The sequence below is a fragment of the Heterocephalus glaber genome, unplaced genomic scaffold (assembly GCF_053883595.1).
Source record: "Heterocephalus glaber isolate CG9 unplaced genomic scaffold, H.glaber_assembly_v1.0 deba00000281, whole genome shotgun sequence".
Taxonomy (NCBI): domain Eukaryota; kingdom Metazoa; phylum Chordata; class Mammalia; order Rodentia; family Bathyergidae; genus Heterocephalus; species Heterocephalus glaber.
This window is the reverse complement of record NW_028258139.1, coordinates 7,229,333-7,465,898: the sequence shown is the minus strand read 5'-3', so window position 1 is coordinate 7,465,898 and position 236,566 is coordinate 7,229,333. Positions and strand designations below refer to the sequence as shown.

Genomic DNA, 236,566 nt, shown 5'->3' with positions numbered 1-236,566 from the left:
TCTTATTTTGGGGGACAAACAGTAATAGTATTTAAAATTCCCTACTTTATTAGTGAAGTTGGAGGGAATTTATTTTTATGTCTTTGTTCCACCAAGGCACCAGCCTGTAAAACACTAAGGTGTAAACTAGTGGCCAAGAATTACTATTGTCTCACAAGATTTAATACCAAATTGCCTACCCAACCCATTTCAACAGGTTTTTTTTTTCTAAATTAAAAAAATTTTAATTTAATGAAGGATCTTGCTACTTTGTCAAGAAGATTCAAAAAATTAACTGAGAGAAGAATTTAATGTTATAGGGGTGAATTCTTTTTATTTTTGATGATACTGCGGACTGAACCCAGGGGCTCATGCATGGTAGGCAAGGGCTCTACCAATTAGGTACATCCCCAGTCCTTTTAAAATTTTCTACTTTGTGTTCGGTGTGGTGGCACACACCTGTAACCCAGCATTTGGGATGCTAAGGGAGAACTGCTGCGAGTTCGAAGCCAATCTAGGCTACATGGTGAGTTCAGGGCCAGCCTGAACTGCATAGTGAGACCCTGTCTCAAAAAAGTTCTTCTGCTTGCGAGGAAGGTGGCAGAACCACTGAGCTAAATCCCTGGTCCTATTTTTAAAATTTTGAGACAGGGTCTTACTAAATTGCCCAGGCTGGCCTTGAACTTGGTGATCCTCTTACCTCTGCCTTCTGAATAGCTGGAATTACACACATGTGCCACCATACCTGGTAAAAATGATTTTTTTCTGTTTTTTGAGACAGGGTTCTGTTATGTAGGCTGGCCAGGAACTATGAAGCCCAAGCTGGCCTTGAACTTGAGGCAATCCTCCTGCCTCGCCTCTGAATCCTGGGATCATGTGTGTGCCATCATACCCGGTAAAAATGATTCAAGTATAAGACAAGATCTTTATAAAAGCAAACCACAGGTTTCTAAGTATCTATGAAGCTCCTTAAAAAAAAAATTGGTGAAAAACCTGGGGGAGGACGGCTGCTTTGTCCTACATGGCATCCCCACCGCTTCCGGCTGACTTGACAGGACTTCTTTCACCGGCAATCAGAAACTGGCTTGCTCCAGAAGTGACACTCAACACCTCCACAGTACCTTTTTATTAGAAAAACTTTTTTGAGATAAGATCTTGCTAAATTGCCCAGGCTGCGCTTGAATTTGTAATCCTCCTGCCTCAGCCTCCTAGAGTGCTGGGATTACAAGTGTATACCATCACACTTAGCTATAAAAACTCGAAACTTAAATTCCACATTTTATACCAGTGGTGTTGAACCTATAGCATGTGTTATTGTTTTCCTTTGAAGACAAAGGATGTTAATGCAGAGTTGTTTTTTCTAAACTAAAACCTCAGTATTCAGGTTTAAGCGCAGTTTTGGCACCTTGCAGTAAGTGGATTTTGGGTTGCAAACTTGGTCTCTAAAAAGGTTCGCCATCACTGCTATGTACTGATATTACTTCTTTTTTTGTTTTGCTTTGGTTGTGTAGTACTAGGTAATGAAGCCAGGGCTTCTGCGCTGAGCAACTGAACTATAACCACAGAGCCTTTTTTTCTATTTTGAGAACGTGTCTCCTAAGTCAATAAATTGCCCACATCGGGCTAGAACTTTCAGCCTTTTTTGGGTGCGGGGAATTGCATGCTCAGCACATTATTTACTTACCAAATGAATCGGAGTTCATTTATTTTACAAAAACATGCACCACAGCAGAAAATTTTCCCTTCCAGAAAGTAATTTAAAATATAAAACACTCAAGACAAAAGTAACCAAACAGGTGAAATGAAGTGGTGGAGTGAGGAGTGAACATTGTACTACAAACCCCCCACCCCCAGACCTGGCCAGCTGTCATGGTGATCACTGTGCAGCCTGGGCTGCTCGCAGGAACTCGTGACTATGCTGCAGAGAGAATCTCCCAAGCAGAGTTACAGTAATGCCTTGATTTGTGAGCCAGTGACATTCAAGAGCCACACTGATATATTCATTTTGGGCCTTTAGAAACCACCCAGCCATTATGAGCATCCATATGACTGCCAGCACCTGTGGCCAAAGACATGTTAAGTCGCAATGAATACAAGAATAATAGGTGAATTTGCTGTCACAGGAGCTGTTACAGAGAAAATGCTAGCACAGAAGGTTAAATATAGTATGGTTTCTTTCAAAGAGAAACCCAAAGTATAAATAATTTAAACAGCAAAATAAAAGACAGATGATAGGAAACAGGGAGATGGGCTTGTAAAAAGGGAACAGGAACCTGGGGATTGAGAGGAGGGAGAGGGAGGGGAAGTAAAAAAGGATCAAGATGTAATATGTGTATGTACCAATTCCTCACAATTAATGTATTTATCATGTGTTGCAAACATAGAGTAAAAAGGGAAAAGAATGAAAAAACTTTCATGTTGTACAATATAAAGATCTCCAATTAGCAATGATACAGAATGTAACTCTCATATTGTATAGTAATATTAATATGAGCCTAGTTATACAAATATCTTTATTTTTTAAAAAATGCTAGAGTTCTGATGTCCAATGTGGCAGCTATTAGTCACATGTGGTCCTTTCAATTAACTATAGTTGATCCTCTTTATCCAGATTTGATGTTTGCAAAATTAATCTACTAAGATTTATTTGTAACCCCAAAATCAATATCCATGGTGCTTCTGAGACCATTCAGACACGAATGGGGCGGTCAAACAAGACACTGCTTTGCCTTCCTGTTCTAGCTCACATGCTTTATCCTCCTCGTCCTCATCATATGTGGGATTTCTGAGGTTCTCTTGAGCTGGGTTGCAAAGCACTTTTATCTACCTTCGGGGGGGGCGGTGGTGAGTAGCAAAAGTGGATGCCAAGATCCAGGTTTTCATTCTTCTAAATAAAGACTTCCTCTTCTAGAGCATGTCTATCCTAATAGGTCAAAACTAGAAGAGCATAAAGGAAAGAAAAAAAAACCTAGAAAAATATCCAATGCAATCATTTTTAAATGTCATGATTATAGCTTTACCTATGCTTATTATTCCTGTAGTGCTCATATAATTAACATCATTATCAGTTGCGCAGTTGGTTTTGCTTGCATAAAATCTTAGTGATGAAATCTTCTGGGGGCCATCTCCATGTGCCATAACGAATGAGCCTGTTCCGTGGGGTATTTATACTTAACACTGTCTATTGAGACTGCTGCTTTATCTAACTTGATTTACTCTTCACTCATTATTTTGATAAGCCGACACATATATTTTTCTATTACAAGTAACCTAGTTTTGATTCATATCAATATTCATTTACTCATCATATCTTGACTGAAACACATGCTATACAATTCTATCACTACATAGATTTCTTCTTTGTAGGGATTCAGCAAAATCAGATCCTTGATTGCTATCACGAAAGTTTGGGGGATTGCTTTACAGTTGCTGGCGCCCACACACATCACATCCAGGGCTCCCATCCTTTCCAAGCTCTGCCAAGGATGTTGGGGTCTGTGGCCTGGTCCAGTAAGCACTTCACTTGGGTCTCTTCTGAAAGTCCATTCTCTGGCTCTTGGGCACGGATATTGTGATCTCTACTTCCCCGAGCAACAGCTGTATAACTCCCAAAGGCAGGGGACTTCTCATGGCCCAGAAATAATTCATCACTGGAAAAAAAAATTAAACTAATAAATCAACAGGTAATAAATAAAGTCACAAAAAATTGAAAAAATATGAAAACACACAAATGTTTTTTCCCTTGTTGCCTGTATTCCTAACTATCCTGAAGTAACGTTCTCTCTCGTCATTTATGAAACATCTTCTGTCGATCATAATCTTGAAATCCAAGGTTACATCTGAAGTAAACTAAAACACTAATAAGGCTGCTATTAACATTCACTTTCAAGTTTTGGGGCAGACATATGCTTTCATTTCTCCTGGGTATATACCTAGGAGCGAACTGCTGAGTAAAGAACAACTCTACACATAACGTTTTGAAAAACTGTCAGACTAATTCTCAAGCAACTGCACCATTTTCTTAATTTCTTTTTTTTTTTGGTACTGGGGATCGAACTCAGGTCCTTGTGCTTGTGAGGCAGGCGTGGTGCCACTGAGCTAAATCCCTGGCCCTTAATTTCTTTTTCTTTTCTTCCTTTCTTTCTTTTTTTTTTTTTTTTGTTGTTTGTTTTTTGAGACAGAATCTTGCTTTATAGTTCACGACTGGCCTTGCACTCACTATGTAGCTCAGCCTGGTGTGGAATTCACAGTGATCCTTCTGCCTCAAACTCTCAAGTGCTGGGATTACAGGTGTGCACCACCATGCCCAGCTAACTTCGCCATTTTCTGTTCCCACCAGCAGAGCATTCAAGTTCTAGTGACTCTACACCCTTCCCTACAGCTGTTACAGCCACCTTAGTGGCTGTGATGTGCAGTCCCATTTGCATTTCCCTGACAACTAGTTAAGCTGAGCATTTCTTCATGTGCTTATTGGCTATGTGCATAACTAAAGAAACATCAGTCTGATTCCTTTGGCCATTTTTAAATTGGGTTATGTGTCTTATTATTATTTTTTTGTTTTTGTTTTTTGGTACCAGGGATCGAACTTGGGTCCTTGCGCTTGGGCAGCAGGTGGCAAAACCACTGAGCTAAATTCCTGGCCCTGTGTCTTATTATTGAGTTGTAAGAATCTTCAAATTATTCTGGATGTAAAATCTTTGTCAGATATTACTTGCAAATATTTTCTCCCATTCTGTGGGCTGTCTTTTTACTTTTTTCTTTTTTTGCAGGGCCAGGGATGGAACCCATGGCCTTGCATGTGTCAGATAACTGATTAACCAAAGCTATACTCACAGCCTTCTTACTTCTTTGATGGTACCTTTCAAAGCACAAAAGTATCCTGTGAAGTGCAAAAGTTCTGTGTTTTTTTTTCTTGATACTAGAGATTGAACTCAGGACCTTGGCACTAAGCTATATACCTAGCCTGTTTAAATTTTTGAAAGAAGGTCTTGCTAAGTCACTGAGTTGCCCAGGCTGGGTATGAATTTGCAGTCCGCCTGCCTCAGGCTCCAAGAGTGCAGGGATTGCATGGGTGTGTCACCATACCCAGCACCCGAATGTTTTTTTCTACATGATTTATAGTATTCTAAAAGCTCACCTAAAAAATAAAAAAATAAAAGCTAACCCAAAGGTCAATCCAACCTGTATGCAGACAAGCCCACACTGTGTTTACCAGGTCTTTGTGCTGTGCCCCATAGGTCAAGGCCCTTGAAAGGACAAACGCCAATTTAAACCACAAGTCTTTTTACACAGGTGACAGAACGTTAGTACCATTCCAGTCTTCCTGTTGGTGCAGCATGGCCCAGACACCGGGATGAAGCCTGAGGACCGCGCACGGCTCGGGGAGGCCCCCAACTCTGAGTCACAGGCCTCACCTGGCCTTGGAGAAGCTGACCTCTCTAAGCTCACTTTCAGTTTATAATAATCTTACCAAGTTATAACAGCTGGATTGGCACCGGCTAACTTTCTCTTGGCGTAACATATTTTCTGTCGAGGATACCAATTTTTTTCAGTTACATTTACCTTCTGAATCCATGACCCTCCTTTTTTCAGCATTTTTTGTTCAAAATTCTAAAGGAAAAGAACAAGATTTTCTCTATTTATTCTAACAATCAATATATACAATCACATTCCAACAGATTAAATCAAGTAATGATCTTGTTTTGTTTTGTTTTGGTACCGGGGATCGAACTCAGGACCTTGCGCTTTGGAGGCAGGTGGTGGTACCACTGAGCTAAATCCCTGGCCCTCAAGTAATGATCTTAAAAGATCTGTAACTGGGAACAGCCCTATGGTTGTTTTTTTTGGTTTTTTTGGGGTACCAGGGATTGAACTCAGGACCTTGCTCTTGCCAGGCAGGCATGGTGCCACAGAGCTAAATCCCTGGCCTACCCCTATGCCTTTTTACACTGATTCTAACGCTGGCACACAGCACAGTGACTGAGCTGGAGGGGCTGCACAGACGTGTGATGTTTCACTCCCTTTTAGGATGAGCACAACTAGGCTTGATCTCATGTGGGTATATTCTGGATAGCCTTTCAGACTTAAGACAGTACTATCTTTATGATCAAGGAAGAGTTCACATAGAATAGTTTTAAGCCAAAAGTTGTATCAAGGAGAAATCAGACCCACCAATCACAGTGGGTCCACATTCCTACTTCCAGTTAGAAATAAACTTGCTTGAAGCTATAACTTTCTCCAAATAGAAGTTTTGGCTTCTTACCTGGTTTTCAGGTTAAGTGATCCCAAATGTTAATTTTGAGAAATGTAGTACAAAATGATGCAAATATTTTAGTAAACATGACCTGACATGTTTTCACTATATAACCGGAGACACTGACTCAATCACTGGAACACTGAGATAAAAATGATATATGCGTATAAAAACCTACTTTCCAATCGAAGGATGGTTCCCTTATGAACACATCCATGGTGTTGGTGAGCAGGTCCGCGTCTGAGCGGAAGGCCCTCAGTGCATGGACCATGACACTGTACACGAGACCCGTTTCTTTCATTGGTAACATCAGGTTGATAAATTGGCGAGTTAGACGAAAAGGCATCAACTCGGGGACCGGCAAGAACTAAACAAGAGAAAAAAATACATTCAATAAGGAGATATATTAAAAGCATTAAGATGTGTTATGTACATGTACCAACTCCCCATGATGAAAAAAGCAAAAGCGTGTGTGGAGGATCACAGAGTCTGCAGATCGAGACATTCCGTGAAAATGTTCAGAGGTTAATGGCAGAGAAAAGACTGGTATCACGTTTGATACAAGATATTTGGATTATGGGGCTTCATAACACTTCTTTGGAGGACTCCTTTTATACAGAAATGCATTTTATTCCTGACTCTGATTACATAAGTTATTATCACATATTCCATGACCTACCTAAATAAGCCTAAAATGAGGCTGAGATTTCTTTTTTCAGATTTAATGACCATGACAAAAATCAACCCAACAAGTCATTTCTTCTTTAAAAACTATTCATTTCTAGAAGGTGTTATAGCCAGGTGTGATGGTGCACACCTGTACTCCCAGCACTCAGGAGGCTGAGGCAGAAGGATTGCTTCAAGTTTGAGGCTAGCCTGGGCTACATAGGCCAGCTTCAACTATATAGTGAGACCCTGGCCACATAACAACCCTAAACTAGCCCATAAGAGTAAGGCAAACACACCTGGGTGGCTGATCCAAATGCATGTCCAAAATCTATTCCTATTATGCCACCTGTCTCCATGGTCACCATGAAATTGTTCAAGTGTCTGTCTCCGATGCCAAGGAGCCAGTGGCTGATACACAGCAGTGCGTGAGAGGTGGAGAAGTGGGAGCGAAGTGCCAGGAAGGCCTCAGGGCCACTGCTCATCTTCACAAAGGCCCGCCTGGGAAGAGAAGCTGTGCATCAGGGTTTGGACCTGGAAGGTGCCCCAAAGCCTCACGTGGTCAGAGCTGAGGCTTCCGGAAGGTGACTGGATCACAGTGTGACAGGGACTTGCTGAGGTGGGGGTCTGGCTGGGGCCGAATCACTGGGCTGTGACCTGCAGCTCCCTCTCTGGCCCCTCCCTTTGCTCTCTGCTTCCTGGCCATCATGATGTGAGTGGTTTTCCTCCATCCAGGCCCTGCCTTCTACCGTGCCGCTTCTTCCTTGGAGCCAGCCAGCCATGGACTGAAACTTCTAAAACCATGAGTCAAAATAAACCTCTCTTTCTTTAAGGTGTGGGTATCAGTATTTTGTCCTAGTGACAAGAAAGTGACTAAGACACCATGTGTGGTCTTTGCTACACCCTTGGGATATTTGTGAGGTCATACATGTACTTACTTTAAGAGATCAGCAGGCACTTTACTTTCTCTTTTTCTAAAGGCCATGACTGTTTCTGTACGATTAGCTCCCCTATGATTTAATAATACAAAAACATCTCAGAACCAATTTCTCACAATGTGAAATTAAAATTTTAACTCTAATTTATACTGAAGCTCAAATATGAAATAACTAGATTTTGATGATCTCTTCAAGGCAAAACTTCTTAAGAATCAAAAGTACATATGCTATTTTGAAAAGAAATAATTAATATAAAGAAAAAACAAAACTTACTTATACATTAACATGTAAGCTCCAACATCATGTTTTCCTGACATTTTTGCCAGCCATTCTCCATAGTCAATGATTGGTGCTTCGATGTCATTACTAACAAAAAAACCAGGGGAATCAAAATTAGGGAGGTATTTAACATTATATAATTTTAGAGGCAAAGACCACTAAGAGTTCACCGAAAAACAGAAGAGGCAGGGAAAAATAAACACAACTTTTATTCATATTCAATGTTGAGATCAAACCTATGGTACTTTGGATCTAGAATTTCAATGTACCATGATTCATTCTTAAGAATGAATCAAAAGAGGACTGGGGATTTAGCTCAGTGGTTCCACCGCCTGCCTCGCAAGTGCAAGGACCCGAGTTTGATCCCTAGTACCAAAAAAACCCCGCCAAAACTAAAGACAATAATTTTACAAAATGGGACTCAGCAGGTCAGTCATTTAAGCTAATTTTCTTCTGAGTCACTACTAAGTTAATTTACAAATATATTACAGCTTTTTAATCTAAATTCTCTCCTGAGATTCCCCACCCCCATACTGGGAATCCAACTCAGGACCTTGCACTTGCTAGGCAGGTGTGGCGCCACTCAGCTACATCCCCGGCCCCTCTCCTGTGATTTTTTCCCCTGATGTGATCTTGTTATGTGGCCCAGGTGGGACAACAGCCTCCTGTGCTTGGACTGCAGGTCTGCACCACTGCACCAGGCTTTCTCTGCCTAGTTTTTTTTTTTTTTTGGTACCTGAGATCAAACTCAGGTCCTTGCACTTGTGAGGCAGGTGGCTAAATCCCCGGCCCTCTCTGCCTAGTTTTAAGAGAGATGAAACTCCTAGTTGTGAAACTGCAACATGCTACATTAAGGAAAAAATAGCAATATCTTTAATAACAAGGAGCTGGAAGTGCCTGGAAGGAGTAGGAAGGAGTAGGAGCTGGCAGTAAACCATACCATGTGGAAAGCACTTCACCCACTGAGCCCATGCTCACCTTACTTATTACTTAATTCTGCAGGATCCCTGCTTCGAAGAAAGAGAGTGGGAGCTCATGAGGGCCAAGAGCTAGTTCAGGACAGCCAGCGGAGTCAGAACCTCAGCGCCAGGATGAGACCTGGGACTTCTGATGCCAGGAAGCTGGTCTTGTAGGGAAACGAGGGGTAATTCCAAGCAAAGGACTTAAATATTTAGAATTAAAGGTCGATAGGGCTCAATCCCCAGCACCATAGTAAAAAAAAACAGTGGCAAACTACCCTATTTACTATTACCTGGGCATGTGGGTCTGATGAGAATATGCTTAATTTTATGGTAACTGACCCTGACTGATGAAAACATTGCTCTATTTAAATACCTTCAAGACAGAATGAGAGCACAATTTCCTCTTCCTTCATCCTACAGCTTGTCCTCAAAACCTATCAACTCTACTTTCAACATGTTTTTCATTACACTGTTCTTATTTTCGTTTACAGAAACAAAAAACAAATTAAAAAGCCATTCCAATAAAAAATACATGTCCATTATAGAAAAAGTGGAAAACAGAGAAAACGTTAAAAGAAAAATACAAAGCATGATCTGGAATTAATAATAATCTCACTTACAGGCTGGGTGACATAGGATGAATTACTTAACCTCTCTGGACCTCAGCTTATTTGTACAGAAATGATAATACTTACCTTGTAGGTTGCTGTAAGAAGTAGTTCATATATATTAAGAACTAGAATAGTGCCTACCATGTGGAAAATATTTAATTAAATGTCAGCTACAGATCTATTATCTCTTCATTTTATTTCAAGATTTTTTCTCCAAAGTTAAGACTTTAAAAAAAAATTATGGTAAAATATATGCAATCTGTTTAGTACCTTAGTACCATTTAGTTTATTCATCCAGCCAGAGGCAGATTAAAGGCCAGGCCAGGGTAAGGATTTCAGAGCACCATGTTCAGGGGCCCTGCCACGTCACTGGAGTAAGAGATGAAGGAGAGCCACAAGCTGCCAGCATGAGGGGGAACAGGTGGTTCAGACAGAAGCAGGCTGGAGGGTGGACGACACTGGGGAAACAGCAGTCAGCTTCACACTACCTCATATAAGTCGCCTTCTCCTCCTGGGACATGTTGTCCAAAAGAATGTCCTTCAAGGTAAAAGTATTTTCAATCCATTCAATTAATCCTAATCTGAAAAGGAACATAAAGTTTATGAATAATGCAAGCTCCAATTGCTTTTTTTTAAAAAAAAGGGTTCTGGAGAATCAAAGAACGAGAGTCATGTCTACTCATCCCTTACTTTGCCATGCAGGTCTGTGTTGTTAACCCTGCTGAGCACTCTGCCTGCGGGATCCAACCACTGCCATGTCCTGCACCTCCCACCCTCACCTGAGGACAGTCACACAAGGGCCTCACCCAGGGGTCCATTCCCACACATCTGCTTGTGTTGTACCTAGAGGTCATGGGCACCACACGGTATGTCCTCAGCTGCATGTTTCTCTGGCTGCAGGCAGCGTCGCGGGAGAGGATGACATTCATGACCTCAAAGAGCTGCTCGATGCGCTGGTCCTGCCGAAGGTCCTCACCGCCCTTCACGAGGAAAGGGTACTCCTTCTCATCGTGGCCGCGGATGACAATGCGCTTTGGTCTTCTAATAGAAGGCATTACTTTTACCTTTAGAAAGCAAAACGTATCTGTTACCTGTTCATGCCCAAATGCCGTGTCCATGGAAATGTAATATTCCTAGCTACAAATAACTGCTTACAAATTGAATATCCTTAGCAACAAGCAATATCCAACATGTAAATATTTTAAAATAGGTTAACTCTACACATATTTTATAATAGATACCCACAGCTTACTCTTTATTACATCCTTAAAATGGTGTTAAAACATTGGAGACATTTATATTAAGAAATTCAGTCAATAAAACAATCAGCAGGGCTGGGGATTTAGCTCAGTGGTTCTGCTGCCTGCCTCGTAAGCAGAAGGTCCTGAGTTTGATCCCCGGTACCAAAAAAAAAAAACAATCAGCAAACTCCATACAATTGGAGACCTACATAAGAATTTAATTATCCTTTCCTTAGCAGAGACTAATACATTTTCATGCTGAAAAGCTACACACAACACACCAATAGTCCTCACCATGGTAATGGGAGTCACAGACTCTCACACTTACCCGCTCATCAAACCCAGAGATCCGTGCATGGTATTCAGGCAATGGCTTTCCCCTGCCATGATACTGACCTAAAATAAACCACAAAGTTTATTAGATACAGCTTATAATAGAACCTCTGTATTTTTTGTTTTTTTTGTTTTTTTGGTAACAGGGATCGAATTCAGGACCTTGAGCTTGCGAGGCAGTCACAGTGCCACTGAGCTAAATCCCCGGCCCAAACCTCTGTATTTTTAAACATATCTGTTGTTGAGCATGGTGGCACACACCTGTAATCCCAGCACTTGAGAGGCTGTGGGTGGCAGGAGGATCACCATGAGTTCAAGGCCAGCCTGAACTACATAGCAAGACCCTGTCTCAAAAGCAAATGAAAAACATACTTTGACTTAATTTTAAAAAATCCCTCATCTAATATGAAAAACATTTTACCAAAAGTTTTTGTTTTAAAAAAAAGGCCTGGGGCTGGGGATTTAGCTCAGTGGCACCGTGCCTGGCTAACAAGTGCAAGGTCCTGAGTTCGATCCCTGGTACAGAAAAAAAAAAAAGGCCTTGGTTGGGCACAGTGGTGTGCCTGCTGTCCCAGCTACCTGAGAGGCTGAGGCAGGAGAACTGCTTGAGCCCAGGTGTTCGAAGCTAGGCAGGGCAACATAGTGAGACCCTGTCTCAAAAATAACTTTAAAAAAAAAATGCTAGTACAGTATTTTTCAATTTGACTGATTAATGGACATCAGCATCCAAGTCTAAAAGATAAATTCCAAATAGAAAAAATAATGCAATGAACTGGAGTACTGCATTATTCAAGGCAGGCACATCAGACTGCACATTAGGAGTCTTACACTTAAATGCTTTTCTGGAAACTGACTGAATGCAACTGCACAGTTGTTAACAACAGTAAAGGAAAGTGATTCTCAAAACATGCTTTTTCTTATATTCACTGGAATGAGAACATGAGTAACCAGGTTAAAATATTTTTTTCTTCCGGCAAATTCCAGGGTGAAGAACAGAGAATTACATAGATTTCATTGGAAAAATCAGGCCTTATATGCCAGGAATGCCTGTAATCCCAGGACTTGGGAGACTTGGGCAGGATCAGTGCCCCAAGTTTGAGGCCAGGCTGGGCTACATAGGGAATTCAAGGCCAGCCTAAACTACACAGCAAAACCCTGTTTCAAAAAATAAAAGTAAAACAAACCAGGGCTGGGGATTTAGCTCAGTAGTTCTGCCGCCTGCCTTGAAAGCACAAGGACCTGAGTTTGATCCCTGGTACCAAAAAAACCCCAAAAAACCAAAAACCCCCAAAAACAAACAAAAAAAGAAAAGAAAAATTATGCTTTTTTCACATTTGGTTAACTTGCTACATGTCTCCATCCTCAATTCCACAAATCTTTTCTTCTGCAGGTTAGTCATTTTCATAATTCGTTCCTTTAAATGGGATTGACACATACACCCCAGGAAATAAGGTATTGTATTTCTAAAGAAAAGTTACTCAGGAGCAAAGCATGGGTACGTTCAGAGGAAACCTATGATTACCTGTTACCATAATTACTAAATGCAAATCTGAACACTTATCATAATCAGAAATATAAGAAAGCTATTATCTCATTAGCCATTTAGTAAAGAGTATTAATTCACAGTAATTATGGATTTTCCTAGTGATGAAAAATATAGTGAAGTTTAAAATTCTGAAAAAAAAGAGGTAATTATCAAGAGTCCAGTATCACTGCTGTTGCTGTCGTGCTGTTTTTATTAGAGTCTGCTTTTGTCACCCCAGGGGTTAACTCACCAGGAATCTCCAGCTCATTTCTCAAGAACTCCACTTTGAACTCACTCATCCAGGGTGAGCATTCTTTCAGATTCCCAGGAGGCTCTGAGTCTTTTTTCATTTTTAAAACCAGCATGTCCGTAATGTCACTAAAGTCACTGAGCTTCATTTTAGATAGCTTAGAACCTCCATTCCCAAAGTGTTTATCAAATTCCTTTCCAAAGGCCTGAAATTATTAATAATTTACTATAAAGATCAGTTTGAATGTTGGAAAAGGCTCTCAGCTTGTGAGTTTTCTTAACAAACAACTGCCCAATTATATAGATTTCTTCTGTGCTTTTAAGATTTATACTTTCACTTCACTTCAATACTTCAATGCTCTAAAACATCTGGGGCCTGCTTTCTGTTTGGACTTGTGTTCCTTTAGAAGGTCATGGTTGGAACGATTTGTAGTTACAAGTTTTAATAAGGACTTTCAAAATTTGGCGAGGCTTTAAATTCCTTAATACTCATTATCTAGTTCTGGGTCTATATCATTATGATGACATGAATTATTAGGAACAAAGTTTAAAAGAACAAAATAAAGGGAATACCTCAATAAATATGAATAGACCATAACTCTTCATATGCATTCAAAAGAAAAATATAAGAATGCTACTTTCTCAGTAATGTTTTAAGACTCTATTTTGGATCAGACATTAGTATAAACATTATTTAGGTGGAGCCGGGGATTTAGCTCAGTGGTTTCGCCGCCTGCTACACAAGCGCAAGAACCCGAGTTCAATCCCCGGTACCAAAAAAACCCCACAACATTATTTAGGTAATTTATATTTTAAAAGCAATTATTGTTAGAAGCATTCTACCTTGGAATACATCAATTTTTCCTTTGTATTAGTCTTAAATATTGATTTGAATAATAATCCTGGTATAAATAAAAATAAAATCCTAAAGTATTACAAACAGTAACTTAATAGTTGTCAATATGTACCAGGTCATCATTAAGTAGAAAAAGTTTTACCCAATTCAGAATTCCATAATATAAATAAATCTAGTATACATGAATTATATTTTATTTTAAAACAATTCACTGTAAGAAAATTGACAAATATAAAATGGATTTCTTTGATTTATAAATGAATTAAAAGTATACAATCAATTCTTCAATGTACACGAAAAGTTTAGCTATTTCCCACATGTAATTACCAATACCATATTTGAAAGGCATCATGCCCTTAAGCATCCTTGAAAGTGGGATAATTTATTTTGGTAGGTTATTGTTTAAATTAATGAAAATTATTTGTTGGTTTGATCTGATGTACAAAGTTCTGGATAGATTTTTCCAAAGTACAAGAAATTAATCTCTAAAACATCTTATGCCGTGCCTGGTAGGGATGACAGAATGTTTCTGTCACCATGCTGCTGTCTCTGGGCAAGGGTCAGATGCAGCTGTGCTCATCCACAGCTTGGAAGAATAGCTGTCTGTGCTGAAAGATTTTTAGGGCACAGTTTTATGATGTTCAGCAGGCAGGGAAAGGAAGTGGCCATGAGCTCAAAGGGATAAGGTGCAGTCTTCACTTGGGGCTGCGCAGAATTTTTCCAGTTGAGAGAAAGTGCTGAGACAAACCCTTTCACAAGGATGCCCTGGGTCCTCTGAGAAGAGCCTGGGTCTAGTTCCCTCTCATTCCTCCCACCGACCCTCGGCAAGTTACCTGCTTTTCAGCTCCAGCTTCTCTGGCCCATAAGCCATACCCAGACCATGGCTTGCTTTTATTAACAGTATTTTGATGGATTCTGCCACCCAGGCCCAAATGCACAAGCCCTATCTACAGCTGCCTATGCACCATGACAGGACATGCAAGTTCTGGTGACAAGAGACTTGTATGGCCAGCAAAGCTGAACTGCTGGGACTGTATATAAAGTGTGTGGGTCATTGGTTTAGCAAAACACAAAATACTGACACTTTACTAAAACCAATATTCTATAATTTTATAAATGTTCACCCATCAGTTTTAAGTACAACTTACTACTTTCATTTAATCAGTTTCTGTCCTGAGACTCTTACATATCCAAGAGCCAGCGGCACACATGTGACATGATGTGAAGACCAATGTATGTCCTATTGCAAAAAATAGGAGTTTATGGGGCCAGAGATTTAGCTCAGTGGCACTGTGCCTGCCTTGCAAGCTCAAGGTCCTGAGTTCCATCCCCAGTACCAAAAAAAAAAAAAAGTTCATGGTGTTATCTTCACTTTCAGGATGTATTCCTAGTCACATTTAAGCCACAGGTGGTCCTGTATGTTTCTAAATTCATTCCTTTAAGAACTCAAACTACTGCAAGTAGGAATGACCCACTAAAAGCAATCTCCACTTAACAAAATTATTCAACTCATTAAAGATGCCTATTTCACAGCAGGCAGTCCATTGATAATTATTTGAGACAAAGAACAAAATAAAACCCTGTGTGTAAGGTTGAGTCAGGAGATAAAAGGAAAGGAACAGTTAAAGACCAAAGTAATTTTCTCCTCCACATAAGAACTGAAAATGTGTCTCCCTACGTGCAGCATATGTGGCATTATTCTTTTTTTTTTTGGTACTGGGGATTGAATTCGGGACCTTGTGCTTACGAGGCAGGTGCTGGAACCACTGAGCTAAATCCCTGGCCCCATGTGGCATTATTCTTAAGAGCTAAAAAATGCAAATACCCCTAACGTTCATCAATTGATGAAAAGATAAACAAAATATGGCATATCCAGAGTGGGATAATATTTAGCAATCAAAAGGAATGGAGTAGTGCTACAGTGTGGTTGAACTTTGAACACATTATGCTAAATGAAATAAGCCAGATGTATATTGTTAGATTTTGTTCATATGAAAAATCTAGAAGAGGCCTATCCTTAAGAGACAGGAAGTAGTTTAGTGGCTGGCAGGAGCAGGAAGTAGTAAATATGAATGGATATGAGGTTACTTTTGGTGGTGATGAAAATGTTCTAAAATTGATGTATTTTCTTGATCAAATATCTAAGTCATTCTGAGAATTAAAAATACCAAAGCACATGTAATCTTCAGACCTAAGAATCTGAACGTGAAGAACAGAATGTAATAAAACCTAGAGGTTTTGCTTACTACTAGAGGTTTCACCTACTACTATCTGACCTAAACATATCTTATCAGTATCTCACTTACAGATTCAACACGCATTTTAAGATCAGAATTATCAGCAAGCCATCAAATGTGCATATATTGATCTTCCCAGTGCTTCTGCTACCATAAAGATAGGGCAACTGTCCATACCTGAATAAACCTCCTTCTGAAGGGCCCCAGGCCCGAAGCCTGTGGGTTGCCCAAGGCCGCATACATCTTTCCATACAATTTTTCAATATTTCTTTTATTTATAGGTTTTTTTCCTAGTTCACCTTTTATATCAGCAACCCAGTCCTGTGCAAAACAAACAAACAAACAAACAAACAAAAGAAAAGAATCAAGAATCATGCCCAACTGTTTTTTTTTTTTTTTTAAAGTATTTTGAGACAGGGTCTTGCTTTGCAGTGCAGGCTGGCCCTGAACTCACTATGTAGTCCAGGCTGGCCTCAAACTTGTGGCAATCCTCCTGCCTCAGCTTCCTAAGTGCTGGGATTACAGGCATGCACCACCACACTCGGCACAAGCTGTTCTGTCTGCCAAAAGCTGTTCTGTTACCTTAAAGAGCAGGTCAGGATTAGAGAGTTGTTCCAGGGCATTAATAAACTCTTGAACCACTTCTCCTTGGTCCAACTTACTTTTGATCCTATAAAAAAATATTTACCAGGTTTAGGTAACCAAACATCTTCTAAAGATCAAGGTCTATTACACAGTATAATGTATGTATAAATATAAATATATGTACGTAATACCAACTACACAGTCTAGGGAAGGAGCAATTTCAGAATTCTACCCAGTATCAGATGAAGTAGAAAGCCCCTTTTCTGTCAAGAGGTATGGTTCTCAGATAAGGGAAAAGCGGATCTTCTTGTGACAGACATGGACATTTTGAGGTAAACTATTTGAAATATACATTTTCTGAAGTTATGGAAGAAAAAGTGACTTTCTCAACACACTTTTTTTCAACTATTTTTGTCTCCATTTAAAAAAAACCAATCCTGTCACAGGAGACTCTGCTTAGAGGCAGTGTGTCAGGCAGGCCACGGCAGCAGTGGTGATGTGTGTGCAAACTCACACACTGTGCCTTGCTAAGCTTCATTCTTTGTCTCTTCCAGAGCAAAGCACCCAAAATAATGAGGCCAATCAGCTTATGACAAAACCGGCTCTTGATGGACAATGCATCCAGAACACCAGGCATTTACAAAGTGTTCTTGCAAAAGTTACACCACTACCCATTACGTCAAATGAAGAAGTGAAAAGGGCACTGCAGGCCATCTCCTGAGCCCCTGTTCAGAAGGGGGCTTCTTGTCTATTTTAAGTTAAAGGGTGATTTCAGGGACTGATTGCAAAAAGCATCTCATCTAGTCTGTCTCAACCAATATTATTAATTAGGAGCATGAAGGGAAGCACTCTAAGATGAAATCTTTTTTAAAAGGAGAGAAATTCAATGAATATAATACACAGAAAAGATACATTTAAACAGATGTCTAAGATTTTCTATGCTTCAAGGACAGCTTGAAGCGTACTGAAGACAAACAGAAACTTCCCACACGTGCTTTTACATACACATTTTTGTAGCCTATAAAATTTCATTAACTCAGTTTTTCTGTCACATCACCTTTCCACAAACTCCTTATTCGTATGACCAGTAGGAGTATCTTTGAAGGAGTAGCTCTCACTGCTTATTATAAAAGGATAGACAATCGCCTGTGGGTAGTTCTCAGCAATCTCTTCCACAGTGTGCTGAACCGCGCTGGCCTCCTCTTTGTCCAGTAAAGCTACCATGTGGCTGATCCAGCCAATGAACTGCCAGCAAGGAATGGAAGAAATCTAAAACACAGGGAGCTATAACTTAATAATGAACAAAATATTGAATACTGTCTCACCATAAAGGTAATATATGTCTAATACAAAAAAATCTAATGTAGTAAAGTCTATTCCTTGACACTCAACAGCCGCATTCTGCTAGACATGTTCTGTGCTTGTGCACACATATTCTTTGTTTATAAGAACAAATTCATACTAGACATATTGTTGGTTTTTCTTAGAAAGATTAGCCTCATTCCTTTTTAACAGCTGTATAGTAGTATTCCATTGTGTCTATTGCTTTATAATGAACAGTTAGGGTGTTGCCCAATTTTTTGACTATTGAGGTAATGTTACAATGGAGATCCTTACATACATATATCTTTGCACTTGTGTTATACACTTTGTAGAATAAATTTCCAGGAGTAAAATTACAGTGTGAACATCAACAACTGTCAGATGCATTGCTAGAAAATGCAGAAAGAGTTTTGAAATTTTCAGTTCTAAAAGTATTATATTAAATATTTTCCAAAATCCTTACTAACACTGGACTCAATGAAGTTAATTCAAAATACTGTTAATCTGAGAAATAATGCTTAACTTAAATTTTCACATTTCATTATCAGTGAGGCTGACTAGTATGTATTTATTTGCCTTATATATTGTAGTCATGCATGCATTTCCTTTGACCATTTTCTGCTGATCTATCATGACCATTTATTTCAAAGACCCATGTCAGCTCTGTACCATGTGTTGCAAATATTTTTCTTTCAGCTTTTTAAAAAACCTTTGCGTATGGCATTTATTTTTGTGTATAGAAGTGTCAAAATTATTTTCCTTTTAGCGTCTGGTTTTTGTCTCTACACTCCAAGACCATTAAACAATATGTGTTCATGTTTTCTTCTAATGTTTTTCAGGTGTTATTTTAAAGGTAAATCTAAAATACTTAGATTATTGGTATAAGGAGGAGTTCGGCAAGTTCTCTAGCTACATCTGTCAACTGAGGACAGGACAGCAAGTGTGAAGATAACAGCAATTGGTCCACGATTGGCTACTCCTCTACAAGTGTGATTACAACACTGACTGATATCCACTTATTTTTTCACAAGCTCAAAATGCTATTTTTATCATATATAATGTTATTTTGGGAAAAAAACAAAATCATAACAGTTATTTAACTATTAGTTCACTTATCCTTAAGAAAAATGTATTATTTATTTATTCATTTATTTTTTGGTACCGGGGATTGAACTCGGGTCCTTGCGCTTGCGCAGCAGGCGGCGAAACTGCTGACCTAAATCTCCAGCCCAAGAAAAACATATATATGCTCCATTTCTGAATTTATTTTAATCTCTGTTTCAAATCTACTTGAAGAATCCACAGCAAGGAAAGGGTACAGCTAGACCCTGACAATCGCACTGGTACCTTCAGTTCAAAGACCATCACTGTTTAAAGACTCATTATATAAAGCTAATAGTTTCTTGGTAATCCTTTTTTGATCTTATATTTTCAGTGTTTTTGTTTTTTTTTTTGTACCGGGGATCGAATTTGGGACCTTGTGCTTGCGCAGCAGGCACCGGAACCACTGAGCTAAATCCCCGGCCCGGTCTTATATTTTCAAATCAAAGCTTGGCCCTACTATCCAGTTACACATGTATGAAAATCTTATGGAACCTGTTAGATGGCCCTGCACCTTTGCAGATGGAGTTTTCCCTGCACACAGACAGCACCCACAGGACAGAAGCATGGTCAATGGGCACAGCTGCAGATGGGCTGAGGAGTGCAGTGCAGGGAAGAGTAGGGAAAGGTTCAGGTTGCTCCATGCCCACACACAACCCCTCACTCCTGACTGCAGGCCTTGGGCCCCACTGGCTATGGTGTTGCCAGCAGGCAGTAAGCTCACCAGGATGCAGGAATGCAAGCTGAAACTTAGTGGTTCTCTCTGGACTAAGTAACAGTTGAGCATAAGGCACTAAAACATGCCACAGACTGCAGCTTCATCTGTGTGGGCCGCAAACCTCCACACAAAATCCCCGTCTTTGCCTCAGACACATCCCTCCTCGATTTCTTTGGATCCTCATTCAGATCCAGTATTCTTATCAACACCCAGAAGGGAAAATGAGTAAAGGTGAACTCTTTTATACTGTTTTAAATTAAACTATGTTCTTAGAATGTAACAATTCAATGCTGGTTGGAAAAAGTTATAATAAGTGCATTGCATACACCGACACACTTGGAAATAAGAGTGTATCTTTTAGTCCTATTAAGTTCTCTTCCACTCACTAAAACAAAGATACCAACCTCTTTTGTCATTAGGCTCAAGGTCTCCTCTGGATACTGCTCTATAATCTGGAGTAATCTAGGAAACTTCAGCCTGGCATCAGTGGAATTTAATTTTAAAGCTTTCAACATTTTCTCCACCACAAGTGCTGGATATACCTGTAGTTCTGCAGAATTAATAACTACGAAGGACAGCAAAAAGGAAAACAATGGTCAATACATCTACTTATACAGAAACTATAAATGTAACAAATGGTTATATTGTCCCCTTTTGGCTTATTTTTTTTTACTATGTCATTGTTTTCTTGAATGACGACTTCTTTATAATGGGGGGGGGTGGTACTGAGGAATGGATCCAGGGCCTTTGCATTGAGCTACATTCCCAGTCCATTTCTTAATTTTATATTTTGAGACAGGGTCTTGTTTAGTCACTAAGTTGCCTAGACTGGGCTCAAACTTGGGATCCTCCTGTCTCAGCCTCCCAGAAACTGGGATTACAGGCATCCACCACCATGCGTGGCTTTTGAATAACCATTTCTTTCTTTCTTTGCTTGCCTGCCTGCCTGCCTTCCTTTTTTCCTTCCTTCCTTCCTTTCTTCCTTCCTTCCATTCTTTCTTTTGGTACCGGGGATTGAACTCAGGACCTTGTGCTTGCAAGTCAGGTGATGGAACCACTGAGCTAAATCCCCGGCCCATGAACAACTTTAGATCAACACTAGACTTATTTTTTGAGTTATAGCTTGAAGTACTATCCTTCCATTAGAATACATGTACACTTTGCACCAAGCATAATTTGCATCCTGGCCTAAGAACGTGATGGGGAGCTGCTGGTGACTGCATTACTCCAGGAGCAAGAGTCAGGCAACACGAGCCAATACCAAACTGCAAGCAAAATATGAAGGTACAAATAAAGCAAATGGAAACATGTAAGACAGTTTGACTCCATTTAAATTCAAGTTGTGTTGCTTGGAGATGCCACTGTCTCTGAAGAAGAAATCAGATTTCTCTCAAAATATCTGCATTTGAAAACAAACAGAGAGACAGACAGAAAACCAAAAGTGTTCACAAAATTCTTAAGACTTTATGCTGACATAATAGAACACTAACTTGTTTTTTTCTTTTTTGATTCACCCAATGTATTCTCTTCTGCTTTGCGGAGCTGTTCATCACAGAAATCCACCAGTGTCATATAAGCATCTGTCACACCAGCTGCAGGCCCATAGCTCCAGCAGGAAGGCTGGGCCTCCTCCTCAACTGTCTGCACGGCCTTGGAGAGGTGAAGGAACGCTCTCTGGTACAGACCCGCAATTACCTGCAATTCACGTGATGTTTAACTGGATTGGTAGCTCCAAAATAAAAGTGAAAATCTAGGTACAGTGTCACATGCCTGTAATTCTAGATACTCCGGAGGCCAAGGCAAGAGAATCACTGGAGCCTACAAGTTTGAGAACAGCCTGGGAAACACAGTGAAACTAGGCCTCAAAACAAACAAACACCAACCAACCAACAAACAAGTAACACCAAAAGCTATGTTAACTGGAAAAAGGAGAGCCTGCTCTAGCTGTGAGGGGGTAAGTAATCCTAATATGATCCTAAGCATGTAAAAACCACTCCCCCAAAATAGCCAAGTCAAACTAAGTGCTGGCCAGACAGTCTGAGCCACCCAGAGCTCGATCAGGTTACCAAGGTCCTGAAGCTCCGTCAGGAACTTCTGAGAGGGATGGAAGCTGCCCCTTACACATGATACCTCACAGGTGTTGGTCACGCTGTGGAGGGAGAAGACAAGGCTACACAACTGAAGTGAGATAGGACACACTGAGATGAGGAGGAACTGGTTAACTACTGAAAATAAAAAGTAATCTGAAAAAAGCTAAGCAGAACAGGCACTAAACAAGGAAGTGGAAAGGGCTGTTTTGTCCCACAAACTGTTGGGAATATCTGAATGGCAACTGTGGTGAAATTTCATTAACAAAATCCATGGAAGAATATCCACATCAATCCAATAAAAATTTCTCATTATTAATTTTAAAACAATGTTTACCATTCAAATAAACAGGAAACACATGCAGAATGTCAATTTTCCACATAAGAAACTTGGCTGTGCATAACTGTCAAACATATTAAAACAAATACTAAGTGACACCCTCATTGTTCCTTTCCTGGAGCCTGAAGGCTGCACATGAAAGATACACAGCACACTAACAAGAAACCCTCCCTCTTCCAGTTTTCATTACCCTCTCTGCACTGTCTGTGCTGGATCCAGAAAGCTCCAAGATCTGTCGAGCCTTGCTCCCCTCCATGTCAGCCAGGAAGGCTGGATCACTGCTGAGAGCATCAGCCATGATCCTGAAAGTCGTACCCAAGAGAATGTTCTGATCACAGGAAGCCAGAATATTTTTGTTTAAGTAACCTGATGTGGTGTTCTCATCTGCTGGGTTGAAAAAAAAACAAAAAGCAAAATATTTTCTGAAGTAAACAAATATAAATTACAAAGAAAATTCAGTGTATAAAAGTTGTTTTCCATTAAGAAAATAACTACAATAAATCTTGAAAGCACAAGAAACTGGCTTCAAGTACTGGTTAAAGAATTTCTTGAACGTGATTACTAATGAAAAAGGTTCTTTGTTAGAAGTAACTGTATCAAAGTCTACAAAGGCTAAGCAATTAAAACTAAGAATTAACTTTTTATCTATGTATCATCATTCCACATTTTGTCAAAGTGCCTAATTCTATTACAAAGAACAGAAAATGACTTCTTTTTTTCAGAAAATGACTTTTTAAGGTATTTGTATATATACATCAATAACCCAGTGTAGATTTAAAAATGTATATTATTGGGGGCCAGGGATGTAGCTCAGTGGCGCTGCACCTACCTGGCAAGCATAAGGTCCTTAGTTTGACTCCTAGCACCAAAAAATAAAATAAAAATTTAAAAAATGGGAACAGCCACAATTGTGCTTAAAATTCTAGTTCCACTTCTCACCATGGGTGCTGGGTGAGGAGCTCAGGCAGTGGCACTTGGAAGCACACCTGCTGCTTGCTCACAGTCTGACTCTCTCACTGGGCTGCTCAGCTCAGATGGCTGCTACAAACTACAAGCACGCTCTAACTGCAGGCCTACTGTTACCATGGACACTGATTACTGCTGTTATTTGGGCGGTACTAGGAACCACTGAGTTACACTCCTTCCCCTCACTCCATCCCCCCCCCCCCCACTAAAGCCCCTACAATGACTCAAGCACTTGGAAGATGATTTTCTGATTCTGGGATCATCTGGAAAGAGTGCTCCTTCCTTAGCACTTTTACAGAGTCTGCTGTTGCGGCACAATGCTCTGTCCTGCTGGAGTCCCCCTATAGCGCAGCCATGCACCCTTGAGCACACAGCTGCAGGGCAGGAGTTATCAGATCCAACCCAAACCAAGAAAGATTTTTCCCTTCAGGCTTAAAGGTTTCATTATCTTGAAAAGAGAACTAAGGAAGAAAAAGGCCCTGTATGTTTAATTTTTACACCTTATATGTAAATTTAAATTTACAAAATAAGGAAACTACTACACTTATCTTTTGGTTAAGTATTAAAGAGAAAACCTTTCATTTCCATTTTATTTTACAAAGAAATAAAAGCTCCAAATGTCATACCGGACATTATTAACATACTTAATTTCCTGGCTTCCAGTCTTTTGCTCTATTCCCAAGGAAATGACATCATTCTCTCTGACATCTTTTGCTGTCTATACTAAAGGTACTACATAGGTTTAACTCCCACAGGTCAGATGAAGCAGCAGAAAGAACGGTTTTTGAAGACACACAAGATATAAGAGTATCCTAAGGGCTGGGGATTTAGCTCAGTGGTTTCGCCGCCTGCTGCGCAAGCACGAGGATCCGAGTTCGATCCCTGGTACAAAAAAAAAGAGTATCCTAAGATTGAAGTGGACTGTAGCAGCCTAATTACCCAACAGAGAGACTGTTTTCAGCACGGTGAGGATCTGCTCAGGGGGGCTCTGCGCTCGGCTACGGCAGTGGGTTAGCCGGCAGTAGCTCTGCACCCACTGCATCTGCCAGTCGGCTCTCGTCTTTGACTCCTTATGCATCTCCTTCAGCAGTTTCATGGCAAGTGAGAAATTATTCTGTATCAACATAAGAAAAAGAAAGTAGTGTGATGGCATACAGGCAGACAGTTTAGAAATAAAATTAGGGGTGGGGATTTAGCTCAGTGGTTCCATCACCTGCCTTGAAAGCACAAGGTCCCAAGTTCCATCCCTGGTACCAAAAAAAAAACAACAACAAGGGCTGAGGATTTAGCTCAGTGGTTCCACCGCCTGCCTCACAAGTGCAAGGTCCCGAGTTCAATCACTGGTACCAAAAAAAAAAAAGAGCTGCAAAAAAACTCAAAACAAAACTGCTCCTCCTAAAATTAGTTTAAAGAAGAAGTTAACTGGTCTGTGATCCTGTTTGCATGACACAATTTGCCTTGGAGAAGCTAATCCATTAGTTGTGGATATCTTTTTAAATCACTGGACATAATGTACATTTAAAGATTATGTTTCAAGTATTTTTTTAACCACATTTATTATAGCCTATAATCCATACTGCTAGGATTATAGGCATGCACCACCAAGCCCACCTTTAAGTATGTGTTTTGAGGCACAAGTTTTTAACTTTTTAAAAAAATAAAATGGCTTTTAATTGTATACATGTTATTTTAAGTTAATATAAACATCTTTAAAGTAAATATATATTTAAATATAACTTAACAGGTCTGATTATTTTTATGTTCTTCCAAAAGAACACTACTAGTGCTCTAATTTGGGTTAATTGAATCACTATTCAGTTTTATCTTTTGCAGTGTTTTCCAAACAGGATTTTGTTCCACAATATAAGCTTTAGTTGTTATCATTCTATAGCAGACACTATCCATATATGGTTTGGAGGTAGTCTTAGCTATAGTGCACATAAGATTGATAGCATTTGCTGTGTTGTGTACTGGAATTATCCGTAATTTACTTCCCTGCTGAATCCTGAATATCAGTTTCCATTCTTCAGGCCCATAAAGAGCAGCAAACAGAACCAAAAAACGATTCCGGTGAATGTTAAGAAACTTCTCAATTTTGGTTGGAAATATTTCTTCAGCTGACATAATGCATTCGTTAGCATCCATCAATAAAAATGGAAATCCAGAAAGAGAAAATAAAATCGATCCATTTTCCACTGAATCTGAATACCAAATCTTGTGGCTTTGATTTTCCAGAGCAGTTTCAATTTTGTAATTCTTAAGAGATGAGCTAATACTAACAGCAGTTGTCCATTTTACTTTCTCTTTTTCACCACTTTCAGCCGTCTGTACATCTTTGGGTCAGCCCGGTTTCTAACGATGCCACAATCTCATCTCCAAGTCCTCAGTGTCGTTTAAACCGCCCAAACTTCCAGAATGTTCTGCAAACTATCAAGTTTTAAATTTTGACAAAGTATAATTTATTTATTATTTTATCTATTTGCCTCCTTTTCTCATTCTTCCCTTTCCCTACCTTTTCTTACTCTTTGCACTCTTAAAAGATTACATTTCAAGTATTTCTTTTTACCACATTTACAAAGGTAGGCAACCACTACCATCTAATTCCAAAACATTTTCATTGGCCAGCCAATCAATTTCCTAATCCTCACAGGATACAGTCTTTATCCTCCACACACACTCAAGTGGGTTGTCATCTACCCCTGAACCTGCCAAGAGGCTCCAGTCTCTCCAGAGCACACTTTGCAATCCAAACACCCCTTTGGGTGGTGTCCCCACCCCACACAGTCCCTCTTCTGATTGTGCCCTCCTAGTGCTGGGACATCTTCCTTCATCACCTGCCCGTGCACTTCCTGTTCTGCTTCTGCACTTGGCCCAGGACCATCCCAGACTCCCCCAAGGCCACTCAGGTGCATTCTCCGGCTGTGCCCATCAGCTTCTTCTACAGCTGTCATTTCCTATCTTCTCCTCTTCACTCAGCCCTCTTCCCTTCCACCTCCACTTACTCTCAGCAAGCAACTTTGTGGCCTGCTTCTCAGAAGATACATGAATCTCAACAATCTCCCCCTCATTTCTTCCTCTCCTCCAGGCACAATGAAGAAGATTCACCTGGGCTCTCCAACTGTGCTGACAACCTCCGAGCAGACACTTACTTTAGCAGTTATCCCACCCCCTGCATCCAAGCTCTCCTGATGCATTAGTTCCTTCCACTCCTCTCTGTCAGGCCTATAAAGCACATGCCTGTGCCCCATAGACCCTCTCCTCTTCCCTCCACCCAATGCAGCCCAACTTTTTTTGCTCCTGTGACATGGTTTGCATCAAAGTCCACATCAATCTCCTTTTATAGGCGAGGACCCTGTCCAACCCTTCATACTCCATCTTTTTGGAAGACTGGTAACTGACATGATGGTGGCCAAGAGACTCATGGTCCCTTGGCTGTCACTGAGTTGTCTCATCATTTCATGCATTTCCTTTGCACATACCTCATCCTTGCTCATCCATAAGTGCTGGTCTTTGTCAGAGTTTGGTTCTGGTCACCATAGGTACTCCCAGTCTCGATACTAGCCAATGTGGATTGCATTCACATCTATCACTAGCCTAGTTCTATTTCTTTAGAACTTCAGATTTATGAGTAAACTAAAGGAAACCTAAATTTAAAGGCCTTACAACTTCAACGTGTCCTAAATGTATCATATTCCCCACAAACTATTCTTTTTTTTTTATTACTTAAATTCTTTTATTGGTACATTTTAGGCATACAACACATTTACATTTCTCATTGGGAACTGTACCTTTGCCCCTCTCACTACCCCTACCCCTAATGACATTCATTATTAGAAATTCGCACCTTTACATAGTCTCTCTTGGTTATTTTTCACCCTTGCCCAGCCCTCCCTCCAACCCCTCCATCCCTCCCTATTTACAAAGATTTTGTTTCCATTTTTCCATTTTCTCATATTAATTCCATTCCCTTCTTTCCTTTCCCCTACCCCTCCCACTTCCCCTTCCCCTTTGCCCCTTTTCTTCCTATTTCACATTATCTATTATACCTTTTAGTCCTTATTTATACTTTCAGTTTCTCACACCAGAGAAACTTTGGTATTTATACATGTGTGTCCTATTTATTTCCCTTAAGAGTATCACCCCAATGTGCATCCATTTAGCTATGAATGTCTCTAATTTCTCATTTTTTATGGCTGAGTAGTACTCTATTTTATAAAAAAACACATTTTCTTTATCCAGTCTCCAGTTGATGGGCATTTGGGCTGTTTCCAAGTTTTAGCTATTACAAACTGTGCTGCTATGAACATGGGTGCACATATATCACTGTGGTATGATTCTTTTAATTCTTTGGGGAAGATGCCCAGCAGGGGAATAGCTGGGTCAAATGGGACTTCCAGTCCGAGTTCTCTGAGGTATCTCCACACTGATTTCCACAGTGGTTGCACCAGTCTACACTCCCACCAGCAGTGGAGAAGGGTTCCTCTTTCCCCACAGCCCCGCCAGCGTTTGTTATTGGCTGATTTCATGATAGCAGCCATTCTTTCTGGAGGTGGAATCTCAGCGTTGTTTTCATTTGCATCTCTCGAATGACCAGTGATGTTGAACATTTTTTCATGTATTTATTTGCTATTTCTACTTCTTTGTCTGAGAAATGTCTGTTCATTTCAAATGCCCATTTTCGGATTGGGTCTTTAAATTTGGGAGGTCTGATCTTTTTAAGTTCTTTATAGATTTGAGATAGTAGACCTTTTGTCTGAAGAACAGCAGGTGAAGATTTTTCCCCACATTGTGGGTTGCCTGTTCATACTGCTGGTGGTTTCTCTTGCTGTGCATAAGCTTTTTAATGAGAAGAGATCCCACTTGTTGATTGTTTGTGCTAGTTCATGGGCAACTGAGGTTTTGTTCATAAAATCTTTTCCTACACCAATGTCTTCACGAGTTTTACCTAACCTCTGTTCCAGCAGGTTCAGCATTTCTATTTTAATATTTAGATCTTTAACCCGTTTCGATTTTACTGTAGTGCATGGTGAGAGATATAGGTCTAGTTTTAATCTTTGGCAACTTGAAAGACAATTTTTGCAGCACCATTTATTAAAGAGGCTATCTTTCCTCCAGTGAAGGTGTTTGGCACCTTTATCGAAGATGAGATGGCTGGGTGTGTCTGGAGTTGTTTCTGCTTCTTCTAATCTGTTCCACTGGTCCTCAGATCTCTTTCTTTGCCAGTACCATGGCGTTTTTATCACAGTAGCTTTGTAGGATAGTTGCAAGTTGGGGATTGTGATACTCCCTGCCATGTCTCTGTTACCTAGAATTGCTTTTGCTATTCTGGGTCTCTTCTTGCTCCAAATGAATTTTTGGATTATTTTCTCAAGGTCTGTGAAGTATGCTGCTGGGATCTCAATTGGAATTGCATTAAATCTATATAGCAGTTTTGGAAGTATGGCCATTTTCATTATATAAATCCTTCCTACCTAGGAGCAGAGGATGCCTGTCCATTTTCTGATATCATCTTCAATCTCTCTTTTCAGAGTGCCATAGTTTTCAGAGAAGAGGCCTTTGATTTCTTTCGTTAGGATGATTCCTAGGTATTTCAGTTTTTTGGATGCTACTGTGAAAGGAATTACTTGCCCTATTTCTCTCTCAGTGAGTCTGTCATTGGTGTAGAGGAAAGCTATTGATTTTTGTGTGTTGACCTTCTAACCAGCTACTTGACTGAATTTGGTTATTAAGTCTAGAAGACTTTTGGTGGAGTTCATGGGGTCTTCTATATAGAGTATCATGTCATCTGCAAATAATGACAATTTGACCTCTTCATTACCTATCTTTATTCCTTTTATTTCTTTCTCTTGTCTAATTGCCATGGCTAATGTTTCCAAAACCATGTTGAACAAGAGTGGTGATAGTGGACATCTTTGTCTTGTTCCTGATTTTAGTGTAAAGGATTTCAGTTTTTGGCCATTTAGTATGATACTGCTGTTGGATTTTCATAGATGGCTTTTATCAGTTTGAGGCAGAGACCATCTATTCCAATTTTTTGTAGGGTTTTTATCATAAATGCATGTTGGATTTTGTCAAATGCTTTTTCTGCGTCTATGGAGATAATCATATGGTTTTTGTCCTTGGCTCTATTGATTTAGTGTATTACATTGATTGATTTGCATATGTTGAACCATCCCTGCATCCCTGGGATGAATCCCACTTGGTCAGGGTGTATGATCTTCTTGATGATCTTCTGCCTTCTATTTGCCAGTATCTTAGTAAGGATTTTTGCATCTATGTTCATTAGTGAGATTGGCCTATAGTTCTTCTTTTCAGTTGGGTCTTTCTCTGCTCTGGGGATCAAGGTGATGCTTGCTTCCAGGAATGAATTTGGGAGTATTGCTTCCCTTTCAATTTCATTGAAGAGTTTAAACAGTAGTGGCAGTACTTCCTCTCTAAATGTCTTGTAGAATTCAGCAGTGAAGCCATCAGGGTCTGGGCTCTTCTTAGTTGATAAGTTTTTAATTACATTTTCAATTTCATTGGTTGATATTGGGTTGTTCAGAATTTTTAGGTCTTCTTCGTTCAACTTTGGTAATTCATATGTATCTAGCAATCTGTCCATTTCTTCTGTGTTGTCCATCTTATTGGCATATAGGTTCTGGAAGTAGGTATTGATGATCCTCTGGATTTCTGCTGGGTCCTTTGTAATTTCATCCTTTTCATTCCTAATTGCATGGATTTGGGTCTTTTCTTTCCTTTTTCTGATAAGGTTCATTAAAGGTTTGTCAATTTTGTTGATTCTTTCAAAGAACCAGCTCTTGGCTTCACTGATTTTTCTGTATCATTCTCTTAGTCTCCATTGCATTGATTTCTCCTCTGATCTTTATAATTTCCTCCCTTGTATGAGCTTTGGGTTTGTCCTGCTCTTCTTTTTCTAGAAGCTTGAGGTTCAGCATCAGGTTGTTTAATTGGGCTCGTTCTGTTTTCCTAATATGCGTATTCACTGCTATGAATTTCCCTCGTAAGACTGCTTTCATTGTGTCCCATAGATTTCGATGTGTTGTACTGTCACTGTCATTTAATTGAGGGAACTGTCTGATTTCTTCTTTAATTTCCTCTGTGACCCATTGGTTATTTAGAAGTGTGTTGTTCAATTTCCATGTGTTTATGAAATTTTTCCAGTTTCTTTTGCTATGGATCTCCAATTTCATCGCACTATGGTCTGATAATATACAGGGGATACCTTCAATTCCTTTGCACTTAAACATGTTCTATGCACAAGTATGTGGTCTATTTTGGAGAATGACCCATGTGCAGCTGAGAAGAATGTGTATTCTGTTTGCCACAAACTATTCTTGTTCCTATCATCCTGTCCACTCAGCCTTCAGAACAGTACCAGGTACCATCCTCCCCTCAGACAAACTATCTGAACTCCTCTTTTTCCTAGACTCTGTCCTCCAACCCTCTCCCTGACCTCTAACCTAGGCACAGCCCCCACTATCTCTCACTGATCCATGGGGGAGCCAGCTCTGTCTCTTCTCCAATCCTCTTTCCTCACTACAGCCACAGTGCTATCTGGAAGCTCCATATCTGACCACCTAGTTCCCCAGGCTTTCTTGCACAATGGTGCCCAGGAGGTTAGCAGAACCTAAAACTCAACTTTCACTCCACTCAGGAGACCACGTGCCCTAGATCATTCCTGAGTCTCATGTTATTCCCTCTGCCCTATTTTCATCTTTCAGTTCCCAACCAGACATCATCTCCTACTCCAAGAAGTTTTCTGTTTATACAAGGCAGGTGAGGTATCCCTCCCTGTCAATGTTCTTCAGTACTTATCATAAACATCATATCATAATTGCTTAACTACTTGTTTTGAAAGTACATTTTTAGGCAGACAGATATATTTCTAACAAAAATAACTAAACTGGACAACTATAAGTTAACTGTGTTATTAAGCAACCATGAGTTAAATAGGTAACTATGCTCTTTGTACCTGAGTAGCCATGACAACTTCTGTAATTTGTCATCACAGGAGTGTAATGAACTCAGAAAGTCCTGCTAGAACTCTCTGCTCTGCACCCACCTCCGCTGCTCTGCATTGTGTAAATTCTGCTTCTGCACCTCCTGCTTGCAACCCTATAAAACTGCTGGCCTGCTGGGCCTGACTTCTTTGGGAATAATCCCAGTAAGGTCTGTTGACATAAGAGTTGTGCACCGCCTCCTGCCTCCCTGGGTGTCTTCCTTTCCTGGATTCAGTTTGCTACAGCATTTTGGTTCCCTGACAGGGAAGCATCATACTAGCCATTTAGGCCAAGAGCCGAGGCCTGGTGTGTGGGGCAGGGACCACTCTCCAGGTTACTTGAGGGGAAGGTCCACCCTCCAGCTTTTTGGAGTCCCCTCAGAGGCTTGAAGTTAGAGGCTCCTGCTCAATGCTAGAGGCCTGCAGGACCCAAACAGGGAAGGAGAATGTGATCTGGTTTGTTCTTCCCATAAGATAAGACCCCTGGGGGTACCTCAGTCATTTTCTTTGTCTTCCTCAGTTTGAGAGATGGAGAGCCTGATCACCTCTCAATAGTCAGGGCCAACCTCCAGGAAAGGGGGGTGGAATGTGTAAACTCTGAGTGCTCCTTGAATGAATGCATGACTGACTGTAATGGATGGTGTAAGCAATAGACGATTCCATCTATACTCCACGGAGACGAGGGGTTTCCTCTCCAATCCCTGGAGCTTGATTGGGCTCACTCTGTGATACTGTAGACCATCTAGAAAGGGCAAAATGGTGGTGTTATGTGACACGTTCCCATAGCCTGGACCGTCTTTAAAGTTGCCAAGAGGCGCGCGGCCAGACAGTGCCTGACTGGACTCTCCTTGGAGGGTCTCCCACCTTTTGTCTGTCTCAACACCATTCACAGGTGCACAACATAAATGTAGGGAGACAGAATGGGTACAAGTCAGAGCAAACCCACAGTCCTTGATTGCATGCTGTGAAATTTCAAAAAGGCTTTTCTAATGACTATGGCATAAAAATGAAATCCTGAAAACTGTACCCTTTGTGGAGTTAAACGGCCACACCTTTGCCCTGAAGGGACACTTGACATTGAGACTGTCCGCCAAGTTTGAAACAAAGTAACAGACCCCAGCAAATTGGGGCACCCTGACCAGTTCCCTTATATTGACTCCTGGCTCAACCTGTGCCAGACCTTGCCACCTTGGCTTCCACGCCTGTGCCCTAGATGACAAAAAGACCATCCTAATTGTAAAAACAGGACCACAAAGTTGTCCCAAAGACCCATGAGACTAAATTAAGCCAAAGAAGCTCTATCCTGTCCTGCCCAAGGACCCCGAGGCTGACTCCTCCTGTGTTCATCAGCCCCAGGCTGCTCTGTCTGCCCCAGCACCTTCTGCTCCATCAGCCTCACCTCCACCGGCACCCGATGTGCCCTCTCAACCTCAATTTGACTCCCCATCATGTGTAGACAGTCCCATTAGCCATCACCTCCGTTCAGCCACCCAGCTGCCCAACCTGAGGCCTCTGCCCTCCAAATGCCACTCCATGCTTACCCTGGAGTCCTGGGCCTAACCAGCTACAACCATTCAGCACCACTCAGAAAAAAGATTCAAAAAAGTTGACAGCTTTGCTGGCATAAACGCAACTCAACTACTCCAGATTGCTCAAAAGGTTTTCATCAATAGAAAAAAAAAGGAACAACAATGAGGGGATGATCAATGAGCTCCTCAAAAGGCCAATCTACTAATGGCAATCCTGGGAAAGCCCTCTCCTGAGGTCACCTGCATATGAAAATTCCCTAAAAGTAACCAGGTAACAGAACTCACATCCCCGGAAGGCAAAGCCTGGAAACAGACTCTATGCTTTGGCAGCAGATCAATGAGACTACTGCAAACAGTTAGGACACTGGAAAGATAAATGTCCCTTCCTTAAGCTGGACACAAAAAATCTGGCTGTTTGGGCTCACTTCAGCCCGAACCACTTCTGGCCTTGTGAGGCTGAATGATGACTAGGCCCCTGAGTGCCTGTGGTCATGTTAAGATGGGGGCAAACCCTTGACTTTCATGGTGAATAGCGGAGCTGAATACTCCACTGTGACTCAGCCTGTTGCTCTTTTGGGACCCCGACGAGTCCAAGTCACTGGGGCCGCCAGAGCTGCTTCTGAAAAACAATTCTGGGCACACCCTACCGAGGTCCTGAGTCACACGGAAGACGCCGAATCACCCCGCTGCAGACAGGCCGGTCTGCCCACACCCTGCCGAGGTCCCCAGTAGCTCGGAACACACGCCGAATCGGCCCGCTACAGACAGGCAGGTCTGTGCACGCCCTAGCGAGGTCCTGAGTCACGCGGAAGACACCGAATCACCCCACTGCAGACAGGCAGCCACCTGATTCCACACTACAAAGGCGCAGAGGCCACCAAACCACCAGACCAAGGTACTGAGTCCCACTGTTCCCAGCCCAGAGGTAGGGGCTTCTGAGCCATCGTCCCACTGCTCCTGGTCCAGAGGAAGGGGATTCCCAGTCACCATTCCTCCCGCTGCTCCCAGCCCAGAGGAAAGGGCTTTTGGGCCACCTTCTGTCCTGCTGCTCCTGGCCCAGAGGAAGGGCCTTCCCGGCCACCATCCCTCCCACCGCTCCCGGCCCAGAGGGAGGGGCTTCTGAGCCGCCATCCCACTGCTCCTGGTCCAGAGGAAGGGGTTTCCCGGCCACCATCCCTCTGGCTGCTCCCAGCCCACAGGAAAGGGCTATTGGGTCACCATCCCTACCGCTGCTCCCGGCCCCTGTCCCACCTCACCCAGCTCAGAGGAGGTAATCCGTGCAGGCGCTAACAGACCCCCGCCCCAGTCGAAATGAGAAAACACGTAAATAAGTCTCAAAACCAGACTTCCAGATCACCTACAGCAACCCCAAAGGGAAATGAGATGGAACACTCTGATACTCAACCACCTGGACCCACTGAACTGGCAACAAAAGGGAACCTGGAAAAAATGAAATCAGAAATAATTTCTCAGATAACAGGAGAAATTGTGCCCTTAGTGCAAGACATGATTAATAAATCTAGAGGAGCTCAGGAACACGATGGAATCCCAACATAAGAAACAAATGGAATCCATAAAACAGATGCAAATAGATTTGCAGGACATGAAAAACTCCATTGAAAGTCTACACAGCAGAATGAGCCAGTGTGAGGACAGAATTTCAGATATAGAAGATAAGATTGCAATTAGCGACCAGGAAAAGAAAAACTGCTTCAAAATTATAAGGGAACATGAGAAATCAATCCAGCAGCTGCTAGATAATGCAAAAAAGAATAACATAAGACTGATTGGGCTCAATGAAGAAACAGGAGAGAGTGCAGATGACATAAAAAAATCTCTTCACAGAAATAATGGCAGAAAACTTCCCAAGCATGGGAAAAGAGCTTGACGTACAGATAAGTGAGGCATATAGGACTCCAAATAGGCTTGATCAAAAAAAATCTACACATAGGCATATAATTGTTAAGACTCCAGAAACACAACAGAAGAACAAAGTTCTCCAAGCAGTCAGAGAAAAGAAACAAATCACATACAAAGGAAAGCCCATCAGAATCACAGCAGACTTCTCAACACAAACCATCAAGGCAAGAAGAGCTTGGAGTGACATATTCCAAGCCCTAAAAGAAAACAACCTCCAACCCAGATTGATGTACCCTGCAAAACTATCTTTCAAAATGGATGGAGAAATAAGATACTTTCATGACAAAGAGCACCTTAGGAACTTTGTGAATACCAAACCAGCACTCCAAAGAATTTTACACAATAGCCTAGGAACAGACATTGAGGATCACAACCCCAGGAAGCAAAGCCAAATGAACCCATCTGGCATGACAAGAAATTAAATGTAAAGGGGGAGAACCCAACGAAAAGAACAAGTCATGGCAATGACAAGTCAATACGTTTCAGTTATAACCATCAATGTTAATGGTCTCAATTCACCAATCAAAAGAAACAGACTGGCAGAATGGGTCAAGAAGCAAAATCCAACAATACGCTGCATACAAGAAACACACTTAATTCAAAAGGAAACTCACAGACTGAAGGTTAAAAGGTGGAAAACAATACTGCATGCAACAGGAACCTGAAAAAAAGCAGGAGTAGCTATCCTCTTCCATGAAATTGAAAATGTAATTAAAAACTTATCAACAAAGAAAAGCCCAGGCTCTGATGGCTTCACTGCTGAATTCTACAAGACATTTAGAGAGGAACTGCTGCCACTACTGTTTAAACTCTTCAGTGAAATTGAAAGGAAAGCAATACTCCCAAATTCATTCCTGGAAGCAAGCATCACCTTGATCCCCAAAGCAGAGAAAGACCCAACTGAAAAAGAGAACTATAGGCCAATCTCACTAATGAACATAGATGCAAAAATCCTTAATAAGATACTGGCAAACAGAATGCAGAAGATCATCAAGAAGATCATACACCCTGATCAAGTGGGATTCGTCCCAGGGATGCAGGGATGGTTCAATATACGAAAATCAATTAATGTAATACACTATATCAATAGAGCCAAGGACAAAAACCATATGATTATCTCCAGAGACGCAGAAAAAGCATTTGACAAAATCCAACATGCATTTATGATAAAAACCCTACAAAAAATTGGAATAGATGGTCTCTACCTCAAACTGATAGAAGCCATCTATGAAAAGCCAACAGCCAATATCATACTAAATGGTCAAAAACTGAAATCCTTTACACTAAAATCAGGAACAAGACAAGGATGTCCACTGTCACCACTCTTGTTCAATATAGTTCTGGAAACACTAGCCACAGCAATTAGACAAGAGAAAGAAATAAAAGGAATAAAGATAGGAAATGAAGAAGTCAAACTGTCATTATTTGCAGATGACATGATACTCTATATAGAAGACCCCAAGAACTCCACCAGAAGTCTTTTAGACTTAATAACCAAATTCACTCAAGTAGCTGGTTACAAGGTTAACACACAAAAATCAATAGCTTTCCTCTACACCAATGACAGACTCACTGAGAGAGAAACAGGACAAATAATTCCTTTCACAATAGCATCCAAAAAACTGAAATACCTAGGAATCATCCTAATGAAAGAAATCAAAGACCTCTTCTCTGAAAACTATGGCACTCTGAAAAGAGAGATTGAAGATGATATCAGAAAATGGACAGGCATCCCCTGCTCCTGGGTAGGAAGGATTAATATAGTGAAAATGGCCATACTTCCAAAACTGCTATATAGATTTAATGCAATTCCAATTGAGATCCCACCAGCATACTTCATAGACCTCGAGAAAAAAATCCAAAAATTCATTTGGAGCAAGAAGAGACCCAGAATAGCAAAAGCAATTCTAGGTAACAGAGACATGGCAGGGGGTATCACAGTCCCCAACCTGCAACTATACTACAAAGCTACTGTGATAAAAACAGCATGAGACTGGCAAAAAAACAGACCTAAGGACCAGTGGAACAGATTAGAAGATGCAGAAACAACTCCACACACAGTCAGCCACCTCATCTTCGACAAAGGAGCCAAACACCCTCACTGGAGGAAAGATAGCCTCTTTAATAAATGGTGCTGGAAAAATTGGGCTTCAACTTGCCAAAGATTCAAACTAGACCTGTATCTCTCACCATGCACTAAACTAAAATCAAAATGGATTAAAGATCTAAATATTAAAATAGAAACTCTGAACCAGTTGGAACAGAGGTTAGGTAGAACCCTTGAAGACATCGGTGTAGGAAAAGATTTTATGAACAAAACCTCAGCTGCCCATAAACTAGCACAACCTCAAAGAGCTAGGATTGGAAATCCCATTTGACCTCGCTATTCCACTGCTGGGGATCTTCCCCAAAGAATTCAAAGAATCATACCACAGTGATATATGTGCACCCATGTTCATAGCAGCGCAGTTTGTAATAGCTAAGACTTGGAAACAGCCCAAATGCCCATCAACTGGAGACTGGATAAAGAAAATGTGGTTTTTTAATAAAATGGAGTACTACTCAGCCATAAAATATGAGAAATTAGAGACATTTATAGCTCAGTGGATGCACATTGAAGCAATACTCTTAAGTGAAATAAATAGGACACACATGTATCAAAACCGAATAGTTTCTCTGGTGTGAGAAACTGAAAGTGTAAATAAGGACTAAATGTATAATAGGTAATGTGAAATAGGAAGAAAAGGGGCAAAGGGGAAGGAAGTGGGAGGGCTAGGGGAAAGGATAGAAGGGAATGGGATTAATATGAGAAAATGGAAAAATAGGAACAAAATCTTTGTAAATAGGGAGGAATGGAGGAGTTGAAGGGAGGGCTGGGCACGGTTGAAAAACAAGAACCAAGAGAGACTATGTAAAGGTGCAAATTTCCAATGATGAATGTCATTATATTGTATACCTAAAATGTACCAATGATTAGAATGAATAATCGATAATGTAAAATAGGAATAAAAGGTCCAAAGGGCTAGGGGTAGTGGGAGGCGCAGGGGAAAGGAAAGAAGGGAAAGGAAAAAATGAGGAGAAATGGAAAAAATGGAAATAAAGTCTTTGTAAATAGGGAAGGGTGGAGGGCGTGAAGGGAGGGCTAGGAATGGGGAAAAAATAAGAACGAAGATGCATTATATAAAGGTACAATTCCCAATGAGAAATGTAATTGTGTTGTATACCTACAATGTACCAATAAAAGAATTTAATATAAAAAAAAAAATTCTGTCAGAGCCGATCCTGCAAGATGGGAAGACATTTTGTAAAACATGAGTTCCTGTATATGTCTGAATGCCCTGTTCCCCTCCTGGGACAGGATCTCCCCTCCAACCTGGGAGCAAGTATTGGGCTAACAATAAACCTTGCCCAACTGATAATTGAACTTTGTCCAACAGCCACTCCTGTTGCTATCAAATAGTACCCAATGTCATGAGAAGCCTAACTTGGCACACAACCTCATATTTCTTGCCTGAAGCAATTTGAAATCCTGACAGACTGCCAGTCACCCTGGAACACACTGGTCCTCCAGTAAAAAAGCCTTAAGAAGACTATAGACCTGTTCAAGACCTCCGAGGGTCGGGGATTTAGCTCAGTAGCACTGTGCCTGCCTTGCAAGCCCAAGGTCCTGAGTTCAATCCCCAATAGCAAAACAAACAAACAAACAAACAAACAAACAAAAAAACCTCTGAACAATCAGACTGTTAGAAGGAAACTCAAGCCCTCCTCCGCCACCTGCAAACAACAGGCTATACGGTCTCCTGGAAAAGGCTCAAATATGTAAGCCCAAAATGCATTACCTAGTTTTCAACCTAGAAAAAGGACTCTGATGCCTGGGCCAGAAAGAAAAGAGGTCATATGCTCCATCCAGAGACCAGACACCAAAAGACAGCTTATCGAGTTTCTGGGGGCTACAGGATTCTGTCAGCCTGCTGATATTCTGGGCATGACTTCTTTGGAAACAATCCCAGTCAGGTCTGCCAACATAATAAAGGAGTTGTACACTGCCTCCTACCTCCCTGGGTGTCTTCCTTTCCCAGATTCAGTTTGCTACAGCAGTTTTACACAGCATCTTTAGCACCTAATGAAGAAGGGCTTAGCAATGAAGATGAAAAATTCAAATTGCAAATCCAGTACTTCTAAAGAGTTCTAAAGAGAATGGGCAGGTATACTGAAATACAAAGATTTCCTGTAATTATTTCTCTACTTCCAATATTACTTGTATTGGTAGCTAACTTTATTTAGCCTACATTTATAGGCAAATATATCACTGAAAAATGCTGAAGAAGAATCAATGTGCCATAGTAGAGAATTTCAGCTGTCTTAGTTGTTTTTACAGGATTTCTCAATAATGTACTCATAGTTTACTTCCACCTGCTCTCCCATCATGTCCTTCCCTCACTTGGAAATTTCTGGGCAGTAAGAGCATCCCCTGCCTCTTCTGGAGTGAGCACCTTGACTTCCTTCGGAGCCACAATAGCCTCCTCAAACAGAGGGTCAGATGGCCATCCTGCTGCAATCAGAGCTAACAAGGCATGGGGGATAGCACTCATGCCTTCTGGAAAGGAAGCATCTTTTCTTATTCCTTTTTTTTTTTTTTTTGGTGCTGGGGATCGAACTCCGGTCCTTGCGCTTGTGAAGCAGGTGGCAGAACCACTGAGCTAAATCCCCGGCCCAGGAAGCATCTTTTCTATAGAAGATAGTCAAAGAGAAACTGTTTCTAGTGGAGGAAGGCACAGTGCAGAGAAAGTGTAATGTGATCTATTCACATCTATTTTCAATGACAAAGTGTGAGCCTGGAGCTGCCTGAGTCACTATGGAGAACCCAGGACAAAAGCATCATGGTAGGAGAGAATGAAGGGAGACAAAGCCAGCCCTTGGAGACAGTATTCAAGCTGTGCCTAGAACAAGCTCTTCTAAGAAGTCGCCTCACTTATGGGAAGTGATAGATTTCCTTTAGTCTCTTTAGCAGCTCTGAGATGCATTTTCTGTTATTTACAGTATAAGTATTTCTAAAATATAACACAAATCTAAAAAATCTACAGGTGAGCATTTAAGCCTATAAAACACAGTATTAATTACAGTATTGCTAGCAGAAAAATAATGAAGATGTGTTTGCAATCTACACAGTGTGTTAATTAAAATAGCAAGCTCATCTAGTATATTCAAATACAACTTAATACATTATAATAGATTATATGGAACTTTTAAGCAAAGTATATTTGACAGTAAGAAAGAATCTTATTATTAAATGATAGACTGTCACAAGTTAAACCTAAAAGTAATTTGTAACTAACTGTCAAGGATTTATTCTGCTAAAGGAGATCAAATCTAGTATTAGGTTTGTTTTTCAAGTAACAGATAATAAACATGTTGAAATAATTAATAAGTATGTAATAAATTATGTTAGAGGCTTTCTGGATAATTTTAAGTGTTTCACAGAGTCTTGCTTATGCTAGGCAACTGCTCTACCATTCACCTACATCCCTAGTTCATACATTTACTTTGTTAGGAAGAGAAAAATATCCTACCTATTCAATTATCTTTAAGCTTCAGATTTTAAAGCAAAGCTAAATGGGGCTGGGGACACAGCTCAGTGTGAACACCTTGAGTTCATTCCCTAGTACCACAAAAACAAAAAGAAAAAGCAAAACTAAATGAAGAAAACAGCTAATTTGGGCAGCTCCACGATACCAGAAAGAAGCCAGGCCCAGGAGGGCCCACCTGTTGGCGTGCACTTTCTGTCATCTTCATCTTCATGGAAAACCTGCAGCTCTGGATGAGGGAGGCAACTCCTTCCTCTAGCTCATTGCCATCCCCCTTGTCACTGTGACCTTCGTCTTCACCCACACTCGTGCTGTCATCTGAAAGCGAAGCCAGTTTTTCCTCTATTTTGCTGAGAAAGAAACACCTACACAAAACAAAGAAAAGTGAGAAACAACGTCAGAGACTCATGAAAGAAATCTTTTGACATTCAGAAAGCTACTGCATAGCACATACAAAAATTCTACAGTTATTAAGGTTTTGCTCACATTTAAACTATAAATGTATAAACTACGCACTGACTTTGCACCCCATTTGAATAAACCAACTCCTAAAAGATCACAAAGCGGGGCTGGGGATTTAGCTCAGTGGTTTTGCTGCCTGCCTAGCAAGCTCAAGGACCCGAGTTCGATCCCCAGTACCAAAAAAAAAAAAAAAAGTCACAAAGGATATTTCAACAGAACTTTCCAGATATTACTCAGTGCCTCTGCTTCTGCAAAAGCATTTCAACTCACAATTTTTTCTCTTAATGAAGAGGTAACAAACCCTATGTTGGATCAAAAGTCATTTTTCTCTTTATAATAATTTCAATTTAAGATCTTATACCTAAAGGCAAAAACATAAAGCAACAAACAGGTTATAAATAATCACTAAAAACTTTAAATGTTAAATATGGGTTGGCATAAACTTATTTATTTACATATAAATAATATAATTTACATAAGCATATATATTTTATATTTATAATTTCATATATGATTCTGCTAAAGTGATTCTTCTTTTTCTTTTTCTGGTACCAGGGATTGAACTCACGACCTTGTGCTTGCAAGGCAGGTGCAGTGCCACTGAGCTAAATGCCCGGCCCTAAAGTGATTTTTCATTTATGTCAGAAACACTGACAACAGTATTTAACATATAAAGTTCATCTGTAATCAATAATCAAGGAACCCAGGCAAACATGGTGGTACACACCTGTAATCCTAGCCCTCTGGGAGGCTAAGGCAGGAGGATCACTGACCTCAAGCCTAGCTTGGGAGACTTTGTGAGACCCTGTCTCAAAACAAAAATAAAAAGGGCTGGGAATATAGCTTAGCATAAAGGCCCTGCATTCAATCCCCAATATGAAACACACACACACTCACACACACACAAGTTGTCAGTTCTGAGACTGTTTCTAATTTTCTTAGAAACACTATAGCATATTTCTCATTTATTTTTTCGCTTGCCTCCCTCCACTCCTCTCTTCCTCCCTTGTTAATCATAAGAACAAACAAGTAAAAAGTGGTACTGAAATAGGCACTTGAAAATATTTGAAGAAATAACAAATGAACATATATTAAAGGAAACTGTGCATTCTTCCCAACGGTAGCTGGAAAGGAGCCCAGGGAGCCCAAAGGTGGTAGGGGAAATCCTGGAGGGGAGACAGCCAAAATGCCTGCTAGCTCTGGACATGAGCCTATATATGTCTAGCCTACCCTGAGGGCTACATGAATAAGATGGACTTAAAGTAGAAAAGGCTTAAAGATGGACCTGAGATCTGTGCCAAAGAGGCAAGACAGAGCCTGTTATCCAAATGGAACTGGGCTGAGTGCCTTCAAGAGTGTAGGAAGATGGCTGGGGATTTAGCTCAGTATTTTTTCCAACTATGAAAAAAAAGACTTGAACACGGGTAGATGACTACATACTGATATGGAAAAACTTAACTTCTCTTCCTACCTCACACTATCTACAAAAATTACCTTCCAATGGATCCAGACCTAAATATAAAAACTAAAGCTATAACATTTCTAGAAGAAAACAGGAGGAAAACTTTGTAAGCTGAGTCTGGTTATCAGCCTGAAGTGGGTCCCCCTGACCAAACCTAAGACAATACAAATATGAACTATATAAGGACAATAATGGGTTATTTCCCTTTAAATAAGTTGGAACCCATAATTCTTTACTGATAATTTTTTAGAAATAAATAAATGGGTAGATGAAAGGATTCTTCTTTAGAAGAGGACACAGACTGATAATCATGGAACAAATGGTAAACTCAGAAATCATCATTTTGCAATCATCACTATCCAAACTGGATGAGCCAGAAGTCAACCACAGATATAGTACAGAGGGATAAGTCTTATGAGAAACAGGACATCTGCATATCTCAAAGCTTTTCCCACATTACTTTCTTACTGGTTGCAAGGAAAAAACACAGCATTGGACAATGGAGAGACAAGGCAAAATTTTAACAAGGTAGTCAAAATGACTATCACCCACATGTGACATGACAGCCTGAGAAGAACTACAGAGTATTTTGGCCAGGGGTGGAAAATGTCCAAAATGTTTTAAAAAATCACTGAATCTAGGAAAAAGGTACACAAGAAAAGTCTGGTTTTCTTACAACTTTTCTTTCTTTTTTTTTTTTGGTACCGGGGATCGAATGTGGGTCCTTGTGCTTGCGCAGCAGGCGACGAAACCACTAAGCTAAATCCCAGGCCCTCTTACAACTTTTCTACAAGAGCTTACCTCAAAATAACAAGCACAGACACACTAAAAAAAAAAGCAAATGTAGAAATAATAGAAGTACAATGGCTGGGGTCAGAGTCCTTGAACCCTATTTCCTATGGATATTTGCACAAATAATCCAGAACCTCTCTGACTTATTATCTCTTCCCTGCGTACATGCTAAGTACTGTGTTAAGTATCTGCCCTCCAGATCCAACAGGGTTAAACACAGTAGGTAGGATGGGGACATGACAGTGAGCTCAGACCTGAGAAAGTGAGCACCGCTGTAAGAGGGAGTTATTTGAGAGGTAGGAGGTGTGAGTGGCAAAAACTTAAGTTTTAATAATAGAACAATAAAAAATCATTATGAGCATCTTTTTTGTTGCCATCCCACTATCTAAAAGTCAGTCATAAGGGAGCAGATGTAGGGCTGCCCCCACCTTCTCTCCCAGCTAAAGCATGTTTCTCTACCAACAGCGGGGCCTCAATGCTTCCAAAGTGAGTGGGTACCAACGTCCCCCGTCCCAGATGGCGAGTGGGGAGAAGAGAACATACTGTTGGCCCGCGGAGTTTTGTTAGAACAACTTACTTGGGCAATCAGCATGATAAGAGAGTTACATTAGGCTCAAATCCCATATTTTTCTAAGTAGAGTTTGGAAGAAGAATTATTCTAATGATTTTGGAAAAGAAGCCACATTTGACTTAAAAGGACCACATCTTACCGATTTGTGATGATGTCATCCCAGATGTTCATTGGGTCCATTTTAGCATCTGGATATCTGTTTGTCCAGGTTTTTAGAAGTTTCTTAAGGGAAACTTGAGATGATAAATTATCTAAAAATAATATTAGAGGGTGATTATATCCACAGTTCAATGACAAGACCAACTAAAAAAGTGGGTCATCACTACTAAATAGAAATGTAATTCAAATTTCTTGTCCAAGTTATAAAAAAAACTGTCTTTTACAAAAGGAATATAAGTCACCATACTAAACATAATATATCTTGATATTTAAATTCAATCACTCCAGGACACAAAAAAGATGGGGAAAAGAAATACACTAATATTTTAGATTCACTACAGGTCCACAATTCTTCACCTGCAATTTCATGTTCTGTTTTTTGTTTTTTTGGAACTGGGGATTGAACTTGGGATCTTGCATTTTCGAGGCAGGCGCTGGAACCACTGAGGTAAATTCCTGGCCCTACCTGCAATTTCAAAGTCTTAAAAAACACTGAAAACTGAAAAAGTTTTCATGAGGGTTGCAGTAAAAATTGAAAAAAAACCTGATCTGCACCAGCACAGGGCTACTTACAGTCTTTGTTTATGCCACCAATGTGAATACTCACCACCTACACTGAACACTCACCCCTGAGTTAAACTAGGGAATATCGCCCCAGCCCTGGGTATATTTCTAATATTTGAAACAATGTGCAATCAAGAGTCCAAGAAAAGTATTCAAAATAATCCTTATGAAATTGAAATTTCACATTGCTAATGTTCAAAGATTGTTTTTCTGATGCTGGAAAGCAGTGCTTAGAACAGGAATTTAGCTCAGAAAGCCCCAGGTTCTTATCTTTCACTTATTACATAGCACAAGTCATTTAACTTCTCTAGGGTCCTATAATATGACAGGGAAAAACCTACATCTCATAAGGTTGTTGTAAAAACAAGATAACAGAGGGGCTGGGGATTTAGCTCAGTGGTTTTGCTGCCCGCTGCGCAAGCGAGTTCGATCCCCGGTACCAAAAAAACAAAACAAAACAAAACAAAAAAAACCCAAGATAACAGAGATAACGAGATTTAAACTAGCTCCTGAAACAGAAAGCACTTAGTGAATAATAATACATAATAAAATATATACTTGCAAAATATTTCTCCAAATTTTCATAATTATTTTCAACTATTTAGAACAAAAATTGAAACAGATTTATAACTAAGACGTTTTATCTTTGGAGAAATGTGTCTCTCAGACTATGACTCTTGGATGGCCCCCACAGGCATGGGACAAACCTACCTTAAGTAACACAGAGGCCTTCCTGATGTGAACACTGCCAGCCCCTTAGGCTGACTCTCCAATTCCCTCCTCACAAAGGCCCCTGGCACCACAGCTATCTGTCACTACAGCCTTTCTGGGGGGCAGGCTCTGCAATGCCTCTCTTCTACTCTCTACTCAGGCTCCCTTTCAGGGTTTTCCTGCCCCCTCAGGCCAGGGCCAGACCCACCAGCTGGGTCCATAATTATAAACCCTTACTTACCTATCCTGTGAAGGTACCCCCCTTCTCTGAACACTTCTGAGCAATATATTTTGGCTTTGCAATCCCAGTTCTATTAACTGTGCCTGACCACTTTACATATTTATTCTGATGGCTTCAAAATATGTAGTGTTTACAGAACAAATTCAAGGCAGTTTCCAACCCACACATGAGAAGACATGTACTTCCCCTAAGCAAAAAAATCAAGTGCTAAAACTCTTCCATAATTAAAAAGGAAAAATTGGTTAAAAAATTACCTTGTTTACTTATAAAGCTGATAAATTCCTGAATTTCTGTTAAAGCTTGTACAGACTGTAATTTGGTGAGTCTACTTCTATGTAATAGGACATCAATACTACAATAATTCTAGAAAAAAAGGCATGTAACATTGTTATAAATCAAATTTACTTGAAACTTTTGATATAGTTCTCTAAAATGTGAAATACAGCAACTTCCCTACAAATACATTATCCAGTGTGTTGCAAAGTGGTTAAAAATTAGGTCATAGAGACAAGAAATGGTTTAAATTCTATTTTAGTAATTTAGGTTTTCAATTACACTTTCGTTCAATAAAATTAATATAATCAGGCTATCATTGTCTCTGGATTTATTTTTTTTTTTTCTTTTGGAGGGAGGCACTGGGGATTGACCAGGGGCCTTATCATGCTAAGCACACACTTCAGCCCTGAGCTATACCCTCAACCCAAATAATTATAATTGGTTTCACCACCTTTCCTTTTTCTGTCTGATAGGCAAGTGCTCTACTAATGACTTACAAGCCCAGCTGGTATCAATTTAAAAGAACACAACAGGGCCAGGGATTTAGCTCAGTGGTTCCGATGCCCACCTTGAAAGCACAAGGTCTCGAGTTCGATCCCCGGGTACCACAACAACAACAACAAAACACAACATCTTATAATGTAAAACTGCCAACTACAGAAGCTAACTCTTTCTTCTGCCAATAGACTTCTTTTTCAGTGTACTGACCAACTAAAATAGCAAACTAAAAATGAAAACAATTAATGTACATGCTTTCATGATTAACAATGTGCCAATGACGAATGTTAATGGACTTATACAAGACACTGAGTCACAAACAAACCCACCACTGTGAGAAGACTCTCAGAAAAGCAAGCAAGAAAGAGTGGCAGAAAATTAACTAGGGAGAACAATCCATATTCTTCACAAAGCAACCAAACTTCTATATAGCTACTCCACACAGAAAAGTCTATTCTTTTTTTTTTTGGTACTAGGATCAAACTTAGGTCCTTCTGCTTGTGAGGTAGGTGGTAGAACCACTGAGCTAAATCCCCGGCCCCAGAAAAGTCTATTCTTAAGAGTTCTGTAACAGTGTGAGAAAGGTAACTAAGAAACAAACTGAGTGTGGTACATGCCTTGTAATCCCAGCACTCTAGAAGGCTGAGGCAGGAGGATCACAAACTCAAGCACAGCCTGGGTAATTTAGTGAGACCCTTTCTCAAAATAAAAAGTTTTACAAAGGCTGGGGATCCGGTTCAGTGTGAAGGCCTTCAGTTCAATCTCTAATATTGTCAAGAAATAAAAAACAAATAAAATGAAATAAATTAAAAACTTCAAAAATGGAACTTTTTAAAAACAGGAAAGTGATTTAAAAAGAAATAAAAGCTGGGCATGGTGGCACACAGCTATAATCCTAGCACTTGTGAGGCCGAGGCAGGAGGATTGCTGTGAGTTAGAGGCCAGCCTGGGGTACACAGCAAGATCCTGTCTCAAAAACCAAAATAAATAAATAAATAAACTTAAAAAATAAAAAGAAAGAAATGACGACAAAGGACAAGTGAAGAACAATATAAGAAGAAACTGGAAGAATAGAAAGGAAACGTGGTATATAAACAGTAAATAAAAATTTCGCTTGGTGATTTTTTTCATTTATTTATGGCTTTAAAAACTACTATAAAAGTGGTATGTTTCATGGCTAGAGTAATAATTTAGTGGCTGAGCACTTGCTTAGTATGTGCGAGGTACTGGGTATTATCCACAGCACAACAGACACCAAAAAGTCTACTTCAGATAGATCTATCACTATTACCTGTAGAAAAATCTGAATGCCCTTTTCAACATAATACTTGGCCCTGTCAAGATCATCCTGCAAGACGTAGAGAAGACTCAGCTCCTGGCTGTACTGCAGCTCTGTGAGCACCTGCTGCAGCTCCCTGCGCATGGCCTCGTCCATGAATGACAGCAGGGACTGGTTGCCCTCGCCTCGAAGCAGGAGCTTCAACTTGCTGCGGATCATGTATGGTAGATATGTCTCCTGAGGAACATAAAGATCTTGTAATTTCAGAACATCCATCTGAATGTCCATTTTATAATATTCTTTAGGATTTTATGCATCATTTCATAACCCAAAATACTGAGGAAAAATGTTCTGTAGAAAAAGGGATTTACTTTTAGTGGAAGGTAACCTTGATCCAGGCCTTTACAGCACAGTGAAGGCAGTGGTGGGGTGGGAAGGGCAGGAGGCCTCCAGTATGCGGCCAGTGATGCACAGTGAAATCTCACAGCACAAGAGACAACAGAAAATATTCTTCTATGTGGTCCTACTAGGGATGCTAATACTTATTTTAAAATATAACCCATTTATTTCAAAAGGGTTAGCTACAAGTAATACAAGACTTAATAACACTATGGAGCTTCCTGGAGGAGTCAGGTAAATATCCAAGTGCTTCACAACTACTGCCTTCTTTCGGGGGGAAAAATTAGATAATTACATTAAGTAGGAAATATCTGAATCTAAAACACTTATTTCAGTGACCTAAATAATTCTACTCACTTGATAAAATGGTTCACTCCACATTTTACTTAAATCTGGAGGGTTCTCACTGTCTACACTGGCTGTAGAACAGTACTCTAGTGACTTCCACTCAGAGAGGTGGTTGTAGCAGTCGAGAGATGCTAGTTCCCAAAAGTCCTTCTCAGCTTCTGTGGGCTCACCATCTACCCACTCTTGTTTATTGAGAGCCTGCCAAAGAAGAGTTAGCAGGATTATTTTACAAAGTGGAAAGAATACAAATCAAAATATGTTTTTTAAAAAGGGAATAGAGTATAACAACCCTAATGAAGACAGTAATTTTTTTTTTTAATACTGACAAACACTGGAGTTGAGTTTAATAATGCACTATTTTGCATAATTCTTTCACATGGTTGTATTTTTATTTTGGCTTCTTTTTCCCCCATTAAGTTTATTGGTACCTTTTAGGTATAAACTACAGTTACATTCATCATCGGGATCTTGTACCATTACATGAGTCTCTTGGTAAAGACAGTAACTTTTTAGGTTTACGGTAAGGCAAAAGAAAAGCGAGAATATTCAGAGTAACAGTAAGTAAAAGAAAAAAACAAAAGGAATTTTATAATAATAAATGAATATACAAAGTCTAACCAGGAGCAAGCCATTTCTTGGAGAAATTTACCAGTGAAGCCAATTAGTAAACCTGAAGACTGAATGTCCCATAATTTGGTTTAAGACTGTGGGTTATTTACTACACAAGTAATTAGAATAAAAATTAAAATACAGGATATCTGCAGAAATTGCAAAGGATTTAAAACTATGATTGTTTCAAGAGTCTCATAGGCCACGGACCCTGAAGTTCAACATCTATACTTAGATAACTGCTGGGAACTCGAAACACAAAATGTCATCTCAAATTCTTCTTTACTTCTTCATAAATTTTTTACTTATTGAAGGAAAACAATCCTCAAATAGAAATTATAAAATCATAGCAGACATAGACATAACATGGGACAGTTTAAGAGTACTTGGAAATTTATGAAATGCTTTCTTTTATTCAGTGTTTTCTTAAGAGTAAGAAATAAATAATTATTTCACGTGGTTATTAGAAAACCATATAGGCTATTATTAATCTTTAAGAAATAAAGATTATTTTCATGCAGAGAACCAAGTGTTTAAACAATATATTTGCTAGAGACTGATTTTACCTCATTATACTGCTTAGCAGCTTCAGAATAATCGCTTCTGGCTTCTGCTAGTAATGCATTCTGAGTAACTTGCTTTGTTCCTATCTCATTGCTAAAAATACCACGGAGGACATCATATTCTCCAATTGATCTATACAATCTATAAAACAACCAAAATGGCCCAATCAGTGAACACTCATTATTTTAAAAGTATTTACCCCAATGAAATGATATTAAAGATGCCACACATTATATTAACTAAAGACATAAAGTTTTTATTTTGCTAAAGTATAAAATTTTAAATTTTAAAAATTATCCTTAGGCTTTACTACTTTACCCATACAGAAGAAATTAATGTGCATTTAAAACAAAATATGAAAATATTAAAAGATCATAATGTATAAACTGTCTCATTAAATCGCTTCGGAAGATGACCCACTGAAATTCTTTTTTTTAATTAATTTTATTGGTACATTTTAGGTGTACAATATAATGACATTCAACATTGGAAATTTGTACCTTTACATAACCTATCTTGGTTCTTATTTTTTCTCCATTCCCCTGCTCTCCCTTCAACCCCTTCCCTTATTTACAAAAACTTTGTTTTCATTTTCTCATATTAATTCCATTCCCTTCTTTCCTTTCCCCAATCCTTCCCACTTCCCCTTCCCCTTTGGACCTTTCCTTCCTATTTCACAATATCAATTATGCCTTTTGATCCTTATTTACACTTTCAGTTTCTCACACCAGAGAAACTATTCAATATTTACACATGTGTGTCCTATTTATTTCACTTAAGAGTATCGCCTCAATGTGCATCCATTTAGCTATAAATGTCTCTAATTTCTCATTCTTTATGGCTGAGTAGTACTCCATTTCATAAAAAAACAGATTTTCTTTATCCAGTCTCCAGTTGATGGGTAACTGGGCTGTTTCCAAGTTTTAGCTATTACAAACTGTGCTCATATATGTGCACACATATTGCTGTGTTATGATTTTTCAAATTCTTTTGGGAAGATACCCAGTTGCATGTGAACTAGCTCAAAGAATCAACAAGTGGTATCTCTTCTTATTAAAAAGCTTCTGCACAGCAAGAGAAACCACCAACAGAGTTTGGGAAAAAATTTTTACCAGCTGTTCCTCAGATAAAGGTCTACTATCTAGCATATATAAAGAACTTAAAAAAAAAAAATCAGACCTCCCAAATTTAAAGACCCAATCCAAAAATGGGCATTTGAAATGAACAGACATTTCTCAGACAAAGAAGTAGAAATAGCAAATAAACATAGGAAAAAAATGTTTACCATCACTAGTCATTTGAGAGATGCAAATGAAAACAATACTGAGATTCCACCTCACCCCAGAAAAAATGGCTGCTATTGTGCAACTGACCAATAACAAATGCTGGTGGGGCTGTGGGGAAAAAGGAACCCAGATCCACTGTTGGTGGGAGTGTAGACTGGTGAAACTACTGTGGAAATCAGTATGGAGATACCTCAAAGAACTAGGATTTGAGGTCCCATTTGACCCACTGAAATTCTTGCCTAGCACTAAAAAACTCAGAAGCAAATAAACAACTCTCATCACAGGATATCTTTTAAAAATCCATGTTCCGTATCAATTCCAAAGCCAAGTAACTTCCTTGTAGCCATATATTTGCTAGAACATCCATTACTTCTTCACCTTAACAAAAATCTGGCTTGACCTTATCAAGTATCCTCCTCCACAAAATTATCAAATTAGTTGTGTCCTCCTCCAGAAAATTAGCAAATTAGTTTATTAAGTCTCCTTCCTTCCTTCCAGAAAATTCTTTCGCATCTTCAAATCTCAACCCAAATGTCATCTCTTTCTAGAATTGCAGTTTTCTGATGAGCCAGCCAAGGATTATTTCCTCCTCAGTTCTCCTTGCCTTTCAGTTCCCTTCCTGGATAATAAATCCGTAGTTCCATTAAAAGGGCTCTACAGGGCCGGGGATTTAGCTCAGTGGTTCTGGTGCCTGCCTCGCAAGTGCAAGGTCCTGAGTTCGATCCCCAGAACCAAAAAAAAAAAAAAAAAAAAAAGGAAAAGGACTCTGCAGAATTTGTGAGCCCATGGATTCCAAATTTAGATAAAAATCTGATAGATATGGCTCTGTTATTGCCCTGATCCTAGGTCAAAAGTGACAAACCAGAGGTAGGATACACAGGTGGGAAGTAGAACAGTCAAGAGCTGAGGAGAAGAGAACAGACACTTTCCATAAACACAGAAAAGAGATTTCTGGGAACACCCTGCCCTGGTCCCTAGGCACCTGGATTATGTTCATTAGAACATAGTCAATATGATGACCACAGTAGCAATAAAAGGCTAAATTAGGTTCATTATACTATCTGCAAGGAATGCAAAAATACTACACACAAATATGTGAGCAAGTATTTAATAAAGTTAGAAACAAATGTGTAAAGTTTAAGCCTTTAGAAGGTGGGCATGGTGTCATATGCCTGTAATCCGGGCACTTGGGAGGCTAAGGCAGGAGGATGGCTGCAAGTGTGAGCCCACCATGGGCTACATAGTGAGTTCGAAGTCAGCCTGAATGACATAGTGAGACCCTGCCCCCCCCATCAAAACCAAAACCAAAAGTTTTAGCCATTACCTAGCAACCATTTGCCTAGCAATCAGTCATGATAGGGGTTTCTCATTTCCTGAAACTACATATAGGAGAAGGTTCTTGCTGGTCACTTGTACATCTGAATCACTGAGATAAAATGGTTCCTGGGTAAAATCCAATCAACTATGAGGCACTCTGAATTACCCTGGCACTATGTTATTCTCTCTTAGTACCCACCTCATTTTATTTCATATTCTGGATAATTGTGCATAAAAGTCATACATTTCCTGAATTTTGTGAGTTAGATCATTGTCTAAATTATTTCAGTTTCCCCAGTGCCTGGCACAATCATGGTACTCAAAGAAAGATAGGAATTGACTATTGAGCAAAAAGGGTAAGGATTCCCTTCCCTTTACTTTTATTATATTTTTCCACAGAACTTAAAAAATTTAAAAATCACTTTAAAACTATTCAAATTAAATTTTAACTGTGACCTAATAGGAATAGGCTTTTATAAGATAAAACCATAGTAAGAGAAAAATCAGACATAATCCACAATGGCAAACTACAAAATTGAATTTGTTTTCCCCAAATAAAGTAATTGGATTAAACTGTTTCTAAAAGTTTGAGTCCTGTTGAAAATAATAAATCATCCTCTTCAGTTTAGCAAAGCTGGAAAAAACATAAAATACTAGGAACTATAATTTATAACCACACACTACAGGAAGCTGAACTTGGGGGATAATACTATGTTCAAACAACTGTATTCTGAAAGAAATAAGCACATTTAAGTAACATTATTTTTCCTTGAGCAACATGTTCCTCCAATGGCAACTATTCTTGACTTATAAAATGGTGCTCAGTCTAAACAATTAAAAAAATTTTACAAAAGTGTTGCCATCAACTTTATTGGTTAATTTCCTGCCAAAAGAAGTTACGTTTTCTCTACATTGCTTTGGTGGATTTCACTGTTCTCCCGAATGGCTCCTCACAAGCTTACTTAGCAAGTTCCATCCACCGGAGGATGTCAGGAGGGAGACAGGTCTTGCCCCGGACTCGTTTGGTGGGTAGCTCTGGAGGTGCCAGGTGGAGCAGGGCTTCTTCGAGCAGGCGGATGCCACCAGGCTGCTGCAGACTCGCCAGACTGCCAGTTCGGACAGCGGTCGGATGGAGGCTCAGCAAGTCTGGGTGTTGGCAACTGATCTCCTGTGAAACCACAAACACATGTAGCTGTTTAGCATATGGTACTTAGACCATGTCCTCAGAAGTGATTAATTCATTTTTACCAAACATAAAAGAAAGTTTTGACATAGTTATATCACCAAAGGCTTCTTTCTCTGCATAATTCTATTAAGAAATTTCCCTTTAATATTCAATTTGCTCAAAGGAGGAAATGATCATTTATTTTTATATTTCTAACCCAGGAATTAACTTAAAACTAGAAAAACACTGGCAAAATATGAGGACTGAAGATGTAAAGATGTGGGTGTGTATACAAGCAGATATATATATACTCTCCCTATATATCTAAATAACAATTGCAATTTCCAGGAATATTTAGCCTGACTTGCTAAAAATAGCAGATGAAATAAAAGATTTCATATTCAACCTCCCAAAAGGGGGTGCATTCATCTCCCTCTTAAGTCTACACAACCCACTTTCTTCCATCCAGGAGCTATTAGTAATATTTGAATAAAGGAGTCAGGAATTATTATAATGACTTCACTTTGTAAGTCTGTATTTGAGAGTATTATAAACATCAAAAAACATGAACAGTGTGACATCACTTTCACTGAAACAGCCTGCATGTGCACAAGGTTCTGTGCACAAACTAGAAGGATGGCCTGGACACATGTGCACTGGCCCACCTGCTCCCCTCACAGCTGTGCCACATACCAGCTGTGGCCATGGAAGAAAGTAAACTCTCCAAAGTAATCAAACAAAAATGTCTGTCACCCTTACAAAGAAAGAAAATCCAAATAAAATCGTATTTCAACTAACAATGTAGGAAAGGCTTTGTCTTAGTTGAAATGTGAGATTTTGAGGCAACCCCAATTTAAAGAGGAAAACTCACAAGAAAACACAATTTTTTTTTTACCCCAGTGCCTTCACACTGAGTTACCTACATCCCAGCCCTTTTCATATTTATTTATGTTTTAATTTTGAGACAGGGTCTCCATTAAGTCACTAAGTTTCCCAGGCTAGGTTTCAAGTTGGAATCCTCTTGGCTCAGGCTCTCAGAGTGCTGGGACTGAAGTTTTGCACTACCATGCCTGGCTCAAAACATCTTTATGTAAATATATCCCTAATTTTTAAGTAATTCTTATTCTATAATTACTTATGGACTATCTTCTAGGCTTCAGGTACTGTAGTAAGCAGTGTTATTCATGATGGCATGAAATTGAAGATTTGTTCATCCTATGTGCCAGACAGTAGTCTTTGTAAAACTATTTTTATTATAATATTTGAGAAAAGAGGGCAACATACACATAAAACTAGCAGGATATTTGACATTTTATGAAACTAATGCATCAATGTTTGGCTTGATGGAAGTGGTTGCAATTCTTAGTTCTCAAGATGCTCATCAGATATTTGTGATATGATTTTACTCTTCATGTGCTTCAAAGTTGTGCACAAATGTGGATACTGCCAAAAACGATGACATGAATAAGTCATGTCCATGAAGCAAGGGATATTTGTACCTCAGAAGACAGGTCTTATAAAACTCTAACGGTGATGATCAAATTTTTCTTTGAGTTGAATTAATGAAACTCTATACATTCCATCTGAAAATTTGCAGGTAATATATTTATGTTGACTGAGAAGGGAGTTGCAAATATACTACAAAAATGATGATTTTGGGGAAATTTTGAAACCTATTTTCAAATTCCCATATCAAAATGGAAAGCAAGAATGTTTATTTTCGCTGTTCATAGGACTGTGTAGCCAATGTACCAAAATGCATAAAATTATTTGTCATAGCATTAGCTTGTCATCATTTAGGTTTTTCTGTACCGGGGATCGAACTCAGGACCTTGTGCTTGTGAGGCAGGCACCACTGAGCTAAATTCCTGGTCCAATTTAAATTTTATTTTGAAGGTTGTTATGGTTTGAAACATATCACAGATTAAGTTGATTTTCACCTTGAAGATACATGTTTAATTCATTTAAATTAGTCAAACTCATCAAAAAATGCTAAATCTGAAGCCACTTTTCATATTCAAGTTCTGGCACAATTTTTCCTTTTGATTCCATAATTAATTTGATTTCACTTTGTAAATAATAAAATATTTTCAGCATTTTACCTCTAACCACCTTACTTCAGAAAAGTTAAGTGATGTTCCCATAATCTGTACCTTTTTTGGTGGGGTGCAGCACTTGAGGGTCAAACCAAGGGCCTTTGCATTGAGCTATACCTAATGATTTTTTTTTTTTTTGGAGTCACTGTCTTGATGTCACTAAACTGCACAGGCTGCAATCCTTCTGCTTCAATCTCCCAGAGTGCTTGAATTATGGGCATCACCACACCTGCCTAGCACTTATACTTTCAAGGAACTCCTAGTGATGATTCAATCCCTTAGATCTAATGAAATTCACAGCTTTGATGACTATTTGTATGATATTACCTATTAAAGCTTTGATGCATAATTTTTTTTTTCTTTTGGCAGAACCAAGGATCAAACTCCAGAGCTTGTGCTTGCCAGGCAGGCACAGTGCCACTGAGCTACATTCCTGGCCCTTCGTGCATAAATTTTTAAATGTATAATACAGTGGTATTTCATCAAACGTGAACTACCAGCAGCAAATGCACTGTCTTCTGTTAGCTTTATAAGTCCAACCATCACTAGGGCACCACAAGTAGCTATACCAGACAGGTTGACAAAGAAAACTACCTTAACATACTTTTTACTATTTCACACAAAGAGATTCTGAGTTGTATTTTTAAAAATGGCACAAAGAAGCCATTTCTTCAATGACATTATATTTGTTACCAATATTTCTAATAAAAATGGCAAGTTCAACCATAAGCATTATCTACTACTACAGCATAAAATTTGAAACTAGTAGCTTTACTCTCCAAATCTTTTTCAATCGATTTTTCTATTTCTTCAAATTGTTTGGCTATAGTCTGGTGAGATAACTGACTTTAGAAGAATCCATTATTTTATCAGGACCAATATCATCTATAAAGGCACATACATCTGCCATGATCAAGAAGCCATCTATTTACTTGCTTCTTTATGACCCTACACTATTTTAATATTTCTGTGTTACTCAAGTACTGTGGCACACTGCTATCTAATGTCCCTTCTGTGCGTGTCTGTGGACTCTTTATTACACATGGAGAATGCAAGTTCTGGGAGAAAAGAGATTTTGCCTCTTCATAGTTGTGGCCCCATCACTTAGATCAACACCTCAGGAGGCAGGAAAGAATTTGGTGAAATTCTACATATGGAAAAATAACTAAACAAAATGAGTGTTTTATCAAAACACTAAACGCACTAACATATTACAAAATAAAACACTTCTACTAAGTTTAATTTTGGATTATTCTGTTATATATACGTTAGGGTTTGTTTTGGAAAAAAAAGTCAAATAAATTACACGTGCCCACTTGAGAAGAGGTAACCCAAACAATACATCCACTCTGTTATACCTTGTACCCATCAAGAGTTTCAACTCAGGAAACAAAGTGATGATGACATTAACCACATGATGACAAAAGCAGACAATGTGTGCTTCTGGAGAATGTGTACAGACTCTTACCTGGATGCAAGACACAAAAGGTGGAAAGAACAAAAAAGTGGTGTTAAGAAAACGATTGAAGTCTTCGAGCAACTTTTGAATGATGTTGTTTTTTTCAGACACTGTTTTAAATCTATCTATTTCTTTGAGTATCCCAGAAAACAAGCTGCTAAAGAGCTGTTTTGCAATTAATGGGTCTCTCTGTAAAAAATTCAAAACAAAGACAAATTAGGATCTGAAATAAAAATGCTGTAACTCACCATTTCTATCAGAGCTTTACTTGACCATACAGATGGTTGCAAACACATCCATTACACATCTACATTCTGCTTAGGGAGTTTTAAGGGGTATTTCACAAGGGGAATATTTGGAATTTAACCAAATGTATGGCTTGATATATGCTATGAAAGCACAGACCTTCAACAGAGTGATGAACTTAAAAGTTGCTCTGATCAATATGTAACCACATAGCTTATCTCTTGAGTTGAATCTGTTACCCCAATTCCTCACCTTTAAACTGGGGTCAACAGAACAAGCTTCAGAGCTGAGGTGAAGACTAGCCACAATAACGTACTTCAAGTGTTTGGTGAGGTGCTTAGAAGAACCTGGAGACTAGACTGGATTCTTAGGTATTATCCCTGCACAGCCATCATAAATAAAACTTAGAATAATTAAGTGATGAGTTTAAATAAAATGCCAATTTAAATTTTTGAAGTTCCAGCACAACCATTTAACTGTTAAACCTATCAAACCCTATGTTTCAGTTCTATCTAATAGCATATTGCCTGTTTATTGCTTTAACCTCCATACACTCCATAAGAACATTAGCCTTCATTTGTGTTTATAACACTGGTACTAAAAACAGTTCCTGGTATACACTACTATACTTGTTTAATAAAGGCATGCATACATGAATAAATAAAAACCAAGTTACCTTGTTTGATAAAAACTATGAATAAGACATACAAAACTGATTTATCCTTTATTGTTTATTAATTTAAGTAATGTATTTGTCTTGCTATAGTTATATTGTTACTACAGTAAATGAAATTTTAGAAAATATGGCCTAAAGACGTGGTAAGACCCTGTCTCAAAATAATAATTAAAAAAAGAGGGCCAAAGATGTAGCTTACTCTAAAGACCTTGAGTGCAATCCCAGATACTGCAAACCAAACCAACCAACCAACAAACAAAAAATCCTGAGTTGAGCCAGGGATTTAGCTCAGTGGTTCAGCTGCCTACCTTGCAAGTGCAAGGTGCTAAGTTCTATCCCCAGTACCAAAAAAAAAAAAATCCTGAGTAACTAAATTAAATATCATCCATAATTAAAGCACACAAAGATAATCACTGCCACCTTTTGACTAGTTTTTCACTTACCTGCACATTTTTTTATTTGGTATTGGTTGTCTGATAACCTGTTCTTTTGGTTTTGTTTTTTTTGGGTACCGGGGATTAAACTCAGGTCCTTGCGCTTGCAAGACAGGTGGCGGAACCACTGAGCTAAATCCCCAGCCCTGATAACCTGGTCTTTTCATTTAACACATGGTTGGTAGGTTTCCATGTGTACAGCCACTGCCTAAGTGCTATATGCAAATTCCTTCCTGTTCAAAGAGTCTTAAACGCTTACTCTGGTAAGACAACTGCAGAAGTGATAAAGTATCATCCTCAACATCAGGCAGCTGCTGGTGAGCATATCCTGTGATGGCTGGTTTACATGATCCCCTTTACTTCACACAGGCAAAGCTTGCAAAGAAGAAAGACAGCCCCAGGAAGGCTAGAGGGCCTCGTCTGTCTTGCCCACTGCTGTATTCTAGCACTTAACAGCAGTCACTGGCATATAGGAGGCACCCCACAATGAATATTTGTTAAATGAATAAATTACTGATATTAGAAATATCAGGCAAAGTGTCTCTTTAAAGAATAGAAAAAATGTGTAGTATTGCTTTTTCAAAACAACATGTAACGGGGCAGGGATTTAGCTCAGTGGTTTCACCGCCTGCTGCGCAAGTGCAAGGACCCAAGTTTGATCCCCAGTACCAAAAAAAACCAAAAACCAAAAAACAAAAAATAAAAACCCAACATGTATCATCTTTATTTTTTCCAAGCACAAATGAGATAAACTAACTTAGATATAGGCCTCCTATTATTCAGAGATTTGCTAATTTGTCCCCATCTTGACACATGATTGATCTCTCCAACATAGACAAGGCTCTCTGGACAGTAAGGGTTTATATCACTGTGAAGCAGCAATGTTGAGTCACCAGGGAACTAGAGAACTGGGGAATAATAAGAGTACAGAAAGACAGGAGTCTGGCCAGGCATGATGGCTTATGAATGTAATCCCAGCTACTTTGGATCCTAAGGCAGAAAGATCAAAAGTTCGGGGCTTGTCTGGTCCACTTAGCAAGACTTTGTCTCAAAAAAAAAAAAAAAAAAAAATATATATATATATATATAAAAATATATATATATAAATATATATATATATAAAAATATATATATATAAATATATATATATAAAAATATATATATATATATACAGGCCCCCAACCCCCCAGTATGGGGGAGCAAACTCAGGACCTTGTACTTGCCTGGCAGGCACCTTGCCACATTGGCCACTCAAAAAAATTTTTTAAAGGGCCAGAGGTGGTTTAGTAGTTGAATGCTTGTCCAGCATGTGCCAGGTGAGGGAGAGGGAAAGAGGGGAAGAGGGGGAGAGGGGGAGAGGGGGAGAGGGGGAGGGGGGGAGGGAGGGAGAGAGGGGGAGAGGGAGGGAGGGGGGAGGGAGGGAGAGAGAGGGAGAGGGAGGGAGAGAGGGAGGGAGGGAGGGGGAGGGAGGGAGGGAGGGAGGGAGAGAGAGAGAGAGAGAGAGAGAGAGAGAGAGAGAGAGATCCACATCCAGTGAGAACTTTGGCTTTTGCTATGTTGTCCTTTGTGATCATCTTTAACCTTTGTCTAGGATGCATCTAATCACTACCTCAATGTTGCAAGATTTTGGGAGGATCTAAAATGAGAATGAGAAGGCACTTTGTGAGAAAAGAGATAAATTATGATGAGGTACAAGAATCTGTACATGAGATGAGGCGCACATGCATATCCACATGACTGCAGGGGAAATGATAACCCTGAACGAGATCTGTATTGTAGTAATGCTGCTGTACCAGTATCAATGCCTAGGTCTTAATGTTGTGCCACAGTCATGTAAGATGTTTCCACTGGGGTAAGCTGATGATGGGTTCATGTACTATATACTATTTTTACAAATTCTTGTCAATCTCTAATCAGAGAAAACAAAAAGCTTAAAAGGCAAAACATAATAAAAGGCTAAGCAGATGTAATCTATGATTATAATCAATATTAGGAGTGGAAACAAGTACAATATAAGGGGTTATAATTTAGCAGATGGCATAATGAGAGAGATATATATGTGTATATATAACTTGTTTTTAAAAATCATTTCAATAAAAGTTAAGAGTCTTTTTTTTTTTTTTTTTTTGGTACCAGGGACTGAACTCGGGTCCTTCTGCTTACGAGGCAGGTGGCAGAACCACTGAGCTAAATCCCTGACCCAAAAGTTAAAGAGTCTTAATCAGACCTTTGGAGTAAGAACCAGTCAGAAAAATGCATTCCCTCCTAATGCTCTATTTTCTAATCCCGTTACTAAATAAATCACAAAAGAATACTGACCTCACTGATAAACTGTTACTTCACTGATACTCTCAAAGCATTTTATATACAACGATTTAAGTGGCTTATTAGCACTTTAAAGTTTATAATGATTTTTTATACAATATTTCATTCTGACATTATTGAATGAGAAAAATAGGTCTTAACTCTCTGTTTTTAGATGGTGACTCTGTCATTCAGCACTTTAGCTGACCTGACATGGACATCTAGCTTAAGGGCTCAGTTCTAGATAACACTAAGTCAGGAACTAGGAAATGGCAGAGCTGGATATAGAACAGTCTTTAATACAAGTCTACTGTTTAGGACCTTGTTTATGATAGTGTGGCCTTAATCATTTTTTCTTATAAAGAGTAGACCTCTAGAGCTGCAAATACAGCTTTTAACCTTTGAAAAGAAAACACAGCAATTAGGGAGGACCTGGGCCACAGCCTGCAAAGGGGTGATCAGGCTGCTGTACTGGATCTGGATGTCAGGAAGGTCTCCATGACGGTAACTTCTATACAAAATGATCTGTGCGTCTTGCTTCATTTTCAACTCACTCTTGATCTCCTATAATCACCAGAACCAACAATGACACATTAGAATTCTTATTTACGAAAATCAGATTGTATAAGATATGAAACTGCCAGAATCTACCTTTAACATAAAGGTGAAGTGATGGTTAATTTTTATTCACTGGTTAGTCACTGTGACTTATCAGTCTACAGTAAATGATAAATCCACAATAAAATTATAATGGCAGATGAGCAATGAAAGGGTTTTAAAAATATCCATTAAAAAATAATCTGAATATTCACAAAATAAGAAAATTTGATTTGAAATTTTTTGAAAACATATATCAGAGAGCTGTAGTTTCTTTTGAATTCCCATAAGAGTAAGCCTTGGCTTCAAGGCTGAGAATGATGCTCCTACTGCGCACACTCGTGCCCTTCAGTCCCTGCAGACTCCCACCAGGCAGAGCAGCGGGCACCTGACAATCCCAGTCTAGAATATCTGTCTTCATTTTGTCTCTCATCATTCGGTTCCCATCTCTGTATTCTCTCTCCAGAGAGGTTTTCCACCACTACCTCTCATAACTCAGGTCTTTCCTAGATGTGCTCATCACTTGGTTTATTTCTGAAAGTACAAGTGTTATAGTGTCAGCTTGTCTTTTTGGCTGTCACATACACTGGATTAGGCTCCATGAGGACTTTTATTATGCTAATGTTCACATTGCTAGCACCTAGCACAGCACTTGGCATAGAGTGCAATGCTTCAGACATATCTGTTCAATGAGCACATGAGCACAAACATGGCCTTTTGACATCTGACTGTACTGTTCCTAATTACTGGTCAGCAGGTTCACACCTAAATGCTTGTGTCAGAGGGAATGCACACGCAGCAGAACACCCTACATTGATCAACTGCTACAAAATTCTTCTTTACATTAGGCCAAAATCTCTTCCTCTGACTTCTGTCTAGCAATCCTGGTTTCTCTTCCTTCTGATGACCAAATATTGCTATTTTCGTTAGGCCATAATTGTTGGGTTTCAGGTCTAATCAGGAGCCTAGAGCTACTTCTCTGAGGAAGCAACAGAGTAGGAATGGTCCTGAACATGCCCTGATTTTGGTCTCTAGTTTAAAAGAATAATCGTAATTATTTACACAGTAAGAGCAAGTGGAAAAGTACACTTTCTCCCCAAAAAAGATTCAGAGAAACTATTCATCCACTTTATATTCAGATTTGGAAGTTAACTGAAGATTTACAATGGATTAGAACAATGATAGGGTTTTAGTTCACAATCTATGCCAATATTCTTGGAAATTTTGTCACAGTTTCTGATTTATAAGAAAATCGAAGCTGTAGCTAACAAATTCTTTATTTCTACATTTTGAGAAATGTATAACTATCAATTCATGCCATACTAATGTCTCCAATCATAGCTTTCATGAGACGGATCTGGACTGTCTAGCAGCCTTGTCTACCTCTTCTTTGGGCTATCCCCTTGCTGTCCCATGGCCTTTCACAATGGCTACAAGCCACATACCAAAGTGAGTTGTGACTCCCTCTCCAAGGCTCTGGCCTTAAGGTAGAGAGGCCAAACCCTTCCCAGCTCTACAGTACAAATTCGAGGGACACTGATGATCCTGTGTCTACCCATGGAGAAAGCTGATCTCCAGAGGGGAGGGGAAGTTGAGCTGTGGTGGGCAGTGGAGAGAAGAGGCAGAGTATGGCCCAGGCAGTCCACGAGCCAGGCAGACCACAGATGGAGGAGGACAAACATTCCCGCTGGGAGCCATGGGTATCGTTCCTAGCCAGAGCTGTCAGAGGATACCACAGTTCATAACTAATCTTAATTCACACAGTGCTGCTTCTGCAATCGTGGTTTGTATACCAATACTGGAACTAGCTGTACGTATCTTACATACAAAATAGGTGTTTCTGACCAATCAAATTTGTGAAAATGATACAGACCTTCTCTCGTTTTTGTTCAACAATGCCTTTTTTGGCATAAATCAAACTGAGTTTTTCTTGGTTCTTTAAAAATCGTCTGCGTAATCTTAGTATTTCTGCCCGGTTGTTTGTGCCTGAAGAACATGAAGCAGGTTTGGTTACTGACAGCCCAATTCAACATGGGTAACTGGCTTCAACTCCTTCCAGATCCCCTAAAGTCAAAGTATGTGCTCATCTCCACTTTTTAATGTAACGCTTATTTAATGCTTTCTTAAAGACAAACCTACAGGGAGCAGCAGAGCAGACAGCTGAGCAATTCCAGAAGTGGAAGAACAGCAGAGCTGTAACTACCTCAGTGACTCCTAGCTCAGCTATGGAGAAACAAAGATGCAACAAGGATGGTGGGTGGGGCCGGATGGGCTTAGGAATGGAGTGAGGGCAGCAGGAGGCCAGGGTGAAAGGTCAGCGTGGGGTCTTGGCATGGAGTTGGCTCTCTGTAGACATTCACTGAACTGCTCTGAGTCCCTTCCATCTCCCAAATAAACTGCATACTTCTTCATCTTCATCCTTTTTATTCTCTCCTTTCCTGTATCCCAGGCTCCCAGGTTTCTCTCAACGGCCCCTCCTCCAGCCAGTCTTTCTGGATTCTTTCTCCATTCTCCACCAAGATTTACTCTCTCTCACCTGTGGGACTTGGTTTGCTAGTTCTACCCTACCTGACAATCAGAAATTTATTGGCTTATCTACCCTAATATTCCAGAAAGTCACTAAATGAATTTTTTTCATAGTTTTTCTTAATAGTTTTTCTGACACTATTTCTGAAACTGATTTTTTTAAATAGTTTTTCAGAAAGACCTAAAAAAAAAATGTTTTCAACATGGCAGGTGCCCAGACATTTACTGCACTGAGTTTTAATGTACTTAATTGGAGAATAGGTTATTTTAAATGTGTTTCAGCAAATTACTTACTACCTTTCACTTTGTTATCCACCTCATCCCCAGGCAGGCTCAGCCTTTTTTCCCCAAAATTAGATCCCACTGACTTCCAGGGTACTCTCTGGGACCTTTCACTTCTCTTGTGGGCAAAGAGGAGGGAAGAAGACAAAGAATCAGTTGACGACGAGGAGATCGTATAATCAGCCAGGGGGTCAATACTGCTCCCAGTCAGCCAATTAAATGAGCTTCTTTCTTCTGCAAAAGATAGGATAAGAACAGTAAGGATGCGGAGCATCACATAGCACAGCTGCACAGGGCAGTGAGACTTCCTTGATCCCCTGCAACACTGGACAGAGGTTCTGTCAGAATCCCAGTGGATGGCCCAAGATAGACCAGACACCTGAGCCTCAGTGTTCTACTCCCTCTGGCCTCTGTGATTATGAAAGGAATGCTCTGCTTGATATCTACTCTAAGGTGCTAAGGTCCCATCATTCCTAATGCTAGTATTACAGAATCTCCATTTTAACTGGAAATCGGTCCTACTTCTAGAAACAACAGAATGTGAGAAATATATAAAGTGTTAAGATATTGAAGGGCCAGGGATTTAGCTCAGTGGTTCCGCTGCCTGCTTCGCAAGTGCAAGGTCCAGAGTTTGATCTCTGGTACCAAAAAAAAAAAAAAAAAATTGAAGTGTTTATATATGTATAAAACGATTAGTATATTATTCTACAATTAATACCAGGCAGATCAAAGGAATCAGGCATTTGAGAAAAAACAATTTAGTACACTATAAACATAGTAAATGAGTTTGATCTAGTTTGACTTTGCTTTTGAATACTTCAAATCTGATGCACTAAGAAGTGTTTTTTTTGTGCAAAACTAAACATATATATACTCAACATACTACATATACTGAATACACATATACTGAAATCATCCCTGTTTTCCTAGTCAAAAAGTAATCCTTTTTTCTTCTTTTTAAAAAAATGTGGTAAGATATATGTAACATTTTGCATTTAAACCATTTTTGAGCCTATGGTTCAGTGCCAGTAAGTTCATTCACATTATTACCATCCATCTCCAGAACCCTTTTCCTCTTGCAAAACTAAAGCTCTGTACACAATGAATTACAGCTCCCTATTTCCCCCCTCCTCCAGAGGATCTGAGTGTTCTAGGAACCTCAATCTTTTTCTCTTTTGATTAACACATCTTTCTTGTGGTCCTTAAGATATTTTTGCTATTATCACTTTACTTCTCTCACAGAAGGTCAAGGTTCTTGCTATAACAGACTTTGTTTGCAAAGGTCAGAGTGTCTAGTTGCTGGTTACCTGCAGTTTGTGTGGGTGTGAAATCATATTGCTGTTGAGTGGCCCTTACTTGCCCAGCCTTTGGCCCTTGAGCTGGGAGGGAGTCTTCCTGGGTGCGGGTCTGCAGAGCACTTGGGGAGGCCTGGGTCTCAATAAACATTGGTGTAAGAACAGTACTTCGGAAACGCCAGTCAGGATCAATGGTATACTCCTGCAGGTAAGAAAGTGTAAAAGGATACAATGTTCCTCTATAGCAATACTAAAATATTTCTATTTAAAATTCCATGAGACCCTCAGCAGGTAGTACTATCATTTCATATTTTTTGTGAGAAATGACCGAAGGATCTTTTCTAAAAAAGTTTCAGCAAACAATTATTTGCAAAGTAGGAAAACTGATCACTACTGGGGAAGAAATCATTCTCCTACCCTTGTATTTTGCATTAGAAGGTGACACCATACTCAGGAGTGGCAATGGCACTACTTCACACCTGCTACAATCATACAATGTGGCTCTCCTGTGAACTCATCTATGCTAAGCTCACGACAGGCACAGGTAGAGCATCCCTAATCTGAAGATCCAAAATCCAGACTGCTACAAACCTGAAATTTCTAAAGCAGCTACATGATGCTTCCTGTGACAGGCTGCAGTTAAAATGCAGACCCACTAAAAAATACTGTATAAATTTATATCCAGGCTATAGGTATAAAGTGTATATGAAGTATAGAGGTGCAAGCCTGTAATCTTAGCACTTGGATTACATTTAGGCAGGAGGATAGCTAACAGTTAGCCTGGGCTACACAGTGAGTTCAAGGCCAGCTTGAACTACATAGCAAGACCCCTGTCTCAAAAAAAGAAAGAAAAAGTTATACATGAATTAAATCTTGTTTTTACACCTGGGTCTCCTCCCCAGGATATCTCATTACATATATGGGAATATTTCAGTATGCAAAAATATTGGAAATCCAAACCACTTCCGGCCCCAAGCATTTTGGCTAAGGATCCTTACCTAGTACTAGGAAGGTCAGTATAAACTGGACACAATCAGCCCTGCCCACAAGGAGTGTCTATCAAGGTGTAGAGCACTGTGACTATTATAGCTGCCATAACAAATCACAAAGTTGGAATCTCCCAGTCAGGAGAAGTAATGGGAGGGGAACAAATCTAAATGGAATCTGAGAGAATAAAGAGTGAAAGCCTCCCAGAGGAGGGATACAGCACATCCAAGAGTCTCAGAAAGGAATGCATGCACATTCCAAGACAATTAAGACTGAAGTTTAATGCTAATAGAAGATGTTCATCAACAAACAAGAAAAGTGTATAAGATTAATCATGATAGACAATTACTTCACCTGAAATTCACACTCTGACAGAGGGTGCTCAAACATGAGGTTTGGGTAATCTGGGCTCATGCTGGTCATTTCAAGCAGAAAATTTGTTGCTAAACTTAAAAAGTGGCCTTCTATCTTAGGAGAATATAAGGAATTTAGTGCCAACAGTCGGTCCAGTGTATTTGAAGGTAACCTGGTTTCATGGCTCCAGAAATTCCGAATGATTAATCTGAAAAGCAGGGAGGAAGAAAGCACATGCACATGCTTAAACACGAAAGAGAGTGCTGCACAAGGTATCCTGTGGGTAAGGCATAGCTTCCTACCCCCAGAAAGCTTCACCGAAAGGGAAACCACATCCAAAACTGTGTAACGGGTATAATATGCCTTATGAAAAGTAATTTGCTTTAAAGAAGGGGGAGATCCTCCAAATGTAGCATATTTAGCAAAAGATAAGAAACTGGATGATTTTCTTTTCTCATCTCTAAGTTTTTAGTGAGTATACAGCAATTTTGAAACTGAAAAAATACATATCCTTCACTGCTTTGCAATGCATTCTAAAAATTACTCCTAAAAATATTTAAAACTGAAATTAAATAGGTTTATACTTTAATTTGAATATTTATGAACATATTTTAAAAGCCCAGTGAATTTAAAATTATAGAATGAAAAAATAAATTATATCAAATTGTACAGTAAGTTTATACCTTTTCTTACATAATTGTACTTGATAAGACATTGATACAACTGAGTTAGAACAGGCAGTTTAGAGAACAAAAATCATCATCCATACTTCCATATAGAGCTGCATTAAGATTTTCTATCTCTAATGTTTTAAACACTTCAATATTAATAAACAGTATAATCTCAACTATTTCTGTTAAAGGAAACAGATCATTACTGATTTTCTTTTCATTGTAAACCACTTTTTAACTCACTGCACTAGCAGATAGTGCTTTGTCCTTACACCTTTTTCAAGTTTTATGTTAAAGTAACTAGTAAAGTAGCTAATACAAACATTTTTAAGTCTTACCCTTCATAGTGTTGACTATGATTTTAAATATATTTTTACTAAACATGAAATGCAGGAGGCACGGAAAATGCTAATACTACAAATACATTTCCAAAACTACTGAAAATACTTGAAGCTATTCTAGAAAGCAATATCCCTAAAACTTAATTGGCTTGGCCCAATTATCCTGGGAGGAGCACATACTGAAGCCCAAGGTTCTCATCGATCAAGCCTTGAATCAGCACATCTTTTGCCAATCTAAATATTTCCTGGGAGTCATCATCCTTTTGACTTTCTGGATCTCTGTTTGAAAAAATAACAAAATGACAAAATATTAATACTCTGTCCTAGCCTTTCTATTCAACCCTAATCAGTGTCTAGAATTAAAGTAAAAAGCCTGGCTTTTCCTTTGGACTGTAACACCCAAGAGTACTGCAGGCCTGCTGGTGTTGTGTGTCCAAGTCTCAGACCTCCCTTTCAGTGTTCCTTGGCCTGCTAGGAGAGGGCTTGGTAAGGGCAGGACATGCCCAAGGGATGAGACTTCCTGGGGGCATATGTTCACATCTCTCTTGAGTGTATACCTATGAGTGGAACTGCTAAGTAATAGGGTATTTAGAGTTATACAACACAAAATCTTGTATAAATATGTGGAGGTACATTTGAGCGAGGGGGTAGGGATGATTTCAAATTTTTCAGATTCATACAGGGACTTTCTGACTAAAAGGGGGATTTTGGTGTCCTGGAAAGCAATCCTAAAGAGAGAGATTTTGAGGGCATGCATTTAGGTAAAGAACTTAAGCTGAAGAAAGAGCACATATTTCACAAATTGCAGAAATCAAAAAGCTGTGTACATGTGTAAAGGTGGGTGGGGAAGAGGGTGCAGAAACAGCCAATACCCTGATCCAAAAAGATTGTGTAAGCTTGAAATGAAGGCTGGGCCTTTGTTTCCCACACACACAAATATAAGATAGGCGAAATAAGTAAAGTAACTGTGGATAGAGCTTGGTGATGTGACTGACAAGAACAAACAAGCTAACTTGACCTTGAGCTGACTGAGCTTAAGACACTATACCTCCTTTTATATAGAATAAGGGCCACCCCACTCTGCAGAAGAGCCCACAGCTGGGAGCTTTGTTCCATTCAGGGACACTTCTTAAACTTGTCAGATCTTATAGGGGTAACAAGAAAAACAAGATTTATAAGAGGACATTTATATAATCCTTTTGTTTGCTTGTTTATTTTTTGGTTTTTTGAGACAGTCTCTCACTGTAGTCCAGGCTGGTCTTGAACTCACTATGTTGCCCAATCTGGCCTTGAACTTGCAACAATCCTCTTGGCTCAGCCTCCTGAGTGCTGGGATTACAGGCGTGCATCACCATGCCCAGTGACACTCATATACTTATAACTCAACCAATAATTTCACTTTCTGAATATTTCCTATATGCTAAATGACTAAAATAAAGATATAATTCAATATACTGAAATAAATTTATTTTAGTTATTAATCATATGGTAAAAAATGTTTTATTATGTCCCAGATTATGAAAGGTACCCAAATAATCACTAAAATAATATAAAATGTCCACTTATAGCTTACCTGTAATTATCATAAATCCACATAAGAATGTTATACATTTGTTCCCTGCACATTGGAGAAGGATGGGAAACGAATTCTACGATAGCGTTCAGAAGTTCTCGGAGTTCTATTGGTTTTAATTTTGACATCATCTTATAAATTATGTCCAAACACACTTTTTGTCTTTCATCATCTCTATGATACAAGAAATTTTTGAAAACACAAATTGAGTAATTTCTATTTCATATATCCAAAGTATGTCAAGCAACATTTTCTTTTTTCTGTTCTGTAGTTTCAAATTTTGTTATAATACATAACAATATACATAGAAAAATTACATTTTTTCTTACAGTACTTTGATGTTGTTCACTCACCTATGTCTCATGACTTGAATAAAGTCCTTGCTCTTTAACTGCAAGTACAGGTCTGATATTTCCTCTGCACGAGAAAGTATCACCTCCAGACAAAGTGTCTTCATCACTCCATGAAATTTTGGCAGCAGAAAGAACACTGCATTCAAAAACCTAAGTGGTGGGACGCCTGGTGAGAAGACCACTGACAACCTGGGTATCTCCTCCTGCCAGAGCCACCCGGTGCCCCGTACCTGTCTGCCAGGGGAGGAAAGCTCTTCACTGCTTTGTTCAAGCACACGATAAATTTGTCCTCCATTGTATTCTGATGTTGCCTCAATTGTTTTACAACCAGTTCACAGACTGATTCCTCCAGTATCTGAAAAATAAAGTTTCTTTTCAAATAAACAAAAGTGGAAACTTATGTTAAGTACTAGAAAAAGGTTTACCTTGACTAGTTAAGTGAACTCAGGGAAGGTATCCAATGTTATCACCTATAACAAAGTTCACAAAGATGATGAAACGAGAAGTGTTGGGAATGGCTACCAGTTTGCAGTAACTACTGAATACCTCTGAGGGTTGGTATCCTTGAGTTCCTGTGAGGGTCAGCAAACAGTGCCACATCACAGGAAATGTGCTGAGAGCTGATGTCATGTGCTTCCTTCAGACACAGAAACATTGCAAACAAATCCTTTGAGAAGCTAAACTAAAAATTAGTTCCCTTTTAATATGACTTAAATATAGTTTAAGACACAAAAATACCTGGTAACTAGGTACAGTGGTGCACATTTAGTAACTGTTGCTACTTGGGAGGGTGAAGCAGGAGGATTACAAGTTCAAGGCCAGCCTGGGCAACTAAGTGAGGCTGTTTCAAAAATTTAAAGAAAAAAAAAAAAAGCTGGGGATGTAGCTCAGAGGCAAGCGCTATGTTCAATCCTTAGCACATACACAAAAAAGCTGGTTACCTCTAAAATAAATTATAACTGAAGTCTGATCTTACATCCTTGATTTATTTAATTTTATTCTAAATCCAAATAAATCTGTGGTCAGGAAAATGGATTTAGTTTTCTGAGTTAGGTTCCTTGGTATCCACTTAGGATCACCTGGGATTTCCTAAGCCTCTCCTCACCCAGCCCAACATCACCCATGGCCTGGACTCCATCCTGCTGGACCAAGATACAAACTTTGGAATCACAGATATAAGGATAGCTTTTAAAGCCTTGAGGCTGGATGAGTTGGGCAGGAGAGCAGTAAAATAAAAGACCAAAATGAGGAAAGGCAGTTAAGGAACGAGAAAAGAAACTACCAAAGAAATGGGAAGAAAGCCAAGAGAATGTCCTGGAAGCAATGGCTGCCTGTGCCACCTGGGAAGACAACAGCATCTTTTGTTTGTTTGTTTTTTCTGGTGGTGGGGATGGAACCCAGACCTCATGCAAACTATGCAAGTGCTTTTCCACAGAGCTGTGCTCCTAGCAGCAGCAGCAGCACTATGTTAACATGAGAGGATACCATATAGTATAGAAAGCCTCTCTGCCCACTACTCAGTTAAGTTACAGCATATAGTCGCCATATATGGGCCCATGCAGTCATATACACCTCTCTGATAGGTAACTTTTACTTAGCAACAAAGTAATCTGAACATGTGCCACACTAAAATACTCAAGGTTGTCATCATAGTCTCATAAAGCCTGCAGGCATACAAGACTAAGAAAGGTCCCTCATGAAGTACCACCCTGTTCAACAGCTTTATTAATGTGGAAACTGGAAGTAGAGGATTTGGCCCCAACAATTTAGTCCTAACCGCAATAGCTATACACCAAGATAATTTTCTCCAAAAGGAAATAAAGTGAAATGAATCAAAGCTGGTTCAACACTATCATCTTGATTTTTAAAATAAAGTCAGTTATAGGGCTAGGAATGTACGCAGTGATGGAGTGCTTGCACTTGCCTAGCATGCTCAAGTCCCTGGATCTGATCCTCAGTACTAAACACACACAGACACACACACACACACACACACACACACACACACACGATGCCAATTTTTAAATGTTTGCCAAGATTTCTGGTGTTTAAAAGTCTTATGTCCTTTTAAAAAAAACTGAGCATTGTATCTGGTATATAATAGGAAAGACAATAAAAATTTAATGAACATACTTTATTAATATATAAATTAATAGATGCCCAGTTTGTCTGAAACAGCATATAAAAAATACATGCAAATGTAAAGCATTTAGAATTTTTTTACACACTTACATTTTTTTTCTTAGTAACATAATGAAGAATAAGTCCTAGAACTTCTGCAGCTGCAGCATAAACCTCTTTATATTTTACAAAGGACATGTTATTGACCAAAGCTTGAAAGTATCTACAACAAATACCAAAAACAAATATGCATAAACTAATCCATTCTGACATTTGACATAAAAATATAACAGTCCTCCTCCTCATACATATTAATAGCAAAACTGAGAAAATATGCACCTAAAAGAAACACAAGTTGGTTAAATGACTACGTGGTATGACTATGTCTCTAAGAAAGTCCACTGTCTTATCCTAGGGGACCTCTGTGGATAGAGTAAAACCCTCTGCTGAACACCAGAGAAAACCACAATGAAGGACACAGCGACTATCCAAGACTGCCAGCAAGGTACTGACTCCCTTTCTAAAGCCATCGGCTATGACAGGACAAAGACAGTATGATGATGGGAAAGAGAAGGCTCAGACTCTGTGAGAAGACTCCTTGGGCAGCGACACATTCACTGTCAACCTTCAGAGACTGTGAGGCTGGAAGCTCAACAAGGTAACAAACATGGTCTACAAGTGAGCCGGTTCCCACCTCAATGTGCTGAGCTACCACTGTTTCAGCCCTCAGGCCACATGTTGTCTATGATACCAGCAGCTAGTGACTGGTTTTAGGAGGCCAATAAGGAGAGTCAACCCCAGTGATTGACATCACCCTGCTGAGGTGAGGAAGTCCGAAGGGAAGGGCTGAAGCCTACACAGCAAACATGGTGTGAATACTGACTTCAAAATTCTAAATACTGTAGTAGTAGGAGGAAATACCTTCTGTGATGTTTTAAACTAAATCTGTAGAGATTCTTCTCTTCACAAATCATGTCCACCCCATCCTGAAGAAGTAAATATCTTGGCTCAGGGAAGGACAGGTTGGGATTGGGGCGGAGAAGACTGGAGGAAACTGAATCTAACACCTCTTACCTGATAACACATACATTAAAAAAGTGCTAATTTTAAAAACCTACATTGCTTATTCACTCTAGATATATTACTTCTCTCAAATGACCTCTAAACAAAGCCTTTAATGTTAGGTAGAAAGATTTTAAAACCAAGAGTAGTAGTGTACACCTATAATCCCAGCTATTCAGGAGGCATAGGCAGGAGGATTGCCAAGTTGAAGACCAACCTGGGCAACTTAGGTGAGCTTAGGTGAGATGATGGGAGAGGCAGAGAGAGAGGGAGGGAGGGAGAGAGGGAGAGAGGTGTTGGGGAAGTAGTTCACTGTTCCTTGGATTCAGTCCTCAGTATCACAAAAACAAAACAGAAAAAAAATTTCTAACATATTCTTCTAGTCCTTAAATGTATTAACATTGAACCGTGCTCTACTCTGCCAGTCCAATACAGGTAGACATTAGCTTAAAAAGAGCAAAGCAAAAAATATGACACTTACTTAGTACTCTCTATGCCACATTTTGGGTCATAGGGAGGCAAGCTATTGGCCATTACAATTCCTAATAATTGAATCCCTACAGAATTGTCCTTAGAATTAGGATCTCGACTGGAAAACTTTTCAAATATTAACCTGAAACATAAGAACAAAAGAGAAAATAAATTGTCATTCAATGAAATGAGAAGCAGTAAGACAAATACAGTATTTTCTAAAGCTACCTTTCAGCTAAAAGTGTAAGGAATACTTTTTTCTTTCCATACCCAAGACTCTTCTTGCTAACTCCCCCTTGTTCACGTCTGGGTCAATGTAGTTTGTAACATAGGGAGTTTTATATTTCTTATATTTTAAATATCTGCCCAAATCCTTTGTTAGTTGACAATGAAACTTTTTTTGAGTGTTAAATTTTAGCTTTCCTCAGGCTATGCTAAAATGAATCAAACAAAAGTCCTTACAGGACACCCCTGAGGTGAGGCCATCCAGGGAAGAGTGCACCCCAACTGCCCAGTATGGTATAGGCACAGTTGGAGCTGAGCCGAGGGACATACTGGAGGCACTGTCCACCTAGACCCATTTCTGGCATCAAACTCTGAAGACTGGTTTTATCCCCTTATAAATGAACTCTATTTCAAACAATGTTCCTTATTCTATCATTTTATGTAATTACATTTTGTTGCAACCACCATTCACAACATGCTTCATTTTAATCTAAATTTCTAAACAATACTGCAAAAATTAGTAAATGTATACCTATATGGGATGGAGAGGCAATCCTTCCAGCATTCAACAAGGGTTTTTATAATTTCAAGGTTGTGTCTAAACACAGCTCTTTTAGAATGGAAGACATGTTTCATTAGGAAATGAAGCAATCGATTTGCTAACACTTCATCTTTAGGGACCCCCTGAAAAGGCACAGAAATTTTGTATTAACATGAAGTATTCCATTGTAGCATCTTTTAACCCAAAAGTTTATTTCTAAAAGAAACCTAGTATTTGCTAATTTTTTAGGGCCAACCACTGACCTTCCCTGGCAGGCTGTGGCGGACATTGACTCCGCACAGACTTGGGCACAGCCTACACATTGCGGTGTCTGAGGGACCTGCAAGGGCACTCACCCTGGCTAGCCTGTTCTTTGCCTATCTGTCTCCTAGGCCAGAACCTCTTTTCCTAGGTCCCTTTATCTGAAGCTTCTTCAAGAGTCTCTGCTGAGCCCTACAATGGGGCAGGAAAAAACCCCAGGAAGACCTGTTCCCACCAGAACCCAGGATTTATTTTTCTTACTTACTTACTTACTTATTTATTTATGGTACTGGGGATAGAACTTGGGACCTTGCGCTTGCGAGGCAGGCGGTGGAATCACTGAGCTAAATCCCTGGCCCATATTTTTCTTATTTTTTCCATGTTACTAGACTATAAATTATTTTATCACATGAAGACAAAGAAATTAGGGAGGCATGGCGGTGCATGGTGCAACACTGACACTTTGGAGGCTTAGGTAGAAGGATCACAAATTGGAGGCCAGTCTGGGATAAAAAGCAAGATCATCTCAAAAGAACAAAAACAAATGATCAAAATATATTATACATATTGAACACCATCCCCCCAAAAAGGGTGGGGCAAAGAGGTAATGAGGGAAAACGATTAAATATGTTATGTACATTTATAAATCTGCGAAAATGAAACCCATTTATCTGTATAATCAATATGTATTAATAAGTAAAAAAAGACTAAGAAATCTAGATTTGGTTTTGTGAAATAAATGACAGACACATCCAGAAACAAATGCATTAAAAAGTTACACATATCTATATTATGTTTAATATGGACTATGCACACAATGTCCTATAAAGACCTTTGTACACTGTCAGAGTTCCTGGTGTTAAATGAACAGGCAAAGTTCCAATACACATAAATCTATTTGGGTAGATGGCATGCCTGCTCAGTGCACAATTGGCAGTCATATGATAGTTACTTAGCAATTGCTACAATCACAGATGACAGCCAATGCTCTGGGAGTAAATAAACCGGTAAAGAAAGGTAAAAAATTCAGACTTCAGTCACCACAGAAGTCTTCAGAACCTCACATCCAGGATCTATTAAGATCTATTTTACACATAATTTCAGTACATCTATTATCTAGTTTCTAAGCTCCTAACAAATAATGGCAACAAAAAAGAAACACACACCTGACAAGCAAGGTTAGAGGAATTATCAAAAACAGGTAAAAGAAAACAAATGCAAGCAGTGTGAGCCATGTAGCAGAGGAGCAGCACAGCCATATAACAACTACTGCAAAACAGTGACTCCATCATTAAGAACAGTAAATCAGCTGCCCTATTCTGTCTGGGGTATCAGCAAAGGAATAACCTACTACATAATAGATACATCATTCCTTACTGTAGGGGTAGCCACGCCTGTCCATGAAAGAACAGTAGCCACTATCTCAACCACCATGTAGTGAATTCCTTCTCCCCCACTGTTTTCAGCAACTGCCAGGTGCAGCAAGGGGCCAAGCCAGTGCTTTGCATAAGGACGAAAGACCTAAAACAGAATTTAAAAAGTCAAATATGGAAGAATCATTCTGAATCAAAAAAATATTAATACAGGGCCGGGAATTTAGCTCAGTGGTTCCACTGCCTGCCTCCCAAGCGCAAGGTACTGAGTTCAAATCCCGGTACCCCCCCCCCAAAAAACCCCCAAACCACCAAAATATTAATACAGAAATATATCCTCTATTAGCTAAAATTTTATGACTTGTCCTAAACTTAAAATAGATTCAAAGTATTCTATATAAACCCTCTCTGTCCCACCTGAGTAATAAGTTATCTATAGAAAATTCTTTTACTTTATACAAATCCATAAGAAATGTGAAAAATAAGGCTATAAAAATCAGGTAGGCACATGAGCCTAAATTTTTTCATTTGTTCCTATGTTAGAAGTCATTCTTTTATAAACTTCACATGCTTAAGATCTCTGAAATCTAAATAAGATGGTATCCATGTACTAAATTCCATTGAATTCACTTTAGGGATTGCAGGAGAATGTCACTTCAGTTTTTTTCTTTTTGTTTTTAGAATGAGCTTGGAAAGCAAGACTAAACATTATAATCCAAGCTATCTTCCTTCTTAACCTTTCCACACTTTCTTTCTCAAATACATTTTCTAGGGGATTTCTCATCTACTCTCATAGCTTAATCTGTGGGATCCCACATATTTTTTTGATCATCACCTGTAAGAACAAAAAAATCAGCACACTCTGTGTAGGTCTATACAGTCTTATTTATAAATAGCATATATAGACTTCTTTACTATGTTATTAAACTATAACAAATACTTAAAATGTTAAAAATAAATGAAAATATAAGTTCTTTTATAAATATAAGTTCTTTTATATAAGTCTTTTATTCCATAAGACAAAGACTGTTTAGAACACTGCCTTTTGGGAACCATTTCCCTGACACAACAGGCTTCAGGTACATACATAGCTCCATGATGTGACCCAAGGATGACCTAGAGAAGCTTCACACCCACATGTGCACACCAAGTGCATCAGACTTCCCTGTCAGCCAACCTCCCATGTCCAGGCCCACTGAGAGATTATCCAAAAAACATCCAGCTCCTTTTCAATAGCTGTCAAGTCAGTACTAGGAGGCACATGAACTAGAAATCATACTGTGCCCCTAAATGTTATGGAATGAACTGTGTCCCCAAAAAAGGTATGTCCTCCACATAAAGTCTCAGAATGTGACTTTTTTTGGAGGCAGTTTTTGTAGTACTGGCGATTGAACACAGAGCCTTATGCATGCTAGGCAAATGCTCACTCTATCACTGAGCTACATCCTGATTCCTTTTTAATATTACTACTTTTCTGATTTTGAGACAGGGTCTCACTAAGTTATCCAGGCTGGCCTCAAACTTGCAATCCTCCTGCCTCAGCCTCCAGAGTAGTTGGGATCTGAGATATGTGCCACCACATTCAACTAGAGACAGGATTCTACAGAGGTAAATAAGTTAAAATAAGGTCATTAGGGTGGGTCCTAATCCAATACATATATGTAGGTATTCTTATAAAAAGGGGAAATTTGGACACAGAGAAATGCATGGGGGAAGACACCATGAAAACAAGAATGCTACCCACATGCCCAAATGCCTGAAGTTAACAGAAGTGGGGAGAGTCTGGGATCAGACATCCCCTAAAAGCACTCATATAGAAAGAATGCCAGGCTGAGGATTTAGCTCAGTGGTTCTGGCGCCTGCCTAGAAAGCACAAGGTCCAGAGTTCGATCCCCGGTACCAAAAAAAAAAAAGAGGAAAGAATGCCCATGATACCTGGATCTCAGACTTCTGGTCTACAGAACTATTGTTTAAGCCCTGTTGTTTATACCTGTGACCCTCAGGAACTAAAACTCTAGCAAGAACCAAAGGAAAGCATTCCTTGCCACAGCCCCTGGCAGCCTCTCTACTTACATCTGCAAAATTGCCTAGAGAGATGCTACTGGACAAATCTCCTACTGTCACCTCTCTACCTAGAGGGCTTCAGTGGCTCCCTGCTACTCAACAAATGAGCCAGACTCACTGGAAGGGCCCTGGTGGCCGGCCCACCTTACCAGTCCCTTGAATGTCTCTCCTCTAGACCAGGCCCCCATAGTCCATGTGATCAGTACAGACATACTGGCTCTCTCAGGGGTCATTTCTGCTCAGACAACTACTTCTACACAGAACACAAACTCCCAATGCACTTAACCACGCTTAGCTCAAGGGCCCTCTCCAAAATCTACTTAACTCTCCCCTGGTGTGTGCTATATGTAAACTAATATACTTTCCCTGAAAATAAGAGTTAGCCAGAAAATAATCAGGCTTGGAAAAAATGCCAGCCCCCAATCAGCCTATCCTTGCCTTAACTGCCATCACTGTTCTCGTGCTCAGTGGCTACTCTGTAAGGCAGGTTTGATATCTCGTTTTCAAGGCTGACTTTTCCAGCTAGCTCTTATTTCTGGGAAAACATGGTACCTAAGAGAAAATCAGCTATTTTTCATACAGCTATTTTTCATACATTTTAACAAAAATGTCTTCACCCATTGTTATGCTATTATAAACAGAGAAGTCTTAAGAAAGCCTTAAGCTTTAAGAAAGTTGGGCTGGGGATCTAGTTCAGTGGTTTCACCGCCTGCCCTGCAAGCGCAAGGACCTGAATTTGATCCCTGGTACCAAAAAAAAAAAAACAAACAAAAGCTTTAAGAAAGTTGCCATATATACTCTATGCAAAGTTCATTTCTAATTCAATAGAGGATGGGGCCGGAGATTTAGCTCAGTGGTTCCGGCACCTGCCTCGAAAGTGAAAGGTCCTGAGTTTGATTCCTGGTACAAGAAAACAAACAAACAAAAAAATAGAGGTTAATTTACATGTTTAAGAAAAAAAGTGTTGAACAAGTAGATAAATATAATTTGCTAACTTATTACCAGAATAAAGATGCCATACTCTTTCCCTTTACAGCTTATTTTACTTGGTATTTTTTAAAGCAGATGCATAGAACTATAATAATTATTAAAGAAATAATTTATTTACCTCTTCTGTATTAATAATAAGCTTGGCTAAGAAGAGACGAATATTTAATGGTACCGCTGGATTTCCTAGTTTGTCATGAAGAAACTTCATCCAAGGAGGAAGATCTTTTGGCACTGAACTCTGAAATAAAACACAAAACTACCTTAAAAAGTGGAATAAAAGAATCTCACATTTTGATATAAGAAAATGACAAATTAAGACATGGACAGCAAAAATGTTTGACAGGCAGTGCAGTTTAGTCTTCAACATGAAAATTTCCTTCTCAATATGACATCAATAAATAATATCACCACAGACAGTACATTAGTAAAAAAAACACCTCTTCGCCTTTGGGTGAGCTCAGATTTCTCTGCATGTGTTTAATCAGGGCTGTCATGGTTGCCATACATTCATGTTGATTGAGCTCATCCATCTCTAACTCCAAGATATCCTCTTGGATCTTAGTGTCTTGACGTTCCTGCGGAAAGGGAAGAATTGAATGATGTGAGGTGTACTTTTAAACATCAGTGGACATAAGGTGCTCGAAAATTTGGTAATAATAATCAAATTCACTTGGATATATTTTCTTAGTAAACAACTAAGAAGTAAATAGGACTTCCAAGTTTTTCTTACATTTCCAGGTACATATTCTCTCCCAGATCCCATCTGTTTAACCACTCCCCTGGGGTAGCACCTCAGGTCACTCATCCCCACTACTGTCGGTGCAGTCACTCCCCTGAGGTTACACTTATAGCCAGATTATCTCTCTGCCTTGACCCCTGGCCTCCTGACTTCCTTCCTGTGTTAAGGAAATCTGCTGAGTCAGCAGGATAAAAGTCTGAACCTTAGATCTTGGAAAATTGTCAAGATTAACTCTCCAAAGATGACTAATAGAGAACTGACTTCCCCTAGTAATGACAGGCTATAGCTGTGACCCAGACCCTCTTCTCTACAAACCCCAACAATATTCTTTTAATATGTGAAATGTGATTACCCGTCGCCGAAAATGACCAGCAGTAGATTTAGGGTCTTGGGAGTTGTATGAATAGCTCTGGACTCCAGTTGAGAAATCAAATTGACTCATTTCCTCACTCAGGCTACTGTCTGCCATGTATGACAAGGAAGACATATAATGAGGACCATCTAAAATAGAAAGAAAATGCAGGTATTTAATCTGGAAGAGATTAATCTCTCTAAATATTAAAATTAAAGGATGTTTTTAACTAAGGCTTTCATCAACCCTGTGATTCTTAGCCCACTGGCAGATTAACAAATGAGGAAAAGATCTCTTTTTGCTTTTGTCATTATCTAGCAGTAACTCTACTGTTATAGACAAAGAAGTTAAACTAGATCCAATTTTTTTTCTTGTATTAAATTCTTTTCTTGGTACCTTGTAGGTACACAACACAATTACATTTCTCATTGGGAATTGTACCTTTATATAATCCATCTTGGTTCTTATTTTTTCCCCATTCCTAGCCCTCCCTTCACGCCCTCCACCCTTCCCTATTTACAAAGACTTTATTTCCATTTTTTCCATTTCTCATCATTTTTTCCTTTCCCTTCTTTCCTTTCCCCTGTGCCTCCCACTACCCCTAGCCCTTTGGACCTTTTCTTCCTATTTTACATTATCGATTATGCATTCTAATCATTGGTACATTTTAGGTATACAATACAATGACATTCATCATTGGAAATTTGCACCTTTACATAGTCTCTCTTGGTTCTTGATTTTCACCCTTGCCCAGCCCTCTCTTCAACCCCTCCAGCCCTCTCTATTTACAAAAATTTTGTTCCTATTTTTCCATTTTCTCATATTAATCCCATTCCCTTCTATCCTTTCCCTTAGCCCTCCCACTTCCTTCCCCTTTGCCCCTTTTCTTCCTATTTTACGTTACCTATTATACATTTAGTCCTTATTTACACTTTCAGTTTCTCACACCAGAGAAACTATTCGGTTTTGATACATGTGTGTCCTATTTATTTCACTTAAGAGTACTGTCTCAATGTGCATCCACTTAGCTATAAATGCCTCTAATTTCTCATTTTTTATGGCTGAGTAGTACTCCATTTTATAAAAAAACCACATTTTCTTTATCCAGTCTCCAGTTGATGGGCATCTGGGCTGTTTCCAAGTTTTAGCTATTACAAACTGTGCTGCTATGAACATGGGTGCACATATATCACTGTGGTATGATTCTTTTAATTCTTTGGGGAAGATACCCAGCAGGGGAATAGCGGGGTCAAATGGGATTTCCAGTCCTAGTTCTTTGAGGGATCTCCATACTGATTTCCACAGTGCTCGCACCAGTCTACACTCCCACCAGCAGTGGAGCAGGGTTCCTCTTTCCCTGCAGCCCCGCCAGCATTTGTTATTGATTGATTTCATGATAGCAGCCATTCTTTCTGGAGTGAAGTGGAATCTCAGCATTGTTTTCATTTGCATCTTTCAAATGACCAGTGATGTTGAACATTTTTTCATGTGTTTATTTGCTGTTTCTACTTTCTTGTCTGAGAAATATCTGTTCATTTCAGATGCCCATTTTCGGATTGGGTCTTTAAATTTGGGAGGTCTGACCTTTTTAAGTTCTTTACAGATTTGAGGTAGTAGACCTTTGTCTGAGGAAGAGCAGGTGAAGATTTTTTCCCACATTGTGGATTGTCTCTTCACACTGCTGGTGGTTTCTCTTGCTGTGCAGAAGCTTTTTAATAAGAAGAGATTCCATTTGTTGATTGTTTGTGCTAGTTCACGGGCAACTGAGGTTTTGTTCTTAAAATCGTTTCCTACACTGATGTCTTCAAGGGTTCTACCTAACCTCTGTCCCAACTGGTTCAGAGTTTCTATTTTAATATTTAGATCTTTAATCCATTTTGATTTTAGTTTAGTGCATGGTGAGAGATATAGGTCTAGTTTTAATCTTTGGCAATTGAAGCCCAATTTTTCCAGCACCATTTATTAAAGAGGCTATCTTTCCTCTAGTGATGGTGTTTGGCTCCTTTGCCGAAGATGAGATGGCTGAGTGTGTCTGGCGTTGTTTCTGCATCTTCTAATCTGTTCCACTGGTCCTCAAGTCTGTTTCTTTGCCAGTCCCATGCTGTTTTTATCACAGTAGCTTTGTAGTAGAGTTGCAGGTTGGGGATTGTGATACCCTCTGCCATGTCTCTGTTACCTAGAATTGCTTTTGCTCTTCTGGGTCTCTTCTTGCTCCAAATGAATTTTTGGATTTTTTTCTTGAGGTCTATGAAGTATGTTGGTGGGATCTCAATTGGAATTGCATTGAATCTATATAGCAGTTTTGGAAGTATGGCCATTTTCACTATATTAATCCTTCCTACCCAGGAGCAGGGGATGTCTGTCCATTTTCTGATAACTAGATCCAATTTTTAACAGAATTTCTTTGCAATTAAAATTTTGCCCATAAAAAAATGTGGAAAAAAGTGATTACTGAAAAATAGCTAATGTAAAAAAGGTAGGGGTGCAGAAAACTGGTCCAAATCTTTTTTCCTCAAATCAAGACATGGTGATAGAGCTATCAAAAAACGTTAAGCAAAAAAAAATGAGGTAAGGAGAACTTCACAAGGTAGTGGATTAATTTTAAATAGGGAGGCCAGGGAAAGTCTCCTCCACAGGTTGATTTGAAACAAAATGTCATGAAGCTTGCTGCTGTCTGGTCCTGGAGTATTAGTGGGAAACAAGTACAGATGGCCAGGGTCCGAAGCAAGTCCAGAGCTCACAAGGCTCCGGCAGGGGCTGTGCTGCTGAAGCAGCATGGGCAGGAGGAAGGCAGCAGGAGAGGCTGGCATGCAGGTCAGAGGCCGTGAGCAGCTCTGTCCTGAGGGAGATGGGAGTCACTGCAGGATAGGACTTGTTTCTAATACAGATTTTTACACATATCTAAGTAATAAACATAATCCACATAAAAACAAAGAAACATCAACCCCATCTTGGCCCATCTGGCCACTTGGAGACCTTACAGAGTTAAACTTAGCTGATTACATTTCTTTCAAAATATAATTCCAGTTGCCACTTTAAAAACTTTTAAAAACTCATTTTCAATGCTTTGGAACATTTAAAATATTTTCTATTTACATAAATACCAACAATTAGAAACTTTCTAATCATTTTGAAAATGTCCTACCTGAATCCTCATTTGCAGCCTCTCTGACTTCTTTCCTAATTTCAATGTACTTTTTTTTTCTTTCCATGGGAACCTATTAGGCAAAGCAAATACACCATTTAAAATACGTTCGCCCAGCACCTGGAAGGAAGCTCCCCACCTCCATCCCAGGCTCCTAGGGCAGAGAAGCTCAGCAGGTCCTAGAACCCGGAAGGAAGCTCCCTGGCTGCCATCCCAAGCTCCTAGGGCAGAGAAGGTGAGCCGCGTGGGCACCAGAAGCACCCCCTCCCATGGAAATGAGAAGACACGTAAACAAGTCTCAAAAACAGACTTCTGGATCACCTACAGCAACCCCAAAGGGAAATGAGATGGAACAATCTGATACTCAACCACCTGGACTCTCTGAATTGGCAATAAAATATGTTCAAGTCATGGTCGTGCTTTTTGTTTTAGTAACAACCCGGCAAAACCAAATTACTAATTTCTTTAAAAACTTATCAAATTTTAAACAATTCAAAAATATCTACTACATATGTGTGTGTACCATAGAATGTAAAAGTAAATATAAATATGAATTAAAGGTGTATTACATACTTTGGTGTCCCTTATGAAAAGCTTTCTGGGATATGACTAGTGGCTTCTTGTACCGGCACTGTCTTTCCTTCACAAGTCAAGAGAAGGAAAAATCCAATTCTGATGAGTTTCCTTGTAGCTGCTTGAGATTTTAACTCAAACTGAAAATAGGTTTTGTAATTGCCAGTTTATAGAAATAGCATAAAATTGCTAGTTTTTTTGGTTGAAAGTAGATTTGAATACTTCACATGTTCAATATAATACATGTTTTTCTCTAAGAGCACTTGGTGTTTTTTGCTTTTTTTTTGATACCGGGGATTGAACTCGGACCTTGTGCTTGCAAGGCAGGTGGCGGAACCACTGAGCTAAATCCCCAGCCCGGCACTTGGTGTTTTCAACTTACAAGTAAAATTAAACATTTCACTCACCTCAACTTCTATGGGAAACATATAGCAGCGATTCAGGTCTATCAGATTTTCAAAAATAAGTAAGTTCTATAAATAAAAAATCACAGAAAATATTTGAATGGCAGAGGTCCTTGTTTTGTTTGTTTTTGTTTTGTTTTGTGGTACTGGGGACTGACCCCAAAGCTTTTGCACCAAGGTACATCACCATCCCCCTTTAAAATTTTTTATTTTGAGACTGGGTCTTACTAAGTTGATAAGCTGCCCAGGCTGGGCTTGAACTTAAATCCTCCTGCCTCAGCCTCCCAGAGTGCTGTGATTACAGGTGTTCTAGATCCTTATTGTTGATGCTAACTATGGAATTAATTCTACCTAATAACTTATATATAAACATATTAGCTTTAAAATATATTTGTGCAGAACTAAAAAAAATCTAACATTATAAGAAGGTACAAATTACATAACTTCAATTTACATAATCTAATTTTTGAAATCCTACCATGACAGCAGTAGTGAACACTTCTGGAGAGACCTACCTTTTCTGGCTTTTCACTAAACAGAAAACCCTGGTAAAATTTTAATTCATTGAAAACACAGCAGATAACAGAAATGGCACAGTTATATGCAGCACAATGATAAAGTCTTCTCCTTTCCAGTAACTGGTTCTCTCCTGCCATGTTCTCTGTAAATGCATCGTGGCACAACCTGCAGAACAGACCAAGTTTACAAATAATGTAATTAATTATAATTAATGTGATGTACTTGATATGGAAATCAATGCTTGAACAGGTATGGTGGCACACCAGTACTCTGGGAGGCTAAGGCAGGAGAATCACAAGTTAAAGCCCAGCCTGGACAATTTAGCAAGACCTTGTCTCAAAATAAAAGGCTGGAGATATAGCTCAGTGTGAAGGCCCTGGGTTCAATCCCCAGTTCTGAAAAAGAAAACAGAAAAGAAAAATTGATGCCTGAGCTCAGCAATGCCAGACAATAGAATCTAATTCAGGTCAACCTCTCGAGTGTCAGTTTTATGCCAAGCATAGCACTGGGCACTGGGATATAAAGACGGGCATGTCACCATCTCACAGCACAGACCACAAATATGGATCTCAGCACAGAGTGTTAAGCATAGCTACAAGTACAAGAAGTAACGAGAGAGAAGCAAGGACGACAGAGCAGTCTAATCTAAGGAGCTTAGAACAAAAGATTTAAGAGAAAATGTCAGAGTTGAATTGTTCACTGTCTTTGAAAGACAAGGTCTGCCTGTTTTCTGGCCTGGCTTTGAAGTCCTAGACTCAAGTGATCCCCCTGCCTCAGTCTCCTTAACAGATGAGAAATACACCACAGTGCCCAACTTGAGTGAGTTTTAAAATAAAGAGTTTGCCAGAATAGATATGTACACAGGCATTATGAGCAGAGAAGAGAATCATCCAGAACATAGGATGAACTGGGTGTGTTTTGGGAGGCGGTGGAAGCAATAGTGGCTGGCAGCAAGTGAGAGGAAGGTTCTTGGCAGAACTTGCCCATCATGCTCAGGGGCGGGGACTTCATCCTGCAGGACAGGATCAACAAACTATACTTAATAGCCAATTACTTCTCAAACAAGTTTTCTTGGAACATAGCCATGTGCATTCACACAGGCTTTATTTATGGCTTACTCGAAGTACAATGTTGTAGTTGTGACAGATTATATGGCTCACAAACCAAAAAAATATTTGGCCCTTTACAGAAAAACTTTGTCCACCCCTGTTACTGAAGTCCAGGTGTCATTGAAGGGCTATGGGCAAAAAAGATGAAAATATCAGACTCAGACTTCAGCTGCATTATCATTCTGGCAGCAGTAGGGACATGGAAAAGAGGTTAAGCCTATGAACAGAGAGAATTCTAAAGGACATTCGTGTAACGGCTCACAAAGAAGTCCCATGCTAGAACAACCAGGGGAAGGGGAATAGAAACTGGTTTCAGGAACACTGAAAGGATAAAATCTAGCAAATTGGTAACTGACAGGGTATTAGCAGAGGTTGGAGAAATACAGATGAAGGAAGAATGAACTTTGATTCCCAAGTCTCTTGTGCATTAGGCAATGAGAGGAAAGAAAGTGACATCATTCACTAGGACAAGGTCAAGTACGGACAAGGTCAAGTACGGACTAGGGTAAGAGAAGAGTAATGATGAGTTTGGAGACAAAAATGACACAGGAAAGTCTATCTTACTTGGAAGAACTTCATTAGAAGACTGGTTTTAGAGAAAACTGATTAATCTGTGTTTTATAAAATACCTGTTAAAAATACCATTTTAAAAATTTCAAATGATAGGAAAAATAAAATTGGTTCTTATTATAAATCACACTGGTACAAATATATCAAGACAATCAGGGGGAAAAAGTGGTAGGAAAAAACAGTGAAAGAAATTAAAGAGTTTTATTCTTTACAAAAGATAAATATGGGATAAAACGTCTTTGTCCAATAACACACTAAAGTCAATCTAAGAAGTTTGTATATGAGAAAAAAAGAAACTATAAAAGTTCAGTTTTGGGCCGGGGATGTAGCTCAGTGGTTCCAGTGCCTGTTTCAAAAGTGCAACGTCCCGAGTTCAATCCCCGGTACCAAAAAAAAAAAAGTTCAGTTTTTAAGTAAAACATATATTCACATTATACAAATGTATAAAAGTATATGTACCAAAAGTATTAACAAATTAAATAAGGTAAAAATAAGTAAAATCTTACTTAACAAGTGTCTTTGTAAGCTCATTTCCTTCTGTAACACAGGAGCCATGGAAAACTTGATTAATTTTAGATTCCTTAGAGTGAACATCATCTTTTGAAAGGCGAGAATACATCACTTCTAGCACCTTGTAATAGCCCATCTTCTTGGTGATTTGAGTGTCAAAGGTAGATTCGTTTAGCTTTGAAAAGGTAACAAATAGTTGTCATTAGTCTTACTAAGCATGGAAAATATCTTACTCAATATATCAAGTTTAATACTTAGTGTTCTTTAGATCAGAAATAATCTTAAAAAAGAAGCTAAATCACTTCAAAAGGAGAGTGCCCTATTGTTTAGGGTTTCCAATCCAACATGGATTTATCATATATAAAGGTGAAACAAAAATAACACCTGATGGGGGAGTAGACGGGAAGGGGAAACTAATAAGAATTGAGATGTGTTATGTACATGTACCAACTCCCCATGGTGAATGTAATCATTATGCACTGCAAATATGTACTAAAAACAAAAAAACAAAAATAAAAACCACGTGATATCCGAACAGTAAGCCCTGAGTATGCAACATTTGTACAAAGTCTTACTGAAGGCATAGGAACAGCAAGTGAAAATTCAACATACTAAAACACAAATTTTTCAACTCTTTTGAATGTTACATTAACACTGTGCCATTTGGATATTTATGCTATCTCTCAACAGGATTCTGTGGGAGGCTGAATTATACTCTCATTTCAGTCCACAAAAGACATCCAAAAGATGTCCTACTCCCTAGAACTGGTGAATGTAACCTCCTCATACAGTGAAAAGGGACTCTGAAGACTTAAGTTAAAGACCTTCAGATGGGGAGATTGTTTTTGATTGTTCAGGTAGGCTCTAAAGGAAATCACATGTAACCTTAGGTACAGGGAGATTAGATAAAAGGAAAGGGCAATGTGACAAGGAAGGCAGAGATGGGAGCAGTCTAGGTACAACCCAGGAATGCTGCAGCCACTTGAGGCTAGAAGAAAGGCTATTCCAAGAGACGAGGAGTGTGGCCTGACAACAGTATGATTTTTGGACCAGCGTAACTAATTGTAGATTTCTGGCCTCCAGAACTGGGAGAGAATAAATGTCTGTTGTTCTAAGCCGTCAGGTTAGCAGTAAGTTGTTACAGTGGCCACAGGAAACTAGTACAGATCCATATTGCCACAGATTGTTAGCAAATGCAGAGGGAAAGGTCTCTGAGGCAAGAGCTCACTTGACTGAACACATGGCAGATTCTAATGACACTGGACATGGAGTTCTACTGATTCTTATTAACACTGAGTTTAACATGATGCACGATACCTTTGTAAACCTGGACTTCAACGTGTCAATGGCATCCACCACAATTTTGCTGAAGAATTCTCTTAGGGCATCCAGGCTGCAGTGCCACAACAGGGTGAGGAGACAGCGATCTACAAATGCTTGGCGAGTCATATTTGAAAGTAGATCATTTCTCCTGAACATTCTGTACACACTTTCCAGAAGGTCTGATTGTGTGACACATGAACTCCTAAAAAAAAGAGATAAAATTATATGCCTGGTGTAGTGGCACACATCTGTAAATCTAACACTCAGGGACGCTGAGGCAGGAGGATTGCAAGCCTGGGAAATTCAGTGACTTTGTGAGACCCTGCCTCAAAATAAAAAAATAAAAAAGGTAGGGCTGTAGCTCAGTGTGAATGCCCTGGGTTCCATCCTCAATAAGATACACACACATACACACACACACACACACACACACACACACACAAACACACACTAAATTACACGAACATTCATTCTGTGAATAAATATTCTGAGTATCTCTTACATGATAGGCAGCATAAACTCCAATTATTATGAATTACAAAATAATTTAAAAGAGTAGATAAATGAAACCTATCAAGACAAAAATCATTTGCACACAAATTACATTGTTTTGTTCATTCCCAGAAATCTTCAAAACCAAATTAGGTATTAGGAGAATTTTTCATTTACTCCCAAATCTAGTTTTGCTTAAGAACACTGGAAAGGCTTTGAAAGTCTCAGGGCTACAAATGTTCACATTTTGAGGATCTGAAACTCACAAGTTAAGATTTAAAATATTCTAGTCTCTCCCTACTAATCAACTATCATGCTTATTTCTGAAGCAGAGCTACATCCTTCTATTTGGTCCTTTCTCACCTGAAAAATAAATAATCAGCAGTAAAATTCTGTCTATACATCTATAAATTAAGAATACATGGGCTGGGGATTTAGCTCAGTGGTTCTGCGGTCTGCCTCGAAAGCACAAGGTCCCGAGTTCAATCCCCGGTACCAAAAAAAAAAAAAAAAAAAGAATACAGCTGGCCATGGTGGCATGTGCCTATAATGGCAGTACTCAAGAGGCAAGATTCCAACTTGAAGGCCAGCCTGGGATACACAGCAAGTTCAAGGCCAGCACAGACCACACAGTGAGCTTGTTTAAAAAAAAAAAAAAGAACAAGAAAAAAAGAAAAAGCAAAAACAAGAAAGGAATACAGAATTAAATTTCCTTACTTATTAAAACAGAGTGTTAGAACACAATGATCATTAAAATGCTGATGCTCTGAACTTATATGTTAACCAGGGTAAAATATGATACACAGAAGGTATTTGAGTAAAAGTTTTAAGGTTGTGAGATGCTACTATATGCCACACAAGCTTTTTAATATTCAATGGGTACTACAGTGGACCCAATGGTTATGCCCCTCCCAAATCCTTATGTTGACATCCTCACCCTAAGGCAAGGGTATTGGTAGGTGAGGCCTCTGGGAGTTCATAGGTTATGAGGGTCCCGAGGGAATTGGTACCCTTATAAAAAAGGCCTCAGGGCACTCCTTCCCCCTTCTAACATGTGAGAGCACAGCAAAATGGCACCTCTATGGCAAAAAGACCTCTGCCAGATATGGAATCTGTTGGCACCCTGATTTTAAACTTCCAGCTTCCAGAACTAAAAAAAAAAAATTATGTTTATAAGTCTGTAGTATTTTGTTACAGTAGCCCAAACTAAGACATGCATAATCTTTTCTTTAATTTACCTCAAAATTTTACTGGCAAAATACAAAAATCATGTCAGCACATGGCTATTCACTGTGACATTCACTTCTTAATAGTAAAAGACTGAATCCAAAGTTCCTCAGTGGAAGTGGAAGACTTCTTCAAAATACAATGATACTTCCACACAATAAAGAATTATATACTTGTTTAAATAAAAAGCAAAAGGGAAACTACCAAATTTTCCTCTATCTGTTTAAGTGACTACTGGCTTTGGTCCTTTATTCTATCAATAATGATGTCTAATATTAATTGCTTTCCAGATGTTAAGTCATTGTGGCATTCCTATAATACATTTCAACTGGTTATGACATATAATCTTTTTCACATGTTGGATTTGGCTTGGTAACATATTTGGGGAATTTTTGTGTCTATACTCATGAGGAATACTAGTCTGTAGTTTTCTTCTGATGATGTCTTTTTCTGGCTTTGGTAACAGGGTGCTTCTGTCCTCACAGGAGTTGGAAAGTATCCTTCCTCTGTTTCCTGAAGAATTTATGAAGTATTGCTATTTCTTCTTTAAATACTTTAAATATTTGATAAACATCACTAGTAAAGGTATCTGGATCTGGGCTTTCCTCTGTGAAAAGATTTTTAACAATTCGGTATATTCAAATTTTTAAATTTCATGTAGAGTCAGTTTTGGTGACTTTCTAGGAATTTGTCCATTTCACTTAACTGTATCTATTGAAATGATAACTGGCTTTGGTCCTTTATACTATCGATAATGATGTCTAAAAACTTTTGATATAATATTGTTATAATGTTCCCTTATAGTCTTTTTAACTTCTGAGAAGTCAGTAGTAATGGCTTCTCTTTCATTCTAGATTATCATAAAATATTTTTCCTTTATTATTGGTCTAACAATTTGTCAATGTCATTAATCATTTCAAAAAATAACCTAGTTCCATTGATTTTTTTCCACCATTTCCCTATTTATAATGTTAATTTTCATTCTAATCTTTATGTTCCCCTTCTTTCAGCTAACCTTTTAGTTTTTTCCAAATGTTAAAGTAGAAATTTCACATTTTTTTTTGTTTAAATTTTTTATTATTGCTGTTGATTTGTTTTGTTTGAGACAGAGTCCAAGTTGTCCTTGAACTCATTATATACCCCAGGCTGGCCTCAAACTCTTGATTCTCCTGCTTCGGCCTCCCAAGCGCTATAAATAGCAATCTTATATTCTGAAACAGGCATTAAGATATAGTTCCTCCTCTAAGCATTACTTTAGCTACATCTCATCCATCTGGGTATGCTTTATTCTTATTTTGTTTACAGCAAAGTACTATTTGACTTCTCTTGCAATTTCTTCTTTGACTCAAAGATTACTTAAAAATGTGGTATAAGTCAGTTGGTTATTTAGAAGTCCCCAAATTTTCTTCTAATGTTGATTTCTAATTGAGTATTACTGCGGTCAGAAAACATATTTTGTATTGCTTCAATCTTATTTTTTTATTTAAAATTTTTTTATTAGTACATATTTATAGTATATAACGATTACATTGGCTTGGTACAGGTACATAACACATCTTAATTCCTTTTACTTTCCCTTCTCTTCCCCTCCATCTTTTTAAAAGTATTAAGACTTGTTTTATGGCCTAGTACTCTCCTCAGCTCCCTTGATCTCTCTCTGCTTCCTGCACACCATGATGAGAGCAGCTAATCCTATGCCACGCTGGAGCCACCATGGACTGAAACCTCTACAAACTATGAGGCAAAATAAACTTCTCCTCCTTTAAGTTGTGAGTTCTGGGTATTGTGTCTCAGTGATGTGGAAACTGACTAAGACAATCTGTCTGTAAGAAAGTTTCATGTGTGCTCAAAATGAATGTGTGGGCCAGGCATGGTGGCATATGCCTGTAATCCTAGAACTTGCAAGGCTGAGGGAGGAAGATTGCCACAAGTTTAAGGTCAGCCTGGGTTACATAGTGAGTTAAAGACCAGCCTGGACTACACAGTTTCAAAAAACTAAAAAACAAAACAAAAATGAATATGTGTTCTGTTATGCAGAATGTTATATAGTTGGTTAATTACAGTATGATATTTTTAAAAGTGTCAATAGAAAGGAATAAAGTAATTTATGCTACATCATGGATGAGCCTCAATAAAGAAGACTGAATAAAGAACCCATACATAAAAGATCACAGGATTCCATTTATAGGAAATGTTTAGAAAAGGCAAATTTATAATGACAGAAAGGTACACTAAAATTTTTTTTTTTTGGTGCTGGAGATCGAACTTGGGTCCTTGGCTTGTGAGGCAGGTGGCAGAACCACTGAGCTAAATCCCCGGCACATTAAAATTTTTTAAAAGTAAATTAGTAGTTGCTTGGGCTGAGTGTGAGAGTGAGAGTCAATTGTAAAAGGTCATGTAGATCTTATTAAAGTATAAAAATATCCTATATTAATGGTTGCACCACTCTGTACAAAGTTCCTAAAAATCATTCAGTTCTATACTTAAAATAGTTAATTCTATGATATGCAAAATGAAACTCTAAAATAAATTTAGAGATATTTATAAATTCAATATAAATAAATGCCAATTTAAAAAATTCATTAAAAGTTTACAATTAGAAGTAGCTATGCCATCAAGCCCTTACTTTAAAAATTCATAATCAAGTATATCCCATTCTCCCACTGCATTTTTCTAAGATAGTAAATTATATTTTAGGTAACCAAACTGTCCTAATGATGAGCACAATTTCTTCATCACAGTGTAATTCCAACTACTACATTTAAAAGGGATTAAAATCAGAAAAATGGTTATTCACAACTCCTAATAAAATAACTGATTGAGGGCAACTAATATAAATAGATGCTAAAACCATTAGGAAAATGCTCTAAAGAATGTGGCTGGCCAACTTTAGAATCACTAAAAGCAGGACAACCAGACAACAGGTGTCTCTTAATGGTCTGAAGAACGTAACTAGTGAGCACTCTTGCCAAAATGTGAACCTGAATCAAACTGAGCTCTTAGACTTAACTCTCCATGACAGGAAACAAGGACTGGAGGAACAAGTTAAATAAAAGAACCAGGAAAGATGAAGATATTGTACAGATAAATCCAGATGAAAGACAGTGTACAGGACAAGTGTCCAGGCTTTTTCAATTACAAAAGAAAAATTAATGTAGGAGGACTGCTCTAGATGAAGCCAGATTTAGGAGACATGACTGTAAAAGGATCTAATCTGGATCAAAATTCAAATATCCAACAGTATAAGAGCATGTGAGATCACAAGTCAGAATATGGATTTACTGGTAATCTTGTTCAGATGATGACAGTACTGAAGCTATCTAAGAAAAAGAGCAGGTTTTGGAGATCAAAGCTAAAGAACTCAGAATTAACAATGTGACAAATATTTGCTTTAAATTACATCAGTGAAAGAGAAAAGCTGAAGGGAGGACTAAAGCTGGGAAATTGTTGATTATCTGAAGTCCTATGCATACTTTTTCTTTAGCTCTAAGCATGTGTTTGTAAAAACTTTCATAATAAAAATTTATTTTTAAGAAAAAGTAAATAACATGTAATGGTGAGAGTTGCCAGTCAACATTTTGTAGAACAGAGAAGATACTTTCCCTCAGAAGTAACATGTTACCACTCCTGGGCATTCAGTAAAATGACTTACCTTCTGGCAATCCTTTTGAAAGTAGTCTGAAATAATTCTTCTATAACATGTTGCTGTTCCCGACAAAGAATTTCAGTCATCAATTGTAATAATATAGGACTTTCAGATAATTCCAATGCATCTAGAAACTAGAATACATAATCAGCATCATCAAAATTTTTTGACTTATATTTTTATTTTGTTTTTAACAATTCTAATTTAAAAAACTGAGAAGGAGGGTGGGGGATTTAGCTCACTGGCACCGCATCCGCATTGCAAGTGGAAGGTCCAGAGTTTGATGCCCGGTACCAAAAAAAGAAAAAAAAAAAACTGAGGAGGAAATGGAATTCTACATAACATTTTAAAATGCCATTTTTTGTTTGTTTGTTTGTTTGGTTTTTTTTCGGTGCCGGGGATCGAACTCGGGTCCTTGAGCTTGCCCAGCAGGCGGCGAAACCACTGAGCTAAATCCCCGGCCCTAAAATGCCATTTTTGCAGAAGTGAATGCCTGCCTTATTAATAATGTTCATTAAATACTTGAGTTTTGATTCTTTTTAGGTTTTGCAGATGTTCTTCCTTTTAGCCCACAGGTTCTAAGATTACACAGCCTGACTGCACCAGGATCTTCTTCCTTCTCCAGACCAGTCTTCCTTGGCCCTCTGATTGGGGAGACACCTGTCTTTTCCCTATCGCAATGTCCTAGGCCACTCTTCTAATAGTCTCCTCTTTACTGTCTCATTATCTGTCCCCTTGTTGGTTTGTTCTACTTTTTAGAAGATACACTCAATTTTATCTTTAGAATGGAACAGGAAATTTTTGATTTAAATTTGCTTTTACAAATTTAATTTCCATGAGCCTCTATTTGTTCTATTTCATGGACATAATGCCTTCCCTTCAGTTTCTTTGACTGTTCTTCTCTTACTTGGTGACTCCATCCCCTCTGAGCTCCTTTTTCCCATTGCCTTGCATCTTTCTTTTGTATATATGTGTGTATGGGGGACGGGTGGCTGTGATCAAACTTAGGGCCTCACACACGCTAGACAGGCATTCTATCACTGAGCTATAGCCCCAGCTCAAAGTAGTGAGATTTTTAAAAAAAATTTTCGTTTTGAAACATAGTTTTCCTAGGCTGTCTAGGCTGACTGTAAGCTCCTGGTCTCAAGCCATCTTCCTGTCTCAGCCTCCTGAATAGCAGGGACTAGAGTAGCTGGGATTAGAGGTGGGCAGCTGGCTTTTATTTTTCTTATGGAAGTAATTTTCTTTAGTGGTCAGTGATTATTTCCATTTATATTCAAGCATTATTATTAAAAAAAGCACTAAGGATCTACTTAGACTCTTTCTGGATGGTAATGCCATTAGATAACAAATTGTTAGAAACAGGATACTTACATGATACTTACATATTATCTAGACTTGAGATCACTATAATAGGGTAGCCTGACAAAATTTAGGTTAACATGAATTCCATGACCAAGCTTTAAACCTAACTTCCCATTCAGAGTAAAACAGAAGATAAAGAAGTTAAAAAAATTCCTTACCAAAATACCAATGGTATTTTTCACATAACTAGAAAAATCAATTCTCTATTAATATGGAACCACACACACACACACAAAAAAACCCAAGTAGATGAAGACATCTTGAACAAAAAGAACAAAGCAGGAGGCATTACAGAACCTGACTTTAACATTATTACAAATCAGTAGTAACCAAATGCTGACATGAAAAACAGACACACAGACTAGAAGAATAGAAAGCCCATATAAACTCATGCACCTGTAGCCAACTGATTTTTTTTTTTTTTTTTTTTTTTTTGCAGTACTGGAGATTGAACTCAGGATCTTGTGCTTGTGAGGCAGGCAGCAATGTCACTGAGCTAAATCCCCAGCCCTGTAGCCAACTGATTTTAATAAAGGTATAACAAATGGTGCTGGGAAAATTGGACATCCATATGCTCAAGGAATGAAACTATACATCCCTAGCTCTCACCAGTTACAAAAATCAAAATGGATTACAGACTTAAATATAAGACGTGAAACTGTGGAACTACTAGAAAAAAACACAGGGTAAATGCTTTAGGACTCTGGAATGGGCAAAGATTTTTTTTTCATTTTTTATTTTTATTAGTACATAGGGCTGGGGATTTAGCTCAGTGGTTTTGCCGCCTGCCACGCAAGTGCAAGGACCCGAGTTCGATTCCCAGTACCCTCCCCCCAAAATTAAGATACTATATTTTTATTAGTACATGTTTGCAGGCATAATGGTTACATTCCTGTGGGGAGCTGGTATATGTACATAATACATCTTAATTCTTTTATCTTCACCTTCCCCTCTCCTCTCTCCCTCTCCTTCTATCCTTGGTCCCTCTCCCACTTGTAAAGGATCCATCTTCCTATTTTCTGTTTTCTATCTTTTATTGGAAAAGACCTAAAACCTCAAGAAACAAAAGCAAAAATAATAAATAGGATTACATCAGATTACAAAGCTTTGCATAGCAGAGGAAACAACAGAGCGAAGAGACAACTTAGAGAACGGGATATCTGCAAACTATACATCTGAAAAAGAGGTTCTTTTTCAGAATATATATGGAACTCCAAAATCTCAAGAGCAAATAAATACATAAATTAAGCTATTTCTTTAAAAAGGCAATGCCTTTAAATAAACATTTCTCAAAAGAAGACATACAAACTGCCAAAAGGTACATGAAAAATTGTTCAACATCACTAATTATCAGAGAAATACAAATCAAAATGACAAAGACATCTCATCAGGTCATCCCAGTTAGGATGGCTATTATCAAAAAGACTAAAGATAACAAGTCCTGATGAGGATGTGGAGAAAAGGAAACCCTTGCATACTGTTGGTGGGAATGTAAATCAGTAAAACTAGTAGAAAACATTCTAAAGGTTTCTCAAAAAATTAAAAATAGATTTAGTGATTTAGCTCAGTGGTTCCGCCACCTGCCTCGCAAGCCAAGGACCTGAGTTCGATCCTCAGTACCCAAAATAAATAAATAAATACATAAATAAAAATAGAACTACGATACTGTATGATCAAGCAACCCCACTACTGGGATTGTATCTAAAGGAAATGAAGTCAGGATGTTTAAGGGATGTCTACGCATTACAGCACTATTCACAATAGCCAAGAAATGGAAAAACCTAAGTGTCCATCAACTGAGAAACAGATAAAGAAAATGTGGTGCATATATACAATAGAGTACTATTCAGTTATGAAAATAAGAACAAAATCCTGTCATCTGCGGCAACACACATGAAATTTGAGATTGGTAGGTTAAGTAAAGTAAGTCAGGCACAGAAGGATGAATACCAAATGATCTCACTAAAAAAGATGAAAGCTGATCTCACAAAAGTCAAAGGTAGAAGGAAAGAGGATGCAGCGCAGTAGCAGAGTACCTGACTGGCATGTGTGAGGTCCTGGGTTCCATCTCCAGCACTTGGAATAGGAGCAGGAGCAACAGCAGATGTCAAAATCAAATTTAAGGGGAAAAAAACGAAGCTGAATATAGAATAATGGTTTAGATGCTGGGGACATGCAGACAGTTACTGGGGGGATAAGACTGAGATGGGAAAAGGCTGACCAAAGGCTAGGAGCTGAGTTATAGTTAGGAGGAAGGAGTTCTGGTGTACTACTGTACTGTATATTTCAAAAAGCTAGAAGAAAGGATTTTGCAAGTTTCTATCACAAAGAAATGAGAAATATTTGAGGAAATGAGTATTTTTAACCTAATTTAAACAGTACACAATATATATATATGTATTTAAACATCACACAGTATCCCATTAATAATATGTACAATTGTTATTTTTTTCATGTATCAGTTAAAAATAAATTAAAAAAATTCATATCTAGGGCTGGGGATTTAGCTCAGAGGTTCCGTCGCCTGCTTTGCAAGCGGAAGGTCCCGAGTTCGATCCCAGGTACCAAAAAAAAAAATTTATATCTAAAGAAATATAACAAAGGTCCTGGAATGTAGCTCTGAGGCACAGTGCCTGCCTGGCAAGCACCAGGCCCTGAGTTCGATTCCTAATACAAAAAAAGCCCCAAAATCAATGTTTTAATGTTTATACTGCTGAAGCGGAAGAGAAGCGCAGGGCAGAGGGAGGACCAGGGCGTCAGCACTGGTGGACACACACACACACACACACACACACACACGCACGCACGCACGCACGCACGCACGGCCGGAGACTACCTGAGCTTACTTCGTGGCTGGCCTCCCTCTTCAGCTCTGCCACACCACAAGTTCGACCAGTCTACCTGCCTGTGTCTCAGTATAACCAGTGAGTAAAGAGAGGCGCTACTTTTGAAAGATGGGGCCAGAATTTTAGAAGGTGAGGTCTCAAACATAACTTCAAATTTTTACAAAGAAACTTCTAAAAAAGGGAAATGTGATGATGAGGTAGGAAGTACATCTCTGATTCAAAGGCCACTTTTGCAAGAGTGTGTAAAAAAAGTGAAGAAGGAACTTTCTGATGCAGACAAGAAGTTGGCAAGCAGGGAAAGCGCTTTAGCAAGTGCTGATTTAGAAGAAGAAATTCTCCAAACACAAGGGCAGAAAGGGAAAAAGTCTCACTCTAGTGTTAAAGTAGCAGATAGAAAAGTACTTGATGATATAGATCACAACTCTGATGCAAGTCAAAGAAAGAAAATCCCAGTCAACCAAGAAGAAGAGAGATTAAAGAATGAGAGGACTGTGTTTGTTGGGAATTTGCCTGTCACATGTAATAAGAAGATGCTGAAGTCATTTTTTAAAGAGTATGGAGAAATAGAATCTGTACAATTTTGTTCTCTGATTCCAGCAGAGGGAACTGTATCCAAAAAGTTGGCAGCAATCAAATGTAAAATTCATCCTTATCAGAAAAACATTAATGCTTACGTTGTGTTTAAGGATGACAGTGCTGCTACAAAAGCACTGAAAAGAAATGGGGCCCTGGGTCAGGGATTTAGCTCAGTGGTTCCGCTGCCTGCTGCACAAACTCAAGGACCCAAGTTCAATTCCCGGTACCAAAAAAAAAAAAAAAGAAAGAAATGGGGCCCTGATTGTGGATGGATTTCATATTCGGGTTGTTCTTTCATCTGAGACCTCATCTAGAGACAAGAGATCAGTGTTTGTTGGGAATCTCCCTTGCAAAGTTGAAGAAACTGCTGTGGAAGAACACTTTCTGGACTGTGGCAGTATTGTGGCAGTGAGGCTTATGAGAGATCCAGTTACAGGAGTTGGCAAAAGGTTTGGCTATGTGCTCTTTGAGAACACAGATGCTGTTCATCTTGCTCTGAAATTAAATAATTCTGAGCTAATGGGAAGAAAACTCAGAGTCATGTGCTCTGTTAATAAAAATTAAAATAACAAAGTTCAAATCCAGGTTTGAAGAATGTCAGTAAATCTAAGCAGAGACTTAATTTTGCTTCCAAAGATGTAGGACAATCTAAAAGTATATTTATTGGAGAAAAAGCTGTTCGTGTTAAGAAGAAAGGACAGAAAAAGAGTGGGTGAACTAAGAATGTGACAAAACAGAAGCTGCTTGATTTTTTTTCCCATGAGGTCTGGAAATTTAAGTGTGGCGAACTCATAGACTGAACATCACAATTTTTTTTTTTTTGGTACTGGGGATCGAACTCGGGTCCTTGTGCTTGTGCAGCAGGTGGCGAAACCACTGAGCTAAATCCCCGGCCCTGAACATCACAATTTTTGATGGATTGTATATGTGAAATGTGGGGACCTGTATAACCTTATTCCCACTGTAATCCCATCAAAGCACTTTTTTTGGTACTGGGAATCGAACTCAGGACCTTGCACTTGCGAGGCAGGCAGCGGAACCACTGAGCTAAATCCTCTGCCTGCACTTGTTTTTTTTGGTACCGGGGATCAAACTTGGGTCCCTGTGCTTACGCAGCCCCCTGCATTTGTTTTTTAACGTAGGCAGATTAGTTACTGTGGATTATGTATTACAGATGATGGTATAAGAGATTGTTTTACTAGGCCTGGTCAACATTTAGAATTTTAGTGATTATTTAACTCTGTGTTACAAGATAATTAGCACTTCAGTTATTTTATTTTTTTTGCTAGAGATGAGACATAATTTAAATAAAAACAAACAAGTCTTATTACTGATTGTACATTAAAAAATGTATACTGCTAAAACTAACCTTTTTCATGCAGTCCACATAATTATTATACTTCAGAGTTCCTGGAGGAAATTCATCAGACTTCATGGGGAAATTAGAAACAATGAGCTTTTCAAGAACACCCTTAAGGTCTTCCAGATAACCTCCAGTAAGACTGGTGAAGAATGGAAGAAGAATCACAGCTTGGCCCTGTGGTACAATGCAGATGAATAAAACCATGGTAATTGTGGCTTATAGATCCTATAGAATAAACAGAATTATTGTGTTCTAAAGACTGCAAATAAAAATACAACATGGATTCAACAAGTGATTTCAGAATAAATTCTAGGTTACCTTAAAAGCTAACCTGAATGCAATTGTGTACATCAATTTTGCCTCTAGATCAATGGAGTTGGGGTTACATTCACAGGCATAAATAAATAGGACATTGTGGACTGACTCTACATGTATATGTTTTCTCTTTCTACAAATAAAGACCCCAGAAGAAATGTACTAAGTAAGTTTTACGTGGTCAGAACATCTTGAATAACCTATAGATAATTTATAATTATCTGTTGTAGATTTCAAGCTGAGCTTAACAGGAACTAGGTGCTAATTTCTCTCTCCCTTAAATGATAAGTAAATTGTGAGACTTTCATATGGTGAAATGGGAAACACCATTAATCACACAGAACAGAAAATTCCTAAGAATTTTCCTCTTTATCAAAAAAAAACTGTGGCCTTTCATTAAGACTACATTTTAATAGTTAAAAATCTAAATAATACAGAACTTTAAAATTAGCAATTTTAAAATTAAAAGTGAATTCTTGACATCCCCTCCCATCACCAGATTTTGTTATTTTTAATACCAAAAGGATTGAATAATAATACTGGAAACCCAAAAATCCAATTTAAATAAATCATATATATGAAAAGACAAGTGTTAATTCTTTTTCTTTGGTTTTTTTTTTTTTTGGTACTGGGGATTGAACTCGGGTCCTTGCGCTTGCACAGCAGGCGGCGAAAATACTGAGCTAAATCCCCGGCCCAAGTGTTAATTCTTTTAAGTATGATAGTCTTGTGATTATAACATAAAACAAAAATGTTCTGATCTCTTGGAGAGGAATACTGAAGCACATGCTGATCAGATAAACTGAAGCCCAGGATCTCCTTAGAGAGGAGAGCTGTACAGGTAAAACAAACCCTGCCTACATTCTGATAGGTATCAAGATGGGTGATAGGTACAGGGCTATTGTGCTAGTCTATTCTTGCACATGTTTGAAATTTTCCATTAAAAAAATGACAAAATATAAAGACATGGAAAGAAAAAAGAATGTAATCCAGAAAGAGTATTTTAAAATCATTTACCTTTAAGTGTAGACCCAGCTTTGAATCAGCAAGTAGACTAGCATATGTTGCAAAGACTTCTGGGAAGGAGCTATGATTTGTATTGAAAGATACAGAAGAATCAATCTAAAAGAAGGTAAATAAAAACACAACACATTGCTATATTATGCTTCTATTTGCTTTAAAACATTTGACAAATATCTAAGTTTCAGAAATAAACTAATTTTGTTCTTGGGCTTGCTTCAACAATATTTCAACAAATTTGCCCTGAAATATATTAACTACCTACTAAAACAAAGCATGTAAAGACATAATAAAAGGACAAAGTACAAGAAATAATAAGCATAATAAATGATATAAAATAATTTGAAATGTTAAAAATCGTAAGGTAATCAGCAATTATCCTCCCAAATATTTTTTATTTATCAAACCAAAGAGCTTTTGAAAATAACTCCCATCAAATTTTTTGGTACCGGAGATAGAACTCAGAACCTTGTGCCTGCGAGGCAGGCAGCGGAACCACTGAGCTAAATCCCCAGCACCCCCATCAAAGTTTTAGTTACAAATTATGGTGTTCAAAATAAGGAATGAGAATGCTACATTTTTTTAGGTTTCTTGAAGTACCTGTAAAATTTTTGCCAGTAAGGCCAGTACTGCCATTTTATTTTCAGAAGTAGAATCCTTGGACCACCATGAATCACACTTCCTCCAGTTTTGCAGAATTGTAGACACAAGCTTCAGTCCTTGATGTTTTTGAGTGGTTCGATCCCTGAAGCTCTGATCTAACATACCATTCAAAATGGTACTCACCTAAAATAATTTTGCAGTGACTGAATGAAAATTCTCAATATTGAAAATGACAGACAAAAAATAAAATTTACCTCAAAGTTATGAAGATAAAGAGCTATTTCTACAATAGATGCTTATCTACTTCAAAACTCTTTTAATATGAAAATAGCACAATACTGCATAAATCTGCTTATAGAAAGCAGACAATGGCCTTATTGATGTCATCATGCCTATCCTGCCACTTCTTTTTTTTTTTTTTTTGGTACCAGGGATCAAACTCAGGACCTTGCACTTGCGAGGCAGGAAGGCAAACCACTGAGCTAAACCCCCAGCCCATATCCTGCCACTCCTGCTGCTCTTAGTTTGGGGCCTTCTCAATTTCTCAATGTAACTCCACTCAAAAGATGAACAAACCTTGTTTTGTCATCACCACCACTATGTGCGCACACACATGTGCACACACACACAGTTTCCTACCCCACTTCTCCATTCCAACAGTGACATTCAAATTTTGGTTAGATCCACTAATCTTGTCATTTTTCACAGGTGCTCTAGTAGTATACTACTGATATTTTTCCTTTCTTGCATACTTTGCTCTCCCTAAAGTTAATTCCTGTTGGCTTTTTTGCTGTTTTCAAAGAGCCTTTCCTTAATTCATTATCACAAGCTCTCAAATTAAACTGCTCCAAATTGTGTTGGGCCATCAGGAAGTCAATCTGCTTCATATCTCCCTCAAGACCAGCGCACGGCCTTGATACCCTGTCCCCTCCTCTGCATAACCTTGACTTCCTGCACTAAACACTTTCCTATTTCTTGGCTCACCGCATCTTTACTTTCTTTTAGGCCTGCTGAGACAGTCTGATATCCTCCAAGGGGATAAGTACCTAGTTGACAGAATTCCTGAAGCAAATTGCAGGACAAGGGCTAAGAGCCTCTAGGGGTAGAATTTAGGTAGACTTTCATCTAATTTCTTTGTTTTCATGATCCTTACAGTCAACTAAGCCCAGTCATTGGTTCAGAGATAGCCCCACCCATTGAAGAAAATCATCATCTTCAGTTTTCTGAGGTGAGGAGGGCCAGAAGGCTGATTTTGTATCAGGCCTCCTTCCTATTCCTTTCTTTCACTCCCTGTTTGGCACACTGGCCACCTACTCTTCCTGCTCCTGTCACAGCGAGGCTCTGGGACATGAAGTTCTGCCACTCTTGTCCTGCTTTACAGCTTTGTCACTCTGGAAGTCTTTCCTCAGTATCCTTTAAGACTTGGTTGTTGTCATTGTTGTTTTTAACCCTATTCTGTCATTTTACAGGGATGTGGGGAAAGGAGCAGAGGTAAATTCATATTTTTAAATTTTAATGTAATACAAGTAGATATTATAAGAAAATATAAAAACAGTTCTATGGGGCCGGGGATTTAGCTCAGTGGTTCAGCCACCTGCCTTGCAAATGCAAGGATCCGAGTTCGATCCCCGGTACCAAAGAAACAAAACAAAACAAAAAGAAACAGTTCTATGGAAAAATAATTTTTCATAACAAAAATAAATAGAGAATAACAATGGTAAGTACACTGTGTATCATGATCTTAAAAAATATATTTTCTCCTGAGTTCAATTTCTGGTACAAAAAAAAAAAAAAAAAAATATATATATATATACATATATATATGTGTATATATATATATATAATCAACTGCTAACCTATCTCTCAACTCATTTCTTAATAATACTATGGTTTTTTGGGGTATAAAACATTTTGATTACTAACAAAGTATCTCATACTTGGTATAATTTTGAACAATTTCTTCTTATTCCACAATATTCATTATATATTTTGGTCCTTATACTTTCAGTTATACTAGAGAGACAATGCGATATTTACACGTGTGTGTCCAATTTGTTTCACTTATGTGTATGGCCTCTAGGTGCATCCATTTACCTAGAAATGTCTCAAGTTTATCCTTCTTGTGGCTGAATAGTTCTCCATTATATAAAAAAACCCACATCTTTTTTATCCATTCATTGGTTGGTAGGCATTTGGGTTATTTCCAAGATTTAGCTCTTATAAACTGTGCCACTATAAACACGGGAGCACATATATCGCTGTGGTATGATGCTTTTAATTCTTTTGGGAAGACACCCAGAAGGGGAATAGCTGGGTCAAACAGGATCTCTAATCCTAGTTTTTTGAGGAATCTCTACACTGATTTCCACAGCGGTTCCACCAGTCTACACTCCCAACAACAGTGGAAAAGGGTTCTTTTTTCTCCTTAGCCCTGGCTGCATTTGTTATTAGTTGATTTCTTTTTTTTTCTTCATTAAGTTTATTGGTACATTTTAGGTATACAATATAGTTACATTCATCACTTGGAATTTGTACCTACATGATGTATCTTGGTTCTTATTTTTTCCCCATTCCCCTGCCCTCCCTTCAACCCCTCCACCCCTCCCTATTTACAGAGACTTTGTTTCCATTTTTTCCTTTTCTCCTATTTTTTCCCTTTCCCCTCGCCCTCCCTCTCCCACTTCTCCTACACCTTTAGACCTTTAGAAATTCTTTCTAGAGATGGAATCTCAGCATTGTTTTAATTTGCATCTCTCGAATAACCAGTGACAGTGAACATTTTTTGTTTATTTAGATTTAGCGTTTCTGTTTTAATATTTAGATCTTTGATCCATTTTTATTTTAGTTTAGTGCTTGGTGAGAGACATGGGTCTAGTTTTAGGGTTTGGCATGTAGAAAGCCAATTTTTCTAGCACCATTTATTAAAGAGGCTGTATTTCTTCCAGTGAAGGTATTGGCCCTTTTGTTAAAGACAAGATAGCTGAGTTTGGTGTTGTTTCTGCATCTTCTAATCTGTTCCATTAATTCTCAGGTCTGTTCTTTTGCCAGTACCATGCTGTTTTTAATCACTGTAGCTCTGTAGTACAATTTCAAGTCAGGGATTGTGATGGTCCCTGCCTGCCTTTGTTGCCCAGAACTGTTTTTGCTATTCTAGGTCTCTTCTGATTCCAAATGAATTTTAGGAATTTTTCTAGTTCTGTGTGGTGTGCTAATGGCATTTTGATTGGGATTGCATTAAATCTGTATAACAATTTTGGGAGTATGGCCATTTTTACTACGTTGGTTCTTCCTACCCATGAGCAAAGGATCAACTTTAGAAATGATCCCTGAAAGTATAGCCTTAATATGCATATGTTTTTACCCATTATGCTCACAGCTGAACAATAAGCTCAAAGTGTTAAACTTTCTGAATGTGTGTATCTAGTACAATCTTTTTTCTAACTTAAAAAATACAAATTTCTGGTACAATCTATCACAAAATACTTCCTGACAAAAAATAAGCACTGTTTGGAATAAAAGCTCAACTTAGTAAGAAATTACATGATTTCTTGTCAAAAGTGAACCTGTGAGGTAGTGCCTTTTAAAATTAGGCCTTGAGATTTTGGGAGCATAAAGGAATGGAAAAAAATAACCAATGTTTCAATATCCTTAACATTCATTAACAAGTGTGAAAGACTGTTTTGTTTTAGTAGATTTTGTTTTCAAGAATTAACCTTCCAGGAAGAAATCTTGTTTTATTTTCAGGAAATACTTCAGCGATATGGCAATTCTTTTATAAGCATTATTTACAAAAACATTTGGCTCAAGAAAAATTTCCTTACCATTTTGGGATTATCCATTGATGATTTCATGAGTTCCGATACAACAAGATCTAGATTTTTCAGCAGCTCAGCATTAATTGTTTCTGAGAACAAGCTATAGAAATACTCTCCATGGGAGAAGCTGATGATGCTTCTCCGTGAGCTATGTGAGGACGGCGTGGACAGCTGTGCCGCATTCAGGAGCAGACTCACCAGGCGCTCACACTGTGAGGAAGAGCGGAGAAAACCATGGCAGGGGCCTGTCTTTACATGTTACAGAAAGACCCTGGGGTAGCTGAAAATGGCATAGTAAAGTCTAAAGGGACCCTGATACTAAAGACTAGATTCAAGTTTAAGTTATGCTTACATACTTCAAACTGACTTTCGTTTTCTAGGTTTCATTTTTGGGACAAAAGTCTTCCCTGAATGATGCTGCTTCCCAATTTCGAGCAAATCTTGCTGTTGCTTGGAGGGTACTAGTAAGCACAAGTATTTTCAGACAATTTAAATGTAGTTGCTTACATCAAGTAGAAAAAGGGAGAAAGGAGAGCTTCCTAGAGTGAGAAAAAGGACAAGGGAAGATAGAATGGAGCAATGTACACAGGTGGCTGGATATCTTAGCTACAGCAGACTACTCAGTTCAAAGAACCTAATGACTTTTATTGTTGTTCCTCAGGAGCCTCTGGCATTATCCTCCATGGCCATCCTAAGCCATCCATCCCAGGAACCATCAGGGACAGCCTAGGAAGAGGCCATATGTCAATACAGATCAATGTTTTCTGCTTAATGTCCTTTTGGATTTAAAGTGGGAAAGACAAAACTTCAACTTAAGAATGTCTTTCTATTTCTTTTATGAAAAAAAAAAAAAAAGGCGGGTTGAAAAATAGCCAGGCATTGTGGCATATACTGATACTCTGGAGGGATGATAACAAGTTTAAATCTAGACTGGGCAACTTAGTGACTTGGTGAAACCCTGTCTCAAAATTAAACAGAAAAGGGCTAAGGATGTAGCTTTGTGTGAAGGCCCTGGGTTTTATCCCCAGAACTAAAAGTAAGCATGCAAGCAAGCAAGCAAGAAAGAAAGGGAAAACAGTCTTTTAGAAAGAAAGTCATCCCATGTAAATAAATTATAATGCATATCCACTAAGACCTTACCTAACTAAAGTCTATTTCTAGACACATAATACAACTGAGTCCATGCTTAGGATAGCACAGCATACACCTGTTTTTCCTACCAGTCCTCCAAAAGCAAAGGCCAGCTCTAGAAGTCCACTGGCCAGACGCTTACAGCTGGGATCCAGCGACAGCAGACACTGCCTTTCCTCTCCTGGTGCAATGCCTTCATAAACCAGGGAGAGAAGTCTCATGCCGATGGAGTGATGCATTGCTGTAGACTAAAACAAAGTCAACATGAAATGTCTAATGAGAGAAGATATTTAACCAAAACAATTTCATATCTCTCATAAATTAAAAATCCATTTAGCTAAGTTGAACAATTGCATTCCAACTTTTAGAACAATTTTTCATTTATATTGTTCACCATGTAGGCACAACTGGTTCCTGAAGTTTTTCATAAGGCTGTTCTAGAAATTTTCAATTGCCCTTTATTTCACTTTTATTTTATATTTACTTTCAAATTTATATTCCATATAATACCTACATGTCTAGCACAAATACTTCTGTAAGTCCTATTTCAACATGCTCTGTACATAAAAGATATTTAAAAAAGAATGTAAACATATAGACCATTTAGAATACTAAAGCTAACAGAAAGGTAAACAAATTGGTTACGGTTACCTGAGATGATGATAGATCATGTAAGAAGCCAGCTCTGTGAAGCTGTTTACAGGCTGATACAACAGATGCCACCTTGGTCCTCTCCAGGTGGGTATCAGGGCCATACAAGTCAACAGCACAGAGCTCCTCAACACTGGCCACGTATGAAAGACAGAAAGAAAACCAAGTGAATTCTAATCTTGTTATTAGGATACACTGTGGGCATTCTTATAAATTCAATGATTATATGGCACTCAAATTCATTATTAACACCACCCTGGAAAGCAAGCAATACCAGACAAGGCTTACCTGCACCAATCTAGCTATGGAAACCAAACATAGTGTTAACCACATGTGCCGATCACTTTAGGTGCAGGGAAGGCATTTTCTAAATACACAATTTCCAGACAAGGGATGGTATCATTTGCTCCATACTACCCACTGATGCAACCCTTCAGTGAGGGAGTGGGAACTATAGCAGCCATGCATGTGGCTGGTAGGAGTACTGTGATACACAAGGACCCAAAATTTCACAAGACAACACTAACCGAGCATGACTTGAGTGCCCACCTCTGTGCTGTTAAATTTTCTCTCAGGTGAGTTTCCAGGATGTCTTTGTACGGGGACTTCTTAAGTGCTTTCATTAGGTTCACACAAACACTGGGAAGGTGGTCCATAACCTGGACATCACCAACATTGAAACCTATGTTCACAGGCTCACACACGGTTTTCACCAAGAGTTTCATAAGGTTTGTGTTACACAAATCCTTCTCCAGGAGCTGTGAAAGATGGTATGAATAAAAATACTTCCATCAGCCAGCAGCTATATGTTCATTATGGTGTGAGGTCTATGAGGTTGGGAATTTTTACATGACTAGGGATGAGATTAATAAGCTTTCTCTGTAAGGGACTGGAGAGTAAACACGTTTGGCTTTGTGAGCCATACAGCCTCAGCTGCAACTCCTTACCCCATCCTAATGTGAAAGCAGCACGGACAACAGAAGGACACAGTGGCACAGCCGTGTTCTGGTGAAACTTTATGACAGCAGGGAGCAAGTGGGGTTTTGCCTACAAACCAGTTTTTCAGTCCCTGTATTAAGGCATTGCTATATCTCAAGGGCCTAGAGCATAGCCTGGCATCCAGCAGACTCTTAGTATATTCCCTGGATGGATTGACTCAAGCTTATTTATACAGTAAGCCTCACAGATACATTTACAAATATTTACTAAGGTGTTCTTCCTAAAGCAGACCATGATATCAAACATACCATTCAATAAAATATTTAAAAAGACTATTTTATTTACAAAATAAAAATCTGAAGGGCATGCAATTTTATTTTGTTATAAGTTGAGTATCCTTTATCTGAAATACTTGGGACTAGAAGTATTTCAGGTTTCATAGGCTACCAATTAAGCATCCCTAATCTGAATATCTGAAATCCAAAATATTCCAAATCTGAAACATTTTGAATACATTAAGCTCTAACAGTTTCAGATTTTTGAGCATTCTGGGTTTTCAGACTAAGGATGCTTAACATGCATTTTCAAGAACAGACTGTATAAGAACAGTTACTAACAATGTATTCTATGCTTGAAAATTGCTATGAGAGTAGATTTTAAAACTCTCTTACTATAAAATGGTACATATATGAAGTAATAGTTATATTAATTTACTGGACTGCCATTGTACTATGTATTCGTATATCAAAATATGTTGTACACTACAAATATAAACAATTTTTATTTTTCAATTGAAATAAGAATAGATAACTCTTCTGGTAACAGAAACTTATAAGTTTCATTGGAATGAGCCAAAGGCACTTCTGACAGAACTTTTCAAAGCATTTTTCTAGTATGAAATACTGACCTCAAATTAAGAGAGCAGCAAGAGACCTTACCTTCCATCCTTCTGGGGAGGTGTTGAGCACGGTTGTAATAAATTCCATAATCCGGACCACAACTGTGCATTTACTGTAGTTGTACCTTTCCTCCTCATGTGGGCTGGGTTGGCTACCTGTTGCCCCAGTGCCAAAGCACTTTTCTGCTGCTGTAGTATCATTCATAGCAATGCTTTCTAAAAAGAAGGCCACTGATTTCCAAAGGGAAGAATGTGCTCTGGTACCTAGAAATAATTACACTGAAATATTAATACATGCTTCTTTCTAACGCCACTAAAACTAACGTTAAGATTCCTTCTTTAAATTTAGGTATGATATATTTTCAATCAAAACTCAAAAGTTTTTCGAAAGAAAATATAATTTAAATAAAAACAGAAAAAAATAGCAGCTATTTATACTTTGGGTTTTCCATAAAAGAGAAATCATGTTATATTTACACTTGTATGTCTGATTTATTTCACTTAACATTATGGTCTCAAGGTATCCATTTTCCTATGAGTGCCTCAAATTTATCCTTTTTTATGACAGAAGTTCTAGAGATGAAGGAAAGGGGGAAGGAGGGAGAGAAACGGGAAGTAAAAAGAATTAAGATGTGTTATGTACATGTTCCAATTCCCCACAATAAATGTAATCACTATGTACTGCAAACGTGTACTAATACAAAAATCTTTAAAAGAGCACCTAATTCTCGCTTCAATTTTTTTTTGGAGACAGGTCTTGCTGATAAAATGAAGTAATGATACATTGATGTGTTTATACTACTTCATATGAAGTTATATAGAGAGAAAATAAGACCAGAAAAATATATTTTTAACACTGTGGGCCGGGGATTTAGCTCAGTAGTTCCACTGCCTGCCTGGCCACACGCAAGGTCCTGAGTTCGATCCCCAGTACCAAAAAAAAAAAAAAGCAAAACACTGTCATACATATTCTAAATACCCCTCCCCTTTCTTTCTTTTTTATTTTTTGGTACCAGGGATCGAACTCAGGACCTTGCGCTTGTGAGGCAGGTTGGAGCCATTAAGCTAAATCCCCAGCTCCCTTTTCATTTTTTTGAGGCAGCATCTTGGTAATGTTCCAGGATGGCCTCAATCTTGCAGTGATCCTCCTGCCTCAGCCTTCCAGTGCTGAGAATACAGGCATGTGCCACTGCACCCAGCTCACTTCAGTTTTCAAAATCACAATCCCAAAATACAATCCAAACAGAATCCAACTTTAAGCTAATATGATAACAATACATCTAAACAAGGTTAGGACTTGATATTCAAACAGTAATTGTAAGAATATAAATTAATATAACTATTTAAAAGGGCAAACTGGCAATTTACACCAAAATCTTTGAAAAATATGCATGCCAATCTCTATGAAATATTTTTACATAACTATGCTTTGATCCACTGAAATTTTAATCTAATAAAATAATGGCAAAGTTGCAAAAACATGTTTGTAAGAATTTTCATTTTATCATCCTTTTTATTAACAAAAAAACCAAAAACAACTTATATGTCACTTCTTGTTAGGGTTTCTATCTAGATGTCCCCCAAAGCCTCATGTGCTCATAGGTAAGGCTTTTGGAAGGTGACTGGATCGTGGGGGTGAAATTCATCTGTGGATTGGAGCACTGAGAGTTTATAGCTATGATTTGGAAGGTAAAGCCTGGTTGGAGGAGGTGGGCCATGGGGGCTGTCTCCTGGAAGGATCTGTCTCCCTCCCACCTCCCTAGACCTCTAGCTCTCTCTCTGCTTCCTGATGCCATGCCATGATCTCTCTCTCCTCTGCCATGCCATCATGCTGCCTTGCCATGGAGCCAGCCTACTATAGACTGTGGGCCAAAATAAACCTTTTCCCCTTTAAGTTGTGGGTACTGGGCATTGTATCTCAGCTACGAGAAAGTAATTAAATACCTCTTATGAATCTCAATGTAATTTATTACCCCAGAGTGTAAAGACTTTCAGAGTCCTAGGCAAAGGGACAATATACACATCTAAGTGATGAGCAACGGTAATGACTAAGAAATCCTCTTACAAGTCTAAAGCCTTCCAATTCTTTGTTTTCAACAAAATTTAAAGAAAGTTAAACAACTTTTCAATGGAGAACATAAAGTAATTTTAATGACAGATCACTATATAGTCATTCAAAGAACAGAGAGGCCATATATTAAAAATTACATTCTCAAACATTCAAAGTCCTTCAATCCAACATATTATCAGACTGTAAGTCATGTACATTCCAACCACAGATCTGTTAAATGTGAAAAAATATGCATTTTTAGAATTATTCAAAGATAGCATTTATTTACATGAAGGAGGTTTTTCCTAGGACAGCCATGTACTGCATGACAACAATTTGGTCAGCAACATAACGCATAATGATGATTGCCCCATAAAATTAAATCAACTAGTGATGAGGTGGTTGTCTTTGTGTAAATATAGTCTATCTTTGCACAAAGACAAAATTGCTTAATTACTCATTTCTCAGGACACATCTCCATCATTAAGCAACATATGACTGGATAAACAAAAGTGGAATTCTACTAAAATTCCTTTCTTGTTGATGTATATTAGTATTATAGAAAAATGAGGTTCATGATAGTACACTGGCATATACACATAAATATTTTGGTTATTTTCATCCCAGTTGCCCTATTCCCTTTTCTCTTTCCTCCCTCAATGCCCCTCCCCATCACTACAAGACTACCATCTTGGTTCCTATCCTTTTTGTATTATTTTTGTATTTATTTTTAGATTTCTTATATAAGACAAAACACATACTTTTTTTTGGGTACCAGGAATCGAACACAGGACCTTGCACTTTTGAGGCAGGGACAGTGCCACTGAGCTAAATCCCCGGCCCAAAAATACACTTTTTAACTTTCTTTTTTGTTGTTGTTTTTTGAGACAGGGTCTCGCTATGTACTTCAGGCTGGTCTTGAACTCAATATGTAGCCCAGGCTGGCCTCAAACTCATGACAATCCTCCTGCCTCAGCCATCCAAATGCTGGGTTTACAGGCATGTGCTACCTCGCCTGGCAATTTTTAACTTTCTTTTTCTTTGTTTAAATTGTATTTACTTAGAAGTATTCACAATGTCAGCAAAACAACTGCAACTTTGTTTTGCAATTACATAGTATTCAGTTAACAAGAATTATTTCATATAAGCTGCATCAGAAACAAACGAAGATGAAAAACTACCATTCTTATACATAACTAATTTGTGCTGTGCATCAGAAAGAACCTACTTTAAATTTCCTTGTCAATGTACAACCCCCATACTGTACCAGGCAAGGTTAGTGGCCGCTGAAAATACCACTGGGACAGAGCTATCTAAAGACATGTTCGGTAGTATGTTAACTATACAAAAAAAGACACGGTACAGTTTAAAAACAAATTTTACACAGCCTTACATTTCAATTTTTTCTTGAAAAGGAATGAGCTGTTTACAAGGGGGTTAAATACTTTATAGACAAAAAAACTGTGCTGGAGCTAACTTACTCATCATCATCATCTTCCTCATCTTCATATTCCTTCTTTTTCTACCCTTGACAACTTCCTGGTTTTTTTTGTTATATCAGGTTTTCCTTTAGCTTATTAGGCAGTGATACCCTTTTCATACTTTTCCTTCAGCTTGGCAGCCTTCTTCTCATAAAGCTGCTTCTCATCTGTGGCAGTATTATTCCACATTTCTCCCAGTTTCTTTGCAACATCACTAGTGGAGAGGCCAGGATGTTCTTGATTTTTGAGCAATATTTGGAACAGAACAAGAAGGTCAAAGGAGGCCTCTTGGCTGCATTAGGATCCTTGAACTTCTTTTTTTGTTTCCCCTTTAGGAGGGATACAGGTTTTCATTTCTCTTTCATAATGGGCCTTGTCTGTCTTTGCCATGTCTTCAAATTTTCCTTTCTCTTGTAGCAGACATGGTCTTCCATCCTTCTGAGCACTTCTTAGAAAACTCTGAGAAATTAACAGAAGCATCTAGGTGCTTTCTGTGCTCCGCTTGGCAAGTTTGCACAAAGAAGGGATACAATGACTGCCTCTTGGCTGCTTAGGATCTCCTTTGCCCACGTTTCCTTGTTTTCCTCAGTGAAGCACAGAGCCCTTGTCCCAGCGCTGTCTCTATGGAGCTCAATGTATTGCCAATTTTTAACTTTCTGAGACTGGCTAATTTCACTTAACATTGTGCTCTCCAGTTGCATCCATTTTCTTGCAAATGACATGATTTCATTTGTCTTTATGGCTATATTCTATTGTGTATATATACCATGTTTTTTTTATCCATTCATCTATTGATGGGCATGTAGGCTGTTCCCATACCTTGTGAATTGTACCACTATAAATAGGAGTATGTGTATATCACTGTCAAGGTTTAGATCAAGAATGTCAACCAGAGGCCTCATGTGGTGAGAGGTGGGGCTTTTGGAAGGTGATTGGATCATGCGAGCTCTGTACTCAACAGTGGATTATCCATTAATAAGGTCAGCAGCTGAGTTTGTTAGGATGTAGGGCCTAGTTAGATGTGGGTCACTGGGGGTGAGACTTGGAAAAGCATATCTCCCTCTCTGGCTCCTCCCTTCTGTTTCCTAATCACCATGACATGAACAGCTTTCCTCTATAATTCCCCCCTGCCATGCAGCCAGCCAACCGTGGACTATAACTGTGATCCAAAATAAACCTCTCCTCCTTTAAGTTGTGGCTGAAGGGCATTTTGTCCCAGTGATAAAAAAAAAAAGTATCCAAGATAATTACTGTAATATGCTCTTTAATTCCTTTAGGAATATACCAAGGAGTGGTATAGCTGGATCAAATTGTGTATCTATTTTTAGTTCTTCGAGGAATCTTCATACTGATTTCCATAGTGGTTGTATAGTTTATATTGCACAGAGTAGGTGGAGTCCTTTTCCATCCACACCAGTATTTTTTTTGTTTTGTTTTATATTCTTGATGACAGTTACTCTGACTGCAGTGAGATGGAATGTCACTGTAGCTTTTATTTGTATTTCCCTAATCTCTAAATATGGGGGGGGTGTTTATATACTTATTGGACGCTTATACATCATCTTCTGAGATGTGTCTATTTAATTCACTTCCCCAAACATTCAGCAGTAAATCCACTGGGTCCTGTGGTTTTCTTTGTTGGGAGAGTTATTATATTTATCTTTTTGCTTGTTATTGACCTGTTTAGACGTTTTTACATCTTGGTTCACTTCTAGTAGGTCATGTTCCTATGAGTCTAGGAATTTATTCATTTCTTCTAGTCTTCAGTTTATTGGGATATAAGTTTTCAAAACAGTTTATAATAATTATGCAGATTTCAGTGGTGTCTGTTATGATTTGTGATTTTACCTGTTTGATTATTTTTTTCTTTTTGAGACAGGTTCTCACAATTCCAGGTTGGCTTTGAACTTACTATGTAGCCTAGCCTAGCCTTGAACTCACAGCAATCCTACTGCCTCAGCCTCCGGAGAGCTGGGATCACAGGCATGTGCCACCACGCCCGGCTTCTAATTTTATTAATTTGGGTCTTCTCTATCTTTCTTCTAGTAAATTTGTCTAAGGCTTTATCATTCTTGATATGGTTTCAAGGTACTAACTCTAATTCATTGATCCTTTCTATTGTTCTTTGAGTCTCTATTTGATTTATTTCTGCTCGAATTTTTATTATTTCTTTCTTTCTCCTGGACTTGGGTTTGGTTTGTTGTTGTTATTTTAGGACCTTGAAAGGCATTATTAGATTATTTGAGATTGCTCTCTGTTCTTTTTTTTTTGGTACAGGGATCGAACTTGGGTCCTTGCGCTTGCAAGGCAGGCAGCGTGCTCTCTGTTCTCTGATGTAAGCAGTTGTGGCTATAAAAATCCTTCTCACAACTGCTTTCATTGTCCTCTATAGATTCTGACATGTGTCTCCAACATGATTTCACTCTAAGAATTTTAAAATTTATCACTTGATATCTTATCTTCAAGACCTACTGATCATCCAGCAGTTTATTATACATTCTTTGTGTAGTTCCAGTGCTTTCTTTTGCTAATTTTTTTTAGCTTTATCACACTGTGAACTGAAAGAACGCATAAAGTTATTTCAATTTTTTTTTCTTTTTAAAGGTTTGTTCCATGGCCTAAACTATGGTATATTTTGAAAAATGTTTCTTAGGCTGCTAAAAAGAATGTGTATCTTGTTCTATTGGATGGAACACTCTATAGATATCTGTTAGACCCACTGAATCACTTCAGTGAATAGGGTTCTATGCCATCAGCTTGTACTTCCACACGCTCCTCTATGCTGATGATTCTCAAATTTGTTCTTTTAGCCTTGCCTAAGAGCTCTTGGATAATCTTTTTGTTGTTTCTTTTTTTTCCATTATTACTGTCTGAATGTTCTAGGGCCCCTGTCTTCACATCCTGATATCCTTTCTTCTGATTCATCTTGCCTATTGCTGAGACTTTCAATTGAGTTTTTTTTGATGGAGGATTTCATTTCCAGGATTTGTTTGGTTCTTTTTCAGAACCTCTATTCTTTGCTGAAGTGAGCTTTCATATCTTGTATTATCTTTAATTCAGTCATTTACAGTACTGCCTCAGTTCACGAGCTTAATTTGTTCCTAGATTCTTGTCTGGAACCAAATTAATCACGAAGAACCAAATCAAATTTGTCCATAAGATTCATTGTAAATAAGGCGAATCTATTCCAAACCACATGTATACATTTTTTTAACCACAAAAATATGAAACAGAGTGTGGGTAAAGAAAAAAAAAAAGATTTTAATGATAGTATTTATATAAAAGAATAGGAGAGGGAAAGATGGAAGAGAAGGGATGGGAATAAGGAAACAACTGGAAAGTGAGACAAGATATAGGTAGACTGAATCCAATTAAATAGCAAAAATATAAAATTCAAAAATCCTTTGAAAAACTCTATGAGAAAACACTTAATATGGGAAAATCTAACAAAATAAGGTAAGACACTACTGAAGGAAAAGCCATAATTAACATTCACACATATTTTTTTTTTTTGGTACTGGGGATCAAACTCAGGACCCTTGTGCTTTCGAGGCAGGTGGCGGCACCACTGAGCTAAATCCCTGGCCCACATTCATACATATTTGAACACATACAAAAACTAAAAACAGAAAAACAATACAGTTCTGATATTCCTTTTTATGGGGCTATGTATACTGGAGACATTTAATTCTCCAAGATTTCTATTATCAGATGCCACCAGTTAAAAGGATGAATGAGATTTTTTTTTTTAAATCCAGAGTTCTTTTTATCTGCTTCTGTCCCAGCAGGGAAAGCTGCTTAGAGCAGGCTGGAAGGTAAGCTCTGCCTCTCAATGGTTACTGAAGAGTATCCTGGCTGGTAAGCCAGTGGTGAGATTGGCCCCACTCACTGACTCAGTCTCCTTGGTACCTGGGATTGAGGATGCCAGAAACGCTGGATGACTCACCGCGTCTCTCACAGGTATAGTCCTTGGGAAGTTCAGGCTGGGGGTCAACCCTATGCAATTTACCAGATCCTGCTCTTAGAGGATTGGTCAGTCAGTGCCTGCATGTGATTCGGTTCACTTTGAAAGGGAGATGGGGTGCAGAGTGTACATCTGAGAGGGAAGCCATAGGCGCCCAGCCTTCTGCTGGGTTCTACAGTGCCACTCTCAGACTCACTCCTTCCCTCTGCAAAAGGCTGAACCTCATGGTGTCTCGAAGTTCAAACCACCACTGTTTTCTACTTCCTGGTCCCTTACTTTTGGGTGTTTCCCTCTCTCTGGTTGAATGTACCCACCATCTGTCAGGTTTTGCACCATCTGGCTGTCCCCTTAAAACTTTCCTAGTCTGGAATTGAGTCTCCCACAAATCAGGAATGAGGGTACTTCCCCCAGTGCCATGATTTGAACTTTTCTATGTCATAGTATTCTCCTGGGACCAAGTTAACTATTAAGGTGGGTGCCACTGCATCCCTCAAAAGGAAGAATTGCTGTAACTAGAGATATTTTAAAATCCAGTTATTGTGATTGGAGTCCTTAGCTCTCCTGTGCCACTTACAGAGGCAGAGGAACCCCTCTTTGGATGGTGTCCCACCCTGTTCTGTTTATGTCCATCTCCTACTTATTCTGAGACAGAGGGAGGGGTTGCTTATCAAATGGCTTGTGGACCTGACACTATCTAAATCTGGATGATAATGCTGGGAATTATCACTCCTGTTCCTCTTCACATGGGTGAACTCAGTTCTTTCTACTTAGGGTATGTCATCTTTGTCCAGTAACAAAGTCTACACTCACAAGAATATGCTAGTTTTTCTCTTACCACTCTGTGGGAGAGGAAGTTTCCCTTCCCCACTGAGCAGTATTTTGTTCAGTGCCAGGCATGTAGCTTTAGTTACTTGTCTTTCTAAATATCAGAATTTTTGGGTTTGCCCAAAGCTTGCAAGCTTGCAAGCTCAAACTGTAATACAGTGCTTTCCTATAGCTGCCTTATTTCCTCACAGAGGCACATACCTGATGTTTTAGTGAGATTCCCAGAGCAGCTTGTGGGTGCTGCTTGCTTCTAGTCCATTTTCTAGCTCTCTAATTTTACTTTTTGTGTGTAAAAATAACTTATCAAAATTATTATATTTATGTTGCTTTGGTTATACAAAAATGTAGTAACATAGAAGAAATCTTTAAACATGCAGATCCGTTTTTGCAAAGACCTAGGTAGGGTTAAAGTAAAATCTGAAGCATAAAAACATAATACTTTAGGATAAAATAGTGTGAGAGATATGGCATGATAATATTAACTCAGGGACTGCAAAATTTCCAATAAAGAAACTGCATTTTAAAGCTGATGGTATTGAATATAAAACTATTATAATACTGAGGGGTAATGAATTCATTCTCTTCATGTAATGCTAACAGTTTTATTTAAAAATGTTAACATTTACAACACACCAGAAATTACAACTTTTTCAATTATTTAAAGTTATGGGAAAACTTTACATTGTCAATTTTAGAGTGAAAGAAGGTTTTTAATGTTTTCTTCCTCCAATGGGGTAAATAAAAAAAAGTTTAAAGACTACAGTACATATAGTATATATATGTAGTATATAATTTAGTGATATATGGTCATTAAAACTAGATGAAGCTATGTATACTGACAGAGAAAGAGGTTCAAGATGTTCAGTTTATTTTTAGAAAGTAAATTACAGTAAAGAATTTACAATGATTACATAACATGGCCAGGGATTTAGCTCAGTGGTTTCGACACCTGCTGCGCAAGCGCAAGGACCTGAGTTCAATCCCCAGTACCAAAAAAAACAAAAAAAAACAAAAAAAAAATTACATAACATACAAAATTATCATATGTATATATTTTCTTGTTTTTATGCAAGCATGCATTATAAAAATGAGAAAATTTTATGTATTATAAAATGAGAAAGTATAATCTATAATAATTGTACATGTACAGAAAAAGTTTAGAACAATAAACACTGAACTATTCTTAGTTTTTAATCACTAGGGAATGTGATTTGGGGAGAACATTTTGCATATTCTCCTTCCTATACTTTTTCTTGTATAGTGGAGGCTTCACACAGGTTTGTGTATGCTCCATCCTCAAGTGGAAAAATAAGATTGTCTTAGTCTCTTTCTCTCACAAACTCCCATGATACAGATGTCATCTCTGAGAGGGTTAAAGAAAGAATGACAGAATCTTTTTGTAAAATACCACCACTGCCAAGCACTAGAATGGATGTCCCAAGTTAAAAATCATTTAAATAATAGGACATACTCCAAGTGGGAAGTCTGATTCTGCCCATGAGAAAAAGGATTTTCAAGAACCCTGGTAGGAAAATGCAAAGCAGAGGATACATCTTCCATTTGTGTGCTCCAGGTGCTCAATCCGCCAGAACCACCTACTGCCCTCAGGAGTTCCCATGAGGTCACTAGAAGGGCAGAGATGCCCACCTCCTTTTTCCCAGCATAAGCTAAGGCACACAAAGTCTGCCATCTTGGACACCGACCTCTGCAAACAGCACCATTATTATCATACTATGATACAAAAGCTGAAGATGTGCGGAAAAAAAAGATACTGCTGTACACTAAAAACTTGGAATAACATCCCAAGGCCTCTTGTCATAAAGAACATCAAGGTGCTACATCAAATGAAACCCTCCAAGAGGTATTTTACTAAAAGGTCATCAAAAACTTGTGAACAAGTCTTTAAAATGGCAGTAAAGGACTGGGGATGTAGCTTAGTAGTAAAGCACTTGCCTACCATGCTAAAGGTCCTGGGTTCAACCCCAAGCACAACCAAAAAAATACCCAAACAAATGAAAAACTAAAACAGTAGGAAAAGTGCTGGGGATATAGCTTAATGGTAGATTGCTTGCCTAGCATGTATGAGTCCCTGAGTTTGATTCCTAGTACCACAAAATTAAAAAAAAAAAAAGAAGGAAATGCAGGTTTTACACAGGTTTGTATAAGCTCCATTTTGTCATCCAAGTTACAATCCTCACTGTAACATTAAATGACACTCTGATTTGGGTAAGTGTCCCCCAAGGGCCCATATGAAAAGTCTTAGTCACCAATCTTTGGCACTACCAGGAAGTAGTGGAACCTTTCCGTAGTGTAATGGGAGAAAGTTTATTAGAGGCATGACCTTGAAGGAGATAACTGCAACCCCAGCTCCTTCCTCTCATTCTCTTTGCTCCCTGGATGCCATGAGGTGAGCAGCATACTCTGTCACGTGCTTTCACTATGATGTGCTGCCTCCCCAGGGGACCAAGAGCAACAGGGCCAACCAAGCACAGGCTGAAACCTCCAAAACTATGAGCCAAAATAAACCTTCTATAGTTTTATGTTGATTACCTTGGGCATTTTGTCACAGTAACAGAAAATTAACTACCATAAATGAGAATGCCAGTAAACTCTTTCTGCAGCACTAAGTAACCAGTGAATGTTATTAATGTCATTACTGTCATTTTGACAAACAGTGAACTCTCTATCCAGGATGACTCTTAAATATAACAGGCAATGGTTCTTAAGGGTGAATTTTACCTACCCAGGACCTCGTGTGCATCTACAGTCTTCTCTTCAATGAATGTGTTGTAGCACTCCAGTGCTGCCAGAAGCAGGTCCAGCCACTGCAGGGCTGCTCGAAGGCTGAAAGGCCCTTGCAAGTGGAAGAGGGTTGGCTGAGCAAGGATCCCTGAAAGCCGATCACAGCTGCTGCCTCCCCCCTCAAATGTGTTTATGAGAAAAGAAATATCTTCTTTCTTAATGATATCTCTCAACCATAAAGAAGGGGATTTGTTGCCTTAAAAAGAAACAAAATTAAAACATACATATTTTAAATAACTTCCATACAATTAATTTTCTTTGATTCAACTGTTGTGCCTAATTAAAAGTTCAAAATAATATGGGATAATCTTTACTATAGTACTGAAAACTTGTTCCACTGTAGTTACCACTGAAACAGTAACTCCACCAAAACCATTCTCCTCATTGCCCTGAGTTCGAGGTCAGTCTGGATTACACAGTGAATTCAAGGCCAGCCTAAACTACATAGCAAGACCTTGTCTCAAAAAAACAAAACAAAACAAAACAAAAAAACCACTCTCCTTGACTTCTATGTAGAGACAAGACCTCACTCTCTAGTTCGGGCTGGCCTTGAACTCACTATGGAGCCCAGGATGCTCTCAAACTTATGTCAAATCTCCCTGTTTCAGCCTCCCACGTGCTGGGATTATAGGCATGCACCACCTGGCCTGGCTCTTTAATTTCTTTAGACATTACAAAAGTAGATGGACATAACATGAAATAGCATTTAAAAAATATTTCCTTTTCAATATTAAATTCTTCTAAATGAAAAAAAATAGTTTGTATTGCTCCAAAATCTGTAGCTCTGAAAAGGTTAAATCATTCTGCCTCTATCAAAGTTAGAGAAGAAACCAAAACAATAAACAATGTGATGTATAAAGAAAAAAATATTTTCAGTATTAAGAGGAGAAAATAGGACTGGGTATAGCTCAGTGGTAGAGAACTTGCCTAACATGCCTAAGACCCTGGGTTCAATTTCCAGCACCACAAAAAAGAAAAAAATAAATAAAATTTTAAGAATAGGACATATTCCATTACTTTCACTAAGAAAAGCTAAAGAAAACATTGAGTGGAAAACAGTAAGTGCTAGCAATGGTGAAAGAGAAAGCATCAGAAGAAAGGAGACAGGCAGATCAAGACAGCAGGATAAGGGAACCTGGGCAAGAAGAGACACAGGTCCAGGTTACAGAAAAGCACACTCCAGCTCTCCCTCTCAGCCTCCTGCCACTTTATCATCTGTTTTGCACAGCACATTCATGCTGACTCTGGGTCTCAGCATTTAGAAAGCACCAGGAAGCCATGCCTCCCCAAGAGCCTGGCACATGGTAGGGACAACAGCTTACTAATCCAGGTGTTCACGTGCCCAAAAGCCCCACTACACAAAGACCTAAAGAGATGCCTAACATAATTCCTTATAAGCTAGTCGAGGAAAAGACACCAAAGAAGGAGAAAAGCAGGTATATTTTGGTAGGCCACAGAAGAGATATGACAAGGAAAGCTCATTAATTTTATATGAATTATATGTTGGCAGAAGGCCATAGCTCATCTACTACTTGGCATTTGGCTTAACAAAAACAATTCTGAGACAGCACCCTATTTATTTAGTTCAAAATATACAAGGTCCTTCTCTCACCATGTACTAAACTAAAATCAAAATGGATCAAAGAACTAAATGTTAGACCAGAAACAGCCTGCTGGATGACAAATATGTAAAACTCTTGAAGTTATAAGCATAGGCAAGAACTTTCTGAACAGAACCCCAGTTGCATATGGAGTCATATCAAATTAAAAAGCTTCTTCAAAGCAAAAGAAACAACAAATGAAGTGAAAAGACAAATGCAGAACAGGAAAAAATTTTGCCAGCAATACTTCAGACAAAAGACTCATGTCTCGAATATATAAACAACTCAAAAAAAAAAAAATTAGACCCCCCCCACCACAGTAAAAGACCCATTAAAAATAGGCAAGTGAAATGAATAGACACTTTGCAGAAGAAGTACAAATGGTCAATAAATACATGAAGAAATGCTGACCACCACTAGCTATTAGGGAATGCAAATTAAAACAAAACTGAGATTCCATATTTCCTCTGAAAGAATGGCTATCATCAAGAAATTGAATAGTAACAAATGCTGGAGAGCCTGGGGAGGGGGGGAGGAACCCTTCTATACTGATGGTGGGAATGTAATCTAGTACAACCACTATGGAAATTAGTATGGAGAATCCTCAAAACACTGAAACTAAGAAATTCCATTCGACTCAGCTATTCATTCCTCTTCTAGGTATCTTCTCGAAAGAGTTAAAGACATCATATTACAGTAATATATGCATATCCATGTTTAAAGTAGCACAATAAATAATAGCTAGATCTTGGAAGCAGTCCATGTGTCCAAAAAAACATGATATTTACACATAATGGAGTACTTCTCTGCCATAAAGAAAGATAAACTCGAGTCATCTGTAGGAAAAAAGATGCATCTTGAGATCATAATGTTAAGTGAAATAAATCAGATACACAAGTTTAAATATCACATTGTTTCTCTTTAAAAAATAATAGGAAGTAGGGAGATAGATCATTCACAAAGGAGAAACGGATCAGAGATGGAAGGGCAAGGAAAGATACAGAGGATGAAAAAAAGGAACTGGGATGTATTATGTACATATACCAACTCCACACAAGGAATGTAAACATTATGTACTGCAAATGTACAAAAAAAAAAAAAGAAAGAAAGAAGATCAAGAAATGAGGGAGGGAAGGGAAAAAGAATGAAAAGAGAATTAAGATGTGTTATGTACACATACCAACTTCCCACAAGGAATGTAAACATTATGTACTGTAATAATAAACTAAAATTTAAAAATATAAAGTGGCTCCCAAGCATTAAAAACAAAACAAGGTTCCTATTGTAGGCAACTGAGGAGCAACAGAAGCATCAAATGCCAGTGACACTGGTGCCCTCTGCTGGTTCAATCTTCACTGACTGACTTTACAGGGCTGCGAGAATGACATAACAAATTAAAAAACCTCTGTAAACTAAAAGTAGTAAGCAAATTTAAAATACAAATAACATTATTTAGCAATTCTCTAAATTAAACATACACATACATTTCATTTATATAAAATAATATAGTAGAAGAATTTGTATTATGAATTTATATTATATAATTACACAGAATGTACAGTATGAACACAGTTAAATATATTTATGCATAGTATTAGTATATATCATATAAAGTATAGTGCATGAAATACACAGTATAAACATCAGAACATATCCCAGAGTAGAACAAAATTTAGAATCTTTCTGAGTAACCCTAACTTCACCCCACATTCTGCCAAGCACTTAGTACCTTTCCTGATCAAAGGCATGTGCCACATCCAACTGTCTGCCTAGTGTATGGAAGCAGGGTCTGTCTAGCTCTGTCCTGGGAAACAGCTTCCTTACTGCAAAGCTATTAATCCCTAGTTCAGACTTAAGTGGAAAAAACATAAAATACATTTGTTCCTGACTAATTCAGTCATTATTTCAAGCATATAAGTATAGTTGAATGGTTTAATAAGAAATTCCTGAAAAATATAGTTCATTGCTTTTCTTTACTTTCACAATGACCTGGGATCATTCAGACTTAAGATTAGGGCAATTTCTTATTAGCTAAATACTGAAACAGAACTGTATTATTTCAATAAATTAGTATTTTGTGTCTTAGTTGAATACTGTGTTAACTGCAATGGTCACTCAACTCTTCTTTTTTTTTTTTTTTTGAGACAGGGTCTCCCTATGTAGTTCAGGTTGTCCCTGAACTCACTATGTAGCCCAGGCTGGACTGGAACTTGCAGCAATTCTCCTGCCTCAGCCTCCCAAGTGCTGGGATCACAGGCATGTGCCACCATGCCTGCAACTCTTTTTTTTTTTAAATGGGGTAAAAAAATCAAAACTGTAGTGCAGCAAAAAAGATACTAGAAAATACTAAATTTATTTCTGTGCAATCTAACATCAAAATAATACTTTTTAGTCATAATGTGTCATCTGTCACACAAATCTGAAATGGTATTAGACTTTTTTTTGAATTTGTTAGAAATATTATCTGTAACACTTATTTAAATAATAGAAAGATGGTGGATGTTTGTTTTTTTTGGTCTTACCTCAAAAGCTTAATCCATACATGTCTTTCTTCTGATAAACAACTTCAGAATAGCCTTTATCATTAGAAAGGTCATGTTTTTAATAAGTTTGCATCTCTACACTAACTCATCATTTCTTAGGATGTATGAAACAACATACCTGGCAGTAAAGGAACAAACTTATAAAAAAGTTCTATGGACTTGTGTCGACATTCTGTTTGGGGCCTTCCACAGTGAGCTAAAAGCCACCTGACCAAATCCGATAAACATAATGATGCTGAAGGTGGGAATCCTCTGCACAGAAAAAACACAATGTCATTTATACATTCTCCAATATTCAACATTTAGGTATGCAAGAGTCCAGAAATTACAAACTCAATTTTGTCACACTGATATGTGTACAAACCTCATTAAAATTCATTTTAAAGTATTATCGTTAGAATGAAATCAAAACATTATAGGTTAAATGGGCCTTAAAAGCTGCTAAGCTTCATTTTACTTTTCATCTGAGAAAAATCTTTAAAATGTTTCTTTACAGACTAGCACCAACTATTTTCATGTTTTCTTTTCAATGTCTCTCAGAACAAATGAGAGCTTAGAGTCTAAAGCAGTGCTTCTCAAGGTGTAGGCCCTGGACCAGCTATACCAGCATCATCTAGTTAAAAGCAAGTTCTCTGGCCCTAGCCCAGTCTTGACGCAGGAATCCTGAGGCTGCAGCCAAACAGTACATGTTTTAACTACATACATAAAATAGAATAGAAATTAGTATAGGTAAAATAAAATGTTTTGAACTAATTTTCAATTTGTATCTATTACTCCAAGATCAAATAACTTGTACCTTAAGCACATTTTTAAACATAAAGCTTTTTATCTCCTCTGGAAAAGTGACTTTTCATACTTCCACACATTGTTTTGTTCATTTTTTTGTTCCACATATCCATCCCAATTGTCCTCTATCAGCTAAGAATTTGTTTTATATTGAGGAAAAAAAAATGGAAAGGGAAACAGTATGACCTACCTTGGTAAACGTCGTTTTTTTGCTTTGTTTAAAGAAGGATGTTTCTTTTCAATGATGCGCCTTAGGTGATCAATAGCATCACAGCACTGTTGAACTGTACCTGTTTTTCAGGATCAAAAAGATTCCAACGAAAATATATAGCTGATTATCACTAACAAAGTAGTATCATAATTTTTGTTGGGCTAATTTTCTACTTAAAAATGTAATTTTACTTAGTTTTAATATTATCTCATCCCTCAAAATAAAAAATTTAAATACACTGCACATCCAAAAACAAAAACAAAACCCAGATTTAAGACTGCAGCACAGAATGACACATGCCTGTTCACATGTATATACACAGAGCAATGCTACACTCCACTAGAACCTGCACCACCATCACTGTTGGGGGACAAAACGCAGCCTTACTGCACAGACTGGAGAAGAGAGAAACTTAGGCAATAAAAAAACCCCAGAGCCTGTGCACCTCAATTCAAGACTATTCTTATAGGGGTACAGGTTTCTTGACCTCCCCTTCTCCTAATGTAGGATAAACTATATTACAGTTTTAGAGTATAGCCACAATAGAAGGAAAACTAAACTAAGATGGTAAACTAACCTACAGAGGTCTAGAATTATTTAGAGAAGGAAGAAAGGATGCGTGGTGATCTATGCACCAAGAAAAAGGTTTTGCTTTTGATTTTAATGGTGCTGAGGATTGAATCCAGGGCCTGGCAAATGGCAATGATTTTGAAAAGAGTAAAGTTGCACTTGTAAGATAACAAAAATAAAATTTTTACTAGACCTATGGCTGTGTACTTAACAAAAATAACAAAATTAAAATTTAGGCTAAGCCAGAATAAAAATCTAGTCAATTTTTCCAGTAAAGGACTATCAGCATAAAGGATAATAGAGCTCAGCCTATCTTTTTAAAAATTAGAAATTCAAGGTCTAAGTAAGTGAAAGAAAAGTCCCGCCATCCATAACTATGTGACCAAATCCCTCACTGACATTCTGAGCCTGTGTCCCGACTATAGCAAGTGTTGGAACCAACAAAGATTTTTTAAAAGTCTAGCTCAAAAATTCTGTGAAGTTCCTACCAGCTTCTGGACAGAATTTAATTGTAAAGATTATCATTTTCACTCTCTTGGCTACTTTAGCACATTTCTGACTTAATGTCTTTTTTTTGGTACTGGGGATCGAACTCGGGTCCTTGCGCTTGAAAGGCAAGCGACGGAACCACTGAGCTAAATCCCCGGCCCAGTCCTTAATGTCTTTTTAATATTCCTTAATCATGACTGAAATAGGTTTATCACAATCTTATAGTGAAACCTACTTTATATTTCCTAAATTATCATAACCTCAGAGACATTGCCCACATTTCAGTGGTTACTATGCTCATATCTCTCCAGCTCTGTGAATCTGTACATTTTTATGTTTGTGTAGCCACAGTCACTGACTGGCTGCATTGGCCACCTGCCCTGGGCAGATCCCTCATCAACCAGCAGCCAAGATCTGTAGCCACTAGGGGAATATGGGGAGTCTTAGAGAACCAGAGCATGAAAAACTTTTATAAACTGGACCTAGGCACTGAAAGAGCATATCAGACTTACTTATGGGAGATGTGGAAAGAAGAAAACATATGAGAGAATCACCTGAGGTTTAACCCCTTTGTGGAACAGCTCTTCAGGCAAACAGAATCAACATGGAAACAGAGCAAGAGACACATACCTAAGGATTTCTCATCCGCATGTGCCAAGGCCAGACTTTCCATGTATATCACCAAAGCTTCAAACACAAACTGTTCTACCAGGGATTCTTCCTCCCTGCAAAATAAAGAATATTAAGTATCGCCTAAGAAAATACTAAGGCAGAAAGGATAAAGGAAATAAGAAATAGTATTAAAGAATGCAACCTCTAAATACAATTTTTTAAGGCTCAAAAGTTTTAAACATAAATCAACCTGAAACACTTCTCAAAGAACACTATTTTCAAGAGCAGATTAAAGCCTCATGCAGTATAAACCACAAGGCAGCACTGGCTTTTCTCCTGCCCCTCACCTTTCCTCCCCTTCCATCTGTGGGACTGTTCCTAGCAGAGAACCTTGGGACCACTGTTCCGACCACTTCATTAAAATTCAGGGTAGGGGGAAAGAGGTCTCATACCATACCCGTATTCTTTGAAAATACAAGAAATTTAAGTTTTCAGCCTACCTAAAATAAGTCAACATCAATAATACAGCCCTTAACTCTTTTATCTGGTACACATAAGTAGTTTATTCAATCAACATCTGTGGACTATCTTTTACAGTCACATGTAATAACATTTCAGTCAATGAGAGAACACATACATATACAACAGAGGTCCTGTAATCTTATATCCTCTTCATGGCATCCTTGTAACTCTCATGGTTTGTGTAAGTACACTCTACGATGTTCACACAATGACAAAATCACCTTAAGGCGCATTTCTCACAATGTTTCCTTGTCATTAAGTGACATGTGACTATATAGAGAAAGCTCAGGGGTGGATGCAGAGGATAGATCTCTCACTAGGAAATGTGCTCCTTAATGACACAGGACAGCAAATGATTAAGTACAAAACCATGGGTATAGGCACTAACTCTCACAGGAGTTCACAGAAAACCAAGAATTGAATGTTTGAGTAGAGTTTTCAGATCCTTCCCCCAGCAATGAGCACTTGGAAGCTGCATCATCCACTAGGAAGGACATATTGATGGAACAAAAGGAATAGAACAAGGGATGGAGGATAGGGAGGGATTACAAGAACTGGAAACTGGTATTTGCACTGGCAGGAGTATCATAATTCTTTTTAAATTTGACTCTCAAGAGGGGCAGGGCCTTTCAGAGTTCAATAAGCCTCACATATCCTCCAATATATTCTACCCTAAAAACAAAGTTGCCAATAAGCAAAACCAGTATGGACATGTAGATAGATGGGCAGGGACTACGGCAGAGGCATGTGGGCAGCTCTCTCAACCAACACACATGACTACATGGTTCCTTCAACCTGGACAAATAGTTCAAGTGATCCAGGCCCAAGTTCTCTGAGCCTGGTTTAGCATGACTGTGTGATTGAGGTTCCTATTCTATGTTCTGCCCAGATCAGTCAATAATGCTCATTTACTAACACGAGGTTTTTTTGGTTTTTTTTGGTACCAGGGATCAAACTCAGGACCTTGGACTTACAAAGCAGGCGCGGTGCCACTGAACTAAATTCCCAGCCCATCACAAGAGTATTTTGTTTTCACTTACTCCTGACAGAAAGGATGGGCACTATGAGCTGAAAGGCAGAAACTAAAGGATAACCACACCCTTAGAAGATATTTTCCTGGACATCAGGTGCTGGGTTGCTCCATAGCCATCTTTGGAGAGTGCAGCATGCTAGGACTACAGACCCTACAGAACCACCCTCCTCAAGGGGTCCTTGTGATCTCTCTGGGAGGTTGAAGGCAGTTTTCATTCAGCTTACAGACTCCCAGGGGCCTTCACCTAACAGTGGAAAGATTGTCCTTGCCTCATATGAGGCAAGCTTACACTTACTATCTGCTTTCCAAAATGAAAGAATATATTGTTAAGAGATACATGCATAAACAAAGCTATAAAGAAAAGAAAGAAGGAAGTGACGTGAAAGAATGAATACCTCTGGGAAGGAGAGGGGAGGTTTCTAGAATACTGGTAAGATCCTATTTTTCAACCTAGGGGTAGGGATGGAGAAACCTGTTATATTTTTATAAACTTTACACGTTTACATGGTTTTACAGGTTTCACAATTTAAAATAAAAAAAATACGGCTTCAAACTCTAGTCACACACACACACACACACACACACAGATTCCCATCTTTTTTTTTTTGGTACCAGGAATCAAACATAGAGCCTTATGCATGCCACACATATTCTCTACCCCTGAGCAATACTCCCAGCTGTCTCCTATTATTTTTTTTTTTGTATTAAATTCTTTTATTGGTACATTGTAGGTATACTCCTATTTTATTTTTAATACTCATCACCTCTTCTCTATCCCAGGTGCCACTTCCAGAGTAGCTATTTTAACCAAACAAAGTCAGATTCTCATTATCTGATCACTTAGTAATTATGTATCACTATTTAACACCACTAATTTCATTCATAAATTTTACATTTATTTTTGTTATTTATCATAACCCACCTTTCTATCTGAAATGTAACCATCCTGAAGGGCTAGATCTTTACATCTTCAGGATCTGGCATAAGGCCTGTCATTAATATTCTTAACAAGGGAAGCTGAGTGAATGAAGGAATGGACAAATGAACACCACCACCACCCTGACTCACTGATTGTCTTTTTTGGGACTTCTGAAATAGCCTCTTCACTGGTGTCTCACCTTTCCGTCTTATCCCACTCAAATCCATTCTCTATGCAGCTACCAGCAGGCAAATTTTAGGAAGAAATCTAACTGTGGTTCTCCATGTTCAAAGGACTCCATGATCTCACTGTTACTAGAGGTGACTTCCACTTGGCCATAGCAGCCAAAGCTCTACTTACCAGTTTCACTGCAGTTCCTTCCAAACCTCAGATACTATAGGCTGGGAATATCAAATGTCTTTATCACCTCAGATGCCATTCTTTTCTACTCTATACTCCTTTGATCTGAAATGCCTTGGCTGATTCCCACTCATCCTTTACATCCTATGTTTCAGAGGCCTTATCTAATCTTCAGACTACATTAAAGACTCTTCCTTTGTGCTCCCAAAAGACCCCATACACGTCTCTTTTGTTACATTTACAAAAATCCTGGGATATTATGCTTCTGTGACTTTAGTAATTTTTTTTCCATTAAGTTCATTGGTACATTTTAGGTATATATTATGATCACATTCATCACTGGGAATTTGCACCTGTACATGATATATCTTGGTTCTTGTTTTTTCCCTTTTCTCTTTCCTTCTTTTCCACCCATCCACCCCTCCATCCCTCCCTATTTACAAAAACTTTGTTTTGATTTTTTCCTTTTCTCATATTTTTTCCTTCCCTTCTTTGCTTTCCCCCACCCCGTCCTCAGTAATTTTAAGCTTCTTGGAGGCAAATTCAATTTTACTTCACTTTTAATCCTATGCACAGACTCCAAAATGTAATTACTAAATGCCTGATATAGAAATACACAAATAGAGTTAAATACCAAGCCACTTTTAAAAATCACCACTGAAAGTTTCAAGAGTGTCTTTCACACTCTTGCCTGTCACTTGGCTTACACACCTGAATTCTCTGTAGATGTTATTAAAAGCAAGTGAGGCTCCTAGCCTCTTGAAAGCATTAGGGTGAAGTGCAAAGCTGTACAGTCGTTTGAAAAGAGATTTGGTGTTTACTGGACTCTTTTCCTGCTGTTGTGGAGTTGTTTGCTTAATGGACCATTTAAGGAATTCTCGAATACATTGACCACAAAAATCTCTTAAAGTACTGTCGACAGGGTCCACGATTCCATCCTGAAATAAAACAAAGACAGCTTTATTTCACTTATTTTTAAATCTATCTTATTTTTATAACCATAAAATGGCAACTGAATGCCCTTCCTCAGCTTCTGAATATTACTGGCCTATGTTCTGAAAATTATTTATAGCACTAGATAAAAATATAAACAATAGAAAAACCAATCTGGTTGTCTAGAATGCAAACTCAAAATAATCTCTTCTGGCATATAGAAAATACCTATCTTCTAAATGAATTAATAAACTGAAAATCCATGGAAAAGGCAGAAAATAATGTGATATTTGAATATGTGCCTCAAAAGCATATGTTGGAAACTTATCTCTAAATTGATATGTAGATGGTATTTGAAGGTGGGACTTAGGAAAGTCATCAGAATTAAATAAAGTCATAAGGGTTGAGCCCCTATGACATTAACTGCCTTTATAAGGAGAGAAAAAGAGATCTGAGTTTGCATACTTCTGCATTCCCTTACCAGGTGGTGCCTCCACCATACTATGATGCAGTGAGAAGGCTTTCTTTCATCAGATGTTGACACCCTGACATTAGACTTCCCAGCCTCCAAAACAGTAAGACATAAATACGTTTTCTTTATAAATTACCCAGCCTATGGTACTGTTATAACAGCAGAAAACAGACTAAGATTTTATGTTTCAATAACAAAACAATCTTTTCCTTTCTTAAGAAACACAATGGCTGTGGGCCGGGGATTTAGCTCAGTGGTTTCGCCGCCTGCTGTGCAAGTGCAAGGACCCAAGTTCGATCCCCAGTACTACAAAAAAAAAAAAAAAAAAAAAAAAAGAAACACAATGGCTGTATCCCAAGAATTTCTGAGGTTGCTGATTTTACCTCATAACAGTAGCAAAGGGCCGGGGATTTAGCTCAGTGGTTCTGCCGCCTGACTTGAAAGCACAAGGTCCCAAGTTCGATCTCCAGTACCAAAAAAAAAAACCAGTAGCAAAGAGCCTTATATATTGAGGTTAAGAGAGTAAGAATCTTGGAAATCCAAAGAAATTGCATTTCTACCTAAAGAAAAACCATATATAGGCGTTGTTCTGAAAATATAACTTCTTGAAAAAATAGTCCTTATGAACACATGGTCTCTAACACCTGAAGAAAACAGCCAAAGAAATGTAACTAACAATCTCTCAGAAAATTATTCTCCTTAATGTCTCTGTTTCACTCTAGTTGTACTCTCAGATTTATACAGGAAACGTTTAACTTGAAAAGGTCCACAAAACACTGAAATAAGTGGAAATTCTGCTTAACATCCCACTATATATATGTTAGAAATACCTGATTACAGTACTAATTAGAATTCAAGAAGGTAACATAAGCTACGGAAATGAGAAGGAGTGATATTTCCTGCTTCCTAGGAGCAGAGGTAAACACTGTGCAGTGGGTCCAGGTGTTTGTCCTCTCAAAACCCATGTTGAAACTTAATCCTCACAGTCATAGTAATGGTGTCTGGAGGTAAGGAAGGGGTTTTGGGAGGTAATAAGGATTAGATTAGGTCATGAAGGGAGGGTCCCATAATGGCATGAGTAGTTTTGTAGGAAGGGAGACCTCTTGCTCTCTTGCCATGTGATGCTTCTGCCATGCTATCATGTAGCAAAGTCCCTTATCAGATGCCAGCACTTTGATACTGAACTTCACAGCCTCTAGAACAGTGAGCTACATAAACTTCAGTTCTTTTTTTTTTTTTTTGGTACTGGGGATTAAGCCCAGGACCTTGTGCTTGTGAGGCAGGCATGGTGCCACTGAGCTAAATCCCCAGCCCTAAACTTCTGTTCTTTATAAATTACCCAATCTATAGCATTTGGCTATAGCAGCAGACAACAGACTAATGCATATCGCATGTGCTCACATTAGAGAAGTGGCAGTTCTTACTAAGACACTCACAGCTCCTTTCACTGGAGTGCTCTGCTACCAAGTTCACATTTTTCTCTATCTTTTCTTCCTCAATTATCTCATTTTACTTTATCATTATCTTGCCAGATATCTTTCCGAAGCCCTTACCTGAGCCACCTTTAAGGATCAAAAGGGGAAAACAAACAACAAAGAAGCTGCAGATCAGAGCCACTACAATAAATACATTTAAATACAAATAAGCCATAAACTAAATCTAATTAATATGTTTATTATAAACAAAATTCACTGGTAGACACCATAGGGAATTCAATAGGTATAATTATGGTCCTCATCCTAATTAAAAATGTTTAGGAGTGTAGGCTTTTGGTGATGAAGATGCTCACACTCCTGCTATTGGAGAAGCTGCAGTAAGCTGTGCTTGATGGAATGAAAGATATTTTCTGTGGTTAAAAAAAAAAATGTTTAGTAACTAACTCTCTACTGCCCATAACATGGTGTTTGATCTGGGTGACCCTGAGAGTGAAGGAAGTGCTACTAGTAATTGCCCTGGGAAAGCCAGGACATGTGGCAGCCCTTTGTGGTATAGAGAATCCTCTATTCTTTGTTCTCCCTCTTCTTTTCCTCCTCCTTTTGTCCCCTCCTCAATCTTTTTGAGACAGGGTCACACTACATAGTTCAGGTTGGCTTTGAAATATGTAGCCCAGGCTAGCCTCAAACTCACAGCAATCCTCTTGCCTCAGTCTCCTGAGTGCTGAGATTACAGGTGTGTGCTACCACACTTGGGTATTCTCTTATCCAATACCCTACCAACCTCACTTCAAACAATCAAAACTCAAAACAGGACCAAGTCCACAACAACCCACCACAAAGCTGATGCCTTCATTTCTTTTCCTTGGATACTCTTATCAACTTCCCTGTTTCCTGCAGCTCATCTCAAACTTAATAGAAAATGGAATACAGATCCATACTGAAAGCAATTTGTAAAAGCATGGAATTGGATGTTTAAACAAACTCACTGCATTTAACTGAAGCTTTTGATTCTAAAGTGAATATGTAATGAAATAAAATATTAGATTGAAATACAAGTAAAACCAAATAAGATAATATTTAAAAGAATCAAGTGTAAAGTTATTTGCACAAGTTCAAAATAAAATAAGAGTCAAAAGACATCCTGTAAGGCATAACACTGGGTTACAAAAACCCATCTCATACTTTTCTACTGTAAATTTATACTTTAGCATAATAGTAACTGGCTGTGCATCTCACTAGCTGTGGCTAGGGGATACAAGAAGGAATTTTTGTGTTTACTCACTTGGTATGACTAATGGCAAAGTGTATACACCTGTGTAAAAATGTCAAACTGGGGTTTTTACCCACATAATGCTCCATCGAACAGTTTTTGTGTATGTATACCTGAGCATCATGGTGGGTAAAATACACCCCACACCATTCTTCTGTGACGTAAACATATACTTTACCATAATGCAATGTGGGTGTGGCTCACAATAGCTGGACATGGGGATAGCAGGAACCCATCTATGCATTCACTTACTTGGCAGACAAAAAAGCAAGGTGTGTATAGGAGCTCCAAAGCAGCAACAGGTGTGCATTTAGTATTTGTTTTTTAAAAAAGTTTTCTTTTGATTTTTCTGGTAAAAGAATAGCCCAATTCAGTACAATAGCACATGAAAAACCAGATTTGCAAGTTTTGGAAGAAGTCAAAAGTGAATCATCAGGTGCACAAATGATGATGATGGTCATATGGGCCAAAGCTCCTATGACAGTGAAATGGAGCAAGAACTGATCAATACAGACACATGGAATGAAGATTTCCCTGATTCAGATGATGAAGAAAATAGCAATGTCAGTACTTGAGATGTAGAAAATGGTCATGTAGCCAAATGAACAATTCAATGTTAGAACTATGTCCAAAAATATAGCGAGGATTTTGGCAGGGTTGAAATTTTAACAGACGAAATGCCAATGGATGTCGTGAAATACACAAATGATGAAATACAAGTAAAATGTTCTTATACACCAATAGTCATTCTTTAAAACGTGTTTATTATGACACCTCACTAGCTGAACTAAAAGCATTCATAGGTTTGCTATACTTAACAGGGCTTCCTCATGGTAATTGTAGGAATGTAAGACAGGTGTAGGCTTGAGGTTTGTAGAATAACAATGTCACTGAGGAGATATGGTTCCTTTTAAAAATGCCTGAGGTTTGCGGACAAAACCAAGAAGGAAAAAGAAATGATAATTTGGCTGCTATCCAATCACTGTTTGAAAGTTTTGTTTCAAAAGGTCAAGCAATTTACATACCATTTGAATATATGACTATTGATGAACATCTTGCAGCATTTCATGGTCACCGTAGCTTTAGGCAGTATATTAGGGTAGTACAGCCTTTGCAGTTCAAGGAAGGGAAGGGAAAAGAGTGACTCAGCTCCTTTGTTTCTAACTGTACTAAAATCTCAACAAACTTGAAGACTGAGATGGTAACTTTTTACAACAAGACCAAAGACAGAGTTATGCAGCAACTATGCTGCCACTCGAAACACAAAGCATTGGCCGACAGTTGTGTTTTACTCAATTCTAAATATGTGTGGCATAGTTTGATAGTTTATAAAGAAAACCACAAGTGCAAAATATCACAGAGAAATTTGTTGGAGGATTGGGACAGAAACTCACAGGTCATTTATAGCAGAGGAAGAACAAAATGTTTCTGCCCAGGGAACTACACAAAAAAACTGTGAAGCATACTGGTGAGCTGACAGGTGAACAAGTAGGTGCAATATTACAAAATCCTACCATGACAACAGGAAAACCAAAAAGATGTCAACTGGGCCCTACAAACAAGGACAGAAAAAGAAAACATATGTGCTATCAGTGTGATACTTACTTGGACATGGAACATGCAGTTGCCATGCATGAAGACTCCCTTGGGTGTGAGAGTTGAAGCAAAGATTATTTCTGTGGTAGACTTCTGTTTGTTATTTACATTGTACTTCATACAGGAATTTCTGTTGTTATTTTCTAGACTTTGTATGCCCAAAACAGTTGATGTTGGACATTTTGATGCTTTTTTATAAACATTCAAATATTAAAAATTTAATACTTTAAAAAATATTTTTCCTGTTAAGTACTCATTGTTTAATATAATAAAACTCATAAAATTTAAAAATCATTAATAGAAATACGGTAAAGAATAAATGTGGGTATTGTACACCCACAATGTGCCTTTAACACAAAATTGGCATTATTTCCCGCTAGAGGTTAGCTGACCTAACTCTGTCCTCAGTGAACAATGACCAAATCCTAACGACTCTGCCTCTATTATCTCAGTATAGTAATATGTAAAAGCTAAGCTGCTGTTTCTAGGTTGGGCCCTTTAGCTGTTGATGCAGGAGAAAACTGGACAGGGTCAAAAATTCCTTTTACTCTTAATTACTATCCTATGAGTATTAAAAAATAAATTATGATAACTCAGTAGAAGAACATCCTTATTCCTCACATCCTCAATACACATAAATACACACTTTTAATGTGGATAACACCTGTCAATTTACAAGCATCCTCAAAACAAAACAAAACCACACGTGAGCTAGTATTTATTTGCAGATATTTGAAAGTATCACTTAAGGAAATATGGCATATCCAATAAAATGGAATAATAAATACAACATAATAAGACAAAATGATCTTGCTAGAGGCTACATTTTGGTATCCTAACAGGTAACTTTTCCTAAAGTTCTAAATACACATTAAATATAATCAATCAATGAGAATGACAGGAAAAGAATCAACTATTACTCACCAATATGGCTTCTAGTAAGGCGACAGTATCCTGACTTTCAAATTTCTTATTATTAGTGAACCAGTGAATGAGCTGCATAACAAGTGGTTCATATAGTTGCCTTGTCACCTGAAGAAATAATACCACTGGAGTTTATTTCCTTCATGGTAAAGGAAATGAACACTGGAAATTAAATAATATTAAATGGCACTTGCAGTGGGACAAAATGAAACAAAATTATCACTACTCCTATTTTTCTAGTTCAATTCTATGATGAACTGTTCTTTCTAGCTGCCTCTCCAGTTTCTAAGAGCTCAGCAAAGAAAAATATGCATACTACAGTTCATTGTTCCTTTAATTAGGAAAGCAATTTAGGGTAGATATGGTTGGGTTTGGGGTTTTTTTGGTACCAGGGATCAAACTCAGGACCTTGTGTTTGACAGGCAGGCAGTAGAACCACTGAGCTAAATCCCCAGCCCAATGGTTGGGTTTTTTAATATTCATATTTATTAATTTGATCTTGAGTATTCACACAAGACATCCTGGGTTAGAGACAGATTATTGTTATTCATTTTACAAAGTAAATAATGCACTATAGGGTCGGGGATTTAGCTCAGTGGTTTTGCCGCCTGCTGCGCAAGGGCAAGGACCCAAGTTCGATCCCTGGTACCAAAAAAAAAGCACTATCGTTTACCACCAAGATAGACACCCTCATAACAAAACAAAAGCCAGATCAATATCCTATACATACAGACCTCAAAGCATGTGCCACAGGCAGAAAAACAAAAAAACAGTTTTAATCTGTTTATACAAAGGAAAGTCAGCTAGCTCTCCTAACACTACCTACTCCAACTACTGAGGAACAACTCATAACAATAAGCACATCCCGGTGTTGGGGGCCAAAGCACAAGATGCACTAGAGCTTCACACAGAGGATGATTTGGCTGTGAGATTCAGATAGATGTGTATCATTAAGATAATATTAAAGCTGGGCATGATGGCATATGCCTTGAATTCCAGAACTCTGGGAGGCTGAGGGAGAAGGATCTCAAGTTCGAGCCTAACATGAGCAGTTTAGTAACTTAGCAAGACTCTACCTCTAACTTTATAAAAGGCTAAGGATATAGCTCAATGAGAAGGGGTCTGGTTTCAGTCCCCAACAGGGCAAAACAAAACAAGGTACTATTAAACCATTCCTATTTACCAGCATTCTATGGAGAGGATCTATGGAGAGGGTCGGGACTCTTAAAATCTATTTTATGGTAAATTTTCAGTTTTAAGTATAAGTCCTACTTATTTATGGTGCATATTAACACCCTACTGGACTGCATTCATTCATATATACTGCAGAATTTTCCATCTGCATTTATTAAGTGAGCTTTGTGTTCCTTTTTTATGTGCATGCCTGATATTAGATTCATGCCTGCTTCGTAAGATAGACTGAGATTTCTGTTTTTCTGCTTCATAGCAGCACTGGAGGATTTGTCCATGAAGTCATCAGGCAATGTTGGCCATTTCTTCCATGCCTCCCAGCCAAGGAGAAGTCTTTTCCATTCCCTGAAAGACTGAGTCCATTCGTGAGTAGGGTAACAGGCAGTCCACTTAAGGATGCCTAGATTCTTGGTAGCCATAACCAGGACAGTGGTTCTCAACTCTGGATACATTATATTTCCAAGGAAGTTTTTTTAAAGTTCAGATCCCCAGGTCACACCCTAACTGATTAAATCAGAACATCTGGGAGTAGCAGCCAGGCAACAATATTAGTTTTTTTTAACTTTATTTTTTATTAGTTTATATTTGTCATAAATATTGATCACATTCATCATAGGGAATGGATGCACTTTAAGACCATACTTAGAAGTGCAATAAATCGGATACATATGGTTAAGTGTCTCATTGTTTCTCTTGTATGAGAAATCAAAAGCGTAAATAAGGACAATATTAGTTCTTAAAGACCTCTAGGTGATTCCAATGTGCAGCAAGGTCTGCTGGCCCCTGAAGGAGACCACACTCTAGGCTGAAATTGTTTCAGATCCAAAATCATGCACTCACCTGATCCACATCACATGCAAGGTGAAGCAGCACAGGAAAAGTGTGCTTATAGAGCCGGTACAGGGGTGGCAAACCCTGACCACCTTCAGGTATCTGAGTGGCTTTTCCCAACATAAACATGACCATGCTGTGTAACAGTTCACAAGCTGCCACCTAAAACGGGTCAGGAGTTTGACAAAGTTTAAGTTTTCATGTGCATAACAGAATATTTTAAAATGGTATTCAACTGAGCCCTTTAAGAAGAAAAACTCTTGCCACAGGTAATCCAAACATAAAATTGACTGGAAGCACTCCTTATCTAAAGTTAAGGTTTCTATTCACTTTCATCTGTATCTAAGAGTTAAGAATTGAAATGTAAAAGCTTTAGACACTGAGACTATTTATAAAAAATATATTTCAATGTTGCCACATTATAGAACTGTATAATCTTGCTTCACTTATAAGTGCATTTGCAACTATCACTTTTAATAAATATATTTTAAAGCACTTCAGATATTTACAAATTAAAATCTGAGATTTTATTTGTTGTATGTTTCTAAACTCCCAGTTTAAAAGGATAGTCAAACACTGAATATCTTTTAAATGCCTTTTTACTTCATTTTTCATTATAAAAAATGTTTGATATATTAATGCTTCGCCAGGTTAGTATCTATTAAAATAATTTATGTTCAACTTACACTTATTAATGGTAACAACTACTTTCTAGTTACGGAAAATACAAAATTAATGATATTAGAATAGCTAAAATATACTATTTCCTAACCAATACTATATATTTTAAAAGCAATAGATATAAATAATGAGTGAAAAATAAAAGTACTTTTGTTTGTCTATCACTAGTTGAAAGAGCCAATTCGGTGACTCGAGGCAAGAATACATCCAGATAAATGACAGGCTTCATCTCTCTGAAAGGCACTGCAAAACGGAGCCTTTTTTCTCTGTCCCACGCCACACATTTCTTCATCATTTCATCTGAGGATCCAGCTGACAAAGAAGAATTAGAAAAAGTGGTTTTCCCTTCAAAATCTTCCCAGTACCACTTGTTCTACCTCACATTACCTAAACTAGTGCTTTTAAACTTTTAAAAGCACTTTATTCATCGTTCCTTTTTAATCTGCAGTATATATGTAATTATAATATTAACACACTGATATACTATTTCTGAATTTAACTTAAGTAAAGTTATTTTCAAACTTAACAGTCTAGAATATTTAAATTCAATGAGAATTATTTAAAGGATTTTTCTGAAAAAATGGTAAAAGAATAATATTTATATTAAAATTCCCCCTTTTAAAATGCTTTCTAAGTACAGTTTCTACTTTCCTACATAACCAAGACTCATTAGTATATTTGTCAAATTGCAAAGTAAAAACAGACGAGTTTTTACTAATCAAAAATGTTAATTCTCATAAAAGCGATAAAAAAAATTCACATATTAAAAATACTGAGCTTTGTTTTAAATCCTGTATTATTCCAACAGCACAGGTATAGTCAAAGCACTTTACTAAGTGAAATACCTTACTCTCTATAACTCTTGAAAATATGTAACTTACCAACAGTAGTAAGCATCAGAAAATACTGTGATCTTTGTATATTCAAATTAAAATACAATTATACCTACAGAGATTAGTTTTAAGAGAAAAAGCTTACCCGTTACAAGGTTTTTGTTTATTTGTCCTCCTAGAGATCCAAGCATTTGTACTACTCTAATTCTTATTTCTTCTAAGGATACTGCTTCATTCTGTAAATTTGTACAATTATACATGTGATGACAGTTAAAAAGAGAAAAGGAATGAAAAACTATTTTACCACCTTCCCTACTGTTAATGTCTATACACAGTATGCTGTTCATTTTATTGCAAATTTATGAAAAAGTCGCATCTCTTTCAGTTTTGCAGTTGGGTATCTCTTTCCTAGGCCAGTAGTTCCAAACTTTTTGGGAAGATCCTTTACACTCATTAAATATCAAGGACTCCCCAAAGAGCTTTTGCTTGTATTAGTTGTGCTCATCAATATTTATTGTACTAGAAATTACAACTTAAGATTATTTATAGTTATTAAAAATACTCAACAAATTACATGTTAACAAATGATATACTTTTATGAAAATTAAATTTTCCTAACAAACAAAACCTCTCAGAAAGGTGGCCCTGTTTCACATTTGTGCAGATCCACAATTTGTGCAGATCCAGCTCACTGTGAGGTGTGTGGTGTGGGCTTCAACAGATGTGTAGCTGGGAGAGGAAAGAGCATTTTAATAGTCTTCTTAAAGAACGGTGTTTATTCTTTGATACTACACCAAAACTGAACTACTAGTTTCTAAAAGATTATTTACAATGTAAAAATCTGAAAGCTTATCATTGAACTTTATATACTACTCTATATGTTAAAATCCATCAGTTTATCTTGCAGTTTGAATGGATTTTTTTACCTATGTATGATTTGATAATATAATGTATTACTCACCTGCAGTTGACAGTTCTCTAGATTTAAGTAGACCACCCAAATGCTGACATATTTCAATGTTTATGCAAAAAAATCATACTTGTTAGCATCATTGTTAATCTCATAGGGAAAATTTTTGAGAAGCTATAAAATTTTCTGTAATAGTTGTAAATTTTCCATAATTTTAATTTTTACTTAAAATTAAAGGCCTGACTTTTATCATTGGCAAAGACGTTTCAGATGTTTTCCTTTAAGTGACAGGTTCACTTTATTCACTTTAGAGAAAATGTCTCCCAAATATGTAACCCCGAATAACCAGTGTGTCTGTCAATTGTTTTTTCCAGTGAAAATGGTATCCTGGAAGAAGTAACAACTTTACCACACGGTTCAAAGTGCCGCCCCAGTGCACTCCCTCCAGGCAGCTTCCTGCCTCGCTGGGCAGCAGGCCTGCCTTATGCATGCCTCTTATTTCTTCAGAATACAAAACCTGTGCCCAGGGCAAGTGTCAATAAAATTCTAGAAAACCAACACCGTTGCCCACTATTATACCATGGTACAAATGTCAACAGAATGAAAGAAAAACTGCCCTTACACTCCAGAGTCCCAGCTATCCACAATTTGAGAATTGCCCTCCTAGGGAACAGGCATCATGGACTTGTAAAGAAATTTTACTTGTAAGACTTGAGATATGCTCAAGTAATTTATCCCACTTTATTTATATATAATAAAATCACTAAAAAATTTAGACAGCCATTTCTACTTTTATACATGTCTTTCTTTCAAAAGTTGGCAAAAAGAGGCAGGAAGAATTTACCCTGGAATTTTTATTAACAGTTTTCAACTGTAAGTTTTTTTAATTTTAATTTTTACTTCATACCAAAAATACTTTTCCCAAAATAAGTTCATTTTCTTCACTTATATCATTTTTCATATCATACCATACAGACAATCTCAAAAAAGCCAGTCCAGAAATCATCAGAAGCACATTCGTACACACACACACACACACACACACACACACACACACACGGCATACATTGAACTTGACAAAAAGATGTATTTAAGAATGAATCAGGCCAGGTGTGGTGGTGCACACCTGTGATCCCAGGGATGTGCCACTATGCCCAGCTCATTAAATATAACTGATGGTAGGGATAAGCAGGAAAACAAGATCAAGACAATAAGCCAAACATTAATATAGTTTATATTTGATTGCTAAAAATATAACAAAATTATTTCTATATTGTACCCTAATTTATACTCAAAAACAATATTTTAATATTTCATATTTTAAATGAGGATTTTTTACTTTCTACAAGTGTTAGTGTCTAATGTCTGTAACAGTTAAGGTAAAGGAAATGTAAGATTTCTTACGGATGGAAGATGCTTGGTCTTTTTCAGATGCTTCAACACAACATTACTGAACCCTTTCTGTGCAGCCTGAGAAAGTGCTGACACTTCCCAGATGTTCTTGGTCTCATCTATTAGCAGGAAACAAAAATCAATTTTAAACAACACTCATTCTTATCTGATTAAAACTAGAAAGAATACATACTGCCAAACAGAAACATTAAAATCAGAATTTGAATTATATAAAAAAATTAAGTTTCTAGACTATAAAGTGTGATGGTTGTCTTGTTTTTAAACACCACTGACTTGTCTTGAGAAGAGCCTAGATTATCCATGGTGCCACACACCAGCTCTCACATCTTACAGCCAAATCTGTGATCATTTGAGCATTCAAATTAACTCACTGATGGGCCCGGGTTTTAGCTCAGTGGTTTTGCACCTGCTGCACAAGCACAAGGACCCAAGTTCGATCCCCGGTACCAAAAAAATAAAAATAAAATAAAAAACAAATTAATTTGCTGAAAAATAAGAATCTGTCTCAATTGACAGATAAGGGAAAAGGGAATTTTTTGGGGGGGGTATCAGGGATCAAACTCATGACCTTGCGCTTGCAGGTGCAGTGCAACTGAGCTAAATCCCCGGCAGGAATTTTTTTTTTTAACAGTAGAATATAAAGCAGGATGAAAGGAATACTAGAAGTAGAAAATCACCATTTGGAATTATCATGGTAATAAGCAATTCAGTTCTTCAAAGGATACTAAAATTATTATGGTGAAAACTCAACGAAAAAGAAGAATATTTATAATATTAAAGCATCCTGCGCAAGCACAAGGACCCAAGTTCAATCCCTGGTACCAAAAAAAAAAAAAAAAAAAAAGAATATAAAAAGTATCCTTCCTACAAAAGACCAGCCAATCTTTTTTTTTTCCTCCTTCCTTCCTTCCTTCCTTCCCTCCTTTTCTGAGGTACTGAGGTTTGAACCCAGAGGCTCGTGTGTGCCGGGGAAGTGTTTTACCTATGAGCTATATCCTCAGCCCTTTTCAAAATTTTTACTTTGAGAAAGGGTCTTGCTAAGTTACCCAGGCTGGCTTGAACTTGTGGTCCTTCTGCCTCAGCCTCTCAAGCAGCTGGGATGTCAGGCATGCACCTGGCTCTTTTCTTTTCAAGATAATCAAAAACTTACAGAATATTTAAAAGTATAACACAAAATTCCTATTTTGCACAAGTGAAAAGGAAGGCCCCAGCACTCCTAAATTCTTTAGTGTGGAATTTCTACACATATATTGTCCTGCGTAACAACCTGGCAAATGAGATCATTGGCACAGATATGACCAACATTTACTTCTCAGACCCACTAGGGTTCAGCACTGAGTCTAATCACTTTTTTAGTTCAGAACTACAAGTTGAATTTCATTGCTCAATTTCTTTATTCTTTCAGAACAAAACAATTCTTTACTATCTCCTTGAATTTCATGATTGGAACATTATAAAAATCATGTACCAGTAATTTACTGGTACATGATTTACTTCTCATTTTTATGTAATGTTCTCCTATATTTGGAAAGTTTTGATAAATTAGACCCTTCCAGTAAGTAGAACTAGATTATATGCAGGGTGTTGACAAATTAATTATAAAGTCTCTTAAAAGAAGCTGGGCATGGTGGCATACATCTATAATCACAGGACTTAGGAGGCTAAGCTAGGAGGGTCACCACAAGTTTGAGGCCAGCCTGGGCTACACAGTAAGTTCAAGGCCAGCCTGAACTACATTATATAGCAAGAACCTGTCTCAAAAAAAAAAAGGAAACAAACAAAATTACTACCAACTTTGGGCCAGGGATTTAGCTCAGTGGCACCACGCCTGGCTTGCAAGAGCAAGGTCCTGAGTTCAACCCCCCGTAGAAAAAAAAAATTATTACCAACTTTCCAACTTTGCTGTGACATTTCTTCCTTCTTTGAACACTTTCTTGCTTTCTGGATTCAGAAAAAAAACAATCTAGGTTCATGGTGCTATTTTCCCAGATCCAATCAGTACTGGAACCAAGCAGTACTGGTTCCTTTTCATGGAAAAAGATGTTTACAAGCCATGATCCAGGGGCCAAGTTGGCTCATTACTATCTTTTTTTTTTGGTACTGGGGATCAAACTCAGGACCTCGTGCTTTCGAGGCAGGTGGTGGAACCACTGAGCTAAATCCCCGGCCCTTTTTTTTAAAAAATAGAGTCTCAGTATGTGTTCCAGGCTGAGTGCTGGGATTACAGATGTGTACCACCACACCTGGCCTTGGCTCATTACTATTCAGGTGCTTCTACTCCCAGTAAACAGAACTAGAATATATGCATATACACATATATTATACACACACATTAGTATCTCCACATTTACTTATACGTATCATGTACGTACTCATATATAGTTGTGTAGAGCAGGCATAGAGAAAAAGAGGGCAAGGGCTAGAGGAAGAGCAAGGGAGAGAGGTGGATGAGTTATCACAGATTCACCTCCTTCCAATCCAACATCACAGACTTCATCCCAGTTTTGTGTCTTTCTGTTTTTGTAGCTTCCCTTTTTCAACAATGGGAAATGTAGCTTTCACTGACCTCAATGCATTTATTTTTTCAATTCCCTATCTGTAATCAAGCAACCACCCATGTTGCCCTCCTCCCCATGCCTGGATCTCATACCCCACTCAGCTATGTGAACATGGAGCAGACTCATGTTGATGAAGCAGTCAGAATAGACATAAGCAGCAACAAAATCAACTACTGGCATGTGCCCTGAGAAGATCCAGTGTCAATTCTGAATGTTTCTGCCAAAAAGTCATGGCCTGAATCTCATCATGAGGAAACATCAGACAAACCCACAAGGAAGGGGGTTCTATAAATAACTGCCAATAACTTTCAAAAATGTTAAGGTTGTGAAACCTAAGAAAGGTTGAAGAAATAGAGTTACAGCAAGTAAATAAAATGCATGATCCTAGACTGGATTCTGGGCCAGGAAAAATATAGCTATCAAATAATCTTTTTTTTTTTTGGTACCGGGGATCGAACTCGAGTCCTTGTACTTGCACAGCAGGCGGTGAAACCATTGAGCTAAATCCCCCGGCCCACTATCAAATAATCTAAAGTGACAACTGAAAAATCTGCACCGAGAGTACAGATGCAAAGAGTGCATGTTTATTATGTTCCCTGATTTTGATAGTGACACTGTGGTTATATAAAAGGTCTATGCTCTTAAAAAATACATAATGAAGTAATGAGGTGCAATCCTTGATAAAGGGTACACACATACACACACATCAGGTATAAATACCTGACAAAGGATTTACAAAAATGTCATGCATAAACATACACTTGATCTTAGCCAGAAAGCCAAGAAATGATTCATGTGTAAAACTCACACATATATCACACATTATATAAAGAGAAAGTACAGGCAATGACAATGCAAATGATACAAAGCCTTAATCACTACAGAAACTGGGTAGAGTACATAGAAGCCCTTTTTACTGTTAACACAACTGTTCTGGAAGTTTTATATCATATCACACAAAGAGTTACTAAAAATAGTAACATGACAGATTTTTCCTTTGTTATTTAATTTTGTTTATTCTGTTTTATCACTGAAAGGTCTACAGCACACATTTCTATTAACAAACAGATCCTTTGCTTCAAAGAATCACAGTAACTTCCCTTATTAATCTAAAATACAAACCTTTTAATGAATTAATTAATTGAATTAAATTCAAACCAGCAAATAAAAGCACTATAATTCCTGTGATCACGTATGTTCACTTTTAAACTCAGTCTATAAATTTTGCATGATATATTCAAATAGCAATAACATATACATTTTAAAAGTCTAAGTAAATTATCAAGATAAACCAGTATTTTTTGTCTCTGTAATTGCTATTATTACTATGTAAAAATCTTTCAAGATCCTCTTTCTTCATGAACTCTGCATATGTATTGAGAACATCCAAAAAAGATAGTGATTGAAATTATCATACAACTTTTACTTAATGTTTCTAATCTAACAACATTTAACAATAAAATAATGATTTATATGGGTTAAACTTCACAAATTTATCATTTGATTTCTATTTTGAGGAGAGTAAAATCCTTGCCAATACTTCAGTCTTTCTTCCAATTGAATTCTTTTGCTTGCATCTGGTAACATCTCTTTTCATTCTGATTTATGTACATTTGTTATTGCTGACAGTACTACTTTTCTTGATTAATAATATTTTGCCCAAATGATTCTTTGAATCTTTTCCTAAACTTATTTGTTCTACATGACTTTCTTTCAATTCTTCAACCATACTAAAATGAACTGGGAGAGAGTATAAAAATACCAAACTTTTTTTGAACATATCGGGTTCAAATTTTCAGAAGTTATAGATAACAGTCTTACTCAGTTATCACACTGCTATTTTAATTACAATATACATCCCAATTCTTCTAAACATTACCTGATAAGGTAGAAATCTTCAGGTATCCATCAAGGCAGGGAAGAATGTCTTTGTAATAAGGCTGAATTACATTCTTGTGGATGTGAAGTGACCATTCTTTGAGGGCACTTAGACCTACTTCTGCCAGTGGGGTATAGCTCAGGCCCAACTTGAAAGCCATCTATATATGTCAATACAAAGTGGGTAAAGTGAAACATGGGGCATTTAAGACAACCAAAAAACAGAAATTAATTGTGGTTTCTAATTAATATGTCCTTTTATTTCTGGACCCCAGATTCTGCTGGACTTAATTGGATACAGTGTAGGCCACCAAGAGGAAAAGAAGCAGCACAGTCCATATGGCTGTGGTTTACTGCAAACTTTCAACACATGCAATCCTTAATTCTCATATCAACTTGCAAAGGAAGCTCAGAGAGGCCATGCTAGGTATCACATGCCCTCAAGCTAGGAAGTGGCTGAAGCACAGGCTGAGCCAGGGCGCCCACAGGTATTGCTCTGACTGCCTGGATAAGACTTGGATACTTGAGTTCTTTTTTTTGAAACAGGGTCTTGTTATGTAGTTCAAGCAGGGCTTGAACTCACTATAGAGCCCAGGCTGCTTCTGAACTTGCAGTGAGTCTCCCACCTCAGCCTTCTCAGTGCTGTAATTAGAGGCATGCACCTCCGCACCTGGCTTTCATGTTCTTTAGGGAACATAATGTTGAGGACAGATGAGTCTGCTCAAGAAAATGTACCTACCTGCAATGCGGGGACGTAAGCCTTCACATCAAGTTCAATGATGTCATGTGGCAGGGACAGAACAAAGGTCAAACAGGAGGCCAAAAGTTCATCTTTGTACTGCTTCATTTTAACTGATACCTTAACAAGAAAGAAGACAGTTCTGTGTAGCTGAATAGAGCCTACAACTTGAAGTTCAATCAAAATGTTAACTCTATTTTCAAATATGAAAAAAGAGCATGTAGCCTTTGACATGACCACATTCACTTACAAAGTAGGCACTGATCTCCAGGAAAAGTTAATTTGTAGAATTACTTAATTTCTCTTATATGGAAAAACCAAGGAATGTGTTTAAATTTTTTTGCCTTCCCTCCTTTTTTTGTTTTTGGTTTTTTGAGGCAGGGTCTTACTATGTAATTCAGACTGACCTCGAACTCACTATGTATTCCAGACTGTCCTCATACTCACGGTGATCCTTCTGCCTCACCCGCCCAAGTGCTAGGATTACATGCATGCGCCACCATTCCTGGAGGAATGTGTTTAATTTTGAGTTGTCACCACTCAACTCTTTTAAGAGAACTCAAAGGACTTTTGAAGTCTAATACGTCCTACATTAGTTTTTAAAGACCTTACTCCCAATCTGGATTTAGCAAGACAAATTTTAATAATTAGATTACTTATAATCACCAGGTATTTTTCATATACATTCATTTAAAAATAGCTCATGAGATACTATGATAAATCACTTAAAAATTACCTCTTTGCCAAATTTTGCAAATAAAGCAAAGCAAGAATACTTTTCTGTGTCCTTGGGAGAGTGTTTCAAACTCTTTGGACTAACTCCCTGTCAAAAAAAAAGCAAAATTAGTATACTGGACAAGAATCAGCCAATTCCATATCATAATCTGGCAGATGTGAGCTTTTCCCCAAAAGGTGAATTTGTTTCTCTTTATTTTTATTTTATTTTTGGGGGGTACTGGGGATTGAACTCGGGACCTTGCGCTTGTGAGGCAGGCAGCAGAACCACTGAGCTAAATCCCCAGCCCTTGTTTCTCTTTATGAAAATCTAGTGAAGAGTGGAAGGGGAGACTAGGGTCTAAGGGTGTTTCCAGGCACAAGCCAGTCAAAAACAGAGCAAGGAGAGAAGGTGGAAGACTGGTCAAAGGCAACCATTGGGCAAGGCTAAATCCACTCCCCCTTCTCTGTGTTCCACTAAGATGTGGCTATCCTCTGAGAGACCTATTACCCTGCAATTACCCAGGCAGGCTCCTCTGGGGACTAAAAGGAAGCCTCAGAGAATGCTCCGGTCATTCTCAAACCTCACAACGAACCAGGATCATCTGGATGGCTTGTAATACAGATCACTTGGCCTTGCTCCCACAGTGTTTGATCAGGTAAATCCAGAGGGCCTAACTTCCCAAGTAAGGTTCAAGCTGCTAGTCATAAGACCTCTCTCTGAGAAACCCTGCTAATCTTATATAATTAACCAGGTATTTAAAAATCTGAGCACAAAATGCTACTTTTTTTTAGAGTCTTCAACTGATACACATCAGTGTGTGTGTGTGTGTGTGTGTGTGTGTGGTACTGGGGACTGACCCCAGGGGAATTCTACTGTTGAGCTATGTACCCAGGCCTTTTGATTTTTTTATTGTGAGACAAAGTCTTGCTAAATTGTCCAGACTAGCCTCAAACTTGTGATCCTTCTTCCTCAACCTCCTGAGTAGCTGAGATTACAAATGTGCCACCATGCCTAGCTTTACATACTAATTTTTAAAAATATATATGATATCGCTGCCTGCCTCGCAAGGACCCAAGTTCGATCCCGGTACCAAAAAAAAAAATACACACACACACACACACACACACACACACACACACACAATAAAATTAGTAATTTAAAAATTGTATATGCTATAATCGCATGTTTTATAACTCACTTTATAAGCTCATAGAGCCCAAAAAACCACAGGAATATTCCACATCCTTAACAAGTCCAAAACAGACTTACCTTGAAATACTTCATTTTTTTGGCATTTCTCACTCCAATAGCAAGCAATTTGTAGAAACCACTGATGAGTGGCAACCGTGTAGACTGCAAAATTAACTCATATGAAAATGAGTACACCCATGGTTCAAAAAATTTGACTTGTTTCTCAGGGAGAATCTCTCTGTAAAAACAAATTAAATATTTAAGGTATAAATTTCTATTCTACTAGTTTTTGTTCAACCTTAAGATTATTATAAAAATCATGGACTACAATTCCATTATGTAACATTTTTAGGTATTCTAACAGTTTTAAGTATATCTACATTCTTTTTTGCCCTACTTGAGGATCATTTAACTTTTTTTAAAAAAAAATGTAGGGTTAGGGATTTAGCTTAGTGGTTCTGCCACCTGCCTCACAAGCACAAGGTCCTGAGTTCGATACCCAGTACCAGAAAAAAAAAAGTAAATTCTAAGCTGGTATGTTTAAATATATTTTAAAGGTCTAGATAAGTGATTTTTTCTTTTAGTACCGGGGATTGAACTTAAGACCTTGCGCTTGTGAGGCAGGGACAGCGCCACTGAGCTACATCCCAGCCCCTAGATAAGTGATTTTAAAGTCTTGTTTTTTCATTTTTCTTTTTTTTTTGGTACTGGGGATTGAACTCAGGACCTTGGACTTGCAAAGCAGGCACAGTGCCACTGAGCTAAATCCCTGGCCTGGTTTTTTATTTCTTACATTCACATGAGGCTATGTTTTCTTATAGCTAATAGCTGATAATTTTCTTTTCTCTTTTTTTTTTTGGTACCAGAGATCGAACTCGGGACCTTGCGTTTTCAAGGCAGGCATCGGAACCACTGAGCTAAATCCCCAGCCCAATTTTCATTCTTAAATATTAAAAATTTGACAAAATACCTGCAAAATTCCACCAGGTTAACGAAAGCTGAAAAATCTTTAGGTTTAGCAGGATGCAAGTTAGCAGCTGGATCTGAAGTCGGGATCACCCAAACACCAGTAGCCTCATTTCCATCCTTAAAAATTAATTGTACCAAACAAACACTTTACCATTCAATTACACAGTTCTCAACAAATAACTTCCCACTTGACAGCAGACTACACCTAATGCTATGAAGAAAGAATCCAAAAGTGAGAAAGGGAGAGACAAGTCCTTAAGAACTTAACTTTGAGAAGAATGATGAGCCTTGAAGAAACAGTAAACCAAAGAATTCATAGGTGTGACAAAAGAATGTGACAAAAATACAAGGACGGGTATCATATCTTTAAAAAGCTAGCAATGCCTTGACAAAGGTAGAATTTCAAAAGGTAGCAAATACTGATTATGACTTGGGAATATCCAACTGCAAAATAAATAAATACGTGTAATGAGCAGTAAGAAGAAAGACATGGAAAACAGGATTTTTGGGGAAGTGTATGAAGTTCAGTTTTATTAAACTTGTATTACAAATCTCTTGTTATCAAGTACAATTTGTGTAAATTCTAATGTTAAATAACTAGTTGAAAACTGAGCCAGAACCTACAAAGGACGGGAGATAAGGTATAACAGAGATTACAGATGACCTGCTGGCATGAGGCAAGAACAGCAAGCAACAGCAGAGAAAGAGGCCCTGAAGACAGCAACAGTGATGAATATGTGCTCTAAAATGCAGGTGTGTTGGCCAACACAGCTCCAGAAAGCTCCTTTAGCAAGTTTTTTCTTTTTAAATGAAATTATTTTAGACATACACAAAGCACAAAAAGCAATTAAACACACACTGGTGTTCTTAGCATACTACATAAAAAATAGCATATTACAAGTACAATAAAGCCAATATGGCAATGCTTTGTACTGTTTCCTGTATTCATCCTTTGTACAACCTCCCCATTACCTCTTACCTAACTTCATGACTGCAGTGGAAGCATATACATATGCACTCTAATGAGCACAATCTATTTGGTGTAAAACAAAAAAGAAAAACAAACCTCTGTGCTCAAGTGCAAACTACACATTTTCTATGAAAACCTCCAGCCTTTTACCTTACCCTCATTCCTGCAGTGTTTTTCTCCTCAGATAAAAGCAGGGCAGCTGTGAGCTGACAGTTTTAAGCTGTGACTTATATCTCTCTTCCAGCTAAGAAAACTGGGTACAGAAAAATGGAGAACACTTTCTTTTTTCTCTATTTATTATTTGTATTCTACTACCTCAAGAAACTCATTTAACACTTCAGAGTTTCCCTAACAATAAACATTACAGCCTCAGCTTTCCACCTGTATATACAGCTTTTCACCTGTATACAAAATGAGGTTTGACTCTACCATTCTTACAGAATGAGAAACAAACCCTTAAATTAATTTTTAAAATTATTTTAACATATCAGACATATAAATTATTTGGAATGATCCACTGATAACATTTTCTATACATTAGGCTACATCCAATAGAAAAGCAATAGCACATAAAAATCCCCAAAAAGCAATTTTTTTCAATCCTCTAAAGTTGTGCTATCTCCTGAATATTGACGTGCAAAGATTTAGCATTAAAATTATGGAAAATTACTAAGAACAAAACATCTAACCTCTTGTTCCCCGGTCTGTTTTTCTAGTGTAAGATCCAATTTCTCCACAATCTTCAAAACAGATTTAACAAATTCATCATAGAGTAAACGATTCAGACTTTGAAGGGAGGAATTCACAAAGAGAAATGTTTCATCTGCTAAAACAAAATCCTTTAAATAAAGAAAAACAAAAAAATTTCAGTATCTTGCACAAAAAAGTATTAGCGTATTTTATAAGAATAAACACATACACACACATGTTCACGTCTGTTGAGGTATCACAGAAAAAATGATTTTTCCATGCCAACATTAAATTGTAGCAGATTTACCTGGAAGCTTTCAAGCCTCAAAACTTAAAAACTCTCCCCGCCAAAACTATCATGACAGTATCTTTTCAGTCTGATAATATGACTTAGTCATGTTACACACACTTCATATGTAGTAGTGAATGAAAAGATTTAGACCAAGCACTATAAATGCATCTAATCCAAATTTCTGTATGGGATGTATAAATGCACAAATGATATATATATGCTGTTTTATATGAGTAAATTCACACGAATGTACACGTGTGTATAAATACATGTGTGCATACACATGTACATACAAATGGGTAAATATATGTGCCACCTCAAAATAGATTTTTTTTGAGACTGGGTCTCGCTGTGTAGTTCAGGCTAGCCCTGAACTCACTATGTAGTGCAGGCTGGCCTCCAACTCACAGCAATCCTCCTACCTCAGCCTCCCAAGTGCTGGGATTATAGGCATGTGCCACCATGCCCAACTTTAGAATGGATTTAAAAGTATAATCTAGCATTTCTTTAAAAGTGCAACTGTGGGCTGGGGTGCAGCGTGGTGAACAGTGGTTGCCTAGCATGTGTGAGGCCACAGGTTCAACCCTAGAACAACAAAAATTTTTTTTTAAAGATAAAAGTAAAGCTATTCTACAATTACAAAATTATAGGCCAATTTCTCTGCCAGGCAGGTATGGGACTTAACTTTGAAATAAGGGACATTTACCATCACACATAAAAGATAAATACTTTGGGTAACATTACTAACAACTATTATTTATTACTAATTTATGTACTTATTACAATGCTGGGGTTTGAACCCGAAGTTACTAAAAACTATTTATTTATAGATTCATTATGTTCCGGAATTTTAACCCAAGACCTCACACATACGAGACAGGCTAGGGTGGAAGGAAGCTCTTCTACTGTGATTATGCTTTTTGTTGTCTAAGAGGTTGGATTTAGCATCAAGTATAATACCCTGGGCTGGGGATTTATCTCAGTGGCACTGTGCCTGCCTCACAAGTGCAAGGTCTTGAGTTCAATCGCCAGTACCAAAAAAAAAGTCAATTATAAAACACTGTTACATAAAGCTAAAATGAGGATTCAGGTATAGTAATTAATTTTAAAAGAGCTCTACTCTTGTGTTCCTTTCATTTTTTTCTAGTTGTTAACTCTCTTTACTTACACTCTTAATTTTTTATTAGTGATGTGTTTTTAAAAAAGACTTTTGAAAGTTAGCAAGATATAACTTTGAAATAATTAAGTTTTGAGTGTATAACTATGGAGACTTTTAATAAAGACAATAACTGGGTATTTTTATGGCTTTCAAGTTATAAATGTTACCATCATCTGGTCACAGCTCAGGAGTTGTCTAAAAAGATCCACATAGTCTTTATACGTGGGCACTTTCCATTTGCCAGTTCTAACTTCCCCTGAGGCACGTTGGTCTTCAGATTCAGATTCAGCACCCTGGCCAGGAAGACAACATCCCAGTGTTAACTGATGGACTGAAAAAATCAGCTATGCTGCCAGAAGTTGCTGATTTTCAGAATTTCCTAAACTAAAACAGCAACCACCAGGAGACTATACAGTTAGATTGAGGAAGACATTACATTATAAAGCATGATAAAATAAAAGCAGCACAAAAAAAGACAATTCCTCTGTGACTAAAATCAAGTATTTCAACACAGTATCAACCAGATGTGCTATAAATCATTCATTTTTCTTACATGTTTCAATCTTACATCTCATCCTACTTTTACAGCTTCTAGTAACTAAGATATGCCTCCCATAATATTCCTTGATATTTTTACTCTTGAGTCTCAAGAGAGAAAACATTTGTTTTTTATAAAAATGTATACAACAGTTAAGTTGTGTTTTAGGACATTTTTACACCTTCAGAGAAGTGTATTCACCTAACAAAATATATGTCTGCAAAATGTAAGGCATGGCTAATAACTGAGAAGGGCCCTTTTACATATTTACATACTAAAACCTCAGCAATGTTTCTAACTTCCAGTGATACAAGACTAATTTTTTGAAAATTAAATTCAGAATTTACCTTTTGAAGGATCACTGGTTTAGAACACATTCTGATTAAACCCTGATGCACTGAAAAAAATAAAATGAAACAGCAAAAAATATAACCAATCATTAAGAACAATACTCATTAGAACTTTACTTCTCAATTTCTTTTCTAAAATTGTTAGTATCTTTAGTTTTAAAACATGAATTGTTAAGATTCATAAGCTAAGGACTAAAAAAAAGGATTTCTGGTTCACTAAAATTTAGGAGTTCTTTACAAGGCATTGAAGACACAAAAGAATTTGGCAACCAGGTTTCTTTACCTATATCAAATAACAGTAAGTATCCATCATTCATCGTCATAAAAACACAAAAACAAATGGCAAACTTACCCACAGTACCAATGCAATTCCAGAGAATTGGTCCTTTTTCTGCTAAGGCTAAGAAAACTTTCACTATGGCTTTACAACACACCGACTGCATTTTTGGACTATACTGTGGGAAACTGTCTATCTGTACCACCATGAGATGTTCTAGAACTGGAGTGTATACCTCAGGAACCTTCCAGAAACAGAGACAAACCAGAAGTCAGAGGAAGATAATACAAATAACTAAAGTAATTAAAATTGAATTAGTCACATACTCAATAAATGAAAAACTTGGCTTGTTATCTATTCTACCAAGGTTTACTATAATTGAGATTACCTTAAAAAAAAAAATTAGAGTAAAACTGTGTAAATGATACCTAAGATGAAATTCTATACCAAGCAGCAATACTTAATTTTTTTAGGAAGATGGAAAGAATAACAAATACTTTCTCCTGCTCCGGACAACAATAATTCAAGTTTCACGATGATAATCCCCCTCCCCCGCCCCTGTACTGGGGATCAAACTCAGGACCTTTCGATTGTGAGGCAGGCACGACACCACTGAACTAAATCCCTGGCCCTGATGATATTTCTATTGACAGGTAAATGACACATAAGTAAGTGTTTATTCATTTAAAGTATTATGTTGACCACAATGGTGCCTGCACTAAATCCATGATACGATTTATCAAATTATTTAAAGAAATGAAATCAAACATTTAAAGCTCAGTTAACCTATTTCACTTACCGTGTCAAGGTAAAGCAATACACTTGCAATAGACTGGAGGAAACTTGGCATCTGATAAACATGGTCATCAACAGTGTCTGCCTCTGTGAGAAACATTTGCTTGCAGCGCTGAATGAGCTCAACATACATGAAGTCAACATCTTTTGGATTTATAACCTTGCAGGGCTTTTAAGACAGGTAAAAGAAAGTACTTTATCAAGCTTATCAATGTCAAAACAAAGATATTTAAAATGACGTGGTAAGCCATGTGATTAAAAACTGAGTATTAGCTATTTATTTACTTTCTTATTTTATTGTATGTAAAATACAGTATGTTATTAAGATTTTTTTTTTTTTTTTTTGATACTGGGGATTGAACTCAGGTCCTTGGGCTTGCAGGGCAGGCGGCAGAACCACTGAGCTAAATCCCCGGCCCAAGATTGTTTTTTATAATAATCTATAATCACCTTCTAAACATTTATCCATACACAGAACAGTTTTTGATAACTATGTTCTAGGCACTGTTTAGATGGTATCTTGCCATCACTGCCCACATGAAGCTAGCCACACCAAAAAGAGACAGAGAATTAAACACATGATTGAAATTAAACACTTGAACTGGGTGTGGTAGTACACACCTGTGATCCTGGCACTTGAAAGGTTGAAGCAGGAGGATCCCTGTGAGTTCAAGGCCAGCCTGAACTACACAGCAAGATCCTGTTTCAAAAAACAGAGACAGAAAGCAAGCTAGGTAGCCAGCCTTCAGGATCTGAATGACTAGCTTATCTTTCAGAGCAATCTCCCTTTTCCCTTGTATTTCATGTTCTCTCCACACTGTGAATATCTACATCCACAGCAAACAAGCTGAAGTTGATTAAAGCATGGTGCTTAAGTAGAGAACTCCACGGTATGACTTCTGAGCCTTCTTACACACTCTTTTCCTGTCTTAAGAATATTTAGAGCTGATAGAGACAAATGGAGAGGAAGAGTACATACTGATGGATGCAGCTGCAGGGAGAGAGGCAGAAACTTATTTTATCTGTAAAACGGAAGTCCCAGAATTCTAAGAGAGAAATCACTAGGGTTCTTCTTAATATTCTTCAATATTTCTGTCATAGGAACCTCCCTATCTAAATTACTGTATGAAACCAACTGTAATTTTACTTTAGAGAAAAGGTGCAACATAATACAGTGGGAAAACATGGTGCTTCTAACCATCAGACTTAGATTTATGTCTTATTTCTATGAATTTTTTTGTATCTTTTTTATTCAATACTGGGACTTAAACCCAGAGTTTCTGCACCAAGTTACATCCCCCGCCCTCCCCCTTTTTTGGGGATAAGGTCTCACTAAGTTATTAAGTCACCCAGGCTGAGCTCAAGCTTGCAATCCTCCTGCCTCAGCCTCCCAGATGCTTGGATTACAGGCATGCACTATCACGTCTGGCAAATTTTGTATATCCTTTGACAAGTTACCTAATTTTTCTGGGTCTCAGTTTTAGACATTGACAAAATTCTTAACTGTTAATAAATCAAATAACAATAAATTATCACAAGAGAATTATCACAAGTGTAAAATGTTATTAAAAATGCAATAAATTATATTCCTTTAAACACTTAAGTGAAGCCAAAAAGATAAAAAAGAATGAGCCATACTTCTGCAAACAGTCCATATCCACGAATAGCAATGGATAATTCCTTGTTGTTTGAATCTATGTTCCTGATGATTCCATAGAACTGCTCCATAAAGTACTGCAGCTTACTCTTGTGTGTCTCCGCATCTTTTGCCACCATATAAGAAACCTGCAACAGCACATTTACTCTTTAGTAGTATATAACAGCAAAACAAAGGAATATGAAAAAACTACCATTGTTTAGATACTGTTAACATATTATTACAATTACATTCAATCACTGTTACTTATAAAGACCTTCTGTGTAGTCTCCATCAGATTCAGAAATCACCTTTTTGTTCCCCTTTTGGTGGTACTAGATTGAACCAGAGACTGGCCTAAAGGTAATATTGTATGTGATGCAGTTCTCTAAAGAAAAGGATTAAATCAGACAAGAGAAATGCAGGGGAAGAAAAAAGTTTCCAATTAAGACTCCCTGAAGGGTAAAAAAAAAAAAAAAAAGACTCCCTGAGCTTCCACTTTTGGATTCCTACACCTCAGCCTCCTGGCGTATTGGGATTACAGGCATGAACTACTATGCCCACATTAAAATTCCACTTCTTCAAAGCAAATGTTTATTAAATTCCAAACATATTTGTATGAATTGGTTAAAAAATATTCCACAAATTTTTATTTTCCTTAACAAGAAAGACTAGCCAATTAAACAGAAGCTTTTATGAGGAGGTCCAGGAAGAAAAGCAGTAACTTTAATGCCAGTGAGAGACAGAAGCCTGCTGGGAATGTTGAGAGTAGCCGGGGAACGCTAAGAAGCTGGGAGGGACAGAGCAGACCGGGAGGGCCAGAGACAGCCTGCACCTATTTCAGTTTTGTGGGACAAACAGCAGAGGCACTTTCTTTCCCTTTGGCACATCAAACTGAATCTCAGGCCAACACTGTATCACAGGTCACGCAAATTTTCATGGGTTACCCTGTGAATTTATAAGGGATGATCAAAATACACAGGGAATGTTCACATTTTTAAAAATATATATTACAGTAAAAGACACACTGCCATTAATCCCCCTCAAATCATTCCTTCTCACTTTGAACACGCTTATCCCTTTGTTCTTGCCTCTTTCTGAAGCAGTTCTGGAAGTCATCTTTTGTGAGTGTCTTTATAAGGTACGATCAACAACATAGTGAATACTGCTGCCAAGTGTCATCCAATGAAAAGATAGGCTCATAAAAACATTACAGTAGGGGGCCAGGGATTTAGCTCAGTGGTTCCGCCACTTGCCTCACAAGCACAAGGACCCAAGCTCGATCCCCAGTACCAAAAAAAAAAAAAGAAAAAAAAAATTACAGTAGGGCCAGGGATTTAGCTCAGTGGTTCTGCTGCCTGCTTTGCAAGTGCAAGGTCCCGAGTTCGATCCCTGGTACAAAAAAAAAAAAAAAAATTACAGTATCTCCTCATCCACTTTGTTTACCAGATCTGGCACTGTGCGACTGCTGGCTCTTTCCCAAAGCCAAAATGACCATGAAAGGTAAACATTTTGAATCAGTTCAGGACATCAATGTAGCCACAACAGCACAATTAAAGAGATTCATGAAAGAGGACTTCCAGAATTGCTTCAAAACTGGCAAAGGGGTATTTTGAGGGGGGATTAATTAATGGTGATGTGTCTTTTAGTGTAAGAATATTTTTTAATTTAAGCATTCACATTTTTCAATCACAACTCGTAATTACCACTTACCCATTTCTCACAGTGCTCTAAACAAAACTTTTAATGGGAATATCAAGTATTTTTATCAGAGCCAACCTAGGAGCCTGCCTCCTTAATGCCTAGCTTGACTATACGGATTTCCAGACTCATCTGGATCTTCAGGACATCCCTAAGACCAGTGATCAGAAGCACAATTGCTCCTACCTCCTCTCTTCATTCTATCATACTTACTTCAATCTTGGCTCTGGGTCCTGATCTAATCTGGTATCTTCCTAGCTCTCTCAGTCTAGCTGCCACCCATGTGCTTGATCAATAGTAAAGCATCTGTTCTAAATTCTACAAAAGCTAGTGGATCAACTGGTATTTATTTTTCAAAAATGCAGGCACAAGATTAGAATTTAATTCTTTTCTAAAAACATTTTAAATGAAAGTTGAATTTGTAGTACCTGTTTCAGAAAGGATTCCAGGGCTGAATATGAAGCTTTTTTTAGTTCTATGTTTGTGTGGCTGCACCATTTTGACAATACTTCAAATAAAGACATGTAGTTGTCTAGAAGGCAGGTGCTAAGCTGAGATGCATGTAGGGTAAATAAGCGCAGGCCAGCTGTAAGAGCAAAGATCATCGTACTTAATATAAGACAACATAAACCTAAAGAGGGAATTAACAAAGCTGCAAATATGTGTCAAAATGAAAACCATGTTCATGAAGATTTAGTGCATTACTGTATAGTAACCCAGGGGTCCCACAGAGCTCTCTACTGCCACCAGCAGGCCCACAATGTGGCCAATGAACCCCATAAGAGTCAGAAAGAGGATTAGGATTTATTTGGTCAAAGTTAGAATCAAACAGCCTGGATCCCCTGAAGGATGCTCTAAAATATATTTTAAATTATGTAACCTGAGTGTGATTGTTTCAACTAAATTGTATGCTAAATGCTCAGTTCCCAAAAGCCTCTCTATAAAAAATGGAAACATCACAGGTGTCAGTTTCATTGGTAGTTTAAACAAAAACTTACTTGTAATGTTAACTTATTAATCTAAATTATACCTTATTAAGGACAGAGTCTTACCCAAAGGCACAGCGTATCTCTTCAAATCAATCTATTTCAGAAAAAAAAATTCACTATCAGTGTTTGAAAATCACAAACTTAATAGTAAATGAATTGCAATAATAATCCTACCTGAGGACAAATTGCTTTGAGTGCAAAATCAAAAATCTCCCTTGAAGTTTGGGGATCTAAGGAAATAACAATAAATAAAAGTCTTTGTTACAAATCATAACAATACTGTCTGACATACTTTACCAATGACTTTACAAATGACAACTTCATTTTATTTTTTTGTAATATGAGTGACTGAACCTAGGGCCTCACATGGAGCTACATTAATTCCAATAGTCTCCTGTGCATTTAGGAGTATATAATCTCTTCCACCTTTTTTTTTTTTGGTACCGGGGATCAAACTCTGGACCTTGCGCTTGTGAGGCAGGTGGCAAAACCACTGTGCTAAATCCCCGGCCCCTATTCCACCTTTTGATCCAGGTAGGTAACTGCAAGTTATTACTGCTGCAGTTATTCCTGGGGGAAAGCAAAAACAAACAATCTGAAATAACAAAGACATGAGTTTAAATTCCATTTCCTCACTTCTAAGCTCTCTAATTCTCTCAGAGCCTCAGCTTTCTTATCTGTAAAAGAAATTAATTTATACCTTCTTTTAGAGTTGTTTGGAGGACTGAATGAAATAACTCACTCAAGGCCAACCACCACGCTGTTTTCCTTCCGATATTTCCAGGTATTTATTCCACACATAGTACATGACAAACTATTATATGAAATTACAAATGTGAATAAGATACAACTTTCGGCCTTAGTGAATTTATGAACTGGAAAGGGAGACAGAACAGGCACACAACGATAATGTGAGGTTGTTGTGCCCATTATCTTGATTGTCAGCTTGACTGGATTAAGTAGCAAACTCCTGGAGAGGTGCCTGGATTATGAGAGCACTAATGTCTGTCATCAGTGGGTTAACCTATTGATGAGTTCATAACTGAACACGTAGGAGCTATTTGAGGGAAATGGCTCATGGGGGCATGACCTTGAGGACCACAATTGGTTTCTTGCCCCTTCTCAGGCTTTTCCCTGCTCCCTGCTTCCCAGATACCATGAGTTGAGCTGCTTTCCTCTGCCACGCCCTTCCACCAGTTCAAATGCTGCCTGGGAGCCAGCCAACCACGGGCTGAAACGTCTCAGAAGATGAGCCAAATTAAACCCCCGAAGGTTGCGGATAAGAACAATATCAACATCAATTTGTTGTTAAAATGATGCCTAAAGATGGGCTGGGGATTTAGCTCAGTGGTTCCGCTGCCTGCCTCACAAATGCAAGGACCGGAGTTCGATCTCCGGTACCAAAAAAAAAGAAGTTCAAATTAAGGAAAGACTTTTGGCTGTAGGCATTCAATAAAAGGTTCATAGACATGGCAGCATTTGAACTGAGACTGAAAAAATAAGTATTAGTTGAGGGGGAAAAAAATTAGTTAAAAGGCTGGAGTAGTGTGCTTGCTTAGCAAGTGCAAAGACCTGGTTTCAATCCCCAGTACTGGAAAAATAAATCACTGACACAGAACATAATAGTGTAAACATAATAGTGGGCTTGGTGAGCACATAAGGAACCTGAACCATCACTAGGCAGTGAGCACCACTGTGGCACTCCTACCTCCTCCGAGGCTCTGCCTCCTGCTGCCCCCTCTCCTGCATCCCTTTCTGCTCTTTAGTGAGCTCTGTATAAACATTCTCATATGAATTTTCTTCAGTGTCATAAAACCTACACAACATTCATCATTTTAACACTATATAAAGGGTACAATTTAGTGGCATTAAATATTTTCACATTGTTATATAACCCTCAGCATCTATACCCAAAACTTTTTCATCATCCCCAAGAGAAAGGCTGTACCCATTAAATAACTTCCCACTCCCCTCTCTCTCCCCCATCTCCTGGAAACATCCATTCTGCTTTCTGTCTCTATGACTTTGCCTATTCTAGATATAAATAAGCCACAAATGAAATCTAATCAACAATTTTCACAGAAAGGATTCACTGGTAGAACCTGCAGGGAATTAAAAAGACCCACAAAGATATGCTCAACTGACTTTTTTTTTTACAAAGGCACAGAAGCTCTGCACTTAGGAAGCTGAGGCAGGAGGACTGCCATGCATTTGAAGTCATCCTAGGCTATACGGGTTGGTCCTGAACTATACAGCTAGACCCTGCCTCCAAACAAATAAACAAACAATAAAAACAAACAAAAAAAACAAAAGCAATTTAATAGAGATTTGGCAATGATTTCACAGATATGACACCCAAAGCATAGGTAACCACAACAACAAAAACAGATAAAATAGGGGTTGGGGATTTAGCTCAATGGTTCCGTCACCTGCCTTGAAAGCACAAGGACCTGAGTTCGATACCAAAACAAACAAAACAAAACAAAACAGTTAAAATGGTCTTTACCAAAATAAAGAACTTTTGTGTTTCAAAGACATAATCAACAGCATGGAAGAAAATATTTGAAAATCATATTTCTTTTTTTTTGGTACCGGGGATCGAACTCAGGTTCTTGCACTTGTGAGGCAGGTGGTAGAACCACTGAGCTAAATCCTCGGCCCTGAAAATCATATTCCTGATAAATTAAAATCTAGACTATGTGAGTAACTCCAACTCAACAATAGCAAAAAACCAACTAGCCAATAAGTACAAGAAAGATATTTGACATCCCTTATCATCAAGGAAATGCAAGTCAAAACTGCAATGGATATCACTTCACATGAGAATGGCTATTACCAAAAAAATTAGAAAATAACAAGCACTGGTGAGGAGGTGGAGAAACTGGAACCTTGTGCACTCCTGCTGGGAATGTAAAACAGTGCAGCCACCATGAAAACATAGTACAGTAATTCCTCAAAAAATTATGTGGTCCAGTAATCATACTTCTGGTAATAGTACAAAAGAACTGATGGCAGGGACTCTCGCCATACCAGTATTCATAGCAGTACTATTGACAATAATTAAAAAGTAGGAAGCAAACAAAGTATCCATTAATTGAGAAATAAATAAACAAGACATGGTATAATCATACAATGGAATATTATTCAGCATTAAAAAGAAGAAAACCCTGACACATGCCAACATGGATAATTATGCTAAGGGAAACAAGGCAGACCCAAAAAAGTTACATACTGAGTTCATTTGTGTAACATTCTTGAAATGACGAAACTACAGATGGAGACAGGGTTAATGGTTACTGGGGAAGGCTGGAGGGGAAGGGGTCGTGGCTATGAAAGGACAGCTCAAAGGTCTCTTGTGATGATGCAGCTGTTCAGGACCTTGACTGAAATGGTGCACACACAAACCTACATCTTGATACAACTGTAGAGAACTAAATACATACATTAAACACATGCATGTAAAACTAGTGAGATGTGATAAAAGTCTGTGGATGGTATCAATGTTAATATCCTACTGTGTTATCTGTCATAGTTACAAAAGACATCATCTCCAGGGGAACCAGGGGAGGGCATACAGGTCTCTCTGGTTTATTTCGCACAACTGTATGTGAATTCATAATTGGTTTAGAAGTTCAAAAAATAGGTAATTTTTGCTAGACTTACATAGTTTTTGAATTGAGAAAGAAAACCAAGCCCAGCAGTACCTTCTTCCATGGACTTCGTAAAGTTGCACAGAAGTGAAGCCAGTCCCTTCAGACAACCAGCTACAACAGGCAGTTTGGGCTCTCTTACTGCTGATGTCATCTAAAAAAGTTTTAGGAAGATATTACTTGATGAGAAAAAAGCAACTAAGTCTATATAAGCAAAATATCATCAAATTCCTCATACCTGTGTCTTAAGTTCACCAAGAAATGCCCGGAACAGGTTTTCTGAATAATTTATCATCTCACTAGGATGAACTTCACCTAATACTCCGAGGAGCTCATATACCTTTTCTAACACTGAAAAATAAAATTTAAACAAATGAAATCCTAGAACTAAATTTAAAGGTAACCAAAGGTTAACTTAAAGTTAACATAATAAAAATGTATGAATAAGAAAATAAAAGGTCATTTAGTTCAAAGGCAATTTTCTAGTAAAACACAAAATACCTAGTTTTGTGTACTAAAATCTTTCCCATTTTATGCCAGTCTATTATATGATAAACTAAATCATATTTAACATGTATTGTGTTTTCTACGTAAAGAAATCATTTTGTAAAGATCAACACTTTTATAAATGGAAGTCCACACATTGTTGCTTCCATTTTGGTACATTTTCAGCAAAAAAAAAAAAAAAGGATTCATCTATAAAACATTTAAGACCTTGGTAAAGGAAACACTAAGTTATGTTAATTTATTAAAAAATTTAAAAGCTGGACTTGGTGGCGCATGCCTGTAATCCCAGCACAGAGGCAGGAGAATTGCCACGAGTTAAGAGGCCAGCCTGGGCTACACAGTGAGTTCAAGGCCAGCCTGAACTACAGTGAGACTCTGTCTCAAAAAAACCAAAATAAATAAAGTTAAATATTAAATAAAATATTTAAAATAACACTGAAATGAGTCTCACCTGTATCTGGTATTTTTGTTTTCAGTGCAAGTTCTCCATAGAATTTATTAAATAATTCTCCAACTTTAAATTCATCCATGACTCTAGAACTTCTCAGAGTTTGAAGTAACTAAAAGAATACAAATTGGCATTTTCTAAAGAGGAAGATGTAGAAAAAGCTTCCTCTACTTCTATGCCTCTATACACAGTGAAACTTCAGAACCTTGTGTCACTAGGGGATTTACATTCAGGACTTACAACTACCGAGATGACTGCGGAGGTAGGGCTTGATGTGGGTGGTGGGAAAAGCACAAGAGAAGGATGGTCAAGGCTTAATTTTACTTTCCCCAGAAACCAATAACATGACTAGAAACATTCCCTCAGAGGCACTCAAGACCAAAGACCAACCAGGATCAAAGGAATTCTGAAATACAGATGCAAAGAGACAGACACACAGATGAGTGAGCCCCAGGGACCACCAAAATACATTCCCATTCCCACTGCCAAGGTTTCAGGGAAAAAATCATGAGAGACATGAAAAAGTGATCTTTGGGCAAGTCCTAATAGCAATAGGTTTCTCCAAGGGCAACTAAGGGTGGTAAACGGAAAAATAGTAAATTCTGCAGTTATTTTTCTCCTCCTTTCTCTTCACAACTCCAGATTCATCTTTTACTACCCAGGAGAGCATGAGAACAAATTATTGGGATAGTGTTACATGATGGCTGGAAATGTGTGTCTTTCCCACACATCAACATGATTCACCCCATCCTCTTCTAAAAGTCTCACCCAAAACAAACGCCTATTTTCTGTTTTGTAAATTGTATGTTTAACATAAAATACTTAAAAATATAAAATTACTGCCAGAGATTTAGCTCAGTGGTTCCAGTGCCTGCCTCGAAAGCGCAAGGTCCCGAGTTCGATCCCCGGTACCAAAAAAATATAAATAAATAAATAAAATAATACAATTACCTTAATGAGAAGGTCTAGGGCTGGAATTCTACATTTAGCAGCTCTGTCTTTTGTATAAACACTGGTACAAGTATTCTAGGTTTGAAAAGGAAACATACCGAAATCATCAATAAGATGTAAGGATTATGACTTAATAGCTAAAACCACATTCCTGAGGAGCAATAACAAAGTATGACACATTAAAATTTAATATTTAGTGCTTAAAAATATAGCATTAGAGTGTATAAGTGTACAGATGAAAACTTACAAAAGCCAGATGTGAGGGCACATGCCTGTAATCACAGCTATGTGGAGGCTGAGGCAGAAGGATTGCACACTGGAGGCTAGCTTGAGCATCTTATTGTGAATAAAAAGTGATGGACATGGCTTGCCTAACATACAAGAGCTCTTAGATTCAATCTCCAGTACCATTAAAAATAAAACATAACTGGGCCACGGATTTAGCTCAGTGGCACTGGGCCTGCCTCACAAGTCCAAGGTCTTGAGTTTAATCCCTGGTACTGGAAAAAAAAAACCCAACAAAAAAACCCCACTTAAAAATACTGATGCAATATATTATGGTTGTAATAAAAACTTTTAAAAACACAAAATAAATGGACACCTCAGCAGGTCCTGGGTTCCATCTGCAGCACTGGTTAAAAAGTAGTAAAACAAACTGTACATTAAAGAACTTTGTAAAGTGTGATACACTACAAATATTAGCTGCTTCTACTATTAGGCAAGTTGGTTTTTTTTTTTTTGGTACCAGGGATCGAACTCGGGTCCTTGCGCTTGCACAGCAGGCGGCGAAACCACTGAGCTAAATCCCCAGCCCTTGAGCAAGTTTTTAATTTTTAAAGTTTTTTAAAATATTAAGAGTGCTGGGAGTGGTGGTGTATGCCTATAAGGCTGAGGCTGAAAGATCACCATGAGTTTGAGGCCAGCCTGGGCTACACAGTGTGTTTAAAGATAGCCTTAACTACATAGCAAGGCCCTGTCTCAAAAGAAAAAACAAAAAACAAAGCAAAACAAAATAAAATTAAGATCACAAGAAAGATGGACTAGAAATCCAAAGAGAATAAAAGCCTTTTTAAAAAAGGATTGATAATCATTAAAAATAACATTTTGTGGGCCAGGGATTTAGCTCAATGGTTCTGCTGCTTGCCTCACAAGCTCAAGGTCCCAAGTTTGATTCCCGGTACCAAAAAAAAAAAAATTTTCTAATTTCAGCTAATTATAATTTTAAAAATATAGTTGTCTCTCAGTAGCTGTGGGGGGATTAGTCTAGGATACCAAAATCTGCAAATGCTCAAGTTCTTTGTATGAAATGGTGTACTTGGATACAACCTACTCACATGTTTCAAATCATCTCCTCCAGGTTACTTATAATCCCTAATACAATGTAAATCTGTATAAATAGCTGCTATACTGTATTACTTGGAGAATAACAAATACATCTTACATGTTCAGTACAGATGCAATTTGTTTTTAATTTTTTTAACCTGGAGGTGGTTGAATCCCTGATCATGACTAACCTGCAAATATGGAGGGCCAATAGTGTCTTCTTACAAATGACCTCAGATTGAACACATTCTTCTTCATCAATTCTTAGCACATAAAAACTAGACACAAACTTAGGACCAATACAACTTACCCTGATATATGGCACTTATCAAAGGCATAAACAAGGCAGAGAACAGCCTAATTTTATGATTGCTAGTTCCAGGAGGAAACCTGGTGAGGGTAGGCTGGAGAATGGGAGGTAACTGTTCAGACTGTTGTTGAAAAGAAGACATGAGAGACAGGAGGGCTCTTTAAAATTATCTTCTAGGGCCGGGGATTTAGCTCAGTGGTGCTGCCTCCTGGCTCGCAAGTGCAGTGTCCCGAGTTCAATCCCAGGTACCAAAAAAAAAAAAATTATCTTCTAAAGTGCCCTGGAGTTTGCCCACAACTCAAACCAGCCAATTTATTATGACTTTTTGTAAAAGACTTTATCCAATGTGCAAAAAATTATCAAGAGTTATGAAAAATTATCAGCTTCTCTGACTAGGGTCTTATTAAATTTAAAACACATAATCAAAAGCTCACTTCATTTCTAATACAACCAAGGAGAAATAAGTAAACCTCCCAACAAGAATGGTATAAATAAAATAAAAATCTAAGTTCCTTGCATCATAAGCTAAAATATGATGAAGTATGCTTTTTTTCACTTTACCTTAATATCAAGAGAATAAGGCATGATCTTCTGGCCAATTTTTTCTAAGAAAATACATAGAAATTTCAGGGCTTCTTCTCTACAATCACGAAACTATAATAAAAGAAATAAATACAGTAAACATGGGTAAGAATAAGAACCACTCCAATATAAAGGAATATACAAGAAACAAAATGGAAAATTTTGCACTTACTTCATCAATGCTAAGTGATTTCCGAATAAATACAAGCAATCCAAAATCTTTGGAAAAAACTAAGGAACTCTGTAATGCTGGACCGAAAAGAAAAGAAGTTAAGAGAGTTGCCAAGAAGCACTTCATAAACCACCTGTAAGAGGATTGCATGGTTTTCAAGGCAGCTTTGTAAGTGATAAGATGCTAGCCCTAAAGCTGCAAAATAGAGACAAACAAAGCCAAAAATTCTGGATGATATTCAACAAGCACAGAGTAGGCAAAATAACCATCCCACCCCAAAGAAGCCCATCCCCTAATCTTTAGTGTCACATCTCTGGATATTAATTTTACAGGGCAAAGGAAATCAAGGTTGCAGACAGAATTAAGGCTGCTAATCAGGTGACTTTAAAACGGAGAGCCTACGTTAGACCCAATGTCACATGGTACTTAAAAAAAAAGGTGGGCTTAGCCATTTGCAGGAAAATGAATGGAACTAGAAACCATCATGTTAAGTGAAACCAGCTAGACTCAGATGTTTAAATATACCATGTTATCTCTTAGCTGAGAAACCTAAATAATACATCCATCAATGAATCCATCTTTTGAGAGATGACAAGAAACCAGGAGATAGGCTTTTGAAGATGTGGAAGGGGGTCAGCAGGAGGAGTGAGGAAAGGGAGCGAGAGGGTAATGGAATTGACAACTATCAAGATATTTTAAATGCACATTCCATATTCCCAAAACAATCCCCACTGTTCTGTAATATTAACATCCACTAGTTAAAAAAAAAAAAAAAAAAAAGGAAGAAGAGTAGGTCAGATGGGAAGATGGGCAAGCAGGAGATTCAAACCTCTCCTTCGAGGGACTTGGCATGCTGTTGATGGCTTTGAAGGTGGGCAAAGTAATCCATGGAAAGTGGGCACATTTTAGAAACAAAGAACACTAGCAAAGAAACAGGATCCTCAGTCCTACAACCTGAATGATTAAGGAAATGGATTCTCCTCTAGAGGCTTCACAAAGGAAAGCAGCCCTGTCTGATACCTTGGTGCAAGCTTGGTGAGACCTTGGTCCAGCTTCTGACTACAGAACTTTAAGGCTAGCAATTGTGTTGTTTTAAACCAGTAAGTCTTCGGGAATTGTTACACCAGCAAAAGAAAACTAACTCCCCTACAATCTCTTAATGTACTGTATACTGACAACAAACTTGGAACTGCTTTAGAAACAAGTAACAAAACTAAATTCTAACCTTGAAACACTGAGGACAGAAAGCAATTATATAATGTAGTTTTTAAAAATTAATTTTGCATTTCCCTATTATTAATATATCCTTGACAACATGTGAATACCATATCTTGTTTAAAGTGTTCACGTTTCTACATGGTAATTAGTACAGGCCTTTTAGATCTCAACTAGCCCTACACCATGTAGATAAAAAGATTTGCACAGTGTGTTCTTTTAAAAAAAAGGAATACGGTAATTTTCACGCATGGTACAATTAAGTTTAAAAATGGTGAAGAACTTCTACAGAGGAAAAAAGTTCTCATACAGGCATTGCTAAAAAGTTAAAGAACAATATAAAAACTGGGCTTGGTGGTGCACACCTGTAATCCCAGCACTCGGGTGGCTGAGGTAGGAGGATCACTACGAGTTCAAGGCCAGCCTGGGCATAGAGTGAGTTCAAGGCTAGGCTACCTTACAAAGCAAGACCCTAGTTCAAAAAACCAAGAAAACAACATGACTTTTCAGTTGTATTTATGTGATTCTTTTCAAAATCAAGAACAGCAAATATAAGAATGGGAGGGTGACTGGCACGAGGAGGCGAAATGAAAGTGAAAAAAATACTTCCTCTAGTCCTTTTCCCCATTTTGGAGAGCAATGATTGCCAACTTTGTGGTCATTTTCTAAAAACTGTTTTAAAAATACCTTTATTCTAATGTTAGGGGAAAACAGTACGACAAATCGCTTTTTATACTCTTCCACAGAAATGCAGGAGATTTCAAACTACTCCAAACCACACCCACGAGGGCAAAAACGCTGGGCTAACTTCAATACAACTCGCTGAGTGAAGGGACCACACACCACCCGGGGCGGTACCCACCCAGCACGGCAGAGCTGGTGCTCAGCACGCACTCCTGGCCCAGGCCGCGAATCAGCTGATAACTGGCCGTGGCGGCGCTGCAGCGGTCCGCTGTGGACAGGAACTCCTGCAGCTCCAGCAGGGAACCGCGCACGCCCGTCCTGGAATCCGCCATGATGCTGACACCTCAGACAGCCTCCCCTCCAGCCCTCGCGCATGCGCGCCAAGCCCGGGAGAGGCAATTCCGAGGGGCGCGGGGCGGATCCCCAGCCAAGGGAACCTCCCTATAGGCTGTCACTGGCGTTTCCTCTGGATAGAAACACCCCGCTTAGACCCTTCTCTTGGGGACAATGAAAGTTTTGGGTGTAGATGGTGATAGTTATATAACAATGTGAAAATTACTTAATGCCACTAAATTATACCCTTACAAAATGTTAACATACTGACAGTTTTATAAATGCATAGCACATAATGCAGGTAGCAGGTACACAGCTAAATTTAAGGAGAAATAGGAATCCAAAGGTTTGACGTGCGGAAATAGATGGGGACGATACTTAAATGTTGGGTTAACTAAAAAAGGCAGAAAAACACAAACTAGGGGTCTTGTCAAGATTGACCTTATTCCTTGATAAAGAGTGAAAATGTATTTAGGGTGTCTTTTCAAATAAAAAAAAATGCCAGAGACCAAGAAGTGTTACAGGAAGAGACACCCCTCCAATAATTGATCTTGTGGTACTTCCCAGATTTCCCGCGAAAACGCGACCCGGTCGGAGGCCAGACCATATGAACCTTAGGTAGGGCTTAGCGACGACTTAGTCTGATTTGTCACAGGAAGTCGTTCAATTCCCCCTATCGGTGCACAGTGGCACCTTCCGAAGGCGGAGCCACGCGCTAGCGCCTCTACGATTGGTGGGCACCGCCAGGGACGGTGACGACCGTGCCGCCGGCGGGAAGCTTTAGCCTCGCTAGTGTTCTCCGGCCGGACTCTGCAGGTGTATCAGGAGTCCGCATAAGTTGCCAGGTGGCTGTCTTTCCCGGGAAGCCGCGCGCGGTGTGGGAGCGCACAGCGCAGAACTCGGTGGGGACGCAGGGCCGAGCGGGGCGGGAAGGCTGCGGAAGAGGCGAGCGCGGCGCGAGCCTGTTCTTGTCCCTCAGGATCCCAGCATGTCGTCGCCGGCGTCGACCCCCAGCCGCCGCAGCAGCAGCCGGCGCGGATTGGCCACCCCCGCCCAGACGCGTGAGTCTCCCTCTGTCTTTCCTCCCCTTCGTCCTGGAGCTGGTCACACCACAAACCCCCTTCTAGTCTCCGCCCCTTCCGCCTGCTCCGCGGCGACCCGGAGCGCTCCTGGCTGCTTGAGTGCGGGTGGCTTGCCCTGGCGTGCACCCCCGGGTCTGTGCATTGACACTCAGCTGCCTCTAGGCGCTCATCTCCCTCAACCCCGGAGTAGTTTCTCATTTCAGTGGGTTAAACATGCTTGTGGCCGTCTGTCTCGATTTTATTTAGTTTGTATTTGTTAAGTAGTGAATCAAACATCCCAAGAGGCAAATCCTGGGAGACTAAACCAGAGCCTTAAGGTCTGTCTGTGTTTTGTGTCAAACATAAGCCCGAAACGAGGATGCCAGGTCATCTCCCTCTCAGAGACGCAGAGGCGAGGATTCCACTAGCACTGGAGAGTTGCAGCCGATGCCTCCCTCACCTGGTGTGGACCTGCAGAGCCCTGCAGCCCAGGATGTCTTGTTTTCCAGCCCTCCACAGATGCATTCCTCAGGTGGGTTTCTGGAGATCTAGATTACATTGCTTGATAACACGGCTGGTCAGCACCTTTTTTTTTTTTTTTCCGGTACCGGGGATCGAACTGTGGACCTTGCACTTGCGAGGCAGGCAGCGGAACCACTGAGCTAATTCACCAAAAGACCTATAGAATAAAACAGAGACAGTTCATGTTAGGGCATATTGAGTAGAGAAAGATTTTTTGGCTTTTTATCTAAAACATCTTCAAAATCGTTTGCTTTTGCATTTAGATAACAGATCTGCAAACATGCTGCAATTTTCAATTTGATATGTGACCAAAATTGCACTGTAAACTTTGCATTTTGTTTTTATAGCTATTCCTCTGGACTTTGATGTTAGCTCACCACTGACATATGGCACTCCCAGCTCTCGAGTAGAGGGAACCCCAAGGAGTGGGGTTAGAGGCACACCTGTGAGGCAGAGGCCTGACCTGGGCTCTGCTCGAAAAGGTCTGCAGGTGGATCTGCAGTCTGATGGGGTGAGTACCCAGCAGCCTCCTGATAGCATCATCTTGGGAGCCTGAAATGGGTAATTCCATTGACATGGCTCTGTCATTTTTCTGTGCAGGCAGCAGCGGAAGATATAGTGGCGAGTGAACAGTCTCTAGGCCAAAAACTTGTTATCTGGGGAACAGATGTAAATGTAGCAACATGCAAAGAAAGTTTTCAGGTGAGCTGTATGTGTTAAAATTTATACTTCAGGGGTATGAGAATGTTGGCAGAAAGTGTGCATGGTCTATATGTAAGTAGTGATAGTGCCTAGGGGCAGGATTGTTGGTGTTTTTCAAGATATATGTATGTATCATATATGTGTAAATATATATATATATGTTTATAGTCACATACTCATAATTTCCTGTATATTAATACTTGCTTGTTCCTAAGTTTGTTAAGCCTAACATTTTTTCTCTTCACATCAAGAGATTTCTTCAGCGTTTTATTGACCCTCTGGCTAAAGAAGAAGAAAACGTTGGCATAGATATCACTGAACCTTTGTACATGCAACGACTTGGGGAGGTAATACAATACCCTTATATATAAATTAAAGTTATAGCCAAAACAAAATCAGCAAAATATAACTTATTCTTTCTATCTTACAGATTAATGTTATTGGGGAGCCATTTTTAAATGTAAACTGTGAACACATAAAATCATTTGATAAGAATTTGTATAGGCAGCTCATCTCCTACCCACAGGTAAGAATACAGCTTTTACCTTAATGAATTAACAGTAACTGTCTAGAAAAAACATTTCTGAACAGCAGAATTTTTGATAAAAGGGGCTTCAAAGCACCCACACATTTAAGAAAACCATTTTTTACTTCCTTTAAAATGAGTATTTTTTCACAGTTTACTATTTCTCAAACTGACATATACAGTGTATTACTATCACCGACATGTCATACTTTCATTAGTATTTCTTAAGATACTGATGAATCTTATAATAAGAGTGTCTTGGATTTCATGAAGTAAGCAGAATTTCAGGAGAGGGTTGCTGGGGGTTGGTTCCAAAACCTTTGCATTGAGCTGCATCCCCAACCCTGTTTTTATTTTTTACTTTGAGACCAAGTCTTGCTGGGCTGGGGATTTAGCTCAGTGGTGCCACGCCTGCTTTGTTTTTGTTTTGGGTTTTTTTTGGTACTGGTGATCAACTCTGGTCCTTGCCTTGTGCAGCAGGCGGCTAAACCACTGAGCTAAATCCCCGACCCTCCATACCTGCTTTGAAAGCACAGGGTCCTGAGTTTAATCCCAGGTACCAGGGGAAAAAAAAAACCAGAAACAAGTCTAAGTTGCCCACGCCTGGCTCAAATTTTCAATCCTCTTGTCTCAGCCTCTCAGAGTGCTGGGATTATAGGCATGTTTCACCACACCTAGCTTAAGTGGAAATAGTTATAAATGCATTACATGTCTCCTGCTATCTTTTAGCAGAGTATTTTAGCTGTACTGTAGTCTTTCTATTTTAGATCAAAAGTCAGCTTTTATTAACAATTCATCAACTCAATTCATTTAGGTATTGACTTTGAAGGCAAGCAGACTTGGGTTTTAAATCTAGACTTTTCTGCTTTGTAGATTCAAACCTGTCAAGTTCTTTAACTTACCAAAAGCTGGTTTCTTAATCCATACAATGAGAACCGTATATTAAATTTGGATGAAATTAATTTAATCTTAATAACCATTTAGTTATGGAGGAAAAATAAAATGAGCTCAGAATCCTTTCCCTTGTAATCAAAAGCATAAAATATACTAGTATGTTGAGAAGGCGCTTTCACATATACTACCACAAATCCCAAATGAGAATGTACAGGTAAGATCAGTGTACCTAAGGTTTGGGGCCGGGGATTTAGCTCAGTGGTTTCTCCGCCTGCTGCGCAAGTGCAAGGACCCAAGTTTGATCCCTGGAACCAAAAAAAAAAGGAGTGTACCTAAGGCTTGAAAATAGGATATGTGTGGTTTTGTAGGTTAATGCTTGGGAGGCATGTATGTCATGATTTTTTTTATATATATTTTGTTAATATGAAATCTTTTATTTTTTTATATTTAACTCCTGGATAAGAATACAAACATAGTTAGGCTTCTTTATATTTTACAGGAAGTTATCCCAACCTTTGACATGGCTGTTAACGAGATATTCTTTGAGCGTTACCCTGACTCCATCTTAGAACATCAGATCCAAGTAAGACCATTCAATGCATTAAAGACAAAGAATATGAGAAACCTGAATCCAGAAGGTATGTACTATAATAGGAAGGTGCCATACATAAAACCAAACAAACCTTATTTCATCAAGGAACTTTAGAAAGAATTTGTGATGGTAGAGGTGGATTATAAGTTGACAAAAATAATACAGATTCAGTAACTGTACATATTTACGAATCCACCATGCCTTTTTCTGGGTAACTCAAAATAACTGATAGAAAAAATTGCTTGGTCTCTTTTATATGAGAAACCCAAAGTATAAATAATTTAAAGAGCGAAATAAAAGATGTATGATAACAAACATGTAGGCATATGTCATGGAAATGGGAAAGGAATCTGCCGATGAGGGAGTCAAGAGAAGGGGAAATAAAACAGATTAAGGTCTGGTATGTATATGTACTAATGCCCCATGATGAACATATTCATTATGTTTTGCACATATATACTGATAAAAAATTAAAACTATCAACCAAAAATAGTGACAATTTACAATCCTCTATCTGAAAGTGTTTACCCAAATTGATAGGTCTACCTTTGTTTTATTACTGTAGGTAGGCATTTTCTTAGTCACTGCAGAAAATAAATACAGAATATAATCCCTTGCTCAAGAAAGAAACCTAGCATGGGAAGTAAATAACAGATGAGACAACAAGGGCAGAGCAGTGTGGGAGATAGCTCAGGGATAACACCGGGCTGGGCCTCTGAGGTAAAGGTTGTAATAAAAGATACATGGATTTGAGTTAGGATTTGGAAAGCAAGCATAAGGGAATTTGTTCTAGACACTGGAGAGTGGGTACTGGGGCTTGAACCCAGGACCTTGCACGTGCTAGGCAAGCATTCTACCACTGAGCTTCAATGCCAGATCTTTTTCTAGACAATGGAAAGAAGAGATCTGGACAGAAACAAAGATACAGACAGAGCTGTGTTTGGACACTGTGACATGGGTGGCCAAGGCAGAAAGTTTGTGAGATAGTGTTTGAGTGAGGTTGGGAAGCCCAGGTCCTAGAAAGCTTTACTATCAATTTACAGAATAGAGATTTTATTCCAAAGTCATTAAGCCATTGATACTTTCTGAGACGATTTTGAAGTTCACAGAAGTTCTTTCATGCAAAGTATATTGGAAATAAGTTAGAATTTCTCAGTTTAATTATGGGGCATCAGGGTCCTGACAACAGTGGCCATAGAAGTGAAGTATAGGATACATATGATACTTGTCTCATATGAACATTGAGGTATTACAAAAGTTGTAAATAAGTCAGGCATGTAATAAGCTCATGCCCATAATCCCAGTACTCTTGGAGACTAAGGAGGATGATCCTTTTAATAACTTCAGTATTTTAGTAAAGAAATGTAATTTTTTTTCACTTATGAAATTGGCTTCTGACCTTGTCTTTATGAGGGAGAGTTATGGTAGGGATGTCAAAGGGACTAAGTGGGGTATGTTTAAATTTTCAAAGGTAGGGCATCATTAATAAAGAACTCCAAGAGAAGATCAGAAGTAATCATAGCTTTAGCAGTCAAGGAATTGCCAGGTAATTCAGCTGATTTCAAATTTTGCCTACTTCCCAGGCATGGTGGCACACGCTTGTAATCCCAGCACTTGAGAGGCTGAGGCAGGAGGATCACCATGAGTTTAAGGCCAACCTGGACTATACAGTGAGACCCTGTCTCAAAAAGAAAAATGTCAAATGTGGCCTAATTGCATTTTAAAATAAAAGAAGGTTTAGCAGAGAGGAAAGCAAAGAAGTATAAATGGAAGGAACAGGATCAAACAAATTCTAAAGGCCTCGTGAATTAACAGTAACTGCTAGTAGGGTGGGATGATCTTCAAGAGCAGCAAAGCCTAACCACAGCTATATTTTGTTGGCTGTCCAGAGCAGTGTAACTCACTTGGAACAGAAGTGGGAATTACTCAGAAGTTGTGTTCCCAAGGGGAAAAATCCAGGTAGTGGAAGCATGAACAGGAGTGAAAATGAGACTGTGGAAGGGGCTCCGTTGGGTAGATAGTGATGATTGCTAAGGAGTAGGTAGAATGCTCTTTCTCTGTCGGGCACCATCTCACTAGACCTGGTGTATGTTAACCAGTCCTCGACAACTGAGGTAGGTCCTTTCCTCCTTCCCACTTCTGTAGATGAGGCAGAAGGAGGCCCAGAGAGGCTGAGTGACTTCTGAGTTGAATTTTCTCAGTCAAGATCGCCCTGCTTTAAAACTTTACTTTTACCTGAGACTACAGGGCTGTGAGTGAGAGGATGGCAGGCTGGACACAGGAAGGGCATCCTAGACCACTCCTGAGGGACCTTTGCCAGCTGTATATGCCAGCAACACTGACCTCAGCTGTCCCAGCACCTCTGCACCTCGTGTAAAGAGTAATGGACAAGCCAACCTCTGTCCCCTCAGACATTGACCAGCTCATCACCATCAGCGGCATGGTCATCAGGACATCCCAGCTGATACCTGAGATGCAGGAGGCCTTCTTCCAGTGCCAAGTGTGCTCCCACACGACCCGAGTGGAGATAGACCGTGGCCGTATCGCTGAGCCCTGTGCTTGTGGGCGCTGCCACACTACCCACAGCATGGCGCTGATCCACAACCGCTCCCTCTTCTCTGACAAGCAGATGGTACGTGCCTGCCCTGCATCTTGGGCAGTGCTCTTAGGTATACACTTCCACCTTTGTTACGCTTCTTTGTGAATCCTCAGAATCCCAAATTTAATTTGTTGCTCTTTGGCCTCCAGCTTTTCTTCCTAAATGGCATTCAGTTGCTTCTGTTCCTTCTGTTGACGTATAGGTTTTGTTAGTGGGTTGTGGGCTGGAATTGGAACACATACAGGCTTCCACATTGGGACTCAGTGTCAATTTTACTGCCAGTGAGCAGCAGTTCATTATTAAATACTGACATTCTTAAGAGCTTCAGTCATTTAAGTCAACAGATCAAATTAGCCTACTTTTTGGTTTATTAAGTCACATTTAACCTAAGATGCATTTATAGAAACTATAGAAAGCCATGTTTTTTAGATTAGCTACGTACATCAGAATTATTTGATTAATTCCGTCATTTTGCAACTGTTCTGCTGGTAAAGAATAGATGGAGAAATTTTTCTCCAGTTTTTGTCACAAATTTTCATTGTCTAAGAAATCTGATCTTTTATCTCAATCACAAAGAAAAACATATACCCAGAAAAACAGTCAGAAAATCATTTACTAACTATAACACAAGGATAAGGATGGATTAAGTTTTCTTTGGTCGTATTGTTTAAACAGTTTCTTTCCCAGTGTGGACCACAGGTGAGAGCCAGAGGTACAAAGGCACAGGCCCTGTTGTCAGGATCTTGGTATTCTCAGAATCTGTTAGACTCTCAAACTGGCTTAGGATGAAAGGCCTTCCTAACCATCTCTTCTTATCCCTGCAGCCTTACCCTGCTCCCTGCATTTGTCACTCACATCTGCTACGTGCTCATTTGTGTGTGTATTGTCTGTCCCCCTCTGCTCCTTGAGGGAGGGAACTTTGCTCACTCAGAGTCCCCAGCACATAAAACAGGATCCTGCATGGGGCAGGCACTCAGCAGGTACCTATTATACAGGGTATCTTCTAGCAGTAACTACAAAAGAGAAAATTAGAAATGTAGGCTAACATTTATGCAAAGATATGTATTATAGCCTTACAATGTCAAACAACAAGAATCACTTAAGTTGCCCCCCCAAAGGAACATTCATATAAACAACATCTTTATAAAATGTGTATGAACCTGTCACTTCAAAAGGAGCTTTTTTAAAAAAATTTGTTTTCCAAGCATTCTCTCTTCACTGCTTTTCCTTCAGATCAAACTTCAAGAGTCTCCCGAAGACATGCCTGCAGGGCAGACGCCACATACTGTCATCCTTTTTGCTCACAATGATCTTGTGGACAAGGTTCAGCCTGGGGACAGAGTGAATGTCACAGGTAATAATGTAGGTTGGTACCAACAGGACAGAATCCTGTCCTACTTCCAGTGCCACTTGTGAGTCCTAAGCTCTGTCATGAGCTCACCAGGATGGGGCTAGTTCTGCTGCAGATACAGGTCTTTGAGGCTGTGGGGACTATGCCTCCTTTACCCGCTGTCTTAACCTATAACTGTGGCCCAGCAGTGTGAAATCTTTCAGTTCTTCCCAGACTTGGATTTTGGAACTTTTGTTCCTTGTGGTTACTTCCACCTTCTCGTGTTGGTCTCCCAGAGCTGTATGTCTCTTGTATTGGTAGTGTTGGTACTGTGAGAGAGTAGCTTTACATGAGGCCGGTGTTGGTACGATTTGAACTGTGCCTGCAGCTCAGGGAAATACCGCTAACTCTGGAGTTGTAAATTATTGTCTACTTGTTTCCCAGTTGCACAGCTGAGGGTTGCAGAGGAGAACAAGTCAAAGTGACGTATTTCTATGCTAAGAGACTGAGATGCAGAGCCATATGAGTAGCTGTGGTTCAGTTGTGGTAAAGTGTGGATCCAGGATCCAGATCCTGTCTCTTCCTGCCGAGAATGCCCTGTCCACAACCCTACATGAGAATGGCAGGTCTTTCCGCACTTTTGAGGCACACAGGCAATTATTTTCTCAAGTGTGTGTGTGTGTGTGTGTGTGTGTGTCAGCATTGTTCTTCACTGGGGAACGGAGTCCAGGGAGCCCTGGCTCCTAGGCCCGTGGCCAGTCTGTCTGCTGCTGTTTCAGTGAGTCAGGACCTCTCATCCTGGTTTTTCTCCAACATAGAGGCTAGCAGTAGTTACTAGCAACCTTAAGTTACAAAAGTATATGCGGTAGAAAATTCAAAAGGATGTGTAATGTAGCTGTTAGTGAAAGGAGATGTGCGTTCTCAGTTCTGCCACCAAGTGCTCTGTAACTCTTGGTGAAATTGTTTATTTAACCCAATGTGTTGTTTTCCTCACCTGCAAGGTGGAGTTAATGTGAGGATGACATGTGAAACTATTTAGGGGTAAGGGGATTTGCAAAATGCTGTGGTACCCCTAGGAAGCTAACTGGGCCACTTCATACATAATGAACAAATCCACCCATCCCTTTTCTGATCTGATATGAAGAGTCATCTAGGGTATATTCTAAGAATGTCACATATAAGCTCATTTTTATGTTTTAAATGAGAATTACACTGACCTGTTACATAAACAAAAGACAGTGGTCATGCCATCACAATGAAAGAGTTGATCAGACTTTATCCTTAAAAAAGAGCAGGAAACAGAATCAGCCTAAAACTTGAGACTATCATTTTGAAACCGAATGCAAGCTTGAGAAATCTTTTTGGAGAATGCATGAGTAGATGTGGTTGATGTGCTGTTTGTTTTATCTGTTTTTAAAAAATTTTTCTGAATTATTTGAAGGTTGCTTTTCAATTTGGGGAAATTTTGTTTTTGTTTGTGCTGAGGATTAAACCAAGGGCCCTGCACATGCTAGGCAAGTAGTGTACCACTGAGCCACACCCTCACCCATTAAATTACATTCTCAGAGGGCTAGGGATTTAGCTCAGTGGTTTCGCCACCTGCTGCGCAAGCGCAAGGACCCGAGTTCAATCCCCGGTACCAAAAAAAATTACATTCTTAGAAAAATGCCCAGTAATACCTTCTATTATTAGCCAAAAATAGTTATTTTTGCTTCACTTTTGACTCAATAGGCTGTCTTACTACCCAGTCTTTAAAAGGTCTGAGTGTTTTGGAGTTCTTTCCAAGGTTTTGGCATGGGATTTTAACATTTTATTGCACTGAGATACCAAGCAGATTCTGTGTGCTCAGCCTGTAGAAGTGAAAGTACTATTTATTGACTATCACCATGAGCCAGGTCTTGTGCTGGAAGCATAGCACTTTCATTTCGCCCCTGAACAGTTGGACGCCATGTAGTTATGCTCAAATAGTTGCCCAGGGCCGCAGCTCACAGGTGAACACAGGCAAACATGACTTTGGGTTTACTGTTCTCTGAAGCCTGTGTTCTTCCCAGCGTGGCCTTTTCCTGCTGCCATCTCCGCACTTGGTCAAAAGAGCTTTACATTTTAGGCCTGAGTCCTCAGCCTGCAAGACTCACAGAGGCAACTGCTCCGTGGGAGCTCAGTGTGGAGCACCTTACCTTGGTGCTGCCTGTGGTCTACACTGGCTCCTGAGCCCCTAGAAGGAAGAAGTGCAAGGGTAAAAGTGTGTCTTGTGGTTGTGCCCTCAGGCATCTATCGAGCAGTACCTATTCGAGTCAATCCGAGAGTGAGTAATGTGAAGTCTGTCTACAAAACCCACATCGATGTCATTCATTATCGGAAAACGGATGCCAAACGGCTCCATGGTCTTGATGAAGAAGCTGAACAGAAATTGTTTTCAGAGAAACGTGTGGAATTCCTTAAGGAACTTTCTAGGAAACCAGATATTTATGAGAGACTCGCTTCGGCCTTGGCTCCTAGCATTTATGAACATGAAGATATAAAAAAGGTAACAATTGGTTTTTTAACTTGGGATTGAGATTTACAGTTCTTTAGGATCAAGTAGTATAAACATCCATTCCCCAATTTGCTGCTGTCCACCCAAAGATAAGAGCTCTTGCATGTTTGCCAGAGCAAGGTGGTCGTGCACCAGGCTTTGGTCATTGGTTAAGAGTGACAGTGTTCGCTGTGCGTGGTGGCACATCCTTATAGTCCCAGCACTCAGGAGGCCAAGGCTGGAGGATTTCTGCGAGTTTAGGGCCATCCTGGGCTACGTAGTGAGTTTAAGGCCTGCTTAAACTACGTAGCGAGACCCTGTCTCAAAAAATAGAGTTACAGTGTTACTGTCCCTTTATTCATCCCGCACAGAACTCATGTTTGCAGACATAAGAGGCCACACAGAATAGGGAGTTCTATGAGCAGAGTTCTGGCATGATGTGTACATTTTAATCAGCTAGTGATAATTTAAAGTAATCAAAGCACTTTTGCATTTTTTTTTAATATACCTTCAACTCCTAGAGCTAGAGAGGTACCTCTAAAGTTTAAGATAAATCTGCAGCAGTAAATGACTATTTAGATGCATTTATGTTTGTTTTTAGGGAATCTTGCTTCAGCTCTTTGGTGGAACACGGAAGGATTTCAGTCACACAGGAAGGGGTAAATTTCGTGCGGAGATCAACATCCTGCTCTGCGGTGACCCTGGCACCAGCAAGTCCCAGCTGCTGCAGTATGTGTATAACCTGGTCCCCAGGGGCCAGTACACATCTGGGAAGGGCTCCAGCGCAGTAGGTCTCACTGCGTATGTAATGAAAGACCCTGAGACCAGGCAGCTAGTCCTGCAGACAGGTGCTCTTGTCCTCAGTGACAATGGCATCTGCTGTATCGACGAGTTTGACAAAATGAATGAAAGTACAAGGTCAGTGCTGCACGAAGTCATGGAGCAGCAGACTCTCTCCATTGCAAAGGTGAGTCATGGCCCCCACTGTGAAGGCAGACATGCCTAGCTGTGAGGGTCCTTGAAATGAAGCATCAGTGGAGTCCTTCAGCATTGCCCTGGCTCTAATTGGGAAACTGATAAGTACTTTAACACATGAGATTTTAGTTCACTCTCTCTACAAGTTAATCTCTCACCTTTTTTGTTCTAACCCACTAAGGTTTGGTATTCATAGGACTTGGTGCCAAAGCCACACAAGTGTTTTGCTTTCTAAGGCATGACTATAGCATACACTCAGTCTTAGGCATGAATCAGAAGACAAGTCATGTCCACAGTGCTGTGGAAATCAGTAAAAATGATGAGGCTGTTGCGTAGCAGAATGCAGCAGAGCAAATGAAATTTAGCTAATCAGGCAAAGATGGCTCCTCTGCCAGTGTCAGGGTGAGGCTTCTAACTACAGTTTTCTCTTACAGGCTGGGATCATCTGTCAGCTCAATGCACGCACCTCTGTTCTGGCAGCAGCAAATCCTGTTGAGTCTCAGTGGAATCCAAAAAAAACAACCATTGAAAACATCCAGCTACCTCACACGTTGTTGTCAAGGTATTAAAACATTTTTATAAAACAAGTATTTCTACTTGCTTATTTGTAGAATATTCAGCATGAGATTAAGAAGGAAATACTAAGATTCAGCAACTGTTAACAGAATTTCGTCCCTCTAACATAGTGTTTCAAATTTGATTTGTCAGGGCTATTGTTGGCAAGGATTCTGTATTCTCTGCCCAACTATGGGTAGCATTTTAACATTCTTTTCTTTTTGAAGCCATTGGGTCGTTCCATTTAGGCATCTTTTTCAGATGATGGTCATTCACTATTATCTCAGCCAGAAAGTTACTATTGAGAATCAATAAAGTACAGAGAACCAGTGACTAAAGTAGCTAAGGGTCTGAAGAATGAGTTTTGTTAAAGCTTGTATCATATGATCCATGCTTTCTCAGCCTTGCTACTCCAAAAGTACATGTATTTTATAAATGGATTTTAGATTTTATTTGACTTTTTTAACCAAATACGGACCACCACCACCCCCAGCCTCAAAACAGTTGAAGGTATTTTCATTCAGATCTTCCAGTCTTCTATATTAATAGTAACATTTCTCTGAGGGCAGTTTTACTTCTTGACTCAGACATTGCCTGGCCAGGGATAAGAACAGGGACAGCATGGGATGAGTTTGACCAACCTTAAGCCCTTTGGGGGACAGGAAACTCTTCTTCCTGGGTGGCCGTAACAAAGCACACATTTACCACAGTCTATAGTGGCCAAGCAATCTTTTAAGTTCTATTTGTAGGTATGAAGGTGTCTCAGCTAGGAAGACATATTTTTTTTCTCCATTTTCTCAGGTTTGATCTGATCTTCCTCATGCTAGACCCTCAGGATGAGGCATACGACAGGCGTCTGGCTCACCACCTGGTCTCGCTGTACTACCAGAGTGAGGAGCAGGTGGAGGAGGAGTTCTTGGACATGGCGGTGCTAAAGGACTACATCGCTTATGCTCACAGCACCATCATGCCCAGGCTCAGCGAGGAGGCCAGCCAGGCTCTTATTGAGGTAACCAGGCCTGAGAAAAGCTTCTACTGAGCCTGTCATCAAAAGCATTGTTGGAACTAGCAGGCCATCCCCTTTAAACCATTATTTTATTAAGAGTAACAGCTGAGTGTGGTGATGCACACCTGTAATCCCAGCACTCAGGAATCTAAGGCAAGAATATCACAAGTTCAAGGCCAGGCTGGACTAGTCAGTTCAAGCCTGAACTATGTAGTGAGAGCCTGTCTCAAAAAAAAAAAAAAAAAAAGACTAACATACTCCTTTCTGTTAACTACTGTTTTCTTCTGTGTTACAAAATCAACTTTTCCAAATGTTGTAAAAGGCAAAGAATTATTTTGATAGTATGCACACTTTTTACATTTAAATACTTATTTAAATATAAGAATCATAAATTTAAGAGCAGAAGACAGTTCAAATACAGATGATGACACTTAAGAACTTCATAACTGAACAAGTCATCCAATTTTTCTAAGCTTCCATTTGCTTATTTTTAAAAATTAAAATGACCTGAAAGTATTGTAGGCTCACTTTTTCAGTCTCCTTGTACGTGGGCAGTCGTGCATAAATGGCACAATTTAGGTTATTTCAGGGTTCTGATGTTAAGAAGGTTCCTGGTGTTTGGTGGGCTCTACATCCTGAGTTACCAAAAATGCTCAGACGAAGGGTACAACTGATATAATTTTCCATTTGTATCAAATTCTTAAAACTTGATAATGAAATAAAAGTATGTCGTTATATATGAAAGTAATGCAGCTTACCTTTGTAACATTATCCTAGTAACCCTGTACATGTTTCATTAAACAGATCCCTACCCAGGGTGTATATCAGAATTGGGGCGTAAGTACCTTTTTTCAGATAGGCCTCCTAATTCATCCTCCACTATTCTCACCTACTCCTCATTCCATGAGCTGTGCCCTCTTCCTCTGCTTCATTATTCAGAGCTATGTCAGGCATCACCTTCTGCGAGAAGTCTTCCTAAATACATCCCATTTAGCATATTTCCAACCATAGCTGCACAATAATAGTGGAGTCCTCCAGGGTTCCCATGTTCTGTGCGTGCCCACAAGTGTGTCAGTCTCCACCGCTTGATGAGCTCCAAGGTCTAGATCTGACCTGTGATTTCCCCCAGTTCCTTCATGAGGGAGCCAGGCAGGACTTCAGTGTATTTAACAGAACCCTAACTGTTCCAGGTTCAACCACAAAGCCAAGATTCTTGTCAGCAAGGGTTTTGCTTTCTTCTCTACCTGCGCTAGGCTTATGTGGACATGAGGAAGATTGGTAGTAGCCGAGGAATGGTTTCTGCATACCCTCGACAGCTGGAGTCATTAATTCGTTTAGCAGAAGCCCATGCTAAAGTACGATTTTCACACAAAGTTGAAGCAATTGATGTGGAAGAGGCAAAACGCCTCCACAGGGAGGCTCTGAAGCAATCTGCAACTGACCCCCGGACTGGCATTGTGGACATATCTATTCTTACTACAGGTTGGTTACTTTCAACAAAAAGGCTTTTGGAAATTTAGTGTCTTAAGTAGTTGATATTCCAGATGTCAGCCAATGGTTAAATCACAGTTCTTCACCGTTTTGGATCAGAGCCCCTTTGATAATCTGATGAAAGTTGTCCCACCCATTTGCTAATCAAAATATAAAATGCAGCACAGATTAATATGCTAGGGGATTCTGGCTTTGCTGTCTTGGCTCCTGATAACCCATTTAAGAGAAGTAAAGGTGGACACAATGGCGTGCAGCTATAGTCCCTACTACTTGAGAAGCTGAGATGGGAGAATCATTTGAGTCTAGGAGTTCAAGGCCAACCTGGGTAACATTGCAAGACCTAATCTTTTTTTTAAAAAGGTTTTGGTTTTATTTTTGAGGGAGCTGAGACAGGGCCTTGCTGTGTAATTCAGGCTGACCCTTGAACTCACTGTGTAGCCCATGTTGGCTTCAGACTTGCTGCAGTCCTCTTGCCTCAGCCTCCCCAGTGCTGAGATAACAAGCATGCCGTTGTGCCCAACTAGCAGTTCTTTTTTTTTTTATAATTAGAAGACATCCTTTACTCTAGAATCATAAAAAAATTCTTTTGTGCTCTCCTTTAGTGTATTTATGGTTGCATTTTACCTATAAATATTTTACTTTTCTAGAATTTATCCCAATATAAGGTATCATGTATCAATAAATTTAACTTTTTCAGGTGGTTAGCTTGTTGTCTTAGTACTATGTATTGGCTAGTTTTTTTTCTCTAATGACTTAAAAGGCTATTTTTAAATCACATATTAAATTCTTGGGTATGTTGATCTATTTCTAGACTTTCTATTCTGTTTCATTACTTTAGTGTTACTATCTTAGTTACTATCTTGTTCCTGGGACAAAATACCTGAAACCCACAAGTTAAAGAAGGAAAAGTTTCTTTTGGCTCACAGTTTTAGAGGTTTCAGTCCATAGTCAGCTGGCTCCAAGGCAGGGTGGCATGGCAGAGGGACCTGGCAGGGGAGAAGGAGTTCACAGTGGCATGGCAGGTAGGAAACCAGCAGTTCATTTTTAATAAGCAGTGACTGTACTTGTTACACAGATTATGCAGACTGTCTTTCAGTGGAAAGTAGTAGCCACTGGTATATAGAAAATTTGCAACAGCAGAGTGTTCTGACATTCAGCACCTGTCCCCTTTCTGGACAGTTACTACTGGAGGAATATTTATGGGAATTTGAAACATTTCACTTCCTAACTAAAGAAATGTTTTTATTGATTTCTAATATATTTTTGTTGATTTCTTTTGAAATCAGGAATGAGTGCCACCTCTCGGAAACGGAAACAAGAATTAGCTGAAGCATTGAAGAAACTTATTTTATCTAAAGGCAAAACACCAGCTCTAAAATACCAGCAACTTTTTGAAGATATTCGGGGACAATCTGACATAGTAAGTGTTTATATGTTTATAGGATTTTTCTCTTACCCCTTAATATTGCTTTTGGATTTTCTTGTTTGTTTGTTTCTGTGTTTATTGTTCAAATAATAATTGTAGGTAAGAATAAAGAAGAGTAAGATCATCCTTAAACCCATCATCAAGAAATAATTACTTTTTTTTGTTTGTAGCACTGAGGATTAAACCCAGTACTTTTGCACTGATTACAGCCCCAGTCCATTTTTTATTTATTTATTTTTATTTTTTTCTGGTACTGGGGATTGAACTCAGGACCTTGCGCATCCACGGCAGGCTCAGTGCCACTGAGCTAAATCCCCAGCCCTTGTTTTTAATTTTTTATTTTGAAATCTTCCTCTCTCAGCCTGCCAGAGTGTTGGGATTATAGGGATGAGCCACCATGCCCAGTTGTTTTTGCTTGTTTATTTGCCTTTGTGTGTTTGTTTGAGACTGAGTCTCATTAGGCAGTTCAGGCTGTCCTTAACTCCCTACATAGCTCAGGCTGGCCTCAAACTCACAGTGATCTCTTTGTCCCAGCCTCCCGAGTGCTGGATTATAGACGTGTGTCCCCACGCCCAGCAACTATGCCCAGTTATAACTTGAATTTTGTTATATTCTTTCAGAATTTTTCTACATGTACAAATTTGTTTTAGGGATGAAATATTTGGGTTCCCTTTTGCAAATAACTAAGGTTGAATTATTTTTTTTTTTTTTGGCACCGGAGATTGAACTCAGGACCTTGCGCTTGCGAGACAGGTGGCAGCAGCACTAAGCTAAATCCCCAGCCCCTAAGGTTGAATTTTTCCACGAAAAGAACTACACAGGTTAAAAGCACTCTGACCGTTTTTGTTTCCTTTTACATCCCTTCACTTATTGTCCCTCACTGCATTGGTACTGTGAGGGTAGAGCTGAGTAGTGACGCAGACCATACGGATGCCAAACCTACATTATTTATCGCTTGGTACTTTGAGGAATGTTTGCCACCTCTGATTGAAGGTGTAAGAAATGTGTACAACTACCAGTAAGAGCGAGAGAGAGGTTCTGGGTGGTGCTTTAACGTTCGAATTAGTGTGTCTGTAACAATTAAGGGGGAATTTGACATACGAAGTATTTATTTTCCTTCTCTTCCCTAAAGGCAATTACCAAAGATATGTTTGAAGAAGCCCTGCGTGCCTTGGCTGATGACGACTTCTTAACAGTGACTGGGAAAACTGTCCGCTTGCTCTAAGGCTGCTCTGAGCTGTGCTGCTCCTGGCACCTGCCTGTGCATGTGAGCAGCCTACAGGTGGTCAGTGGCCACTGCTGCAAATAGATTCTGAAAAGTGTTTTTCAGCTCCATAAGTTTCTAACCTGAGTTCAATTTTTTGAGTAAGGGTATGTTTTCATTTTTTAACATTTTAAATAAAACTCCTGTGCCAATTTATAAACATATACAGCAGAGATTGTTTTCCTGAAGTGCTGTCTTTTAGCAGCAGGGCCTTTTATTTGTATGTGTGCACAGAGAACAGCATGTCAGTCTTTGGACAGGTGGTCTGAGTTTTGCTGGACATGGTAATGGCAGAACCATCAGTGAGTGTGCTTGAGGGTTTTGCAATGAGAGAGAACAGAATGTGGCCAGGGTTTGCCATCTAGTGTGACGTGAGAAAGGGCTAGAGCCTTTGTCCCTTTTTAGGCACTTGAATATACTTCTATTTAGAAGTTTTTTCTTGTGGCTACTATTAGATCAGGAATGTGTGATTGGAAATGATTAGATTCCAGATTAACTTCTGCTTTACCTTTATGTGTAAAACTTTACTAAATAAATGATAGAATAAAAAATAGTACTTGTCTATCTTGCTCTGTTTTTTGCTACGAAAAAAGCATTGCTAAATATTACCTTCATGGCCAGGCACGGTGGCACACATCTGTAACCTCAGCACTTGGGAATCTGAGGCAGGAGGATCGCTGTGAGTTCGGGGCCACCCGTATCTCAAACAAAAAAAAGATAAAGATAAATACTACATTAATGGGAATTCATAGTGATAAATGCATCATAGATGAAAAGAAATCAAACTATGAATTTCATTTTATTCAAATATTAACTAAATCTTAGCAGTATTAAAAAACACTGTAGCCTGAAATTTGATATGTAAATGCTACCATTATAAATAATCCCTAAAACAGTTATGAGTTAGACCTTTTTTAATGACTTAGAATCAACGCTTATTAACAGAGAGTCCATAGGAAATGGCAGCTCTAATCAGTATTTAAATAATATTGAAATGTTTGCATTTGAATGATTGGGGGGATTGGTTTTTGTATGTTTTTGTTTTACAGTACTTGGAATTAAACCCAGAGCCTTCTTGTACCCCCAAACTTCTTTTTTTCTTTTTCTTTTTTGGTTTTGTTTTGGAGACAGAGTCTTTGTAATTCAGGCTGACCTTGACCTTGAACTCACTATGTAGCCTTGGCTGGCCTTGAACTCACAAGTGTTCCTCCTGCCTCATCCTTGTGAGTAATGGGATTACAGATGTGCACCACCATGCCTCACAGGAGCCTGATCTTTAGGCCACCTTTGCACTTGGCACTGACAAACTGAACAGCACACAACTCCATTATGTAAGCTTTTGGGGACAAAGGCACCTAAAGGTGATGGGAAACATGTCCTACAGCCACAGTAAGAAGTAGCTCTAGACTTTAAACTGCTTACCATTTAAGGTAACCAAAAAAAATTTTTTTTAAAAGGACCCTACTTTAAAGCCAGGTGTGATGGTGCACTCCTGTAATCCCAGCACTTGAGAGGCTGAGGCAGGAGGACAGCTGTGAATTCAAGGCCAGCCTAAACTACATAGTAAAACCTATCTCAGAAAACCTAAAAAAAAAAAACATTCCCACCACTTAGGTGGCCATAAATTAAGATGTCATAAAGTTCAGAAGCTGATTGCCTGACACAATTGTAGAATTGAATTAGCCTAGGAAATAAAAACAGGTTGTTTTTCCAAGTCAGTTTCTCAGCCTGCAGTAGTGGCTAGAAGATTGGAAGCTTATCTCCCATAGTCTCTGACGTTGCCTGAGATACTATATTTCCCCTCTAAAGTTTATATATTGGTAATATTTATTTGCCGAGCATGATGATGCATGCCTGTAATCCTAGCACTTAGGAGACAAGCAGGAGGATTGCCATGAGTTAGAGGCCAGCCTGAACTACACAGCGAGACCATATCTCAAAAAAAAAAACCCCAAAATATATTGGTAATGTTTTTCTAAGCTTTATAATTTAATGCGAAGGTGAAGGTATTTATGACATGTAGACAGATTGCACAATTTTGTTTTAATGGAATTTTAGTTGAATGAAATTAATGTGTCCTGTGGCTGGCAGGTTTCATAGTGAGTCTCAGTTTATTCAGTAAATCTCTCTTAGTATCTATAATCTGCCCATTTAAGAGATCTGTAGGTCTTTTTTTTTTGGTACCGGGGATCGAACTCAAGACCTTGCGCTTGTGATGCAGGCAGCAGAACCACTGAGCTAAATCCCCGGCCGGAAAACGTCTGGGTGTTGTGCTGAGGGTTTTTTTGTGTGTGGTTTTTTTTTTGGTACTGGGGATCAAACTCGGGACCTTGTACTTTGGAGGCAGACGCCGGAACCACTGACCTAAATCCCTGGCCCTGTAGGTCTTTTGAAAGCAGGGGTAGTTAGTGCAGTGCCTGGGGCTGGATGATCGTGATGTATTTGTGGAGAGAATTTGTTCTATGAGGGGAGAGTGAGAGTATGTCTTACAATCGATATCCCAGGCTGTGGTGTTGTGGAACAAAAGGAGGCCTTTAAATTTCAGCTGTGTTCGCTAAACTTTGCTCCCTGAGGGGGAATGCCTCATATCTCATGGAGCACACCGTACCCCTCGGGTGTCAAGGGAAAAAGGATTGGGAGCGTTGCTGTGGGGTGAAGAGCATCTTCACGTCTGTGTAATGCAGTTGATGCTATGAAGATTAAGAGCACCGAGGTGAAACTGCCCAAGTTCAAATCCCACTGACAGCTCACTGAAGTGTGCAATGCCTAGCATAGGGACTGGCATGCCTTGGGTGCTTGGCATTAGCTCTTGTTGCTGTGGACAGAAATGAGAGTATGGGTTCTTCTAAGATAATAAAATAGTAGGTTAATTTCCATGTATATTTTTTTAAACTCTAAAATCCAGTGTCATTCCATTTGTATTTTTCCCTCTGATATTGACCCTGCTTTACAAACAGTGCAAGAATAGTTTAATTCTCACATACTTTGTTAACATTTTATCAAATTTGTTTTAATCATTTTCTATAATTTTTTAATAATTTGAGGGTAAGTCGAAGCTAGGTGATCTTTGACATCCAAATACTTTATAAAAACAAATGATATTACCTTACATAACCACAAACCAATTTCATAACAAAAACAACACTTTTACCTAATTTAAAGACCCAAATCTCACCAATTATCTTAGTAATGTTCTTTATAACCAAAATTAAAACATTTATGTTTCTGAATCACAAGATGCATTTAGTTTTCATGTTTCTTTAAATTCCTTCAAACTTGAGCATTGCTCAGTCTTATTTTTTATGATCTTGCTTTTTTTTTTTTTTTTTTTTTTGAGACAGGCTACCAATCAGCTTCCCAAGTGCTAGAGTTACAGGCAGGCACCAGCAGCCCTGCTACCTTGACATTTTGTAATACAGGCCAGTTCTTGTATAAAATACCCCTCCGTTTTGGGTTGTCTGATGCCTTATGAAGGTTCTTAATGCACGATCTGATGGAAGAGATGCTGTGTCCTTAGTGCTTTGCCCCTTTACTGGAGGCCTTATCCCTCAGATCCCTGGGTAAACTTATGGGTCTTAACTCATTTCCTGCTGCTATAATAGAATGCCTGAGACTGGATAATTAATAAAGAAAAGAGGTTGCTTTGGGCTCACAGTTCTGAAAGTAGAGGAGTTCACGATTGGGAGGCCACATGTGGTAAGGGCCTCCTAATGTATCATAGCACAGTGGATGGCATCACATTGCAGGGATGCAGAGAATGGTGAGCTGATGCATCCAGAGAGAAGCAAGGACAAGCCAAGGAGGCTGAACTCACTGTAACACTGTTCTTGCAGTAACTAATCCGGCTTTGCCAGAGTAAGAGCTCACTCCTGTCAGAGCATTCATCTACTCATGAGAGCTCTCCCCTCATGACCCAAACACCTGCCACTAGGCCCTGCCTGGACACTGCCACGTGGGGACTAAGCTTCAATGTGAATTTTGGTGGGGACAAACCATATTCAAACAATAGCAGTGTTTGCTAGTTTTCTGCAATATACATTTTTTTTTTTTGGTACCAAAGATCAAACTCGGGACCTTGGGCTTCCAAGGCAGGCGGTAGGCAGAACCACTGAGCTAAATCCCCGACCCATTCCTGCAATATAAATTACAATTTTTCCTTTGTAATTAATAAGTATCTTATGAGGAACTACTCAGACCATGTAAATATCCGATTTCTCATCAAGTGTTGATAACAAGTAGCACACATGTCCTTTATGCCCCTAAATACTAGGATTAGTCTTGTTTTGAACTAGAGTCTCACTAAGTTGCCTAGGTTAGGCTTGAACTGGTGATCTTCCTGGTTCATCTCAGAGTACTATGATTTATCGGAGTGCTACACTATACCACATGCAGCTTTTAAATTTTTTTTCATTTTAACTTTGTGTGTGTGTGTGTGTGTGTGTGTGGAATCGGGGATTGAAGCCAGGTCCTTGTCCTTGCCAGGTAGGCGGGGTGCCATTTAACTTTTTTTTTTTTGAGACAAGTGTCTTGCTAAATTTTCCAGGCTGGCCTCAAACTCAGGGTCATCCTGCCTCAGCCTCCTGAATAGCTAGGATTACAGTCATGCATCACCATGCCCGGATTTTTTGTTCTTTTTCTTTTTTCCAGGGGTGAGGGTCACAGGGTTGTCCTCTGTAGTTCAGATTGGCCTTGAACTCACTACATAGCCCAGGCTGGCTTTGAACTCACAGTGATTCTCCTGCCTCAGCCTCCCAAGGGCTAGAATTACAGGTGTTTGTCGCCATGCCTGGCTTCTTTGTTCATCTCTCAGTTGGGTTGCTTGGTCTGAATTTTGTTGTTTATTTGCAGGAATTCTTTTATTCTAGATATCAGCCTCATTAGCTGCACAGTTTGTAAGTACTATATTCCCCCCTATTCCACAGGCCACCTTTCCACTCTGTTGATTGTATTCTCATATGCCGAAGTTAAGTGTTGATGTAATCCAACATATCTGTTTCTTATTTTATGGCCTTTGCTTTTTGGTGTCTTCTTATTTTACTTTAATGTATCTTTGAAATCTATCAATCTTAGTAAATAAGGAGTTTATTTTTTAAGACTGCATACTCTGTTTTAAGAATGTACTATAATTTAATGAGTCACCTACTGATAGACGGTAGGTTGTCCTTCTTTAGTACAGTGTTTCTGGGAATAATTTTGCACACATATCCTCACATGTGAATACATCTGTACCATAGCTTCCTAGCAATAAAATTGCTGGACTAAGGGTCATTTGCATTTGTGATTTTTGTAGACATCGCCCAATTTCTCTCTTTAGGAATTGTAACAATCCACATTCATCAATATCATATGAAGCTATTTCCCCACTCACTCTCCAGCACAGTGTGTAATTAAACTTTTAGATCTTGGGAAATTGTTATTGTAGGCTAGTTACAATTTATATTTATTGTAAGTGAGTACATGTATCTTTTAAAATTGTATTTCCTGTCCTGTAAACTGGCTATCCATATTCTTTGTCTACTTTTCTGTTAGGATATTATAATTTTTTTTTTTTTTTTGGATACCGGGGATCAGACTCAGGGTCTTGCACTGTCGAGGCAGGCGGCAGAACCACTGAGCTAAATCCCTGGCCCAGGATATGATAATTGTTTATCACTTTGCAGAAGACCCTTTATATGTATTAGGAAAATTAAATATTTGTCACATAGCACAAAAAAATTACAAAATATTTATAATATGTGTGATATTTTTCAGATCATTTATTACAGTATCTTCTAATTTCTTCCTTCTTCCTTCCCCCTTCCTTCCCTCCTTTTTTTTTTTTTTGTAAGAAAGGAAGAGATTTATAAAGGAAAGTATACTCAGAGCCAGAGTGGGCTGATGAGAACATTCAAGAGCAAGTGTGACTCAGAACTTGTGGCAATCCTCCTGCCTCAGCCTCCCAAGTGCTGGTATTACAGGCCTGTGCCACCATGCCTGGCTGAAAAATAAAAAATGTTAATGGAGGGACCGGGGATTTAGCTCAGTGGTTCTGGCCGCCTGCCTTGCAAGCACAAGGTCCCGAGTTCGATCCCCAGTACCAAAAAAAAAAAAAAAGGTTATTAAAAAAAAAATGTCAACGGAAAAATTTATGAGAGAAGTAGTGCAAAAATACAAAAATTGTTGTATCCATGTAATACAGTTATGAGTGATTATTGTATGATAGTATTATTTGATGAGATTATATATAGTATTTAATATAGTACCTAACTGTATTAGGGTTCTCCTGAGAAATAGAATCAATAGAAAATATATGTAGAATTATGCCAGAGGATTTAAGAGGTAGGTTTATAGGATCAAAAGCAGAAGAAGCTATATGGCCATCTGTACACTGGAGAGCCAGAGGATCCCGTCACAGGCTGAAGGTGGAAGGCCTGGAAGCTCACTGCAGTGTTGGCGGAAAGCTGAAGAACCAGGGGCCTGATTACCCAAAGGCAATGGTGAAGACTGGAATTCTTCCAAAATGGCACGTTCTTTCTTTCCCTTTTTATTCTCTCCTGCATACAAGCTGTAGGTGCCACCTACGTCTGGGGCAGGTCTCCCCCGTCGGTTTACTGGCCTGTACATCAATCCACCACAGACTTACCCAAAGCCTTACTGTCTGCTAGGTGGCTCTTGCTCAAGTCATGTTGACATATCACAACTAACGATCACACTCATGTATGGTAAACAATTCGATGATGAATAATTATGTTCATTATTTTTCACAATAAGCCATATTTTAGCTTTATTAAAAATGATGGCCCATTGTGGTGTTGGAAATACTAATATTTAAGGGACAAGCGTAGGAAATTAAGGATGAAAACAAAAATGGGCTTGGCAAAGAGACCATGAAAAACAATTTCAGAAAGAAAATATGATGAACAGTTTAAAAAGCAGTGAAATGGTTAAGCAAGACAAAGCTCTAGACAAAGTGGGGTCTCCTGGTGACTATTAGAAGCAGTTCTGATGCGATGCAGGAGAGCATAGGTCATAGCTTGAATGAAGGTGTGGAGAGTAGATAAGTGAAAGTTAAAGCTCGACTGGAAAGGAAAAGATTGGATTGAGAAGACTAGCAGAGTGCCTGGAAAGATTGAGACCTTTTTCACTTGAGGAGAAACTTAAAAGAACAGTTTGTTCGCATTCTCTAATTTAGCCTGAGAAATGAATTACAGCTACATCTGAAGAATCTTGAAACCCTATGAAGTAAACTTCCCTACATGTGATATAATTAAAGGGCATTATTAATGTCTCTTTTTTTTTTTGAGACAGGGTCTCGCTGCGTAGTTCAGGGGCTGGCCTCCAACTCACAGTGATCCTCCTGCCTGGGCCTCCCGGGTGCTGGGCTTACAGGCATGCATCACCACACCTGGCTCATGTCTCTCTTTATTTTTTTCTCTTTCTCTCTAGTTTAAAAGATATGAATTCTCCTTGATTTAGAGGATTACATCCTGATAAACCTATCACAAGTTGAAAATATCACGTCAAAAATGCGTTTAATATACCTGACCTACCAAACAGCTTAGCTTAGTCTAGCCTACCCTAAACGTGTCCAGAACACTCACACTTGGGCAGAATCATTTAACACAAACCCAGTTTTTTGTTGTTGTTGTTTTTCTTTTTGGTGCCAGGGATCGAACCTGAGACCTTGCGCTCGCGAGACAGGTGCCAGAACCACTGAGCTAAATCCCTGGCCCCCACAAACCCAGTTTTATAATAAAGTGTTGAATATCTCATGTAATTTTTTTTTCAATACCCATTTCCAAAATGTGCTGCCAGTGCAGTGCAGTATAGAGGATGGGTTGTTTCTCTGAGCAGTCTTAGGTAAGCACACTGCCACTAAGCTACATCCCCTCCCTGTGCAGTCATGAGACTCGGAGCTCACCTCAGTGACACTGCCCACCATGATGAGAGTTTCACACAGCATATTACTAGCCTCAGAAAACATTTAAGATTATAAATTAAAAACAGTTTCTATTAAATGGATGTCATTCTTGTGCAGTTTCTACTGAAGATGTAACATTTTCTCACTATTCTAAAGTCAAAATCCTTAGCTGCACCATTGTTAAGTCAGGGACAGTCTGTATCACCGCCTGTTATTTGTATAATAAAATTGGCCAAGAATGTTTTGTAGCCAATGAAAGAAGCCAAGAAAATAAATGGAACTTATTCTGGCATTTTAGGATATGATTTCTATAGCAACAATAAGTCACAGCTTGAAAAAGAATTCATGACTTTCTAAATTTAATGAAATGAAAGAGTGTTGACATCTCATGATGTGCAGGGGGAAATGAGGTGAATATTCATTCAATCTGCAGTTACTACTTACATATGATACTTGTTTGTTCTGAGTAAGCAAATATAACTTGAGAAATGAATGACAGCTACATCTGAAGAATCTTGGAATCTGATGAGGTAAACTCACTTCCCTACATGTGATATAACTAATTCATGTCTCTTTATTTTTAAATTTTTATTTATTTGGTATCGGGAATCAAACTCAGGACCTTTCGCTTGTGAGTCAAGCACAGTGCCACTGAGCTAAATCCCCAGCTTTATTTTTATTTTTGAGACAGGATCACACTATGTAGCCCAGGCTGGCCTTGAACTCATAATCCTGCTTTGGCATCCTGAGTGCTGGGATTACTGATATGCTTTAGTCTATATTTTATTTTCATGAATTTTTTTTTTTTTTTTTGTACCGGGCATCAAACTTGGGACCTTGCACTTTCGAGGCAGGCACTGGAACCACTGAGCTAAATCCCCGGCCCTGAATTTTGTATTTTTGAAGAGCACTGGGTACATCAATATTGAGCAGAATACTGGTCAGTGTTTTGTAGAAGTTCCTGCAGTTTTTGCTTTTCTGATGCTTTCTCATGATTAGCACAAATGATGTGCCCTTCTCGGTGCACTGTATCAAATTGTAGCTGTTGTCAATGACTTAGTAAGTGGTGTTAACCATGATTACTTGGCTAAAGGCTGCCTATAGAATTCTCTACAGTAAAGTTACTACTTTTCTTTTTGTGATTAATGCCTTAGGGAAGAGTTTCAGATTATGCAAATATTTTGTTCCTTGTGATACTTTATTCACTAATTTTAGCATCCACTGATAGCTCTTACTCATCATTTACTACATGATATTTTTATAATGGTGATTTTTAATTTTCCTAATTTCTTCTACATTTATAAATGGAATTCTGTAAAGCAGAGCTGTCTCTCCTCTCCCCTTTCTTTATTCAGTTATTAGTTTATACCAGAAAGAAGTTTATTTTGTAGGTCTTTAAAATACTATCAATAGGGTCGGGGATTTAGCTCAGTGGTTCCACCACCTTCCTCACAAGCTAAGGACCCGAGTTTGATCCCCGGTACCAAAAAAAAAAAAAATACTATCAATGGCCGGGGATTTAGCTCAGTGGTTCCGGCACCTGCCTCATAAGTGCAAGGACTGGAGTTCGATCCCCAGTACAAAAAAAAAAAAAGTACTATCATTATTTATTTTGATGTTTAAATGATTGCAGCTCTGACCACTGGCAACTTTTTCAACCTGGCACCTGTATTCTGTCACTTTTGTAATCTTTTGAGCTTTTCCTTACTTTCTGCTGCTATATTATATTCTGGTTTCCTCTTCTATTTTTATATTCCCTTTTATTTATTTTCCTCTTTTATTTTACCAGTTTTTTAGTCTCTTTGTTACTTCCATAAATTTTTTTTTAGTACTACCATAGAGATTAAACCTAAGCCCTCATGGATGCTAGATAAGCACTCTGTCACTGAGCTGCACCCCCAAACCTTTTTAAATTTTATTTTGAGACAGGGTCTCACTATGCTACCCAGGCTAATCTTGAAGTCAGGATTCTCCTGACTCAGCCTCCCAAGCAGCTGGGAATACAGGTGTGTACCACCATGCCTGGCTACTTTCATGTACTTTTGAAGAATATTGATCACATAGAAGCAACCATTTCCCATGAAGCTCTGTGTTAAAATTGTTCTTTTAATTGGGAGGCCATTAGGCTGAGACAGCTCCAGCAACTCAGGTTCCTACCTAAGCAGACTGAAACTCAATGTAAACAGTGAAGCAAAACTTAAGTTTAACTAATCAGAAACTGCCAACTATACTCTAACTAGGAGCTTCCCACTTTAACCAATTAAATACATTTTCTTTGCTTCACTTCAGTGGACAACTTACAAATTTTTCTATTACAAACACTATCTGCTTGTGCTCCTCTGCTGCCTGCTTCATGAATTACTGTTTATTTTTTTGGTACTGGGGATCGAACTCAGAACCTTGTGCTTTCAAGCCAGGCGCTGGAACCTCTGAGCTAAATCCCCGGCCCATGAATTACTGTTTAAATAAACTCATTAAAACATTAATATTCTAGACAAGAGAAATAAATTCTGGTGTTCTATTGTACCATGGAGTAGCCACAGATAACAATAATATACTGTACTTTTCAAAAGAGCTAAAGGAGGGGCTGGGGATTTAGCTCAGTGGTGCCTTACCCGCCTTGCAAGCACAAGGTCCTGAGTTTGCTCCCCAGGACAAAAAAAAAAAAAAAAAAAAAGTCAAAAGAGCTAGAGGAGAGAATGTTGAATGTTTTCACCACAAAGAAATAATAAATGTTTGAGGAAACATACGCTTATCTTAATTTTTTTTCTTATTCTTCTGGTTCTGGAGATTGACCCCAAGGCCTTCTCACTGAGCTACATCTCCAGGCCTTTTTAAGTTTAATTCTGAGTCAAGGTCTCACTACATCACTGTCAGGTCTTCAGGAACGTGGGAGTCTCTCAGGGTGCTGGGCTCAGCATGCACCACTGGGCCCAGCCATTTACCTTAATTTGAATACAGCATAGTATGCATACACATCAAAACATCATGTGGTATCCCATAAACGGGAATTTTTGTGTCAATTAAAAAACAAATAGATGAAAATTTTTACATGGTTGAGTTTATTTCTTAACAATTCTGGTGTCAGAAATGAAGATCTGGAGACACGATGCTTTATGTCACTGGTGCTGCAGCAGGCATGCACAGCCCCCTCTCTGTCAGTACATGAGCCAAGTTGTTCCAGAAGCCAAGCATTGGATAACAGTTGCTTTTTCTAAGCTAAAACCTCAGTATTCAGATTTAATTGCAATGTTGGCGCTTTGTGATGACTAAGTGGATTTTGGGTTGCAGTTCGGGCACTTGGTCTCAAAAAGGTTTTTGCCATCACTGCCCTGAGTTCAATCCCTAGCACTGAAAAAAAAAATGAAGATATTAAAGAGGACACTGATGGCAGAGCTCAGAGTGAGGAGCAGCCAGGCCCTGGTGCCCCCAGTTTCCTAAAGTCTGTTTTCTTGCTCCACAGAGCTCATTTGTAAGCCCCACACCTTGGGTACCAGTTTCACGGCTCGTATTAACCCCTGTAAGTTCATTTGAGCATTTTTGGACCAGACTAGAGCCAGAGGTCATCTGGGTCTAGGAGGAGGCCTGGGCAGGTCAGGTATCTAGAAGACAGACAGATGGGTTCATCTGAAAGCACAGAATCGGGGACACTTCCATCTCAGAACCTGTGCTTTTCTGGAGAATGGACAAATCTTTAAAAAAAAAAAAAGTTTAGGGCAGCCATAGTGGGATGTTTTAACCTAAATAGGACACACTGGGTGGGAGGTGGGGTGTACAAAAAATGGAGAGAGAGTCTAAACACCACAGAAACAATGAGATATTTTTAATGGGCATATAGAAGGTTCAAAACCACTAACTCAATCATTTCTCTAAAGGACTCCTTGGGTGCCCAAAACGGAACCACCATTGCAGGGGGGCTCAAGATGCTGGTTTTATAGTAGTTGGGGCCTATCCTGCCTCTGGGCTGAGGGCGCCCCTACTTGTTTGGTTAACGATTGACTTAGCTCATTACTAGGGACAACAGGAAAGGGTCTTTTCAGGGGCCCTTTACATCTTAGGGCCAAGGTTCTTCTTCCTTTTGATCTTAGCAAACCAAGCTTTGCAGGGTACAGCGTGGAGAGGAGGTGCAACCTCAGCAGACTGTCAGCCTTTTATGGGTGGTTAAGCCTGTTCTGCCAGCTGTCTGAACTCCTTTGGGGAGGGGCTCATCTCTCCCTGCCTAGGGGTCTCTATCCCTACAGGGCTATAGGCTTTTCTATTACATGGAGACTCTGGTTATGGAACCCCCAAGACATGAGCTCACTTCCTTGGCAACATCTCCAAACAGAACTTGGAACCTTTGTTAATAGGTGTCACAATCTAGTAACAGCCGTCTCCCAAGCTCACTTGGCCAGAGACAGTCAACAGCGAACATGATGAGCTGCTTCTCCACTTCAAGAGGCTGCAGCCTCCGGACCCCAGGTAGAGAAAGTATCTGTGAAAGATTAAGAAGATGGCTGACTCCATCCAGATGCAGCACGACTGTCACAGACACCACAGGGATGGTCTCCCTGGGAGTAACCACCAGTGACCTACGAAAATCGAGGTACCCCAGTGAAGTCTCCCTAAGCCCAAATACCAATGGCACAGAAACTGGGAAGAGCACGGGGCAAGTATCACCAGGCCCAGAAACACCCAGTAGCTCTGGGCAGGTCTCCCCAGAGCCGGGCACAGAAAACCTACAGAGTCAAAGTCCAGGGAGGGAGACTGAAGTCACAGCCACTGGCCCCCGAGAGACACTGAGAAGCCTGGCGTACATCCATCCAGGCCTGGCTGCCACTATTGGAAACAACTTCACAGAGAGCCTTGCAGAATTCTGACCAGTGTGGTCCCTGCAGGAAGTCAGGCCGCTCTTGTTCTCTGAGCCCTGCCTGCCTGTTTCCCTGGGCAGCCAACCCGTCTATGGTCCCTTCTTCCCAGGCACCTCCACCACCCACACCTCTACCCAATCAGCCCTGATTTTGGGAAGAGACATCATGACAAGGTCTCTTGAGAATTCCATCCACTTTGAGGGCCTGTGTGATAAAGATCGAGACGTGTGGTGTTTGCACAATAAACAGCTCTTCACCACACACGGGGCAGAGGAGGAAGGAGACCTGTATACTGTGTCACCTCAGTTGGAGTTAGAAGAGGCCATTAGGCTTTCTGAGCTAAAGAAAGATTCTGAGCTCTTAATTTATTTATCACCCTGTATACCAGAGCATCCTAAAGTGCCTTGTCCAGGGGGAGAGAAATCCATCCACCACAAAGCTGCAGGCCACTGGAGAAAGCTGTATTATACGAATGGCCACACTTTTCAGGCCAAACACTTCAGCAGATGAGCTCACTGTGCTGTCTGCACAGACCATGTAGGGGGACTTGGCCGCCAGGTGTATAAGTGCACCAACTGCAAACTCTCAGTTCACAAGAAGCCCCACAAACTTGTCACAATTGAATGTGGGCAACATTCTTTACCATCAGAGGCCATGGTGCCAGTTGATCCATCATCCATGGCTTCAGACCCTGCACACACAGCAATCCCACATAACCTTTCAACTCATGAGGCTTTAGAACAAGTTGATGAAGATAATGAGGCAGGGAACACTTCATCTGGTCTAGGTCTTGAGGACTTTGACTTGCTCCATGTGATTGGCAGAGAAAGTTATGGGAAAATACTGTTAGTCCAACTGAAAAAATCAGATCCTATGTATGCCATGAAAGCAGTGAAAAAAAGACCATTTCCACATTCATCAGGTACAGAGAGAGAGGCGCATTCTACAGCAGACATTCAATTGTCCTTTCCTAGCTGCACTGCATGCTTGCTTCCAGACAGAAAGCAGACTGTTCCTTGTTCTAGACTATGTCAGTGGGGGAGAGCTACTGTTTCATGTGCAGTAACAAAGCACGTTTCCTGAAAAACATTCCAGGTTTTACTCTGCAGAAATCAGTTTAGCAGTCAACTATCTTCACCAGCAAGGAATAATTCACAGAAATTTAAAAATGGAAAATGTAATACTGGACTCAGAAGGGCACATTAAACTCACCGATTATTGCTTGAGTAAGGAAGGCTTACAGCCAGGAGACACGACCCACACTTTCTGAGGAACTCCTCATTTCGTGGCTCCAGAAATTATGAGAGGAAGATTACAGTTTCAGTGTGGACTGGTGGGCTCTTGGAGTACTTATGTATATGGTGATGATCAGAGAGTCTCCATTCCATCTTAATGAGTGCTCTGATAACCCTTATGAAGACTCAATTGAGAATCTCTTCCAAGTAATTTTGGGAAGAGATATTTTCATATCTTGTTTTCTGTCTGTACAAGTTGCAAGTATCCTAGAGAGTTTTCTGACCAGGGACCCAAAAGAACAACTGGGTTGTCATCTTCACAGGGGCTTTGCTGATGTTCAGGAGCATCCATTCTTTCAAAATGTGGACTGGGACATGATGGAGGAAAAGCAGGTGGTGCCTCCATTTAAACCAAATATCTCTGAGGGATTCGGTTTGGACAACTTTGATCCTGAATTTACTAACCAACCTGTCTGGCTCACCCCAGATGATAATGACATCATGAGGGAGCTCGATGGATATGAATTTGCAGGTTTTGAGTATACCAATCATCTTACGATCTATGAAGAAGAAGGGGTCTGATCCTCATTTTTCAACTATGCATTTTGCTAATTTTGCCATTTAATGCTTGGAAAAACTTGTTACCAGCCTGGATAGAATTAACCATTTCAGAGTGGTTTGGAAGCTAATTTTAATTTATTGTTTTGAAGTTATATTTAGATGTAATACTTGATTCTTATAGTCTATAGTAGAGAATATGGAATTTTTTGTTCATAGATTAGATTTTAATGAACTGATTTAAATAACAATGAGGCAATCACTTGTTAACCACACTTGTGTATACATTCCATTTGTTGAGTGGGACATAATGCCTAATATTTTTTCATTTTATCTTTTTTGTCTTTTCTTCATATAATTTAGTTTGAAAGTAATGAAAACATCAAAGGAAAATATTTATAGACATTCACATGTTTATTTCTGAAGCATGTATGTTCCTCTTAGTGCCTGGAACTTGTTTTAAAACAAAAAGCAGTATTCACAACATAAACTTATAGAGAATTCTAACATTTCAGAAATATGTTTAGGATCTTGCTTTTAAGTGTTGCTCTTTTCCGTAGGGCATTTCAGAATGTAGAATAATCACCCAGAGTGTTTGTTTACCATGTTTATTACTGAGCCCACATTAGAATTCTTTTGAGCTTTTGAACCTCATTTTGAGAAACACTTTCTTCAAGACATTCTTTTGTCCTCCAGTTAAAATAGTAGAAAGTGTGTTCGTGGTATAATATTTTAACATGTTGCAAGCAGAAATTTACAACTTTATGAACATTTTGGAACAAATTTTACATGAATGACTTCATTAGATACCTTCCTTGTTTCCCTCCACAAAATCATATCAGTTTTCTGCCAATGATATCCAAATGATGAGCATTTTTCTTTGTTGAGGTTTTTACCATTATTCAGGGTGGTCTTTTGCTTTTCAATTTTTTAAGTAATAAGATTAACTGTATATTTTATAGAGAATGCATTACAAATATGTTTTCACCTATTTTTGTAGTATTTAAGCATTATGTCAGTTCTTTTCATGTCATATAGAAATTGTCTTGAAATACTCTTTAGGGAAGTAAGTCAGTTTATAGTCAGAATGGTTGACATTCTGGTGTTCTAAAGAAATTATTTTGCATAATCCTATAGTCAGATCATCTTATGCATATGTAGCTTGGGTTAAATTTCAAGTACTGTGTTCAGCACTGGTATATTTACTGTATACATTTGTTATGTTTTGATTTTTGTCATGTAGAACACTGACTTGGTTATCATAATATAATCTGTGTTGTGTTCTTTTTTCATGTTACAACCTTTAAACAAAACATTTAATATAAATTCAAAACAAAAAACCCCCCAAAAGAACCAAATCCTTAACTTATATTTTGACCTTAACATGTAGCAAGTACAAAAGTTTGGAAACTTTTGATCATTATAAGGTCCATATTTTACCATGTATGAAATTTTGATGTAATGTAATTATCATTATATTAAAAAACAGTAATGTGTCGGTCAAAAAAAAAAAAAAGGATCCCTCTTAAAAAGCAAGTGAGAAATCTTTAGTCTTTTTTTTCACAAGTATTAGTAAAAGGCATTAGCTAGCAAGACGTGGTGGCCCACATCTATAATCCCAGCACTCTGGGAGACAGGCAAGAGGATCGATTGCATGTTGAAGCTCAGTCTGGGCAACTGAATGATTTAACAAGACCCAGTTTTAGAAAGGAGGTGGGGCTGGGGCTGGGGATGTAGCTCAGTGCAAAGGTCTTGGGTTCCACCTTCAATATTGTTTAAAAAAAAAAAAGCTTTAGCCATCTAGGCATATAATTCTGTTCCATTGGCCAGAAACACAATTGGATCCAAACATTCTTCTATATACTAGTAAATTTTGTAGTATTGTATCTGACACATGCATAAAATTTTAATGTGAATGATGTAAGATCTGCTTCTGTCTGAATGTATGTTTGCATATGTGATATTTTTCTATCTCTGATAGTGTTCCCAAAATTAATTTGTAAAAGATCTCTATATAATTGGCTTAAAGTAAGCACTTATATAATAATATATAAATATGATTTAAGCTCTTAGACATACAAGGACTAACTCAAAATATTTTCAAGTTCCCATGGCCTAGGTGAATCTATAAATAAAAGCCACTTAAAGTTTGTTGGTTTAATAGAACAAGCATATCTTCAGAGTTGTCATAATTAAATATAATGGAGATAAATGACTTTATTCTACCTGGGTTTATTAGTAAAATAAGTACATGCTTAAGATTATAAAGCTGGGCATAGTGGCACATTCCTGTAATCCTAGCTACTCAGGAAGTTGAGACAGAAGGATCGCAAGTTTGAGGCCAGCCTGGACAACTTAGTGAGACTGTCTCAAAGTAAAAAATTAAAAGGGCCAGGGATTTAGCTCAGTGGCACTGCACCTGCCTCATAAACACAAGGTCCTGAGTTCAATCCCTGGTACAGAAAAAAATAAGTAAAAAATTAAAGGCTCAGGAATATAGGTCAGTGGAAGAGCATCCCTGAGTTCTGTCTCCAGAAATGGAGAAAGAGAAAAGATTATAGAACTGTGAATTCAACCTAAGAACAATTATGCAAGTGAAAAGTAGTGTCCATGGCTTCATGTGTTAAAACACAGCAATGAAGGAAACCAGAATATCACCCTAAAATATGTCTTTTTGATATTTTTTTAGTTGAAAGTCACTATGAGGCTGCAAATGCAGGAAAAATGCTCTGTCCCCCACTCCTTTTCTGACTGAGGGCCATAATGTAACTCTTCTTTACTGGAGACATCACTAGACTCTTAGCACAGGACCAGCAGCAGAAGAAACTTCCTCCATTGTTCCCTCTCATATACTGTATTTACCTTCCTACAGTTCCCTCTGCCCTGTCATTTCCCCCCAACTTTACTGCACTTTGTTGTAGAAGCCATATAAGCTAGACTTCTAAGCATTATATTGAGTTACTTTTCACTGAGTTCTCCATAATGTGTACTGTATCCTTTAATAACTTATTTTTTTCTCTTCTTGGTGTGTCTTTTGTTACCTGAAGACAAAAAATTATTGTTCCTCCCTGTTATAGTTTTAGAACATTCCCCAGAGGTCCATGTGTTTAAGGCTTAGTCCCTGGCTCTTGATGCTATTGGAACTTTAAGAGATGGGTCCTGTGAAAAGTTTTGAGTCCCTGGGATTGTGCCCTTGCAGGGAATAGTGGGATCTCAGCCCTTTCACTTTCACTTTCTCTCTTTCCTTTTCCGGTTACTATAGGATGAGCAGCTTGCTCCACCACATGCACCCTGTCGTGATGTACTACTGCCTTAGCAGAGACCTAAAAGCAATGAGGCCTCTTGACCACTGATTGAATCCTCTGGAACCATGAATTCAAATAAACCTTTCCTGTTTTTCGTTCTTGTTAGATTATAGATATGCACCACCACCCCTAGCTCTGCAAATAAAATTCTAAATGAAGATATTTTGACTTTCAACTGACTGGGAATTTCCAGAGGGCCTCTGGATTATCTCAGATGAATTTTTCCCCATTATAAAAAGATATTACCTGCAGAATCCCGCCCAGCTCATCACTAAATCACAGTGACAGGAACTCTTGGACATCAGTTTGGCTGTGGCTGCAATGAAGCATGTGGTCCCTAAAGCAGGGTCATGGGGAGCTGTCCTGGCTGGGTGGGGGAGGGGGCTGCAGTTCTAGAGAATTCTAGCAGCCCCCCAAAAGACAGCCTGAGGCTACAGAGCTGCCTCACAAAAGGCTGCTGTAAGCCGCTGTGCTCTGGGCTGGTTTTAAAGTGAAAAATGAGGAAGTCATCCTGACTCCAACATTCCAAGAAAATGTGGAACGTCCGGTTCCTCGACCACTTTTAGAGTCCCTAGCCCATCACCTGCCTGCTGGGGCTGCTGTGTGCCCTGCTGGTGTCCCTGAGGCCTGGTTTAAGAGTGCGTGCTGTACGTGTAGGGGCTTGGCTGTGCCCAGTCTGCCCTTGTCACCCACGGTGTGACAGCTGCTTGGGCTCTGAGTTGTGTCTAGTGTGAAACCTGAGGGAGGAAGCACCTTAGGGACTCTGAAGTAGCTTTTTGCCACTCTGTGTCTGTAAGGAAAGGGGGTCATCTCGAGTCTCCAGGGCGAAGTGCCCTGCAGTCCCAGTGGCAGTGGGACAGGGCAGTCTTACTGGAAGATGTTTTCCTGCTCCATCTGTGGCACTGGCACCTTTCTCTCTCTCGCCTCCACCCTCATACTTCCTAGCTCGTCTTCTCTTCTCCATCCCATCAGCCTTTACTCCTCCATCCCTTCTTGAAGGGCGGCGCCCTTGGAGTCTCCAGCACTGGCCTGCCCAAGTCTCACCACTCTCCTCCCCCTCCCCCTGCAAGTGTCTGGTCACTGGCCCTGTGACGAGTCCTCTGTCCTCCCTGCTTCCATTGGCAGCCAATGGAAGAGCCTGATCAGTGGAGCCACGTGGCCATCTCTGCCTGTTCCCCTTAGAAACACAGCCAGACCTGCTCACGTGATGCTGGTGCACGTGATTTGTCCAATTGAACAGAACAGTCCTGGAAGCTGCCACAAACGCAAGATGTGCCCTGCAGGCTCGCCTGCCGTAAGAATGACAGTACTTCTGGTAGGAGGAAAAAGAAAATGTCACCTGATCGCAGCCCCTTCGCACCCTGTATTTCCTCCTCCCTCCTCCTCACCCTAAATAAAAACAAAAAACATATGGGTGTAACAAAAACTAAATGTTTCTGCCTTCGATTATAACTAAAAACATTCCAATAAACCTATTTTTGACTGTAAAAAATAACAACTAGAATTTATTTATATGTATTGATGTTGTAGAAAAAAAAAGTAAATGTTCCACTTCTCTATTTATAAAAAAATAAAATAAAAAATAAAGATATTAAACTAATTACACTTCTTTGATATATTAAATTTATGTAGGAAATATTATTTAAACATGGCATTTTTGAGTGATTTTCTTGAATATATTTATTAACAGTATCCCAGAAATTTTATGAAATTCTTAGAAATCTGATAGTCATAATCTCTCATAGTTATGATAATGCTCCCAGTCTTAATTTTATCTTAAAATTTCATGTCATAAAAATAACAACACTTCCTTGTCATCTTCATTATAATGAGCTTTAATCAGATTTTAACTAAAAATGGCAAAGTAGAGACTAGTAGCAAAATATGAGACCTGGAATTGAGACACTAGAAAAAAACTAATTGGTGAAGAGAAAAAAAAGTAGATCTCTGAGAATCAGGAGGAGACCAATAGGAAAATTAGAAACTATAGAGACCCATAGGCTGACCAAGAAGGGAGAATTAGTTTTAAAAATTAAATGAGAGGCTATTTAACTGAGACAGCCTCAATTGAAGTATAATGTAAACAGTAAAATGAAACGAGCTTAACCAGTCAGAGACCAGAAACTAGTAGACCATAAACTCTTACTAGGAACTTTCCACTTAAACCAGTCAAATATGTTTTCTTTGTCTTATTTCTGTGAACACTTTATAACAGCTTTCGTCTCTCTTGGCACCCCACTGAGAGAAGCACTGAACTGCTTGTGTTCTGGTGATGCCTGGTTCACAAACTGTTGTCTGCTCAAACAAACTCTTAAAAATGTTAATGTGTCTAAGTCTGTCTTTTAACATCCATTTCTTTTATGGGAGAACGGCATTAGAAACTGCCATCTGAGGGCTTGTTTCTTGTTACTGTGATGGGCTTGCTTCTAAGTCATGTCAGTGTACCGGTGTAGGGAACTTAGGTAGTGTACTAACCCATGTAAACATACATCTGTATGTATTTCTGTGTGTATAAATATACATCCATGAGTTCATTCTGATACCATAGATTCCAAAACAATGCCTCAGACTCATTCTTGCTGTTCCTCTTTCCTGTCCAATCATCTTTTCCTTTTAATCAAACCGAGCAAGAAAAAGTTAAAACAAACAGCAGTTGGAACTTCATTGTCCTTTCACTCAACCTAATGCAGAGGGTAGCGAAGTTGTTGGTTATGATAACTTTGGCCTTGTTGAAAAATTTATGCAGAGAAAGAACAAAAGGAATATTAGTTTTACTTCATCTTTGGATTCTTAGTCCACCTGGCTTGAGCCACTAATTATAATTAAACAACTACATTTATTCTCTGGTTTGCCACTTAATTGTGTGACTTCAAGGAAATTACTTAACTTTCCTGAGTTTTGTACATAGAAAAATGATAATAATGATATTTGTTTCGTAGGGTTGTTGTGAGGATTAAGCAAAAACCATGTAAATAATTGAGTAGTGTGCCTGATACAGGGGAAGCATTAAATGTAGAGAGAGAGATGTACTGAGACATGCCGTTCTTGTCTTGGGGCATTAAGCCTCATAATAAGAGCAAATACAAGGTATTAGCAGTCTCTATTAATGTTCTAGCACTGCAAAATAGGTTCTGCCGAATTTACTATTCCTGTGAATATTTGCACAAAACAATTCTCCTACTAGACACTGGAAGATATATGAGATAAAATATACACAAGGTTATTTTCAGTTCAACACTGATTGTAAGTGAAAAAATTAGAAACAACCAAATATTCATTAATAAGGAATATTATTTAAGTATAGTATCCATACAGTGGAATACTATGTAGCCATAAAAATAATGAATAACTCAATATATTTACATGAGAAGATCTCTTGAAATATTACTAAGTGGAAAAGCAAGGTTCAAAATAGTTCATTTACTTTTAATTGTGTAGAAAATGGGGGTAAGAATTTGTATTCTAATTTGTTGCTATGCATAAAAAAATTCTGGAAAGATATATTTAAAAATAAAAAATTTGGTTGATGAAGGTATAGTTCAGTAGTGAAGTGCATGTTTAGAATGTGTAAGGCCCCAGGTCCAATCTCCAACACACAAAAACAAAAGTTGTTAAGGAAATGTTGGGACATCATCACACAAGCTGGAAATTAGACTTTTCACCATATATACTTTTTTAGCTTATAAATATTGAGAATATATTAAAAATTTATAAACAAAATTAATGCATATATGCTATAATTTTCTCTGATCATATAAGTTTGGGAATTATAGAATCATTTAAATATTTAAGTTAACCTCTAAATGCAGCCAAACTTATAAAGAAGCTGCAAGGAGCCAGTGGCTCATGCCTATAATTTCAGCACTTTGGGAGGCTGAGGCAGGAGGATTTCAAGTTTGTGTCCAGCCTAGGTAACTTAGCAACACAGTAAAACCCTGTCACAGCAAACAAACAAAAGCCTAAGGTCATAGCTCAATGCAAAGACCCTCAGTTCAATCTTTAATACTGAAAAAAAAAAAGCTTCGCGTTTCTAGATATACTGACAGTGACAAATGCTTACATGAGATTTTGGAATACCATTTCTTATACTTCTAATGCATTGAAAAATGATAATACACTTGCAATCATCATATAAAAGTGCCTTATAAAAGGTACTGTCATATTGCAGTTGTCTTAACATATGGTTATTGTTGCTGCCAGAGAAGACTTCTAGAAGATCTGCCAGGTATGGTGGCGCACACCTGTAATCCCAGCACTCGGGAGGCTGAGGCAGGAGAATCACTGCAAGTTTGAGGCTGGCACAATGGTATATTCAGCAATGAGAAACTACCACATCAGTGTCTCAAGTTTTTATTGGGGTTCCTTGTATAAGCATGATTGATGGAACCATTGGTCTTTCTGGTGACCAACTCCCATTCTAAAGCTATCACCAGGCTTAGCATTAGTCACCTCATTAGCAGGTCAACCACAATCCTTTGGTTTTGAAACTCTGTGCCAGGAACCAAAGTCCCAAACTAGGTATATTCTTTAGTATGTCACACTATGTCACTATGTCACCAGATTCACACTTTCCCTCAAAGAACCTGCCAGTCAGTGTTGCCACCATGCTGAACCACCCAGGGTTCCCACCATCCTGAGAATGTATTGTGTCTTACCGTGCAACCTGCCTGCCTTGGGCCATATACCCATCCACAGGCAGTGTGGTCCCAGCTGGGGTCTTGCCTCAGGCAAACAAAGAGTTCTTGGGCTCATGCAAGCTCACACACCCAGGTACACAATCCTGGGTGGAAGCCATGCCATGAGGTGCTGGCCAGAGTTTGTACTCTTCCTCCCAAGAGCTCGGTCATACCTGCAAACTCTGGAAAGGACCTGCTACACCCAAGGAAGGACACACTGATAGCAGCAAAGGTGTGTGGGCCTTCCTTGGGAGTCCTCTGTAAGTGCAGCATCACCAGCAGCAATCATTAGCCCAGTCAGCTTGGCTGCTAAAAGAAAACAGCAAGAAGAGAGAAACATGTAAAGACAGGATTTATAATTGAAAGGGGAAGAAGAAAAAAGTGGGGGTGGAGAAGAAAAAGAGATTTGGAAAATTGTCAATCTGGACATGAAAAGAATAAAAAATTCTGTTTAGGAAAGAAATCCAAGGGTAGGACTAAAACTATTTAATGACATTAATACGGATAGAAGGAAGTCAGGGGCTCACTTATCAAGACAAGAGGAGGGCCAGGGATTTAGCTCAGTGGTTCCAGCACCTGCCTCGAAAGCGCAAGGACTCGAGTTTGATCCCTGGTACCAAAAAAAAAAAGACAACAGGGGAATGAGCCCGAAGGCCCGTCAGAAATCCAACACGGGACCAGAATGCTACAGATAGGTTTTGTGGGAGGTGCCAAAGATGACAATGTGTCTTTAGCTGAGGGACCTCAGCCACTATGGGTCTCTGTTCACACCTTTGGCTCACGCAGGCCCACATGCAGTGGGGACTCCACTCTGGAGGGCAAAGGTGTGAACTTTGGCAGCATCCATGTGTTCTAATTCAGAAAGTGTATAGCTGGCAGGAGCTGTGGAGATGTGGCTTCCCCCACCTGGATTTCAAGGGCTGTCTCTGATAGTCTCAGGGCCCTGCCACAGGGACAGAGCCACCACAGAGTTTCCACTAGGTTCCTTCCCAGTGTAACTGTGGAGGTGAGGTCACTGCAGAGTCTCTTACTCAGGCAAATCTTCATAGACCCATGGGGGCAGAGCCACAAGACCCTAGGGTGGCAGTCGTCGGTAACCAGTGCCAACCTGAGAGAGCTGCAGGCACGCAACTTCAGTGTGTGACCGCACAGTGTGGGCTGTGCCCAGCAAGTCCATGAAAGCGAGACTGTCCAAGGCCTTGAAGCCTCAAGTCCCACCTAGCGTGTCCAGGAAATAGGACCTAGAGTCAAAGATTCTCTTCAAGCCTTAATGTTTAATATTGTTTGCACTGTTGGTTTTGTACTTACTGGGAATTTGTTGCTCTTTTTTCTTGCCGATTTTTCTCTTTTTTTGGGGGGGGGTCTTATCTTTTAAATTATTTTTTATTAAGTTTATTGGTCTATTTATACAGACATAATGATCACATCCATCATAGGGAATTTGTACCTGTAAATGATGTGCCTTGATTCCTCTTTTTTCCCATTACCCACCCTTCAATTACTCTTCCCCTCCTTAGTATTTCTTAAAATAAATTTTATTTTTTGAAATAAATTTTATTTTATCCTATTCACCTCTTCCCTTATGCCCTCACCCTTCGCTATGTCCAAAAGCTTTGTTCCCATTTTTTCCTTCTATTTTCACTTTTTTCTTGTCCCTCCCTTCCTTTTTCCCTCCCTCCTCCCTTGTTCCCCTTCCCATTTGAACCTTTTCTTCCCATTTCCCATTTCCCAATATCTATTATACATTTTCATCCTTATTTCCCATTTCAGTTTCTTACACCAGAGAAACAATGTGGTATTTAAACATGTGTGTCTGACTTATTTCGCTTAAGAGTATGGCCTCAAGGTCCATCCATTTAGCTATAAATGTCTGACACTCATCCTTCTTTGCGGCTGAGTAGTATTCTATTGTATAAAAAAAAACCCCACATCTTCTTTATCCACTCATCGATTGACGGGCATTTGGGATGTTTCCAAGATGTAGCTATTACAAATTGTGCTGCTATCAGTTTGTAATAGCTAAAGCTTAGAAACACCCCAAGTGTCCATCAACTAGAGACTGGATAAAGAAGATGTGTGTTTTTTTTTTTTTAAATAAAATGGAGTATTACTCAGCCATAAAGAATGAGAAACTAGAGACATTTATAGCTAAATGGATGCACATTGAGGCCATACTCAAGTGAAATAAATAGGACACACGTGTGTAAATATGAATAGTTTCTCTGGTGTGAGAAACTGAAAGTGCAAATAAGGATCAAAATAAATAATTGATATGTGAAATAGGAAGAAACGGTCTAAAGGGGTAAGGAAAGTGGGAGCAGTAGGGGAAAGGAAAGAAGGGAAAGGGAAAATATGTGAAAAGGAAAAGATGGAAACAAAGTCTTTGTAAATAGGGAGGGGTGGAGGGGTTGAAGGGAGGGCAGGGGAATGGAGAAAAAATAAGAACCAAGAGAGATTATGTAAAGGTACAAGTTCCCAATGATGAATGAAACTCTATTGTATACCGAAAATGTACCAATAAACTTAATGAAAAATATATAAAATTTAAAAATTAAAAAAAAGTGCTGCTATGACATAATATACCTTTATCAAGAGTTCTACCTAACCTCTCTTCCAGCTGGTTTAGTGTTTCTGTTCTATATTTAGATCTTTAATCCATTTCAATTTTAGTTTAGTGAATGGTGAGAGATATAGGTCTAGTTTTAATCTTTGACAAGTTGAAAACCAATTTTTACAGCACCATTTATTAAAGAGGCTATCTTTCTTCCAGTGAGGCTATTTGGCTCCTTTGTCAAAGATGAGGTGGCTGAGTGTGTCTGGAGTTGTTTCTGCATCTTCTAAGATGTTCTACTGGTCCTCAGGTCTGTTTCTTTGCCAGTATCATACTATTTTCGTCACAGTAGCTGTGTGGTATAATTTCAAATTGGGGACTGTGATATCCCCTACCTTGTCTTTGTTGCCTAGAATCCCTTTTGCTATTCTAGGTCCCTTCTTGTTCCAAATGAATTTTTGGATTGTTTTCTCAAGGTCCATGAAGTATGTTGTTGGAATTTCAATTGGTATTGCATTGAAGCTATATACCAGTTATTGAAGTATGGCCATTTTCACAATATTGGTTCTTCCTACCCAGGAACAAGGGATATCTTTTGATTTTCTGATATCCTCTTTGATTTCTTTTTTCAGAGTGCTGTAGTTTTTTGTTGTTGTTGTTGTTGTTGTTGTTTGTTTTTTGGTACCAGGGATCAAACTAAGGACCTTGTGCTTGTGAAGAAGGTGGCAGAACCACTGAGCTAAATCCCTGGCACTGGAGTGCTATAGTTTTCACAGTAGAGGTCTTTGATTTTTTGTTAGGTTGATTCCTAGGTATTTTAGTTTTTTGGATCCTATTGTGAAAGGAATTGTTTGCCCAATTTCTCTCTCGGTGAGTCTGTTGTTCATGTACAGGAAGGCTATTGATCTTATATCCAGCTACTCTACCAAATTTGATCATTCAGTCTAGAAGACTCTTGGTGGAGTCCTTGGGGTCTTCTATATAAAGCATCATGTCATCTGCAAATAATGACAATTCAACTTCTTCATTTCCTATCTTTATTCCTTTTATTTCTTTCTCTTGTCTAATTGCTGTGGCTAATGTTTCTAAAGCTATATTGAACAGGAGTGGGGATAGTGGAATCCTTGTCTTGTTCCTGATTTTAGTGTGAAGGATTTCAGCTTTCAACCATTTAGTATGATATTGGCTATTGGTTTTTCATAGATGGCTTTTATCAGATTGAGATAGAGACCATCTATTCCATTTTTCTGTGGGGTTTTTATCATGAATGTGTGTTGGATTTTTGGCAAATGCTTTTTCTGCATCTATGGAGATGATCATATGGTTTTCGTTCTTGGCTCTGTAATATAATGTATTACATTTATTGATTTGAGTATGTTGAACCATCCCTGCATCCCTGGGATGAATCCCACTTGGTCAGGGTATGTGATCTTCTTGATGATCTTCTGCATTCTGTTTGTCAGTATCTTATTGAGGATTTTTGCATCTATGTTCATTAGCGAGATTGGCCTATAGTTCTCTTTTTCAGTTGGGTCTTCCTCTGCTTTTGTGATCAAGGTGATGCTTGCTTCCAGGAATGAATTTGGGAGTATTGCTTCCCTTTCAATTTCATTGAAGAGTGCTGTGGGCTGAGTCTGAAGATGGCCCTTCATCTCCTCCCTGCTCCCTTCCTCCTCCATAGATTAACAGTCAACCAGAGAGTCTGACACCTACTGTGGACCCTGGATGGCACAGCCCCAGGAGACAGTTACATTGTATCCTTTCCTGTTCCCTTCCTGTGCATGTTCTGATCACAAAACAATCATGCTAAGCCATGTAGGCCATGTAGCACTATTTGGCCCGCCTTCTCTTCCTGTCTGCCTGCCACTATAAATAAAGAGCATGTGGTGCTCCAGGTGGCCATTAGTTCCCAACAAGCTACAGTTCCACCTGGTCTCAGCTAAAAGTAGTTGTGGTCTTTCTTGTCTTTTCTTCATCTCCCACTGCTCTCCCCAGCTTCGGACACTACACTGTGCGGGTTGTGGCAGAAGAGTTTAAACAGTAGTGAGTGGCAATAGTTCTTCTCTAAATGTTTTGTAGATTCAGCAGTGAAGCCATCCGTACCCAGGCTTTTCTTTGTTGGTAAATTTTTAATTCCATTTTCAATTTCATTGATTGATATTGGATTGGTTACAATTTTTAGGTCTTCTTCATTCAACTTTGGTAATTCATATATATCTAGGAATATATCTATTTCTTCTGTTTTTCCATCTTATTGGCATATAGCTTCTCAAAGTAGATATTGATGATCCTCTGGATTTCTGCTGGGTCTGTTGTAATTTCACCCTTCGCATTCCTAATTGCATAGATTTGGGTCTTTTCTTTTTTGATAAGGTTGGGTAAGGGTTTGTCAATTTTGTTTATTCTTTTGAAGAACCAACTCTTTGCTTCATTGATTTTTTTGTATTGTTCCCTTAGTTTCCATTGCGTTGATTTCTGCCCTGATCGTTATAATTTCCTCCTTTGTATGAGCTTTGGGTTTGTCCTGCTCTTCTTTTTCCAGACACTTGAGGTTCAGCATCATGTTGTTTATTTGAGCTCACTCTGTTTTCCTAATATGCATATTCACTGCTATGAATTTCCCTTGTAAGACTGCTTTCATTGTGTCCCATAGATTCTGATTCGTTATATTGGCATTGTCATTTAATTGTAGAAACTATCTGATTTTTCTTTAATTTTTTTGTGACCCATTGGTTATTCAGAGGTGTGCTGTTCAATTTCCATGTGTTTATGAAATTCTTGCAGTTTCTTTTGCTATTGATTTCCAATTTCATTGCACTATGGTCTGATAACATACAGGGGATAACTTCAATTCCTTTGCACTTACTTAAACATGTCCTATGAGCTAGTATATGATCTATACTGGAAAAGGACCCATGTGCAGCCAAAAAGAATGTGTATTCTTGGGCCAGGGATTTAGCTCAGTGGTTTCGCTGTCTGCTGCGCAAGCACAAGGACCCGAGTTCGATCCCCGGTACCAAAAAAAAAAAAAAAAAAAGAATATGTATTCTGATTTTGTGGGGTGGAACACTCTGTAAACATCTGTTAAGTCCATTTGCTCGAGAGTTTGATTGAGTTCTAGTATTTTGTTGTTTATTTTTTGTCTAGTTGATATATTTGTGTCAGTAGGATATTGAAGTTTCCCACTACTATTGTATTGGTACTTACTTGATTTTTCATATCTGTTAGTATTTGTTTTATATAGTTGGGCACACTAGTATTTGGTGTATATATATTTATGATTGTCATTTCTTCCTCTTGAAGTTTTCCCTTTACAAGGATGTACTGGCCTTCTTTGTATCTCTTAATCAGTTTTGGTTTGAAATCCATTTGATGTGCAAATAGGATAGCTACTCCTCCTTTTTTTCAGGTTCCTGTTGCATGGAGCATTATTTTCTCCCTTTTAACTTTCAGTCAATGAGTTTCTTTTTTTTTGGTACCAGGGATAGAACTTGGGTCCTTGTGCTTTCGAGGCAGGCAGTGGAACCACTGAGCTAAATCCCTGCTGTATGAGTTTCTTTTTTCTTTTTTTGTACTGGGGATCCTTCACTTTTGAGGCAGGCAGCTGAACCAGTGAGCTAAATTCCCAGCCCCAAGTGTGTTTCTTGTATGCAGGATATTGTTGGATCTTTCTTTTTCTTCTTCTTTTAAAAAATTCTTTTATTGGTACATTTTAGGTATACAATACATTTACATTTATCGTTGGGTGCTTGTACCTGTACATGATGTATCTTGGTTCTTATTTTTTCCCCCATTACCTGTGTGCCCTTCACCCCCTCCACCCTTCCCTATTTACATAGGTTTCATTTCCATTTTTTTCTTTTCTCATAACTTTTCAGATCTTTCTTCTTGATCCATTCTGCCAGTCTATTTCTTTTGATTGGTGAATTGAGACCATTAACATCGATGGTTATAACTGATATGTATTGACTTATCCTTGTGATGACTTTTTCTTTTTGTTTTATTCTCTCCCTTTGCATTTAAGTTCTTGTTGGGCCTGATGGATTCATTCTGCTGGGCTTCCTGGGGTTGTGATCCTCATTGTCTTCTCCTAGGATACTGTTCAAAATTTTTTGGAGTGCTGGTTTTTTATTCATGAATTTCCTTTGGTGTTCTTTGTCATGAAAGCATCTTATTTCTCCCTCAATTTTCAAAGATAGTTTTGTAGGGTACGCTAATCTGGGTTGGAAGTTGTTTTCCTTTAGGGCTTGAAACACTTCACTTTAGGTTCTTCTTGCTTTGAGGGTTTGTGTTGAGAAGTCTGCTGAGATTCTGATGGGCTTTCCTTTGTATGTGATTTGTTTCTTTTCTCTAACTGCTTGTAGAATTTTGTTCTTCTGTTAGGTTTCTGGAATTTTAGCTGTTATATGTCTAGATTTTTTTTCATCCTAGCTAGTCCTATATGCCTCATTTATCTGTATGCCAAGTTCTTGTCTCATGCTTGGGAAGTTTTCTGGCATTATTTTTGTGAACAGTTTTGTTTATGTCATTTGCACCCTCTTCTGTTTCTTTCTTGACTCTGATCAGACTTACGTTATTCTTCTTTGCATCATCTAGCAGCTACTGGATTGATTTCTTGTGGTCCCTTACTATTTTTTAGAAATTTCTCTTTTCCTGCTCACTAATTGCAATCCTGTCTTTTATATCTGATATTCTGTCCTCACATTGGCTCATTCTGCTGCGTAAACTTTCAATGGAGTTTCCAATCTCCTGGAAATCTGTTTGTTTCTGTTTTATGGATTCCATTTGTTTCCTATACCGGGATTCCATCATGTTCCTCAGTTCCTCTATTTTTTAAATCTATGTCTGCTGTAGAGTTATTAATCTTGTCTTGCACTGTGTTATTATAGTTATAATAACCACCATATCAATTTGTTCAGAAGTTTGGTTCAGTTCTAATATTTCATTGTTGAATTTTTGTCTAGTTGATCTATCTATTTGTGACAGTGGGGTTTTGAGGTCTCGCATTATAATTGTATTAGTGCTTATATGATTTTTTATGTGTGTTAATATTTGTTTTATATACTTAGAAAGACTACTATTTGGTACATATGTATTAATGATTATTAACTCTTCCTCTTGGATTGTTCCCTTTACAAGGATGTTGTGACCTTCTTTGTCTCTCTTAATCAGTCTTGGCTTGAAATCCACTTTGTCTACAAGTAGAATAACAATGCCTGCTTTTTTCTGGGTTCCTGTTGCTTGGAATATTGTTTTCCATCCTTTGACTTTCAGTGTATGACTTTGTTTTTCAATTAAATGTGTTTCTTTTATGCAGCATATTGTTAGATCTTGCTTCTTGATCCATTCTGCCAGTCTGTTTCTTTTGATTGGTGAATTGAGACCCTTAGCATTGATGGTTACAACTGATATGTATTGTCTTATCTCTGTCATGTTATTTTCCTGTTGTTGGCTTCCTTTTTTCCTTTTCTGTTCAATTTCTTGCTTGCCTGATGGATTCATTCTGTTTTGGTTCATGGAGTTGAAATCCTTGTTGTCTCTTTCTAGAACATCCTCAGAATACTTTGGAGTGCTGATTTGGTGGTCATGAATTTCTTCAGGTGTTCTTTGTCATGGAAGTATCTTATTTCTCCACCAATTTTGAAAGATAGTTTTGCTGGGTACATCCATCTGGGTTGGAGGTTGTTTCCTTTAGGGCTTGAAATACATCACTCCAAGCTCTCCTTGACTTGAGGGTTTGTGTTGAGAAGTCTGCTATGATTCTGATGGGCTTTCCTTTATAGATGATTTGTTTAGTTTCCCTAAGAGCTTTTAATATTCTGTCCTGGGCCAGAGATTTAGCTCAGTGGTGCCACCAAGTTCCTCACAAGTGCAAGGTCCTGAGTTCAATCCCTGGTACAGAAAAAAAAAAAAAAAATTCTGTCCTTGTATTGAATTTCTGGAAATTTGATTATTATCTGCCTTGGGAAAGAATTTTTTTTATCATGGCTAATTGGAGTCCTATTTGCCTCACTCATCTGTATGACAAATTCTTTTTCCCTCTTTGGGAAGTTTTCTGCCATTACTTCTGAGAACAGGGTTTTTTTTTTAATGTCATTTGTGCTATCTCCTGCTTTTTCATTGACTCTGATTAATCTTATGTTATTCTTCTTTGCATCATCTGGCAGCTACTGGATTGATTTCTCATGATCTCTTGCTATTTTTAATTAATCTCTCTTTTCATGATTACTAACCACAATTCTGTTTTTTATATATGATATTCTGTCCTCACATTGGTTCACTTTGCTGTGTATACTTTCAATGGAGTTTTTAATCTCTTGGATATCTGTTTGAATCTATTTCATGAATTCCATTTCTTTCCTATACTGGGCTTTCATGGTTTCCATTTTTTTCCCTATAGTAGGCATTCATGGTTTCCATTTTTTCCTATCCTGGGCATTCATGGTTTCCAGCATGTTTCTGAAGTTCTCTATTTTTTATCTATTTCTAGTCTAGAGTCACTAAGCATGTCTTTCATTCTAGTCACCATCTGTGTAGTTATCTGGGAAATTATTTATACTTTGATTTTTTTCTAGAGTCTCATGCATCTGCTTTGTTACTTCTGCTGTTTCCACTACAGAGAGTCCAGGTGGGTGGCTTTTGTGTTGTTCCACCTCACTGGCCTCAGGTTTGCCTTTGATAATCTGAAAGTCTGTGGCAGTTGCATCTTGTTTAAGTGTCTTCTCATTTTCTATTTTTTAAGTTTGATTCCTTGGTTGATTCTTGTAAATTGCTTATGGTGAGCAGCTTTATTACCAGTATTCAGAACCCTTAGGAAATGACTACTTCTCAGAAGTGTCTTCTAGGTGTAGCTGGCTTTTGCATTTTGAGTCTGGTGCAAGATTTTACCTCTTCAATTTATTGGGGATGAAAAGTTTCTGCCTACTTGCCCCAGCTGCCAGTTGTTTGGCACTAGCCTATAGGTTTTTTTAAAAGACCCTTAGGCACTTTCAGTCTTGATATATCAGAGGGAACAACTGATTAGCAATTATGTCACCTTGGCTAAAGCAATATAATCAGCAATAACAAAAGCATCTAATACAGCCTAGAAAATGACAAACAGTGGTAACTATTAATTAGCTACCTTTAACCATATGAACTAGATTTGTGGTTATATAATGAAATCTATATCAAATATGAAAATTGTATGCATTAAATAACCCCTTAATATGACAATTTTATCCTTAGGGGAGAGGATTTAAAAGGGGCTAGGAGTAAAAAACAGAAATAGAAGAAGAGGAAGAGATCAGAAGCAAGGATGGATGAAAAACTTTAGGGAACTGGTGAATAAAGGTGAGAAATAAAAAAGGAAAAAATAAAAACAAGAACAGAACAGAACACCAGAATAAAACTAGAAACCATGTTCAAACTATCAAGAAAAAAAAAAGAACCAGAAAAGAGGAAAAAAAGAAAGAAAAAAGAAGAAAATTTTAAAAAGAAGAAAAAAATAAAAAATTAGAAAACCCCAAAACATCAAATTCAAGCCATGTCTCTGCTGCCACTTGTAGCCAGCACAGGCAAACAAAGTCCAGAGCCAAATTGATTAATCCCAGCAAACCAGTCACAGCTTCACCGTGGAGTAGTGGATAATCCCAGCCAGCCTGCTCTGTTAGTTCCTCTGAAGTTCAGGCTGGTTTCCTGCTGAGGGTAAAATCAGACTCCTTGAGCCCACAACCATCTATTGTCTCTTGTTGGCTTGAGCTCTGCTCCCTGGCCTCCTGCTCACTTGAAATCAGCATCCACACCAAGGCACTGGGATCCAGTAGATGGAGTTGGCCTGCAGCTGTACTGAGTTCTGAGCTCAGTTGGCCCCTCTCTGAGATGGCTACTGGCCAATCGCCCTCTCCTGAGGGCCAATCTGAACCAGGGTAATTCACCAGGCACTACAGTTCAGTGCATCCATTGCAGTGTTCCACTGGTGAATCCACTGCTTTGTTCCACTGGTGCATTTCTCCATGGTTGCCTCTGGGATCACTAGTAGTCACCCTGTGTCTGCAGGTTTGACCTGCTATTCCCTTGCCAAGTGTTGGGGCTCTGGGAGAGAGTGCTGCTTTCTACCTCCCTCCTCCTCTTCTTTAAAGTCTCTCTCTTCACTCTCCCTGTGGACTTTAATTCTCACCTCAGATCCTTTGTGAGTCCTGGGGACCCACTTCCTTCTTTCTTCTCTTCCTCACACTACTATATTCCAGTATCAGGACACCCATTCTCAGAGAGGGTGTTTCTTTGCTACTCACCATTCTGCCATCCTCCCAGAAATCCTATTTCTCCCTTTTAGAATGGGAATATTTATCTGCTGCCTGATCTACCATTGTGTTTTGGAGGCATCTAACTCGTTTGATTTTACAGGTTCATGAAAGGGGAATTTATCTCAGGATGAATTTTTCCTTGAGTCTCAGCCGTGTCTGATTTAGATGAGACTCTAGACTTAGACTTTAAGGCTGTTTCTGGAACAATTTAAGACTGCTGAAGTATTGGGAGGGAAAGAATGTATTTTGCATGTGAGAAGGATACAAATACTGGAAGCTAGGGCAGAATGCTATAGTCTGAATGTGTCTCCAAATCTTATGTGTTGGAATATGACTCCCAGTCTGATGGTGGTGGGAGACAGTGCATTTGGGGAGATGGTTGGTTCATAAGAGTACTTTTTAATGAGTGTATTAGAACCATTATTAAACTGTTTATGGGAGTAGATTTATTCTTTCTCTCTTCTTTGATGTGAGGACTTAAGAAATAAGGAAGTAAGAAGGCCTTCCTTCACTTGACACCAGATGTTTGAGCCTTTTTGGGGGGCTTCCTACACTCCAGAACTGCAAGAAAATAAACTTCTTTACAAATTCCTAGTCTGTATATTCTGTTACAGCAGCACAGAATGGACTAAGAGAAATATCATACAGAATAGCCTCACTGTTGCCCCAAGTTTTTTTTTTTAAAGAGGCTCTCACTGTGCAGTTTAGGCTGTCTTGAACTCTCTATGTAGCCCAGGCTGGCCTTTTTGTACTTGTGGCAATCCTCCTGCCTCAGCTCCAAGTGCCAAGATTACAGTATAGGTGTGGGCTACCATGCCTACTGAACTCTAAACATTCTCTGTGTTCTGCGTTTTTATCCTTCTCTCTTCCCAGTCCTTGGCAACTACTAAGGGTTTTTTTTTTAACTGTTCCTTTTGTTATGCCCTTCAAAGACTATTATATATGTAGAATCATACAGTACATAGATATATTAGTCAGATTTCCATCATTGTGACAAATTACCTGAAATAATCAACTCATAAGGAGGAAAATTTTATTTTGGCTCACATTTTGCAGGTTTCAGTCCATGTTCAGTTGACCTCATTGCTTTGGGGCCTGTGGTGAAGCAATACATTACGGTAAGAGGATATGATAGAAGAAGATGCTCATTTAAAAAAAAAAAAAAGTTGCTCATTTCACGGTGTCTGGGAAACAAAGAAGGGAGAGGTAGGGGCTAGGGTCCCAATGTTCCCCTTCATGCACACATCCCCAGCAACCTAACTTCTTACCACTAGGCCTCTTACAAATCCCAACATCTCCCAATAATGCCACAGGCTGGAGATCGAGCCTTCAATGTATGGGCATTTGGGGAACATACAAGATCCAAACTATAGCAATAGCTTTTTCAAATTGTTTTCTTTCACTTAGCAGTATGTAATTAAGTTTCCTCCAAGTCTTTTTCATGGCTTGCTAGCTTATGTCTTTATAGCAGTGAGTGGTATTCCATTATTTGGATGTACTATAATCTATTTATCCATTTACCTACTGAAGGGCAACTTAGTTGCTTCCAAGTTTTGGCAATTATTGATAAAACCATTATAAATACCCTTCCACAAAGGGAAGGGAAGGTGACATTAAAAGAATTAAGATGTGTTATGTAACAACTCCTCAGGATGAATGTAATCATTATGTAATGCAAATATGTACTAATAAAAAAAAAATCCCTCTGCAGGTTTTTGTGTGAATGTAAGTTTTAAATTCATTTGGATAAATACCAAAGAGATTGCTAGATCATATAATAAGAGTATGTTTGGCTTTATCAGAAAATGGCAAACTGTCTTCCAAATGGCTGTACCATTTTGCATTCCCAACCAAACTGAATGAGAATTCTTGTTATATCATATCTTCATTAGCATTTGGTGTTGCCAGTGTTCTGGATTTTCACAATTCTAATAGATATGTAGTGGTATCTCATTGAAATTTTAATTTATATTTCCTTGATGGCATATAGTATGGAATATCTTTTCATATGCTTATTTTCCATGTGTCTATCTTTTTTTGTGTGTGTGTACCAGGGATCGGACTCAGGACCTTGCACTTGCAAGGCAGGCACTGGAACCACTGAGCTAAATCTCCGGCCCTATGTATATCTTTTTTGTGTATGTTAAGCACTTTTGTTCATTTCTAAATCAAGTTGTCTGTTTTCTTATTGTTGAGTTTTTGGTGGTTTTTTTTTTTTGTTTTTTTTACCAGGGATTGAATTCAGGACCTTGCACTTGCCAGGCAGGCATGGTGCCACTGAGCTAAATTCCCAGCCCACTGTTGAGTTTTGGGAATTAAAAAAATATTTAGATAATGGTCTTTTGTCATATAGGCCTTCTTTTAGAAATATTTTCCCCAAGCTGTGGCTTGTCTTCTCCTTCTCTTGCCAGTATCTTTCTCAGATCAGAACTTTTTAATTTTAATTTAATCTAGTTTATCACCTCTTTTTTCATGGATCATGCCTTTGGTGACATATTTAAATGATGATCACCAACCCAATATCATGTAAATTTTCTCCTGTATTATCTTCCAATTGTATTGCAGTTTTTTACTTTACACATAGGTCTGTGATTTATTTTGAGTTAATTTAGAAGAGAGTACAACTATTTGCCTAGATTTTTTTTCCCCACAGGAATGTCCAATCATTCCAGCACCTTTTGTTAAAAAAACAGCAACCCATCTTTTCTTTATTGTATTGCCCTTGTCCCTTTGTCAAAGCTCATCTGACTATATTTATGTGAATTTACTTCTTAATTCTGTGCTGTGTTCCATTGATCTATTTGTCTCTTTTTTAATCAATGGCACACTGTCTTGACTATTGTAACTTCATAGGATATGGTGAAGTTAGATAGTGTCAGTCTTCCAACTTTTTTCTCCAATATTATGTAGGGTATTCTAGGTTTTTGGCCTTTCCATAGGAACTTTAGAGTCAGCTTGTTAGTATCGACAAAATTACTTTTGGAGATTTTCATTGGATTCCATTGAATCTACAGATCATGTTGGAAATAACTGATATCTTGACAACATTGAGTCTTCCTATTTGTGAACAGGGAATATCTCTCCATTCATTTAGCTCTCTGTGTGATTTTTATCACTGAAGTATTGTAATTTTCTTCACATAGATTTTCTTGTATATAGTTTGCTAGATTTTTATTTAAGTATTTCATTTTCTGAGATGTTAATATAAATGGTATTGTGTCTTAAAATTTAAATTCCTCCTGATCATGATAGGTGCAAAGGAAAGCCATTGACTTTTGTTTATGAACCATCTAACCTGCAACCTGGTTATAACTGCTTATTAGTTCCAGATGGAGGAGGAAGAGGAGGCGTTGTTGCTGTTCTCCTCCTCCTCCTTCTCCTTCTCCTCCTCCTTTCCTCCCCCTCCTCCTGTTGATCCTTTTAAAAATTCCACATAGGCAATTCTGTCATCTGTGAACAAAACAGTTTTAATTCTTTCTTCTAAATCAGTATATTTTCTTTTTGTTATATTTGTCAGACTTCCATCACAATGTTGAGAAGGAGTGGTAAGAAGTGACATTATTATCTTGGACCTGATCTTGGTGGGAAATCCTCTAGCCATTAAGCATGATGGTAGCTGTAGGTTTTTAATAAACATTCTGAAGGATTTCTTTTTTTTGCACTACTGTGGATTTACCACTGAGTTATATCTCTAACCCTTTTCATTTTTTATTTTGAAACAAGGTCTTTTTAAATTGCCTAGCCTGGCCTTGAACTTGCCATATCCTGCCTCAGTCTCCTGAATGGATGGGATTACAAGTGTTCACTAAAACAGTTGGCTTATAAAGTAAGTTGAGGAAATTATCTGAAATTTAAAAAAAATTATTAATGAGTGTTGGATTTTTCTCAAATATATTTTCTATATCCGTGTGATCATGTGTTTTCCTCATATTGATGTGATGGATTACAATAATAGATATTTTTTTCTGCAGTACTGAGGATTGAACCCAGGGCTTTCACACTGAACTACACACCACCCTACTCCCACCCTTTGAGGCCTGGGATCTTGCTTAACTGCGCAGGGAGAACTGGAACTGTAAGCCTCCTGCCTCAGGCTTCCTAAGTGCTGGAATTACAGGCATGTGGCACCACACCCAGCTAATAACAACTGATTTCTGAATGTTGAACCAGCCTTCTGTACCTGGAATAATTTTTACTTTGATGTGTGTTTTTCTTTTCATATATAAGTGGATTTGATTTGCTAATATTTTGTTGAAGATTTTTACATCCACGTTCATGAGAGTTATTGGTCAATGATTTTCTTTTCATGTAATGTCTTTGGTATTAGAATAATGCTAACCACCTACAATGAGTCAGGAAGCATTCTTTTTTTATCTTCTGAGGAGACTGTAGAAAATTTTTTCCTTACATATTTGGTAGATTTCACTTGTGAACCTATCTGAGCTTAGTGCTAAGTTCTTTTGTGGAAAGGATAATAAATATTGACCCAATTTCTCTGCTAGATACTTATAGACCTATTCAGATTGTCTGTTTCTTGTGTGGGTTATTACCATATTGTACCTTTTGAGGAACTACTCTATTTCATATATTTCATCTAATTTATTAAATTTGTTGGCATAGAATTGGTAGTAGAATACCTTTATTATCCTTTTAATGTACATGATATCTGTAGTAATATCTTCTCTTTCATTTCTGATATTAGTAATTTGTGTCTTTCTCTTTTTCTAAATCTGGCTTGTCAATATCACTGATCTTTAAAAAAATCACTCTTGGGAGAGAAGCTCAGCCAGTCCCAGCACCCGGAAGGAAGCTCCCCACCTCCATTCCAGGCTCCTAGGGCAGTGAAGCTCAGCCAGTCCCAACACCAGGAAGGAAGCTCCCTGCCTCCATCCCTGGCTCCTAGGGCACAGAAGGTGAGCCGCGTGGGCACCAGAAGCACACACACACACCTGTGGAAATGAGAAGACACATAAACAAGCCTCAAAAACAGACTTCCAGATCACCTACAGCAACCCCAAAGGGAAACGAGATGGAACACTCTGATATTCAACCACCTGGACTCTCTCTGAACTGGCAACAAAAGAGGATCTGGGAAAATTGAAATCAGAAATAATTACTCAGATATCAGCAAAGATTTTGCTCATGGTGCAAGACATGATTAATAAATCTAGAGAGGACACAGATAAAAAAATAGAGGATCTGAGGAACATGATGGAATCCCAACATAGGAAAAAATGGATTCCATAAAACAGATACAAACAGATTTCCAAGAGATTAAAAACTCCATCAAAAGTCTGCACAGCAGAATGAACCAATGTGAGGATAGAAGTTCACAAATAGAAGATAAGATTGCAATTAGTGAGGAGGAAAAGAAAAATTGCTTTAAAATTGTAAGGGAACATGAGAAATCAATCCAGCAGCTGCTAGACCATGTAAAGAAGAATAACATAAGACTGATTGGAGTCAATGAAGAAAGAGGAGAGAGTGCAGATGACATAAAAAAACTCTTCACAGAAGTGATGGCCGAAAACTTCCCAAGGAGGGGAAAAGAACTTGACATACAGATAATTGAGGCATATAGGACTCCAGCTAACTTTAATAAAAAAAAATCTACACATAGGCATATAATAGTTAGGATTCCAGAAATCCAACAGAAGAATAAAATGCTACAAGCAGTGAGAGAAAAGAAACAAATCACATACAAAGGAAAGTCCATCAGAATCACAGCAGACTTCTCAATGCAAACCCTCAAGGCAAGAAGAGCTTGGAGTGATGTATTTCAAGCCCTAAAGAAAAACAGCCTCCAACCCAGATTGATGTACCCTGCAAAACTATCTTTCAAAATTAATGGAGAAATAAGATGCTTTCATGATAAAGAGCACCTCAGGAACTTCATGAATACCAAACCGGCACTCCAAAAAATTTTAGACAATACTCTAGGAAAAGACAATGAGGATCACAACCCCAGGAAACCCAGCAGAATGAATCCATTGGTCATGACAAATTAAACACAAAGCGGGAGAATCCAACAAAAAGAAAAAGTTATGACAAGGCTTTTAAAACTTTTGACTTCATCTCCCTAATGAGTGTATAATTCAATCTTATTATTGTACTGATTAGTATTTTTCTGATTCTAGAGTTGCACACCATTCCTTGTGCTATACTGGCTATTTATCATCTTCTTATGTCTACATTTTCATTGGGTTGTCTATTAATGAACTCTAAGAATTCTTTATATATTCTGCTCATAGGTTATATGCATTGTAAATATGGTCTCTTTAAGGACCACTTTTCATTTTAATGATGTCATTTAAAGTTCTACATTTTGATGGAATTTCATCAATTTTTTTTCTTTTATACGTCATGGTTTTTGTATCCTAGGTAGTTCTTACCTACCCTGAATTCATAAATATTTTCCCTTATAATTTCTTCATAAAGTTTTATACTTTCAGGTTTTCTTATTTAGGTTCATAGATCCCTTCAAGTTATTTTCATGTATGGAAAAAAAGGGTTGAGGTTAATTTTTTATATATGGATACCAGGTGTTCTAGTGCCGTTTGCTGAAGACACTATCTCTTCCTTGGCTCTTGAATTGAGTTTATATTCTATAAAATGCTAATGTTAAATAATCTTTCAAAACTCAGTGGACCATATATGTGTGGTTCTATTTCTAGATTCTCTGTTTTATTCAAATGATCTATATATCTTTCCTTACACCAACACTGCCTTGGTTACTGTAGCTTTAGAAGAAGTCTTAAAATTGGGTGCTAAATGTCTTCCAACACTGGTTTTGTTTTTGTTTTGGGCTTTTCTGGGTCCTTTGTACTCTTATATAACTTCAAAATTTCAATATCCAATTCTTCATTTATAGCAAGTATACACAGACCGAATTTTTATATACACCTTGTGTTTTCTAATCCTGCTAAATTCAAGTACAAGTTCTAGGGGCTCCTAGAGATTTCTTAGTATTTTCTCTGTAGATGATCATTTCATCTACATATAAAGGTTTTGCTTCTGCTGTGCCAATCCTATCCTAGTTGAGTCATTTTATTGCCAGACTATTTTGGCTTAGACCTATGTTTCAAAGTCTAATGGACAGATGAAGAGTAGGCATATATGCCCTTGTTCCCCACTTTAGGGAGAAAGCATTGTATCATCTCCATTCATAGAAGGAGTTTTGTTGGAAGTATGGAGTACATGTCTTTGATCTGTTGAGAAGGTTCTGTTCTACTTTTAGTCTCCTGGTAGCTTTTACTGTGAACAGCTGTAGAATTTAGTCCAATACTCTTTCTCCAACTAGTGACAGGATCATATGGCTTTTTCCTTTCCTCTGTTAAAATGATGACTTTTGGGGGTGGATCTTCCAATGATGAACCAACACTGCCATCCCTATAACAAAACCACTTTCTACATACTGCCAGATCTGACTTCTAAGAGTTTGTTTTGTTAAACACATTTCTATCTATGTTCATACTTTTTTCTTCTATTATCTTTATCCAGTTTTAGGATTAGCACAATGTTGATTTCCTAAAATGAGGGGAGAAGTGTTCCTTCTTTTTTCTGCTTTAAATGTTTGATATAATTTATCAGTTAAAATGTTTATGACCCTGCTGTTGTCATATAGGTAGGTTTTCAAGCTAGGAATATACTTTCTTTAATAGGTGCTATTCAAATTTTATATTTCCTCCAGAGTTAGTTTCATTAATTTGTCTTCTAAGTTACTTCTTAGAAGTTGTCAAATTTATTTCAAAAAAGATTTTTGTAATATGCTTTCTATATCCTTTTAAATTCTGTAAAATCTGTGGTAATGTCTCCTAGATCTTAATATTGTAATTTAAAAAATGTATAACTGATATTGTGTAACAGGAAGAAAAGGTCTAAAAGAGCAGGGGAATTGGGAGGGGTAGGGGAAGGAAAAAAAGGGAAAGGAAAAAATATGAGAAGAGGAAAAAAATGGAAACAAGGTCTTTGCAAATAGGGAAGGGTGGAGGGGGTGAAGGGAGGGCAAGGGAAGGGGAAAAAAATAAGAACCCAGAGACTCATGTAATGGTACAAGATCCCAATGATGAATGTAACTGTATTGTATATCTAAAATGTACCAATAAAGTTAATGGGGAAAAATTACTCTTGGCTTTATTAATTGTATCTATTTCATGTTTAATTTTATTGATTTCTGCTCTAATTTTTTCTTTTCTTCTACTTATTGTATATATAATTTTCACTTCTTTTTCTAACTTGCTGAGGTGGAACCTTGAATTATTTATTGTAAATCATTCTTCTTTTCCATTATATGCATTCAATGCTCTAAATTTTCCCATAAACACTGCTTTCATTGCATCCTCAAATTATGATAAGATTTTTCTCCATTTGTTTAGTTTAAAATATTTTTATCTGGGTGTGGTGGTATGTGCTGGGAGGCTGAGTCAGGAAGATGATAAATTCTAGCCAAGTCTGGGCAACTTAGCAGCTTATTGAGACCTTGTCTCAAAATAAAATTTAAAAAAGGGCCAGGATGTAGCTCAGTGGTAGTGTACTGGGTTCAATCTCTAGTACCATAAAATGTTTACTATATGGCCCCTCCCAGGGTAAGCTAATATATCATATATATATTACATATATTCCTCTTAAGACTTTTTTTTTTCTTGCTCCTTGTATCATTTAGAAGTGTGGAATTTAATCTCTAACTATTTTGGGAGCCACTGGAGGGTTTTGAGTAGAAGTCTATTTGGGGGAAAGTTTCCAGCAAGGGCACTCTTGGAGCAAGACAGGTGAGCTACAATAGAAGCTTGTCCTAGGGCAGGCATTGTGGAGGTCATAAACAAGGACAGGATGTTAGGGATAGGGTTTGAAAGGCAGAGCCATTGGAACTTCCACATGGACTGGACGCATGGTGGGGGTGAAGGAAAAAATCATGGATGACTCCAGGGATTTTGGCTTCAGTAAGGATGATTTTGTTATCTGCCTGAGGGAAGAAAAAGGCTTCAAGACAGAAATTTGTTGTGGGACAAGATCAAGAGCTTGGTTAAAATTGAGGTGTATAGTAGACACAGATGTTGTCTTAGTCACTTTCCTAGTCTCTGGGGCAAAATACTCAATACCTACAACTTAAAAGAAGAACACTTTATTCTGACTCACAGTTTGTGCAGGTTTCTGTACATAGTCCACTGGTTCCAAGGCAGAACAGCATGGCAGAAGGGCATGGCAGAGGAAAAGGTGCTCATATTATGTTGGGAGCAGAGCCAAGGGAGGAGCTGGGAAGGGGGACATACCCTTCTGAGTCATGTCCATAGTGTTTCACCTCTTCCAATCAGAAATCTTCTACCAGCAATGCTAAGTCAGTTATACTGCCCCATAATCTGATCATCTTTCAAAAGCCCCCATCTTTGAGTGCATGAGGCTTCGGGGGTACATCTAAATATAAAGCCTACAGATGCTAACCTGAGTAAGCAGTTAGATATTAAAGTGTAGCGTTTAAGGAACAAGGTTGGGGTTGAGATACAACTTTTGTGAGTGAAAACATATAGATGACACTTAAAGTCATGAGCCTGCATGTAATCCCCAAGTAACTGTAGAGAGGGTCTTTTATTTTCTGTATTCTGATATATTGGGGAATTTTGCCCCTGAAATGGGCCCTTCCAGGGAAAGCTAATTTCTAGAAAGAGTAAACAACTCTCCTTGGATTGTACCTTTCAAATGCAAACCAAACAGTTCAGAGTGGTACCCACCATCTCCTTTATGAAGCTTTCACACTCCTGGCCACTATTCCCTTGCCCTAATCACCCCATGTCCAGGTGCCCTATGTCCCCAGAGCCCACTGAAATTATTCAAATCAGCTAATCCTAAATTAGTTAATCATACTTTGCTTGTTCCATGTGAAAAAAAATAACCTAGGCAAATAGCACATATTTTTCACCAAATCAAAGTAAGTGTAAGTGTATTCGTTATTTTAGTAAAGACATTCATCTCAGTAGTTTCTCTCCTCATCTTGACCTTAGATTAGTATTTCATTTGGGTCAAGAAAAGAGTATGTAGGAGGGGCCAGGGATTTAGCTCAGTGGTTTTGCCGAGTTTGATCCCCGGCACCAACAAAGAATATGTAGGAGAGGGATGTTATTTTAACAAGCAGTAAAAGGGACAAAAATGAACAGTTTGCCTACATAAAAGTAAAGTTAAAGTTAAATTCATGAATCTTCATATAATTAAATCATGTAAGAACTAATAGTTCTATATACATTTCCATTGTTTTACTTGGGGCTTAATCTAAACTTTAATGTAAAAGAACAACTTATTAGCCATATGCGCAGGTTTCTTCTCTGGAGTTACTATTTAAAAAGATCAGCAAGTAACTACCACCAATAAAATAGTCTGAAGCTGCCTCCAAATTTAACACTGTAGGCATTCTGAAGGAAATCACTGCATCATTTTTCTTTTGTCTGTGACTATGCTTTCAAAGATGTGTTTAACTGTCACTTTGAAAAAGTCCATATACAATAAAAAATACAAAACAAAACACCCTACAGAACACAAATCTAAGAGTATATGTGGTGAACAATTCTATAAAATGTATTTGAAGGTGCATTTTCTTTCATTTTTAGTGCCTACATTATGCCCAGGCCACTGGGCAATATGTATACACTTAAAATACACCATATAACTGTTCTAATAAGAAATCCTGTAGTGAGTTCAATTCAAATTGGATTTAACAACTTAGTAATGTAAATATGTAGACAAAGTTCCAGAAAATGCATCTTATTGTCTCCTATCTCCTACAATGTTAAATTTTTTTTTTTGGTGTTTATACCTTTTAAAAAATAAAACCCAGCCAAATACTTAATCAGTATGTACATTTAGATTTTTTGGTGGTGGTTTTTATTTTAAAAGAAACAGCTTCCTTATGATTTGCCTCAAGTCCTGGTGAAAATGCTTACAAGAATTAGCTAATAAACAAAAACCAAGAGAAGCACATTCAAAACACTGATTTACTTTGGTAGCAAATGGCTGTTCTTTGAAGACTAACGAAGGTAGACAAGACCATTAAAGTGAAATGGGCTATTTCAAACACGATCCTTCACATAGAAATATTTTTTAAAAATTATTTTTAATAAAAGAGCTAAGCATCTGTGTCCACTGATAGCAATGCAATACCTAATAAAATAACAAAACAAATACCCATAAGGAAAAAAACTATTTTAATTTTATCTAAATTTACTTTCAGTCAATAGTCCAGCAACATTTTCCTTTTAATACAGTACTCTCCGTTTCTCTATAAGGCTGTTCCTGGGAGCCAGACAGTCAGTTTAGGTAATGAGGGAGTTAATTTAGGAGTAACTGCTGACTGTTTTAAATAGACAGTTATTTTTTGCTTCCCTCTTAATGTGCTGATAGTTGTGTCTAAAAAAATATGCAATTCTTAAAAAGGTACCATTCCTGATTTCTTTATTATCTGTAACCTTTGGGAACTAATCACATGAAACTACAAAATTAGCAAATGTCTTGAAATCTGTATATAAAACATAAATTACCTCTAATTTCAAACTGTCACTTATTAGCGTACCACTCAATCTTAAAAAAAAAGAAAAAGAAAAAGAAAAAGAGGCTCCAAAGATAGTCTTATACCATTTTTAAAAAGGAAACTGTTCCTTTTAACTTTCCACCCACCCCACACCCCAATTCAAATCACATCATTTAATTGTCTTGGTCACGGACATTTCCAAGATGAGATTTTAAATTTCGTTCCCATAGCTTCTGGTTATCAGAAAACCCATGCTTTCCTTTATTGAAAGAGTTCGGTCTGGCTGACGTTGGTGTATCCCCTCCAATATTCTTTATCCTCATCTTTGCTTCTGGAGGCATTTCCTCTGGCTCACTATCTTCATCTTCATTAAAAGCTGTTGCTACTGAAAGGGTTTTTGCAGCATGAGTTGGAACAGTTTCTTTAGGCTTACTTGATCCAAGTTTGATGGATATAGCTGATGCTTTCTTTGTTGTCTGACTATCTATGGCAAATCCAAACTTGGAGATCTTTGTAGGCTTGGTTGGAAGGTCTGCAGCTTCTTCTTCAGCTGATCGCTTCTCAGCGCTGCGCCTGGAACTTTCCCCTCCATTACTCCGGCGGCTCCAGCTCGCTTCGGCTTCTCAGGCTTCTCCTCTCCCGCCTTTCCGTCCGCCTCTTTAGCTAACATTTGATCTTGGTTGCACAGTCATAATTCCTCAGCTGCAGTATTTCCTTGTAATTAACGACATCACAATCTCATTAATTATTATTATTATTATTTTGGTACCGGAGATCGAACTCAGGACCTTGTGCTTGCGAGGCAGGTGGCAGAATCACTAAGCTAAATTCCCGCCTCTCATTAATTATTGAGACCTCAATTGTGACCGTTGGCATGGGGAAATCTATCTCCGGACACCAGCTGAAAGGTCAATTAGTAATTCACTCTTAGGCCTTGGAGTGTCTCATAATCTTAATCAACAGCTGAATTCATAAGCCAAATCAATAATATCTAAAGCCTGCTCAGTCCAGTTTCAAGCTCGTCTCCTGCAGTAACTATAGTCAATAACAGTGTATTGTATTTTTAAAAATAGCTAAAAGTAAACTTTAAGGATTCTCACCTCAAAAAATGCTATGTGTGCTAATGCATATATTAGTTAATCCAATGTAGCCATTCCACAATGTATATGTATTTCAAAACATTAACAACAACAAAAAAAGAATTTGTTTCTCAGATAACAAAATAGTCCCTTGTTCTATAAGCTGCAGGGAGATCAAATAGGATGAGCTCTGGGAATTAACCATTGATTCTATAGCTAGATGACATTGCAATATTAGATTGCATTCTATGAAGGGAAAAGATAATGAAAGTGGAGTCAGGTAAACTTTAGATAAGTGGTAAGATTTTATCCTAAACAGGAGAAAGAAGGCCAGCTACAAAACAGAAAACATAGGGAAGAAAGTATTAACATGTTGAGAGACAGGAGGGTGAATAAAGAAGTTTTGTATGCGTGCATGCACATGTGTATATTTTTTTGTTTTGGTTTGGTTTTATGTCGCGACCCACAGAGCATAGTGTCCAAAGCCAGAGGGAGCGGTGGGAGATGAAGAAAGAATTGGAGTAATATAAGCCTTATAGCCGGGACCAGGCGAGACTATAGCCTGATGAGCTAATGGCTGCCTGGCATCCAGTGTGCTCTTTATTTATAATGTAGGACAAACAGGAAGAGAAGGCAGGGTAACTAGTGCCACATGGCCCATGTGCCCTAGGCTGAACATGATTATCTCGTGATAGGGGCATGTGCAGAAAAGGAACAAGGATACATAATGTAATTGTCTCCTGGGGCTGTGCCATCCAGTGTCTCCAATGAGAGTCAAACAGACACAGTTGGTTTGACTGTCTAATCCATGGAGGAGAAAGGGAATAGGGATTAGGCGAAAGGCCATCTTCAGGTTCAGCCCGAGGCAGTTTTGTGTGTGTGTGTGTGTGTGATGCTGGGGTTCAAATTCAGGACCCTGCACATGCTCTAACACTTAGCTACATCCTCAGGTCTATGAATATGTTTAAGCCACAGGTATTGAGATTCCCACTAGCAACAAGGTCCATGAATGTTTTGGTTATTGGAGTCACACAACTTTATGGGTAAAAAATTCAAGTGGATTGTCTCAGTTACTTTCTCTTTGCTGAGACAAAATACCTGACACCCAAAATTAAAAGAGGAAAGATTTATTGTAGCTCACAGTTTGTAGAGTTTCAGTCCATAATTAGCTGGCTCCAAGGTAAGGTGGCATGGCAGATAGTCATTGAAGAGGAGAAACAGTCCATGGCAAGCAGACAGGAGACAGGAAAGCAGCAAGAAAGGAGTGAAACAGCAGAAGGAGCAGTAGCTGGCCTTCTTTCTGTCTCTTCCATTCAGGCTACCTGCCCTTTGGGTGGTCCACCCAAATCTCAATTCACACCGTTAATCCCAGTATTTTTGAAAAGCCCCACCTATGAGTGCATGAGGCTTTGGGGGGATATCTAGGTACATGCCATTACATGGATTAAGATAAATCTGATTTTTACAGTCAGAAAGAACATGTTAGCTTTTTTTTTTTTTTTTTTTTTTGCCATACTAACTCCTTAGTTTATACTAAAAGAGCTAGAAGAATTTAATGAAAGGAGAAGAAAGAATTAATCAGGAAAGGACTCAGGAAAGAAAGCAATAATGTTCTTCTTTGTACTGTGAGCATCCACTGGAAAGGGATGAGCAATAATGTGTGATAGGTTGTTGTTGGTGAAAGTCAGACAGAGGTGTTTGGATACGATACCATTGTCCAGGCTGGTCAACCGAAGCGCTTTGCTGTAACTCCTTACAGCTGACATCAACACATGGTGACAGCACTTTTTTTTTTTTTTTTTTTTTTTTTTTGCTGAGCTTGACCACAGCCTTTGATGTGGCTCTTCGGCTAGCCATTATATATTGATTTGAATTGGCAGTCAGTATGAAACTGATTGCCAACCTAGTGGTAGGCAACAAACAAACAAACAAATAAATAACATAAAAAGCAAATGCAAGTTTACTTGATCAGAAAGGACGTAATGAATGCTGTGTTTAAGAAACATGCACTATACCTGAAACAATTAAAGCCAGCATATTATGGGGAAATACTCATGTTCATTTGGTACAATTCACTATAGCCATGATATGGAACCAGCCTAGGTGCCCATCAACAGACGAATGCACAATGAAAATGTAGTATATATACACAACGGAGCATTATTTAGCCACAGGAAGAATGAAATTATGTCATTTGCAAGAAAATGGATAGATCTGGAGACCACCATGTTGAGAGAAATAAGCCAGACATCAAAAGGCAAAAATTGCGTGTTTTCCCTAATATGTGGAATATAAAAAAGATGACAAAAAAATAAAAGGGAGACTATTATTAAACAAGAGGAGAGGAATAAGAGGGGAAGGAGAAGGTGTTAGGGAGGGTAAGGAAATGATGAATATGAACAAAATATACACATTGACCCTTCTAAATGTGAAACTGGGGGGAGGGAAAAGCAAGAGAATGTTGGGAGGGAATGATGGAAGAATGTTATGTGCACGTACAAACATGGCAAAATGAAAGCTATTAATCTGTATAACCAATAAAAAGAGTAAAAAAAATTTTCAAAAAAGGAACATGGACATTTAGGATAGGTTAGCTGAGAAGCCATTACAATCTAGACAAGATCACTAGAATTAAGAAGAAAAACTTGGAGAAAGCTAAATAGTTTGCTGATAGTATTAGAGTTTTTCTCATAGTGATTAGATATTTCATTTGCCAGAATCCTTCATGAGGAAAGCAGACTGACTCAGGCTGTTAAGACATAGTGACTTACTGTAAGGTTATCATGTTATTCTTTGCTGCATAACCAGGTATCACAAACTTGGTGATTAAAAGCACAGGTTTATTCTCCCAGTGTTGATGAGTCAGGAGTCTGGGCTTGGCTGGGCTGTGATCCAGGTGCCAGTTCAGGGGCTGTGGTCTGATCTCAAGGCTTGAGGGAGGAGGGAGTTGACTTTTGCTGGTGTCAGCAGCTGAGGTCTATTATGCCTCGAAGCTTACATCAGTTCCTTGCAGGGTGTCACACTGAGAGCTTCGGTTTCATGCTGGTTGTTGGCCAGAGCCTGGCCTTAGTTTCTTGTCACTTGGTCCTCTCCGAAGTAAGCTTGCATCATGACAGCTTCAGACCCACCAAAGGGAAGACTTTCCTTGCAGCATGGGCATTCTGATAACATGTACTGCAGTTGCAGAAATGGCTTCCCATCACTTTGCCATTTGTAGGTTAAAGAAATGTCACAGTTCCCACAACACTCAAAGAGGGATGGTGGATCCCACAGGGTCACAAACTCCAGGACGTGGGTCACAGGACACTTTGGGGTGTGTCCATCACACACACCGGTGACAAGAACTTCATGAGAATTGCATATCTAGCTACTCATAGGGAGAAAAGATAGTTGTTTTGTCAAGTGGAAGGGTGAGGCAGGGGACCTTACTTCCTTTTAAGTGGCATTAATGGGATTCTTTGACTTCTCTCTGTGTCTACATGTCTTCTCCTTCGTCTTTCTTCTTTTCTGCTTCAACTCGTTGTTTTCTGGGGGGGGGAGTGAAGAGGGGGTGGAGAGGTGTTTTGCAAATGTGTTTGTTTTTGTGACAAACCTCTACAGAGACTGCTAGTCAGCTTGAGGAGAAAGCAGTTTAGGGTGTCTTCCACTGGTCGAACATGATTGGGCACTTCTAAAAGAAAGGGATTAGGAAATAGCATACTAAGTTTCAATTATCCAGTGTTTTATAAATATCAAAGGCCTAAAATAGTTTATCATTTAATAATACTGTGCTTTCTAAAAACAGAGGAAAGACTTGTCCGATTATATAGCAATATAGTAAGTTTTATGATAAGGAAATGAAAAAGTGTAAATA

The 236,566-nt window shown here is 38.6% G+C and overlaps 2 protein-coding genes and 3 pseudogenes across 9 annotated transcripts; 2 read left to right on the top strand and 3 right to left on the bottom strand.

The window, feature by feature from the left end:
- Positions 1–3,250: 3,250 nt before the first annotated feature.
- Prkdc (protein kinase, DNA-activated, catalytic subunit) lies at positions 3,251–169,347 on the bottom strand. Of its 7 annotated transcripts, none has more exons than XM_021248991.2 (86): positions 169,150–169,346; positions 167,073–167,149; positions 166,880–166,972; positions 164,686–164,760; positions 163,738–163,846; positions 163,018–163,130; positions 162,834–162,933; positions 159,304–159,359; positions 159,193–159,223; positions 158,569–158,726; positions 156,442–156,588; positions 154,808–154,972; positions 154,084–154,252; positions 153,729–153,778; positions 153,011–153,136; positions 151,392–151,541; positions 149,734–149,849; positions 148,842–149,001; positions 147,591–147,677; positions 146,855–146,974; positions 146,117–146,276; positions 141,671–141,777; positions 139,502–139,592; positions 138,672–138,835; positions 137,852–138,004; positions 135,821–135,928; positions 129,901–130,127; positions 126,374–126,468; positions 124,664–124,763; positions 123,806–123,939; positions 119,485–119,739; positions 108,462–108,685; positions 107,134–107,342; positions 106,585–106,717; positions 106,023–106,181; positions 104,809–105,012; positions 100,985–101,170; positions 100,382–100,486; positions 99,056–99,223; positions 92,906–93,033; positions 87,529–87,736; positions 86,208–86,386; positions 84,019–84,187; positions 83,507–83,572; positions 82,527–82,599; positions 79,382–79,530; positions 78,728–78,865; positions 78,409–78,528; positions 75,241–75,384; positions 73,594–73,745; positions 72,847–72,978; positions 71,415–71,526; positions 69,413–69,537; positions 69,183–69,332; positions 68,830–69,003; positions 67,437–67,535; positions 66,245–66,452; positions 64,916–65,105; positions 63,621–63,842; positions 62,674–62,786; positions 60,636–60,767; positions 56,553–56,732; positions 52,786–52,991; positions 49,223–49,361; positions 48,057–48,245; positions 47,313–47,537; positions 45,502–45,610; positions 43,712–43,823; positions 40,464–40,650; positions 24,189–24,363; positions 22,474–22,670; positions 21,347–21,551; positions 20,261–20,421; positions 17,772–17,983; positions 16,712–16,799; positions 16,307–16,450; positions 13,038–13,242; positions 11,258–11,325; positions 10,532–10,752; positions 10,177–10,269; positions 8,110–8,202; positions 7,837–7,908; positions 7,198–7,399; positions 6,411–6,599; positions 5,450–5,589; positions 3,251–3,629 (listed from the first exon to the last, which is right to left on the bottom strand). In XM_021248991.2, the coding sequence occupies exons 1-86, from the start codon at positions 169,301–169,303 to the stop codon at positions 3,425–3,427; spliced, it is 12,438 nt and encodes a 4,145-aa protein (XP_021104650.2). In that variant the 5' UTR covers positions 169,304–169,346; the 3' UTR covers positions 3,251–3,424. The 7 variants fall into 7 exon arrangements, with proteins under 7 accessions (XP_021104650.2, XP_021104651.2, XP_021104653.2 ...); XM_021248992.2 differs by having other exon boundaries at positions 22,474–22,667; XM_021248994.2 differs by having other exon boundaries at positions 63,624–63,842.
- On the bottom strand, positions 24,867–25,589 carry LOC106008307 (protein SPO16 homolog pseudogene; annotated as a pseudogene).
- LOC147830202 (RNA-binding protein 34 pseudogene) lies at positions 96,279–98,619 on the top strand (annotated as a pseudogene).
- A 665-nt stretch (positions 169,348–170,012) lies between the features above and the next one.
- Positions 170,013–187,315, top strand: Mcm4 (minichromosome maintenance complex component 4). Of its 2 annotated transcripts, none has more exons than XM_004837539.3 (17): positions 170,013–170,149; positions 170,284–170,365; positions 170,733–170,897; positions 171,235–171,398; positions 171,488–171,589; positions 171,841–171,936; positions 172,020–172,115; positions 173,509–173,647; positions 176,013–176,233; positions 177,434–177,554; positions 179,798–180,057; positions 180,647–181,012; positions 181,455–181,582; positions 182,377–182,584; positions 183,835–184,063; positions 185,359–185,492; positions 186,631–187,315. In XM_004837539.3, the coding sequence occupies exons 2-17, from the start codon at positions 170,293–170,295 to the stop codon at positions 186,721–186,723; spliced, it is 2,595 nt and encodes an 864-aa protein (XP_004837596.1). In that variant the 5' UTR covers positions 170,013–170,149; positions 170,284–170,292; the 3' UTR covers positions 186,724–187,315. The 2 variants fall into 2 exon arrangements, with proteins under 2 accessions (XP_004837596.1, XP_004837595.1); XM_004837538.3 differs by having other exon boundaries at positions 170,050–170,206.
- Positions 187,316–231,392: 44,077 nt separating this feature from the next.
- Positions 231,393–232,304, bottom strand: LOC110347670 (PEST proteolytic signal-containing nuclear protein pseudogene; annotated as a pseudogene).
- Between the last annotated feature and the right edge of the window lie 4,262 nt (positions 232,305–236,566).

Coding starts and splice junctions, on each gene's coding strand:
- Prkdc (XM_021248991.2), bottom strand. CDS start 169,303: ATGGCGGATTCCAGGACGGGCGTGCGCGGTTCCCTGCTGGAGCTGCAG. Junction 135,929..137,851: donor TTGCATGTGATGTGGATCAG/GTGAGTGCATGA, acceptor TTATTTCTTCAG/GTGACAAGGCAACTATATGA. Junction 75,385..78,408: donor TTATTATTAATACAGAAGAG/GTAAATAAATTA, acceptor ATTCTGTTTTAG/GTCTTTCGTCCTTATGCAAA.
- Mcm4 (XM_004837539.3), top strand. CDS start 170,293: ATGTCGTCGCCGGCGTCGACCCCCAGCCGCCGCAGCAGCAGCCGGCGC. Junction 170,366..170,732: donor GGCCACCCCCGCCCAGACGC/GTGAGTCTCCCT, acceptor GTCAAACATAAG/CCCGAAACGAGGATGCCAGG. Junction 177,555..179,797: donor GGACAGAGTGAATGTCACAG/GTAATAATGTAG, acceptor TTGTGCCCTCAG/GCATCTATCGAGCAGTACCT.